General features: G+C 45.8%; 1 protein-coding gene across 7 annotated transcripts; it reads left to right on the top strand.

Annotated features, from left to right (window-relative positions):
- Positions 1-55,697: 55,697 nt before the first annotated feature.
- LOC147705718 (sulfotransferase 1 family member D1-like) lies at positions 55,698-245,799 on the top strand. 7 transcript variants are annotated; one of them, XM_086932146.1, is made up of 9 exons: positions 55,736-55,921; positions 107,448-107,545; positions 177,146-177,294; positions 179,189-179,314; positions 180,218-180,315; positions 180,505-180,631; positions 236,620-236,714; positions 236,820-237,000; positions 243,630-245,799. In XM_086932146.1, exons 3-9 carry the CDS (start codon positions 177,147-177,149, stop codon positions 243,740-243,742), a joined length of 888 nt encoding a protein of 295 aa, XP_086788272.1. In that variant the 5' UTR covers positions 55,736-55,921; positions 107,448-107,545; position 177,146; the 3' UTR covers positions 243,743-245,799. The 7 variants fall into 7 exon arrangements, with proteins under 7 accessions (XP_086788271.1, XP_086788275.1, XP_086788272.1 ...); XM_086932148.1 differs by lacking the exon at positions 107,448-107,545 and adding an exon at positions 76,903-76,960; XM_086932147.1 differs by lacking the exon at positions 55,736-55,921 and adding an exon at positions 105,934-106,073.
- The last annotated feature ends 42,559 nt before the right edge of the window (positions 245,800-288,358 follow it).

Here is a 288,358-nt window from a genome sequence, read left to right as displayed (position 1 = left end):
AGTGCATTATAATCCTCGCGGTTATATGCTATCTTTGGTTTGGCTTTATCAAAACATGTCGAGTAAGGTGTCATACGAATTGGAATACTATCCCCTCGACAGTTCTGTCGACGGGGATAACATTCCACCCTTCTAGAGGGACACAACATGTGTGTAGCCTTAACCCCGGTTAAAGTTAACCAGAGCCTCAGCATCACAAAATGGATGCTGCCACCACAGACACAAGTCTGACCTCCTGCTGCTGGGAGTCCTTCCAGCGAGGGAGGCTTGGACAAAGGGTTTCCTGCCTTGGGAGGTGCGAGCACCACCCCAGACAGGGTTTTGTGTATTGGGTAGTACAGGGCTGAATAGATTGAGACATGCCCGGGGCACACAAGGTGTCCCCGTGCATAAGCCAGTCCAAACCGGTCCTGGGACTTTCCAGACCCAGGCCTGGCGAGGAGCTGGTCAAAGGAAAGGGGGTGTAACCGCCCCCCTTCCTGGATCCACCCAGAGGAGGGACCTAGTAGGTGATCCACCCCTCAGATTGGGAATAAGAGTGGGAGCAGTGCCATTGCACAGCATATCATCCTGAATCAACTTTGCACGAAGAAGAAGACTGGACTTCGACATTCTGCTGTACAGAAGACTGAAGAGAATCTCCCTTGTGGCCTAGGAGTGGCCACCCTGTGAAAACAGGTACCAACCAGCGAATCGACGTCTGCTTTGCCGCCGCCTCCCGCCGGAGCCCGAGCCCAGATCCTGACAAGACCCAGACTTCTCAGAGGGGGCGTGGCTTGGGCGCCGATGGCGATGGTCGCCTGAGAGCTCGGCTCCGGGACTGAGCCCGGTATTATCCTGTAAATCGGAGGCTGCGGGGCACCCCAGACCCCGCATTCTGCTGAGCGGACCGACGAAGACCTGCCGGGGCCCCTGATGGGGCTCGGACGAGAATTACTCCGGAGTTAAACCGAAGTTTGCGGAGTTGCGGAGTGCGACCCAACATGGCGCCCGGACTTCTTTGTCCCCCTGGTCGGACCCACTGACTTGGGGGAGCGTCGCGAACAGCGACTGGCTCCCGACTTTGCCATCCCCGGCTGCTCTGTGCACTGGCTGTCTACTGGATCGGACTTTTCACAACGAGTTTGCGCTCGGTTGGGTGACCGGGCGGATGCCCATGTTATAGGGGACCCCGGGAGCGGACGCCCTGTGATCCAGGCGGTGGCCCGACTCACGACTCCGCACCTAGCTACGTCTTCCCGGCCAGTCCACTTCCATGGGAGGCGCGACGCTTTGGCGCCACAAATCGTCCGGTGGAGTTGGTGACCCTCACCCCGGGTCCCTAGCGGGTGAGCGGGCCTGCCCGACTCGGCGACGGTTGTCTCCGCCCCCTCATCGGTGCCCTCGGACGCCGTGGTGGTGGCGTGAGCCGAAGCGGAGAAGTCTCCACAGGCCCTGGAGAAGGAGGTCTCCCACACTCGATCTGAGGACCAGTAACCGGGAGGGTCGTGGTCGACATCTGCACCCGGAGACGCCTACTCCGGGACCTTCACGGAGTGCCCCCGGCGACATGGGGAAACCTAGAGGAGCCAAGGGGACTACCCCGACCGCCTCGGACTCGGAAGCCCAGGACAAAGAGGAGCATGGGGACCCAAAGAGTTCTGGTGGCGCGTCGATGCAACAACAGTTCGACCGCGTCCTGGAGGCGATAACGACCACGAGATCGGCCCTCCAACAAGACATTGCCCAGGTGGCGACGAGCCTGGGCATCCTCAGAGCGGACCACGGCAAACTTTCGGACCGGGTCAAGGAAGTGGAGAGCTCGGTGAAAATCTTGGAGCCGGCGCAGCGAACCTTGGCTGCGACGATGAAGGATGCCCTATCCCGAATTGCGACCCTGGAGCAAAGGGCGGAGGATGCGGAAGGCCGCAACAGGAGAAACAACATTCGTGTAGTGGGCCTCCCGGAAAAGATCGAGGATGGCGACATGGTGGCATACTTAGAGACCTGGCTCCGTGACACGGTGGCCCCGGAGGGGCTATCCTCCTTCTACACTCTGGAGCGTGCCCACAGAGTCCCGGCACGGCCACCGCAACAGGGACGCACCCCGAGGCCGGTGGTGGCGCGCTTATTGCACTTTCGGGACAGGGACTTAATCCTCAATGCCGCCAGACATAATGGTCCATTCAAAGTAGCGAACAGCCAGGTGAACATCTTTCCGGACTACACCTACGAGACTCAACGCAAGCGTTTCTCCTTCCTGGCGGTCAAGCGCGAGCTCAGGAGCGAGGGCATCCAGTACTCGCTCCTCTACCCTGCAAGGCTCCGCATCATAGTCGATGACAAAACTCAGTTCTTCGACACCCCGGAGGATGTCTGTGCCTGGCTCGAACTTTACAGGACAGGGAAAGATGGCTTCGGCTCCTCGTCCCAACAGGCAGATGAGCCGGAACAGAGACGGCGATCCAGGAGGATCAGGAATCGCCGCGGCCGCACGGGAGGGCCCTCAACTGCAGAGACGTCGTCGGAGCGGAGGGGAGTGTTGGAAGTACTGTCGGAGTTGTCGGGTGCACGGGACGAAGCCGTTGAGGAGGAAGGAAACCTGGGTGAAGAGGAGGCACCATCGGACTCGGAGGACTCAGTGACTGGTAGTGCCCACACACCGGTGATCACCCCGAAATCGGTGGAGGACCTTTTGGATGGACAAGGGTAACGGGGTGTGCTGCCTTATTTTGGGAGGGGGCCCGGCAGGGGGGAGGCGGTTGCCGTCCATTGCTGCTGACAGGCAGGGAGGGAGGGGTGGGGTGCCCCTGTTTCTGCCCCGAGAGGTTTTGGCACTGTTTAGGGCTTGTTATAGTCCTGGTGTCCTGAGCGTCGAGGGCCCACTGCCTCCGCCCGGCCCGCACCTGGCCCTTAAGGCCTTCCTACGGTGGCGACCGTGGGATTAGTAGGGGTTACTGGGTGGATGGAAGGCGAGGTTTGGATGGGATCTAGATGGTGCAGTTTGGGTCCTGTTCTGGGGTGGGTGGGTGAGGGTTTGGTTTGTTCTTGGGTTGTTTGGTTTTGGTTGGGGAAAATGGCCGCCATCAGTGCTGGGAGGAATGTTGTCCTTTCTTTGTTGGGACCCGGATGGGGAGACTGTGCAAGAACAATATGGGACAATGGCTGATGTTGCTAACTTGAAATGTGTCACTTGGAACGTAAGGGGGCTTCATACTATGTCCAGGCGCCACAAGGTCCACGCTTATTTGGTGCGTAGGGGAGTGCAAATGGCGCTGCTGCAGGAAACTCATCTGAACAAGGCGGAAGGGGCGGCGCTACAGCGTAGATGGCGGGGGCAGGTCTTTTCCACGTCGTACTCCGCTTATGCCAGAGGGGCGCTAATATGGATCAGGGCAGGGGTCCCCTTTCAAGTCACGAGAACAGTGATAGATCCAGAGGGGCGTTACGTGGCCATCTCGGGCACTCTAGGAGGGAGGGACTTGAACGTTTGTTGTGTGTATGCTCCTAATATGGACCAGACTGCCTTCCTTTCCAGGCTATCGGGCTCGTTGGCCCACTTTTTCTCAGGGCCCCTTCTGCTTGGAGGAGACTTCAATTCTGTAGTGGATGTGGATATTGACCGCTCGCATCCACCGCTTCCAGATTCTCCGGTTCGTCGCACGGCTAAGGGTCGTCAAGATTGGCAGACCCGCTGGGGTTTGACGGACATCTGGAGGGCGCATCACCCCGCATCTAGGGATTATTCATATTTCTCGAGCCTTCATGAGTTGCATGTCAGACTAGATGGCTTTCTTGGGTCGCCCGAACTGGTTTCGGCAGCGGTCCGATCTGAGTACTTGTCCAGGACCATTTCGGACCATAACCCCCTCCTGCTGGACCTTCGTTGGTTCCCCGGGACGCCGGCGGTGCCCACCTGGAAGCTGCAACCCGAGATCCTTGAGGACAGTGTCTTCAGGGCTGACCTGGGGGACAGGATATTGGAATATTTTGCATCCAACGGCGGCACCGCGAGTACTAGAGCGTTAGAGTGGGACGCTTTTAAGGTAGTGGTGAGGGGCTACTGTATTTCTAAGAAGGTGGGCATGAGGCGCGTTATCTTAGCTGATTTAGATGCAGCGGATCGGAGACTCCGCGAGTTTGAACTTCGCCGCCCGGGACACCCGGAATTGCAAATACGAACGGCGGAGGCGAGGGAGAAGGTGGCGGCAGAGGTCGAACGGCTCCGCTGTTTTGACTATAAGGCCTATACGGTCCGATCCATCGCAGAGGGAGACAGATCGAGCGCGTTATTGGCGTGGTTGGCCAACCCTACGCGCCAGTCCCAATTGACGACAAGTATGCGTGAGGCAGACGGAACCGAGGTACACACCCAACCGGAGATTCTTAGCTGCTTCCGGCATTATTACGAATGTTTGTACCGTAGTCGCTCCGCACGAGACCCTGACCGACTGGATGATTATCTACGTCCGCTGGAGCTCTGCACAGTGGAGCAGGAAGTGGCGAAAGCCCTGGGATCCGACATTGAATTGGGGGAGATCCGCGGGGCCATTAAACGGATGGCGAGAAACAAGACCCCGGGCCTGGATGGCCTGCCTGTGGAGTTTTATGCAGCTTACGCTGACCTCCTAGCCCCTCGGTTATTGGTGGTCTACAGGGAGGCGAAGAGGCTGGGGCGACTCCCAAGCTCGATGTGTGAGGCGTTGGTGGTTCCTCTCCTCAAACCGGGCCGAGACTCGTCCGACCCGGGGTCTTACCGTCCCCTATCGATGTTGACGGTGGACTATAAAATACTGAGCAGCATCTTGGCCTCGAGGCTGCTGGGACACATGAGTTCCCTGGTGCATGAAGACCAAGCTGGTTTCATCCCACGGCGGAACACGACTATGAATATTCGCAGGTTATTCCGTTTGTTGGGGGAACCATTCGTGGATGCCCCGTCCCCGGTCGTCCTGTCGGTGGACCTAGAGAAGGCTTTTGATAGCCTGGAGTGGGACTACCTCTGCACGGTGCTGCGGAGATTCGGCCTTGGGGAGGGCTTTGTCAGGTGGACCGCGGTTCTCTATGCCTCTGCTTCGGCCAGGGTCCGGGCGGGGCCACTGATTTCCTCGCGGTATCCGGTAGAACGAGGCCCGCGGCAAGGGTGTTCATTGTCCCCACTTCTCTTTGCGCTGGCGGTGGAACCACTCGCGCGGCACCTTCGGTCGGGAGCCCACTACACGGGCTTGTGGACGCCTGCGGGCCCGCAATATGTGTCGCTGTATGCGGACGACCTGTTGCTCTTCCTGGAGGACCCGCTCGACGCTTTACGTGGGGCGGCGGTGGCGCTCACAGAGTTCGGGGAGGTCTCGGGCCTCCAAGTGAATTGGTCCAAGACCTGTCTTTTTCCGGTACGCAGGGGTACTCCCGCCCCTGCCCTCAGTAGGGAGATTAGGTGGGAACCCGACTGCTTTAAGTACCTTGGGGTGTTTGTTTACCACGACCAACCCGACCTCCTAGATGGGAACATTGCCCGTGGCATTCGAGCACTCCGAGGCTGCATGGCCTTTTGGGCTACGCTACCGCTTTCGGTGGCGCGACGGATCGCCCTGCTTAAAATGGTGGCGCTTCCCCGGCTATTATATTACTTCCGGTCTCTACCGATCTGGATCCCACCGGCCACGTTTCGACTGTTACGCTCCACGGTGGTCGGATTCCTCTGGGGGGCGGGCCGCCGGCGGGTGGCCATCAAAACCCTGATGAGGCCGAAAGAGGAGGGGGGGCTCGCGGTGCCGGACTTTGAAAAGTATTATCTGGCGGCGCAGCTCCAGACCTTCACCCAGGAGATCGCCAGAGAATTCCGGGGCCCGGAAGACGGGAGGGGGAAGGGCATGGCCAGGCATGTTCTCTCCTTTATAGCGCTGCGACAACGTTTGGCCCTGCGGGACTTGTCGATGGAGGAGCGGACTGTTCGCCTGTGTTGGAATCGGGCCCACGCCCGAGGCCAACTGAGGATACCATATGCGCCTGAAATACCGTTGGGGATGTTGACGGCCCTCCCCCATGGAGGGGATTGGTCACGCTTGGCGGCCTGGGAGGATGCCGGCCTACAGCTGGTTGGGGATCTGTACGAGGACGGAGCGCTCTTGTCCTTCCAGGATCTTATTGACCGCTTCGAGATCCCCCGTGGTGACTTCCTGCTACACTCGGCCATTGTGCGAGCGATCCAGGCACATTGGAAGAACGGGCAGGAGGAACCCCCCTTATCTCAGGTGTGCCAGTACGTGATGATGTCGGCGGGCACGGTGAAGGCGGTCACTTGCCTCTACGGCAGGTTGATTAACGAAGGGTTGGCTCCTCTCACCACTCTAAGAAACCGCTGGGAGGAGGACATTGGTAGGGAGATCCCGGAGACGACTTGGTCCCAGCTGGTGAGACGAGCCTGGAAGGGCACACGCAACGCCCGTTTTCAGTTGGTCCACTATTATGTTCTCCATAGAGCGTACCTGACCCCGGTGAAAATCAGGCGATATTTTGCCACGAATTCGGCGGCATGCCCTAGGTGCCCAGCTCAGGAAGCGGACCTCCTACATATGTTATGGGCCTGTCCAGGTCTGTCATCTTACTGGCAGGAAGTAGAAACGACCCTGGAGGAGGTGACGGGGAGATCCTTATCATTTGATGCGGCGGTGGGGCTCCTACACTGGTTCCCCCATAGCCCCAGGAATAAAATTTCTAGTAAATTTGTCGACCTAGGGCTCCTCCTTGCTAAACGAGAGGTGACCAGGAACTGGAAGGCACGAGTTGGTCCGACAGGCGGCAGATGGCACAGTGAGCTATTGAAGTGGGCGGCGGGGGAGAGCGCGCTGAGATATCAACTAGCTTGGAGGCAGCGTAATGAGAAGGCGCAGGAGGCCGCGTTGGAGTGGGAAATGTTAGTGCAGGCCCTCAGGGATTATTGTGCCCCCAGCGACTCGGAAGGTGAAGAAGCGACCCGCCCCGAGTCCCGGTAAACGTTTGTACTGATGGTCCTATTGCTTTCCCCGTGGGTCCCATGGCAGATCCTGTGTCGGTAGCTCCCTGGCGCTGGTGGTGGGGTTGGGTGGGGTTTCTTTTAGTTGGTAGTCCTTTGTGGGGGGGGGGTTTCTTTTGGGTTTGCTTTTGGGTTTATAGGCTTGGTTTAGAAAAGCAGATGACGGACAGGGAATCATCCGGACCAGCTCAAGCATCCTACTGATCCCCCATTGCATTTCGCCGCCCGACCCCAGGGTTGTGGGCCGGATGGCTGTGTACGGAACTTACGGGGGGGCCAGAGGGTCTTATTCTGTTGATATCGCTTATGATACACTGCTGGTCGATATTGTAACGATTTACTAATTCCTGCAATAAAAATATATTTAAAAAAAAAAAAAAAAAAAAAGACCCAGACTTCTCACAGCCCGATCCACAGTCCCTGCAAAGAAGGGACCCGTGGAGGCACCGAGAGACGCGGGAGCGGACTTCTTGGAAGACACCCAAAGAGCTGACAGCGCAGCACCAGAGGCATCCTCAATGTTGTGCTTTGGGGACTGAGAACCCCCACCACCCAGCAGCCCTTGCACCGAAGATCAGCCCCCCAGCATCTCCACGATCTGCGTGGGGCCCTTTTGCATTGTGCCACTCGACGCGCCATCCCGGCCACTAGCCACGTGGTCAGCGGCCATCTTGGCGACGAAACCGAAGAACTACATTGCGGGTCTGGTTGCTCCAGACTTGCCTCAGCTCCTGTAAAAAGGAGCACCCGCTCTGACCTTGCTGGTCCGAGTACTAAGCCTTTTTTGACTCCTGGGTGGCTTGCATTAGCCAAGGCCTGTTTGCTCCGATCAAGTTGCCGATACCGCCAACAGCGAGAAGCCTGCGTGGGACAGCTTGTGACCGACTCCTGGACGCCCTCGACCCCCAGTGTCTACGTGGCTGCAGAGAGAAGCTACACCTCAACGCCTGTTTGCACCCGACATCGCCTGGTTCCAATCTGGTTCCACGGTAGTCACTGGCTAGTGACTTTGAACATTGTCCCCTCTGCTTTCAGGTCTTCACATCTTCAGATCCATCCTTGGATCCACCGGAACTCTTCACATCGAGCCGCCTGTAGCATCTTCAGCTCCAAGCACCATCGACCAGCGTGACGAAACCCGACACTACTTCGACCCTGTGCACCCGCTTCCTGTGGGTGAGGTAACTCAGCTCCGCCGGTGTTCCTACACTGGTACACATCTCTAGGGCCTGTGTCTCAAGTTTCAGCTTTCTAGGTCACTCGGAAGGTTCCGAACTAACTAACTTTGTACTTTTTACGCACCATAGACTTTGCATTGGTGAGTGCGTGCACTTTAAACACTGCACCCGAGTCCCGCGGGCCTTTCCCGACTTAGTCACTGCTAGTCTCAAACAGCTCCAGCAATTCCCAAGGCCCTAGGCCTGTTTACTTTCAGATTGGTATCTCTTATACCACTTTCTTAGTATATGGTTTATGTGGCCCCTAGGGCTCATCCTTATTGTGCAACTTTTGTGTATTTTAAACTGTCTTGTGTTTAACGCTTGTGCTTCTGTGCTCATAAAGAGTCCAGGGGGAACTTTTAGTTAATAAACCAATATATATTTTCAATATATATCTGTGTGGTGTCCTTTCATTTGATATTCAAGGGGGTTGTGTAAGGTAATACAGCCGCCTGTAGCATCTTCAGCTCCAAGCACCATCGACCAGCGTGACGAAACCCGACACTACTTCGACCCTGTGCACCCGCTTCCTGTGGGTGAGGTAACTCAGCTCCGCCGGTGTTCCTACACTGGTACACATCTCTAGGGCCTGTGTCTCAAGTTTCAGCTTTCTAGGTCACTCGGAAGGTTCCGAACTAACTAACTTTGTACTTTGTACGCACCATAGACTTTGCATTGGTGAGTGCGTGCACTTTAAACACTGCACCCGAGTCCCGCGGGCCTTTCCCGACTTAGTCACTGCTAGTCTCAAACAGCTCCAGCGATTCCCAAGGCCCTAGGCCTGTTTACTTTCAGATTGGTATCTCTTATACCACTTTCTTAGTATATGGTTTATGTGGCCCCTAGGGCTCATCCATATTGTGCAACTTTTGTGTATTTTAAACTGTCTTGTGTTTAACGCTTGTGCTTCTGTGCTCATAAAGAGTCCAGGGGGAACTTTTAGTTAATAAACCAATATATATTTTCAATATATATCTGTGTGGTGTCCTTTCATTTGGTATTCAAGGGGGTTGTGTATGGTAATACAGCTGGCTTCACATGCCTTTCAGAGTTTAGCCTAAGACTGCTTTGTCCACGTTACCACTAGGATAACTGGTCTATAAGGTTGACTTACAACCAATCATCATAAGGGTTGCTTGTCATGGTACAAAGTGATCACTAGAATTAGTGAGCATTATATACCAGGCCAACTTCTCACATTGGTGAGCAGCGGTGGGATCTGAGCTTGCTGTTGTTTTACCATTACAATCTTTGAGATTATCATTTGAAAGATCATACAGGTACCTGCTAGGTACATATAAAACAAGACTAGTATACTTAAGTTCTACTGAACTTAGTTGTTGTAGAGGAAAGGGAGTAGCACACCCTGACTACAACTACTAGATAGGTTTAGTAGGTAAACACCAGTGTAGGTAGATTGCAACACATCCACCCACACTAGAGCAATGTCTGGAGCATAGGGTTCCACTGGGAATGTCCCTGTTGAGAGTGACCCTCCAAGGGCACCATCCAAATTTGCTATTTTTTCCTTTAAGGATTTAAGACAGCTTTGTGTCTTAAGGGGTCTGAAGACAGGGCCTTCCCCTACTACAGACCACCTTAGAGAGCTCTTAGACCAGTCTGAGACTCTAAAGACCTCTAAGGCAGACCCCACAGGGAATGCTGAAGGAGGCCATCCTTCTGAGGATGACACTGCAGAAGCCCCTGTCCCTATAATCCTGGTAGATGAGGAAGCCCACATCACTGGAGCTCCTCAGACAGATGAGGAGGAGGAAGAGGAAGAAGAGACAGAAGGGGGGAGCAGTGAGTCAGATGATGACAGAAATAGTCAGGTACTGGTCAGTAGACTGAACTAGGCTAACTTAAGCCTATTTGGGACTGAATCGGGTAACAATCCATTCAGACCCCCAGGTGGACTTAACCAGAAGCCTAGGAGGAGAAGGACTCACTCAGGTGACTCTAACAACTCCCATGCTTCTAGAGGTTCTCATGGTCACTCCATAAGGGAGATGACTAGCCCTCAGAGAAGGGAACATGAGGCCAAAATGAGAGAGGCTGAATTGAGGATCCAGAGACAAGAGTTTGAGGTTGCCCTGGCCCAAGAGAAACTTTCTAGAGCAAGACAGCCTAGAGAGAGTGGGGTAATAGAACCCACTGGTGGCAGCAATATCCACAAGGATAAAGACAGGTCTTTTGATAACTGAAACCTGAGTAAGATTGTGCCCCCCTACAAAGCTGGGGATGATATCCACAAATGGATGACTGCACTTGAGAGAGCCTGCGAGGTACAGCAGATCCCTCAGGAGCAGTGGGCAGCAATCTTGTGGCTCTCCTTTGAAGGTAGAGGCAGAGACAGACTCCTCACAGTTAGTGATGGGGATTCTAGAAACTACCTGGTCCTGAAGAGTGCTCTGATTGATGGGTTAGGCTTAACCACTGAACAGTACAGGTTAATGTTCAGAGACACCCAGAAGACACAGACTCAGGACTGGTCAGAATTTGTTGAATGTGCCACTAAGGCTCTGGAGGGCTGGTTGCTGGGAAGTAAGGTTACTGACTATACAGGGTTGTATAATTTAATTATGAGAGAGCAAATCTTAAGTAATTGTCAAAATCAGCTTCTACATCAGCACCTGGTTGACTCTGATCTGACCTCCCCACAAGAATTGGGTAGGAGGGCAGACAAATGGGTCACAACCAGGATCAGGCCTAGGAACCGGGGTGGTGACCAAAAGAAAGAGACTACCAAGCCTCAAGAGAAGGGTGGGGATAAAAGTAAGGAAAAGACTTCCCCAGGGCCCCAAAACTCCAAGATTGGGGGTGGGTCCCAAGACACTTCTTCAACCCAGAAAAAGCCTTATTGTTATGCCTGTAAACAGGTTGGGCATTACAAATCAGACAGCTGTTGTCCCAAGAATGGCAATAAGGAGAATATACCTCCAGGTAAGGCTCCAACACCCCCTGTCACTGTTAGCAGTGGTCCTCTAGGTGGTGGGAGCACCCCCAAGAATTTGGGTGGGTTTACTTTTGGAGGACAGGTGGACTCTGGCCTACCCAGGTCCCCTAACCCTGATACTCTTGTCTATGAGACTGGCATGGGGTTTGCCAATTTCACTGCTTGCCCTAACACTTTGAGCAAGTATAGACAGGAGCCCCTCATCAATGTTTTGAAAGTTGAGGCCTTCAGAGACACATGGGCTAGCATCACCATGGTGGCTGAATGTCTAGTCCCCTCAAGGCAACTTTTACCTGATGCCAAATATCAGGTGACAAACATTGATGGCATAGAAACCAATCATCCCATGGCAGTAGTCAATCTTAGATGGGGAGGTGTCACTGGCCCAAAGAGAGTGGCAGTGTCAGCAAACTTGCCTGTAGATTGCCTACTGGGTAATGATTTGGAAATCTCAGCCTGGGCTGAGGTTGAACAGCAAACCCATTCTAGAATGGTAAATCTCCATGGAAAGGTTAGTGGGGCTGTGATGGCTACCGCCCCAATCCAAGATGTCCTTCCTGAAAAGGTTGGGAGGGCTGAGCAAACCTCAGCCCCATCTTTAGCTAACTTCCCTCCTGAAAAGAGTAGCAGGGCTGTACTGGTAACAGCCCATACCCAAACTGAGTCTCCTCCTGAAAAGGTTGGTGGGGCTGTGATGGCCACAGCTCAAACTCAAACTGATACATGGGTAGTGAAGCCTGAAATGACGGATCACTCCACCCAAACTGAGAGCATTGAGGAGGAAGAGAAATCTCCCTCCCACCAGACTTTAGGAAAGGATCAACCTCCTCAGGGAACTGATGTTACCCCTGATGAAGGAACAGTCCCAGAGGTTGTTAGGCCTGGCCTGACAGAGCCTCTGATGGCAGTGGACCCTTCTCAGGTGGGACCCAGTCTGGAGCAGGTAACCTGCCCCTCTCTACCTTGCCTTACTCAGTCCAGGGCTGCAGGGGACAAGAAGGACAGTGAGCCCCAAAGGGCCCCCTGTCAAATAAAGCACCCCCATCAACAGATTAGGGGCACCGAAACTAGTAGCCCTAGTGAGGTGCAAACTTTAAAAACTCCTGAGGGATCCCCCTTAAAAGTAGGTAGGGACCTCCCCCAGATGGATATTGTTGGGCACAGCCAAACCTGGGACCCTAGGGGCCCAAACCTGAACTGTCCCTCCAGTAAGCCAAACAGAGGGACTCAGCCTCCAGCTTTAGGTAGCCAGAGGTTGACCCTGAGAGCACAGTGCAACTCAGTCAGAGAAAGAAAGGCACACATGGTGGAGAGTGATTGGAGGAAGCTGAGCCCTACAGAGGAAACTCACTTCAGTACTCCATCTCAACACCAGCCTTTGACTTTGCAAAGACACACCACAGGTAGAGATTCCCTATGGTGGAGACCCTCAGATGCCCTTAGGGTGAGGGATTGCTTAGTGGACCATGAGACAGGGGGTAACCAAGCCAGAGCTGGTACTTCCTTATATGGCCACTTAGGCAATATAGGCTTACATGGCCAAGGATAGCCTTATCTCCTTTCGTTGGGGGGGGTTATGTAGGAAGGTGGATATCTGACTATGGTTACCCCCAAACTTTTTGCCTGGTGTTTAGCTGGTTTTTGACATAGTTGGCCTGGGATCCTGCTATTCAGGGGCCCCAGGATAATTGCTCTCTCCTTAAAATGGACTCCATGTACCTTAGGTGCATACACAATTGGAACTGGTTCACCTTATTGGTCCCTGTAACAGTGTACCCTAGGTACCCAGGGCATAGGTGTATCCAAGGCCTACCAGGGGCTGCAGCATGTATTGTGCCACCCCTGGCCTGGCCTCCATATTTGACACAACTGGCTGATCACTCAGCTGGGGTAAGTTGGTGTAATCACCTCTTACTTAGATATAGTATCCCTATATCTAACCTTAAACTGGACACATATGTACCTATCAGCCACTCCTATGGAAGGCCTCATCAATCCTGGAGGCAGAGTGCTTGGAAATATGTGATATGGTGCTCTAGCATGAGCTGAGCCTGTCTGCAGCTGTCGGGAATCACTCCCTAAGCTGTTACGGGATATTGCCATACATATACTCTTAAGTGCATTATAATCCTCGCTGTTATATGCTATCTTTGGTTTGGCTTTATCAAAACATATCGAGTAAGGTGTCATATGAATTGGAATACTATCCCCTCAACACTTCTGTCGACGGGGATAGCATTCCACCCTTCTAGAGGGACACGACATGTGTGTAGCCTTAACCCCGGTTAAAGTTAACCAGAGCCTCAGCATCACAAAATGGATGCTGCCACCACAGACACAAGTCTGACCTCCTGCTGCTGGGAGTCCTTCCAGCGAGGGAGGCTTGGACAAAGGGTTTCCTGCCTTGGGAGGTGCGAGCACCACCCCAGACAGGGTTTTGTGTATTGGGTAGGACAGGGCTGAATAGATTGAGACATGCCCGGGGCACACAAGGTGTCCCCGTGCATAAGCCAGTCCAAACCGGTCCTGGGACTTTCCAGACCCAGGCCTGGCGAGAAGCTGGACAAAGGAAAGGGGGTGTAACCGCCCCCTTCCTGGTTGCACCCAGAGGAGGGACCTAGTAGGTGATCCACCCCTCAGATTGGGAATAAGAGTGGGAGCAGTGCCATGGCACAGCAGATCATCCTGAATCAACTTTACACGAAGAAGAAGACTGGACTTCGACATTCTGCTGCACAGAAGACTGAAGAGAATCTCCCTTGTGGCCACCCTGTGAAAACAGGTGCCAACCAGCGAATCGACATCTGCTTTGCCGCCACCTCCCGCCGGAGCCCGAGCCCAGAGCCTGACAAGACCCAGACTCCCAGACTTCACACAGCCCGATCCACAGTCCCTGCAAAGAAGGGACCCGTGGAGGCACCGAGAGACGCGGGACTGGACTTCTTGGAAGACACCCGAAGAGCTGACAGCGCAGCACCAGAGGCATCCTCGACATTGTGCTTTAGGGACTGAGAACCCCCACCACCGAGCAGCCCTTGCACCGAAGATCAGCCCCCCAGGATCTCCACGATCTGCGTGGGGCCCTTTTTCAGTGTGCCACTCGACGCGCCATCCCGGCCACTAGCCACGTGGTCAGCGGCCATCTTGGCAATGAAACTGAAGAACTACACAGCGGGTCTGGTTGCTCCGGACTTGCCCCAGCTCCTGTAAAAAGGAGCACCCACTCTGACCTTGCTGGTCCGAGTACTAAGCCTTTTTTGACTCCTGCGTGGCTTGCATTAGCCAAGGCCTGTTTGCTTCGATCAAGTTGCCGACACCGCCAACAGCGAGAAGCCTGCGTGGGACAGCTCGTGACCGACTCCTGGATGTTCTCAACCCCCGGTGTCTACGTGGCTGCAGAGAGAAGCTACACCTCAAAGCCTGTTTGCACCCGACATCGCCTGGTTCCAATCTGGTTCCACGGTAGTCACTGGCTAGTGACTTTGAACATTGTCCCCTCTGCTTTCAGGTCTCCACATCTTCAGATCCATACTTGGATCCACCGGAACTCTTCACATCGAGCCGCCTGTAGCATCTTCAGCTCCAAGCACCATCGACCAGCGTGACGAAACCCGACACTACTTCGACCCTGTGCACCCGCTTCCTGTCGGTGAGGTAACTCAGCTCCGCCAGTGTTCCTACACTGGTACACACCTCTAGGGCCTGTGTCTCAAGTTTCAGCTTTCTAGGTCACTCAGAAGGTTCCGAACTAACTAACTTTGTACTTTTTACGCACCATAAACTTTGCATTGGTGAGTGCGTGCACTTTAAACACTGCACCCGAGTCCCGCGGGCCTTTCCCGACTTAGTAACTGCTAGTCTCGAACAGCTCCAGCGATTCCCAAGGCCCTAGGCCTGTTTCCTTTCAGATTGGTATCTCTTATACCACTTTCTTAGTATATGGTTTAGGTGGCCCCTAGGGCTATCCATATTGTGCAACTTCTGTGTATTTTAAACTGTCTTGTGTTTAACGCTTATGCTTCTGTGCTCATAAAGAGTCCAGGGGAAACTTTTAGTTAATAAACCAATATATATTTTCAATATATATCTGTGTGGTGTCCTTTCATTTGGTATTCAAGGGGGTTGTGTATGGTAATACAGCTGGCTTCACATGCCTTTCAGAGTTTAGCCTAGGACTGCTTTGTCCACGTTACCACTAGTGAGGTAATTGGAATTTTTATGGTAAGTTATGTCCCCTGACGAGTACCCCATCGTCTCCATGTACGAGTTAAAGTGCATGTAACTTCCCTCCGCAACCGAATTTGAAGACGCAAATACATTTGCGTCCAACGTTAACATGTCCTCTTTCAGATCCACCATGAATGGATTGATAATTCAGTTCCTAAGTATGCCGTGCCACCGTCTTTACATGGTGCACTTTCACGTATTCCTGGCTCTGCCGAGTTAGGCCCTGATTCCTGCCGTTGAACCACTTTTTCCGCCTCTGTCTCCGAAAGCTGCAACGTGGAGATGAGATGCATCCCTGACCTCTGCCTTACTTCCTGCCAAGCGAGCGGTGCCCGGCTCGGCCTGATCTGCCTGCCAAAAACAGTATTTTGCCTTCAAGTTATCAGCGCAGCCAGCTCAGCCTCCTCGAAAACACATTCCTGTCTAGTAAAATAAGTAAACAGTTCCCCGACTGCAGAGTAAAGGGCCAAGCCTTCCTGTCCTCCTCATGTAATTCATTGCTCCCGTTACCATGGTAGGCCCTGGCTCTGCGCATCTGCACCTAGACACGCATACATTCAGTGTAGCATAGCCTCTGCCCGAAAGACCTTTTCCTCCAGTATAAACATCCTCCAAACACAAGATATCAGATATGTTTCAGGAACAGGTCGATCTGACATACCAGACTTATGTCTTCTCCACTAGTGTTAAAAGTCAGACTCTTAGCTTACTCCAGACACACGTCAACCACACGTCATATTAGCTGCGCGCGCATCCAGGCCATAAGTTTCAGCTGACTCTGCAAGAATTCACTAAGCATCCACCCACTTATGACACCTTTCTGTGACGTTTCTAGTTCACGCCTTTGTGCACACCCATGTTCACGCCTTTTTGCTACGCACATGTGTTCTTATCATATACATTTCACTTGTCACGCCTACTGTATGCAATGCTATTGTGTCATTTTACTATATATGCCATGTACTGTGAATAAATCTTCGACATCTTTCCTGACATCTTCCCTTGCATGCTCGAACCCTTGTATTGATGGAACAGATCTCCATTGACTCGAGTCATTTCTGAATGAAAGCCCTTTAAGACTCAGACACCCCGGACTCTGCCTTTCATTTGATTGAGTTATTCTTGTACTTGTAATTATATGGCAAAAACGATACGGTAAAATATTTACCACATAATTGGCGCCCGAACAGGGACCCCTCCCCCACCCCACGCACTGGAGATGCGTCGCAGGCCTAGCCCCCTGCCTCAGCCGTGATGGACCCCAAGCGCTTCCGCAGGATTTCCTGTATCTCCCTCAGGCCCACGGAGGTGACGGAGACTGCGATCGACATCCATACGAGGCGGTGAGGAGTGCGGAGGATCCCGACCAGAGCCCAGCCGAGAGAGCAGCGTCCGAGGTGTCGAGAGGCCCACCTGTAGTGCCGAGGCGCATGCGTAGTGCGCAGCAGAAGCGGTGACGTCAGTCCAGTCCAGTCGAGTTTCCGAGGCCTTCCGTTCCATGCTTCCCGGTGAGTACCGTTGCTGGGGACGCATCAAGACGGGTGCATTGATTTGTATCCGGTCAAGACGGGTTTGGGTACACAGACCCGGTCTGCACTGTTTTAGCAGTGTATCTGTACTGTTTAGCAGTATATCAAGTAATTCCTGTATACAACGGTTCAATTTTGTTCTCGTTATAGAATTAGTGGGTTGTCAATTTATGTTCGAAATGTTTCAATGTGTTTGATGTCGTGGTATGAGTGACTGTTTGCATATTATATTGTGTTCATTGTTGTCGTGTACATTTCAGTGGCAGCAATGCCTTAATTCTCGAAATTACGACAGATAGGGACTAGAAAAGGGATACTTGAGAAAGCTGTTCCCATCCCACCCAGGGACACTCCTGGTCATTTTATGTACCACAAGCACGGCTTAGATGCCATTTTATATCTCGACTTGTGGGTGGAATACACGAAAGACTTAGCAGAGAATCAGAGATGGCCCGTTACAGGGACATGGGATGGCGAGTGCATCATGAGAGTAGAAGAAGCGTTATGGAAAAAGAAAGCCAGACAGTCACAGAAAGATGCCATTGAATTATGGCGTAAAGAATCACATAGACGGACGGAGAAAGCACTCAGAAAAGCAGAGAAAAGTAGAGAGGATTCCGAAAAGGCCAAAGAAAAAGAACTAATAGAAGAAGGTGAACGAGTTAAAATGGAACAACATGACAGACAGAGTAATGCCATTATGACAGGACTGTATCCAGTTCTGGCCGAGGGCCTGCCCAAGGCGACCCCGAAAATACCGAAGGACCTGCCCCCTCCATTGGTTCCGACTAAATCGCGTCATAAGACCGCAGCAGACATATTCCTTTCCTCCTACTTAGACGATGTAGCTCTCGCATATACTACTGCACCTGCCCATGTACCACCTGCACCTGCAGACGTTAACCTACCCCACGATCATCTACCCCCAGGTCCGCAACAGCAAACTCCGCCCGCACCACATCCTGCTCCACTTCCTCCACCACTTCCTGCACCTGTTGTCGCTTCCCCGGTAGTTTTCCCTGGTGGTATTAATCCACTTAATCCTTTTTCCCAGGGTCCATTCCCGCCACAAATACCGACCCTACAGTCAGGTTATGCTCAAGCCTCCGCCTCTGGAGGTGCTAGAGGAGGATTCCATACCCCGCCACAGGTACATCGTATAACAATGAGAGATCTCGCAATGTCACGAACACCTAAAGGAGCTCCAGCTGAAACACTTCAAGAACAGCTTACTGATTGCAGATATGATACAGTGCCTGGTAGAACAGGACCCATGTTGTTAGCTTCCCTACGTTTAAGACGTGTTACCGATTATTTAGTTTTACTGCCAGAAATGCCAGAACATCTAGACAATATGTATCATTTTATTAGAACAGGAGAAAGACCGGAGTCTGTTGGTGACGCCATGTCACGTCAGAAAGTTGAGAACAAAGGTTTAATCATGCGCTTTTTGGTTAATTGTTTAATAAGGGAACAAGATCAGGCAGGTTTTCCACAAGATGAGATGAAGAGACTGATCAGATGGAGCCAGAATATTGCTGAGGGTAAACATGATAAAGAGAAATGTGTACATGCTATGGTTAGAAAGATCCGTAAAGAAATAATAGATATACATGCCCGTCGAGATCCTGAAGAGCTACTTGAATCAGACGACCCAACCTCCTCGCAGGAGGAAGATGAATCAGAGAATCTAGCAGAAACCTCACAACAGGCAGAGAGAAAAATAATAGCATATGTAGGTAGAGAGAAACTCCCTGGACCGTATCCTATTGATAGGCCCTTCGATAGACCCATTCGTAAACAAGAAACGTTCGGAAACAAGAAACGTTACCTGTGTCCGATACCAGAGCGATGTACCCTTGAGCATGTATTCCAGATGACTGACAAAGTACTGAAAGAAAGGATAGGTTATCAAGAACTCAATACCCTACGTGATCAGGAACTAGCCCGGTCCGCAGTACAGTGGGCCGGAGATGACAGTATCTATAAAGACGATTCAGTAGTGCAAACGTTTTTAAGTCTTACTCCAGAAGAACAGCGACTAGCTGGTATATACATGACACAACACCTTATTATACAGTACGAAAACCAAGCATCTGATCCAGGTCCGTTATATAGTTTATTGCAAGACTTACTCCTGAGACGATGGAGAGGTCTAGGTACCGATCTAATTGAAACAATTTTAGAACAACGTCACAAATATAGAACGTTCTTAACTCCACATCTTGTTTCCGTTCCACCACCTGTAAGGCAATCATATAACTTTGACAAACAGAATCCTTTACGTGAAGTACACCCAGTCAGGAATGATGATAATACCCTTGAACGTGTGTTCGTTTACACGCCTATAACTAAAATGGAATTATTAGAAATGAAGAAAATAGTGCCCAGTCATGATAAAGACCCCGCTGGTTTTCACCGTGAAATAAAAGACATGTTACTCATATCCCGACATTATGAAAATATTGAAAGTATTGTTGCCTGCCGGTATTTACGAGAAACTCAAAGAAAAAGAATGGGAGGTGGGAGACAAAAAGATTGTTTGGGCTGAATTAGAAACCGAAGAAACTGGTCGAACCCCAGGTTTAGATCTTGGGGACAAAACTAAAGCATTACCAGGATTGTTAGTACAAGTTTTGCCAAGATTGTTAGCAACTAAAAAGGAGGACTGGGACGCGATCTCAGCCTGCAAACAGAAACCCGATGAAGACACTAGTGATTTCTATTCCCGATTTGAGAAATGTTTTACTATTAATAGTGGCCTGAAATCAAGTAGCGAGTCATATCCACACCTTTTTGTATCTAAATTGGTCGAAAATTCTTTGCCCCAGGTTAAGAACCGTGTACTGAAAGTTGAGAGCACATGGCAAGCTAATTCGCCTTCCCAAATGTTACAAATGTTACAATATCACCAGAACAGAATTAGAGAGGAACATGATCACGAACAGAGACGTATGAAAGACACAAAAATGAAAATGTTAGTTGCTCAGTCAGTTCCAGCAGATGGTCAGAAAAAAGGCGCGACACACTCAAATAATTCAGCGGCTCCCGTTAAAGGGACATGCAACTACTGTAAACAGCCAGGTCACTATATAAACGATTGCGCAGTTTTGAAACACAATATCGCTACAGGCAAAACTGTGGAAATTGAAGAACTTGATGTACATAAACAGCATTCATTTCCCTTTTTCCCACTCCTCTCCCTGCGCATACCATGAATACCGTAAAGCATTAACTACATCCCACTGCCAGCGAAGGCCTGTACTCCAGTGTACATGACAGCCATTTTAGGCACCCTGGCCTTTTGCCCGCCTAAGATTAGACTCACCGGATTCCCTTCTGCGTGTATTCGAACTCTCTCTCTCGTGCATAAACCATGAAACCCTCTCCCTTTTGCGCGACCCTGCCCCGAAAGGCAGCCCTTCTGCTTGACCCACGCAAACCCCCCCCCCTTTCCCTCTTGAAGAAGCATCCTTCGCCTCAGCTGACATAGCCCCCCCAGCTGTATCTGACTGCCCCTGTTCTCTCATGTACGGGTCATAAGACCTCTCTCTCTCTCTCTATGCGACTCTGTCTCTGTGCACACCCTGGCTCCCCCTTCCCCTTCTCCCTCACACGGGCAAGTCATAAACCTTCTTCTACAAGACCCTGTCCTTGGGAGTCACGGCCGCGCCTGACCAACACCTCCTTTCCCTCCATGAATGCCCCTCTGTTGACCAGCACTCCCTCCGTGCTCGATTGTCCACGCGGCATGAATGCCACTCCTTTGATGACCCCTTCCCCCGAGTCCGACTGACCACACATGTCCGAGGCCATCGCCTGAGCCAGAGGATACCATTCACTGCACTTTATTGTATGAAGTCACTCCCCTTCAAAGGACTCACTATTGATCCTGGTCTCCTCACCCCCTGGGCTACGATCAGGCGCACACATCCTAATAATCAGCGGAACATTCAGCTGCGTCATTGCCCCCTCTCCTATCAGCAGGTCAAGGGTCCCTATTGTGAACACATGTGGGGTAGGATTGACACGAGGATTATGGGGTTATCTTTTCTTTTGTTACACAATGTCCTGCTTGTAATGCCAAGTATTTTGCAAGGTATAAAAGACGGAGTCTCGGCTCACTTGTTAGAGCACCTCCCGATGACACCTTGTTTCGTGTCTGAAATGACTGGCTCTCCTCATGAGAATTAAACTCTGTTCTTGATTCCTGCATCCAGCGCCCGTCTCTTTATTTTTGGTAACTATTCAGAATGGAAACTAATAGGCGACTTGTGCCAGCCATCCGGGCATCAATACTAGTATGGAGACGCATATGTTGGTCTCTTTTTCTACAATTGGCGTCCCAACGCGGGGCCCATCAGTGACATAAGGTCCAATGAGAGAGATCCAGACGATGAGGTGAACATCTAAATGATCGGAGTATACCTGCCTTGAGAGGGCCCTCGTCCGGCTGCCGATTGAATGAACTTCACCAATTCCGAACGGACCTCTCTCGAGTGACCTACTGTCCTGACTGGAATCCCACAGGACTGCTGCGGTAAAATCATGGAGTAAGAGAACGATCGGGCGCTGGAAGGAGGAAGGCGAAGAACTGCCCACACGGTCCGGTCCAGGTAAGGTCGCGTAAATGCGACAAATTGTGAAATGATTGTTTTGGATAATACTAGTATTACGCTTTGTTGAAACCCTCTGGAGATTCACTGTCTGCAAACGGAGAAAACAACAGGCTCTCTCTCTGCAAGCAGTGAAGGATAGGTAACGCAGACTTTTGTCCCCATTGTAATCCGTCGTGCTTATCTTCCTCCCCCACTGTTTCCCGAACTACCGTTCGTGGATTATTGTCTGGAGATTCTTTGTCTGCAAACAGGGAGGAACAAGGTCTCTCTTTGCAGGTAGAGAAAGAGTAGGTAACGATAACTTTTCGTGCCCACTTATTCTCCCCACTGGATTGTTTGATTGACCGATTATTCGGTATTGGTTCTTTTGAGGTATTCATGGCCTCCAAACAACGTAGAATAGAAATATTCTGTCTAGTCTTTGTCCGCCGTGATAAGATAGGTAGTGCAGACTTTTGTCCCCGTTGTAATCCGTCATGCCTATCTTCTCCCCATTGGTTGGTAGCCTGTTTAGCCCGGACCGCTTATTAGAGTCGAACCATCCAGCTCCACTGGAAGGCACACCTAATAAGGACCTGTTCATTAAAGTGTGGACTAGTCGCTATAGCTTATAATAGGTTATGGCATAAAAATACAAGAAAAGGAGTTGAGCGAAATCAGTAGGCCACTGAGGAGTTATCAACTTCGCTAAAAATAAAATAAGAAATGTTAGAAACAACCCGTAATAAGAAACATAAAAATGGCGAGGGAAGACAAGCTTGACACCAAGGCAAGCCACGAGGTAGCTAGGTTCTGTTGCCTATTCCTGCCCTAAAACATGTCTGCCTCATTGCCCACCACGCCCAAACAACGGTCACATGAAATAGATACAAATCAATAGGTACCTACCCCCATTCCGGAAACTCCCGAAGTGCCACAGGTCCGCGGTTACGCCCATCCGGTAGGCAAGGCCTCGAGGCATGCGGGGCTCGCCTGGATGCAGTCGGAAGGGGAGGCTGTGGGGCGGACGGCCCAGAAAACGGTGATGGCCTCTCCTTCTCTCCTCTTCTGCTGCCCTGTGGGCCACGGGGGGGGGGTGTCTTGCCTCAGCCACCGACCACCCCCCCCCCCCCCTCTGTCTCTCGCCTGGACCGGCCCGCGAAGAAGGCCGAAGCCACAAACAAGAGCGGCGGCGCTTACATGTAGTCCCGCCACATGCCGACGCCTGGATAGTTACAGGTAGTCCCGCCACATGTCAAATTCCTGGAGAGTTGAAGGTAGTCCCGCCACATGTCAAGAAGGGGGGGGGCTGTCTTGCCTCAGCCACCGACCACCCCCCCCCCCCGTCTTCAATAGCCGGCACGGCCAATATCGAAACGGCGGAGCCAAGGATCGGCGAGGGGTCGCTGGAAGGGGGAGGTGACGCGAACAAGCCTCCCCCACCTCCCTCCAGGTGGAGGCTTCCAGCGACACCCCAACGCTCTTACTTAAAGAGGGTCCACATCGAAAAGCGGTCTTTTGCCCGGGGCGGGCACATGCCCCATACCGTCTCTCCTCGACCTTGAAGATTCTATAAGAGCCGGGGGGCCCCCGACCCCTCTGCATGGGTGCCCCCGTCCCCCCTCATTGGGACCCGCGACATCGACACTCCTGCTGGCGCCAGCCTCAGTTTGGAAATGGCTAAAACACAGCCAAAGTACAGACTTGTTCAGTTCCGGTGGAACACCAGAATGACCCGGTAGGAGACTTGTTGTTGCCCTCCCCACTCTTTGACTGATGGTCCATTTGTTAGACTGTTACCACATTGCGAAAAACTTTTTGAAACTGCCAACGGAAGGTTCTGGTCCAACCATGAGTCATTGGAGACATTCTGACTATACCGGAACCTGCCTGACCTCGCCCAAAATGGCGCCGATACACGAAACGGAACTTTCGAACTCCCTGTTCACCCGGATTGCTCGAATATTGATGCTCTAAGATATGTATGCATTTTTGGACAATGAAAGTCGATAAGATGGATAGTGATTATGTGCTTAGAGAAGAAAGCAATACAGATATTGATCATGTGTTTTAACAATGAACTGATTTAGGGTGGGTACTTATTATGAATGGGAACAATGAATTGGTGTAATTTAGACAGTGAACGAGCACATGGATAATGAATTAATTAAATATGACTGAATCCTTGACATGCATCATGCTTGCTCTGTAGTAAAGTTTTATACGATTTTATTGCACTGCCGCACTTTATGCAATGAATTACCACCAACTTTGTTCTTCTTATGTACAGTTCCAATCTGCTCCGTGGCCGGTCCACTGGGTCGTAGGCCTGTAGTTTATACACCAGCACTTTTTATTAAAAGCATTTTCAAAAAAGAAAGCATAGTTGTAGCGGTTGCATTAATGAGTTTTGAATGTATTACTACTGTGAGCAACGGGAAAGTATGATGAAGGCTGAAGGTTAAAAAGGACCCGATATTTAGCAGCTACATTATGTGTCACAGGCAGCCGGAAAAGTGCTTTAGAAGCTTTAAACGACACCACAGAAATACCACCTGACCGCCACCCTTGCACGCAACCTAAAGGGGTCGCGACCAAGTAACTCATGTAGATACGCCGACTGTCAATGATTATCTATCTGACACTACTGGTCCCTCTGGGCTTAAACGCCGAGATGGCAAAGAAATGCACTACGTGGAGATAGGTCGAGTATGTGGTAGGTAAAAACATTTCCGGATTACTGCATGCTGATGAGGTTTGAATACTGCCCCCCCACCCCTTCTTTCTCCTCCCTTCTGCAGGTCACGTCGGAACCTTGGCTGAAGTATGGAAGGACGATGACCGAACCGCCGATGAGAAAGGGAAGAAGGGAATATGAGCATGGTCCTTATGACAAATAAGTTCTTAAAAAGACGTAGACTTGACATGACTGTATCTCCTCAGAACATAGCGACTGGGAGGATGGACTGACAGAGAGACTTGACGGGTACTGTATGACGAAAAATTGGCTCGAAATAACACGTTAGAAGAATGTAACTAGACATTTGACTAGGTAGGGAAAGGACGAAAAGAGAAGTGCACAGGTAAGGGTTACCAAGACTGCACCAATCCGGGGAATTAGAAATGTTGCTGATGTTCAAAATGTACTGCTTCCCCCTTCTCGTACTCTTATAGATCTAGCCAAGCTGTCCGACTGTTCTCCCGATCAATACTTGCCGTTGCCTCAGCCCGGAGTACTTCCCACCAAAGGAAGGAACTGAAAAATGGTTTAAGATCCAACCGTGGGTAAATAGCGCAACCCGGTTAATTTCTGAGCGACTGATCGAGGTGTAAGTATTGGCAATTAAGAACGCTCGAAAAGATAACAGGCGAGAGGGAAAAGGGAGGAAAAGGTAGACAGAGCTAAGCACGTAGGTAAATAGGATAGTAAAAGATAAGTAGGATATAAAAACATATAGATCTCGTTGGCCAACTATTGTTTTATGTTTTTGTTGTGAATGTCTTATGTATGTGATACATGTACTGTCTTCCTTCGTCTGAGTGTGTGTGTGTGTGTACTGTAGGGGTTTGTGTTCTTTCTTTGTTTACGTCTCTCCGTTACCTGACCTCCTACTGTTCTGTGTTGTGAACGCACCAAATGACCTATTTTTGTACACGTCTCTCCCTTTCTCTATCCTTCTCCCTCCCTCTCTCTCTCTCTCTCTCTCTCTCTCACTCTCACTCTCACTCTCTCTCTCTCTCTCTCTCTCTCTCTCTCTCTCTCTCTCTCTCTCTCTCTCTCTCTCTCTCTCTCTCTCTCTCTCTCTCTCTCTCTCACTACATGTCATGCGTGTACCAAATGGCTCGTTTAGATTGTGGACAACTCTCACCCTATGAGAGTCTCCTTATTTCATCTTCCTTCTTATGGTAAAATCGTGCCTCACAGGCACCAGTCTGATTGGGTAATTATTGAACACGAAGGTGTTCAGCGAAATTGACCAAAACTAAAATGATTGTACCTCGCCATATTACTACCTCTCCTTTCTGCAAAATAAATGAACTCGAATTGGCTGAGAAAGAAAGGACAGGTAAGACGACTAAGGTCCCCCAATCCGGCCTTTATAGGGGAACTGTATGTCAATGGCACCTTATTTTTCTGTTCATCAGAGACGAACGCCAACGTCCAGCTTGACCCCCAATGCCCAGATTACCCCACCCCTTTTGCACCCAAGCGCGAATGCCCGAAGCGTCCCCGCCCATTGATAGACCCCAGCTGCTGTCCCAGGTATAAACATGATGACCATGAGTCCCTCGAGAAAGACTTATTTTACCTGACTCTCGATGATAGCGTCCCCGCCCTGTTTGAAAAGGTTAGCCAGCCTTGAGGGGAAATGTTCCGAAAAGGTTGAACATGATGAAATGCACAGTTGATGGGAATATTATTTTGTCCTCACTTGAATTATAAATGGGACGATGAATAAACTTGGCATGAACTCAGTAGGAATGCCGACATATGCACTGCTTGGTAATAGACCTCTGACTGTGACCGATGAGCGTATCTCCCAAACACGTAGAATTAAGGGAGGAATTCACATGCATAGATGTCTTCTTCTGTCAATTCCCTAAAAGCTTGTTTTGTACCTATTCAAAGATTCACGATCACCGGAGGAGAAGGGTCGGACGTGGCGTACAGCCTAGCTGCAGATCTTGAGACACATGTGACCTCGACCAAAGGTGGAGCCGCAGAGCAACAAGGTACGGGACGAGACAGCGATTTCAAACGTGGAAAATGAAGCTTGATGGGCTGCCCTGAAGCCCTCCGTCTGCTAAACCACGTGTGCCTGGAGTCTCCGTCCCCCTTCTGTGGGCCCGATTGATGGGCCTGCCTGCTTGTTATCCTTTGCTCCCTTGGTCCCTTTTGTGTGTCCCAGGAACTCTGACCCAACTCCACTCTCTCTCCTATCGACTATTTGAACCACACACCCACTCTTTTCCACGTGACTTATTGCCAAAAGGAAGGCCAAACGGAAGAACTGCATTCAACTGGAAATAGGGTGTTGCCACAGAAATATGGGTGCCGAGCATAAGGCACCGCTGAACGGATTGTTTAGGGAACAGGACTGTGGTCTAACAGCCGAGGACTGACCGCACCCTGCAACGCGTAAGGATAGACCCGAGCTGGACCTATAGCTCCACCGCCGGTGCTCCACTGCGCCAACGAAAGTGCACGGACTAGAGCCTACCAGTGATGGCTCACTGCTAAAAGACACTGTGACGAAGAGATCTTGTATGTTGAACTGAATTCCGCCCTCAACTGCCTTGGTCGAGATGTTCATTGGTCACATTTTTTTAATCAGAAACATTTATGCTATGTAGTGCTTTGAAAATGATAGGAACTCGACGAAATACAATCTCCTATGTGCCGCATTCTGCCAAACACCTCAACTGTCCATGATTATTTGCCATATGTTAGTATTGTCAACTGCTAATTCTTTGACGGCACCTGTTTATATGTACCATCATCGATTACGAAAATGAACGCTGTAATGTAAAAAGGGGCGACTGTGGAAATTGAAGAACTTGATGTACATAAACAGCATTCATTTCCCTTTTTCCCACTCCTCTCCCTGCGCATACCATGAATACCGTAAAGCATTAACTACATCCCACTGCCAGCGAAGGCCTGTACTCCAGTGTACATGACAGCCATTTTAGGCACCCTGGCCTTTTGCCCGCCTAAGATTAGACTCACCGGATTCCCTTCTGCGTGTATTCGAACTCTCTCTCTCGTGCATAAACCATGAAACCCTCTCCCTTTTGCGCGACCCTGCCCCGAAAGGCAGCCCTTCTGCTTGACCCACGCAAACCCCCCCCCCTTTCCCTCTTGAAGAAGCATCCTTCGCCTCAGCTGACATAGCCCCCCCAGCTGTATCTGACTGCCCCTGTTCTCTCATGTACGGGTCATAAGACCTCTCTCTCTCTCTCTGTGCGACTCTGTCTCTGTGCACACCCTGGCTCCCCCTTCCCCTTCTCCCTCACACGGGCAAGTCATAAACCTTCTTCTACAAGACCCTGTCCTTGGGAGTCACGGCCGCGCCTGACCAACACCTCCTTTCCCTCCATGAATGCCCCTCTGTTGACCAGCACTCCCTCCGTGCTCGATTGTCCACGCGGCATGAATGCCACTCCTTTGATGACCCCTTCCCCCGAGTCCGACTGACCACACATGTCCGAGGCCATCGCCTGAGCCAGAGGATACCATTCACTGCACTTTATTGTATGAAGTCACTCCCCTTCAAAGGACTCACTATTGATCCTGGTCTCCCCACCCCCTGGGCTACGATCAGGCGCACACATCCTAATAATCAGCGGAACATTCAGCTGCGTCATTGCCCCCTCTCCTATCAGCAGGTCAAGGGTCCCTATTGTGAACACATGTGGGGTAGGATTGACACGAGGATTATGGGGTTATCTTTTCTTTTGTTACACAATGTCCTGCTTGTAATGCCAAGTATTTTGCAAGGTATAAAAGACAGAGTCTCGGCTCACTTGTTAGAGCACCTCCCGATGACACCTTGTTTCGTGTCTGAAATGACTGGCTCTCCTCATGAGAATTAAACTCTGTTCTTGATTCCTGCATCCAGCGCCCGTCTCTTTATTTTTGGTAACTATTCAGAATGGAAACTAATAGGCGACTTGTGCCAGCCATCCGGGCATCAATACTAGTATGGAGACGCATATGTTGGTCTCTTTTTCTACAAAACAAAGGAGAGACCACGTCCGCCCAGACAGGACCAGGTCCAACACCAGGTCCAGCAGCATGTTCCACAAAATGTACAACCTATGCATGTTCCACAGCAGACCGTGGCGGTACCACAGCCCCAACCCATTGCCGCGACTCAGCATGTCACACAGCAGATGTATCAGTATGCCCAATCAGACTACCCCGATTATCAGCAATACACATGAAACAGCCTAGAGAGGGAGGTTGGCTTGCCCCTTATTGAGGTCCCTGTAGATCAAGAGGGTCCTTATGTACACAGCCAGGTATTAGGGAAAGATAGAAAGTTTTTGATTGATACAGGGGCAAGCAGAACAACCATCAGTCACGAAGAGGTTCCAGGGGCACCCCTCTCAGGCTCACAGAATGTTTCCCTTGGATTTTCAGGAAAGCCTATTGTTAATGAAGTATCGAAACCAGTACCCCTTGCAGTTGGTCCATTGTCCCGAACTACTGATTTATTGCTCACGAAATCATGTCCGGAAAACTTGCTTGGTATAAAAACCCTGAAAGCTCTAGGAGCTGTAATTTGTTGTTCTCCAGAAGGAGTCCGGCTATTCCTTCGTGACTTCAAGGGCCATTATGTGTTGAGAGATTTTGATCCCCGGTTCCAGAATGTTCCTGCACATTTATGGGCGAAAGGCCCTACTGATGTAGGTTGTATGCACATTACACCGTACCGTGTTACACTCAAGCCAGGAGTTATATTACCACGTATTCGACAATACAAATTACCACCAGATGCTGTAGTGGCTTTACTGAAAATCATTGACGAGCTCATTGCACAAGGAGTGGTTGTAGAAACCGACTCCAATGTTTGTAATTCCCCTATCATTCCGATTCTTAAACGTACTGATCCAAATGCACCCCCGGTCTATCGACTGATTATTGATTTACGCGAATTGAATAAATGCGTGGTACCACAGTACCCTGTGGTCCCTGATATCTCTTCCTTATTGACAGCTATTGATTCAGAGGCGACGTTCTTTACTGTAATCGATCTGAAGAACGCCTTCTTTAGTGTCCCCATTGATCCAGAAAGCCAGTATCTTTTCAGATTCTGTTTAAATGGCCGAAGCTTCAAATTTGCACGCGCACCTCAAGGGTTCACAGAAAGCCCCAGCATCTACAGCCAAGCATTGAAACGACAACTTGATGATATTCACATGCCTCCCACTACTACCCTATTGCAGTACGTCGATGATCTATTGATCACCGCCCGAAGTGAACCGGAATGTGAACAAGCCTCACTGACAGTTTTGTTGTTTTTGGCGGACAAGGGACACAAGGTGTCTCCTTCGAAGCTGCAATTCTGTGCCCAGCAAGTTGTGTACCTTGGGCACTTGCTGTCCAAAGAGGGGAGACAGCTAACACCAGACCGTATACAGTTAATTGCACATCTTCCACAACCCAAGACACAGAAAGAAGTACGAGCCTTTATTGGACTCACTTCCTATTGCAGACAATGGATTCCCCAGTATGCATTTCTAGCCAAACCACTCATACAGTTGACAACACAGGAGGCAGCGTCTTCGACTGTCCTCCCATGGACTCAGGAACATACACAAGCTTTTGACGAATTAAAGAAAGCCTTATGTCAAGCACCTGTTTTAGCGACACCATGTTACAGCAAACCTTTTACACTTTTTGTCACAGAACGCGATGGCACAGCGTTGTCGGTCCTCACTCAGCTTCAAGCAGACAAACACAGACCGTGTGCCTATTTTTCGAGTACATTAGACCCAGTAGCTCAGGCCTTGCCTGCGTGCTTAAAATCAGTTGCAGCAACAGCTCTAGCAATCAGACAAAGTGATTCCATTGTATTGGGACACCAAATGACAGTACAGGTTCCACACTCTGTGGAAGTCCTCCTAAATAGAACACAGACCCAACATTTGACAATAGCACGATTGACAGGTTATGAATTGACGTTATTCCAACCACACATAGAAATCAGACGTTGTAATACACTGAATCCTGCTACACTTTTACCCTCAGACACAGCAGATCCTACTCCACACGACTGCGTAGATGTAGTTGACACAGTTACGAAACCCAGACAAGACTTGACAGATGTCGCATTACCCGATCCAGACCTGACACTTTATGTGGATGGTTCATGCATGAGAACAAGTACAGGAGAGCTAGTGGCCGCATATGCAGTGACCACCGAAACTGAAGTCGTAGAAACACATCGCATTGACACCCTGTCAGCCCAAGCAGCAGAGCTCATTGCTCTGACCCAAGCCTGTATACTAGCCAAGAACAAGAAAGTAAACATATACACAGATTCACGTTATGCATTCGGAGTCGTTCACGACTTCGGTGTCCTCTGGCAAGAGAGAGGTTTCCTGACCTCTCACGGAGCCAAAATCCAGCACGGTCCCCTCATTCAGGCACTATTAGAAGCAATACATTTGCCTACAGCCATAGCCATCATGAAGTGCAAGGCACATACGAAAGTAACAGACAAGATTTCCCAGGGTAACGACTTCGCAGATCAGGCAGCGAAATATACAGCACAGACTCATACACATACGACTGATGTGACAAAGACTGATGTATCATCACTGACACACAGCATGACAATCAGGGACCCCACACTAGACGTCATTGACATACAGACACATGCTACTACAGACGAAATCAAGAAATGGGCTGAACAAGGAGGGGTCCAGACAGATCAAGGTTGGATGACGAGGGGAAAAACCACGTGGTTCCTCCCCGACTCTATGGTTCAAGTTATCATCAACACTGCACATAGCCCAGCACATTTAGGTGAAAAAGCCATGTTAGACAGTTTACAGAATCTATGGTTCAACAAGTATTTACGAGCAGCAGCAAAACAGAAAGTGCGTCCCTGCATGATCTGTTGTCAGTTCAATCCAGGAAAAGGGATTCCCGTAGAGCAAGGTGGATTTCATCCTCCTGACTATCCTTTTGAAGTCCTCCAGATGGATTATATCCAGATGGACCGATGCCGAGGATTTAAGTATGTCCTCGTAGTTGTATGTGCCCTATCCCGATGGACAGAAGCATATCCCGTTCCAGATTACACTGCCCCGACCACTGCCAGGCAGCTGGTTCGTGAGTTTTTCCCTCGATATGGCTTGCCCCGTGTCGTGTACTCAGACAACGGTCAGCCATTCTCGTCTGAATTGATGAAGCAAATCTCACTCCTTTTGGGGTAGCAGTGGAAGTTCCACTGTGTCCGGCATCCAGAGGCAGCAGGTCTCGTGGAGCGCCACAATCAGACTCTAAAAACTCGCCTTGCAAAAGTGTGTAAAGAAAAGGGCGTAGACTGGTTATTGGCATTACCAGTTGCACTGTTTTATATGAGAATGGTAGCCCATTCAAGGACAGGGCTATCTCCGTATGAGGTGGTCTTCGGTAGACCTCCTAATATGTGGGGGACGCCTCTGCCGAGAAAAATAACCGATGTCGATAGTACTATGCTGACAGATTACCTTGCCTCCTTGATGTCTGCACTACAATCTTGTCGTTCACAGGTTGCTGCAGCCTTCCCAGACAACTCCGAGGTGAAGCCGCATGCCCTGGTCCCGGGGGATACAGTTGATATACGGAACTTTGATAGGACGAGCCCTTTGGAGCCCCGCTGGAAGGAGCCGAAGATTGTCTTGCTAACCACCCGGACGGCAGTGAAACTAGAGGGGAGGAAGGGCTGGGTGCATTCTAGTCACGTTAAGAAATTCCATGGACTCTTGCCCAGCCCTGACCCCCAGGACTCTCACGTACCAAAGACAGACATTAAACTCCCTTTTCGAGAGAAAACTCCCCAAGAGGAGTATAGACTAAAACTAAGGTCTAGTAAGTCAGACAGTTTAATTGTTTAAGTCCCCTCCTGGGTGAAGCGGTTAGGCAGTTTCTGAGTTTAGAGAGAGAGATAGACAGGAGATCATGAAAAGAAATCGTTACTGCAAAAATCTCCGTAGTAGGTGCGTCTGCACCCTGATTATTATGTTTTTTCTGAGTCTTACGTTAATTGGCACCTGCCTGATGTTGTATATGTATTTTCCGTTTCCACATTCTTTTTCTAATGACACTGCAGAACACACGTTTAGTGAGCTGCCTCCACACGAACTATCTTATCGACTTGCGCTGCGCAACAATTCATTCATCAGTATGTTACACCATTCCCATCAGACCAGCAATGCCACCAATTGTTGGATTTGTGGCCGACTCCCTCCCTATCAGAAATATCAGGGAGTTCTGCCCCTCTTTCCGTATCCATTCACACACAATGGTTCCTGTGGTGCATGGTTTAGTTTAATTAATTCCGTAGATGCTGATTTCATAGTTTTCCAGGGTAGATGGGTATGGGGGAATCTGAACACAGTTCTGAATCAGGCATGTTTCCCAGACAAGGAGGGTCTTCCCCAAAGGACAGGGACCGACCTAGAAAAGGAAGTGTATGGATTAGGCAATTTTACACTTGATCTCATGATTCTAAATGTTCAGTCAGAAACTAGTCCAGACTTGCCATCTATGTCAGTGTTGCCAGTCAAAGGTGAATTATGTGTCAGAAAGAATGGTTTAGTACACCTAGGTCATAGTGAATGTACTACTGTGATCGAATTCAGTGATAAAGGCAAGTCTACGTTCAAAGCTTCCCGCCATTCCTATTTCATTTGTGGCCATACAGCTTATATACGTTTACCCCTAGACTGGGAAGGTACCTGTTACATTGCATTCCTACTACCACCTGTTTTTCTAGCTCCTCCTGATTATCACAGAAATTCCCGCCTCGTTCATGTTAGAGCCAAAAGAGACCTTCCATTAGTTGATTATACTGAAACCGCATGGGAACAATATACAGATTTCAATAAAGGATTCTTTCCCTATCTAGGCACAGTATCCAATAGCAAATTGATACGCAAATTAACCAGAACTCTCGAAGCAGTAGTGAATGAGACTACTTCAGCTTTGGGCAACTTAACAGAGGAGCAGTCTGCTATGAGACTTGTTGTTCTTCAGAACCGCCTTGTCCTTGACGTCATCCTGGCCGATAGGGGCGGAGCTTGTAGAGTCATCGGATCCAGTTGTTGCATGTTTATTCCTAATACCGCGCCTTCAGTCTATAAGGCCATCACCAGACTTCACGAAATTGCCCATCAGATACACCAGAACCCAGGCTCCTGGACTTGGTCCGGTTGGCTCTGGGGTGTAGTAACAGCCTGGGGATGGAAGCTATTGTCATTCCTAGGGGTTATATTGGCCATTGTATTCAGTTGCTGTCTATGTCTTCAATGTGGGCTAGCGATTTGCGGCTTGTGCGCCACATCCTGTATTCCCCGCTCAAGTGCACGTTCCCACTCCAGATTAAAAAAAAGAAGAACAAATGATGTTATACGAACAAATAGATGGTCTCATGAAAATAGATATATCCTAATGGGTCCGTAGGGGACAAGGAGGGAATGAGGTAATTGGAATTTTTATGGTCAGTTATGTCCCCTGACGAGTACCCCATCGTCTCCATGTACGAGTTAAAGTGCATGTAACTTCCCTCCGCAACTGAATTTGAAGATGCAAATACATTTGCGTCCAACGTTAACATGTCCTCTTTCAGATCCACCATGAATGGATTGATAATTCAGTTCCTAAGTATGCCGTGCCACCGTCTTTACATGGTGCACTTTCACGTATTCCTGGCTCTGCCGAGTTAGGCCCTGATTCCTGCCGTTGAACCACTTTTTCCGCCTCTGTCTCCGAAAGCTGCAACGTGGAGATGAGATGCATCCCTGACCTCTGCCTTACTTCCTGCCAAGCGAGCGGTGCCCGGCACGGCCTGCTCTGCCTGCCAAAAACAGTATTTTGCCTTCAAGTTATCAGCACAGCCAGCTCAGCCTCCTCGAAAACACATTCCTGTCTAGTAAAATAAGTAAACAGTTCCCCGACTGCAGAGTAAAGGGCCAAGCCTTCCTGTCCTCCTCATGTAATTCATTGCTCCCGTTACCATGGTAGGCCCTGGCTCTGCGCATCTGCACCTAGACACGCATACATTCAGTGTAGCATAGCCTCTGCCCGAAAGACCTTTTCCTCCAGTATAAACATCCTCCAAACACAAGATATCAGATATGTTTCAGGAACAGGTCGATCTGACATACCAGACTTATGTCTTCTCCACTAGTGTTAAAAGTCAGACTCTTAGCTTACTCCAGACACACGTCAACCACACGTCATATTACTGCGCGCGCATCCAGGTCATAGGTTTCAGCTGACTCTGCAAGAATTCACTAAGCATCCACCCACTTATGACACCTTTCTGTGACGTTTCTAGTTCACGCCTTTGTGCACACCCATGTTCACGCCTTTTTGCTACGCACATGTGTTCTTATCATATACATTTCACTTGTCACGCCTACTGTATGCAATGCTATTGTGTCATTTTACTATATATGCCATGTACTGTGAATAAATCGTCGACATCTTTCCTGACATCTTCCCTTGCATGCTCGAACCCTTGTATTGATGGAACAGATCTCCATTGACTCGAGTCATTTCTGAATTAAAGCCCTTTAAGACTCAGACACCCCGGACTCTGCCTTTCATTTGATTGAGTTATTCTTGTACTTGTAATTATATGGCAAAAACGATACGGTAAAATATTTACCACACTAGGATAACTGGTCTATAAGGTTGACTTACAACCAATCATCATAAGGGTTGCTTGGCATGGTACAAAGTGATCACTAGAATTAGTGAGCATTATATACCAGGCCAACTTCTCACAGTTTCCCTGTGAAATGGATCCAAAATAGGAAGAACACTTTGCCTGGAAATGTCCCCATTTTCTGATTGTTTCATAATTCCAAAGAAAAACCCCAGGACGGAGAGAAAAAATTATTAAATATCTAAATAAAGGGATACAGAGTGGTCAGCAGACAGGCAGATTGTTATTTACACCCACACACATTAGCACTACTTTACATAGTTTGCCAGTAAAAGCTCTACTTCCTTTTTTTCTTCTTTCTTTGAAGAACATTGTTTTCCTGGGTGGGGAAGTGCACCATCCCTAAAGGGACTGCAATACCTGGTTGATGAGTGGAGTAGAAACGTTCAATATGATCGTTTTCAACAGTTTTAATTATTTTAGCTTATAAAATGTGTACCGCTGCCCCTGTGTTCGGGGATGTGGTCTTTTTTTAAACAAAACTGCTTACATTTTGAAAGGATATAAGCAATGGACATTGAAACGGGTCCCTTCCTGACTGGTCCTGTAGCCATGTCCTTAAATTTACAGGCAAAATCACTTACTGATTTCTGAATAATGAGTTTAAAACTGTTAAGGTAACCATGTTGTTCCTGAATACATTTCACATGTTTTGCTTATTCTTGCATTCCTTATGAGTGTTTGCTTTTTCCTGGGTGTTCTTCGTTTTTTATCAGGCAGCATTTTACTGTTGTCTAGTGCATAATTTGAATTTATTTTCAGCATAATTGAGTTGTGGCTGAAGGCAGTGCAAGTTTCTCTCAGTGTGACACTATGGTGTTCAGTGTGGGAGAGGATGTGTCACTCTGGCCAGAGCTGCTGAATTCGGAACTGGAGCACTATTTTCAGCCTTCATGACCAGTCCACCAGACCGCACTCCTGACAGAGCTCATTCCGATGCTACTCCTTAGAAGGCCCGATAGACCTTAGAAGCCCTGGTGTCTCAGCACCCGTAGGTGGACCCTAATGGCGGCAAGTGTGAGTTAACCTTGAAGGCCTGTCCACTGTGAGAAGTTGGCCTGATATTCAGTGTTCACTATTCTAGTGATCACTATGTATCAGTCCAAACAACCCTTATGGTGATTGGTTGTAAGTCAACCGATAGACCAGCTATCCTAGTAGCATGGACAAGAGCAGTCTTCGGGCTAAACTCTAGAGGGCGTGTTAAGCCAGCTGTTATACCATCACATATACCCCTTGAACACCAAGTGAAAGGACACCACACAAGAGTTATGAAAATAAACAGTGTATTTATTTAGATCACAACAGCCCTGTACTCTTTATGAGGACAGGGTACTAAGCACACAACAAAACTCTTACGAAAATACTTTAAGTTGCACAATTTACACAAATGCCCGAGGGGCACAAAAAACCATATACTAGGAAAGTGGAATGCGAAATTACTAGCAGGTAAGTACTGGACTAATAGGCTTTGGAATCGCTAGGACTACGTTACTGAACCTTCAGATTACTAGTAGGAGGCCTAGGGGACTCGGGTGCAGAGTGTGCACTCTCACGCGGGATGCGGGACAAAGTCTATGGGAGCTAGTAAAAGCAAAGCTAGTGTTCTCGGGCGAACCCGATAAGGTAGGTCGAAAACGACAGTGGATCTGGACCCTTAGATAGTGAGGCTATGCTGGGGCACTGAAATGCCGAAGTTACCTAGCCCAGGGGCTGCGGCTGCATAGGTCTGAAAAGACGTCAGGAATCCTCGTTGACGAACCAGGAGCCTGAAGAAAGAGTTGCTGGCAGGCGACCAGTGAAGATTGTTCGAAGTGATCCAAGCCTGGATCGAAGATGGAAGACACCTGAAAGCAGAGGGGACCAAGTTCTTGACCACTAGCCAGTGATCAGATGGCACCAGGAGGGCACCGGATGGTAGTCACCTCGACCAGGTGAGTGGGCGACGCTGGGCTCTGCAGTCTCACGGACCAGGAGGCGTTGTCGGCGACCAGGATGGAGGTGCGAGCTGTCCCACAATGGTTGATGCTGTCAGGATTGGGGCAACAAGTCTTGGCAAATTCAAGCCCACGCGGTGGACCTAAAATGGCGTCTGGAGTGGACCAGGAGGGTCCGGGGTGCTCCTCTTTTGGACGGGAGCAAGGGCCAGTCTGGAGCAACCAGACTAGCAGTGGTGATGTCATCGGTCATCGTCGGGAAGGCCACAAGCCAGCGGGCTAGTAGCCAGACAACGCGGTGAGCAGCAAAAAGCAGAAGGGCCCCACGCAGATCTCGTGGATGCTGGGGGGCTGGACTTCGGTGCTGGAGCTGCTCAGGGTCGGGGCTTCTCGGACCCCAAAGCACTCACCAGAGGATCCCTCGGCGGTCGTGCTGGATAGAAGTCGTGCAGTTCTGATGATGGCCAGTCCCTCGAGGTCTCGTCGCACCTACAGTTCTCAGCTTAGCTGTAGAGGTAGGTAGAGGTCAGAGGTGCCAGGGAAGCTGGGTCTCGTCGAGCTGGTCAGTCGGATTCCGGAGGAAGGACGTGCAGCAAACCGCAGAGTTCTTAGATGGTGCCTGCGGATGCAAGGTGACTACTCCTTAGCCACAAGGGAGAAATCTTGAGAAGAGTCGAGAGTTCCTTTCGTGGAAAGTAGTTTCTTGATTCAAAGATGATCTGCTCTGGAAGGGTCCCCACTCCTGCCTTTATCCTAAAGAAAGGGGTGGGTACGTGACTAGGTCCTGCCCTAGGGGTGGGACCAGGAAGGGGGGTGGTTACACCCCTCTCCCATGCCGGACTTTCCCCAGGCCAGGGGCTGGTGTGCCCCTGGAACTGGTTCTAGCCGGCAGATGCGTAGTGAGCCACTTGCAGTCACCTTCCTGTAAAGCCCTGCCTACCCAGGATACACAAAACCCTGTCTGGGATGGTGCTAGCACCGCCCCTGACAGGAAACCCTTTGTCCAAGCTCCCCTCGCTGGAAGGACTCCCAGCTGCAGGGGGTCAGACTTGTGTCTGTGGTGGCAGCATCCATTTTGTGATGCTGAGGCTTGAGTTAACTTTAACCGGGGTTCACAGTTACATACATGTCGTGTCCCTCTAGAAGGGTGGACTGCTAACCCCGTCGCCGGAATTGGCGAGGGGTAGTATTCCAATTCGTATGACACCTTACTCGACATGTTTTGATAAAGCGATACCAAAGATAGCATTTAACCGCGAGGATTATAATGCACTTAAGAGTATATGGTATGCGTTATCATGGAACAGCTATTAGGACTTGGTTCCGCAAGCTGCAAACGGGCTCAGCTCATGCCAGAGCACCATCTCACACGATTCCAAGCACTCTGCCTTCAGGATTGTCAAGGCCTGCCATAGGAGTGACTGATAGGAATCTGTGTGTCCATTTTAGGGTTAGATATAGGTATACTATATCTAAAGCAAAGGGTGATTACACCACCTTGCCCCAGCTGTCGTGCAGCCAGTTGTGTCAGATTTAGATGGCCATCCAGGGGTGGCATAATACATGCTTCAGCCCCTAGTAGGCCCTGGCTACACCTATGCCCTGAGTTACAGGGTCTGATAAGGTGGCCCAGTACCAATTGGAAATGTACCTAAGGTACATGGAATCCATTTGAGAGAGAGAGCAGTAGGCCTGGGGTCCTGATTGGCAGGGTCCCAGGCCAACTAAGTCGGAAAACCAGCAAAACACCAGGCAAAAAGTTGGGGGCAACCATAGTCAGGTATCCACCTTCCTACATCCACCACAATCCATACTGCAGTTCACCTCCAGTCTTGCGAGCAGGCATACAAAGAAGCACATCCTAGACACACCATCGACAGTGACTGTCATTGAGGTCACAAGATCCTTGAGGCCAGTCCACCGCACCCATTGGTACCTCCATTGGCCTTTTTTAGCAGTAGTGGTGCAACTCACAAGGGATCAGTAATGAAGGATTTGCATGCACACCAAACTTAGGGCGGATTATAATGGAGGTGGGACTGCCCCGTCACCTTGTCAGTGGCGATTCCACCGCCATTGTTGAATGCATTACTGCCAGCAATATTACAATGGCGGGTGGTTCCCTGGCGGTCGGAAAGACCACCGCCACACACCCAACTGGCGCCTTGAGCCCGCCAGTGCGGCGGAGGGGCTCGTGGTTCCTACAATGCTGGTGGTGCCTACCAGCCACCACAGTAGGGATTACGATGCCCTTTACCCGCCAGCCTATCCATGGAGGTTCACTCCCCATGAAAAAGTTGGTGGAAAGGGACATTGAGGGCCCGGAGCAGGCCCCTGTCCCCTCAGCCCCCAGACATGGGACTCAGGGGATATCTAAGATGCCCCCCTACATATCACTGCACCATGTGGCAGGCACCTGATTGTGCCTGCCACGTAGTGCAGTGATATATGTAACATGTCCTTTTTACATTGCGGCGGATGATGCAGCCATCAGCACCTGCTGCAATGTAAAAGATAGGCCCTGTGAATGCCATAGTGGCAGTCACATTGTAATGCCTATCGTGGGCGCCACCTTGAAGGCCAGCGGTCCCATTCCTTGATTCGATGGCGGATGGACAGAAGTCCTCCTGCCATCGTAATCAGCTTCTAAGTTTGCAAACTTCATAGTCTCTGCTTCATGCACAAACACTTTTAACATGTGCAGCCTGCTTTCGGGCCACTGGAGTTATGCAGCAATGGAGGCCAAAAAGATGTTGCAGTGTTGACTAAATTATGAAACAACAAAAAGGCTGCAGCGTAATGCAGTTTATTTTATGATACTTTATCATTTAGACATATTTATACTTACTAACAGCCTCTGCAAAGCTTTTGCCTCATTAGTACCTGTGTAACATACAAGTGCAGCAGTTGGAAAGGTGACCAGTCAACCTTTGCAAAGGGCCCTACACTTCACAGCAACATAAGTCACATTGCTCTTAGTAATTTTTGAGCCGTTTGAGCAACAAAATTATTTTGGGTCAAATCGTTAGATTATGCAGCAGATGATGTATTATGTGGCAAATATGACACAGCCATAGTTAAGTGGAAAACATGTTTCCACTTAACTTAATTTTGCCCCAGCATTGTAGTTGATCAATTTGCAAGTTCCCCAAACCCAAAAGCCGAGTTTGGAAACAATTTGCAATTTAAAAGCAGTTCTACAACACAGGGCTACTTGTAAACTGACCTCAGGCTTCAGCAGTGCACACATGCAAACGCAGAAAGGGCTGCTGGCCTCAAAACTGCCATGCCCTATTATATTCTAGGGACTTAAAGGTAATTCTAATCCCCCTGCCCTATTATGTACTAGGGCCTTATAGGAGAGGCCATGCCAATCATAGGGGTACCCTCATCCATAGTGCACCCTAGTGTATGTAGGTGTTTTCACAGTATCTTTAGGTGTCTCTTTCAGAATAGCACTGGCCCTGGGTCAATCAGGTACCACCAGTACCCGTCAGCAAAAAGTTGGGGAGTGCCCACCGTGACGATTGTAAGTGGTGTTTTTGACTCGCACGAATATGGTCGAGTCTGGTATCTATGAACCGCAAATGACGAGTTTAGTGGGTGTACGCAGTTTCGCTGTACTAGCCTAAGCCGTTCGTTTGTTGGGTGGGTTTCTACATCTGAGCCCACGGGTTCCATCTTAGATATGGCATCCATTTTGTTTCTTGCCCTCAAGTAGTCAGCGAACGGACGCTGTCCGCTTCGCGACCCTGGGATTCCCAAGACTCTTGCGGAAGACACGTTTCCTTTGAAAGTGTCTTTATGATGAGGGGAATGATATCGTAAGGCAGATGGCCCCGCTCGAGGTTCATCTTGCCGTGCCGCTCTATTGTCTCAGCCGTGCATCTCATTAGGCACGTCCCTTTGATGCCTGTAGCTCGTGTTTCCCGATACCACCCCTTTTTCACCCTTTCCGATCTCCCCACTGTTTCTGTCTTCCTCTGCACCTGTTTCTGTTCCTTCTTCGATCTGTTTATTGCCAATTGGAACGTACTAATGGTGGGAAGATGGGTTTTTACAGTTGGGAACCACCAAATGTTTCCGTACTTATGTTCCGGGCCCTGAATACATGAAAGCACCCCTTCTGGTGTTTACTATGGGAACCAAGCTGTAAACCTTGGTGTACCATGTTAACCTATGAGAGAAATGTGTATAAAAGGAGCGACCTACAGTAGCAATTCGAATCAGGCTCCGCGAACCTACACACGCTGTACTTCTTGTGACTCCTGTGTTCCCTGCAGTAATAAACCTCGAATCTTTGACGCCAAAGGAAGTGTCCCGTGTCTCTGTCATTTGTACGCCGGAACAGGTTACCCACGAAGGTTTCAGGTGTTGTCCCCTGGCACCGCTGGGTCTTAGAATGACCCAGTCCTTCAGTTGGCGCCCATCGTGGGTCTGCATCAGTGGTACCGGTCCAAGCCCGACGATCGTGAGGAACTTCGTGTGAAATCTCCGAGGGAAGGTGCACCCCGCTTCATCGATCCTGTTGTCGAAACAAGTGGCCCGACGACTTTTCCCGCGAAGATTCCCGCCTCCTGACGGCTGCGACGGACTGCTGCCCTGACTGTAGACCTGTTTTGGCGCCTGGCGGAGACCTTGGTACAGCGAGACGATTGACGGGCCTTCCTGGTGACGCCATCGATCTTTGAGTTAAGTATTTGTGGGTCGCTCCCAGAGTCCTTAGTTGTGGGTGCTTAGTTGTTGCATGGTTCCATTGCATTTGTGGTTCTTAGTACTTGGTTCTTTGTTGTGATATTTGACGCCTGCAGTCGCCAAAAAACGAGGGTTTTTGCTCTTTGCAGGGACTTGGTAAATCCCGTAACCCTTGAAGTTTGTGAAACTCGGCTAGTGTGCAAGATGCCTGGTCGCAGTACTTTGTTCAGTTGTTTTAGACGTTGTGGTGCGGATTCCCAATTGGAGGACTCGCATCCGATACCTCTGATTGGAACTCCTAATTATGAGTTGTATAGCAAGCATGGGTTAGGTCCGATTACATTCAATGAGTGTTGGATGCGCTATACTAAAGATGATGGTGCCCTTAGTTGGCCACCTCACGGTAGCTTTGAGACCCCGATTCTAGATAATCTTGAAGCCAAATTGTTTAAAAAGAAATCAAGGCCGGCCATGTTTGATGCCTTTCGGTTGTGGCGTAAGGAAGCCAAACAGAGAGAAATCAGACAGATTAAACGTAATCAGAGGGATGGAGTTGTTACCACGGTAAGGAAAGCAGAGCAGTTTCAGCGAGATAAGGAGGAAAAGGAAAAGGAAGTTTTCGATAGATTGCAACGTATGTCTGTAGATAAGTGCTATCCCGCTTTACCGGCGGATACAGATAAAAAGTAGGAAGGTACAGAGGACCCTTTAATGTCTTATCTTATGAAGTCACCACCTCCGTATGTACAGGGTACAACCACTCCTGTGGTTCCCCCTGTTCCTGCTCCCCAACCAGATCCTGTCCCTGTACTTCCAGCTGTCCCTGCTCCTCTACCTGCTTCTGTCCCTACTGCTCCTCCGCTTGTACTTCCTCATACTCCTGCTCCCGCTGCCTCTACTGTTCTGGTTTCCCCTGCTGTTCCCTCTGTTTCTGGTACTTCTCTTGTTACCCCGTTGGGTTACTCTTTGTCTCCGTCTGTTCGACGTCGTACCCCCTCTGTAGCTGCTAACTTCTTTAATTCTCTTGGACCTATTCTTGAGTCCGCTGGTTCGGACGGTCCTCAAAGACGAAGTCAGCTTCCTGGTGGTAGGGAGCGTGACTCATTGTATAATATGGCTATGGGTTGGATGAAATACCCCTTTCGAAATCCTCCTTGTGTAGTGTTAGATACGTTTTGCCAATTCAACATACCGACACAAAGGTTCGTGTTTGAAGAGATGTGCAAGGCTTTACGTGACCCCATATCGGCTGACGCATCTGATGAGGTATTGACTGCTCTGACTAACCTTCAGCTCCAGTTTGCGAGCGGAATGTTGGTGGGCACCAATGTTCGACGTGCTGTCGAGCAATTATTGTCTCTTCGTCCTTCTACGATGCCTCGGGCATTGTTTGTGGAGGACATTGAGGGATCGCTTGCAGCGCCTGGTCAGTACCCCATGCGCGAAGTTCCACCGGTGTGGATGCCTGGTGATGTACAGGCTGTTCCTATTATTCCGCCACACTTTCAGAGAGTGTGGATACATCTCCTGTGGAAACGATCAGAAGTATTGCAGGTAAAGCAATCTTTGCCTGATCCTCGCAAAAATCCTGCAGGATACTATAAAGAATTATCGCAGCTCGTGGATGCTACGATAATGAATCTTGCCGATATCGATATGCTGTTTGGTAATGTCGTACCGCAACCAGTATGGGCAAAGATTCGTCAGGAGAATCATGCAAACGAATTAGGTGGTGATTGGGCTGTGCTTATAGCAGCTGATGGTTTACAAGTTGGTGGTGCTAAACCTGAACAGTTAATTGCTAATCTCCCTCAGAGAATAATAACTCTAATGAAGACGCTTATGCCAGCTATGAAAGTAAATTGGGATAAGTTGTCTGCTTGCAAACAGAAGAAGGACGAGAGTGTCTCTGACTTCTTTACGAGATTTGAGGAGGCATTCATTGATCATAGTGGTCAGGATATGGGTACCGAGGGTGGTCAGAGGTTGTTCGTGGACAAGTTTGTCTCTAACTTGTTGCCTGACTTGAGCAACAAGTTGAAAAATTCTGAGAGTGCATGGGCTCTCTCTACTTCTGCTCAAATATTGGCCACGGCGCAGTATTATGAGAATAGGGAGAAAGAAGAAAATGATCGCGCTGACAGGAAGACGAAAGAACTCAAAACGAAAGTGTTGTTGCAACAGGCGTACCCTCCGCGTTCGAATCAGAATGACTCGCAACAACGTAATCGATCGCAGTCTCAGTCAAATAGGTCACAATCATGAAATGATTCCTCTTCACAGAGATCGTCGTTAGGATACAATCAGTGTGCCTATTGTAGACAGGAGGGTCATTTGAAATTCGATTGTCCAGTCCTCAATGAGCGTAATAGTGGTAATTCGTCTAGAGGAGGTCGTGGTGGTTCTCAACAGACATCACGTGGTAGAGGTCGCGGTGCTCAGAACGATCGTTCCACTAACACTTCTGACTCCAATAATTGTTTTGATCAGCGTGGATCGTCACAAGGGCGATCTGCTCAGTACAATGTAGATGATTATTACGTCGATCAGGATGCTGACGACGGTAATTACTAGGACAGCCATAGACAAGGAGAGGGAGTGGTATCAGTTCCGGTTGATCAGAGAGGGCCTTACGTCGCAGTTGCCACCTTGGGCGTCGTTGAGCCTTTTCTGTTGGACACTGGTGCAGCGAAAAGTTCTATCATGCATTCAAAACTCCCTGGCGCACCTTTGTCTGGCTTAACAAATGTTTCCGTTGGATTCTCTGGCGCCCCTGTTAGCAATCCGGTTTCGTGCCCTTTGCCCCTTACAATTGGGCCTCGTGAGCTGCAAGCTCCGTTGATTTTGACCACTGGTTGTGGCGAAAATCTTTTGGGCCTGGATTTGCTAAAACGTCTGTATGCGACTTTGTATTGTTCTCCTGCGGGAGTGAAGCTTACTTTGGGTGAGAGAGTTATCTCTCCAATGTACTTGTCTCTCGATAAGCTTCCACCGGAATTGAGTTCTCTTCCTGCTTCTTTGTGGGCAACAGGTCCCAATGACGTGGGCCTGCTTGACATCTCCCCTTATGTTGTTCATTTGAAATCTAATGTGCGATTGCCACGTATTCCCCAGTATCGTATCTCCCTTGATGGTGAACGAGCATTGTTAGCTATTATCTATGACCTGATTGAGAAAGATGTTATCGAGGAGACTCGGGGAAACGTGTGCAACAGTCCTGTGTTGCCAATTCTGAAACGTACTGATCCTTCGAAACCACCTGTTTATCGTTTTGTTATCGATTTACGGGAGGTAAATAAAATTGTGATTCCTCAGTTCCCTGTTGTGCCCGACATCACAGCGCTACTGACTCTGATTCCAGCCTCGGCATCTTGGTTTTCAGTGATCGATCTGAAGAATGCGTTCTTCAGCATCCCGATTGCTGAAGAAAGCAGAGACCTTTTTGGTTTCTCTCTTGGTGGTCGCAGCTTCCGGTTTAAGCGTGCTCCTCAGGGCTACTGTGAAAGTCCATCGATATACAGTCAAGCCTTGAAGGGCCAACTAGATGCGTTTGTGCTGCCGGCTGGTGCAGCCTTGATCCAATCTGTTGACGACTTATTGGTGGCTGCAGATACTCAGGACATTTGCAAAATTGCCACGGTATCGTTGTTGCAACATCTCTGTGACTTACATCACAAGGTGTCTCCTTCTAAACTTCAATATTGTTGTCAAGAAGTAACCTATCTAGGTCACTTATTGTCAAAGGAGGGAAGAAGGTTGACCCCAGAGAGAATTGCAGCGATTGCTCGAATGACTGTGCCAACAACTCAGAGAGATGTGCGTGCCTTTTTGGGCATCACGTCATACTGCAGACAGTGGATCCCAAATTTTTCACTGTTAGCGAAACCATTGGTGGCTCTTACGTGTAAGGATGTTCCAACTCCTTTACCATGGACGGAAGAATGTCAGACAAGTTTTTCTGAATTGCGTGACGCGTTGTGTTCGGCTCCTGTGTTAGGTACCCCTGACTACAGTAAGCCGTTTACACTATACGTGCACGAGAGAGAAGGTTGTGCGTTGAGTGTTTTGACGCAACCTTTTGGTGGTAAGCAGCGTCCATGTGCATATTTTTCCTCGACCTTGGACCCAGTAGCTAGAGCATTGCCGAGCTGTTTGAGAGCAACAGCGGCAGCTGCAGTGTCCATCCGACAATCAGCAGGATTGGTCATGGATAATATGCTTACGGTGATGGTTCCGCACGCAGTTGACACTCTCTTAAATCGTCTGAAAACTCAGCACTTGACGAGTGCAAGGTTGTCTGGGTATGAATTGACGCTTTTGGCAAGTCACATTCAAATAAAACGCTGTAACGTCCTGAACCCGGCGACTTTGTTACCAATTAGTATGGAATCAGATGAAGTAGCAGCTCACGACTGCTACTTACGAACTGAGGAGGAAACCAAAGGTCGTGTGGACCTGAAAAATACTCCTTTGAATAATCCCGATGGGACCTTGTATGTGGATGGTTCATGTTTTAAATTGCCAAATGGTGATGTCACGACTGCGTATGCTGTGGTAACTTTGAATACTGTCGTGGAAGCTGCGAGATTGAATCAGAACTCTGCTCAAGCTGCAGAACTGATCGCTTTGACTAGAGCGTGTGTGTTGTCGAAAGGGAAACGGGTGAATGTGTTTACCAACAGCCAATACGCTTTTGGCGTCGCGCATAGCTTTGGACGATTGTGGCGAGAGAGAGGTTTCATGACGTCGCATGGCACTAAGATTCAGCATGGACAACTTGTGAATGATCTTTTGGATGCACTCACTTTGCCTAAGCAGGTGGCGATTGTTAAATGTAGTGCGCATCGTAAGGTGACGGATGATGTTGGTTGTGGGAATGCGTTTGCGGATGAGACTGCTAAGGAGACTGCCCGGAACCTTAGCACGAGAATGTATGTGACGAGTTCGGTAAGGTGGCCTATAGAGACTGGTATGTGTGAAGATACCATCGAGAGTGTGAAAGCGATTCAGAATGAGGCCACCGAGACTGAAAAGACGAAGTGGAAAGAAAGTACGGGAAAGTTGGATGCGAATGGCTGTTGGATAGATTTGTCGGAGCATAAGAGATGGATGTTGCCAGACGCGTATGTGCTAGCTGTTGTGACGATGGCACATGGGTTAGCACATATTAGTGCGAAAGGTATCTGCAAGTTGTTGTCCCCTGTATGGAAGAATGACGGTATTACTAAATGTACTGAGAGATTGGTCAAGAATTGTATGATATGTATGATGTATAATCCTGGAAAAGGAACCCCTACGCCCCCTGGCCATTTTGCTCCCCCTTCATGCCCCTTTGAAGTAATTCAGCTAGACTTCATCCATATGGAGCGATGCAATAACCTGAAATACATCTTAGTGGTGGTTTGCGCATTCTCCCGATGGATTGAAGCCTACCCTCTCAAAGACAATACTGCTCTGTCCACTGCGAAAATCCTACTGAAGGAATACTTTCCTCGGTATGGAATGCCACGGATTGTATGGTCTGATAACGGAAGTGAGTTTGTGGGGAGTGTGATGAAGAATGAGTGTAAGGGCCTTGGAATTACTCAAAAGTTCCATAGCGCCAATCATCCTCAGTCAGCGGGTCTGGTTGAGGGGTATAATGGCACCCTTAAACTAAAGTTGGCGAAGATTCAGGCCACTACTGGTCTCTCATGGCCTGATGCTTTGCCTCTAGCTCTGTTGTCAACGAGGGCGACTGTACACTCCCGAGTAGGGCTCAGTCCCTATGAAATAGTGTTCGGCCGTCCTGCGAATGTTTGGGGGGTCCCTAGACCAAGTGTGTTTTCAGACCTTGAATATCCAATGTTGATCGATTATCTACATGATCTGACTGCTAAACTGAGGTTAATTCACCAACAGGTCTTTGAAGCACTGCCGACGCAGACGGAGGGTCCAGGCCACCAGCTCCAGCCCGGAGACTGGGTGGTGACGAGGAACTTCGGAAGAAAGCGTAACCTCGAGCCTCGCTTTACTGGACCCTACCAAGTCCTCCTTGCCACAAGAACTGCTGTCCGTCTGGAAGGCCGAAAACACTGGGTGCATGCCACCCATACTAAAAAGGTTCCTATACCTTTACCAGTGGACTCGTGGGTGAGGAAGGGCATTGCCTCGTCTGAAACTGAAGCATCGCAAACCTTTGTACCTTTCAGTGACGCTCAACTTGTCAGAGAATCCTCAGTGCAGCAGAAAGACATTGTTGAACATTTGTCATCACAAGATTCAAGATCTGAACAATTGACTGATCAACAGAACTCTGTTCCTTCATCGGACCCATTGTTCGACGAACAGACACGTCCTGGAAAGAGCCGATACTTTTTGCGATCTAACACCAAGGACAAATAAAATTTGCTTTTGTTCCTCGACATCTACGTTACCCCATTGCCACGATCAGTCTAAACACTCGTATTTTGTAAATATTGAGTTTTTTCCACATCTGCGTTTTTGCTTCCACAGCTGAAAGACTTTGTGCATATTTGTGAAATTAAGATACCTTCCATCCAGGTGTACCGTAGGGCCGCGCGTGTACTTCCTTCTGGTTAGTAGGTCCAGACACTAGGTCAGAGACCGTCAGTTCCTGGGAACTCCGGGGGATTGACTATTGCTACACAGAACGAAGTGCGTCAAGAAACGTTGCGGACGGTTTTAGGGGATGGCGTTTTCAAAGCTGATGAACTTGGAAAAAGCTCAGGCGCAAAGATTCAAACTGCAACAGATTACTCGTACCAACTGCTTTATGTTTCAGGTGTTCCTTCTGTTTCTAATTGTTTCCTCGTTATTGGCGGATGGGGTGTATTATATGATACAGTACTTCCTACCTTCTGCCATACCTACTCCTACTTCTGAACCTAAAACTACCTCCACTATGTCCTCTCATTCCTTCCATATCCTACCCCAACACGAACAGGCTAGACGTGCAGAATTCAGAAATAATTCCTTCATTCAGCTCCTTCATCAGCATCAGTTAGTGGTTAATACTACTAATTGTTGGGTGTGTGGGTTAATGCCACATACCACGGATAAGGGAATTCCGTATTTGGTCCTTCCTTATAGTTCCCAGGGTTCAGCTCGAGCATTACAAACAATGTTTCGAAGTGCACTAGATTCCTACCCCAATCGAGAGCCACGTCCTTCCCACTTTGTTCCTGGTCCGTATCACAAGCCTTTGGCTATAGCGATCGCTGATTTAGATAGGGATATCTATGAGCACTCGCTCATCCCAGAGGAGGAGGTGCGAGCCTATAGGGACCTGAGTGAGGCTAAGTATAGTGCGCTCGTGGGTGAAAGACAGCTTAGAAGCTCGTCTCCGATATGGATCGTACCCCACCTTGGTAATTTCTGTCTAAAAGGTCGTGGCCGAAGACAGAGAGCTAATCTTGGAGAGAGCGCTTGCTCCGAGACGTATGTCTTACCGATGCTCTCTACCCCTGTGTTTCTGACTGCCAAGGGTACGTACTTTGTCTGTCATGATCGTGCGTATACGTGGTTGCCCTCCGACTTTGCGGGCACATGTTATATCGCAAATTTGTTGCCTCCGACATTCACCGTAGATGCAGACTATCACAAGACTAGAGTTGTGAGGGGTGTGATTAGCGAAGAGGACACTGCCGGTCAAGAGGCAGGAGACTTTTTCAAGGGTTTCTTTCCGTTTTGGGGGCCTATGGTCAATAGTAGGAACCTGAGACAGTTGACTCGAGTAGTGGAATCGACAGCTAATATCACTGCCAGTGCCCTTGGTAATATCACCGCAGAACTTCAGGCGGATAGGCTCATGACGTTACAAAACCGTATGGTTTTAGACGTTGTTTTAGCAGATCGAGGTGGAGTATGTAAGGTGATCCATTCGAGCTGCTGTATTTTCATTCCAGATAACGCTCCGACTGTCTATCAAGCCATCTCAAAGTTGCATAAGATCTCTGAGTCCATACACGTGGACGTAGGGGATTGGACGCTACTTGGGCGGTTTTGGGGCCTAATGTCGACTTGGGGTTGGAAAATTCTGATGATCATTGGGGTTGTTGCAGCATTTCTATTCACGTGTTGCCTTTGTGTGCAGTGTGGTCCTGCCTTATGTGGCCTCTGTGCTACGACGTGTATAAGACGGCCGCCTGTTACCAAAGCAGCTCAGTTGGATAGAATGATGTTGCAGCAGCATCTAGATGGTCTGATGAATATCGAGTATGATTCTGACTAGTGCTTGCCTACATGAGGGCAAAAGGAGCGTCTGAGGTTCCGTGACGGTTGTAAGTGGTGTTTTTGACTCGCACGAATATGGTCGAGTCTGGTATCTATGAACCGCAAATGACGAGTTTAGTGGGTGTACGCAGTTTCGCTGTACTAGCCTAAGCCGTTCGTTTGTTGGGTGGGTTTCTACATCCGAGCCCACGGGTTCCATCTTAGATATGGCATCCATTTTGTTTCTTGCCCTCAAGTAGTCAGCGAACGGACGCTGTCCGCTTCGCGACCCTGGGATTCCCAAGACTCTTGCGGAAGACACGTTTCCTTTGAAAGTGTCTTTATGATGAGGGGGATGATATCGTAAGGCAGATGGCCCCGCTCGAGGTTCATCTTGCCGTGTCGCTCTATTGTCTCAGCCGTGCATCTCATTAGGCACGTCCCTTTGATGCCTGTAGCTCGTGTTTCCCGATACCACCCCTTTTTCACCCTTTCCGATCTCCCCACTGTTTCTGTCTTCCTCTGCACCTGTTTCTGTTCCTTCTTCAATCTGTTTATTGCCAATTGGAACGTACTAATGGTGGGAAGATGGGTTTTTACAGTTGGGAACCACCAAATGTTTCCGTACTTATGTTCCGGGCCCTGAATACATGAAAGCACCCCTTCTGGTGTTTACTATGGGAACCAAGCTGTAAACCTTTGTGTACCATGTTAACCTATGAGAGAAATGTGTATAAAAGGAGCGACCTACAGTAGCAATTCGAATCAGGCTCCGCGAACCTACACACGCTGTACTTCTTGTGACTCCTGTGTTCCCTGCAGTAATAAACCTCGAATCTTTGACGCCAAAGGAAGTGTCCCGTGTCTCTGTCATTTGTACGCCGGAACAGGTTACCCACGAAGGTTTCAGGTGTTGTCCCCTGGCACCGCTGGGTCTTAGAATAACCCAGTCCTTCACCAGGGCAGAGGGTGGCTTTGCAACACTAAAGAAGCACAAACTCAGAATTTAAAACATAACTCCATGGTTGTGGGGTTCTCTTTAATAATCAGAATTGATTTATATCCTAATGAACCCATTTTCTAACATTAGGATAAGGAAGACTGGGGGGAAATCATAACGTTCTAATCTATACCTTGAAGTTTTCATGCAGTTCTTTGATGATGGTTAATAGCTCACTGTTCTATGTTAGGATTTTAACTTATAAACTGCAAATACCAAAAGAATCTCTCAGACAAAAGCAGTAACTCACTGACCTATTTACATGATATGCATTTTGTGATCTGCGTGGTACACGTTCTTTGCAGCAGGCATATTACCCCACTGTGGCTACCTTACCAAGAGTCAAAACTTCCACTAGACAAACCTCCGATCTCTCTCAATAAAGGTTATTAATCACCAAAGTTATCTTCACATTTTTATTGTTGCCTGAAAATTGCTTGAGACCAGGAATGCAGCAGCAGATATTTTACAAACCATAATGCACGCAAAAACGTCGCCCCCACCCTAAGTCCGTGACCTTTGTTTGCTTGGTGCATGAAGATGCAAGATTCATATACATGTTTTTTTAACATTTGGTCTGATTACTATATGAAATAACAAACAAACATACATGCAAACTGTGACAACATGCCTGCTTTTCTCAATATTTCATTTCGAAAGTATGCAATTCTATTTGTTTAACGGGCGGTGATTTGTATAGGGTCAATGGGAAGTCCACAAGGTTGTCCCTGTCCCCCCCAGAATTTTAGTGTCTCCTACGCCCCTGTGTGTGCCTGCTTAAAATTGAAACAATATTGCATTGGTGTCAACAGATCATGCCTAAAAAATGAATGTAAAAAAGAAAACTACTGGGTATGGGCTCCCAAGCAGCAAGGCCAAGCCACAGCCTTAAGTATCAAAAAACAAAGAGCGCCAATGCTGCCTTTGAATGATTCTCACTATCTTCCCATCTCACAATCGATTTAAACAAAAAGTGAGGAGATCAATGTCTCTTGAATGAATCTTCAATTTTATTGTTTATATTTTTTCATTTAGAGCTTTTTAATTTTTTACAGAATTTCTTTTATTCAATTTGAAAAGATATATGACATACAAAATATGAAACACATTATATACATTTAAAACGGTGCACAGACAAAATATCGACTCCAAAATATCGACTGGACATAATATCGACTTTTAAATATAGACTGGACAAAATATCGACTGAACAGAATATCGACTACAAAAATATTGTTTTTAAGGTAAGTGAAGTAATATCGACTGTATAAAATATAGATAGCAAAAATATCGAATTTTTAATAATATATAATATTTTATAGTGTATTTTTATGTAATAATATGTGTGAAAAGTGTGTATTAATGTTATAAAATATTTTATTAAATGAATTTTGTTTTTATAATAATTGCGTAATGTAATTCTGTAGCGGGTTGTGGGTTTATAGGGGAATAGGGTGGGAAGTAATTTAATAATAATTAATTAATTAATATATGTTTGTAAATATTTTTAACTAATAATTAATTGATAATTAATTAATATTAATTAGTTAATTAATTATTATAATTGTGTACATATTTTTTATTAGTAATTAATTGGTAATTAATTAATTGTAATTAGTTAATTACATTAATTAGAGTAAATTTTTAATATATATAATTTCGTGTTATTAAGTAATTCATTGGGAAAAAATAATAATAATTATTAAATTAATTATAGCTAATGTGCTAATATATTTACTTTATTGTGAATAATAATTAATTGGTAATTAAATAATATTGATTAATTTTGGGTAAAGGAGTATTTTTAGGGTTCAGGGTCAGTTTTGGGTTTTTGGGTAAAGGGGTATTTTTAGGGTTCAGGGTCAGTTTTCAGTTTTTGGGTAAAGGGGAATTTTTAGGGTTTTGGGTCAGTTTTCAGTTTTAGGGTAAAGGGGTATTTTTAGGGTTCAGGGTCAGTTTTCAGTTTTTGGGTAAAGGGGCATTTTTAGGGTTTGGGTCAGTTTTCAGTTTTTGGGTAAACGGGTATTTTTAGAGTTCAGGGTCAGTTTTGGGTTTTTGGGTAAAGGGGTATTTTTAGGGTTCAGGGTCAGTTTGGGGTTTTTGGGTAAAGGGGTATTTTTAGGGTTCAGGGTCAGTTTTCAGTTTTTGGGTAAAGGGGTATTTTTAGGGTTCAGGGTCAGTTTTCAGTTTTTCAACGACATTTTAACAAGTCGATAATGTGACCGGCGATACTCTTTGGAGTGGGAATAGTGTTTTTTACACTTCTGGTATTGTACGGTAATATAATAGTAATCTTATTTAATTATAGTATGTTACTATATATATATATGTTTTAACAAATATGATTGTAAAAAATTATTTTTATTAATTTCATTTATTATTTAATTATTATAAGTATTTTTAAGTATATTTTAGTAATTAAATTTTAATATTAATTTAATTAAACACTGTTTTTAATAAAGTCGATATTTTTTATAACTATATTATTGTAAACGATATTTTGTACTCGATATTTTTGTACTTACCTGTTTGTGGATACAAACTCGATATTTTGACTGTCGATATTTTGTCCACAATATTTTTGCAAGTCGATATTTTGTCCCTCTATATTATTATATTATTTCAGTGATCCATTTAAAACAATCCCCAACCAACACTCTTGCATACACTCAATTGTGAATCACAAGCAATCACAGTCAGCCACTCTCACGCACTCTCAACAATACAAAAATATCAACAGTTCAATGCAGTTCAATATAAATCGCATTTCCAATAGTGCCATAGACAGTATTTTCAGCCTATTTGTAAACTTTTTCTACGCAATTCAAAAATTCTTTTAAATTCTTATGGCATCATACAATACAGGGTCTACGCGTTTCGAACTCCTCCTATTTGTCGAGTTCTCATCAGGACCATACTGTAAAAATGGAAATGGGGGGAGATCTAGATTAGATTCTAGTATACAACCATATCTCAAAGCTCCAAGTGGCTCAACATCCGTCTTTTACCTCTTACCTTTATAACAGTGTATATTAATCACTGAATCATGTTCTTCTTGATACCCGGCGTATGACCACCTAAACAACAATAACATAACAAAGCTCAGCCGAGCTGTTCATGGGAGTTCTATTTTCCACTATATTGTTATACACTCACATAATCTCCCTCACCGGTGTATTTAGTTTGGTGTATCTCCTATCTGTAAATAAACAGGGGAATCTCTGTTAGGCACTGAGGGATTGTTGATCATTAGCCTAGTGCCATGACTCGAGAAATCTCTTACCTCTATTTTTTCTGGTGTTGGCGGAGGATAGAATGAATTGTTGTGTCTCCTGTAATAATAATAGAGTGTCCTATAACTACTGTATATAACACGTCAGTACAATTGTCCGGACTTAGTATGGAGCTTGTCACCTTACCTTACGTATAAGGAGTCATTCCAGAGGACCGGAGCAAGTTATTTGGCGGTATCCTAAAATGATAAAGCTGGAGGTTATTTTCTATCCATTCAAAAGTCAATCTAGCCGGTGTCTATTTCGTTTTGAAGCCATCTGGAGTTTTACCGTTGATCAAGGTTTGGTTTGTCCGTGCTCCAGGTCCAGGGAGGTCCGTACGTTCTCCTGTGTTCGCACAGTATGGTCTGTCTCCACGAGGTTTTTATACTACTTCCGGGTTGCGCCATCTTGGAGTGGGGTTGTTTGTTCATTTCTCCACCAGAATCCTGCTCCATATAGATGAGCATTGTGTTGCTTTGTAGGTAATTGAATTCTCCTTATTGTTTTCTGAGACAACGTAGTATGAGATCGTAAGATTAGTTGAGCATAGTGTGTGGTGGGGTCGCCATCTTGGAATGGGTGTCAAGGTGATGGATATCTCTTATTGTTAACCTGACATCTTTCTGCTCTCTTGATACAGTCTCTATGACAGTTTATATAGTTCAGAAATTTCATTTAGTCCTTCGGTTGCCGAGTTTATTTACAGATAGGACATACACCAAACCAAATACACCGGTGAGTGAGATTATGTGAGTGTATAACAATATAATGGAAAATAGAACTCCCATGAACTGCTCGGCTGAGCTTTGTTATGTTATTGTTGTTTAGGTGGTCATACGCCGGGTATCAAGACGAACATGATTCAGTGATTAATATACACTGTTATAAAGGTAAGAGGTAAAAGACGGATGTTGAGCCACTTGGAGCTTTGAGATATGGTCGTATACTAGAATCTAATCTAGATCTCCCCCCATTTCCATTTTTACAGTATGGTCCTGATGAGAACTCGACAAATAGGAGGAGTTCGAAACGCGTAGACCCTGTATTGTATGATGCCATAAGAATTTAAAAGAATTTTTGAATAGCTTAGAAAAAGTTTACAAATAGGCTGAAAATACTGTCTATGGCACTATTGGAAATGCGATTTATATTGAACTGCATTGAACTGTTGATATTTTTGTATTGTTGAGAGTGTGTGAGAGTGGCTGACTGTGATTGCTTGTGATTCACAATTGAGTGTATGCGAGAGTGTTGGTTGGGGATTGTTTTAAATGTATATAATGTGTTTCATATTTTGTATGTCATATATCTTTTCAAATTGAAAAAAAGAAATTCTGAAAAAAACTAAAAAGCTCTAAATGAAAAAATATAAACAATAAAATTGAAGATTCATTCAAGAGACATTGATCTCCTCACTTTTTGTTTAAATCGATTGTGAGATGGGAAGATAGTGAGAATCATTCAAAGGCAGCATTGGCGCTCTTAGTTTTTTGATAAAAAATGAATGTAGCATTTTGTAATATGTAATCTTCTGCTCACGAAAAGCTCTGCTAGGTTCTTGGGCAGAGCTCACGTTACGTAACACAGCAAGATAAAACAAACTCGTGATCTTCAGAACTTCGAGACGCAGATGACAGAGAGAGGGGGACAACAGCCCTCTGTTGTCACATGGCCGCCCTTGGTTGCGCCTCTCACTATTGTCCAAGAGTGGACCTAGGGGCGGAGCAAAGCCTCTCGGGGAGGTACAAGCTGGAACGAGTCCGGCACTCCTGAAGATTGTTTGAAGGGAGCTGCAGGCAGCAGGATTTCTGAAGAGAACAGGAAACAGGTAGGGTCACGTATTTTCTTTTTTTTATCCTGCTCTTGTTCAAAAAAGATTTAAACGTCACATTAATCTGGTGTATCAATTTTAAGAGTCCAGATTTTGGAGCCGCTTATTTAACTAACTGATAAAATACATTGTAACCGTGGCACACACATTAGTCTCAAAATCCCACGAAGACCGTCTTCAGAGACAGAGGTCCTTCTTCATCACACACGCGCGCCACAATTCCCCTTGGCCCCCTCTCCTTTGCACGTCCCATTCTGAGAGCACACATCGGTCCTTCGACACCCTTCACTTTCTCACTCAAACACATCAAAACACTTTTCTTCCTCCTCTCTTGCTCTAACACGAGTCGACACACAGACTCTCACGCCACTCCTGCCGCCCGATATGTTTTTCATACTCACCAAGCAGCCCTCATAAACACACCTCGCCCCTTTCTTTTGCATAAAGAACGCATGCGCCTGTTTCCAAACCAGCCTTTTGCTCCTGAGGTTAAGGGTTTTTCCTAAAGTGCTCTCAGGCTTTTACGGAGTCATGTTGCCTGTTAGTCAGCGGCATTCTGTACCCGCGGCAGCACCAGGAGGACGCGTTTATCAAGCTGCAACGGTGAACCTCACAACGTCTATGATGAATAGTAAAACACACCGGGTGAGCATGTGGCCTTACGGCTAGAGCTGCCGGTCTTGGAGCTGGAGAACCGGTTGATTCTGCGCAAATCACTTAATCTCTCCGTGCCTACCAAAAATCATGAATGTGCCCTTGTGCAACGTAGCTGGTGCTCATGTAAAGCGCTCCAATACCTTTCGGTCGAGTTCGCGCTATATAAATCTGAAAAAAAAAACATTTTGAACCCCAGCCTCACCGTTTATGTGCCTCCACACATACTCCCAGCACATCCCCACCCTCCGAATCTCAATGCAACGTCCCACTACCCACATCACCTTTGGTATAGCTCAGGCGCGGTGTGTCCATTGGGGTGTAGGGGCGTAGCCCCACTAAGCCCCATGGACCCACCGCGTCGCCACTAAACCACATACACATTTTTTTTAAAATCGCGCTACCTGCCGGCTGGGAATCCGGGAGACACCCGACTTTCCCGGAGTGCGCAGGGGGGGTGGGGGCCTGATGGGCCTGCTAAAGCTGCGCATGTCGACTTTTGGGCACAAACATGCCCGCGCATGCGCAGATTGTTTCCCCCCTGATTTTCCCTTTAGAGAGAGGACATGGGGACGGGCGGCAGCCCCCGGGGTTGTACAGGGCGACTGGGCGAGCAGTTATGGTGCCCCCCCAGCCAGGATTGGCTGGTCAATACCTAGCCCGGGTACATAACCCCCTGTCTGGGGGGCCAGAGCTCTCTCCCTCCCTCGTACTGCAGCCTCTGTTTGTTTATGGGGTTCGTTTGATGGAAGACTTGACCTCAGACCTGACCTGTCCGGACCCAGGAAGGAATACTTGAGAGGGCGACACTGCGACAGTCAAGTCCAGAAGGAACCGCTCGGCCAGGGAGACCCGGCGTTCACACCAGCTCAGGTATGATCAGAGTGCTATGAAGGAACATTGTTTACTAAACGGGTTCACTGTAGTAGTGTAGTGTACACGGAAAGTGAAATCCGACCTTGAGAAATATAGATGCCGAGTGATTTTTATTTATTAAATTATGCCGCAGTAGCAATCGCCAGTTAGGCAGCACAGGTTTGCTTATGAAATGTGGTGAAAGAAAAGTAAATACCTGATTAACTCATTAAAGAAACACTATAGGAAGTAACGTCGTTATGCACGCGCTTGGAATGGCGGTTTTTGGCGCGCTGCTACAAATGAGTGTAGCTTTGTCGGCAATCTAACTGCTAATGACTCGTTTTGCTGCACTTATTTAGACTCGTTTTGCTGGCCCTTCTGCCCTCATTTACACTCGTTTTGCTGCCCTTCTGCCGTCAATTAGACTCGTTTTGCTGCCCTCATTTACACTCGTTTTGCTGCCCTTCTGCAACATTTGTGTTTGTCAGTGTTACATGCAATGTTTATTCCCCACGATCCCCACCCCTTTATGAATGATGGATGCAGAATGGATGCAGGATGGATGAGTGGATGGATGGATGGATGGATGGGTGGATGCATGAATGAATGATGGATGCAGGATGGATGGGTGGATGGATGGATGGATGGGTGCATGAAAGAATGATGGATGCAGGATGGATGGGTGGGTGGATGGATGGGTGGATGCATGAATGAATGATGGATGCAGGATGGATGCAGGATGGATGGGTGGATGGATGGGTGAATGCATGAATGAATGATGGATGTAGGATGGATGGGTGGGTGGATGCAAGAATGAAAGATGGATGCAGGATGTATGGATGGGTGGATGCATGAATGAATGATGGATGCAGGATGGATGGGTGGGCGGATGCATGAATGAATGATGGATGCAGGATGGATGCAGGATGGATGGGTGGGTGGATAGATGGATGGGTGGATGCATGAATGGATGCAGGATGGATGATGGATGGGTGGATGGATGGATGGGTGGATGCATGAATGAATGATGTATGGATGCAGGATGGGTGGGTGGGTGGATGGATGGGTGGATGCATGAATGATGTATGGATGGATGCAAGGTGGTTCCGGCTCGCTTGCTGTGCTCGCTCGCTGCAGTGCAATATGCAAATTAGTTTACGGCCCACCACTTTCAAATGTCACTAGCCGCCCCTGGTATAGCTTCCTACCTACCCCGTGTATCTCTAGACATCACGTCTGTACAGCCAGGATATATGATGTTAGCACGCGTACTTTTAGCACGCATACCATTACCACGCATTTTTTACAACGCAGGACCTTTTACAACGAATACCTTTACAACGCATTACACTACAACGCAGATACTATTACAACGCATACCATTACAACGTAAGTATAGGTAAGAATATAATATTTTTAAATAATGTAATAAATAATTATTTAAATATTTTAATTAATTATTAAATATTTTATTATTAAATATTAATAAATATTTAAATTAATTATATTAACTTGTATTTAATAATTTGTAAATATATGTTAAAAATACCCCTGTACCTCAAAACCCAAACCCAACCCTGAACCCTAAAAATACCCCTGTACCCCAAAACCCAAACCCAGTCCTGAACCCTAAAAATACCCCTGTACCCCAAAACCCAAACCCAACCCTGAACCCTAAAAATACCCCTGTACCCCAAAACCCAAACCCAGCCCTGAAACCTAAAAATACCCCTGTACCCCAAAACCCAAACCCAACCCTGAAACCTACAAATACCCCTGTACCCCAAAACCCAAACCTAGCCCTGAAACCTAAAAATACCCCTGTACTCCAAAACCCAAACCCAGCCCTGAAACCTAAAACTACCCTTGTACCCCAAAACCCAAACCCAACCCTGAAACCTAAAAATACCCCTGTACCCCAAAACCCAAACCCAACCCTGAAACCTAAAAATACCCCTGTACCCCAAAACCCGAACCTGAAACCTAAAAATACCCCTGTACACCAAAACCCAAACCCAACCCTGAAAACCCAAACCCAATACCCCTAATAAATGTTTTAAAAAAAAGATAAACTTACCTATACTTACGTTGTAATGGTATGCGTTGTAATAGTATCTGCATTGTAGTGCAATGCGTTGTAAAGGTATTCGTTGTAAAGGGTCCTGCGTGGTAATAGTTTCGTTGTAACAGTATTTCGTGCTAAAAGATGCGTGGTAACAGTTACATACCGTACAGCCACTATACGTCCATTGACCTTCCCAGTGCAGTTTCTAATTGTCACTCAACTGTTTCCCCTCTCCTGTGACCGCTGCACGTATTCCCTTCTCACACGACCCTTGATGCTCAAACCACATGCTTGCACTACAGCACACTCTCGTCCAACGCCAGCCCGTATGTTACCTCCCCATACTTTCCTTGTACTCCCTAAACCAGGGGTGTAAACGTAGGTGCAGACTACCATCTCAACATTTTTGGGATATCCACATAAAGTAGATATGCATACAGTGAAACTCAATGGAACTAGTTCTCATAGTCAAACATTGTAGTGAAAACATGTAATGGATCTGGACTTTTTTGACCTATGTTAGACACAGAAGCGCAACCAGAGCCAAATTTTGTTTGGCGCTAAGAAAAAAATTCGGGGGGGGGGGGGGGGGGGGTGGCTGATTCTTCCAGCAATATGCAAAGTGGAGATGCATGGGCTCTATGAAGGGTGAAAAAACAACAAAGCCTTATTAACAAGCAAATGGTATTTTAAAAACCTGTGAAGTACTCAGGTTTGGCTGTGTGTGTGCCTGGGAAGCTGTCTCATCCCTGGCTGCCACACACGAGGGGGGGGGGGGCTGAAGCCCTTTGAGCCCAATGGGCGTTGCATGCCTGGTTAGACACTGCTTGCCTCAACAATTACTCGACTTCGCCACAGTCTCACTGTACCTACCCCTTACCACATATCCCTGCACTGTTTCTGTACCCTTCACACACACACACATATCTGCCGCAAACCTTTCAACACCCGCATCGTACCTGTGCACACTGTCTGTATATTGCCACTCTCTACCAGTGAACTGCATGCCCTCCATGTGTTATGGCATCCCTCCTGCACTATTGTACCTCCTCACTCCCTCAGCTGTAACATCTCATACACACTCTGTATCTACACACTGACATTTTTATCTGTACACCACAGAGGTCCCATGTTCCTTAACTCATCTTTGTCTGACCCAAACCATTCCTGTGCCTCCCCATATCCTTCCTGTACCTTAGTACATGCCTCATGTGCCTCACTGTGCACTTCCTGTCCCTTATTGCACCTTTTTTGTACCCCATTCTTCTCATAACTTTTCACACCTCACCTCTCCTGCCACGTCCACTTGACTCACACATCCTTCCTGTATCCCAGTCTAGCCAGACGTTTTTTCCATTCTGTGCTCCTCCTTGTAGGTTTTCTTCAGTTCTGTGTTCCTCCATGTGCTTTTCCACACCCTTCTTGTACTTCTGTGACCACATGGTGAAGCCCTAGTCTTAAGAAGTTCCTGTGTCACTGCTTCCGAAGAGAAGAGCAGGAGCTGACAAGTTACTTTAACCTGCCCCAGACCAACTACTTTCAATAGGAGTCAGAGACCATGGGTGGAGGTAAAGGGTAGCCGTTTATTACATCAAGTCATACATCATAAAATGGTCATAAATCATGACAGTAATTGATCATTTATATACGCCCTAAAGTACGCAAGAATATCATAACTCAATCATACAGTCATAAATAATTGATCCAAAGCCTTAAGCCAAACCACCGCCGTGAATCATCTTTCACAGCACCATCTGACACAGGTTCCTGTCCATGCACTGGAGATGAAGGTCCCTCAGAGATGTGAGCTGCAGCTTCTAGGCTTCCCTTGCTACCGTTGTGTGACATCCGAGGCCCTTTCCGGGCATTCCAGTGCTGCAAGTGCCGTTTTTGCTTTGCGGCCATCCCCTCTGGCTCTCTCTGTTGCCTCGTTGTGTCCCAGCCGCCAGGCATTCCAAGGACCATTGTTATTGCAACTCTTTTCTTTCTGACGGCATACTGGCCACCCTTATGTGTTATTGGTGCAGTTTAATTGTGCTGTCTCCGCCCCAAGTGTCCCTGTCATTTGCCATCCCAACGACCACTGTTTTGGCAGCTTTCTTTTCGCTGGTCCAACAACTGCCCTTAACGCATTGCTGACACCGTTTCTTCATGCTAGTTGTTGTGGATCCTGTCCCCCTTTTGTGAGCAGTGGACATGACGCGGACCCGCCTGTGCCCCAGAAGGGGACTCCCCCAGAGTCCCTGCCACCTCAAGGGGAAGGGGGGTGTGGCTTGCCCGATGCCACTAGAGGCCCGCCCTCTTGAGTGGCCTCCTGCGGTGGCCTCGGGCAGCAGCATAGTACCATCATGGCAACACTCCCCACCCCCAAGCACATAGTTTGCATGCAAATAATTACACACCACACAGATTTTGTATTGGGAAAATATGCTGCAGGTTTATTACATACAACGTTATGTAATATGGTGGGTTATCTTATGGGCGATCCAAGGGCAGGCAGCATTTTCGTCACCTGCCCGCCTGATGAGCCGAGCAGCACTGAGGCGAACCCCATCTGTGCTGCCCCTTCTGGTGATCCTACTCCCGGATCACGTGACACGTGGTCCCTTCTTACTCACGCCCCTTTCAGGGCGGAGCGTAGCAAGGCAAGCCCCCGGTTGTTCCGGCCCACAACCGCCTGAAGGACTAATGGGGCGCCAACACGGTTTCCAGGAACCTCACATGAAGCTCCTGGGCTTTGGCTCTGGCACCCCTAAGTGCCGTGCAGAGGTACCCTTCTGAACCCATTTGCTTCCAGATCGCCCTGTAACTCCTCCACAGCTCTGGCGGCGGCCACTGTCGCCAACAGAGCCCCCCACCAAACAGCTCCTTTCTCACCTGCAAGTTCCCATTTACGGGCCCCCTGCCTATTCAAGGGAAGGGATCACTCCCTACTGTTGATAGATGAACACCTCTATATCCCAATAGCCCTTGACGTTAGCCAGGATCAGGTAGTGGCTCATGAACCCAAAGCCCTTCTGGCCTGTGAACTTGTGCCAAGAACTTATCCACTTGTGGGAAAGTTCCACTGCTTCACATGACTCTGCCCCATGACGGCTCTAGGCGGGGCGGAATCCTACACCGCAGCTCAACAGCCCTATGAATTTGCTGAGCTCGTCTAGCTGCCGTCCAGCTAGCACTGTGTGTCCTGCACACCTGTGCCCACATCTAAGGGACAGCAGCCATCTAGTTAGCTGACCGCACCCACACCCGCCTGCCTCCTCTAGGCTATTAGGGCGAGAAGGGGTATGCTTTGGTGTGTGCACGGTCCTCTGCTTTCTGAATCATGACACACCTGCGTGTCCATGACTATGAATATGTGACAATGAGCGGGGGGGGGGGGCTACCTGTTGTTGCCCAGCATCCATTATTCCTGTGGGGATCTCCAGCTCAGCTCCCCTTGGTTGTGAGACCCCCTAGGCCTGCTGGCTCATAGGATTCTGATTCTAAACAGTGCTCACCGCCTGTACTATGGTGTCTGACATTAAGGATTGACTCAGTCTTGCTCACCCCCACTCTACATATACACGGATGGGAGGGGGGGGAATCACACTGCCCGCACTGAGCAGATACAGGGCTGGAAAACAAACTGCCCCGTTGAATTTCAATTATTGTTGAACCCTGGACATGCCAAATGTTCTATTACCTAGGAGCCTTTAGTGCTTGACACCTTGCCTCCCCATGTCCTGGGACGGTGGCACACTATGTTGGCTGACAGCGACCCTACCCCGCGGGACTGATATAGCTAACCGGGTGGGACATATTAGCTTAACTGCAGGAACCTGCCACCTACTCATTGTTCTGGGGTGCACCTACTATGCTTATTCAGACCCCCAGGATATAGCGGCATGGATTCGCAAATTTAGCGGCACAAAAATGGAAATTTAGCTGCACAAATATGGAAATTTAGCGGCAATTGAGCGGCATTTTATTTGGCAGTTTTTCCTACAACAAAAACAGATATCTTAGTTTTTTGTGTTTGTGGTCTGTGTATGTTGGTTCCTGGTGTGTTTGTGGTCTGTGTGTGTTGGTCCCTGGTGTGTTTGTGGTGTTTGTGTGGTTGTGGTCTGTGTGTTTGATGCCTGTTTGTGTTGGTCTGTAGTGCGTCTGACGCCTGTGCCACCGGGTCACTGATGCCCTTGAACTCTCTAAAGCTACTGCTGTCTGCGGACACTGAGCCTTCCATGGGCCCCTCTGGGCCCCGGGCAGTGCATGTCTGCAGACAAGGGCCCATCCGGGAGTTTGGAGAGTGCCATTGTAATACAAGTGTGTAAAGTTAGCGGGGGTAGGGACAACCTAGGCCGCAGAGTGGGGCCTAACTAAATAGTCATGCAGTAACAGACAACAGACACTAGCTTGCAGTTAGGGCCGAAGACCCCGAGGCGGTCTCGCGCCAGTTTATTTATACCTAGGGCATGACCCGCCCTCAGGCTGTATGCGTGCGTGCGTGCGTGTGTGGACGGGCCGGGTGGCTCCGTCAGTACATCCCTCCAAACCTACAGTTCTTTAGTCCAGGTTATTTTACAGTCCCAGAGACGCGGAGACCACATACATAGTCCTTGAGTCTCTGACTGGGGGTTGGATTAGGTCGGAGGTTGTATCTGTGGCTCCGTGGCTCTGCCGCGGACTCCTCGCGTTCTGGCTGCGTTGTGGTTGGTGCTCCGCTTTCTGTATGATTAGATGCTCCCCTTTCTGAGCTTGTGCTAGAGTCTGAGGCCGGTCTGGACTCTGGTGTTTCTCGAGCAGGTGGTACCATCGGGGTCCCCGGAGGCGATGGGTATTCGTCGCTTCCCTCCCCGTCCTCGGACTCTTCTCTCCTCTCGATGCTTTCTCCGGCAAATCTCTTGAACCATGATACGTTCCTGGTCACCGCCCTCCTACCGTGTGTGGCCGATACCATTGTGCTGTGAATGTTCACGACCTCCCATATCTCTGGTTCAAACGTGGCTTGATACTTCCAGCTGCGCTGACGGGTCTTCAGCACCACGCGATCACCGACCGCCAATGGTCTGACCTTGGCATTCCTGGTGCGGCTGGCTCTTTCATTGGTGTTCCTTCTTCGGTTCTGGTTTGCCTCATGGTCTAGCTCGGGGGCCTTCCATGCCGGGCTTGTCGGTATGCAGTCTCGCGGGGTCCTGCGGAACATGACGTGCGCCGGCGCGCATTTGGTGGTGCAGTGTGGGGTTAGCCGATAGGCGCTTAAGAACTGGGCCAGGCACTCTTCTGGGGCTTCCCTCTGTTCCACTCCAATCTTAAGGGCTCTGTTCATTGTTCTCATAAACCTCTCGACTTCGCCGTTTGCCTGCGGCCACTGCGGCGTGATTTTTGTGTGGTTAATTCCCCTCCTGCTGAGGTATGCCTTGAAATCGCTGCCTTGGAAAGGCGGTCCATTGTCCGATTTCACCTCATCCGGGAAACCCAGCATGGCAAACGTGCGGTCGAGCGCGGGCTTCACATGGGAGAAGGCGGTTGACTGAATCACCTCGACTACTGGGAACTTTGAGCAGGAGTCTATGAGCACCAAGGCTTGCCGCCCATCCGGGAATGACCCGAAGTCCATGCTGATTTTGGACCACGGGGTCTCACACAAGTCTTCTGTGATGACGGGGTGTGGCACTGGTTCTTGGCTGGTGATGGCGCACGAATGACAATTTTTGATCTCAGTCTCCACCGCACTGTCTATTCCCGGGAACCACACCCGACTGCGCAGGCGGGCTTTGGTCTTGGCCACTCCTTGATGCCCTTGGTGGGCGAGGCGGATGACTTCTTTCTGCAGGTTCGTGGGTATGACAATGGTAGTGCCTCTTAGCACCACACCGTGGGGCCCCATGCTCAGTTCACTCTGGGCCCTCCACATCTGTTGCCGGAAAGTCTGTTCTTCTGGCGTGAGTTCTCCGCACCCCTCAAGGAAGCGCTTCCAGGAGTGTTCCTCAAGTGTGGCTTTTACTCTTCTGAGGCATTCATCCTCTCCCGTGGCGGCCCCTATCTCCTCCAGCGTGAGCGCTTTGGGACAGGCATCTTGAGTCAGGGCCCTAACGAACTCTTCCACATCTTCTCCATCTGCTAATTCTGACTCGGGAGAGGGTTGCCTCGGATGTCTTGATAAGAAGTCCGCCGGGTTGTCTGCTCCAGGGCGGAAGATGACTTCGAATCGGTATGGTTGGAGCTGAACGGCCCATCTTTCGATCCTGGGTGGGGCCAGCCTGGCGGAGCCTCCGAAGAGCGGCACAAGTGGCTTGTGATCCATGATGACTTTAAACTCATGGCCAAACAGGTACAGGTGAAAGTGTTGGCACGCCCACTTGATCGCGAGTGCCTCTCTTCCAATTTGCGCATACCTCATCTCGGTCGGAGTCAGTGCTCGGCTCGCATACGCTGTGGGGATCCATTCTTGATTTTCAGTTTTCTGTAGTAAGACTGCGCCCAGTCCCACCGGGCTGGCGTCCACGACAACCTCTGTTTGCCGGTGCGGTCTGAAGTAGGCCATGACCTGGTCGTCTATCAGGGCGTTCTTCACTGCCTGAAACGTTCCGTCCTCCTTCTCCGTCCACAGCCATGGTTGCCCCGACTTCGTGAGTGTGCGTAGGGGTTCCGAGAGGGACGCCAGATTAGGGATGAACCGACCGCAGTAGGTGGCCATCCCTAGAAAGCTGCAGACTTCAGTCACGGAGGTCGGTTTGGGTGCCGCCCGGATGGCGTCCGCTTTCTTCGGGTCTACCTTCAAGCCGTCTCGGGAGAATACGTAGCCAAAGAATTCCACTGATTCGTTGTAGAAGGAACATTTCTCCCGGTGTAGGGTGAGGCCGTGTTCCGCCAGTCGGTTAAGCGTGGCTCGAAGGTGACCATGGTGTTCCTCTAGTGTCTTGGAGAAGACGAGGATATCATCGCTCAGGTTGATGACGCCTGGAAGTCCCGACAGTGTCTCTCTGATCGCATTTTGAAAAACCTCCGCAGCGGAGGAGACGCCGAAGCTCAGGCGTTTTTACCTGCGTAGGCCGACGTGGGTCGAGAAGGTCGTGATGTTCCTGCTGTCCGGGTGAAGCTCTAGCTGATGATATCCCGCATTTAAGTCCAATTTAGAGAACCAGCGAGCCCCATTTAAGTCTGCCACGATGTCGTCCATCGTTGGCGTGAGGTGCCTTTCCCTCTTAATGGCCTTGTTGGGGAGGCACATGTCCACACAGAGTCTTATGGCTCCCGGTTGCTTTGGCTTGGGAGCTACTACGAGGGGGGACACCCAGGGGGTGGGCCCTGACACTTTCTCTATTACGCCGAGTTCCTCTAGTTTCTTCAGTTCGGCTTCCACCTGCGGCCGCAAGTGAAAAGGGACTCTTCGGTGCTGCAGTGCCGTGGGCTTCACCGTGTGGTCGATGTGCAATCTGAACGTCTTCCCTTTCAGGCGGCCTAGACCTTGAAAGAGCGCTGGGAATTCATCTAACAAGGTCTCCGCATGCCGTTCATGTTCCTGGTTAGCGAAGAATACTAGTTGTAGGTCCTCCGCCGTGTGGCAGCTGAGGTGCGTGCCGCGCTTGCCGCTGGTCACGTGGAACTTGGTCTTCACTTCCTGTCCATTGCATGCGACTGTAACATCAATCACGCCGCGCAGGGGTAGCGGGTCATCGCTATCATATGTGTATATTCGTGCCTTCGAGGGTGACAGTGGTGGTCGGGGGGACAGTTGCTCGTACTGTACATTGTCCATCACATTAACTGATGCTCCGGTATCGATCAAAGCCTTCACCGGGGATCCGTCGATCTGAACCTCGCACATGGGCGGTGGTCTCCTTCTCGAACCTTCTCGTCCCACGAACGAGACGAAAAACACTTCGTCATCTTCCTCGTCAACTCTGCAGGCCGACTGAGCGGCGTCGCTGTCGGCGCCGGGATCCTCCAGCGACAGTTGGCGCACACCTTGGGCGATGCTCCTCCCGCTTTGGCCAGTTCTGCGATTGCCATTGCTTCGACACACCTTGGCGAAGTGGTTCAGCTTGCCACAGTCTGAGCAGGTCTTTCCTCTTGCAAAACACCGACCTTGCGACGGGTGATCCATTCTGCAGTTCCCACAAGCCGAGCGCGGCGACGTGGGATGTTGGGGCTTCTGGGTGGTCTGGTAAGGCCGTCTACATAGAGCATCGACATGTTCCTCTTTCACCACCACGTGTTTCGCTGGCGCGGCGGGCCTGTCGAGCGCCGCTTGCATAGCCTCAGCCCGGGCATTGGAGAGTTCATGCGATCTTGCTAGGACGAGGATTTCGTCGAGACTAATCCGGGGCTGTCGTAGAATGAGACGCCGCAGTTGGACTGACCTGCAGCCTTGTATGAGTTGTGCCCTGATTTCCAGAGTCCGGTCCGGCAGTTCGCAGGACGTAGCCAGCTTGCGAAGCCTTGCGTAGTAGACGTTGATTGACTCGCCTTCCGCTTGACGGGCTTGGCGTAGTTGAAACCATTCGTAGTCGGGGTTGGCGCGTGGGTCAAAATGGCGATTGAGCGCCGTGACCGCAGCCGTGTAGTCATCTTCGTCACCCCGGTCCGGCAGGGTCTCGAACAGTTCGTATAGCTCATCACCTCCGTAGCACATGAGTAGGGAGCGCTTCACTTTGGCGTCAGTCTCACGCACACCTACGTAATAGTGTTCCAACTGCCCAAGCCAGAGGCGCCACCGCGCATCCGCCGTGGGCGGGTCAGATAGCTCGCTGAACGGTGGTAGTGGCGCGGCCATGGCTTGGCCAGGCGGGGCGGGTGCGGCGTTGGCCGCGGGGATTAACGCCTGTGCGGTAGGAGTGACCACTTGTTGCTGGGCCGGAGCCGGAGGCGGAAGAGCCGCAGGCGCTTGAGGAGCTGGGGGCTGAAGAGCTGCATTGCCATTGCCATCCACGTCCATCTTCTAGTCGTAGTGGCACGAGGGCCACGTGTTGTGTTGAAGGTCGTGGGTATGACAATGGTAGTGCGTGATAATGCAGGGGCAGGCCGTGCACATCCACGGACCCCGAGCGCGGGGTGGGGCACGCGTCGGGGGCCGATGCTACCCCCCGGCAGACGCACTTCAGGTGCCCACGTGTGGTGTCAGCCGCCAACCATGCACAGCAGCGCGGGGCCATCGGTGGCAGGGCGTGAGGAGATGGGCCCCTGTGGTCAGAACACTCGACGATGGTAGCCGACAGCAAGGTGAGGCCTCGAGTATAAGGGGGTGAGAGGCTCACCTGAGCGCCGAGGCAGGCCCGATGTTGAGATCTTCGGGCCGACGGGGCCGATCGGGCCCAGGCAGCAGCACCTCCCTCGCGGAAGGCGGCGTAGGCCACAGCCGCAGGCTCGAGCGCAGGCAGCGTGAGCGCGGCGTCCGACACACCGCGGGACACTGCAGGCGTGTCCGCGGGGGCAAGGCGTGGGTAGAGGACCCTCCTCGTTGCCAGTGTAAAGTTAGCGGGGGTAGGGACAACCTAGGCCGCAGAGTGGGGCCTAACTAAATAGTTGTGCAGTAACAGACAACAGACACTAGCTTGCAGTTAGGGCCGAAGACCCCGAGGCGGTCTCGCGCCCGTTTATTTATACCTGGGGCATGACCCGCCCTCAGGCTGTATGCGTGCGTGCGTGGACGGGCCGGGTGGCTCCGTCAGTACAAAGTGTATGTGCAATGTCTGTTTTGTGTGCAATGTTCACGTAATTGCCTGGATTGTCAGTCAGCTGTTTCCCTTTTCGATCCATGACTTTTTTTTAGAACATTTCAAGTCGATTGTTTTTTCACTGGCTCATTACCTGGATGCAATGTACAGCGCCCTGAAATCTGACTAGGTGGACATGGCGCTCTAGAAAATAACTGTTAAATAAAAATAACATTAATATGTTCAGAACCATAACTATAAAAGTGAACGTAGACTTTTTCAAAGAGCCCCATGTGTTATTGTCTCAGAGTAAACAAAGCTGGGACCCACGGCTTAGCAGAGGGCAAAATGAATTGCTTTTCCTTCTGCTATGGGGATCGTCATACTGTCAATTTCATACAAACAGAGAAATCCAGAGGAATACAAATTGAACATTGTTTGAAGAAGGCCTTTCTCCAAGGAAAGGGAAGATATTGATTCTTTGGTGGATTACAACGTCAGAGCAAAAAAGTGTAAGCTTACTAAAGGCAGGATGTACTAGGCGCCTTGGTGCTCTGCGTCAACTAGGATTGGAAACAAAGTGTGCTGCAAAGTGAGGGAGGTCTTCTAGGCACAACTTCAGTTTTCAAAAGCTCATCAACCATGCTCTTGGGAGCAGAATGTATCTATAAAATGCTTTGTTGTGCCAAATTTTCCAAGTATCGAATGGCTACTCGAATAAAGACCAGGAAAGGAAGAAATCGCTTATTAGGGTTACATTTTGGACTGTGAAAACAGCTAATATAAATGCCTGAGTTTGTATGAGAAGTTAGTGCTGAATCAAAAATAATGTATTGATCAGATTCCTACAGCAGAGCTTTTGACTGGTATCTTTAGAAGCATCACTTTTCGGTAGTGAGTGACAACTTAAAAACAAGCACTGGTGTTGCCAATAGGTCTCGCAGTAAGAAAGTTGGAGCTATTACAATTGCAAATAACAATGCCTTTTATTTTTGTTTTCATTTTAAAAACATAAAGGGCTTTGTCATTTACAAAACAAATAGCTCCAACTTTCCTACTGCGAGACCTATTGGCAACGCCAGTGCTTGATTTATTTATGTGTTGGTTTTGAAAATAGCAAAATTAATAGCTTTGTCAGTTACAATGTCAATAGTTTTAACTTTCGCAAATGTGACACCTATAGCATTTGTAATGCAATGTGTGTTGTATTTACGTGACTTAGATGTATTGATATTACAAATAGCAATGGCTTTTAATTTTGTAAATAATTAATACCTAACACCTTAGCAGCTATGGAACGTCCAGCTCCAGTGCTGAACGTTCCATTGCGCAGGAGCAGTTGGAACGTCCAACGGCCGACGGCAGCACTCCCGAGGTAGTGGTGCCGTCGGCCGTTGGAATAGGCGCAGCACTTAAGGTGCTAAATAAAAGTTATTGTAATTTATAATGGCAATAGCTTAAACGTTTGTAAATAACTTTTGTGAAGATTATGTTCAGTGTATTTTATTGTGACGAAAATCCAAGAACATTGCATTTGCACCTACACACACACAGAGCCACAGACACACACACACACACACACACACACACACGCACACACACATATAGATGTGGTGGTGGTGGATCTGGGGGATATGGTGGTGGTGGATGTGGTGGTGGTGGTGGTGGTGATGGTGGATGTGGTGGTGATGGTGATGGATGTGGGGGTGGATGTGGTGGTGGTGGTGGATGTGGTGGTTGTGGAGGTGGTGGATGTGGTGATGGTGGATGTGGTGGAGGTGGTGGATGTGGTGGTGGTGGATGTGGTGGTGGTGGATGTGGTGAAAGTGGTGGTGGATGTGGTGGTGGATGTGGTGGTGGTGGATGCGGTGGTGGATGTGGTGGTTGATGTGGTGGTGGTGGATGCGGTGGTGGAGGATGCGGTGGTGGATGTGGTGGTGGTGGATGCGGTGGTGGTGGAAGTGGTGGTGGATGTGGTGGATGTGGTGGTGGATGTGGTGGTGGTGGAGGCGGTGGATGTGGATGTGGTGGTGGATGTGGTGGTGGATGTGGCGGTGGATGTGGCGGTGGATGTCATGGTGGAGGTGATGGTGGATGTGGTGGTGGATGTGGTGGTGATGGTGGATGTGGTGGTGGATGCGGTGGTGGTGGTGAATGCGGTGGTGGTGGTGGATGCAGTGGTGGTGGTGGATGGGGTGGTGGTGGTGGATGGGGGGGTGGTGGTGATGGTGGATGGGGTGATGGATGTAGTGGTCGTGGGTGTGGTGGATGTGGTGGTGGTGGGTGTGGTGGATGTGGTGGTGGTGGGTGTGGTGGATGTGGCGGTGGATGTGGCTGTGGATGTGGCGGTGGATGTGGTGGTGGATGTGGTGGTGGATGTGGTGGTGCATGTGGAGGTGGATTTGGAGGTGGTGGTGGTGGTGGATGTGGTGGTGTTGGTGGATGTGGTGGTGGATGTGGTGGTGGATGCGGTGGATGTGGTGGTGGTGGATGCGGTGGATGTGGTGATGGTGGATGTGGTGGTGGTGGTGGTGGATGCAGTGGTGGTGGATGGGGTGGTGGATGTAGTGGTGGTGGGTGTGGTGAATGTGGTGGTGGTGGGTGTGGTGGATGTGGTGGTGGATGTGGCTGTGTATGTGGCGGTGAATGTGGCGGTGGATGTGGTGGTGGATGTGGACGTGGCGGTGGATGTGGATGTGTTGGTGGATGTGATGGTGGATGTGGTGGTGGATGTGGTGGTGGATGTGGTGTTGGATATGGTGTTGGATGTGGTGGTGCATGTGGAGGTGATGATGGATGGAGGCACACATGGATGGATGCAAATGTGAATGGGTGGTTCAATGGATGCATGGATACGTTTATAGTTGATAGGTGCATACTTGGATGAATATATGGTTGGATGGGCGTGCCTGCATGCGAGGGTGGATGGGTAGAAGTGGCAGCACACGGAGATGGATGAAAGTGTGAATGGGTGGATTTATAGAAACTGGATAATTTCAGATACAATTTATAATAAGAGGCGCTTTGCAGGCAGAGAAGGTAGCATTTTCTATTGCCTCAGAAGACATGGTTGATAAGTAGGTCCATCGCACTAGTGTTAAGATAATTTTGAGCCTTAATATTTTTTAATAGATCGGTTGGGAAAATCATCCATCTATAATACCATGGAACGGTGTAATCATTCTAAAATGGGCAGTTCTTTTTCTAAGCTAACAAATCAGCCACTCATTAAAATGCAATTCCTGTACATTTTACATGTCTCCGCAATTCGAAATAGAAAGAAAGCCGGGTGGCTGAAAAAAATGACGTTTTCTAGCCCAGAGTCTGTCTGTAAAGGTGTTAATTCTATAGCCAAAACGCCTGACTACAGTTGCGAATTGCATTAGAAACCGGATATGAAGAAGCCATCGGAGCAATTCTCAAACGACCCTCCCAGAAAAAAATATGTATACTTTCGAATTAATTGGTAAACACAACAAGCGTACACATGGCGGAAACAAAGTTATCGAGGTAAAGCTTTGTAAATAAAGGGTGCAGTCTGTAACACTTACCTCGAACGAGAAGTTTAAAACAAAGTAGGGCAACACTGTATCACCCTATCCATGTGCATTTTAGCAACTGAACGCCATATATATACGAATTTTGCATATATAGGTCCGAGTTTAGGCGTACATAAAATGTTGCGTTAAAGATTCAAACTGCATCTTAATCCACGTAAATAAAGTAAGAACCCGTAATTAAAAATAAAAAGTCACACAAAAACTCTTAATCAGGCGAGGTTGGTGAAATTACATCAGCTTGATTCACCATAAACACTTTTTTAGCAAATGAAATCAAATGTAATTTCCGGAACCGCCTGTGTACTGCAGCCTCTGTTATTGTGAAATAGTAAATATTTGCTTAGGAGTCAGTCCATGACAGGCCGCCGCGCTTCGGCCTGATGAGAGATCAACATTATCAGAGCGAGGACGGTCCAGGCAGGGGCAGTCCTCTTTTCATATCTAACGCCTCTAAGATATAGCACCCGCGCTTAGATGCTCGCTGACAATTGTTCACGGGCGTTGAACAAACATGCTCTGTGGTGCATATTCCGCAGCTGTTCCAGCCCCAATCAAACAATAACACAGGGTAAAATGTGTCAAAGCATCCAGCATGGCCTACCCTTGGCTGGAGTTTGTTCCACTCCACGCGCTGTAGCTCTTGCTTGACACGGACTTTGTGACAGAAGTATTTTTTTCTGCTAAAAATAAATTAATAAACACAAAGTAAATAAATAAAAAAGGTGTCTCTCACACTTCATTCATCGCAAAGAGCTTGTACAATGTGGTAGTCATCACGCGCGACATGGAAATACTCCCCACATAGGATAACAAGTATGTGGATCAAAAGAAAAGTGCGATTTAGTGCATGGGGGAGGGGGCATATTTACAAGGCCGTGAGAGAAAATAAAGAAAAAAAATGAGGCGAGAGTGGAGAAGATAACGAGATAGACAAAAGGAGGGTCTGGCTGGGAGCTGGGAAAGAGGCTAAAAGGGCTGAAAGGGAGAGAAAAATAATGTAATGTGCGTCTTCGATGTACTTTTGAGATGTAAAATAGTCCCTCGTGCATTGCAACCCAAGACTTCCTTGGGAGACAGATAAACACACTAACAGTAGACTGTATGAGGAGAGAAGAGTAATACTTCTCTGGGAGGAATCACTGCCCACAGTTATGTATACTTTAAAAGCAATGGAAACAGTTTTTCACATACAACTGTGCAATCAAGCCACACAAATCCACTACTGTGTTTCGTGAAAAATTACCAGAATTCGAACCTGTGAAGGTCAAAACAATGTACATGTTCAAGTGCTAATGTTCTTCAGCATGTTAAACACATGCTTAAATATTTTTCCACAAGATCTGCGTAACTTAAAATATTAACTATAACAATTGTGCCAACTTTTCCAATAGGAAATGTGCAATATTCATACAGTATGTTAGGCTGAAGGTGCACGATGTTAAAAGAAATTGAATGCGCATCGATTTCTAGCTATCGCTTATCCATTAATCAAAAAGATTTAAACAGGCGAGAGCATGTTTGGAAGGCAGGTTTGGCTAAGTAAATGATCAGTACCAAAGTACAGAGTACACGAAGAACGGGTCTAATTTTCTTTTGGAGCAAGTAAGAGCAGCATCACTACACAAAGTATCCTGGTGCATGACATATATTAGCAATTTCAATCACGTCTAAGTAGAACCGAGAAGTCCGGGTAGGGCATTGTCTACTGAAGATGTAGCAGTCGCGTCTACTATTCTGTCACCTGAAACAGACAGTTGTTGTTCATAAACTATATTTTGTCTTGAATCTGAACACTTCTGAACGAACGGGCATCTCTAGCGAGTGCCACATTAGAAATGCACGAGTTTCAAACAGTTTACGGTTCTTAGACTGCCTCGAACGTACTTGCACAACTTAGATTTTTTTTATTATTATTACTTACAAAAAATAATATAAAAGCACCAACTGGTTACAACGTGTTAAATTACAGAACAGTGGTTAGTAGGCCTGACGGGCCAAAAGAAGGAAAGGAAAGAACGAAGGAAGAAAGGGAGCAGGGTGAACAACAGAAGTCAAGTCAAGTCAAGTCAAAATAATTTATATAGCGCGCTACATACCCAGAGGGTCTCAAGGCGCTTGAAGAAGGGTGGGGAATTACTTGTCGAATATCCAAGTTTTAAGTTGCTTTCTGAATGCTAGGTGGTTCTGAGTGAGGCGAAGGTGAGTGGGAAGTGAGTTCCAGGTTTTAGAAGGAAGGACATTGAGGAGAAACGTAGCCGCAGACTCTTTGGACATTAGAAAAAGGCACGCTGAAGGGCGAGGGAGGCGAGGGAGGGAGGAGAAATGCGAGAAACGTGTGAAGCAGGGGGCGGGGGTAGCGGATACCTTTGAAGTGAAGCTAAGCTTAACTTCAAAGGCTTGTTGGCACAGCGCACACTGGGGGATGACTGTGGGAGGGAGGCTGGTGTCTGTGCACGCACTTTTTATGGCAATGCACATGCGCATTGAGCGAGCTTTTCACGGGCACTGCATGGAATCGCCCGATCTTGGTAAGATCTGTTTAAGCCCCTTTATATCTCGCTCCACTCAATGCGCATGCGCATTGAAAGGTCACGAGACCTAAACGAGCGGTAGCAAAGGAAATATGTGTGGCTTTAACACACTAATGCATACAACACCAGCAATATGCAAATATGTACACTTGTGCATGCCTATGTTTGTTCGTATTCCACATCAGAGTCGGTAGTATTAGCTCTGAAAATGCTTGCCAATGGACAAAGTTTGGTAACAGGGGTGGCAAAATTCCCTTTAGGTTTGGGTGGAATCAGTCTTTGCTGTAGCTTTCACAAATGTCTGTAAACGGGGGAGTCAGAGCAATAAGTTTGGCAGTTCCTAAAATACAGGCAGGGAATTGCACACAAGTAGTAAGCGTGTCTTTGGAAATTAAATTCAAAATCCACAGGCAACATCCCTTGGTTCTGATCACTTTGACATGGGACCTTGAAATACTAATTTGAGCTGCACACTGGTCTGAACTAGTAACGCAACCATTCTCAGAATTACTGTAAAATAGCTGAACTTTAAACAGGACAAATAAAGACAAGTATGATACTGATATAGTTGTGTGTGACCAAAAAAGAACACTCAAAACAAATGTTGTCTTAGTGTAGTTTCCTCTTCCTCGCTGAGTAGAGCAGTTGTTGTCAGTCTTGTCAAATGACGGGTCAGGGGCAGATGATGGGCCCGATTCACAGAACTAATTTAAGACAAAATCCTAACTTACTACCATTTTGGTATTCACAGAAGGCACTTACTCATCAATGATAAATATCTTTATTCCTCTTCATTTTTTTCGGCATTCTGCAGCACATGTAAACATAGAAAAAAGTCAGAATGGTTTGTTTTTGTGAAAAAAGGTGTTCTTCCTGCACAAAACAATCCTGCCTGTAATGCAGGCACCCCTGCACCACGGCGCAAGGGTACCTCCATTGGTTCTAGGCAGCAATTCATGCACCAGCGCAGGCAGAGAGCAGGAATACACCACATCTTGATAGATATGATGCGTTCCTGCCCCCTCCCTTTCACCCAGCACAGCAAAATGTCTTGCTGCATTGCATTGCATGAAATAATTATAAATATGCCCCTAGTTGTAAGAAGTGTATATAGTGAGAAGATTAGGTCATGAGCACTATAGATTGGACAGGTGATGTGTATGTTATCAGATGAGTGGTGAGATTTAAATTGTCAGATGACTGTTCCTGGGCAGTACAGAGTGGGCACAATGTTTCTTTTGCAACATAGATTGGAGATGTGGTATGGTGGCCCTTGAATTGCCAGTCACATAAACTCAGCTTCACATTTAGCTATACATACTTTTACAAATCTACAGATTACACCACTACAGAAATTAAATTAAAAAATGAAAACTGCAAACATGTGGTCTCCATCTTGTGACATTCCTTATTCCTGTGCATCCTAATGCAGATATTATTTGTGCCCTAATGCTGCTTGTTGAACTCATCACCTTTAAGCAGCAGGGCATGCTGCTTGTATTCATTTGACCTCCAGAGAGAGTCCTGCTTCTATATGTAGGTTGAGCCTGTCAGCACTCGTGCACTTTAGCACTCATGCACTGGCTGCAAAACCTTCTGTAATCAATAAAATGTTTCTATCCCACTTCCTGCTTACCATTGGTTCATTGCAGCATCACTCTTTTCATTGCAGCCTCCTGTTTTGTTCCCGCAGCCGATAGCTCACTTCCTTTCAAGGCTGAGGAGCACCGGTAAAATACAGTGTACTTATGCTTGCCTTCTTTAGCTCCTGTTTGCGTGAAATTTTTTTTTTTAATTGTTGTCTTCCTCCCATTGCAGTTTATTTTTCATTTGCCGTCCTTCTGCATTTACTTTGCTTTCATTAGCCCATCCTGCTTTTCTTTTTTTTTTAAACTGTTTTTATTTAGCAAAAGATTCTGGTCACCACTCAAAATTAACCATTGGTTGCATCAGTGCCACTCTGTAAAGTCGAATAAATACATGACATTTGGTGTTATACACAGCATAGAAAAATAGCTCAATAGGCATACAAATAAAGGCGATAATGGTTTGTCTAGGAAGGGAACAAGAGGGGGTTCACAGATATTGCCACAATATACATTCCAATTTTTCCAGACAGGCATCCATTTGTGAGGGCGGCCACGTGCAACATACACAGTCTTTACCCCAATCAGATTCTAGTACACATCTGCCTTCCAGGCACTCAGTGTTGGCTGCACAGCTGCTCCCCGCAGACAGGCAATATTTTGTTTGGCCACCATTTGACCAAGAGTACCCAAAGATTGCCATTGCTGTTAAGGTCCATGGGCTCCCACACATTCAAAAGGTACCTCTTGGCTTCGGGACGAATTGCCACTCCCCAGACTGTACTCATACATTTGTGTACCTTTTTCCAATAGTCCTGAATCTTCACACATTCCCAGATAATATGCATAAAGAAGCCCTCTAAACCACACTGTCTCCTACACAGCCCTTCATCTACCCTACTTATTTGTACCAGCCTAGGACCAGAGATGTAGATTTGGTGTAACATTTGTAATGGACAAGTCGCAGTTTGGATGAGATAGCAACTCCCCTATGGAAGGACAGATGATGATAGATGCTTTTATTTGATTTCATAAAAAAATCATAAAAGGGTGGAGAAACCAACATACGTAAAATGTACATTTTATAAACTTATAAAAATGAGAGCACGCAGAGGTACGTTCTACAGCGGTTAAGTTAAAAAAGTAAAACATACGATCAATACCATAAGAGGATTTCAAGACTGGTCATACTAAAACTTGTGAAATCAGTTCACGTTTTCTTTGTTTTCCGATCTATTGCCACAATTTTCAGGAAGTTTATAGCTCTACAGGACAGTTGGATTGACGGTCCTCCAAGACATTGGATCACGGCTACTCTACATAACCTTATTTGTTCTTTCCTAAAGGCTTCCCGAAGGTGCATTTTTTGAGTTTCTACCAGGAAGGGTCAGATACATAAAAGGTGCAAAAAAAAAACTTGTCCCCTCCTCCGCATAAGTGGCATTCCTTAGATTGCCAAGAATGTTTCCATTTCGGCGTCAGGTCCTTTGATTGAAATGACCCTAGCCGCAGTAAAGTGAGGTTGTGCTTTTTCTGATGGGAGAAGTGGTCTAGCAGATGAGGTTGGGGTTTCAGCTGCTGATAGGCTTGGATCACTGCCCAAGCATGAGGTTTTTTCGGTCTTGCCAGGTGAAAGCAGCGCATGCGCTGCTCTCGGCATGGAGAGGACCTTTTGGAATCAATTCTCCCCAATTCTTGCATGCATGTGTCTGCATGGACAAAGATGATAGCTGCTCTCATCATCTATTCAATGCAGACAGCATGCGCGTGTCCGTACGAACTGTGGACAGTCCAACGCCATCTTGTCTAAATAGAGCGTTCACCACGCTGCCGTGCTCACTCCCCACACCCCTCGTGCGTTCACCATGCTGCCGCGCTCACTCCCCCCGCCTCCCCCACCCACTCCCACCATGACGATCTTCACCTCCACAACAGGTAAGTTTAATTAGTGTGTTCAGTGTAGGGGGCGGAGGGTGTAGATGGTGTGTTATTTTGGAGGGGCTCCATCAGCCTTGTTTTTTTTTATCGCACCGTGCCGCCATTGCCAAAGCCCCTGTCCTGGCTGCGCATGTTGTCCTGCTGGTTTAATTAACGCTGTCTGCATCCATGCTACGAAAGCTGTCTTCGGAGGCTGTCGCGCCCCTCTCCTCCCTTTTGCAGGCTGATCCTATGAGTACGGGAAAGCCCGGGGCTAAGGCTGCCACTCGCCCGTGCTGTGGGGAACCTAACTGGAGCGGGGTAGAAACTTTTAGAGTCCCTGCATCCTCCGTATCCATAATTGTGGGTACGTGGATGGGTCGTCCCAGCGCATAGGCAGGCTCAGTGCACCCACTATTCCTCTCCACACCAGGCTAAGGATGCTGCTGGCCGCCATGGGCCCCCTGTTCCTAGTCTTGCTGTTGGCAGGCAAGAGCAGTGCTCAGTAGGAGCGCTACACTTTCAGGAGCTTGTCGCAGGACGAGCTGATGCCGCTGGACTTGCTGCGCACAGGGAGAGAGCGGCCTCTTAGCGCTTCACATCTTCATTTTGCCAACTCTTGCAATTGTGATTATAATCCAGCACAATGAATACCCTTTCCTTGGGCACATAGCTCCTTGTTCTGCGCTGCGGCGCTTTACACACAGAGGGACGCCAGTTCAGTGAGTCTTGGACGCAGCTCTGCAGACACCCGCAGTTTATGAGGCAAAGACCCCAGACCGGACTTTGAGACAAAAGCTAACGCCTCCCTGATGCAGGCGCTAACAAGGAGGGGCGTTTTATTTCAGCAAACCTTCCACTCGGTGCACACGCGCTGCCCTTCACAGTGCACATACAACGTGTGACATTTCAAGAGTGGTCTAGACAAATTGTTTTGTAACTTAAGGAATGTTTTCATAATAGATCCCATGCAGGTACGGATGCACACCAGTGTCCATGATGCAAAGGTGCTGCGAGGCACGAGGCCAGCGCTATAGTGCACCAGCACAAGGAATGGAGGACAGCACTGTGCTGCCAGCGGCCTCAGAAATAATAAATACAAATGAGCGTATGTGCGCAGAGGCTCCAGAAGGTGTTTGTAGAGGTCCAGGGGACTGAGGTTCTGAGAGCACACAGGGTGACCACTGACCAGACGTCCAGGATTACCCCGGACAGTCCCGCTTTCAGAGGACAGTCTTTTATTCTTATAATATTTCCCCTGTTCAAGAAGTAACACCTGTAAAGTAGACCATATTGCCAATATACATTATACGGAATTGCAGTCAATCATGCATACTAGAGGTGTTCGACCCGCTGAAAGCTCGAGCGAGGCTGAATCCTGGCTCTGGCTCAGCTCGAGGTCCCGTTGGAACTTTGAGCCTATAACGAGCAAAGCTTTCAGGTGCTTTCTGCATGCCACCCTCTGCCTTCATGCACACACGAGATAAAAGCAAAGCATCAACAGTTGAGGTGAAAAGGATAAAACTAGATACCTGCTTAATGGATGATATATGCAAAGTGAAACCAGAAAACATGGATTATTTGCAGCTTCCCCGCTTAACCAAATTGTGTGATTGTAGACAAATATTATATTTTACTGATCCTCCTTTTTCTTCACTATCGCACATGAAAGCACCTTCAAACATTCGAGTTCAGAATTCCAACTGTATAAAAAACTATTGTTTGATTTAATAAGCTGTAATGTTGCTTTGTCTATAACATACTGGGCCTCATACAGGGTTCACATGACTACTTTCTTGTTTATGTAAGCAAAAGCACTGCAACTCTTTGTATGGTAACAGCAAAGCAGCTCTTTGCATGGTAGTACCAGTGCTTAATTTGTAAAATATGAAGTGCAGGTGCTCAAATGTGTGTTGGAGGCCACACCTACTTTTCTCTGGCTCCACCCACTTACTGTATTACCTCCACCTACATCCTCAACTGGCACTGCTAAAAGTCAGATGTAAGCATGATGAATGCATGGAAATGTCACACAAGCGCCAGGTGCGCAACGCCCATTGGGCTCAATGGGTTCAGTCACCCCAACCCCCACCCCCATTGTGTGCGTCAGTCAGCCAGGGCTGAAACAGCTTTCCGGGCAGCACACAGACAGCTGTTGAGCTGCCAGCCACACCAAAGTACTTTAATTGTGTTTAGAGTTTGTCTGCAATTACCATGGACAGGAGCCCTTGCTAGCCTACACAAGGACAATGCACTTAGGTAGGAGTGAACTGCATATAGACAAATTCAATCTGAGACTGGGTGCATACATACCCACAAAGTCCAAAAAGGCAAGGTACACACAGATGGCGACATTTGGTGAACACAGCCAAGGAGGGGTGCAAATACAGCCAGGGTGCTGTACATAGGAAGATCTGCTCACACCGAAGTACGTTTGGTGTGCTCAGACCTTCTAATGAAATTATGTAATTCAGACTTACACAGGCATATTACACGCAGACATACACAGGCGGAAAGCAGACAGATATAAACAGGCAGGGGTCAGGTGGACTTTCTTAGGTAGGGTGTACTTATATTACACCTATACAGACCGGTCATAGCGAAATAGGGAGACATGATGGGCACAGCTGCGCACAAACATGGCTATCAGGCTTACTAAGGCTAGGTAGCACAATACCCACTGTGTTTGGCTGCAAGCATAGAATACTGATTCTAGCAAGGGTGCGGGCGCCTGAAGTGCTTAATTTGAGCCGGTGGCTTCTGGTGCTTGGCACCTGCACTTCATTGCCAAAACCAGCACATGTGACAGCCTGTCAAGAGGAGGCGTTGTCTGGATAACTTAGTAAGGACAAAAACAGGCAATTAATAATTCAATATACGTTAAAAATGTGTATGAAGCCCCGCCCGTGCCTGAAAACAGGCTGAGGCAGGCAGGCACTGCGCCTCAGCTCTGCTCGCAGGCGGCTCTGGAATCTCGTGCTCCCAGGGCATGCAGTCCTGTGGCCTGCAGTGGCCCGTAGGCGCAGGTGAGGCCCGGCTGGGAGTGCTGGCAGGCCTCCTATCCGGCTCCGCTCCCTCTCCCGCCGCTGCTGCAGCTCCTACTCCGGGAGAAATTTACAAAAAACAACTTGATGGACAGAATGTAGATCAATGTCTTACATTCACCCCAGTACAAGGATCTGGGCCTAAATCCATCGTTTTTTGCACTCCACACCACCCTGGGTTAGATAATGGCTTTATGCAAATCAGCTCTGACCCTGTGCCCCATGGGAACAGTCCAGTCCGAACTACAACAGCCATATCTTTCCCAGACCGGAATCAAGCATCCGAGGACCGGACCGGTTTCGAGGTAACACCTCTCATCAGCCCGGCTAGCTTGACTCCAGTGGTGTGGAGGCTCTGGGACCCACGTCTGAGCTACCCCAGTACACTCAGGGAGAAAATTACAAAAAACAATTTGATGGACAGAATGTAGATCGATGTCTTACATTCACCCCAGTACAAGGATCTGGGCCTAAATCCATCGTTTTTTGCACTCCACACCACCCTGGGTTAGATAATGGCTTTATGCAAATCAGCTCTGACCCTGTGCCCCATGGGAACAGTCCAGTCCGAACTACAACAGCCATATCTTTCCCAGACCGGAATCAAGCATCCGAGGACCGGACCGGTTTCGAGGTAACACCTCTCATCAGCCCGGCTAGCTTGACTCCAGTGGTGTGGAGGCTCTGGGACCCACGTCTGAGCTACCCTAGTACACTCAGGGAGAAAATTACAAAAAACAATTTGATGGACAGAATGTAGATCAATGTCTTACATTCACCCCAGTACAAGGATCTGGGCCTAAATCCATCGTTTTTTGCACTCCACACCACCCTGGGTTAGATAATGGCTTTATGCAAATCAGCTCTGACCCTGTGCCCCATGGGAACAGTCCAGTCCGAACTACAACAGCCATATCTTTCCCAGCCCGGAATCAAGCATCCGAGGACTGGACCGGTTTCGAGGTAACACCTCTCATCAGCCCGGCTAGCTTGACTCCAGTGGTGTGGAGGCTCTGAGACCCACGTCTGAGCTACCCCAGTACACTCAGGGAGAAAATTACAAAAAACAATTTGATGGACAGAATGTAGATCAATGTCTTACATTCACCCCAGTACAAGGATCTGGGCCTAAATCCATCGTTTTTTGCACTCCAGACCACCCCGGGTTAGATAATGGCTTTATGCAAATCAGCTCTGACCCTGTGCCCCATGGGAACAGTCCAGTCCAAACTACAACAGCCATATCTTTCCCAGACCGGAATCAAGCATCCGAGGACCGGACCGGTTTCGAGGTAACACCTCTCATCAGCCCGGCTAGCTTGACTCCAGTGGTGTGGAGGCTCTGGGACCCACGTCTGAGCTACCCCAGTACACTCAGGGAGAAAATTACAAAAAACAATTTGATGGACAGAATGTAGATCAATGTCTTACATTCACCCCAGTACAAGGATCTGGGCCTAAATCCATCGTTTTTTGCACTCCACACCACCCTGGGTTAGATAATGGCTTTATGCAAATCAGCTCTGACCCTGTGCCCCATGAGAACAGTCCAGTCCGAACTACAACAGCTATATCTTTCCCAGACCGTAATCAAGCATCCGAGGACCGGACCGGTTTCGAGGTAACACCTCTCATCAGCCCGGCTAGCTTGACTCCAGTGGTGTGGAGGCTCTGGGACCCACGTCTGAGCTACCCCAGTACACTCAGGGAGAAAATTACAAAAAACAATTTGATGGACAGAATGTAGATCAATGTCTTACATTCACCCCAGTACAAGGATCTGGGCCTAAATCCATCGTTTTTTGCACTCCACAACACCCTGGGTTAGATAATGGCTTTATGCAAATCAGCTCTGACCCTGTGCCCCATGGGAACAGTCCAGTCCGAACTACTAAGCCATGTCTTTCCCAGACCGGAATCAAGCATCCGAGGACCAGACCGGTTTCGAGGTAACACCTCTCATCAGCCCGGCTAGCTTGACTCCAGTGGTGTGGAGGCTCTGGGAAAAAAAAAAAAAAAAAAAAAAAAAAAAACGATGGATTTGGGCCCAGATCTTTGGACTGGGGTGAGTGTGTGACATTGATCCACATTCGGTCCATCACCTGTTGTTTTTGCATATTCTGCCCTAAGTGCGCTGGGGATGCCCAGACGTGGGTCCCAGGCACTCCACACCACTGGAGTCAAGCTAGCCGGGCTGATGAGAGGTGTTACCTCGAAACCGGTCCGGTCCTCGGATGCTTGATTCCGTTCTGGGAAGGACATGGCTTTTGTAGTTCGGACTGGACTGTTCCCATGGGGCACAGGGTCAGAGCTGATTTGCATATCGCCATTGTCTAACCCAGGGTGGTGTGGAGTGCAAAAAAACGATGGATTTGGGCCCAGATCTTTGGACTGGGGTGAGTGTGTGACATTGATCCACATTCGGTCCATCACCTGTTGTTTTTGCATATTCCGCCCTAAGTGCGCTGGGGATGCCCAGACGTGGGTCCCAGGCACTCCACACCACTGGAGTCAAGCTAGCCGGGATGATGAGAGGTGTTACCTCGAAACCGGTCCGGTCCTCGGATGCTTGATTCCGTTCTGGGAAGGACATGGCTTTTGTAGTTCGGACTGGACTGTTTCCATGGGGCACAGGGTCAGAGCTGATTTGCATATCGCCATTGTCTAACCCAGGGTGGTGTGGAGTGCAAAAAAACGATGGATTTGGGCCCAGATCTTTGGACTGGGGTGAGTGTGTGACATTGATCCACATTCGGTCCATCACCTGTTGTTTTTGCATATTCCGCCCTAAGTGCGCTGGGGATGCCCAGACGTGGGTCCCAGGCACTCCACACCACTGGAGTCAAGCTAGCCGGGCTGATGAGAGGTGTTACCTCGAAACCGGTCCGGTCCTCGGATGCTTGATTCCGTTCTGGGAAGGACATGTCTTTTGTAGTTCGGACTGGACTGTTCCCATGGGGCACAGGGTCAGAGCTGATTTGCATATCGCCATTGTCTAACCCAGGGTGGTGTGGAGTGCAAAAAAATGATGGATTTGGGCCCAGATCTTTGGACTGGGGTGAGTGTGTGACATTGATCCACATTTGATCCATCACCTGTTGTTTTTGCATATTCCGCCCTAAGTGCGCTGGGGATGCCCAGACGTGGGTCCCAGGCACTCCACACCACTGGAGTCAAGCTAGCCGGGCTGATGAGAGGTGTTACCTCGAAACCGGTCCGGTCCTCGGATGCTTGATTCCGTTCTGGGAAGGACATGGCTTTTGTAGTTCGGACTGGACTGTTCCCATGGGGCACAGGTTCAGAGCTGATTTGCATATCGCCATTGTCTAACCCAGGGTGGTGTGGAGTGCAAAAAAACGATGGATTTGGGCCCAGATCTTTGGACTGGGGTGAGTGTGTGACATTGATCCACATTCGGTCCATCACCTGTTGTTTTTGCATATTCCGCCCTAAGTGTGCTGGGGATGCCCAGACGTGGGTCCCAGGCACTCCACACCACTGGAGTCAAGCTAGCCGGGCTGATGAGAGGTGTTACCTCGAAACCGGTACGGTCCTCGGATGCTTGATTCCGTTCTGGGAAGGACATGGCTTTTGTAGTTCGGACTGGACTGTTCCCATGGGGCACAGGGTCAGAGCTGATTTGCATATCGCCATTGTCTAACCCAGGGTGGTGTGGAGTGCAAAAAAACGATGGATTTGGGCCCAGATCTTTGGACTGGGGTGAGTGTGTGACATTGATCCACATTCGGTCCATCACCTGTTGTTTTTGCATATTCCGCCCTAAGTGCGCTGGGGATGCCCAGACGTGGGTCCCAGGCACTCAACACCACTGGAGTCAAGCTAGCGGGGCTGATGAGAGGTGTTACCTCGATACCGGTCCGGTCCTCGGATGCTTGATTCCGTTCTGGGAAGGACATGGCTTTTGTAGATCGGACTGGACTGTTCCCATGGGGCACAGGGTCAGAGCTGATTTGCATATGGCCATTGTCTAACCCAGGGTGGTGTGGTGTGCAAAAAAACGATGGATTTGGGCCCAGATCTTTGGACTGGGGTGAGTGTGTGACATTGATCCTCATTCGGTCCATCACCTGTTGTTTTTGCATATTCCGCCCTAAGTGCGCTGGGGATGCCCAGACGTGGGTCCCAGGCACTCAACACCACTGGAGTTAAGCTAGCCGGGGTGATGACAGGTGTTACCTCGAAACAGGTCCGGTCCTCGGATGCTTGATTCCGTTCTGGGAAGGACATGGCTTTTGTAGTTCGGACTGGACTGTTCCCACGGGGCACAGGGTCAGAGCTGATTTGCATATCGCCATTGTCTAACCCAGGGTGGTGTGGAGTGCAAAAAAACGATGGATTTGGGCCCAGATCTTTGGACTGGGGTGAGTGTGTGACATTGATCCACATTCGGTCTATCACCTGTTGTTTTTGCATATTCCGCCCTAAGTGCGCTGGGGATGCCCAGACGTGGGTCCCAGGCACTACACACCACTGGAGTCAAGCTAGTCGGGCTGATGAGAGGTGTTACCTCGAAACCGGTCCGGTCCTCGGATGCTTGATTCCGTTCTGGGAAGGACATGGCTTTTGTAGTTCGGACTGGACTGTTCCCATGGGGCACAGGGTCAGAGCTGATTTGCATATCGCCATTGTCTAACCCAGGGTGGTGTGGAGTGCAAAAAAACGATGGATTTTGGCCCAGATCTTTGGACTGGGATGAGTGTGTGACATTGATCCACATTTGGTCCATCACCTGTTGTTTTTGCATATTCCGCCCTAAGTGCGCTGGGGATGCCCAGACGTGGGTCCCAGGCACTCCACACCACTGGAGTCAAGCTAGCCGGGCTGATGAGAGGTGTTACCTCGAAACCGGTCCGGTCCTCGGATGCTTGATTCCGTTCTGGGAAGGACATGGCTTTTGTAGTTTGGACTGGACTGTTCCCATGGGGCACAGGGTCAGAGCTGATTTGCATATCGCCATTGTCTAACCCAGGGTGGTGTGGAGTGCAAAAAAACGATGGATTTGGGCCCAGATCTTTGGACTGGGGTGAGTGTGTGACATTGATCCACATTCGGTCCATCACCTGTTGTTTTTGCATAATCCGCCCTAAGTGCGCTGGGGATGCCCAGACGTGGGTCCCAGGCACTCCACACCACTGGAGTCAAGCTAGCCGGGCTGATGAGAGGTGTTACCTCGAAACCGGTCCGGTCCTCAGATGCTTGATTCCGTTCTGGGAAGGACATGGCTTTTGTAGTTCGGACTGGACTGTTCCCATGGGGCACAGGGTCAGAGCTGATTTGCATATCGCCATTGTCTAACCCAGGGTGGTGTGGAGTGCAAAAAAAGATGGATTTGGGCCCAGATCTTTGGACTGGGGTGAGTGTGTGACATTGATCCACATTCGGTCCATCACCTGTTGTTTTTGCAGCTCCTACTCCAGCAGTGTAATCACACTGCATGCATGGGCCGCTCCCCCTCCTTGCTCCACCCAAGCAACGCTTTCCCATTATTCTCACCTTCACTGTTGATCGGATCCCCACCTATCTCTTCTCCTCCCTCTGCTTTCCACCTCACACACTCTCTATACTGGAGACTTTTTTTTACCACGATAGCATTCTCCATTTTTCATTCAATAGACCATCAGTCGGCTCTCTTTTCTTTCATCTATGATGGACTGACTCGCTCTTTAATCGTCTCTGTTTCCCTATTTCTGGTTCTCGGAAACCATCTCTGTCCTTTTTTAAGTGCTCCTAGAAAAAACGTCTCTTAAGCAAACACCTTGGTGTTCTTGAATCGCCCCTGCTTGACCTCACTTTAAAAACTAAGCTCCTGACATCACATCATGAACTTCTACCAGGAGACCACCGTCTGTAAAAGCGAACATCATGCTGCTATTATCGGTGCGACCCGTTCCTATCGCTTTAAATTTTGGTTCTTTGTTACAACAAAATGTTAGTGAGTGTATCTCTAACTGACAAGATTCCACCATTGCGGCCAAACCCTTAAAACCAAATGTGCTTTTTAATATGTGACAGTGGTGGCTTTGGTGTTGTGCAGTATTACTTGGACTGTACTTTCAAATTGTATTTACATCACGCCGCAATCCGCATTGATCTAGTGCACTAGCCATGTGAACACACTGTGCACAAGTAACAAAATCAATTCATTTCATAATTTTCTTCCCGATCGCCGCTACTTTGATCGGCGGCTGGCTGGCTGGCCACCGTGCCACGATGACTCTGAAGGTGGTGGTGAGCGGGCCTCAGAGGCTGAGCCAATGCGGGTATGCTGGGGGTGGGGGTGGGGGTGGTGGCAAAGCAGTGAATGTGCGCGCATTACAATGTGAAAAAAACTGCGCACGCTGCTTGCCGCGCACAGCTCCCAACCCCCACAGATTTGATGAGCCTGCCCTCTGCCCCGAACTGAAACTGAATCCATCCCAGCCTGGGCAAGTACTGATCCATCTATCCAGGTAGCCTGGGCCGGCATGCAACTGCGCAATAAATAGCCTGCAGTGCACTACTGGCAACATGATCGTGATGATCAAACACACAAGCCTCATGATCAGAGTGACCAGGCATCAACATAATGATAAAAAAAGTAAACCAGTAGGCCTGCGCAGCTTTATTTTGTAAATCATGATTTGGCCGCTGGCATACGCCACCTTCCCCAGGCCATCATGATCAAACCAGTTAGTCACCAATCAACAATATGCTTAAAAAACAAAACAGTAAGCCTGCGGCTTGCCTGACCTGTCTCACCTGCTCTGCGCAGCTTTATTTAAATCTTAATCATGATGATTTGGCCACCGGCCCCGGCCATCAAGACCAGAGTCCAGACGGTAGACCAATCAACATAATTAGCACCAGTAATCACCGTCACGGCGCCTGCGGCCTGCCAGGCCCTGTTCGCTCGCCCTCACCTGGTGAGTAGAACTATGTACTGACTGCAGCAGCAGTAGTCTAGCCAACCTCAATGTCGTCGTCCAAGCAGTCCTGACTACTCCCACTACTTTGAAAGGCGGCGCGGGCGTTGAAGTAGTTAATCAACACCACCACTGTGGTGCGGTGCGGGCGGCCGTGCGGGTATGCTTGGGCGGGCATGCCGAGGCAAAATTAAAACAGCGAATGGTCAATGCGCGCGCATTCAAATCTGCGCACGCGTCGTTGCCTCTGCCGCGCACAGCCCCAACCCCCGCAGAAGAAGACCAGCCCAGGCAAAGCCCTGCCCAACAACAACTACTACAGAGTCCCGCCCACTGGGCCGGAAGACAATCTTGAAGTCGAGTGAGGAGGAGGAGAGAAATTGAGAATCGGAGTCTGATCAGTGACAGTTACGCAGTGCTTAATTTGTAAAATATTAAGTGCAGGTGCTCATATTTTGGGGTGAGGCCACACCCACTTGTCCAGCCCCGCCCACTTCCTCCAGAGGCTCCACCCACTCACTTTATTGGTTCCACCGACATCATCAAACCTCAACACATCATAGCCACCTCCTCACATCTTGAGTTCCGCAAGAAGCTGAAGACCTGGCTCTTCACATAAGAACTTCGAGGACCTCCCACCTACACACCTGCCCAAGTGTCGGGATACCCTCTTGGGTGATAAGAGAGCTATACAAATCAATACTACAACATAACATAATGTAACCTATTGGTAAGCCTACGACAGCAACTTAAAAGTGATCTCAAATAAGAGAATGTGTGCAAATCTCAAAATGCAGCTTTAGGAAAGGTCATTAGAGGACTTGAGGCAGCTTTGCAGACTAAAGAGAATGTGCTTGTACTGTGCTGCTTAAAAGAAAGGAATGGATGAAGGAAGGAATACATTAAAGAAGGCAGCCTCAAATGCAGGGTGGAATGGGGTACTGGAGTGAGGAAATAAGTAATGGATGAAAGAAGGCAGAAATAAGAAAATATTGTGAAAAGAAGAAATTAAGGGATAGAAGGAGAAAGGAAATCAAAGATGTGATACATGAATAGAAAGACGAAAGGAAAGGAGGAAGAAACGCAGAAGGAAAGGTTAGGGATAAGAAAAGAAGTAATTAAAGAAGGGATGAAGGAAGGAGCAGGAAAAAAAGAAAGTACGGAATTAATGGAGGAACAAGGATTAAATGCACCAATGGGGGAAGGATGGGGAATGAATGAGGGTGTAAGGAAGGATTAATGGAATGAGGGTGTAAGGAAGTAAGAAACAAGTGGGGAAAGGAGGCATGGCTGGAGGTGCTGAGGGAGAGAAAAAAGGAAAAAAAAAAGATGGGACAAAGGAAAGAAAGGAGTTCAGAGGAACCGATACGAGTATGAAAGGTACTGGGTCAACAAGGTACAGAGAGAATAATGGCAGTGCAATATTGCAAAAAAATAATATATATTTTTTTAATTTGATATACATTTGTGTCCTTAACATACCATTTATGTTTGTAAAGCACATATTCACCAAAGGAAGCCTTGACAATAAATGTAAAATGTTGTGCTCCAGTTCAACGGCACATGAAGATGAAAGACTGAGTTGCCACACCAAGATTTAAAGTTATGACCCTGAGAACAAACACTGATTCCTGGAGTGAATATAAAAAAATGTGCAAGAAGGAAAAACATAAAAGAGGGAGTGAGGAGGGAGGAGAGGTCTGAAGGCAAAGATAAATAGGGTAGACAAAGAATGTGAAGAGAAGTGAGGAAAGCAGAGATGGGGAGTGCAAGATTGGAGTGGAACAGGATGAGAATGAAAAAAGGAAAGAGGAGAAAGGGAAGACGACCAGACTGCGGGGATTGCGTGAAAAGAGAGTGCAATGGAAAGATAAGGTGAAAAATGAAAAGCAGTTAAGGATGGGAGGTGGCGATTAAGAAGAAACATGGACGTAGGGCAGAAAGTGAAGGAAGAATGGAGAGATGGGAAGGAGTAAGGTGTGAAGGGTAGGAAGAAAAGCAAATACTGAGGAAAAGCAAGAAAAGAGTACACCTCTGCTTTATTAAATATACAGTAATTTATTATGTAACGTTGAGTGATGACAGGGCTATATCATTCTGGGCCTATCTCATCAATGCATAGCTGTGCTGTCCAAGACAAACAATAGCGATTCAGGACACCATATCACTGAGTGGAAAGCTTGGGAGCACATCATTTGTGCATGCACTTTGAAAGCAAGTGCCATTGTTAGTTTTAAGGACTCGTTTTTTCAGAGTGTATGTGAACATGGCGGTCCCTCCACCTCCTCAAGCTTGAAGTAGTCGCCCCCAAAAGAGATTGTTGCATCTGGAGCCAGGAACTCAAAAGTGTGCTCTGCCAACACGTTCACTTACAACCTCAATAATTCATCCACTCACATTGGCTTGAGTATTGAAAAATACATCACAAATTAACTCCATGTGAAGACAGAAACAATGTAATATTTTTAAATTATGGCTTCCTTTTACAACTTGTCCACTTCAGGCTTGTTTCCACATGTCTTCCTGTAGTGTATCCTAAAAATTCTATATTCTAACAAGTGTGCACCGAATTATTTGCACAACATGTGTGACTCTTTAGTCCTCAAGAGGCAACAGTGGTGGAAGAACAAAAATGTCATATGACTCTTAATTTAGCTCCTAAATGATAACTCTTTTTTCAAAAAAGCGAATCCTTTCCATCTCATAATAAGCCAATTACATACAGTGTAGTGGGTCAGGGGTGGCATTTTGCCATATGTGGTTTTAATTAAGGAGACGGACAATGGTTTCCGCAGCATACTATTGCTCATTTTGCTTTTGGACCCTTTAATCAATCGGCATGTATGTTTGGATCAATCAGTTTCAGCTTTTGTGTTCATTCATCTAGTTATTGAATTTAATGGAAATGAAAGGACACACTTGCAGAGACAATGCAGCAAATATGTGAAATTCAAACACACAAATACTTTCTTGCTATTAACTAACCTGCTTCAGCCCACTGCCAACCACATTTTAAATCACAAAGTGCATACACTTGTGATTCTGGATGAGAGTATAGTTTTTAAAAGCATTCTTTGGGTAGGGTTCTCGTTAGCCAGCCTTTTTAATTTGGTAAAGTCAAAAGCAACTTGTAGATTAGAAAAGGCCTTCTATTCAGGTATCTGCTATTTCTTCTGGCTATTTCTTCTAGCAAATGTGGACTTCTTATGTCCTACAGCGGAGCTACTGCAAACTATCTGTCGCAATGAAAACACCACAAAAATGCACAGAGTCCTCACTTTCAAGGCAAACACACAAATTACAAAATCAGCAATGGCCCTACCAGCGCCAAAATGATTTGCTCCACTTACCTGATTTTTGAGGGATGATGAGCTAGTCACATTGTGTTGCATCACCTTGTGCTGACTGGGTTCAGCATGTCCTGCTATGCCTGCTGCCCAGATGCTCCTCGTAGTGCTGCCAGGTCCTGTGCCACGCAATTAGAGTGCTGAGCAGCACGTGCACACTGTAGTTAGTTTGGGGCCATGTGTACTAAGTTCGAAAGTAGAATTACTGACAGCTCTCCATGTCAGTGCTGATAAAAACGCATGCTACGAGTATGCACTCTTTTTTAATTTCAGAAAGGCAGGGCAGCAAAATAGATCTACAGAGGATTTCATAACATCCTGCTATCAAACCCAAACTATGTGACTCAAGCGCAGCTTCTGGCAACCATCGGTTGGATTCCACATGCTAATAAATCTGAAGCGCAGGCCCTTAGCATGAAAGACATAATGTAGACACGAACAGGGTTTGCTTTGTACCAAAGCCCACTGTCTCTCCTTATTGTACTATTTTGAAGGACTGATCGCCTGAGGTCTTCCAAACAGTGAAATTGGTCTGCAGTCACACCAAAGGAGGACCGACCACCTGCCTTATAAATATTTGTCAGGGGCCCAATAATATCCTAGGGCTGGCTGACTGATGGATAAACTAAATGATTGGGCAAGGGAGCGCCTCCACTATCATTTCTTCCCCACATGTAACTTCGTGTTCTGTAAGGGCGAGTTTTACGTCCATGTGACAAGAGCACGTCTCCGAAGGCAGCATATAATCTTAGTACTTGCAACTGATGTTTAAATGTACAAGGAGTTGAAGTAGGTTGCACTGTTTAGATCCCCTTAAATTCCAGCCCAGTTCCCTAGCTTTCTACCTTAGGAACCTCGTGGCATGCTACTATTTAATTTAAATGACCTTTTCTAAATACATAATTTCTCTCCCTCTACTTGTTTTTGCTCAGAAATGCTGCATGTTAAAGCGGCCAGTCAATTAATTTTACAGATGATGGCATTTGTTTATGGGACTGGTTCTTGTGGTGCAGCGGACAATGCTAACAAAATGCCAAGATCGGAATGCGATTTAGAATGCCTTTCTTTCTGTAATGTCTACTTTGTCGGCATTTTGTAAAGTGCAAATTACACCATACCTGGAAATACTTGCTGTAGAATTGTGCAGAAATGTTTATTAAATTGGTTCACTAGCAGAAACGTTGAAGTGGTATATCACACATACTGACACGATTTATAAGTGCGTGCAATGCGGAGTGGATTCAGATGTATTTCCGATAGTGCAGAACACACACACCAACTGCCTCGCTTCTCCTTTGAAAGTTACTGTGTCAGGCACAGCGGTGCTCATAACTTTTGGAGCCAGTGCTGCCGTTCTGCTGTGCCGGCTCGCGGAGCATGTCACACATGGCCCTCTCTCAGGAGAGCTCTGTTAAACAGTGGGAGGCTGAACAAAGGGAGCACTGCAGTGGGACGTTTCAAGCGTGGAAAGTTTGTGCAACTGCAGAAACCATCCAGGAAGCAGTACTGTGATACCGTGTCCAGTGTTTCCAGCGCTACAAAGCCATGACCAGTGACATAAAGCACACAATGGCAAAGGAAGCGGCGGAGGCTTACCTTCAGCTGCACAATTCCAACCACCTGCCTTGCCCAGTTCAGCCAAAAGCCCGCCCTTGGCAGTTAGTTCCCCAACGGAAATGAAAACATGTTCTTCGTGGAGGGCACGCACGATCTGCTGACGTGACATCACTAACGTGATGAACGTTATGATGTTGACCGTTTAACATGCTTGAACCGGGGTGGGCCTTCGTAAGAGGACATACCAGGCAGTAACAGAGCAAGAGCAAGAATTAATTTTTAATAATTACCGGGCCATCTGCTGGAGGAGAAAGAGCGCATAGACCCGGCCCTGTGAAATAAGTGCCGGTGCTGAGCACCGGAAAGCACCGGCACAAATTAAGCCCTGCAGTTACGTCACGTCACCATAACCATTTAGACAGTAAGTGTACTGTTTACACATCAGTGAGTCAGTCACCAACCAGCTCGACGGTAACAGAACTGAAATAAAAACGAAGTGACCGCAGCACAGCACACGCTCTCTGTGCCACTGCCACGCACAACTCATCATAAATAAATAAATTACTGACGGCAGGTGCACTTAATGCAGGTGACGGTAGACCCGGCCCTAATAATTAGGTGCCGATGCTAAGCACCGGCAGGCTCCGGCTCAAATTAAGCCCTGGGTAGTACTGTCTTCAATTAGCGTTTGGGTGTAAACTGATGGTATATCATGGTTGAAAAACATGGCGTAAATTACTTCACAACAGAAGTGTATCCAATATACTACTTTTATTTTTTTTCCCAAACAAAATTTATGTGCCAAGCAAGCAGAACTGGTCTGTGGGGTAAACCATTAAAAATGCAATAGATCTCGCCTTTCATTAAGTTAAAGCCATTTGCTTTGCTTTACAATACCATTAACAAAGAAGCAAATGGCTTTAACTTAATTAAATGCAAGACCTATTGCATTTTCAATGCTTATTTGAAAAGGCTGTTTTGTCTATTAGTAAAGATGTCCTTTTGATTGCTTTACTGGCTACAGTTTTGAAGCCAGAATAGGTGGGAAGGGTAAGTCAGGCATCCTCTAGCTGCAATGCCGCGAGGGATTCCTTCAGAGCTCTGAATGTTGAATGATTTAGTCTGGCTTGAGTTTCAGTTTCCACCCAACAGTGATGCACAAGGGTTTTGTCCTCTTTGTCCCTTCTTCTCCAGTAGTACTTGACTAGTGCCACTTGTCTATCAGAAGTCTGTTTTTTTAGTCCATACTCTAATCGTATTTGGGATTGTGAAATGTGTCGGGGGATCGAAAACAGGTTCTTAAAAAAGGTTGATTGTACTGTGTTTAAAAAAGGTGACATCTTTAAGGTTTAACATTTCTGAGCCATATGAGATAAAAGGTAATCATTTTGCTGCAATTACTTTTAGTAAGTGTCCTGTAGAACAACCTGTAAGTTTATTTCTTAAAGCTTTGAAGGCGAACTGCAGCTGTTTGGCTTTAGTACGTCCTTGTGCTAGTTGTAGTTTAAAATTAAGGTTGCGGTCTATTTGAAAACCTAGATATTTGTATGAGTCAACCCGGGTCAAAGGTTGGTCGTCCAGGTACCAGAGAAATTTGCGATTTGCCATTGTTTTGAGCTGTCTGGCAAAGCACAACAAGGAGAGGGGCTCATAAAATCCAAAGAGATGGAGCACCAGAAACAGTATTAGTTAAAAAGAATTTACCTATAGGATTCTCAAATACATATACTCATTCACATCACACATTCAAATATTAAACTGCTGTAGCAACTCCAAAGGTCAAAACTGTAAGGATATGACAAAGTTTATTCTTTACAGAGCATATAATATTAAAAATGATCAATTGATCATGGTCAGTGAATTTCACTTTAAAAAATAGTGTGAAAAGCACAATTATAAAACAATAAAAAATCAACAATTCACTAAGAGATTGAAAAATAGCAGCAAATTTCACACAATATAACAATGTACTATACGGAAGGAAAACTACAACAGGCCACAACAAAGTACCCTTACTGCATTAATCGGTTTATCACTAGGAACATTACATGGGACAAGTTATCTGTCGCTATGCCAAGTGTCCTGTTACAGATTTAACTGGTGTGTTTGCGTCGACGCGTTTCGGAGTTTATGGTTATCTTCAAAACTACCCACGTACAGGCATGCCAGACTTGGTGCACTAGTTGCACCCATGCTGGTACCCTTACATTCGAAATAGAGATCTTCTTTGAACAAAAATAGGTTATTTTGCATCTATTTGCAATATGGGTCCAGATCTCAAGAAATTTAGGATCATCTGTTGAGAGGCCTGGCTCATTCCTTATTTGTAATCCAATAGGGATTACACCGGCCCTAAGGCTAAGGCTATCAATGTTATTAGTAAACTTCTAACACCAGAAAATGTGAAAGGTGCAAATAAGGACTTTATCATTAAATGTATGTCTCTGGTCTTGAAAAATAACCTATTTTTGTTCAAAGAAGATCTCTATTTTCAATGTAAGGGTACCAGCATGGGTGCAACTTGTGCGCCAAGTTTGGCATGCCTGTATGTGTGTAGTTTTGAAGATAAGCATGTCTACAATAAAGCAGCGCCATTTTATTAAAACCTCTTTATGTGGCGCCGCTTCATTGATGACATCTACTTCATATGGGAAGTTGAGGAAGAAGGCCTCAAGGAATTTTTAGAATGGCTAAACTTGGGAGATCCTAACCTCAGGTTCACTGCACAATATGATAAATCAGCAGTGAATTTTCTTGATATTACTATTAAGAACACATCTGGAGTTCTATCTGTTGAATTATTTACCAAACCAACAGATAGGAATGCCTTGTTGGAGTACAGAAGTTATCATCCTCAAGGTAAACTACTAGATCGCGGTTACCCTAAAAAGTTAATCAAGCACGCATTTAAACGTGCAAAAATTTACAACCGTGAGAGTTTGTTGGATCAAGATCAGGGTAACAAGAAGGACAAGAAGGCCACATCAGATAACCGTCTAGTTTTTGTTACACAATACTCAAGTATCAGTAACAGATTGAAAAATGTAGTGAACTCCAATTGGAGCATTTTTAATGAAGGTCATGAGGTTAAATTAGCTAAACCATTGTTCGCCTTCAAGCGTAATGATAACATCAGGAAAGGTCTAGTAAATGCCTATAGACCTAGTAAGCCCGAGATTCAGGCTAATCTGCATATGACAAAAATAATAGGAAATTTTAAATGTGGAACCTGCAGGGTGTGTGAACACTGCATGATCACTAAACATGTAACTCATAACAATTTCACAATGACATCAAAAAGCTTCAATAATTGCAGGAGCAGCAATGTGGTATACTTCCTGCGCTGTCCCTGTGGACTAGCATACGTTGTTGAGACAAGGAGAGAATTGAGACAACACATGCTAGAACATAAATCGGCTATCAAGACCAATAAGATTAATGCTCCATTAGTGGAGCATTATCCGAAAGCTGGACATAAACATTCAGAAATAAAGTGGTTCATAATTGAAAAAATTACCTATAACATCAGGGGAGGTAATAGCGATATCAAAAGGAAGAACAGGGAACAATGGTATATCTCCATCCTCAACACAGTGACACAGGGCCTCAATTCTAAGGAGGATTGGATGAGAATAACTGCATACATTTGAGAGTTATAAGTATACTTTTGTTACTGAATTCGGGTACTGCTATCATTAGTTTAGAGGTTCTGAATGGAGGCAGATGATTGCATGTTGTAGTAAGGGTATTATGGTTATATCATAACCTATGTGTACATAATGAGGAACAGAAGGGCACATCTTTAGATGACACTATATAGCTCCTTCATCTGATAGATGGACTAGAGATGTACTTGAGAAATGATCGTTGTTTTAATACTATATATACATGAAAAATGATATTTATTTACATTTTCTAAATATCAGTTATGGGGCAATAATATTGTAACCCCTGTCCCACTAGTGATTATTAGTTGGAATATGACAGAATATGAGTGTATTGTTGAGGGTATAGATTAGAAAGAATACTTATGAATACTCAGGAAATACGTCTAACGGGGCAATGTGATTGGAACTTTGGTTCCATTAGGGATCAGCAGTTGTAGCATGAGAAACTATGGGTGTATTATTCACCCAAGTAGGGTTTTGTGTATGGTTGCGGAAATAAAATGTCTGCTTGGATATAGCTTTCATTGCTTAAGCATGAGATAGGTGTGTGGCGGACAATCCAAAGTAAATGTGCCTAATAAAGTTTTATTAAGTAGGCAATTGTTCTCTTCACTCAGGCAAGAAAGGAAAGAAAAGTATTTGTTCCCCTTTAAAATTACAACGGGGATACAAAACGTCATGATATCATGACACATGTATAAAAACCGGAAGAGAATGGGGCGTCTGTTTTCATGGCGGCGGACTAATACACGAAAACGGTACGGCCACCCTGATAGTGCCGGATGTGAGGAGCAATACAGGTGAGCACACACTAGATACCTGGCTTCTTGCTTTGAAATTGCGAGCATAGTTGTAGTCTCCGGTAACAAGCCGTGGTAGTTTTACCGTTTTAAATATCCTTTTGGTATCACTTTTTTGACCGATTAGCAATTCTTAAAATATATAACCAGGGTTGCGTTTATATCGTAACTTGGTATCGCGCACCCCTTGTTAACCATTATGTACGAGTCCTGATAACATTCAGCATTAAGTTTAGTATGCGTATTGACTTTAGCTAAACAGCATTTTTGAAAAGGGTTGGGTTGGATCCAAGTGAGTGATCCGAGCACACTACGTTGCGGGATACATAGGTCCGTTTTGGTGCGTCCATTAGGGCGCTTGGGCGTTGCCCTGCCAATTTGAGCCACTCGCGACTGAGTTGACTTGACTCACTCACATCATTTATTAGGGCTCGCCTGCTGTGCGCATGTGCACAGCTGGCGAAGCTCTATAGGGGCTTAAACAACGTTTAACCAAGCACGATTCCACTGGCGATTCCACGAAGTGCATTGCTTTTTAGGTCATTGCGCAAGCGCAAGCCCTAAAAAGCGCGTGCACAATGCCACCAGCCGCCTGCCTGCCTGTCTCGCATTACCACATCAAAGGCAGCCCAGCCCCCTCCCACAAGCTTGTCAGCGTGTGCTCTGCCTCAGGCCGGCATTTCTCCTCCCCATATTATTCACTGCATGGCCTGCTGCTCCCCATGCGTCTCGGCACCCTTCCTCCCTTGTAATTATTTACTTCACTTTTGGCCGTGACTCGCATCCCAGCGCAGCAAAGGCATCTCAAGTAACCGGACGTCTTTGCTGCTTTTAAACTTGTTTCACTTACACTTCTTTTCACTTGTGTCTTTTTATTCATGCTCCTCCCGTTTAATCCTCCCCCCTGTTTCTACATTCACCTGTCGCATTTTAGGCATCCCCCTTATCGTCTTCTCATTCAGTTATACAGAGTCTTTCGTGCTTTCTAATTTACTGCAATTTCTATTCTAGACATTATTACTTTCGTCCTGTTCTTAGCTCCTGCTGCCCAGTCCCGTTCAATTTATCCATTGTGTTTACCCTCTTTGTTTATGCTGCGGTCAACGGCGATTTCAAGAACCTCAAATACTGTGATGATTTACTTTAATTTCGGAGAACGTTAATTATACAGGGGCGGCTGGTGACATTTGAAAGTGGTGCGGCGTAAACTAATTTGCATATTGGACCGCAGGGAGCGAGCCCGAACCACCTTGCATCCATCCGTACATCATTCATGACCTGGCTGTTCGAGCAGTAGCGGCCCCCTTCCCCCAAGCGCCTTGAGACCCTTCCGGGTGAGTAGCGCGCTATACAAGTGTCTTGATTGATTGATTGATTGATACATCATTCATGCATCCACCCATCCATCCACCCACCCACCCATCCTGCATCCATACATCATTCATTCATGCATCCACCCATCCATCCATCATGCATACATCCATCATGCATGCATCCATGCATCCATCCATACATCATTCATGCATCCACCCATCCATCCATCCACCCACCCACCCATCCTGCATCCATACATCATTCATTCATGCATCCACCCATCATCCATGCATCCATCCATACATCATTCATGCATCCACCCATCCATCCACCCACCCATCCTGCATCCATACATCATTCATTCATGCATCCACCCATCCATCCATCATGCAACCTCCCATCATCCATGCATCCATCCATACATCATTCATGCATCCACCCATCCATCCACCCACCCACCCACCCATCCTGCATCCATACATCATTCATTCATGCATCCACCCATCCATCCATCATGCATCCACTCATCATGCATGCATCCATCCATACATCATTCATGCATCCACCCACCCACCCATCCTGCATCCATACATCATTCATTCAGGCATCCACCCATCCATCCACCCACCCATCTAACCTGCATCCATCATTCATGCATCCATCCATGCACCCATCCACCCACCCATCCACCCATCCAAAGTTCATTCACACTCAGCTGGTATATTATGGTCTCTGGCAGGTTTCCCTTAGACACAGATAAAGCACAAGAGTTGCTACACAAAACAGACACACATAGTCATACATGTGTACACAGTACACACATAACACACAGCACAGGCAGCAGCAATGCACAAACTAGAATATGTATAGTATAGGCTACTTCACTACAAGCGTTCCTCATACAGACACAATAATGCCAAACCCCTGGTTAGTCTTAAACTAACAGCTAACCTGGTTTTGCAAGGAGGACCCCCGACCTGCATTTTAGTCGAGAAAATAGAAAAAAGTTGAGGAATATCAGCTGTTTAGGGAAAAATCACCAATTTCTCTACTAAAGAGACATCTGACATTTATAACTAAAAGTGAAGAAATGGGCGGAAGGCACAAAGTGAAAGTAAGTAGGCATGTCGTGAGAGAAGTGATGTATGCAGACAGTGACAGCATGGTGTTGTCAGTGAGACGTGCATCTCGTGAGGAGAAGGCACAAAGTGAGGAGGGAAAGATTTGGAGGTAGTACCTGAGAGCAGTGCTTGTAGTAAGTGACTCAAATGTGCTGACAGACTGTTGTTACCGTGAGAAATGGCAGGCTGCAGGCAGACAGTTCCCTCCGGAGAGACGGTGCTCGGGTGCTCACATTAGATGCAGACTGCCGTCGGTGACTCTGCTAACCTAAGGGGGTACGGGGTGAGTAGGGTAGGGTTGCGCTGAGGCTCGAGGGAGTCGGGTGGGGGCCGACAGGAGTTTAAAAATAAATAAAAAACTTACCGGTTCCGCGCTGCCTCTGACTGCTCCGAGGTCCGGACTCCCGTTGGCGCCTACAGGAACAGCTGTGTCTCCGTCACTACTACTGGCAACACCTCAGACCAATCCGATTGATTTAGGGCAGTGTTACGCTCTGCCCATTTGGAGACCGAGGTGCTCAACCCTCGCTCTCCTAATGGGCATGCGCCAGCAGAACAGACACTAGTGCTCATGCGTGGGCACGGAGGAAAATGCGACCTCCGTCCCCACTCATGCGCACTTGTGCTCAGTGACGTTGTGCTCCTTCCTGCTGCCCCTGGTGACAATCATGTCATTCAACATGACGTCGGACCGCCCACCCCTTCAGACTCTGAAGGGGTGGGCAGTCCGACGTCATGTTGACTGACATGATTGTCAGTTCAACCTCGGCGTCTTTGAACTTGAGTAACCTGAGAGTTACTTAAGTTCAAAGACGCCGAGGGAGCTGCGTGTGCAGGCGGCTTGTGGGGCAACGCCCCAGCGCCCTTAATGGACGCACCGCCACTGTAATTATACAGTTGTTGAACGAAGTGTTGTTGCAGATTATAATTTGGCACATCTAGTCAACAAGTTCTAGCATGAGCACAATGATTGTATAATATAAAACAATAGATACATTATTGTGGATAGCTCTTCTGAATTCGGTGTATTTTGTTCTCTGTATTCAGTAGACTATACTCTGCTGCCTACACCCTCTCTGCATAAGAATCCATTTGCAAAACTTGCTGTTGGGCTAGTGGAAGTTTAAACCTTCGAAATGCTGCATATAGTATTATAAATGGGTAACAATGAATTATGCTAATTATTTTTGCCTATCGGTTCTGGGTGGTATCAGTTAGACTAGAGTAAAGCTCGAGTTGCCTATGATGTCATTCAGAGCGCCAGGTAAAAAACAACCCTGTAATTCCTTTGTGACACAGCAACAGTTGCTCTGTGACCCCCTGTTGTTGTGGGATAGCAGTGAATTACTGGAATTAAAATATAAGAGCCACGCCCAGTGCATAGAATTATAGATGGGTAACTGTGAGCTACGGGGAGGTCAACATCCCTGTTACCAACAGTACCCATCTGTTGTTCTATGTAAATGACAGAGGCTTGCTATGGCACAAAGCATAAAAATGTAATTATCATTGGACCTAAAATTGACATTTACGTCACAATGGATATAAAACACATCGCCAAATAGTATATTTTCTTAGATAAAACAAGCCCTCCCGTTCTCGATTTTTTTTTTTTTAATGGCTTTCCTATTTAATTTTGACTTTCTGGTACAGCTCTGTCTCCTCCCTCAATGGGAAATTAAGGAGATTTTCCAGCTTTGTTGCTGTTGTGGCTCTGTGCAGAGATGAATATGTTAATCAAAACCTTGTCATGACTCATTTTGGGATAATCCACTTGGAACATTAATTTTTACAATTGCTTTAATGTGATTCTCCTCCCAGAACTATGCTTTTAATTGAAGAATGTTCACTCCTTCCCTGTGAATATAATTTTCATGTTCACTTAAATATTTATATTAGTTTAATATACAGTGCCTGTGTGTCAGTTTATGGCTAGTTCAAATCAGGTATTATCTCGGTGCAACTGCAGCTTATTTTGGGGGGAATTTTGCAGTGAGCTGTTTATATAATGGGCTGATGTTATTTGATTGCGTCTAGTAAAATGTTTTAGCAGAAGGCCCAGGCATTTTTGTATACATAATCACTGAATTTTTTTGACGTTTTGAAGTATTGTTTTCACAACAGACCAAGCAGAGAAACAGCAGGCTAGCAAAAAAGCACTAGGAAATGTGATTCCCCCTAAAGAATGATGGCTATTGCCAGCCCTAAATACACTGAGGTAACAGGGGAGCCTTCAATGAAATGTCATGTCTCGATTAAAATACAGGCCCTACGGTGCAAATGTGAACATTTTTTTAAAGTTTGGTCTGGACTTAGTACTTTCAGACTTTAGTGGGGACAGTACTACCATCTAATTATTTCACCTCTTATTTTGCTAAAAGGCCATCGCACTTCATTATCATTAGGGTAAAGGAAATCTGAAAGCGTTACCCTTTAGCTGGCCACATGCTTATCCCATGGCTACCAACGATGATCATATAATGTACTACCTATGCTGCACCACATTCAAACGACTCATTTGCATATAAGAACATCTTAAAATAGTCCCTGGGTCCGCATTTAACCAAAGCAAATATGCTACCAGTAAAAATGAAATGAAAAAAAAAAGCAAGACCAATTTTTCACTCGATGCTTTGAACTTTTACTTACATTTAAGTGTGGGGTGGGGCACTCTTTACGGAGATGTATTAGCTAGGTTAAAACAGCGCATGTATCTTCCCCCCCTCACCCTCACCCCGTCACTCTTACACCCCCTCACCCTCACACACGCTCACTCGCCCTTACAGCCTCACACCCCTCACCCTCACAACCCTCTCACCCTCACACCCTCACCCTCACATACCACATCACTGAGGAACACCACCGCATCACTCGGGGACACCACCACATCACTCAAGGACACCACCACATCACTCGGGGACACCACCACATCAGCTAACCATTCACAAGCAATGTTTATATACCAATTGCAAATAAAAACAAATATGCAAAGCATTGTCAATTACAATGCCAGTAACTCAAACTTTAATGCTGCAAGACCTATGCACCCACCACACAGCTCCACTGATGCACCCACCACACAGCTCTGCCGAGGCACCCACCACACAGCTCCGCCGAGGCACCCACCACACAGCTCAACCGATGCACCCACCACACAGCTCTACCGATGCACCCACCACCCAGCTCCACCGATGCACCCACTAAGCTCCACCGATGCACCCACCACACAGCTCCACCGATGCACCCACCACACAGCTCCAGCGATGCACCCACCACACAGCTCCACCGATGCACCCACCACACAGATCCACCTACACAGCTCCACCGATGCACCCACCACTCAGCTCCACCGATGCACCCACCACCCAGCTCCACCGATGCACCCACCACCCAGCTCCACCGATGCACCCACCACCCAGCTCCACCGACAAAGCTCCACCGATGCACCCACCACACAGCTCCACCGATGCACCCACCACACAGCTCTGCCGAGGCACCCACCACACAGCTCCGCCGAGGCACCCACCACACAGCTCAACCGATGCACCCACCACACAGCTCTACTGATGCACCAACTAAGCTCCACCAATGCACCCACCACACAGCTCCACCAATGCACCCACTAAGCTCCACCGATGCACCCACCACACAGCTCCACCGATGCACCCACCACACAGCTCCACTGATGCACCCACCACCCAGCTCCACCGATGCACCCTCCACACAGATCCACCTACACAGCTCCACCGATGCACCCACCACCCAGCTCCACCGATGCACCCACCACCCAGCTCCACCGACACAGCTCCACCGATGCACCCACCACACAGCTCCACCGATGCACCCACCACACAGCTCCACTGATGCTCCAACTAAGCTCCACCAATGCACCCACCACACAGCTCCACCAATGCACCCACTAAGCTTCACCGATGCACCCACCACCCAGCTCCACCGATGCACCCACCACCCAGCTCCACCGACAAAGCTCCACCGATGCACCCACCACACAGCTCCACCGATGCACCCACCACACAGCTCTGCCGAGGCACCCACCACACAGCTCCGCCGAGGCACCCACCACACAGCTCAACCGATGCACCCACCACACAGCTCTACTGATGCACCAACTAAGCTCCACCGATGCACCCACCACACAGCTCCACCAATGCACCCACTAAGCTCCACCGATGCACCCACCACACAGCTCCACCGATGCACCCACCACACAGCTCCACTGATGCACCCACCACCCAGCTCCACCGATGCACCCTCCACACAGATCCACCTACACAGCTCCACCGATGCACCCACCACCCAGCTCCACCGATGCACCCACCACCCAGCTCCACCGACACAGCTCCACCGATGCACCCACCACACAGCTCCACCGATGCACCCACCACACAGCTCCACTGATGCTCCAACTAAGCTTCACCAATGCACCCACCACACAGCTCCACCAATGCACCCACTAAGCTTCACCGATGCACACACCACTCAGCTCGACCACAGCTTCACTCAGCGCAACCATAGCATCACTCAGCACCACCACAGCATCACTCAGCACCACCACAGCATCACTCAGCGCAACCCCAGCATCACTCAGCGCAACCACAGCATCACTCCGCGCAACCACAGCATCACTGGTTCAAATATGTTCTTTCAATGTTTCAAGCTGTTTTCTAGCTTTCACGCTTTATTACATATCACAAAAAAATGTTAATATTTCACTTCTGTTCTTGGATTTTCGTCACAATAAAAAACACTGAACATAATCTTCACAAAAGTTATTTACACAAGTTTAAGCTATTGCCATTACAAATTAAATAAATTATTTAAGTATTAATTATTTAAAAAAATTAAAAGCCATTGTTATTTGTAATATCAATACATCTAAGTCACGTAAATACAAAACATGTTGCATTACAAATGCTATAGTTGTCACATTTGCGAAAGTTATAACTATTGGCATTGTAAATGACAAAGCTATTAATTTAGCTATTTTAAAAAATAACACGAATAAAAAAAAATTCAATTATAAGACCAATAGCTCAAACTTTCCTAATGCGAGCCCTATTGCATTTCCAATGCTTGTTTAAATACCTGCAGCCGCCAGAGGCAGTCAGCTCAGATGGGGGCGGGGCAGCGGGAGTACAGTCCAGGGCCTGTCTCATCATGACATCGATACGGTTGGCGGAGCGCACAGCAAGAGTGCGCATGTTGTGTTTAGAGCTTAAAGAATTTTGCACCAGCCCGAACATGCGCACTAGGCTGTTCATTAGAAGAGCGAGGGTTGTTCCATGCCACTCTTCTAATGAGCAGCCTAGTGCACATGTTCGGGCTGGTCGCAAAATTCTTTAAACCCTAAACAGAACATGCGTACTACCTGAGATGCAGGCGGCACTTGCCAGGAGCGACGAGCGGCGAGACAGACACACCTCGTGTTCAGTGCGGCCGCAGCTGCTATGCACAATCATGCAGGAATGCTATGGTAATGAGAGCAGAGAGCTCTCAGCGCCTGGATCCGAGCCTTCTTCATGAGCCGTGTAGAGGTGCCAGCCAGGTAGGTTAAAAGTTCTTTGCTGTTCAAACTGAAATTGCTTGCCAACAGCTCCGCCATTCACCCAGTGCCCGCCTGTACAGGCAAAGACCATTACGAGAGAATTTGGTGGCGTCATTATGCGATCCCTGCTGAGTTTGTCCCTTGAGATACAGATGACGCCGGACAGCGGATGTCCCGTGACTGTTCCCTTGAGAAATCAGGGATTGCCGTTGGATTTCCCGTGTAATTCCCTACTTCCTTAAAATGTGATGAGCAGTCGAAACCGGTAAATGGTGCAGGTTTATTTTAGTAAGAGTGTCGTATGCTCCACTGTGTAATATTGTATGTGTGTGCGTTTCTCTGTGCGTTCTCCGGTCTGAAGTAGCCGAATGGATGGATGCTTGAATGAATAGTGCACTGATTTATTTTTGATTTTTTTCTTTTAGTTGGGAGCAGAACTAATTTTAGGTTAAACGAGTTTTTTAAGAACGTGAAGTAGGAAATGGTGTATTTGTGGAGGAGATTATAGGAGAGTTAATAAGGGGTGCCCATCACAACAAAAGACAGCGTGCGTGCGTGTACAAACCCGCTTATGGTGTCAGTAGTGTTACATCTGTTACTGCGAAAACAATCCGAAAGTGTTTTGTTTAAATTCAGGCAATGAAATGGGTTACAGGTAAAAGGTTACAGGTACTTGGAACGTATACAGATGAGGGAACCCGGTCACTTATAAAAACACGCATTAAATGAAGAATGCAGCAGCATGAACCAGAAAAAGTACGAGGGAAGTAAAGGGGCGCGTGAGAGCAGACGACGGAAAAAATGTGCCTGATGCAGAGCCCTGCAGGTTGCCGTTTTGATTCATGCAAGGCCTAAGATAGTATTCCACCTTCCAGAGGTCGATACATGAGAACCACTCTTAAAGGATATGGTAACATGGGTTATTTACAGTGCTCAGAAATTGAAATATTCACGGAACATTTTCAATGTTATTTATTTATAAAAAAAATACATGGCAGCAAGTGCTCTATATTGTTTTACAGTGATTTGCACATCGCCATATTTCCATCAAACTGGCCTCAGAGCACTGTCAGAGTTTGAATGCCTTACAGCCTGCATATGTTGATTCGTTCTCCATACGCCCTACCAGTTTCAAATTCCACCAGCCGCCACTGTGAAAGAATGCTGTTCATAAATGTTTGAGGAGTGGACAGCTTAACAGCTCAGTAGGAGATTAGGTTTAAGAATAACATGCCGTATAATGAATTCTGTTACGAAAATTAGGTTGCTAAATTTTGGAATATAAACACCCTAAGAACTGCTATATGAATATGCATTGGTCTCTAGTATATAGAACATTAATTAGGTGTTTTTTAAATTTATTCCCACATTCAGCCCTAGATTTGGAATAAATACTGCCCAGATTCGGGCCCTTTACAGATGTTATACTGCTAATACCGCTCAGACTGTTACTCTGTTCAGCTATCTGTGAGGTAAGCGGAGGGTGACGTTAATTGCAATGATGGATTTTTTTGAATTCTCATGCTTTGTATATAAATATATATCTAGAAATATATACATGTATGGTTATGTATATATATATATATATATGCCTTAGGTAATAACACCGACAGGAACCAGCTGCACAAATATAGAACGAAACAGCTGTGAGAAGATATATATATATATATATTCACTGAAAAAACCATAGGTTTCACACCAGTTATAGTTAGGAATTAGCATTTAAAAAACCTATTAAATTCACTGAAAAAACCATAGGTTTCACACCAGTTATAGTTAGCTGGAAATTTTACTGATATAAAACCATTGAAATTCCCACGTTATAGTTAGTCGGACTCACTATAACTTGCGCGTGCAATGCACTGCTGATGACGTCACATATTACATCACTCATGACATGGTCAGTGACATCACTCATGACATCACTGATAACACCATCCTTGTGACACAGTGACAGACCTCCTCTCAGTGTAAAGTAACCCTTGAGACACATATTCAAAAATAGAAACTGAAATTTTTAAAAAATGGACATACCTATATCAGTTACAACAAGCAATTCTGTACTTCCACTATCTATATACTCATCCACTCATTCACCAACAGTTCTATATAGTCACTCATACATATACTCACTCATCATATGAAGAGATACACCTATACATTCTGTTACACACCGACATTCATCCAAAAGTTACTCACACACATATTCACACGTGCAAATAAACTATTGAACAACCATTTATTTGAAAATAGAGTTATACACACACTTCCACCTTACTTCTATTGAAAATTACACATATTTATTCTCTTAAACAATCACTTATAGAAACACATACTTATTTAAACAGGAAATCTTACAATCTCTTACTCTCACATATACTCACTTATATACATCAATATTCATATATACTAGATTAAAACATATGTAGTTACTGATAAAGACACTAGTGAGACAGTCATTCACTCACTAACAAACACATATAGACACTCATCCACCCATACAGTCCTGTACATATGCTGTCTTCAAAACACATACAAACAAAGAGTCAGTCACTCATGCATCTATGTGCTAAGTAATACCTCCACCAAACCATATAGACACTCATACTAATACTAATAAAAATATCAAATAACCCATATACATACGCATGTAGCTACTTATCAACACATGTAGCCACTTATACACAAAGTGAAACACTAATATATGTATTTAAATATTTAAACATAACTCACTAATATTTATTTTTCAGAAAGACACATATTCACTGGATGGTGTCATCAGTGATGTCATGAGTGATGTCACTGACCATGTCATGAGTGATGTAATATGTGACGTCATCAGCAGTGCATTGCACGCGCAAGTTATAGTGAGTCCGACTAACTATAACGTGGGAATTTCAATGGTTTTATATCAGTAAAATTTCCAGCTAACTATAACTGGTGTGAAACCTATGGTTTTTTCAGTGAATTTGATAGGTTTTTTAAATGCTAATTCCTAACTATAACTGGTGTGAAACCTATGGTTTTTTCAGTGAATTTCAAAGGTTTTTTAAATGCTAATTCCTAACTATAACTGGTGTGAAACCTATGGTTTTTTCATTGTATTTCATAGGTTTTTTAAATGCTAATTCCTTTGTATATCGAGTTTCTAACCTTTTTTTTTTTTACAATTTGCTGTTTTTTTTAAGTATTCATTTTTTTTATAATTTTTTTTTTTTGCGCTCTGGGTGCGCGCTCCGGGAAGCTTTCAGCTAAGCTCTCCTGTAAGCTTCTCCGAGAGCTCATCTGAAAGCGCACCCAGAGCGCAACTGTCGTTCGTGAAAAAAAAATATGAATGAAAAGTTAATAATAATGCAAAACATTTCGTACCATACAAATAAAATTTGTTTTTTTTAATATGGAAAATGATTATGCATTTCTATTAAAGATTGATGACGTCACTTCGGCGCGCAACGTACGTGCCCTCGGAAGCGCATACGTGCGCGGCGCCTAAACGCACGCAAAAGCGCCTACGATCGCGCCACGTGTGCGCCCCGGAAGCGCCTACGATCGCGCTGCGTAAACGCACCCGGAAGTGCACCCGAGCGCGCATCGTAAGCGCGTCAGGTCATGTGACCCTAAAATAACACTTTTCATTGGTTGCTAACAGTTTTTTTTTACAATGAATGAAATCCCCACCCATTTCCTTCACTTCTTCTTTCACTTTTGTGACTGAAAGACCTGCCTTTTTTGCTGCTCCATATTCCTGGATTCATCATGGCTGCCAGATCATCCAGCAGTGAAGATGACTTCATTGATGAAGAGCCACCTACCCCAAAGGTGAAGGGACATTTCATCTGGAAATTCTTTAAATTTCCAGCAGACCAGAAGAAGGTGAATGCACCAAAAGTAGAGTGCAGGATCTGCAAAAAGGTCCTGTCACGGGGTAACCCCCAAAAAAAATACTCTTTTGGCAACTTCACCATGATTCGCCATGTGGAGACCAGGCACCCCCAGAATTTTGCCCGAGAAAGTGTCAGGGCTCTGGCACAGGAGGTTCCCAGAGGTGGGGCCTCTACATCAACAGGAGGAGCAACTTCTTCTGGAAGAGAACAATCTCAGGGGCAGGTAGCAAACATCCAACCTGCATTCAACCATGGGGTCGTCAGATGCAGATACTGCAATCAACTCCTCACCTATGGGGAGCAAAGTGTCCTGCTCATGGTTCGGGCATTAGAGAACCATCACTGCCCTTCCCACCCCTAATTTTTTTCTTTTCTTTTTGCTCCTGTTGAGCAGTTTCTATTCCCTGTTTTTGTTCCTCTTCAGTTAAAAGAAGAAAACCAAAAGTTCTTTTCAGAACTACCTCCAATTCTCATCAAAGAGCTATAATCTTAAAAAATGAAGAGTAAGTGAAATATAGTGCATTGATAATTGAAAGGAGAATGAGTAAGAAAGAACAGAAAGGTATGAGAGGTGAAAGGAAGTGAAGTAGGAGGACTGAAAGAAGGTGAGTGTTAGAAAAGAAATTTATGACACAGTGAATAAACTGGAGGCCTCATTTCTGAAAAGTGACGCATCGCTACGTGAAAATAGCGATGCGTCACTTATCTGGACGCACTCCTTATGACATTCCACATATGTCATATTTAATATATGACTAATCAATTCGCAAGGAGTTACAGATATGTCAGTATTTCTGACATATCTCTAAACACAAAAGTAACGCATTGCAGGAGTGCGTCACAAAAGTGACGCAACTCCAGTAATGTGTCCTTTCACATGGAAAAAGCACCATGTGAAAGGTTTGCTGTGAAGCAGGCGCAAGATTTTGGCGCAACTGCATCCTAAAAGTGACGCACTGCGTCATTATTACCAAGCTTTTTGCAAGGAACACCCCCTCTGCATGCATTATACCTGACACTATTTTTTAAAAAGTGACGCATCTAGGTACATGGGTCACTTTTTAAAACTCTGCGCCATATTGTATCTGCATCAGGTATAATGTATGCAGAGGGGGCAATCCCTCGCAAAAAGCTTGGTAATAACAACGTACTGAAATCTATGAGATTTCCATGCGTCACTTTTAGGATGCTATTGCGTCAAAATTTTGCGCCGGCCTCGCATCACTTTTATGTTTACACATATGTCAGAAATACTGACGTATCTGTAACTCCTTGCAACATGATTCGTCATACATTAAATATGACACATCTGGAATGTCATAAGGACTGTGTACAGAAAAGTGACGCATCACACCAGCAGTGTAATAAAATGTGCCTCGTTGCACTATATTTAAAGGATGCAACAGCATCCTAAAAGTGACGCAGTGAAATCTCAAACATTTCACTGCGTCGCTATTACAAAGCTTTTTGTGGGGGAACACCCCCTCTGCATGCATTATACCTCACGCAGATATAATGTGGCGCTTGATTTTAAAAAGTGACCCATCTACCTAGATACCTCACTTTTTAAATATAACGCAACGCAACACATTTTTTTACACTACTGGTGCAATGCGTCACTTTTCTGTGCGCACTCCTTATGACATTCCAAGTAACGCATTGCTGGAGTGCGTCACAAAAGTGACGCAACTCCAGTAATGTGTCCTTTCAAATGGGGAAAGCAGCATATGAAAGGTCTTGCCTCAGTCTAACACCTGCTGTAAAGCAGGCACAAGATTTTGACGCAACAGCATCCTAAAACTGACGCAGTGAAATCTCAAAGATTTCACTGCGTCGCTATTACAAAGCTTTTTGCGGGAGAACACCCCCTCTGCATACATTATACCTGACGCTATTTTTAAAAAGTGACGCATCTAGGTACATGGGTCACTTTTTAAAACTCTGCGCCATATTGTATCTGCAACATGATTCGTCATACATTAAATATGACACATCTGGAACGTCATAAGGAGTGCGCACAGAAAAGTGACGCATAACACCAGCAGTGTAATAAAATGTACCTCGTTGCACTATATTTAAAAAGTGACGCATCTAGATAGATGCGTCACTTTTTAAATATTGCATAACAATGCGCATTTTTTTACACCGCTGATGCGTCACAAAAATTGACGCACAGGAAGCGCAAAACTAACAGCGCAAGGCCTTCATAAATATAGTCCTGGATTTAGGGGGTCAGAGGGGGTCTACTCTTCCCCCTTATGATCCAATCAGCTTCCTGCGCGCAAGTCGCGTGTCGCGCCTGGAGCGCACTCCCGTGCGCGCACGGGAGAGCGCATATCCCCGCGCAAAACGAAAAAAAAATTTTAATGCCCTGCAGGACCCTATTTTAGTCCCTACATCAAACCTAGGGGGTCAGAGGGGGTCTACTCTTCCCCCTTATGGTCATTTGCCCCTTTTTTTTTCAAACCCCTTGTGTCTCGATTTTACCGAGACACAAGATGGCGGCCGCTCCGCACTGTTTAGAATGTTTACAGACAACTGAGATCCAATCAGCTTCCTGCGCGCAAGTCGCGTGTCGCGCCTGGAGCGCACTCCCGTGCGCGCACGGGAGCGCGGCTATAGATATATATATTTTTTTGAACCTAAATTACTCAAAATCCACTGGAGCACATATCTTGAGACATAGCAAAGGCACATCGGGCTACCAGTCCCTACAATTTTGCCAAGTTTGGTGGAAATCCATTCAGCCGTTCGGGCTAAAAGTGAAATCGACCGCCCTATGGAAATTAACATGGGGAAAACGCGTTTTGGGACCCCCCTTTTATCTCGGCCCCCGCTTGACGAATCCCCCCCAAACTTTCAGGGAAGGACCGGACCGCCATGAGACCATTTTCCTGAAAATTTCAGGCAGATTCGTCAACCGGCGCCAAAGTTATTCAAAATAGAATGTTGAGATTTAACATTGAAAATTATCCTAACTATAACTACCTACTGGCGACCGCCAGTAGGTTATATATATATATATATATATATATATATGTGTGTGTGTGTATATATATATATATGTTTTTTTAAATAAAAAGACTGCCACTTGAAATGTAATCCAATTAAGGACAAGGTGAGAACTGATTCCATCAGTTAGAATATATTGTACTATATGTTCACTGAAGTAGGTGTTAAACATTGAGATAGAGAGAGCACACTTTTTGCTTTATATTATTATCCCATAGGATCTGTAAGAAATAGGCAGACATTTGGAACACAGTCAAAATAAAATAGTACGAGGATCAGATATCAGGCTCCGTCTCCAATATATTGTACCAAGGAAAAGATATGTACTAAGATAATATATGGGACAATATAGTCATGTACAAAAAAGACCCCAAGATAGTGTTTTCTAATGGATAAAAGACACCTCTACATCAAATAGGGTCTAATAAGATACATCTGTCTAGATAAAATTGAATATGGTTGCATGTTGGTTGTTTGAGTATAAAAGGTTTTGGATTGAAAAGTCTGGAGCATCTCCAAATGTAATGGATTGGGAATAGCTAGGCCTGGGATGTGAAATGTTTTCAAAATGTATTTTAGGAACATGGTTTGTTTATAACCAATAAATATAAAAGAATGTTAAGCATTGTATTTAAATAATGTATTATATCATATGTCAGTGCATAATCTAATTGATACATGTTAGACGGACCGGGAGGGTCGGCCGAGGTACGGGGAGAGGTCTCCAGGGAGAGCCGTCTCCAACGACTGTACAGATGAATAACTTCCCCCCCACAGACGGACACCACACAAGACTGAAGGTTAACGAGACTTTATATGCAATTCTTAGGTTACGATGATATGGTACAAGGAGGTCTGGACTCAGGGGTCCCCTCTAGCTTAGTCTTTGGTTGAGGAAAAGGGTAGCGGGACAGTCTTTAGTTACCGGTGAGTCCAAAAATAGCTCTCAATCCTTGAGCTCGGCGTTCTTGATGATCGGGCCGTGGAGGAGCCAAGCAGGTCCCGAGATGGTCGGATGAAAGATGACGGTCCGCGGCGGAGCCTGCAGGTCCCGATGAAGATGACGGTTACAACGGTCCGCGGCCACGCCAGCAGATCCGGACGACGATGAAGGATGAAGGTTACGACGGCTGTGGCAGCGCCAACAGGCAGGATGATGGTGCACAGGACAGAGCTACGGCAGCGCCAGTAGTCTGTTCAGGATGAGTTCCTCTTTACGTCTCTCGACTCCAAGATACAACTGCCTTCCTGCTCTGGAGCTGCCCCAGTTATAGGGCTGGCGTGCTTTGATGTCCGGACCCTCGCACTTGGAGGTCGGGGGTCCGGGATGCGGGATTCCAGACACCCAGCAGGGGGGTGGAGCCAGCGCCCGGGGAGGCGATGGGCGAGCGGCACTTGGCGGGGGGAGCCATCGACACCTCTTTCTCCCATTGACTTGCCAAGTAGCCCGCTCACCTCCTGGGTGGATGGTGGTGCCGAGATGTCTGAGGCCGGGCCAGGCCCAGGGTCGGGGTCGATCGGGGGCCAGGCGACCTCGTGGTGAAGTGTCCAAGATGGCGGTTCAGGTTGGCCGCGTGGGCCGGCAGGGGATCGGGCCCACGAGGTTAGCTTGCCTCGCAGGCAGGGGCCCTGAGAGGGCAGCAGGTGTACAATGATGATGCGTGGTACTGTCGTGGCGGCTCTCGGGCCTGGTTGGGCTGGGGGAGAGCGGCCCTTCATGTGGCCTGTCCAACATGCGTCCCCCCCAGCTGAAGGCGGGGAGAGTTACCCATCTTCCTGGGGACTCTCGTCGTCGAGGCGGAAAAACCGGGACAGGCCGTCTGCGTTGGCGTGGTCTGGTCCTGGCCGGTGTTCGACTGTGAAGTCCATACCTTGCAGGGAGATGGACCAGCGCAGCAATTTTGGGTTTTCCCCCCGCATATGCATCAGCCACTGCAGGGGTCGGTGGTCGGTCTGCACCCGGAAGTGGGTGCCAAAAAGGTAGGGCCGGAGCTTTTTGAGGGCCCATACCACTGCGAATGCTTCTCTCTCTATGGTGCTCCAGCGTTGCTCCCGGGGTAGGAGCCTCCGGCTGATGAAGGCCACGGGTTGATCAAGGCCTTCGGTGTTCACTTGGGACAGGACCGCCCCAATGCCCTGGTCGGAGGCGTCCGTCTGGACGAGGAACTCCCGGCTGTAGTCGGGGGCCTGGAGCACAGGAGCGGAACACATGGCGGCCTTCAATTGTTCGAATGCCGTTTGACACTCTGGGGTCCAGTTCACTTTCTTTGGTTGAGTCTTTGACGTGAGTTCCGTGAGAGGCCCCACTATGGTTCCATAGTCTTTTACAAACCTTCGGTAATAGCCTGTGAGGCCCAGGAATGCTCGTACCTCGGTTTGGGTGATAGGGGGCTGCCAGTCCTGGATGGCAGCAATTTTTAGCTGTAGAGGGGCCACTAGGCCGCTTCCCACCTGGTGCCCGAGGTAGGTCACAGACCCTTGTCCAATTTGACATTTGCTGGCCTTGATCGTGAGGCCAGCTCGTTGAAGGGCTTGCAGCACTGCTCGGAGGTGGTGGAGGTGTTCGGTCCAGTGGTGGCTGTACACAGCGATGTCGTCTAGGTAGGCGGCGCTGAACCCTTCGAGCCCCGCCAGGACTTTATTGACGAGCCGTTGGAAAGTCGCTGGTGCATTTTTCATGCCGAAAGGCATGACCGTAAAATGATAGTGGCCATCGGGGGTGGAGAAGGCAGAACGTTCCTGTGCTCGGGGTGTGAGGCCGATCTGCCAATAACCTGCTGTCAGGTCGAAGATGCTGAGGTAGCGGGCAGCTCCCATTCGGTCGACCAGTTCATCTGCCCGGGGGATGGGATGTGCGTCCGTCCGGGTGACCTCATTCAGGCCCCGGTAGTCGACACAGAACCGGAGTTCTGGGGTGGTTCCGGGGGCGGCTGCTTTGGGGACCAGCACGACCGGGCTGGCCCATGGACTGTCTGAGGGCTCGATGACCCCGAGCGTGAGCATCTTGGCCACTTCCGCCTGGATGCAGGCCCGTACCCGATCAGGTACGCGGTAGGCCCGGTGGCGGATAGGAGGGCTATCTCCGGTGTCCACATCGTGCACACACCAGGACGTGACACCTGGGGTGAGGGAGAACAGGCTGGCGAACTGTGACAGGAGGGCTTGGCACTCTTGGCGTTGTTCTCTGGTGAGGGTCTCCGAGAGGCGGACCCCATCTACGGAGCCGTCTTGCTCCTGGGTCCGCAGGAGGTCAGGGAGAGGCTCGGAGTCGTCTTCAGCCCCGTTGTCTGTGGCCATCAGTAGGCTGAGTTCGGTTCGTGCAAAGTGAGGTTTCAGCCTGTTGGTGTGGAGGACCCGGAGTGGGTTCCGGGAGGACCCCATATCGATCAGATAGGTGGCAGGGCCCTTGCGCTCGATCACCTTGAAGGGCCCCGTCCATTTGTCTTGGAGAGCGCAAGGTTCTGTGGGGGACATTACCCATACTTGTTGCCCCGGCTCGAATTCAATGGATGAGGCGTTCTGGTCATACCATTTTTTCATATCCTCTTGACTGGCCTCTAGGTTGACTTTTGCTAGGTCTCTGAACCGCTGTGACTGGTTGCGGAGGGTGAGGAGGTACCGGAAGACGTCTGGAGGGTTCTTGGCCGGAGGCATCTCCCAGCCTTCTTTGATCAGGCTGAGCGGCCCCCGCACTGGGTGCCCGTATAGCAGTTCAAATGGGCTGAAGCCTAGTGATTTTTGTGGGACCTCCCGGTAGGCGAAGAGGAGGCACGGCAGCAGTACATCCCACTGGCGACGGAGGGGCTCTTCCAATCCCCCGATCATCCCTTTTAGGGTGCGGTTGAACCGCTCAACCAGTCCGTTCCCTTGGGGGTGATAGGGGGTCGTGAATCGGTAGGTGACCCCACACTGTTGCCAGAGTGATTTCATGTATTTAGAAATAAAGTTCGTGCCTCTGTCGCTGACGACTTCTCGGGGGAACCCCACACGGGAGAAGATCCCCATCAGGGCCCGGCCGACCACTGGGGCTGTCACGGTTCGGAGAGGTATAGCCTCAGGGTAGCGGGTGGCGTGGTCCACCAGCACCAGAATAAAGCGATGGCCTTGTTTTGTACGCGGGTCTAGGGGTCCCACAATGTCTATTCCGACCCTCTCAAATGGGGTCGTGACTACTGGAAAGGGTTGCAAGGGGGCCTTTAGTTTGCGGCCGCTCTTCCCACTGGCTTGGCACGTGGGGCAAGATCGGCAATGCTGGTGCACATCGTTTCTCATTTTGGGCCAGAAGAAGTGGGTCACTAGGCGGCTGTAAGTTTTATCTTGTCCGAGGTGCCCTGCCAGGGGGACATCGTGGGCCAAGTTTAACAGGAAGTCTCTGAAACGGAGGGGTACCGCTAGTACTCTGTTGGCCCCCAGCTCGGCGATTCTTTGCTCGCTGTACAGTAGATCATTGTCCCAGTAGACCCAATGAGTTCCGGAAGTATCCCCTGCGCCTTGGGCGAGCGCTTGTTGGCGGAGTCCCTCTAGGGAGGGACAGGTCTTCTGCTCCCGGCGAAATTGTTCTTGGGTGGGTCCCCCCTCTTGGGCCCACTGGTCAAGGTTAGCGATGTCGGAAGGTTGAGCAGGTTCGAGGGGGGTGTCAGGGTCGGTGGTCTCGGCTGGGGCGACCGGAGGCGGCGGCGCCGGCCATTCTGGTTCTTCTGGGTGAGGGTTGGCCCGGGCGGCCATGGACCGGGTGGTGACGCACGCCCAGTCCGGGACGCCTAACATCCCCAAGTGTTCTTTTCGCTCCACGGCTGCCCACGGGGAGCTCTCCAGGTCATTTCCGAGTAGGCAGTCCACGGGGGAGTCGTCTCGGACCGTCACCTTCAGCATGCCGGAGACCCCCCCCCACTCAAAGGGGACGCAGGCCATCCGACACAGACTTTCCGAGTTGTCGGCTGATCGCACAGGGCAGAGGGTGTTCGGTAGATATTGTTCTGGGGTCACCAGGTGACAGCGGACGGCTGTCACACTGGCCCCGGTGTCTCGAAGGGCTTCGGCCCGTTGTCCATTGATGCTTACCCATTGGCTGTACTTCTGGGTGTTAGCGGGTAGGGGGACCCGCGGGACCATGTCTCTTCCCCCTAAGCACGCGAGAGTCATGGCGGCTGGCTCCCACTCTTGATACTCTTGCTGGTCTGTTTCTTGTTCCTCGGGGATCTGTTCTTCCCCTAGTGCCGCGGCGGCCATTTGGCGGGGTTTTGGACTCTGATACTGCGGGCAGCTTGGGTCATTTGCATAGTGGCCGACTCGCTGGCATCGGTGACATGTGACATTGGCTCTGTACCCCGGTCGCGCCGGGGTGCTGCCCCGGTTGGCCGGGGGGGTGGTGCTGGCAGCGGGGGCGGCCGGAGTGTTGTCTCTCCCTCGTCCTTGGCCCCCTCCCCCTCCTCTCGGTCGGTGGTGTCCATTGTTGTTCCTGTTTTGCTCGTAGGACCCATTCCGGCCCACTCTGGTTATCTCCCACCGGTCAGCTTCGGCTGCGAGCTGCCGGGGATCGGTCAACTTGCTGTCGAGGAGGTGTTGGCGTAGTTCGATGAAGCAATTGTTGGACAGATGCTCCCATACCATCAGATTGAACAGCTGCTCGTATGTCGTGACGTTGTTTCCTTTGATCCAGCCTTCGAAAGCTCTGCTAAAGTACGTTACATAGTCCACCCAAGTTGTACCCGGGATGCGTGTGCAGTCTCGGAACCTCTGGCGGTACATCTCGGGCGTGAGACCATAGCGGGTGAGGAGGGCCGCTTTCATATGGTCGTAGGAGGTCATCTGGTGGTCTGGGAGCTGTAACAGGGTATCGCGGCCCTCATTGAGGAATCTGCCCCATAGGCCGGCACCCCAGTCGGTTCTATCGATCCGGTGCGCAGTCATAGCGATTTCATAGGCCTTAAACCATTGTTGGATGTCGTCCTCTCGGAAATATTCTCGGACCACATCCTTGGGGATGTGTACTTTTTTCTCCGCGGTCCCCGGGGTGTGTGGTCTCTCGGGCACCCCTAACTCTTTATTCTGTTTGCGCAGGTTGATCTCGGCTATGTTCCGTTCGTGCTCGTACGCCAGTTTCTTTTCCTCGAGCTCCCTTTGTCTCTGTTTCTCTTCTCTTTCTTCTCGGAGACGTAGGTGCTCTAAGTTGATTTTTTGTTCGGCCAACTTGAGTTCTATTTCCATCTTGAGTCGGGCCATTTCTAGCTCGTGTAGTCGGATTTTTTCTCTTTCTTGGATCTCGTCTTGCGGGAGACCGGTTCTTTGCCCTTCAGGGGCTGTGGTGGTTTGCTCAGGGGCTTCGGTATCCCCGGTCTCTGCCCAAGATTGTAGGGCATGTTTAAAATCGTCCTTGGTGCTTAGTCCGGTGGTAGCGATACCTAGTTCGATGCAGAACTGCTTTAGTTCACGGTGGCTGTACTCCTCTAGTTTTTCCATTTGGAACTTCTCGGTTGATCCGCTTTCTTTAGTTGTCATTATGGTTCGTTGTGGGGTGAGCTATTTTCTGTACGTTATGCGGTGATTCGAATCGCGCCGCTGGCCACCAATGTTAGACGGACCGGGAGGGTCGGCCGAGGTACGGGGAGAGGTCTCCAGGGAGAGCCGTCTCCAACGACTGTACAGATGAATAACTTCCCCCCCACAGACGGACACCACACAAGACTGAAGGTTAACGAGACTTTATATGCAATTCTTAGGTTACGATGATATGGTACAAGGAGGTCTGGACTCAGGGGTCCCCTCTAGCTTAGTCTTTGGTTGAGGAAAAGGGTAGCGGGACAGTCTTTAGTTACCGGTGAGTCCAAAAATAGCTCTCAATCCTTGAGCTCGGCGTTCTTGATGATCGGGCCGTGGAGGAGCCAAGCAGGTCCCGAGATGGTCGGATGAAAGATGACGGTCCGCGGCGGAGCCTGCAGGTCCCGATGAAGATGACGGTTACAACGGTCCGCGGCCACGCCAGCAGATCCGGACGACGATGAAGGATGAAGGTTACGACGGCTGTGGCAGCGCCAACAGGCAGGATGATGGTGCACAGGACAGAGCTACGGCAGCGCCAGTAGTCTGTTCAGGATGAGTTCCTCTTTACGTCTCTCGACTCCAAGATACAACTGCCTTCCTGCTCTGGAGCTGCCCCAGTTATAGGGCTGGCGTGCTTTGATGTCCGGACCCTCGCACTTGGAGGTCGGGGGTCCGGGATGCGGGATTCCAGACACCCAGCAGGGGGGTGGAGCCAGCGCCCGGGGAGGCGATGGGCGAGCGGCACTTGGCGGGGGGAGCCATCGACACCTCTTTCTCCCATTGACTTGCCAAGTAGCCCGCTCACCTCCTGGGTGGATGGTGGTGCCGAGATGTCTGAGGCCGGGCCAGGCCCAGGGTCGGGGTCGATCGGGGGCCAGGCGACCTCGTGGTGAAGTGTCCAAGATGGCGGTTCAGGTTGGCCGCGTGGGCCGGCAGGGGATCGGGCCCACGAGGTTAGCTTGCCTCGCAGGCAGGGGCCCTGAGAGGGCAGCAGGTGTACAATGATGATGCGTGGTACTGTCGTGGCGGCTCTCGGGCCTGGTTGGGCTGGGGGAGAGCGGCCCTTCATGTGGCCTGTCCAACAATACATTTTTTAATTGTATCATGTCTTTGTTAGATAAGTTTATGGAAGACCAGTTAGAAGGATCTCTTTATTAAATTGTCCTGAAGATGGTGGAAATAAACTTTTAGATCCGCCGAAACGCGTCGACGCAAACACACCAGTTAAATCCGTAACAGGACACTTGGCATAGCGAAAGATTACTTGTCCCATGTAATGTTCCTAGTGATAAACAGATTAATGCATTAAGGGTTTATTGTTGTGGCCTGTTGTAGTTTTCCTTCCGTATAGTACACAGTTATATTGTGTGAAATTCGCTGCTATTTTTCTTTCTCTTAGGGAATTGTTGATTTTTTATTGTTTTATAATTGTGCTTTTCGCACTATTTTTAAAGTGTAATGTACTGACCATGATCAATTGATCATTTTTAATATTATATGCTCTGTAAAGAATAAACTTTGTCATATCCTTACAGTTTTGACCTTCGGAGTTGCTCCAGCAGTTTAGTATTCGAATGCATGATGTGAATAAGTATATGTATTTGAGAACCCTAAGGGTAAATTATTTTTAACTGATGGTTAGTTGAGCCGAGGTGGTATAAGCTCCTAATTTGGTGATGAGTCGCTGCAGGGCTACAGGTGTTTGTGTAAGGAGCACGATATCATCCGCGTATTGTAGACTGGGTGTAGGTATTTTGCCCAATTTAGGGGGGTCAGATTGAATTGACCGGAGTTGTTTATCAAGGTCGGCAATGTAGATGTTGAAGAGGCAGAGTGCCAACACACACCCTTGTTTTAACCCATTAAGAGCTTGAAACTTTTTGATTGTGCTGCGCCCGTCTCCTTTCCTGACCTGTACCCACGTCTGGGAATACAGATTAATTATGGCCTCCAGGAGTTTAGTTAGGCACCCCAGTTTTGCATTTTTGCCCATAACTTGGCTCTCGGGACTTTATCAAAGGCTGCTTTAAGGTTTATAAAGCCTACATAGAGGGGCATTGATTTTGCAAGGGCTTGATTGGCTAGCAGGGTGACCGCAGAGATGTTCATGAGTGTGCCCATCCCTGCCCTGAATCCTGTTTTTGCTGTAGGGAATGAGATTACATCTACTGACCCAGTCCTCCAAATCAACCAACAGGTTTGATGCATACATTTTTCCCTCCACGTCAATCAGGGCTATCAAACGGTAGTTGGAGGGGTCGGAGAGGGCGCCTGACTTGTATATTGGGTTTAAAATACAATTCTGCCCCTCCAGGAATCTAGGATATTACTGGATGCTAGGATGTAAGAGAAGAGTGGCGTGAGGAGGCCGGACCAGAATGGAGGGTATTGCTAAAATAAAGAATTTGTCAAGCTTTTGGGACCTGGGGCTTCCTCACGACTTAGATTTTTAATGATGCTTAGAACTTGTTCTTTTCGAATCTGTGGGGAACTTCTAATGCTTCTGGGTTAGGAGGGACTTTGACACGACCTGCAACAAGTGCCCCCTTGCTTAGTTGGGAACCATAAGTTGAAGGCCGGCAGTTGAAGTTTCATTGTATATCACCACAGACATCACACCGAGACTACAGAGAACCATTGCTCTGATGGTGGGGGAGGCAGAAACAAACAACTGGATTTCCAAAAAAGAGGCAGAGTTCCTTGAGACCAGAACCCCAAGAATACCATACTTTTATTCGCTACCGAAGACCCATAATGCACGCAATCCACCACCTGGAAGACCCATAGTTTCTGGCATTGGTTCACTACTTGAACTACTGTCAAAATTTGCAGACCAATACCTCAAACCAATAACGCAGAAAACACCAACCTACTTAAGAGACACAAGAGATGTCCAAACAACCGCAAAGGTGCACCACAAAACTTGAAACAGTAGTAATGTTAATGATATCTCTCGGAGATGTTGGAGTTCTTCTTCAAATCTTTTATTTTCAAACAATAGTCAAACATATACAGCCGACGCGTTTCGTCCCAAACTGGGACTTCTTCAGGGCTTTAAATTGGTCGGACGTCGCGTGCGTGGAAGAAAATGGAAGCGTGGTCCTGGGGTCACCTTTCCAGCTACAATTATCCTATTATTTAGGTTCTTTCCGACGCTGTATTTATATTAAATGTATGCTAGCGGGGGACAGCAATACAGATTCCTTAAAAGTTCTTCGGTGGTATACCGGATTGTGCCACCTTACTGTAAAGACTGTCTCAGTCCGTATGCTGAGTCAGATATGTAAATGATGTTGGACTGGAGGTCCTGTGAGACCACTGGAGGAGGGTGTGGGCACTGTATCCCAGCAGGCCGTTATAGTAAAAACGGCCGGCGCCCATCCACAGCCCTCGTCCTGACCAACACCCGCAGCGTCGTTGCGGGTGTTGGTCAGGACGAGGGCTGTGGATGGGTGCCACAACGGCCTGCTGGGATACAGTGCCCACACCCTCCTCCAGTGGTCTCACAGGACCTCCAGTCCAACATCATTTACATATCTGACTCAGCATACGGACTGAGACAGTCTTTACAGTAAGGTGGCACAATCCGGTATACCACCGAAGAACTTTTAAGGAATCTGTATTGCTGTCCCCCGCTAGCATACATTTAATATAAATACAGCGTCGGAAAGAACCTAAATAATAGGATAATTGTAGCTGGCAAGGTGACCCCAGGACCACGCTTCCATTTTCTTCCACGCACGCGACGTCCGACCAATTTAAAGCCCTGAAGAAGTCCCAGTTTGGGACGAAACGCGTCGGCTGTATATGTTTGACTATTGTTTGAAAATAAAAGATTTGAAGAAGAACTCCAACATCTCCGAGAGATATCATTAACATTACTACTGTTTCAAGTTTTGTGGTGCACCTTTGCGGTTGTTTGAACTATTAAAAATTCCCTAGGGAAAAGGCACAGTGATGATGGGTGCCATTCAGTGTGCACACAGTCCCCTTGTTTAAACTTAAGGGTTAAAATACCACACGGGGGAAAGACAGTCAGGTGCTTACTCTAGAAAGGGTCCATCATCTATTCAGTTTCAGACACAAGAGATGTCTTGAATCTCTTACGAGACATCAACTACTCAGAAGGGAGTATGATCCTGGTGGGGCTAGATGTAGAGAGCCTCTACACTAGCCTCCCACAACAAAAGACCTTGGACACTTTGGAAACATTACATTTCAACAATGATTGGCATCACAAAACTCCTAGACATTTCGTACTAGAGTGCTGCAGGTTGGCCCTTACCGAAAATTATTTCCAATAGAATGACACCCTATACCAACAGTGCCATGGCACCTCGATGGGGAGCACATTCGCTCCAAGTGTAGCGGGGCTCTACGTTAGCAATTTCGAGGAAGAACATGTCAACAACCCTAACAACCCTTACCAACAAAAGATATTACTCTGGCGGCAATACATAGCTGATATCATCCTTATTTGGGAAGGGGACATGGAGAGCCTCCAACACTTTCATTCAAGGATCAACACAAGAGATAAATGGCTAAAGTTCACGTACACAGCAGACAAACAGAAATTTGACTTTTTGGACATTACCATATACGCTGAAAACCATACTTTGCAAACAAAAACTTATTTCAAACCTACTGCAAAAAACAGCTTACTTTCATATCAGAGTTTTCATCCACGTCCCCTCAGGGAAAATCTTCCTTACAGTCAATTTTTAAGACTAGGAATTGCAGCAAGACAAAGGAATATAAAAAGCAAGCAAATGAATTGTGTGAAAAACTAAAGGAGCGTGACTACCCTCCGAGAGTCATCAACAAATGCAAGAAAAGAGCGAGAAACCAAAATAGGGACAGTTTGTTGGAATCAGCACAAAAGGCCCCTGAACCAGACCTGATGACTTGTGTAACCACATATTGCACTGCATCAAACAAAGTAAAGAAGATAATTAACAAGGATTGGAGAATTCTAGCCTCTGTAAATAACAAGTGGCCCAAACCAAGGTTCGCCAATAAAAGGACGCGTAATCTAAAGGACATACTGGTTCATACCAGACCACCACCAATGAAACCAAAAGCAGAGCTCTCTCGTCTATGGGATCACTGTCCAGTAACTGGACATTTCCCCTGTGGTTCATGTTCAGTTTGCGCACTGACGAAAACAGTAAAAGATATACAATTACTACCTGACTTAAAATGGACAATAAGAAGCCATACCAACTGCAACACCAGTCATGTGATCTACATGATCACATGCCTAGGCGACAAGCGCTACATTGGCATGACGTGCAGAAAGGTGAAACAGCGCATATGCGAACACCGTAGTAATGTTAAATGCAGGAAAAGTACCATTAAAATGTCTACTCACTACATTGAGGCAGGCCATATGATTGAAGATCTGAACTGGATTGTTTTAGAAACCCTCAACAACAAGAACTACAATGCTGATAAAATCCTCTTTGAAAAAGAACAAAGGTGGGTGCATCGACTCAAAACTGATTCTCAGGGACTGAACGATAGCATCCCTTGGTTGAGCCTAAATAACTAGATATTGACGGTAGTACTACTGAGCGAAAGTACTATGCTGTAACATATTTAATGAACTTTCACTACCTACCTAACAGTCTATAAACATTTACGGATTTACCTCTAACTTCTAATTTCTGAATTTTGATCCCATCACTATTGATTGTACAAACTGTGTCGTCCATGAATGACTAGAAATCACACTTAACTTATTTATTCAGTCTTCATTCCCATATATACTAAGGGCATTTTTAGACACCTCTGGAAGACAGACTACTGCCTAAAGACTAGAAGTCTTCTTCCGCTGTCAATTTAAGTTCGGGAATACTAATGAATAGCTAAAAACCCGATTATTCACAAGCCTTGCATTATCTAAGTATTTTTTTATGTCAGACACATACAATTAATTCCACACAACTATAGGCACTGAATACAAACAGAACCGGAAGATAGACTTCCGCACATAACCGCTAGTCTTCCTTTGGTTGCTGTAAACTCTCCTCTGCGATATACCGGCCCCCGGAAGAGATACTCGTTTCCCGGGCCCAGAGTGGTGGAGTCAGCACAAGTCTTGACTGGAGCGAGACCGCAGGTAGCAGATGGACACGCCAACGCCGCCGAAAACTGTAACTTATTACCAAACCCCCCCTTGTTCTAAATATCTGTAAATATTATTTCAGTAGGCCTCCTCGACTCACTGGGAACCTGTTGAGGCACGAAAATAAAACCACTGAAGGTATGTGCGGAATCCCGTCGCTAATGTAGTCATACATGTGACTAAGCCTTTGAGCGCGCAGATGCCAGTGTTTCCCATATAATTATACCATTGCGCTAGCGTAAGCCCATACCGAGGCACCGGTGCTCCATTAAACGAGGCACTTTTTTCAATAGTGACAAAATGGTGGAGTGTGACACAAAATAGATCGATCGGCAATTCGACACACAATATCCCCCCACTCGAACCGCGTGAATGAGAGATTAAATCGAACCACTATTAACAATTTAAGAGTGAACATAGGTATTATGCCTACAGAATGAGTAGAGAAATGTTGCCATAGTTTAATTGAACACACGTTTATAATACCAGGTACCATGGGTAAATCTAACAAAGAATGAGTGAGTTATTCTTTGCCATGACTGTGTGTGTTCTTTTGAAGTATTGCCATTTTCCAGTTGCTGTAATAAGATAAGTTTTAATCAAAACACAGAAACGTTTGTACACGAGTACTAAAAAAAAAAAACACCACCCCCTCCCCTTGTCTGTCTGTCAATGTTATATTACAGGTACCTTGAGACCTAACCAGGAGAAGGATTAATAGATCCCTCTTCTCACTTCTCCATATGAATAGACAATTTCTTTTATAGGAGATCACACTCACTGAGACGCCCTCGGTCTCAATACATCCTTCACTTTGGACCTGAAGAAAGCCCACTTGACCTACCAGGCAACCAAGGGCTGAAACATGTCAACCTCATTTAATCACTGACTACAGTGTGCGAGAGCCCTAATCACTCGCTAACACACGCCACAAACTTTTTAATTTTATCTCGAATCCAGATCCAATAAAGATTAACTTCTGGCTGTACGAGTATTTTAATTTGAAACACCCTACACATCACTGTTTACTACTGCTTTTAACCAGGGGTAAATCTCCGGCTGGAGGATGCATAACCACTAACCCTATGATTATGCAAACATGTGACCAACTAGCAGAGAATCAAGATAAACCGCTTTTTCGCCAATCAAACACGTGCATGAGGGTTTTTTATTTGGGACATTTCGGTACACAACCTGCATACCCAGGTTATGCAGGACAAGTGATCCTTCCCTACCTGATCTTTTGAGTTTCATTGTATAGGACATCGATGTGTGCTTTTCAGGTATCCTCCATTATATCTGAGTTGTAATGCCAGTTCTTGCCATTTGTTAACTGGTTGATGATTTCCCAAAAGGGCCTGGAATACCTTTGTTTGCAGGAATGGTGGAGTTTGGCCCAGAGGACTACTTGAAATGCTTTTTTTGCCACCTTTGTGCCTCTTTTAAGGTATTTTTCTGCTCTAGAGATTAATAGCAAGAGATACTGGGATGGGGCGGAGCCCTGGGTGCGTAGTCTTCTAAGATGTTTGTTCAATTGTTGCTTTTGAATCCTGAGATGTTTGGTGAACCACTCAGCCCATTGATGTCATCTCACAGTTTTTTCTTGTGGCCTGGTTATAAGATTTTTGATTTAGTTCTTGGTTAAAGTGCTCCCAGGCCTTTGTGTTTATAGGTTCAGTTTGAAATCTTTCCAGAAGACGGATATATGTCCCCATGATGTCACCGATCGTGTCTTTTTTCCATACAAGGCATTTTAAATTGTAGCATTGCGTCTGTTGAGATGATGCGTTGGCTGGCACTGAGTTTACTATGTTTCTTAGCAAAGTGAAAGATTGCGGTTGGTGGTCGATTTCTGTCCTATCCATTATTTGGAAGTTCGTGATAGATGGAAAGAGATCTTGATCCGTGGAGGTATAGTGTATGGTTGAAGCTGATTTTTGGTTGATCCTAGTATATGCTGCAGGGCTGTCTGTCGGGCTGCTCCCATTAAGCATGCTCATTGAATGGTCAACCAAACAGGCCGCACCTCTTGTTCCAAGGGTATCATGTTGGTGCGGGGCCTGTGTGCGCTCTTTGGATCCTTCATTTCCATTTTGCATTACATTCATATTAAAATCCCCTAACAGGATGATGGTCGCATCTAAGCGGGCGGGTTTTAATGTTACCAGTGTTGCTGATAAATGGTCATCTCTTGTCCATTTTTGTTTGTATGCTGGATGAATGTAGATGAATAAGCAAACAATTGAGGGGCGGAGCTTCAAGTTTGACACATTGCAACCAAGAAAACTCCAGGTCTATGGTGGAAACTTGCCAGGGAATGTTGGTTGAAATAAAAATTGAAGGCCCCCTTTAGCTCTGACTTGGTTAGTGATTTTTTTGTCCAGCTTTAGAAATTCCTTGTAGCCAGTTATGGGTGTGGAGTTTGTTAGCCAGGTTTCCTTAAAGAGAAGGATGTTGTACTTTGTAATAAATTCCATAAAGCCTGGATCTTCTAATTTAGTACTAAGGCCGAACATGTTCCAGGAGCAGATGTTACAGCCCGGGAGTAAATTGGTGGTTGCGTGAGCTTTGGTTCATGCCGTGTCTAAGGAAGATCCGTCTGAGATTAAATCCCAGAATCCTGGAGGCTTGGTGGCTTCTGGGTGAGCAAAGGTGATGGTAATTTTCCTGGTCGTGGGCTCTTTCCTCTTTGGAAGGGTTTGATTGTCTGGGCCGTTGGCTCCCTTTAACAGGCCCGTTGGTTGAATAGATGGTTGAAGCAGGTTGTTGTAGCAAGGGGGGCTATAGTTTTTAACTTAATACCCCACTTTGCAAATTGGTTCCTCCGCTGCCAAATTTGTTCAATTAGAGAGTTGGCCACGAACGTTGCTGTTGTTGTTTCTTGGCCAATGAAATGCAGGTTCTGTTTGAACTCTATACTGATAATATCACAGGTATTTATGCGGCTCTGAGGGGGCAAGGCTTTAAAGTGTGTTACCTGGACACTTCTATTGATGATAACATGGTTTCCCCTTGAGACATAGTGGGGGATAAAGTTCAATTTGTTATTTTGTGAAGAAGTGTCCCACTGCTGCTCTTGATGTGCACCCCTTACCGTTACTTTGTCGGCCGGTATGGGCTCTATGATAGTCGATGGTATGGTCGGAATGACGTTGGTGTTGTTTAGTGAACATTGTTCGTTGACCCTTGTCCAAGCTGCATTTTTGCTTCCCGAGTTGAGATCATGGGTTAAATCTGGGTGGCGATCTTCTTACCTGCTCGTTGTCAGTAGCCAAGTTTACTACCCGTGAGCAGAGTGTGCTGAATTCTTTCGTAACATTCCTTGATGAAGTTGAGGGTTTCGCAGTTTGCGTGGTTTGTGTAGCCTGGGTGGATAAAAGATGTTTCTCTTTCCTTGGAGGCTTAAAAATACTGTATATTTTCCCAGACTGCGGTTGTTCCGTTTTGGTGTCATTTAAACAGCTGGGTATAGTAGGTAAGGTGAATAAGGAGTTAAATTGATCCTTGTTTAAAATTGCATCCGGGGGAGGTAAAGACGAGTCAGGGCCACTCAGTTTAGTACCCTGGTCGGTTTTGTCGGGAAATAAGTTGGCTGCCTGTCTGGAGTTTCTTCTGTTTCTTGTTTTTCTAAGGCGTTTTCTCTCCCGCTTGGTTAATGTCTTGGTCGCTGTTGACGGCTGACCTAAAGATTGCTCACATTGATCAATTAATTGAAGAGCAGAAACTTTTAAACTGTCAAAGGTTTTTGCTGAGCTAGATGTGGTTGACTCTGTCTGTGTTTGTTCTAAGTTAGATTCCATTCCACTGGTAATGTGCCCCCGTGGGGCAGAGTTGTACGGTGTCCATAACCCGTAGTGCCTCTTGATCTATATCTGTTCGTGAAACATTCTTTGTTGGAACTTCCCTAGTTGTGACTAAAAGGTCTGACAGAAGGCTGGGGACCACCGCTAATTTGTCAATTATTTGGGTGCAGTGGCAGTGGCACATTTGGTATGTTCTTTCCAGGTCTCACGGCACCCTCAAGATCATCTAATTGAAACTATGCAGTTTCTGTTCTACTCCCTGAACGTGTATTGTTAGGATGTTTAGGACTTCCATTTGGGTGTCCAGCGTATCTGCATGGTAAGTCATTGCTTTGGCGATTGTATCCATTGTTTGTAACAAAAGCTGCCAAGCTGAGTATACTGGGAGACTGCCTGGTTTAGTTGGAGATGTCTGGGCGTTATGTTCCCAATAATTTGAACGTGCTGACATGGGAGCTTGTAGAAAACTCGGGGTCCTGCTGGGTGGTTCCCTTGTTTAAGAGGGATGCGACAAGTGGGTTAAACAATGCATATCTGGGTAGAGGAAACCACTCCTCCTGTGGTTTAACCTGGCAAGGGTTCTGACCCTTTTGGGTTTTCCGCTGGCACTTCTGACAAGAACGAAGAAAAGCCAGGCTGGTTGCAATTGTTTGTGTTGATACTGGAGAAAACAGACTCCTGAGCTTCGGTGTGTTGAGCGCCTGGAGATTTTGTCGGATTCCCAATTAAACTCGAGGTATTTATGGTCGTCTGGTTGGTGGGGGCCCCTTCATTGAGGCCTTGGGGGCCGTCGTTTGCAGGTGAAGTTGGAAGTAGTGTCTGCTGACTGAGGAGGTCGACGGAAGAGTGGTGGTGGTGTATTTGTGCCTCGAAAACTTGGTTATTTTGCCTTCTTCTGAGTTCCGGTGGGAGGAGGGCTTTAGATGATAAGAGTTGGAGGCTTGGAACTGCATTGGATGCTTTGTGCGGGGCTTCCAAGCCCGCTCGCTGGGTGCCTGGGGACTACTCCTCCCGCTCTCACAGTTCGTGGTCCTTTTTTCGCTGGGAGTGCTCATGGTAGCATTACTCACAGAGACTGTACTGGTGGTGGTTTAATCTCTTGCTTTGAGGGCCCGAAGGTCATTGCAGTGTTGATTGTCCGAAGTGGATTTTATTCCAACTTTTAAAATGATCGAAATCAGCACCCGTTTGCTGCTGTTTAGTGCTGAGCAGTGCCTAACTGGGACCTCAGAGATAGCTCTGGTGCTGCCTCCCCGTTTTGCTTCTGAAGCCACCCCTGTAGGTGTTTTTGGTATGACCTTTGGCCGGTTGCTTGTGTGGGTTAAGATTGCATCCGTTGAGACACCCAATTCTTGCTGCCGGTTTTTATCTTATTTATCTGATGGACAAGTTACTGGGGAGGTCATACTGGAGAGATCTTTGGCTGCAGCCTCCTTGACCTTTTCCTTGTCCTTTGGCAGGGGTGCTCCTCTGATTTACCCTGACCGCATTCCCCGTTGCCACCACCCCAAATGGGAGAGAAGATGAGTAGGAGTTTGGTTGGGGTGGGGGGGCAAAATGCGAGGTTGCGTGAAGCAGGTGCAGCTTGGCCCAGTCTCAGGCTGGGTGACAGGGGGAGGAGCGAGAGCAGGGTACGCTGGGGGCTGCAAGTCGCACCCAACCTAGTTGGGCCACCTCCGTGGAGTCTCTCAGGCACTTTACTCTGCAGGCTCCAGCAAAGGGAGGCCGCACTCTTGCACTCTTAAGATCCACTAAAAGCCCTCTTGTGGGCCTCGCAGCACACTTGCCAGTGCCTGATCCTGTGTCCGGCCTTCTGCCTCTTCCCCGAAAACTGCTGCCGCCACCACCGCCCCCACTGATGTTCAGCTTCCCGATATTCCGGGGGTGTTAGTTATGTACCTGATGTATGTAGACCCGATCCAATGTGGTGTAGAGATGGCTGCAGGAACGGGAGCAAGCAACGAACTACAGGAGCGGGCTACGGCAGAGGAGGCAGAGGAGGGCAGAGAGGGCAAAAACCAGAAGCCAGGAGCGGCAGTTTGGCATCTCCCCTCACTGTCGACCGCCAAGCTATAACGGCTTTGGTCAGTGCGAAAACCTGGGTAGGACAGTGCTTCCTGCCATTCTTCATCGTTTAGTTCTAGGCCTTCTCGCTCCCATTGCCCCCTCAATGATACTAGGGGGTCTGGGGTGTTGCTGGTGAGCTTTTTGTATGTGAGGGAGATGGCTTTGTCTGGCAAATACCCATCTAGCAGTCTGTCCTTCAGAGGAGAGGATTCCGGAGGGGAGGACCTGGTGGGGATGTTAGTTTGCAGGGAATGTCGGACTTCTATGTATCTAAAATATTCTGTGTCCGCTAACTTGTGTGTCTGTTGGAATGAGCCAAATGAGACCACCCCGTTCACTCCCCAAAGATCCCCAATACGGGGGAGCCTAATTAGGTCCCATTTATCAAAGCCCCTTGTCCTCCCAAGTGAGCCCAGGCGCTCAGAGTTCCACAGATGAGTGGCGAGTGCGAGTTTTTTGCTGCAGCCTAAGCTACGGTTGACCGTATGCCAGAGTTGGACCAAGTGTTGTGTGGGTCCTGTTAGTGAGTACTTGTTGGGCCTGGAATAAAGTGCCCTGGTGAATTTGCCCCCTGGGAGTAGCCACTTGTCCATTCTGTAACTCGGTCATCACCAACACGGTAAGTGCAGTGATTTACGGATGCAAGGTGAGCTGCCCAGTAATATTTTTTAATGTCAGGGAGCCCTATGCCTCCGTCATACCATCGGAGCATGAATTTGTGGAGAGCTATGCGCGGTCTACCGTCCTATAATAGATCCCTTTGGATGCTTTCGATGGCTTTGAAAAACTTAGGCGGAACTAGGTCTGGGAAGTTCTGGAGGGCGGATAGGAAACACAGTAGGGTCATCATTTTAAAAAGGGCTGCTTGTCCCAGTAGTGACAGCGGCAGGGTCATCCAAGTCGTGGCATCTCGTTTGAACCTCTGTAGATGGGGGAGAAGGTTACGCTCCTAGTAGAGTTTAACATTGGCTGTGATAAAAATGCCCAGGTATTTAAATTGGTCTGCAGCTGTCAGGATGGGGCAGTCCCTTGGCAAGGGGGGAGGGTCTCCGTGCAGGACGTATAGTAGCGACTTGCTCAAATTAATTCTATAGCCAGAGTTTCTCCCAAAATTGGTGAAGAAATCCAGGATGACTCGCAGCGACTTCTGGGGAGAGGCGAGATATAAAAGAATGTCATCTGCGTACAGGGAGATTCGGTCTTCCCACCCCTCCGCCCCCTTGAGTCTCCTGATGGAGGGGTCTTTCCGTATCCAGGCTGCTAATGACTCGAGGGAAAGGGCGATGAGTAAGAGCGAGAGGGGACACCCCTGTCGAGTTCCCCTGCTAAGGGTGAACACCTCAGAACCCTTGTTATTGACTACCACTTGGGCCAATGGTTCAGCATAAAGGAGCTGTACCCAGCCAATGAAGTTGGGGCCGAAGCCCAACTTCTTGAAGACCACCATCAGATCCGCCCATTCGAGTGTATCAAACGCCATGGTGAAATCTATTGAGACTACTACTGCATCTTCTTGAATGGTGGCTAGGCGGCCCAGAACTTTGTGTAGCCTTCGCAAGTTGAGTGCAGTTTTACGGTGTGGCATGAAGCCCGATTGGTCAGGGTGGACCAATTTGTCTATTACTTGTCTAAGTCAGTTTGCCAGCATTGACCAGAATTTTGGGTTTCCGCATTTAACAGGGAGATGGGCCTATAGGAGGAGCATTCGTCTTTCGGCTTCCCTTCCTTGCTTATGGTGACCAACGTGGCGATTGGTTAATCACGTGGGAGTAGGCCATGATCTTTACTATCCTCAAACATTTTCCTAAGATACGGGGCCAACTTGTCGGGTTTAAGCTTATAGAGTTCAATGGGCAGTCCGTTGGGGCCCAGGGCTTTCCCAGGCTGGAGACTTCTTATTGCTATAGAAATTTAGTTGTTTGTCAGTGCACTGTCTAAAGAATGCCTGTCGGAGTCTGTAAGGGTAGGTAGTTGGATATCTACAAGAAGTGCGGAGTAGTCTTCTTCCGGCAGATCGGAGATGCTCTGATATACCTTTCTGAAGTGGTTCGCAAATTTGAGCACAATGTCGTGGGGTTCTGTCGATATGGCGCCAGAGCTACTCTTGAGGTCTGGTAACAGTCTTTTCGCTCTCTCTTTCTTATCTGACCATGCGATCAGTTTGCCAGCTTTGTCTCCTTGTTCGTATAATCGCCCATCCCTGTCTCTTGCGAGAGTTTTGGCTGCGTCAGTCTCTACAGATTTATATTCCATTTCCTTTAGTTGCAGCTTATGGAAGGAGTCCTGATCCTCCCCTTCCTTCGCCGCCTCTTCGAGGCGGAGGAGGTCATGCTCAATATGAGTCATCTCTTTGTCTTTTTCTTTGTGCGACCCGGCTATGGCTGAGAGCGCATGGAACCTAATGACTGTCTTAAAAGCTTCCCAGAGGGTGGTAGGGGAGTTGACTGTGCCTTCGTTGTCTTGGAAGTAATGGTCGAGAGTTTGTATAGGTGTGGTTTTGACTTCGGGGTTATGGAGATACCACGGCTTAATGGGCGCTACACAACCTACCCCTTTGTCCCCAATTGTTAAGTGCGCCCACAGTGGGGAGTGATCGGAGATACCCCTTGCCAGATGTCTGATTTATTGGATGGTTGTGTTCTGTTGCTCGGGCATGAGGATATAATCGATTCTGGTGAAGGTGTGATGTGACCAGAGTAGAACGTGTAGTGTTTGAGATCAGGGTGGCGCACCCACCAGAGGTCCAAGAGATCAAAGGCATTGAGGAAGTTAGAGAGCCAACTGCTCGCCGTGCCAATATCTCGAGGTGGATATTGGTCGAGATGGCCCGATACAACTGCGTAGAAATCTCCACCCATCACAAGGTGTCCTTCTGGAAGGGAGAGTATGAAAGCCCCCAAGTGCTTGTAGGACTGGCCTTGGAGACCCGGTGGGATATAAACTGCTAATAGTGTAAGGATATGACCCTCTCATTGCCCTGAGATCGCCGTGTAACTCCCAGCTTGTCGGTACAGAGGTGTTTTATGTAGAACGGAAAGGAGTGTTTGAAGAGAATGCCCACCCCTTGAGAGCTGGCGGTGAAGCCGGCTTGTGCCACCAGTTTGTACCCCCATCTGTTTAGCGCCTTGCAGGTGTTGCCAATTAGGTGTGTGTCCTGAAGCAGTGCAACATCTGGAGCCTGTCGTTTTATGCACTGGAGCACAATACTTCATTTTATGTCCCCCAACCGTTGACGTTCCCACTAAGGAGCTTAAGACTCTTATCCCATTGCGGACTCATTTTTACAGATAAGGTTCCTGCCATGCTCTCTAAACATGCAATGCAACCAAATTAGAGACATTTTGCTTGAGCGTGGCCAATAACTGCTCCACTCACAACCCACCTCCCAAAATCCCTGAAAACTGCTTACGAAAGATATGAGCATATTACTCCCATGAGACCAACCCCCCTCCCTGCTACCCTGCTGCATAGGTTTAAAACTACCCACATCCCCAACTAGCAGAGCGCCTATCGCCCAATGAATAGATCAGATCAACAATTGCGGGGGAGTGTAGGCTAGCACCGACTCTGGCCTCTTGCGGTCCGCTCCTAACCATCAAAGGAGAGTGTCATTGTGGGGACCCATTAGTCCCGCAGGGCCAATCCCTTATGGCGTATTACCACCCCCATACCATCCCGTTAAGTATTATACATTACAGTTTGCTGGGGCAGTTCCACACGTCCAACACCATAAGAATATCCATTCAGTCCCTCCTGGCCTCCAGTGTCACCGAGCTAACAGATCTCAACCTCCAGGATTGCTGACTTCGCCTGGCTGAGCCTGATCTGCCTTCTGCCAAGCCCGGCGAGTGGGCACGGGTGTCTCTCTAGCTGCCTTCCTAAGGTCGCTTCTGACTTCCATGTTGTTGCCTTGTCCAGCCATGCCTGCACCTACCTCCGATGGGGCAGTGAAAAACCATGATTTCCCGTCTGTGATGATCTTGAGCTTCGCGGGAAAGAACATCATGTCATAGTGCCCTCTTGATCCCAACAAAGGAGCGCCGCTCTTGTTGAACTTTAAGAGTGAAATCCGGGAAGAAGCGCACCGTGGTGTTTTCGTAGCGGAGGTCCCCTTGCAGGCGAGCATCTTGCAAAATTGCGAGCCCGCCCCTCCTGGTCCTCAAGTTTAAAGGCCATTTGGCGGTGCTGGTGCACCAGCGGTTGGACCCGCTCTTCCAGCTTTTTAGTTGAGTATTGGAGCTCCGCGACATTCGTCTCAGTTACCTCAACTCTGTCTGTCGTTTTATTCACGTCCGCTCTCAACAGGTTCCTTTCAATGGAGACCTTGTCAATTTTGGTTTCAAGCGTGGCACCCAGAACTAAGCATGGGCGGAAAATCCGTTACGCTCGCGGATTTTGCGGATTTTCGGGAAATCCGCAATCCGCGAGATTTGCGAATTTCCCGCAAAATCCGCAAATCCGCGAGCAGCGGATTTTGCTCGCGCTGCTCGCACTGTTCGCGTGAGTTCGCGCCCCGCGAATAAGTGCAAAATTGCAGAAATACGATCTTAGCAAAACTGAAAGTAACTACTTACCAGGTTCAAAAGTTCAGGCACATCATTAGTAGCCATTTCCTGTAGTGCTTCCTGAGGGGCCCCTCCAGAGTTCAGTTGCCAGTTGAAACTATTATGTGACCCTGCTCTGAACCTCAGAATAGTTACACATATGCCACAAAGGTCCTGAATTACAGCTAAGGGAGACAAGCAGGAGCCAGGCTGGAAGTTAAAATCCATTAATCAGCCCCTAATTCATTATTGTCAGTTGGGGCAGGGCAGGTGTTGTAACTAATTTTGCAACAATGAAAGCACTTAGCAAGTGCAAAAGATCACTAATCAGGGCGCACTAAGGAAGCAGGTGCCAGCTAAAAAAATATTCTGTGACACATTAATCAGCCCCAAATTAATTCAGGTCACTTGAGGCAGGGAAGGTGTGCTTTGCTTTGCCGAAAATAATGTACACTGGACAACCAGAGGGTGTGGTGATGAACCAGAGGGTGGCATGGGTGGGCCAGAGGGTGGCATGAGTAGTCAGAGAGTGGCAGTGGTGACAGAGAGTGGCAGTGATGAAGAAGAGTGTCCCAAACAGGCTGGACACGTAGAAACAACAAGTTCGCGAAACTTGCGACCCGACAGGTAAGTTCGCAATTTGCGAAATTGTAAAAACCCTCGCGAACTGGCAGAAACACGGGCGAACACAAAAAAAAAAAAATCCGCAAATTCGCGGGAATTCGCGGATTTTGCGGATTGCGAATCCGCAAATCCGCAAAATTCGCGGATTGCCAATCCGCAAAATCCGCTCATGCTTACCCAGAACCTGGATGGCCACCATTATTGAGCTGAGGGATGGTTCGTTGTCGCCAGACTGCCCACTCGGGGCCCCGTTGTCCGGTGGCGCCTGCTTCAGTACTGCATATTTATCAAGCTTGTTGGCCTGTACTGCTGCACCACCTTTAAGCTTCATTGTAGGGGCGTGCGAGTCGATGGCCTCTGATCATTAGGGTGGCCCCTTTGCTCTGGGACGTCCCAACACAGGCCCCAGGTGTGGTCCACCCCGCTGAGTGTCAGCGATGTTGTCGTTACTGGAACCTCTGTCTTGCCAGGCAGATGGCGGGCATCACTTCACTGCACCAAAGGATCCCTGCACTTGTCTGATGTAACCCCACCTCAGCGATATTATCCATGGGCGCAGGGTCGTTGTGTTTAGCGGGTCCCTCCGTATATCACTAGTGTCCTCCGTCTCCCACCGCTGTTGACCCCCGGTGTTTTCAGCGGAGTTGCTTTATTCAGGGGGCCAGTCACGCATGCGTTCCAGAAGGCAACTTGGGGTGCATAGATGGGGGGGTGAAATGAAACGGAGGCTCGCTGCCCCAGTCTCAATCCCCGGGCTCAGTCGGGCAGTACAAAATTAGGAGCACGGAGGTATAGTCTGTGGGAGTCCGGCCCTCCTCAGGTCACGGTGGCGAGCAGGCTGACATCTGGGGGAGCCAGGGCAGCAGGCTTCTGCCTTCCACCGCAACCGCCGATGTCCAAGCGAACCTCATTGGCAGACAACGGCGGGTCATGGGTTGGGGCGTGGGGGAGGAAGGGGGATCCCGCTGGTCCGTACCTGTGAGGGCCCACAGCCGGGCCGGTTTCACGAAAGGGACGGATACACAGCTCGCTCCCGATCTTCATGAGGGGCCTCCACTAGCACTCCTCGCCCGACTCCGAGTCCGAAGACGGCGCGATATCAGTCCTTTTTTGACAGGATTTTTACAGCAGTCAGGTTTGTTGGTGTTCCGATAGCACTGCGGGCGTTCTGGGCCCACCAATGCGGGAAGTATCCCAGATTTCAAGGTTTTGGGCCTCGGCCCCGGCGGAGCTCTTCCTTTAGGCGGCCATCTTTGCCAGCACCAAGCCACGCCCCCGTCCTGCTTTTCATTTGCTTTATCTATCATTGGCTCCGCATGGGGAAGGGTGGGTGCAATGGATCACGGCAGCGGGTGGTTTCATTGTGCGAGCATGAATGTTTCTTACACAGTATAAGTTAAACAAGCATGTATTTTATTCCTGACAGGGTACTTCAAGCACAACACTGGCAAACGATCATCCCAAAAAGCCACACTCCAAAGTTGATTCACCACCAACTTGGGCAAGCAAAGTCCTGCTCACTACTCCATGCGCACTATAGGGCACGGTTAGTAATTCGGAGAGGGATTCTTACCCCTAACATGGCTGTCTCGTATTCGTAGACATACGTTCTAGAGAGAGAACACATTTCGTGAAACGCCCCTCCTATCAGTCCCTTTAAGCAGTTTGGAACGGCAGGAGTGCAGGCATTTTAAGAGAGACTCTGCTGCCTTGAGCTCACTATTAGCTGGTGCAGGGATCAGGAATGCACAGTCCAGAGGGAGCAGCTGACTTGCACTGCTGTTGGTGATAGATGTCCACGGGCCTCATGCTATCGTGGTGTGGTATTCGGGCAGGAAAGCACCTCTGATGGCTGTCAAATAGAAGTAAAAGTATTATAAAATATGCATTGCAGAAGGGTTTGGCACTTTTGTTTCTCATTTTACTGATGTCTCTGGGAAGCGGGTGTTCTCAGTGTGGATTCGGCTCATGCAGTGATCTGATATTACTTAATTTCTAGTGTTTTACAGCACTTTAGTGAACTTTTATATTAATATTTGTTTAAATGAGCTGTCTCTCCTTAGTCATAGCTCTGCTCTGCTCTCTGCTGTCACTGACAGCTCAGGCCTCCCAGGGAACTCGTACACCTCCCTGTCCTGACTCCATGGTTGCCGGCATCCCTGTGCGTGCCTCACTGCAGGGGCGGCCTTAGGCATGTGCAAGCTGTGCGCCTGCACAGGGCCACCAAACCCCAGGGGCCACCACGCCAATATATTACCTTAATATAATAATCCTTTGAGGATGGATACATATTTGCGTGGCAGCCCCTGGCAGGGATTTGGTGGCCTCCGGCTCTGTTCCACTTCCAAACACCCTGACCCCCCCTCTTCACTGGCCTCCGCGCTGCACCTCGCCCGAATCCCCTCTTCCGGGGCCCCCTACCTACACTCCCTGCCCAGGGCCGCCATGAGCCTAGAGCCGCCCCTGCTCACTGACAACCTAGCAGCCACTCCAACAAGCCCCCCCCCGTGCACCTCACAATCTCCCTAGTGTTTTCCTTTACTGACTTTTACTCATCCTGATGGAGTCGAAAGGTGATCAAGCGTCTTACACGTATGTGTTCTACTGCTTAAAAGCGGATGTTACAGCCACACTGCAATAAGAGAAAAGCTTGCAGTAAACAATCACCAAATAATCTCTTGTGCATAAATGCATTCCTTATCCATCCATCTCCATCACGCTGGCAGCTTTCAAAGCTAGCAAACTATCTTTATTTTAATTACAGCTGGTTTGACAGAACATCTGCCATGAGCCTGTTGTCTTTCCTGCTGAAAACAAGTAACTGCTTTTTGTAGCGACAGAATGTTCCTCTCACACACTCTACCGGCTTTCACTTAAAAAGTAACATGTCATTTACCACAAAGTGTTTTGGACACAGAACCTCTGGTACAACCCTACTCCAGTGTTCTGCATGGCTCTGCTTCAAGCTCTTGCTGTAGACTGATTTACAAATGAGTGGTTTTATATAAAAGAACATAATCAAGTTATTAAATGTCCAGAAAAGAGCTCAGAGAACTGAGGTTTCACTAAAAGCTATCAACACCTTCAAACTGTGTGATTCTGGGCAAATCAATTTAGAAACCTGTACCTCAATTTCACTATCCGGAAAAAAAAGAGATATGCAAACTGCTTGTTTGAAGGCTGGTTAGGTGAACAGAGAATGTATAAGCCTCAAGTCAGTCCATGTAACAACTTCTGCCCCCTCATTGCCCTCCTTTCGCTGTTCAGTGTTGCTTCTCCTCAACTCACTCTCCTCATGCAGCCTCACAGATTTCCACCCCTCGTTCATTCTCACCCACTTCCATTTCCTATCTCTCCTGGCCTCGCCTGAGCGCCCCTAAGGGAGCTCCAATCTGGCGTTTCCTACCACCGCCAAACCTGATACATTGGGGTTGGAGCAGGCTGTCGGCGCAGTCGTTGTATTACCAAAGGGTTGTGTTCAGCCCGCAGTGAAGCAGTGACCCTCATTCCCCAGCACCCGAAGCTACCCGTGAGTAAGGGACACACATAGTTTTGTGCTTTGGAATTACAGAGCAGGCGCTACAGATAAATGCAATCCAGAGCCTGAGAAATTACAGTCCGCTCTCTTCGAGAAAATTTGCCAGTCGGCCAATTTTTCCGAATCCGTCGGAATTGTTTGGAAAAGGAGGATTTTGTCGTGGAATCGGAAGCTCTAACACAGAGATTGCAACAGAGAGGATACCCTACTAGGGTCATCAAAAAAGCTAGAAAAGAGCACTACATGCAAACCGTGACTCGTTGCTCTCTAAGACCATGAGACCTCAAACTAAAAAAACAGTGTTTGTATCAACCTTCAACACTGCCTCACAGCAAATCAAATGCTTAGTTTTGAAAAACTGGAAGATACAGAACTCAGGGGGCTTGAGGATAGAGACACCTCTTTTCTCCTTCAGACGGAGTCAAAATCTAAAAGATCTGCTAATACATACTAGACCCAGGGATTGGGGGTAGCTAGGGAGACGACTATGATGGCAGGCCTACCAAAATTGATCGGACACACACGATGTGGATCATGCAGTGTTTGCCACCTCACGAGCAATACCACATCCGTAGATTTAGGACTTCGTACTCCCTGGGAACAGAGATCACATACAAACTGCAACTCCCAGGGGGTGATTTACCTAATAACCTGCCCATGTCAGAAGAGGTATGTAGGGATGACCAGTAGGAAGGTGCGGATTAGGATCACAAAACATCGCAGCACGATAAGGTGCGGCAAGACAAATACGAAACTAACAGCACATTTCCAAGAAACAGGACACAGCATAGAAAATCTGAGATGGACCGTGATAGAGAGGGTCCGACCAGGTAGACACTAAGCAGGTGACCAGAGGGTATTACTCTAACGAGAACAGAGATGGGTGTATCGCCTTAGGGGTCACCAGGTAGGAATGATGACATTCCTTGGCAGACTCTGGGGAGAAATTAGATAATCTGCTGTGATACTAAACTGGCATCAGTGAGATCTGACACCTATGTATTGAAATAATTAGGTTTCTCGATGTCCTCAATGTTTTTGGACGATAAGGTTCATGCCCAATGACAATATACTATCACCCCATACAGGAGATATCTTACTTGCAGATGGGTTCATTATAACACCATATGTGGGGCATGAGTCGCTTTCTAATGGCTGGCTAGACTACTATGGAACGTGACAAAATGCCTGCAGATGGCACTGAAGTGGGATAGGTAATGAATTAGTGAGCTCTGTTAAACAGTTTGGACAGACATGCATTGAAACGTTTATCTTCCCGATATAATTCATGATTTATACAATTTACCTTTATTCATGGATATGTACTGCTAGCCAGTCTTGAGTGACCTCTAGAGGGAGCATACACATGGGAGACTGATCCCGCATTAAATTGCCGGAATACCACTTCTCCGAGCGACCCAGATTGGCCCAGATGCGATATATTTGACATCAGGGAGACCACGTCTATTGTACATGGAAGGCCGTGGGAGGAGTAGTTTAAGAACCCAGCCTAGCTTATAACTCCCATTTAATACCGCGTACACCCTTGGCGTGGTAAACACCACTAAACTACAACTCCCAGAGCTCTCTGTAGGCTTGGACACACCACGCATGACGTCACAATGACCACACGTGAACACGTGGGTCGCCATGGGTGGAGCTACGATTTGCTTTGAAATACGGTCCTAACACCGCGCATTCCACCTTTGCGGTGTTACGGCATACAGGCAGTTAGGGCAGGGCTAGCCCTTAGAACGGTAAGGAGAGGGACGACGAGGGGGCTAGAATTTGGGCAGAGAACCATTGACCCGGTGTGCTCACTGGTGGATGAAGGCACCACCGATGAGTTACCGATGTCTTGATGATACCGAATACATAAACCTCCGACATTACTCTTTTCTAGATTGTGTTCTTGGGAGACCCTCCTGTCGGACACCAGTTTGGGTTTATGCAATACATAAACTCAGTGAGTTTTACAACAAGGGGTTATACCTACCCGATTCGGGGGTCAGAACTTATTTACACTCCTAAAAAGTTTGATTTGCATGTTTGTGATTGTGTGGGGGATGTATGGGGGTACATCAAGTGGTTTTGGCAGCATGCAGGGGTTTGCTTTTTGACAAATATCACAATTCGTTACTATTGGTGAACGAGTGATTGATGCTTAAAACCCTGAGGGGACGGAGTCTAGTACCCGGGTCAGAAGCATAGGAGATACACTGTTATTGCTACAGTTTTTATTTTTCAACTTATAACACATCATGAATAATATTATGAATAAAGAGGCTGGAAACAGACTGGGGGTTTCTAGAGAGAGTGATTATAAGAACCAGGGGTTTTCATCAAACTCTCTCTCCTCCCTTACAGTGAATGTTTTCCCGCACTATTGGGATCAGCCTCCACTTGTGATTTACAAAACCAGGAAGAGTACGGACCCAGTAGACATACTTCTTTCTGAGGGTCAACTGACCGAATTACCGGAGGGCCTACAGTGGCGCTGATTGCGACAGTCCTGACGAAGACCGGAGTGACCTCTCGAGGCACAATTCTATCGGTCGAAACATGTTGACTTCAGCAGTGGTAGGAGGGAAGTCTTGAGGAACCTCATTAAGACATCTCCCATCCTTTTTTTACTTTTAATCCTGGTAGGGGTACCAAACTATGGTGAATAAAGTAGTTCTTTTCTATTGGCACCTCTAATCAGTTGTAATCACTTCCTTGTACTGCACTTTTTTGTCGCACTATCAGTTCAGCCACAGGGTGTTCTGCACAGCTTTTCACCTCATTTTGTGTTACGTGTTGTTTGTATTGACACTATTGTGTTGTACGTCTAGTAGTGTGGAATTTATTATCTTTTTTCCCCCTCCCTTATGCTCCGCCCTGGATGTGGCTACACCAGGGCGCCTGTAGCAGGCCCTATGATGAAGCATGTCACATACTTCTGTATGTGAGTGAGGGCAGTTTTTCTAAATTGAGTAATTTGTCTTAATTGTGTCTATTGTGTACTCTACACACCCCTCTTTGTGTGTACATTTGTATTAGCTTGGGGGCCAGGGGTAGTAGAGTTTAAACAGGAATGGCCCTTTCCCCTTCTTCGTGGTTAATAAATTACAGTCCGCTCAAGTGTACTGTATTTTATCAGCATGTGCCTGTTATTGTGTTGAGTTTGCTCTGCCTTCAGTGCTAGCGGTGCCTTTGGTTGTCAGCAGGAAGGTTGCTGTGCTAATAGTAGTGACCATGGCTGCTGTTGGGGAGGGGTCGGTTGTGGTTGCAGTTCCAGTGTATGTTTACTCTGGCTACTTTACTAACACTGTGTCTGCATAATCTAGGTGCAATACTGTGTTGTGGTGTCCTGTAGTGTTATGTGTGCACACTAACTGCAGTGCTACTTATGTTTGAGCTGTAGTGTTTCTGCAAACAAATGATGGACGGAATGCTGACTATGCAAACATTCTCCCCCAGTCAAAAGATCTGGGTTAAATCAATTGTTCTTTTGCCCACAACGCCACCCCAGTTTGGACCCAGCCATATGCAAATCAGTCTTGACCCTGTGCGCCATGGGAACAGTCCAGACCGAACTGCCAGGCCAGGCCATCCCTGGATCGGAAACAAGCATCCTGGGACCGGTTTCAGGGTATGTCACCCTTCTTCAGCCAGGCTTGCTTGTGGTGAGCAAAATAATGATGGATTAAACCCAGATCTGTGACTGGGGGTGAATGTTTTGCCATTGTGCAACATTCCGTCGATCAATTGTTGCTTTTGCATTTGTCACCCTGAGTGGGACGGGTATGCTCAGACGTGAGTCCCGTGCTCTCCATGCCACTGGAATCAAGCTAACCTGGCTGATGATGGCTGATAGCCATAAACAGGTCCTAAGATGCTTGATTCCATGTATAAACTGGGGTGGTGTGGTGAGCATAATAGTGATGGATTAAACCCAGATCTGTGACTGGGAGGGAATGTTTTGCCATTGTGCAACATTCCGTCCATCAATTGTTGTTTTTGCATTTGTCACCCCGAGTGGGACAGGTATGCTCAGACGCGAGTCCCGTGCTCTCCATGCCACTGGAATAAAGCTACCCTGGCTGATGACGGCTGGTAGCCAGAAACCGGCCCAAGGATGCTTGATTCCTGTGCAGGGAAGACATGGCCTTTCAGTTCAAGCTGGACTGTTCCCATGAGGCACAGGGTCTAGACTGATTTGCATATGGTCATTTCTGAACTGGGGTGGTGTGGTGAGCAAAATAACGATTGATTAAACCCAGATCTGTGACTGGGGGTTAATGTTTTGCCATTTTGCAACATTCCGTCCATCAATTGTTGTTTTTGCATTTGTCACCCCGAGTGGGACGGGCATGCTCAGACGTGAGTCCCGTGCTCTCCATGCCATGGAATCAAGCTATCCTGGCTGATGACGGCTGATAGTCAGAAACTGGTCCTAGGATGCTTGATTCCGGTCCAGGGAAGACATGGCTTAGCAGTTTAGGTTGGACTGTTCCCATGAGGCATAGGGTCAAGACGGATTTGCATATGGCCATGTCTGAACTGGATTGGTGTGGTGAGCAAAATAACGATGGATTACACCCAGATCTGTGACTGGGGGTGAATGTTTTGCAACTGTGCAACATTCCGTCCATCAATTGTTTTTGCATTTGTAGTCTTTCCTGGCACACACACATAAACAAAATGCAGACCCTACCTTTTGTAATAAGCAGAACATGTATTTAACATCTCTTCATAATACCTCTGAAAATAAGATTTAATTTCTCCTTGTTCTCCACATGCTGGTTCTCCTCCTTCCCCTGCATCTATCCCACCACAATCTGTATCTCATTACTTTACCTTGCTTTTAAGGTTGATCTTTCTTCTTTCTTTGTCAAATCACACCTCCTCTGTTGGTTCCTCTTGCTGACTTATTCATACAAGCTTTCAAAAATGTGCTCATTTCATACCTCTAAAGCCCCTGCATTTCACATTTCTGGTAAGTTTCCACCGGTGTATTGAAGTGTTTGGTCTTGGAATAATTTTTTTTCCCCTGCTCATGTTAAACATTTTTGTTTTGTTTGCAGCCCCTCCTTGCTTTTGGTCGAAGCAACGTGTTTTAATTTTGTGTGATTGCCGCATTTCTTTGTAATTACATTTCTTCATTCTTAAACTTGGTAACACAATCCACACAAATACACTCCACACCATGCCACATAATTCCAATAAGCATAATTTCACTCAACGCCACACACTTCCATGCCACACAATTCAACTCTACACATTTTCATTCCACACCACATAATTTGATTATAAACCATATAATTTTGCTGAACATCAACATTTCACCACACACCACATACATCCAATCCACACCACAGAATTCCACATCATGCCACAAAATTCAAAAGCTCTCCACATAATTAAACTGCACTACATACCACTCCATAACACAAAATACCATTCCACATAATTCCACACCACAACACACAATCACACTCCACATAATTCCAGTACACTCAATACCTCATAATTACTATCCACATAATTCCACCACACATAATTCAACAACTAACAATTCCAATCCAGCCCATATAATTCCACACCACACCACATACATCCACTCCACTCCAAACTAAAACACATAGGTAAAAGACATTGTCATTTACAGCGCCAACAGGTCTAACTTTCACATATGCGAGACCTATTGCATTGCAAATGCTTGTTATTACATTCTTCATGTAGAGTGGTTGCTCTTACAAGGAATGTGAAAACAGCAGGGGAACAGAGCCTTTGGGATCACTTCTTCACTGTGAATGTTTTCTTTGAAAGAATGCTTCCTTTTGAGAACTGCAAAAAACAAAGCGATGGAAAGAATGCTTTAATTAAATCAATGTAAGCCACAGTCATTCATTCGAGGCCGCATTCCAGTGCATATTTTCCTACCCACTCTGCCCCTCTTGACAGAGACCAGATATATGCAATTAAGTTTGTTATACTGCTTTTAGGTACATTCCAGACTGAAAAGTCGGGCCCCATCCCCTCTAAAAGTGAGAACAAGCAATCCCAGCCTGCTTTTGGCCCCCTAGATCTTCAGTGAGATGCAGTTTGAGTCTTGTGGTACACTGATCAAGGGAGCCACACCTAGGCTTACCTATCATTAAATAAATCTATCAATCAGTCAGTCAATCAGCATTTGTAGAGCGCTGCACTGTCACTCCTTGGGGTCATCTGGGCACTGGTGTGTGAGGTCTCCATCGTACCTGCTCCACCTGCGACAGGTCTTTAGCAAACGCGGGAAGAGCGAAGAAACAAGCAGAAAAAGGCAAAGCAGAGGGCAGAAAAACTAGCAGAAAAGCAAAACAGAGCAGAAGAGGGCAAAAATAGAGGGCAGAGAAAAGAGCAGAAATGCAAACCGGAGGGAAGATAAATGGGCAGAAAAGGCAAGACGGGGCAGAAAAACAGACAGAGGAGGCATAACAGAGGGCAGAAAAACAAGCAGCAAAAAGGCTAAACAGGGCAGAAATATAAGCAGAAAAGGCAGAAAAGACAAAAATCAGAGCAAGAAACGAGCAGCCAGTCACACCAGAGGGCAGCAGGCTGACAGACAGCAGAGGGTAGCAAACTGGGGGCACGCTGGACAAGAGAACTGTTGCAAGGGGAGCTGGCACAAGGATCTGCTCAATGGGATCACGCTTCAGCCTCGATTAAGAAGGTCCTGGGGTAGGGAGGGGTGCTGGATGGTGGGAGGAGGTAAATGGCGGGAAGAAACAAGTATAAAAATTCAAAACAAAGGGCAGAAAAACTAGCAGAAAAGGAAAAACAGAGGACAAAAAGACAAGCAAAAAGGCAAAACGGAGGGCAGAAAAACGAGCAGAAAAGGCAAAACAGTAGGCAGAAAAAATTAGCAAATAAGCCAAAACAGAGCAAGAAACGAGCAGAGGAGGCACAACAGAGAGCAACAGGTAGGCAGGCAGCAGAGGGTAGTGTACAGCAAGCTTGACAGGAGAAGTGTTGCAGGAGGAGCTGGCACAAGGACTGGTCACACTTACAGCGTTTACTGCAAGAAGCCAAAATGTGACGAAACCAATCCTTAAATTCATCTCATTCACTGAAGATAGCTTAGACCAATGAAAGCTGGGATTGCCTGTGAACAGGCCTGGTTCTAGAGGGTGGGCCAGGCCCTCCCAAAAGAGCCCCATGGCCCACCTTAGGTAATTCACAACTGAACGGCCACCAAATGCTCTTGTTGGTAATGCTTCATGCGAGGCCTGCAATCTGCTTTCTCTGCCTAATTATTGAGCTTCAATTTAGAATACAATCACTGGGCCTTGTTGAAGGTGGGAAATCGGCAGGAATGGAAGCTGTTAATTTTTAAGCACAAATGAACAGCAGTGGTAGTACACGCCCATTGTAACCAAATAGACAACACGCTCTTCTTTCGGGGTACTTAAGCAAAAATGGACATACATTTAGAACATATGTAACTTAGTGGTGGTTTGGTTTATTTTCTTCCCGCTTTGAGGTAATTCCTAACTTGCTGTACAGGACAAAAAAAAGAAGAAAAAAAAAAAAAATATATATATATATATATATATATATATATTACCTACTGGCGGTCGCCAGTAGGTAGTTATAGTTAGGATAATTTTCAATGTTAAATCTCAACATTCTATTTTGAATAACTTTGGCGCCGGTTGACGAATCTGCCTGAAATTTTCAGGAAAATGGTCTCATGGCGGTCCGGTCCTTCCCTGAAAGTTTGGGGGGGATTCGTCAAGCGGGGGCCGAGATAAAAGGGGGGTCCCAAAACGCGTTTTCCCCATGTTAATTTCCATAGGGCGGTCGATTTCACTTTTAGCCCGAACGGCTGAATGGATTTCCACCAAACTTGGCAAAATTGTAGGGACTGGTAGCCCGATGTGCCTTTGCTATGTCTCAAGATATGTGCTCCAGTGGATTTTGAGTAATTAAGGTTCAAAAAAATATATATATCTATAGCAGCGCTCCGGTAAGCGCACCGGTACGCGCACCGGGCGCGTCACGCGACTTGCGCGGAGAAAGCTGATTGGCTCTGGGGTGTCTGTAAACATTCTAAACAGTCCGGAGCGGCCGCCATCTTGTGTCTCGGTAGGACCGAGACACAAGAGGTGGCCAAAACAAAGGGGGAAATGACCATAAGGGGGCAGAGTAGACCCCCCTTGACCCCCTAGGTTTGATGTGGGGGCCATAAAAGGGCCCCACGGGGCAAAAAAAAAAATTTTTGATTTTCGCGGGGTGAGCGCCCGGTACGCGCACCGGTAAGCGTACCGGGGAGTGTACCATGGGGAAAAAGAATGACGGTTTTAAAAGTAGCTGATTAGAAAAAAAAATGTTTAGTTGTTTTTTTTATATATACACATACATATATATAAATGCATATGCACATATATATATGCATATATGTCTATATGTGTGCGTGTAGAGAGAGGTAGAGAGGTAGAGGTGTAGAGGTAGAGAGGTAGAGAGTAGAGAGTGAGTAATAGAGAGTAGAGAGTGAGTAGTAGAGAGTAGTAGAGAGCAGTAGAGAGAGTAGCAGAGTGAGTAGTAGAGAGTAGTAGAGTGAATAGTAGAGTGAGTAGTAGAGAGTAGTAGAGAGTGAGTAGTAGAGAGTGAGTAGTAGAGAGTAGTAGAGAGTAAGTAGTAGAGTGAGTAGTAGAGAGCAGTAGAGAGTGAGTAGTAGAGAGTGGGAGAGAGTAAGTAGTAGAGAGTAGTGGAGAATATTCCAAAGTTTGGCACAGCACCACTTTCACAATGAGTCCAATCAAATCATATCACTTAGAGTACTTATTGAAGCGCTGAATCTTGGTGTATATTCAAATGCTTTTATTTTCCTTAAGTTTATGTACCACAGCCAGCCGAAACGTTTCGTTCTGTACAACAGAACTTCTTCAGGGCGTTCTTATTTCCTTCAAGTTATGTCGGTATCCCGTTGTCATATAACTAGATATTTCTTCCAAATGTTAGACGAGACATAAGTATATTCTTATTAAAAGTGACTAGGTATCAATTTTACCCACACAATTCGGGCAGACTTGAGTAATTTATAGCATCCTCAAAGTCAGTCTTTCAAAAATTCCAAAGTATAGGACATGATAATCCAAATCCAAATGTTTCTCAAGAAAAGTCATTTACAATCGTTCGGAATATCGGTGTTTGGGCAGATATGATCCAGGGACCCCCAGTATGCAAGGGGAATTAGTCCCCCCTCTGCAAAGGCGCCAGTGGCCTGCATTGCAGAGAGGTGTAACAAGGGTGTGGCCTCATTACACTTCTCTGCAATGCAGCTCCCTCGCGCATACTGGAGGCTCCTGGTGGACTAGTTGACCCCAGGGACCCGCAGTATGCAAGGGGAATTAGTTCCCCCTCTGCAAACGCGGCAGTGGGCTGCGTTGCAGAGAGGTGTAACAAGGGGCATAGTCTCATTACACCTCTGCAATGCAGCCCCAGGCGCATACTGGAGGTTCCAGGTTGGCTAATTGGCCCCCAGGGGCCCCCAGTATGCAAGGGGAATTAGTTTCCCCTCTTCAAACATGCACGGGGGCTGCGTTGCAGAGAGGTGTAAAAAGGGTTGTGGCTTCATTACACCTCTCTGCAATGCAGTCCCCTGGCGCATACTGGAGATTCCTGGTGGGCTTTCAGGTCTTATATAGTTAGGAATTAGCATTAAAAAAACCTTTGAAATTCACTGAAAAAACCACAGGTTTCACACCAGTTATAGTTAGGAATTAGCATTTAAAAAACCTTTGAAATTCACTGAAAAAACCATAGGTTTCACACCAGTTATAGTTAGGAATTAGCATTTAAAAAACCTATTAAATTCACTGACAAAACCAGTTATAGTTAGCTGGAAATTTTACTGATATAAAACCAATGAAATTCCACGTTATAGTTAGTTGGACTCACTATAACTTGCGCGTGCAATGCACTGCTGATGACGTCACATATTACATCACTCATGACATGGTCAGTGACATCACTCATGACATCACTGATGACACCATCCTTGTGACATAGTGACAGACCTCCTTTCACTGTAATGTAACCCTTGAAACACATATTCAAAAATAGAAACTGAAATTTAAAAAAAATGGAGATACCCATATCAGTTACAACAAGCAATTCAGTAATTCCACCATCTATATGCACATCCAGTCATTCACCAACAGTTCTATATAGTCACTCATACATATACTCACTCATCATATGAAGTGATACACCTATACATCCTGTTACACACCGACAGTCATCCAAAAGTTACTCACACACATACTCACACGTGCAAATAAACTATTGAACATCCATTTATTTGAATATAGAGTTATACACACACTTCCACCTTACTTGTATTGAAAATTACACATATTTATTCTCTTAAACAATCACTTATAGAAACACATACTTATTTAAACAGGAACTCTTACAATCTCTTACTCTCACATATACTCACTTATATACATCAATATTCACATATACTAGATTAAAACATATGTAGTTACTGATAAAGACACTAGTGAGACAGTCATTCACTCACTAACAAACACATATACACACTCATCCACCCATACAGTCCTGCACATATGCTGTCTTCAAAACACATACAAACAGAGAGTCAGTCACTCATGCATCTATGTGCTAAGTAATACCCCCACCAAACCATATAGACACTCATACTGATACTAAGAGAAACATCTAATAACCCATATACATACGCATGTAGCTACTTACCAACACATGTAGCCACTTATACACAAAGTGAAACACTAATATATATATTTAAATATTTAAACATTACTCACTAATATTTATTTTTCAGAAAGACACATATTCACTGGATGGTGTCATCAGTGATGTCATGAGTGATGTCACTGACCATGTCATGAGTGATGTAATATGTGACGTCATCAGCAGTGCATTGCACGCGCAAGTTATAGTGAGTCCAACTAACTATAACGTGGAATTTCATTGGTTTTATATCAGTAAAATTTCCAGCTAACTATAACTGGTTTTGTCAGTGAATTTAATAGGTTTTTTAAATGCTAATTCCTAACTATAACTGGTGTGAAACCTATGGTTTTTTCAGTGAATATATATATATATATATATATATTACCTACTGGCGGTCGCCAGTAGGTATATATAGTTAGGATTTTTTCTCTATGGAACTTTTGAAAATTGGACGGAATCAGCTGAAATTTTCAGGAAAATGGCACATTTTGTTTCTGATCAGCCCCTGAAAATTTGGGGGGGTTTCGTCAAGGGGGGGCCGAGAAAAAAGGGGGGTCCCAAAACGCGTTTTTCCCATTCATTTTTCCATAGGGCCTTTGGCCTCACTTTTAGCTCGAACGGCTGAATGGATTTACACGAAACTTGGCAAAATTATAGGGACTGTTAGCCCGATGTGCCTTTGCTGGGTCTCAATATATGTGCTCCAGTGGATTTTGAGAAATTAACTTTAAAAAAACAGATATATCTGTGACAGCGTCCTAGATAGCATACCAGATCGCGTACTTTTCGCGTAACGGAGATTTGCGTAGCGAAGCTGATTGGCCCTCCGGTGTCTGTCAACATTCTAAACAGTCCGGTGCGGCCGCCATCTTGTCTCTCGGTAGGATCGAGAGACAAGAGGAGGAGAAAAACGAAGGGGGAATTTAATGAAAGGGGGCAAGGTAGACTCCTCTTGACCCCCTAGGAATGATGTTGGGGTTATTAAAGGGTCCCGTGGGGCAAATAATTAAAATTTGATTTTTCACGGTAGAAGCGCTTCTCGGTTCGCGAACCGGGCCGCAAACTGGTAGCGAAACGGGAATTCGCCATTTTGTGTTTCGATTTAATTAAATTACTAGGTATAAGGGGGTACGGGAGACGTATCCTGACTCCTTATGTTTTCTGAGGGTGGCTGAGGAGGCTCATATATGTTGATACATGTCTTCCAGCGGCTGTGCGTGAGCTTTTTTTTTTTTTTTGCTGCGTGACGTCTGTTAACGTTCGATTCGATGGAAATCAGGAACTGTTGTCCGCCATTTTGTCACTGCGAGTTAATATTTTGTTAAAAATAATTGTTATAAATTATTTCTTATTGATAAACATTGTCTGCACCATCTTGCCTTTTTTGCAATGCCACACTTTTGTTGAGCACGGCATCCATTTTAGATGCCTTGACCAGACCCACTCTCTGCACGTCGCTGATCCTCAGCATGGCTTCCCTCCCTCGCAAGCATCTCCCCCACGCTCTGGTCACCCCCGCTCTCTCTCTCATGCATGGGCCAGAAACCTCCTCCCATCTGCGCTGTTCTTCTCTGAGAATCACACCCTGTGCCCGCCCGACACCTCCCTTTCACCCTATTCACTACCGCACCCTCTGACACTCCTCTTCCTCTGTGTCCGATTGTCCAGGCCGGTCCCAGGCTATCACCTAGTCCTGCAGGTGTAGTTTATGGCCCCAGCTGTAGAGAATCACCCCTCTTCAAAGGAGTTACAGTAGATCAAGGCCCCCACCTCATGAGATCCGTCACACCACATGCGTTCCTACTATCTGATAACGATCCTGTATTGTGCTTGGGGAGGGGATTCTCACTGTGAGGGTGTGTGGGTCCGAGCCTGAAGCGGAAGATTCCAGGGATGCCTTTTTGTACATCAAAGTCTTCACAATTATGTGTCACATTAAAAATATATAGCACTCCAACAAAGTTGTAGGATTATAACACTTTAATAACTTATAAATATATACAACTCAACAAAAACAGTAAATACATTTAAACATTTTTTTAAAAAAGAAGCAACAATGGTCAGTAGCTGTGTTTTGTGCGAATAGTCCCAAGGCAGCACAACGTGCTGAGTTCTGGACGGCACCCAGGTGATGTTACCTGGGTGCCGCACTGGTTTTTGGTATCCTACAATGCAGCTCCGAAAAACGGCGTGGGGCGTCCCGGGTGGTGCGGGGGGAGGCCTCGTCAGTAGCGGTCTGTTGTGCGAATAGTCCCAAGGCAGCAGAACGCGCTGAGATGTGGATGGCAACCAGGTGATGTCCAGTAAGTTGCCGCACTGGTTTTGGCATCCTACAATGCTGCTCGGAAAAACGACGTGGGGTGCCCCGGGGGGGGGGGGGGCGGCGTGAACGGGCCTCCCCAGGTGGAGGCTCGTCTGCTGTACTGGGGCGCCCCTTTACCGTTTCAGTTGCCATTCCGCCCGCTTTTGCTACACTGTGCCTCATCCTCCATTCAGCTGGTTATCGCCCGCTCTTGCGGCTACAGCGTCTCGCTCACCATGTAGTCGAGTTGCGCCCACTCTTGCGGTGCAGCGATAGGCGGCTGCTACAGGACTCTTAAAATGGCGGACGGCTCTTCGGATTTGGGCCTGGTCCACTAAAATGGCCCTGGGACACCTTGGAACTCGGATGTCCCCTGAGCCTTGAAGATTTTACAAAAGTCTTGAGGGCCCCCGACTCCTGCAGGCTTCCGGTGGGGAGCGGCTGCCATGATTGCTCGCGGAATGACCACGACTGAGCCACGAGATGGTGGTGCTCTCATGCTGACGCCAGCTTCAGTCTGGAACATCCAGAAACAAGGTGGGGCTTTCATCGTTTGGGAAAAAAAAAATGTTTTAATCCAATGAAAAGTGTTATTCTTAGGTCATATGATCAAGCCTTCTATCATTAGGAAACCAAAAGTAAAATGAACCAATGAAAAGTTTTATAAACAAGTCACATGACCTGTTATGCTTACGTTACGCGCTAGTATAAAAAGCCTAGAAAATCCGTTGGCACGTGAGGCGGCGTCAGTAGCGGACCGATGTGCGAATAGGCCGAAGGCAGCACAACGCGCCAAGATCCGGATGGCACCGAGGTGGTGTTCAGCAAGTTGCCGCACTGGTGTGGCCATCCTACAATGCTGCGCCGAAAGTCGGCGTGGGGCGCCCCGTTGGCCTGTGAGGTCGCGTCAGTCAGTGGGGGCTGTTTGAGAAAGCAATGTGATGCTGTGCGTCGCCCCAAGATGGAGGCTCCTTGGCTGCAGTGGGGCGCCCCTTGGTGTTTCACTCGCTATCCAGCTGAGTTGCGTCCGCACTTGCGGCTACAGTAGACCGAAGGCAGCACAACGCGCCGAGATCTGGATGGCACCGAGGTGGTGTCCAGCAAGTTGCCGCACTGGTGTGGCCATCCTACAATGCTGCGCCGAAAGTCGGCGTGGGGTGTCCCGTTGGCTTATGAGGTGGTGTCAGTAGCGGACCGATGTGTGAATAGGTCGGAACCAGCACAAGGCGCCAAGATCCGGATGGCAAGTCCTGGATGTTGGGTGCCATAGTTGAGAGCCAAGATCCGGATGACAAGTCCTGGATGTTGGGTGTCATAGTTGAGAGTTCTGAGCAGTGCTTGTAACACTGTCTGAAGCTTATTTGCACCTGCTGCAGCTTCACTATTGCCCTGGTGTGGCCAAAGATCGCCCATGACATAGGCGGCCGGCTCCCATGGTCCGGCGGAACTTTTTTCCTTTTCTTTTCTGCATCTTGTCCCACAATCCGTTTGACCTTTAGACACGACCAGGTCCCTGAATGTGTGCAGGGGGACGCTATTGATTGAATCAAAATGGCGGCTTCACACAAAGCTGACTCAAGCGTTGCTGGTTATGCTATACAGACAAAAAATGGTTTTCAGTTTGTACATTCTTCAGGATTTTTCCATCCAAGTCTGCTTGAGAGTTTGTAGAACAATGGCTTTAGATCTTGCCCTCCCCTCTTTTGACTGTTGGTTCTTGTTGCCTATCTCTTCTGTTGTCATTTAACTGAACCTTTTTTGACTGCCGAAAGGGGTTCTGGTCCGACCGCTGGTTGGTGAAGACATTTTGACTATATCCTGGACCTGCCCGGCCTCGCCCAAAATGGCGCCGGTATAAATGGGACTCGTAACTCCTTGTTGTGTACTAGTTGAACAACCTTGATATCACGAGATACGTATGCAGTTTTGAAGCACATGGCGGGCGGGGACGAGTACTGATTGAACATTTGGACATCCCTATTGATATTAAGTTCTGATGTGTTAAAGATTACTGTACTATTGTAAGTTCGAATTAACGTCACTCATGGTACTTGCCCGCAAATGTATATCTTGAAAATTTTATTGTAAGTGGCCCTGTCGTATTTTAATTACAAAATGTACGTCCACCGATTCCGCAACTGTTAGACACCTTAGTTCTTGCAACCTAATGGCCTGCTCGTTACGTTCCTCTACAGTGTAAATGTTTCCTCATCATATTCGATTCCAGTTTGCTCCGTGGCCGGCCCACGTGGTTATAGGCCCGTATTTGTATACTGACATTTTCACAATAAAGGTTTTTAAAACAAAACATGGTAGTAGTATTTACATTGGTAAAGTTTTTAATTTTAGTCACTGTTTTCGAATTAGTAAAAGGCAAGTGAAATAAAGCAGTCCAATTATATGACGGATAAAAGGTATAATACGCAGGAACGCAGTTAAGAAAATTGGTCAAGGGCTGTTGTGTTTTTTACTCCTGCAACATAAAGTGATCGATAGGAATCTGATATTCAGGCGTATCGGCGACTAAGACAGCAGGCCGAGCATCTTTTGCTCAACGGCTCCGTCATGGGACGAAGAAACGCCCTTTTGCTAAAAAAGGAATATATTTTACTTGCAGGACAGTTGTAAATTTTCCGGGAAAGTACATTAGCCTGGAACATTATAACATATACGTTTAAGAAAAAATAATGTTCGAAAGCAATGAAAAGCGTAATTTTTAGGTCATATGACCTAGCCTTTCATCATTAGAATAACAAAAGTAAAATGAACCAATGAAAAGTTTTATAAACAAGTCACATGACCTGTTATGCTTACGTTACGCGCCGCGCCCCAGGTCGCTTCCGGGAAGCTGCGCTTCGCGCACCGGAGCACTTCCAGGTGCGCTAACGCGGCGTGTCATATAACGCATTACGCGACAACGTAGGTTCAGAATATAGTCAAAATGTCTCCACCAATCAGCGGTCGGAACACAACCCCTTTCAGTAATCTAAAAAGTTCTGTTAAATGACAACAGAAGGGACAGGCAACAAGAACCATCAGTCAAAGAGGGGAGGGCAAGTTCTTCCCTACCGGGTCACGTTGGGGCGCTACCGGAACTGATCGAATTGGTAGTCTACAGTGTTTCTGGATGTTTCAGACTGAAGCTGGCGTCAGCATGAGAGCACCACCATCTCGTAGCTTAGTCGTGGCCATTCCACGAGTAATCATGGCAGCCGCTCCCCACCAGAAGCCTGCGGGAGTCGGGGGCCCCCAAGACTTTTGTAGAATCTTCAAGGCTCAGGGGACGCTTTCGAGAAGGGGGCCCAAGCCCTAGCAGACAAGCGTCCGAGTTCCAAGGTGTCCCAGGGCCATTTTAGTGGATCACGCCCAAATCTGAAGAGCCGGCCGCCATTTTGAGAGTCTTGTGGCAGCCGCCTATCGCTGCACTGCAAGAGTGGGCGCAACTCAACTACATGGTGAGCGAGACGCTGTAGTCGCAAGAGCGGGCGGTAAACAGCTGAATGGCGGAAGAGGCACAGTGTAGCAAAAGCGGGCGGAATGGCAACTGAAACGGTAAAGGGGCGCCCCACTACAGCGTGTCTTCAGGTCAAACGGATTGTGGGACAAGGTCCAGAATGGATGAGTCATCAAAAGGCAAAAAGTTCGGACGGACCCCGGGAGCCGGCCGCCTATGTCGGGGGCGATCTTAGGCCACATCAGGGTAACACGACTTAGGGAGGGGGCAGGAGCCAAGCGCCCCCTCCCAGTCCGCGCCACCACACCGTATGTTGAAAATCTGAAGCTATCGTTCTACAAACTCTCAACCAGCCTTGGATGGAAAAATCTTGATAAATGTACAAACTGAAAACCAGTTTTTGTCTGCTTAGCATCAGCAGCAACGCTTGCTATCAGAGTTTATGAGTTTCATACTCGATCGATTGAGCTAGCCGGATCAGGCAACAAAAAGTATAAAATAGTTATGTAAATAGTTATTTAATAAAATGTTTTACCCTGTTACTTTGCTGGTGTGTTGTATATATTTATAATATTTGCATAGAGTTTATCGTTATTTTGGGCGGGGTGGGTGGCGGAGCCGAGTTGTCTTGCAGTTCTCATGGTGTGGAGCTCAGTTCATCTCACTATTTTCGTATTTCTCAAGAAGGGTTGTTCCTAATGTTTCTATTTTAGCGAGGTCAAAAAGAGATTCCATTAGTGGCCTACTGATTTTGCTCGATTACTTTTATTTTTTTACACGATTTTTCACAATCTGCAAAGACTAAACAGAGTATTGCGACTTTGTGCTTGTTTGTAAATAGAGAATGAACCAAAGAGAACCAATTGTAAAACAGTAAATGCTTGGATAACAATCAATCAAATGGAGAGACAAGCAGGCACGACGGATTACAACGGGGGTAAAGGCCTGCGTTAACTACCCTTCACTATCTGCAAAGAGAGAGTACTACTAAGAGAAAAGAGGGGAGGGCAGCGTTCAAAGCACATCAGCATGCATAAACACGAAAAAGTTTTTACCTATCACGTACTTGACATTTTACAGCTTTTGATATTTGCTAATAAAAAACAATTGAAATTCACTGAAAAAACCATAGGTTTTAGCCCATATATAGTTAGGGATTAGCATTTTTAAAACCTTAATTTACTCGCACAAAACCATAGAAATTTGCATATATAGTTAGATGCAATAACTATATATCGCGCACCCGCAACCCACTGCTGATGATGTCACATATTACATCATTCATGACATGGTCAGTGACATCACTGATGACATCACTGATGACATCACTGATGACATCTCAAATGACATCATTCATGACATGGTCTGTGACATCACTGATGACATCACTGATGACATCTCTAATGACATCACTGATAACATTTCATTTGTCATTACTGATCACATCACTGATGATATCATTCATGTGATAATACGATCAACCTCTTCAGACTCTAATATAACCTTAGATACAATCAGTGTAAACAGACTCTTACAGACAGTCACTCATCCATGGAGTTACTCACACACCTAGTCAGTCATGCAAAGAATCAATCACACCTCGATTTCCTCAACTATACAGTTATACACACCTTACTTAATCAAACATATACTAACACATATTTACTCTCTTATACAATCCCTGATACAAGTTCAGAATGATCCATACAGCCACTCACACATTCAGTGGCTCTTATGCACAGTTATTTATATATGTCAACTCTTACATGTACTGTGTTTTACATATGTACTTACTTTGACATATAGCACTGATAAATCCAATTACTCACCAATGCACTCATGCTGATAGTCAACCGGCCATACAGCTGTTTTCACATGCACTTTTGAACCCATACATCTAGTGAATCAGCTGCTCACACATCTATGCACAGAGTCACACACCTCCCAGCCACCCCCACTCACACACTCACTCTCCCATACAAATATTTGGGCAACCATTCAATAACCCATATAGTTACTCATATAGCTACTGATCAACACATGCAGCAGTTTACAGAACAACAGACATAATGATGCACAAATTAAGACAGTTTAGTCACTAACCCATGCACTCAGTGAGACACATTTAATCACTCACTCATACAGTCAGTCATGCACCTACTAAATCCTTCATCCAAACACTTATACATCCACTCATTCTTCAATATCTAAGACATATTTTAACTTTACAGAAACTTACAGTCACTGGATGTTGTCATCAGTGATGTCATCAGTGATGTCATTTGAGATGTCATCAGTGATGTCATCAGTGATGTCACTGACCATGTCATGAATGATGTAATATGTGACATCATCAGCAGTGGGTTGCGGGTGCGCGATATATAGTTATTGCATCTAACTATATATGGGAATTTCTATTGGTTTGTGCGAGTAAATTAAGGTTTTGAAAATGCTAATCCCTAACTATATATGGGCTAAAACCTATGTTTTTTTCAGTGAATATATATATATATATATATATATATATATATATATATATATATATATATATATATATATATATATATATATATATATATATATATATATATATTCACTGAAAAAATCATAGGTTTCAGGCCCTATATAGTTAGGAATTAGCATTTAAAAAACCTTTAAAATTCACTCAAAAAACTATCAGTTTTCGGGGTGTTATAGTTAGCTGGACATTTCACTCATACAAAACCATTGAAATTGCTCCTATATAGTTATTTGTACTAACTATATTTCGCGCACCCGCAATCCACTGCTGATGATGTCACATATTACATCATTCATGACATGGTCAGTGACATCACTGATGACATCTCAAATGACATCACTGATGACATCATCCACGTGACAATCACATACACCTTTTCATACACTAGTAAAATCTTTCATCACTCTTTGTAAAATACAGAGTATCATATTTGAATCCATTGTTACAGCAATACAAGTATCTAAAAACTCACTCAGTGATTCATAGATGTATACACACATCTAATCACTTACCTGTAGATTCACTCATACATGCTGTCAATGAACAATAGAACACTATCAAAAATACTTATACACCTAAATCGACATTACACACCAGCACACATCCTATTCACATATGAAGTCATCCTACTCACTTATGCAAACAATGGATCATACTTACATATTTACTTAGCTACACACTTATAAAAACACAACTTCATCTGTTCATTTAGATAGTAAGTCATACTTAGTGAATTATAAAATCATTATTACAAGTATAAAGTTATCCATACAGTCACTCACACAATCATTGAGTCTTTTGTATACTTATTTATATACAACAACTGACACGTACACTGCCTTTACTTTTTCTAGTTTGTTGGACATTTACCATTGAGAAATATATTTGCTCATCACCACACCAATAAAGATTGCTATATATATAATGCATATTTAAATAACGAAGCAAACCACATTCACTGGATGATGTCACCAGTGATGTCATCAGTGATGTCATTTGAGATGTCATCAGTAATGTCACTGACCATGTCATGAATGATGAAATATGTGACATCATCAGCAGTGGATTGCGGGTGCGCGAAATATAGTTAGTACAACTAACTATATAGGAGCAATTTCAATGGTTTTGTATGAGTGAAATGTCCAGCTAACTATAACACCCCGAAAACTGATAGTTTTTTGAGTGAATTTTAAAGGTTTTTTAAATGCTAATTCCTAACTATAAAGGGCCTGAAACCTATAGTTTTTTTCAGTGAATTTCCAAGGTTTTTTAAATGCTAATTCCTAACTATATAAGGCCTGAAACCTATGGGTTTTTTCAGTGAATTTGCAAGGTTTTTTAATGCTAATTCCTAACTATATAAGGCCTGAAACCTATGTTTTTTTCAATGAATTTCAAAGGTTTTTTTAATGCTAATTCCTAACTATATAAGACCTGAAAGCACAACAGGAATCTCCAGTATGCGCCAGGGGACTGCATTGCAGAGAGGTGTAATGAAGTCACGCCCCTTTTTACACCTCTCTGCAACACAGCCCCTGTGCATGTTTGAAGAAGGGAAACTAATTCCCCTTGCATACTGGGGGCCCCTGGGGGCCAACTAGCCCACCTGGAACCTCCAGTATGCGCCAGGGGGCTGCATTGCAGAGGTGTAATGAGGCTATGCCCCTTGTTACACATCTCTGCAACGCAGCCCCCTGGCACGTTTGCAGAGGGGGAACTAATTCCCCTTGCATACTGGGGGTCCCTGGGGGCCAACTAGCCCACCAGGAGCGTCCAGTATGCACCAGGGGGCTGCATTGCAGAGAGGTGTAATGAGACCACACCCTTTTTTACACCTCTCTGCAACGCAGCCCATGTGCATGTTTGAAGAGAGGGAACTAATTCCCCTTGCATACTGGGGGTCCCTGGGGGCCAACTAGCCCACCTGGAACCTCTAGTATGCACCAGGGGGCTGCATTGCACAGAGGTGTAATGAGGCTATGCCCCTTTTTACACCTCTCTGCAACGCAGGCCACTGGCGCGTTTGCAGAGGGGGGACTAATTCCCCTTGCATATTGGGGGTCCCTGGGTCATATCTGCCCAAACGCCGATATTCCGAACGATTGAAAATGACTTTTCTTGAGAAACATTTGGATTTGGATTATCATGTCCTATACTTTGGAATTTTTGAAAGACTGACTTTGAGGATGCTATAAATTACTCAAGTCTGCGGTAAAATTGATACCTAGTCACTTTGAATAAGAATGTACTTACGTCTCGTCTAACATTTGGAAGAAATATCTAGTTATATGACAACAGGATACCGACATAACTTGAAGGAAATAAGAACGCCCTGAAGAAGTTCTGTTGTACAGAACGAAACGCGTCGGCTGGCTGTGGTACATAAACTTAAGGAAAATAAAAGCATTTGAATATACACCAAGATTCAGCGCTTCAATAAGGACTCTAAGTGATATGATTTGATTGGACTTATTGTGCAAGTGGTGCTGTGCCAAACTTTGGAATATTCTCCACTACTCTCTAATACTAACTCTCTACTACTCATTCTCTACTACTCTCTACTACTCTCTCTCTACTACTCACTCCCTACTACTCACTATCTACTACTCTCTACTACTCACTCTTTACTACTCTCTATTCTCTACTACTCACTCTCTACTACTCTCTCTCTACTACTCACTCTTTACTACTCACTCTCTACTACTCTCTACAACTCACTCTCTACTTCTCTCTCTACTACTCTCTACTACTCACTCTCTACTACTCTACTACTCACTCTTTACTACTCTCTACTACTCACTCTCTACTACTCTCTCTACTACTCTCTACTACTCACTCTACTACTCACTCTCTACTACTCTCTACTATTCTCTCTCTCTGCTACTCACTCTCTACTATTCTCTACTACTCACTCTCAACTACTCACTCTCTACTACTCTCTACTACTCTCTACTACTCACTCTCTACTGCTCACTCTACTGCTTACTCTCTCCTACTCTCTACTACCCACTCTCTACTACTCACTCTACTATTTACTCTACTACTCTCTACTACTCACTCTCTGCTCTCTATTACTCACTCTCTACTCTCTACCTCTCTACCTCTCTCTACTTCTCTCTCTACTAGTCTCTACCTCTCTACCTCTACCTCTCTACCTCTACACCTCTACCTCTCTAACTCTCTCTACACGCACACATATACACATATATATATATATATATATATGCATATATATGCATATGCATTTATATATATGTATGTATATATATATATATATATATATATATATATATATATATATACATACATATATATATAAACATATATAATCTGCATATCTATATAAATACAAATATAAATGCATGCATACATATACATATATGCATACATATGCATGTTATTTACATGAAAGTTTTAAAATCACTAATAAAAGCAAAGCTAAAAAGCCACCTCATTATAAACAGAATGGCTTTAACTTAAACGAGGGTGAGATCTATTGCATTTTCAATGCTTGTTTACTTTGGTTCCATCAAGAAGGCAATTAGATGCGTCACACATTTGCCATAAATTCTGAATGTTAGCACTCTAGTTGCTCATTAGATCACTGTAGTAAAGCTACTGCTCACCAGGGAAGTCTGCTGCTGGTGTTCAAAGTGCATGTTTCGGTCTGCATGTCAGAATTTTTTTAGTGAAATAGAAGAGGATTTGAGAAGTCACTCAAAATGTGCCCTAATTTTTCTTTCTGAAGCACTAATCATACTTTCTATGGCAAAATGAGCTCCCTCATTTTGTTCCTTTTTAAATTAAATGTTTTCAGACTTACCACTTCATTCCAATCAAGATGGCTTCTGGTGTGCCATACTTTTGTCATAAGTAAGACTGTTAGCGCTCTAGTTGTTCTTTAGAACACTCTGGGACATTCTGTCATTGGGCTATACTTGGGCTACATCTGGGTGATATTTGGGCTACATTTGGGCTCTTTTGTCTCTGGTGGCCATCTTGGGAGACTGCATGTCAGAAATAGAAGAGGATTTGAGAAGTCACTCAAAATGTGCCCTAATTTCTCTTTCAAAAAACACAGTTGATGGACAGAATGTAGAACAATGTCATACATTCACCCCAGTACAAGGATCTGGGCCTAAATCCATCTTTTTTTGCACTCCACACCACCCTGGGTTTGACACTGGCTATATGCAAATCAGCTCTGACCCTGTGCCTCATGGGAACAGTCCAGTCTGAACTACCAAGCCATGTCTTTCCCAGACCGGAATCAAGCATCCAAGGACCGGTTTCTGGCTATCAGCCTTCATCAGCCTGGATAGCTTGACTCCAGTGGTGTGGAGAGCCTGGGACTCACGTCTGAGTATACCCAGCACACTCAGGGTGAAAAATACAAAAAACACAGTTGATGGACAGAATGTAGAACAATGTCATACATTCACCCCAGTACAAAGATCTGGGCCTAAATCCATCGTTTTTTTGCACTCCACACCACCCTGGGTTAGACACTGGCTATATGCAAATCAGCTCTGACCCTGTACCTCATGGGAACAGTCCAGTCCGAACTACCAAGCCATGTCTTTCCGAGACCGGAATCAAGCATCCAAGAACCGGTTTCTGGCTTTCAGCCTTCATCAGCCTGGATAGCTTAACTCCAGTGGTGTGGAGAGCAGGCTGATGAAGGCTGATAGCCAGAAACCGGTTCTTGGATGCTTGATTCCGGTCTGGGAAAGACATGGCTTGGTAGTTCGGACTGGACTGTTCCCATGAGGCACAGGGTCAGAGCTGATTTGCATATAGCCAGTGTCTAACCCAGGGTGGTGTGGAGTGCAAAAAAACAATGGATTTAGGCCCAGATCCTTGTACTGGGGTGAATGTATGACATTGTTCGACATTCTGTCCATAAACTGTGTTTTTTGCATTTTTCACCCTGAGTGTGCTGGGTATACTCAGACGTGAGTCCCAGGCTCTCGACACCACTGGAGTCAAGCTATCCAGGCTGATGAAGGCTGATAGCCAGAAACCGGTCCTTGGATGCTTGATTCCGGTCCGGGAAAGACATGGCTTGGTAGTTCCGACTGGACTGTTCCCATGAGGCACAGGGTCAGAGCTGATTTGCATATAGCCAGTGTCTAACCCAGGGTTGTGTGGACGCAAACAAACGATGGATTTAGGCCCAGATCCTTGTACTGGGGTGAATGTATGACATTGTTCTACATTCTGTCCATCAACTGTGTTTTTTGCATTTTTCACCCTGAGTGTGCTGGGTATACTCAGACGTGAGTCCCAGGCTCTCCACACCACTGGAGTCAAGCTATCCAGGCTGATGAAAGCTGATAGCCAGAAACTGGTCCTTGGATGCTTGATTCCGGTCTGGGAAAGACATGGCTTATCTGTTTTCATTGTTACACTACCGGACACTGGCCAGGGTCCCCCTATACCCTCAGTTAAACTAATCTCTTGGAATATTGCAGGCATCAGTCTAAATTATTGGACGATGTTTAGTTGGAATACATCAGGAGATTTGACATAATTTGTTAGCAGGAAACTTGGTCTAAAGAGATCATTGTGATGGATGGCTACCATGCTCATAACATGCCTGCCACCCCTTCACCACCTGGGAGGGCAAAAGGAGGGCTGGTAACCTTAATCACAGTTACATTTGGTTCTATAAAAGCTCACTGTGAAGGATCGTCACAATGGTTCTAACTGATTATGATAGTAAATCTGATGCAGCTTTGGGTTTTACTTGTAAATTGGTACTACAATATCTTTGACCCAAAGAACTGTCATGTCATAGAAGCCCTACAAATGGAAATCACGAATGTTTCTGGGAAGTGGCAGCCTTTGTGTGTTCTGTGGGTGGTTGACTTTAATTGTATGTCTTGTGAGCACAGCAATGAACACGTTTGTGGTCTCTTGGACACAGTGGGACAGCCTCTGATGCACGTTATCTACACCCCACAAGACGTGGCTCCAAACACCATCTTTATCGAGAATGATCTGGATAGTTTAAGCAATAGTTTCTCAGTCCAGTGTCCCACTTTTGTTGGCGACGATAGGGACATTTTTATTGATTTTATGTTTATTTCCAGGGAATTTTCTTCATTTGTCTGTGATTTTAATATATAACCAAACCGTTCAAGTGACCATAACCCACTCACTGTCTTACTTAAAGTAATAGCTCAGGCAGCGGGAGCGATAGTCGCTGGATTCACTATAACCGCAATAAAGGGGTAAGAATAAACTGGGGTGAGATAAATCTGCCACAATTTGAGGGTGAAATAGTCAAAACAAACCATAATCTGATAATGGAGTGCCTCCAACAGGATTTTCCCTCAGCCATGATCATTCAAAACTTTGAAAGAATCTGCACTAATGTAGCTAATAGACTAACGTCCCTGGCTAGGTCCATACAGCACCTAGAGACACATGGTTTAATGCCGAATGCTCCAGAGCCCACAAGAACCTAAACATTGCCCTCCAATATACCCCTGGTAATAGAGCACAAACCAAAGATGCTAGACGACTATGTAAAAGCAAAATCAATAAAAGAAAAGAGGAGTTGAGGCGTTTAGCATGCAAGGATTTGGAGACAGCAAGTGCTCTTAAAGATAGCAAAAGTTTCTGGGCCATTATTAATCTACCACAATTTAAGGAGGAGGTGAAAAAGATGGACTCAATGATTCTGAGAGACACTTGGGAATCCCATTTTGCAACCATATTTACCCCAGGTGGTTGGAGTTTACAGCGAGCAATGAGGACCTTACCATAGATCTAGCACAGGCTGCTGGGCTCAGTGCCTCATTTGCAGTGGAAGAGGTTGAAGAAGCGTTAGCGAAAGGAATTTGATAGAAGGCCCCAGGTCCAGATGGAGTCCCATTAGACCTATTCAAAATAAACATTAATCTTTGGGCTCCCCTGTGACAAATGTTTTTAAATCAGTTGTGATTGGTCTAATCCCAGCATCCTGGATAGAGGCCATTGTCGTACCTGTGTTCTAAAAAGGGAATAGAAATGATCCAGCCTTTTACAGGCCGATTTCCCTTATCGATGCTACTGTCAAGGTGCTGGGTAGGGTAATTCTGGCTCAACTAGAGAACTGGGCAACTGACAAGGAGATCATCTTGAAAACCCAACATGGCTTCCATAGGGGGATGGGCACTAGCGAGCAATGCCTATATTTTCCCTGATTTATGGGCAAGTACTTGAAGGCAAGGGGGGGGGTCTATCCACCTTGCCTTCATGGACTTGTCCAGTGCATTTGATACTGTTAACAGGGAGAAATTGTGGGCATTAATGGGAGAAATGGGTTTTGAAAAGGCACTGATCCTGCTTTTAAGAAGACTCCATGCTAACACCTCCGTCACCATAAGATGTGGCCCACAGGGAGAAAGACTAAGCCCATTGTTTTCACAGAAGGAGTTTGTCAGGTGTGCATTTTAGCTTTTTTTCTTTTTCTGATTTATACTAATGGTTTGGAAGCATTTTTACTTGGAAAGAAAATTGATTTCCCCCTTATAAGAGGCAAACCAGTCCTGCTACTTTCGCACGCGGGTGATACTGTGATCATGGCCTTGATGGCCAATAGCTTACAAACATCGCTGGATGCCTTTACAGATTTTATGTTGGCCCTTAACCTGAAGGTCAACTTTTCAAAATCTTATATAATGGTATGTGGTCCAAAAAAGACTAAAATTTGAAGCTTATCGAAAAGGTGGAAACCTTCACATATTTGGGAAATATGGTCAATACAGAGATTAAGTGGGAACCCCTGGTCATGGCAAGAGCTCAGCAGACAAGTAGAGTTCTGGAGGGGCTGTTTAGGTTTGCCTGTAAGTTGGGCCATAATCCGGTGCCTGAGCTGGTTATTTTATTCAGTTTCATAAACTTTTATTCGATTACCACTTATTTGCAATCATAAAAAGTACACGTTAAAAACAGTAAACATAGACGAAACAATTTTTAAATTTGAGAGGAGAATAATAATTTCTAATTTAAAACGCAAAAATTAAAAAAAAAAAAGAAAAATTAAATTAAAATGTAAAAATTATAAGATAGAAATACGTAAGCTTTAAGGTGGAAATTTCAAGTCAGTGATAAGCTTGGCGTATTTTAATACTAGCTTTTAAAAAAGTGACTATGCACTTCGCAACATGTGGCGAGTCCAAAAGCTGCAAGGAAAGGAATGCAGGGTGACATAGTCTATGACCAGAGGATTGGAGAAGTGGGAGAATCCAGGATTTTCGTGGTGATTTATAATATTTACAAAAGAAGATAATATGAATTGTTGATTGTGAAGAAACTCCATCACATGGGCAGTTCATGAGAGTACGAGACCAGTTTTGATCTTCGGGAAAAGAAACTAAACGGAAAAAGGTGTTGAAACGAAATCTCGTCAAAAGATATTTCTCGTAATTAGACAGATAGTACGTCAGATAGGGTTGGATACCTTTAACAATTTGGATTGCACAGATTTGATTGTTCGAAGATTTTGTAATCTCCATCTGGTTGCGCAATTCTCTCAGATGGACCAAGCACATCTTCTTTAATTCTTTTCTGGAGATGTCTTCAACACTAGGTGGATCGTCAAAATAAGACCTACGGCCAAGATCATTGAAAAAGTTCCGCACATAAACCAACCAGGGGATCCTGTGCCAGTTGGTTAAGGCTATACAGTCCGTGACCAAGGATCGTGTCAGATGACACTCTGGTTTGGACCATATTCGTTGCCATAATAGAATTGGTTGGGAACGAATCGTGTCTGTAATATATTCCATACCAAGCTCATTGTGTGAAGCATAGTTCGGGGCGCTTTGCGGAAGTGCCAGCAGATATTTAACAAAACCGTTCTCTGTTATCTGTATGGGGTCTATGTGGCCATAACCCCAAACGCCTGCTCCATAGGTAGCCACACTATGGCATTTAGCATAGTAAATTTTCAGGAGTTCGGGTGGAGCGGGTTTGCCTAACTTTCTCGAAAAGGAGACCAGGGCCGATGTTGCTCGCTGGAAGAGTAGTTTTCTACTGGCCGTAGCCTGCCACCAGTTTAAGGAGTCATCCACGAGGATGCCCAGGTATGGGTATACAGAAGTTTTCTCCAATCTTGTATTGTCCACCAATATTGGTTTGGGATTCTTGATCCTGGGACCTATATGCATGGTAAATGTCTTTTTTATATTGATTTTCAGACCAAATGAATCCATAAAGCTGCAGTATTTGTTGAGTTGTTTTTGAAGTTGATTCAGCGTTCGGGCTAAAATGACGGAATCATCTGCATATAGCAGTGTTGGTATTGGACGATGATTTATCTGGGGTAGATCCTGGCTCCCTTCCAACATGGCCTGCTCTAGTCCATTTGTGTAAAGATTGAACAGGAAGGGAGCCAGTACACATCCCTGTCTTACTCCCTTTGCTATTGAAAAGGGGCGAGATAGCTCACCGCTGACGCCAAATCTGACACACCCTGTGGCGTCAGAGTAGAGTTCCCGAGGAAAGCTATAAGGGGTGGGTCCACTCCGAGATCACCAAGTATTGACCAAAGTTTAGCGTGCTGAACACAGTCAAATGCCGCGCTAAGATCGACATATACAAGAAAGATATTACCTCCTTTTGCACCTACGTACTTTCCAGTCAAAAGGGCGAGGTTCAGGGCCTGCTCCACGGTCCCAAGACCCTTCTGGAAACCATATTGCAGGTCGGTCATGATGTTGTTTTCCTGGGCCCAAGATTGTAAGCGATCCAAGAGCACCCGACCTGCAATTTTGCCCATGGAATCCAGAAGGGAAATTGGCCTATAGCAGGCCGGATCGTTCCGATCGCCCTTTTTAAAGATGGGGAGCAGGATTGACGTTGACCATGACTGTAGCAGCCCTACAGATGTTACTGCTGCCAGAACCTGAGTAAGTATTGGTGACCATAGTTCGGTATTATGGAGAAAAATATCCAATGGGACTCCGTCAGGGCCAGGAGCTTTTCCGGGTTTCGACGCCTTGAGTGCTTTGGTGATTTCCACATGGTTGAAATGGATGTTTATCGGATAGATATTCTTCTCCAACTTATGAGCTCCGCTATGAGCTATTCCTACTGTGTCTAATTGAGAAAGACCAAAGCAAAATGTTTATCTGTTGTGTCTTATGGGGCGGGAGTGTGGGGCTACCATAAAAATCTCCTGTTACAATTAGTGGAAAATAAGTTTATAAAAAGATTATTGATGAATCCAAATAGCTCTGCCACTTCTTTCTCTCATCAAGAACTGGGGATGGAAAACATAGAAGATCTCTTTGGCATTGCCCCCTGCTCTTATGGACCAAAATATGGGAGTCTGAAGAGTACTGTTCTCCAGGGAGTTTATTGAAAACTGTATTAACTTGGATAAGTCTTTGAAGATCCCCTGGCTCCGTTTTGTGAGGGAGAGGTTATTTGAGATTGGTTTGGGCGAGTACTTTGACACTACTACGAGTATTCCCACAGGCGCTAAGGGTATTATAAAAGAGGCGCATTACACATGGGCAACTTTGCATCATACTCAATTGGCGGCAACAGGTCCCAGTTGTTTTTTATACTCCTAAACAGCAGTTTTACTTATCCTTCACTACGAATATTCAGACACGTTTCTGTTTAACAAGATTCCGCTTAGGCACTCTGCACTTTCTAGTGGCATTTCCTAAACAATCTGGGTGGACAGAAAATCTCATTCCCTGTGCCTGTGACAACATGGCAACCCAGAGCACGCAGCACTTTATTCTTTTTTGCTCAGTTTACAAGGAACCAAGGAGAATATTTTTGGCACCACTACTAAAGAACATTCGTCCATGTACATATGTTGAGGGGTTCAGATATCTGCAATCGCTGACCAGTCCTGCTATTTGTAGTGCTGTGTCAAACTTTATTAAAACTGCAATGGCTATTAGAAAACGTTAGGAAATACAGTAATTGAAGGGGAAGGAGAAATACTTCCTATGGTTTAATTTGATCCAATATGACATTTTATAGCCGATGATGTATCTATTTTACATGTGATTTTTTTTTATTAATAAGGATTTTTTATATTTTTAAATGTATTGTCTGCTTGTCAAACTTTTGTGGTCTTAGTGCGAATAAAAATTTTCTTGACTTGACAAGCAGACTTCCAAGTTGAGACAGATCATCACCTTTTCAACAGGAAGTTTTGACTTCAGGTCATGTCCCTTTGGCTATGGGAGACTGATCAACATCAGCCCTGATTACACAGCAGCTCTTTGAGTACTCTGTGGAGCACTCCCTTCCTTAATCAAGAATAACATGGGACTGGATCAACGTAGGGTGGTTTTGTTTCCCACTCATCTATACAATTTAAAGACAAGAGAAGTGGATCAACTGTCACGATTTAGAACCTGATTGGGGTGGTCCGCCTTCAAGAGGCCTTCTCAGGCCATTCTCCAGACACAACCTCTGTACTCCCCTGACCTTGTCCCTTGCTACCTGCTGTCCCTGCACTGCCTGCTTCCCCTGTGTTGCCTGCTGCCCCTGTGTTGCCTGCTGTCCCTGAGCTGCCTTGGCGCTGCCTACTGGCCCTGTGCTGCCTGCTGTCCCTGAACTGCCTGCTGTCCCTGTGCTACCTGCTGCCCCTGCACTGGATGCTATCCCTGTGTTGCCTGCTGTCCCCATGCTACCTGCTCTTAGACCACCTACCAGGACCAATAATGGGGCAGCCACACAACCACGCAGTGGATGCACATAAGGGCGCACCTCCAAACCAACACCGGTTGCATAACGCCCAGCAACAGCACCACTGGCCCTCTCCCCACCCGATCATACACCTTCAAGAAACTACTGGACCTGGACCACGGAAGGCGAAACAACAGCTGCGTCTCCTGCTGCCCACTATCCACCAAAGGACCCTTCACCTGCGAACAATGCCACTTCTCACATGCCTGCTGCGCCTGCACTTCCCCCTGTCCCTGGCCCTTTATTTCCACCTATCCCCTCCACTGCCTACTGTCCCTGCACTGCCTGCTGTCCCTGCTCCTGCATGGCCTACTGCCCCTGCTGTGCCTGCTGCCCCTGTGCTGCCTGCTGCCCTGCCTGCTGTCCCTACCCTGCTGATGTCCCTGTGCTGCCTGCTGCCCCTGCACTGCCTGCTGCCCCTGTGCTGCCTGCTATCCCTACGTTGCCTACTGCCCTTGTGTTGCCTGCTGTCCCTGCACTGCCTGCTGCCCCTGCGCTACCTGCACTTGGCCCACCTACCAGGACCACTAATGGAGGCCACCACACGACCAGTCAGAGGACGTGCACAACAGGTGTGCAGCCAACCCAACACCGGTTGGATAACGCCCAGCACCAGAACCCCTGGCCCTCTCCCCACCTACAAAAGATCCCACACCACTCCTGCCCCAAGACCAAGAACACCCCGCAACCACTCAGTTTTATACTGCTTAATGCCCCCTCAATCTTCACACATGACATGGAAATCTGGGACAACATCACCACCCTCTCCAAGGACGTTGCCTGCATCACCAAAATGTAGCTCAACTCCTCCCCAAACCCTGACATCACCACTGCCACTCCTGAAGGATACAAGATGATACACTGGGAACATGACAACAAACAAAGCGGAGGCATCACCATCATCTTCAAGGAAACCATCAAATGCACCATCGCCAATGCCAACCCCTCACCTCTCATGGAACACCTAAACGTCCTCCTACAAACCGACGCAAAGACCTTGATAAGCGGCATCTCCAACCTCATCGCACCCATAGCAATTGACTCTCCCCACTACGTTCTACTCGGAGACATCAACTTCCACATCGATGACCCTAATGATTCTAACTCCATGTAAACGTAAATGTAAATGTAAATTGATACTTGTATAGCGCACTACTCACCCGCAAGGGTCTCAAGGCGCTTCTCCTGGAGACAGGCGCAACATCGCCCTCACCCAGCTGGTCACTGAACCCACTCACAAAGCCGGACACACACTCAACCCCATCTTCACCTCCAGTGACAGAATCAAATTCAGCCATACCACTGAACTCACCTGGACTAACCACACCATTATACACTTCTCCATCACGATGCCGAGCACAGCAACACATGGTGCTGATATCCTCCCACCGCAGCTGGAGCAAGGTCACTGAAACTCAGTGGTCACAGGCATTCATCACCACCCAACCTGAATCTCAACACACCTCAATCTGGCCATCCAACACTTCGCCATCTGGATCACCAACAGCAATGACAGATTTGCCCTACTGAAACCTTCAAAATCTAACAACATCCCCAAACATTCCAACTGGTAAAGCCAAGAACTCAGGATGGCCAAGCGCAACCGCCACCAACTGGAGAAACAATGGTGCACCACCAAGAACCCTGCTGACAGGGCAGCTCACAAAACAACCCTAAGCATTTATCACTGGCATATCAAATAATCCAAAAAAGCAGCTATCACCACCAGTATCGACTCCGCAGCCAACCACACTAAGGAACTCCGCAAAATAGTCCAAGAATTCTCCAACCCACCAACCATAGCGAACACCATCCACACCGCCCAAGAACTGTGTGACACCCTCTTAAACTACTTCCACAGCAAGATCACCAGCATCTACAACAATTTAAACATCCAACCCACCACCCTTGACCCCGACAACCTCAACTAACCAGCGAACTACAGCCAAACATCACCACCTGGTCACCGCTCACCGCTCTGAGCACCTCAGCCATCATGTCTTCTATCCACTCCGGGGTGCCCAGCAAGCCCTGCCCCCACTCACCTTTACATCCTTGCAATGGACCCATTAGCACTCTTCTCACTGGCATCCTCAGCACCTGCACAACAACCTTCCTGAACAGTTAGAAACACACAAACGTCAGACCCCTCCTAAAGAAAACCCCTCCTGATCCCAATGATCTTATAAATTACTGTCCAATTTCCCTGCTCTGCTACTCAGCCAAAGATCTTGAGAAAGCCTTCAACCGGCAGCTCACCGAATTCCTGGCCAAAACCACCTACTGGATGCCTCTGAGTCAGGATTCTGGGCCCACCACAGCACTGAGACAGTGGAGATTGCCACCACAGATGACCTCAAAACACTCAACTGCAGAGTAACCATGGCCCTGATCCTCCTCGACCTCTTTGCAACATTCAACAGAGTCTCCCACAACACTCTCATCAACAGACTCCACAACATAGGCATACAGCAAGACACCCTCAAGTGGATCGCCACCTTTCACACAGTATGCACACAGAGCATCTGACAGCCTCCCTTCACCTCCGCACCTAAAGACATCATATGCGGAGTACCACAAGGATCACCCCTCAGCCCCACCCTTTTCAACATCTACATCAACATCTACATAACCCCCCTCTCAAGTTTCGCCAGATCCCATGGACTCAACATATTCGTCTACTCAGGTGACACTCATCTGATCCTCTCTTTCATGAGGGCCCCTCCAATGCCAAAACCAACTTCTGCAATGCCCTGATCAACATAGCAGAATGGATGAGGGAAAACTGCCTCCAGCTCAACTCTGACAAAACTGAAATACTGATTTTCGAGAAGAGCACCTCTGCATGGCAATTCAGTTGGTGGCCTGCAGAACTCAGACTCATACCCACACCGATCGACAAAGGCACGCAACCTCTGTATTATCCTTGGCAGCAAACTGACCATGAAATGTCAAGTTAACACAGACGCCTCCTCCTGCTTCCACACACTCCTTATGCTCTGCAGAATCTTCAGATCGATTCCAACCAACAACAGAAAGATTGACTCTCAGGCACTCGTCAACAGCCATCTAGACTACGGCAACGCCCTCTATGCCTGCATCTCCATCCACCTCCTCAGAAGACTCCAGACCATACAGAATGCTGCAGCCATACTCATCCTGGACCTCCACAAACAAACCCACATCACCTTCCACCTGAGAGACCTCCACTGGCTCCCCATCCAGTAAAGATGCAAGTTCAAGTTCCTCATGCACGCCTACATAGCCCTCCATGACCTAGGACCTGCCTACCTCAACCATTGACTGAACTTCCTCCAACGCCCTCAAGACACCTGTGCTCCTCTTCACTTGCCCTTGCACCCCCCATCCATCACAGCCACAGCGGTGCCCGCTCCTTCTCCTACATCGCTGCCAAGACATGGAATGACCTTCCTCTCCAGCTCCATACAGCCTTCTCGATGGCAGACTTCAGAAAGAGACTCAAGACCTGGCTCTTTTATGGAAACCCAGCACCCAGATGCCCCTATGTGTGACAGTGCTGCACTTTACAAATGCTGTTTGATGATGATGAAACTTTGTGTAAAGTAATGCTTCTCATAGCAGTTAGCAGTGCGCAAAATCAAGTGTGAGGTTCATGCATCTGCCTGTCATCATCCTCCCTGAATTAGTAATCATGGCTAGACACAAGTGCAAGTCTAACCTAGGAACCTCAGCCTCCTCACCCTGAACAACAGAAACTGAAGTCTCAACCTTCACCTAATCATCTAACAAATGGCAGGGCTCAAAAAGAATTACTCTGCAGCCCACTTCTAACAAAGTCTACATAAAATGTATAAAGGTATCCCTCTCTGAATCATGCTCACCTTAGTATCTCGATCTCCATCCTCTAGCCACAGGAACAGGGGCAGTAAATGTCCTCTATCCGGGGAAGCAATCATCATCCTACATCTTGTGCCGTGCTAAACAAGGTTGTCCAAAATGTCCATTAGCTTCATTGTTCAGACTAACATACTCAGAATCCTGCTACTATACATATGTCATATGCTCACAGTACACACACATGCACTCAAATGAATACATGATGTGAGCACAAAGTTTTACACAACAGCAGAACTTTCAACAGTGGAACTATGCCCGAGAGAGGTCAGTAGTTCATGCCTTCACTGACACAGGAAAAAAGGTCTGGTCACACTACGAATCATAAAACATGGCATGTTGCCGCCACCACTTTGTGTTACACCCAGAATAGGGGCAGTAGTCCTCTGTCTAGAAGAAAGGTGCTACTTAGTGCACCTCTCCAAGTCACAGAACAGGTCGTGGACCTCGATTTGTGTTTGCCAGGCCCAGACCTCCACACACAAGCCTGATTATTATGCCAGGACAAAAATAAAATTCACATGCAGTGGGCACTCAGTGCAGTAGAACATACCAGTAAACCATGCAGTGCACTTTCCTTTCACAACAAAGACACTATGATATCTTGGCTTCCTAGGTACTCATGATTTGTGCTTGACATATGGCTTTCTTAGCATCTTGTTACATCTTTCATTTTGGGTATTTTTAACTTTCTAGTCTCTTACCTAACTGATGGTTGCAAGGTGGCTATTCATGTCGCAAATGTAACACTCATGTCCCGTTGGAGGTCATGACTCATTATAAGGACGGGTATGTATGCGAATATTCTTCTCTATGGCCCTCTTATCTTACGCCTTTCTCTTAACTCCAACTTGCTATCTGCAATACCTGCTTACATTTTTTGCAATTATCAATTACCATGTGTATTACTTGATTGTCGTCAGTGACTTCCATTGGCTCCATGTTTTGGATGTTAGAAAGTGTCATTAATACTTCTAGTTGGCGCCTGTGAACGTTGAATGATTTGTAGTTGCACTCTTCAGTGATCCTCAAACTAATGGCATTATCTTAAATAACACTTACAAACACCAGCAAGTTGCTTGTTGTGTGTGATAATTGATTCAACAAGAAGCTTGCATTTGTGTCACTGAAAGCTAATGTTACATTTCCCCATAACACATGAAGACCTATGTTCCTTGTCATCATCTACCAGATTGATTAACAGCTTTGTCACATTTGTCCATGTTAGTCAAGGTATCGATAAACTTTGGCATCCACTTCCCCCACTCATGTCTCAATGTTTGTACATCAGGCATATGAAATTGTGGTGTCCTAAGCAATGCAGCAGACTCTTTATCATCTAGGTTTGCCCTGCATTCTGTGTAAGAGTTCAACATACATTTTCACACTTCCATACTATTTCGAGACAAACTCAGAACTCTCAAGTTCATTGTTAGCTCAAGTTGAATATGCAGCAGAGTTCCCAAGTGTTGGGGAGAGGATGTGGCCTTATGGCTAGAGCTGCCGACTTTGAAGCTGGGGAAGCAGGTTCGAGCCTTGGCTTCGGCTCAATAACCTGTGATTCTGGGCTAATCACTGAATCTCTTCATGCTTACTAAAAATTGATGTGTTCTTGTGTAACGTAACTGGTGATCATGTAAAGCGCTCCAATACCTTCGGGTTGAGTTTGCGCTATAATAAATCTACAACAAAACAAATGTGTGGTCTACATGTCATTCTTCATTACTAATTGACTGCTCATTTTCTTATTCTTACATATTTCCCTACCTTGAACAATGGCATACCACCAATTTAAAACGGCTACTATGTGATGTCCCTGTACCTATGATGACAAGTGTCCTTAAGTTTGGCAAGGGACTTATGTACCAGACATGCACATTTAGTACTCAGAGAATAATGTCCCAAAGCTGTGCTCCATCTTCCAGGCAAAGTCTGAAACCACAAAGTCACAAGGCAGTCAAGTCTTCTGATCTACACCTGCTGAGTGAACACACTGACCCTGTAGATGTTGTGGGCATCATACGCAGCCTGTTGCCCAACAACAGTTGAAAATATTCAAACAAGTAGGAGATCCAACTCAATACTGTAAAGCATCTCATAGTTCCAAAACACAGGAAAGCTATAGCCCCATTGGGTGGATTTCATAGCTGTTGTGGTGATGATGCCAGCCACCCCGAGCCTGATGAACGAAAGACAGGACTGACTGTTCTCTGACTCTCATGGTGCTCCAATCATCATTGTCTAAAATGTATTTACACTTCCTCCTACCTATATGCACCCATAACATTGATGAAGTTTTCACTTTTTTTTTATTTGTCACAGAATGGAGCACACTGAGGTTGCCCTTTACCCGGAGGCAAAGCTGATTCATGGGATTCCTTTCATCAAATACTTTGCTGAAAATTGGGAGCAGGTGGAGGTGTTTCAAGCGAGAGAAGATGATATACTTATTGCCACGTACCCCAAGGCTGGTAGGTATGGTGCACCTACATTACACCACCTACTCCAAAACTGGTGCACTGGACAAGTACACCAACCTGCCCAATAAAGGGGAGTTGTGAGACCTCTGATCTCATTCATCCTTGGTGTTTGATATTTATCTGTGAAAACTGAGACCATCCCTCACTGAATGCGGAAAGATATGTGCTCATACCGACAGACCCTGTAAGGTTGCACTATCTGCATTCCCTTTTTTGCTGAAATGAAGTACAGGGAGCAAGACCCACCTACTCCTTCCAAGACAGAGTTTGTCTCAAAAGATCCTGAGTGCTTGTCACCTTCCTAGCAGGATATCTCTCACGTCTCCATTAGGTTCAGAGTTCGAAGGCTGCAATCTTTTGAGAGGTGAGAGAACTCAGTGGTGAGATGAAGAGCTTTTCTTCTCATCACTGAGTTTTCTCTCCTCTCTGAGGATTGCTGCCTCCATACTATGAATCTTCTCATTTTCATACTATAATGTCCTTCCCCGTCCACATGAGATCAGTCACCTGCTGTTTAACGCCTTGACGCCCTTGGGCTTAGTTCGCGCTCTATAAGTCCAATGCTTACTTACTATTCACTCTGCTCTAGTGCTTACTATTTCTTCAAGATAAGGTTCTACTCCTTTCCAGCCTCGGTTTCGGTTGTATGTCACAACCACATATTCCCTATCCACACAATCCTTAACAATGCGATCTTAATAACGACAGCATCTTAACCACGCATACCTTTACCATGCATGCCTTTACGAATTTAGTTGTAATGGCATAATTGGTAAAATCATATGGGTGGTTAATATTACACCCTAGCCCCTGGCCGAGACCTAAAACCCAGTCACCTGCCTGAGTTCTACCCCGGCCCCAGCCCGAAAAATAGCCCAATCCCCATGCTCTAACTCCTAAAAGCGGTCCTAAAAACAAATCCCACCAAAGCTCTAAAACACCCCCTCCCTGTTCCCTGAGCACTAAAACCTTGCCCAAGCCTTGAAATCTACTCAGATCCCCCCTACCATGAGGCCTAAATCATTGACCCCAGACCTAAACAGAAAACTCAGCCCCCGAGTCCTACAATTGTGCCCCAACCGTGTAAAATGACTCAGACCCTCCTGCCCTAGACCCTAAAACCTTAGCCCCATATTTAAAAACTACACCAGTCCCCCGCCCTGAGATCTAAATCCATCATCCACCCTTTAAATTAACCAGTACCCCCCCTGCCCTGCACCATAGAACCTTAATAGGTTTCATCTCTACACTGAAAATGTCCGCTTCATACACAGACAACAATGTATCTGAGCATCTAGTTCTAGACCAAAGGAGATCTAGATCTAGGTCAAACAATGTCTAGTCCCAGGTCTCATGAGGTTCAGCTCTAGATGAAAAGATCAAACACTAGGGCACAGAACGTTCATTTTTAGGAACTAGGCAGTTTACTGTAAAGCCAAAGGAGGTCCAGCTTGTGTGAGTGGAGGCCACGATGTCTAGTCCCAGATAAGTGGAAGTCTAACACCAAGGTACAACTTTAGAGATGGCCCCTTTGTCGAATCCAAGTTCACAGTGGTCAAGTCCTCTCTGTCCAGCCCAACATCATTGGCGATCCAGCCCCAGGTCACCTGAAGTCAATTTCAAATCCAACGAAACTACCTCCTACAGATCACATGTCCCTGGAGAGGCAAGAATGTACAGGTCTGTTGCAGGACCGTGGCCCACTTGCTGCTTAGCCCCCCATTAACACCTCGTGGCATTGTGAGTAGTAAAGGGACGGATTCTCCAAAAGGTTGACAATATAGAGCTCACAATAAACAGTTTCTCAACGTGAATCTTTGCGGTATGCAGCATATTACCATCCCTCTATCACTACTAACTTTGGGGTTTCCCTCGTTTTCTGCAGGAACTACATGGGTCAGTGAAATTGTAGATCTGATCATGAATAACGGTGACTCAGAAAAATGCAAACGGGATCCCATATATTGCCGGGTCCCATTCCTGGAATATGCTGTCCCTGGCTGTCCATCAGGTACAAACCGCAGCAGATATAGCAGTGATGGTGATGCACGCGGGCAGCAGGCGCAGTGACAGATAATGCAGAGGCTGTGCTTCAGTGGGAGGCTCAACAGAATCTTGCAGTACCGCTGGCTTTAATGGGGAAGTAGGGGGCTAATGAAATGTATACTGTTTGCTCCTCAAGTATATGCATCTGTAGGCACTCATGGCTTGCCTTAGACAGATCAGAACTATGGAAAATAGTAAATACAAGCCTGAAATGTTTGATGAAAGTTTTCAAAAGGGTTAGGCAATGGGAGGAAAGTGAATAGTTATGAACTGAGGTACTATAAATGATGACCTCATAGGATAGAGCACTAACGTTTAGCTTGTAGAAGTGGACCTGTATTTGAGAACTTAGGGATTCTGTAGGCTTAAGGAAGTATTTGTAGACTTGGCATGAGCATTTGCATGTGACACATTCATCTATGGAGAGCTGGCACATTTTCCATGTGCTGTCAGAAAATGGTCCTCTTTCCTGAGGCCTCGAATCAGTTTTGCACCCAGTTGTGGGCAGCTGAACTTTAACTTTCTAGGGCAGTGCTGTGATAAAGGCTTGAAGTAGACCATTTGTGTAGTCTATTCGCTATCTGATGGAGTGCCGCGAAGAAGAACTTACATTTGGTGGGGGAGTTGTACGAAACTCTGTAGAGCCACTACACTGGGGAACTATAAAGAACGGTGCAGGACAGCTCCCCTATAAGCCAAAGCCAGGTGATCTGGCTTTGTGGGGAGCTTTAGCGAATGGTGTAGGTCTGCTGGTTTACAGAAGCTTTAAGGATTGAAGCGGTTTCTTTGGATCTGATTTAATCTTGGATTTGTTTGTTAATGAAAACATTAGAGCCATCTCAAATGTCATCCTTTTCTTCTTCTCTAGGAACAGATGCGTTGCCTGCAGTCCCTTCTCCACGAGTGATAAAAACCCATCTCCCTGTCCAGCTTCTTCCAAAGACCTTTTGGGACAATGACTGTAAGGTATCAGACCCCCAGAATTGCTCCAGGAGGGCAAGGCATGAAGGGTTTATCCGTGAAAATGGAAGGGTCTGAGATGCGATGTTATTAGCTAGAGATGTTTGTGGCCCTTCTCTTTGATTCCTGTCTTGCCTTTGACTATTGATAACAGTTGGATGATCAATATTGTCTACCTTCACCCTCATTCAACAGGTTATTTATGTTGCTCGCAATGCCAAGGATATTGCGGTGTCCTACTTCTATTTCTACCAGATGGCAGTGGTGCATCCGCACCCAGGGACCTGGGAGGAGTTCCTGGAAAAGTTCATGGCTGGAGAAGGTGGGTTTTTTACATCTTGATCATGTTAATGTGTGTATGTTAATAGGACATTCAACTAAAGTATAAGTTGGCATGTTCATGTATTTATTTTAAAAAGAGGTTGTTTGCAACTTTGAAGTTACAGTCTCTGTGAGGCCTTCTCTGAGTCATGGGGCAATCTGTCAGTTATTGTGATGAGAACTGGCATTTTTCACTGTCCAAACATTATTCTAGGACTTATAATAATGCCAGCATGATTTTCTGGTGGCATTGGTACTCAAGGTTCTGTGAACACTAACTGGACTAGTTGGAATCCACTGATGCTAATGGGCCACCCTAGTTAGGGTTAAAGTGTCTGTTAAAGCCCAAGGCCCTCATTTATGGGGATTTGGCATAGGGCAGCGCAGCAACTCACCTTGCCGCCCTGGCCTCCACCAAAGTGAAAGGGCAAGAATGCACCGTATTTATACAATATGGTGCATTCTTGTCCTTTTCCTGTGCTGGTGCCGTTTTGGCAGCCGAACGCCAACGCAGTCACCCTTGCACCATGGTGCAAGGGTGCCTGTGTTGTCGGCAGGATTGTTTTTGTGCAGGAAGGGCCACCTACCTGCACAATAACAATCCTGAGAGGTGTTGTCCTCTTTCTATGTGTGCTGCAGAATTAATGTATCACGCATAAAAAGAGGAAAAACGAGGAGAAATGGAGATATTTATCCTTGTTACGCCGCACCTCTGGAGGCAGAAGATTTTGACACACTCGCAGGTTTACAATTCCTTGTAAATCTGGGAATGTGTCAAAAACCAAAGGTTAGTTGCATGAGAACACCCGCTGCAACGCCCATGGAATGCCTCTCTTGTGCAGAGTAAGGCGAAACAGCAATTTGTGCTACTTTGCCTTACTCATTGATTTATGGGGCCACTCAAAGCCACACAATATGGCTTTGCATGGCTTCATAAATTTGTCTCAGAGCCTTGTGTTACTCATGTACCACTTTGTGTGATGCAAAAGTGACGCAAGGCTCTCATAAATATGCCCCCAAACTCTCATGGCCACTGGATACTGGTTCCATTTTGAGTTGAGTGAATGTAATCACAGCCATTAAAACACACCTGATGGGTATACAGTGAAACAGGGCAAAAACGTTCAGCTTCTCTCTTGCTCATTAAGGGCAAAACCGAGTAGAACACATTAAAAAGAGGTTTAATATCATTTTTACGGGCCACATGCCTGTCCACCACCAGGCCATTGGCACAGGTGTCCCTACTAGGTTGTGGAGTGGCTACCCAGGAGACATGTCGAGGAGGAACTGCTGACGCACTCAAAGACATGGTTCTTTGCCACCTTTGCTATATCCTTGCCCCCCCCCCCCCCCCCCAGTAGAAGAAATGCTCTGTTTGGTCCAGGTTGACCTCTAAAAGCGTTGGTAAGCAGAAAGGTCTGTGCCTTTCATTGGCCTTGTGATTCAACAGTAGTGGCCTCCACTAAAGGTGGAAATGCACTTGGGACATATTTATGTAATTTGTGAAGCGGGGCAGTGCAGCAAGTCAACCTGCTGTCCTGCTGTGCATCACAGGGAAAGGGCAGGAATGCACCACATTCGTCCAATACAGTGCATTCCTGTCCTTTCCCCCTGCGATGGCGCCATTGTGGCAGCCTAGCGCCAACACAGGTATCCTTGCACCATGGTGCCTGTGTTGTAGGCAGGATTGTTTTTGTGCCTGAAGGGGTACTTTTCTGCACAAAATAAATCCTGATAGGCCTCTCAGTATGTGTGCTGCAAAATGCAGCAGACATAGAAATAGGAAGTAGTGAGGAGAAATAAAGATATTTCTCCTCGTTATGCCTGGGGAGGTGTATTTTTCTGGTGCATTTCCAGGTTTACAAGTCCTTGTAAATCTGTAAATCTGGGAATGTGTCAAAGACAGTTAGTTGGGAACACCCACTGCAACGCCCTTGGAATGCCTCCCTTTGGCAGAGTAAAACAACACAGCGATTTGCATTGCATTGCGTTGCCTTACACTAGATTTTGAAGCCATTCAAAGCCATGAAAAGTGGCTTTCTGTGGCCTGCGCATGTACCAAACACGTTGAGTGGTGCAAGCATGACACAAAGCTCTCAGAAATGTGCCCCTTTGTGTGCACTATCTGTTGATCAAAATGCTATGTTCTTCTAAGGCGCCATCAAAACACCTCAGCACCGTTGAGAAGGTGTGGCTGAAGGTTTCCACTTTACCCGCAGGCAATGATTTCCAGCAGGTGGGTTGCACGTTACCGTAGTGGACAACATTGCTTCAATCAGGGGCCATTTTTAACAACTACCATTCAGTGCTGCCATTTGCCATGAATAGCAACAAGTAAATAGCCTCTGCTATGCACATCTTTGACTCACTTAGTCCCACATCTTAGAAGTAGGAGTTTGGTGACAGACTTGTCACAATACATTATTACGGTGATCATCAACCTGGGAATCTGTGATGGTGCACTTACTTGGCTCAATTCTATCCTTAAAAATCATTCCTTTCAATTTGAGATGAAACCATTCAGTTCTAGGACACAAACACTAACGTAGGGGATTACCTGGAGCTTCTCCTTTTGTCCTTCACTTAATTATATAGTCCCTTGAAGATATAAAATAATTTGATTTCACCTTATTTACATATGCTGATGATACGCAGCTGGTTATATCACTCTCTGGGCCGAGCTGGCCATAGTGGGCACTGGGCGTTTCTCCGGTGGGCCAGAAGGGTGGGGACCCATGGGGGGGATTTTGTTACAGTTGGCCTGTTTTCCAGCAGTGTTGCAATATCGGCCACATGTAACAAAAGTGGGAGTGGTGCTTCCCACTCGCCCCTTCCCCCCTTTGGGGCTGGTCGAGCTGATTGCCAGGGCTGGTTTCAGTTCTCGGTTCGGCTGTGATCACTTTCCCAAGACACCGGTTGGTAATTGTGCGTCTCAGCTGAAACTCTGCCTCTCTGCAGTCGCTAGGTAGATGGACCATATTTACTTCAAGTTCAATGGAGAAAACTCAGAGTTGATGATAGTGGGTAATCATTCAAACATCTGGTCAAGTGCCTGGAGGCCTTCTTCCCTGGGATTTTTTTACACCTAGACGGCCAGAGTGAAAAATGTAGGTGTTACGTTAGATCCAAAACTTACTTATGACAACTAAATTAAGACACTCTCATCTAGCTTCTTCGGGATTTCTGGTTCATTCCTCCATTTGCTAAAAAAAACTGTGGTCACCTCCCACCTGGACTTCATCAGCGTTCTCTACCTAGGTCTCTCCCAGGCTCTTACAGATAATTCAAAACTCTGCAGCCCATCCACTCTTGTCAAGCGGATCCAGTTTAAGGCCTTTCTGATTTGCCTTCAGAGCTTTTTTATCAACACAGGACAGAGTTATATTCAAACTTTGATAATGCCCTGGAGTCCTGCGAGAAATATTTGCTCACCTGGCTCTCAGTTGGCCATGGTCCCTAGAATTAGCAAAAGGAGACAGGGAGGGTGCACCTTCAGATTTTTAGCCCCCAAAACACTGCATATACCAATCAACCTCTGAGGGAGCCCTACTGAAGGAATCTACAGAAATCCCTTTAAAACCAGACTTTACTACATCTACTTGCTCATTTGCTAAGTAATCCTTTAAACAGGATCCTAGTGCTGGGATGCTCTGATCCAAGCAAATTACAGGTAAATTCAGCAGCGGTCTACCTGCTGTCGCTCCTGGTCCTGAGCAGCAGTGGGAATAATTTCTTACTCCCTTGAAAGACTGCTAATGCTGCCCCATGGTTTTTTAAAAACTCCGCAAGCATTGCAGTTTGTGAAAATTGCAAAGTTAAAGCTATACTTAAAATGGGCACAGAAAACTTCACACATCCCTAGTCAAGATGTTTAATCTACATAGGAAAAACACATAGCCAGCCAGAAAACAATGGCTATGGTCAAGATGGCAAAGCTAGTTGTGTGAGGGACTTCCCACACACAACAACCTTAAAAAGCATGTCTGAGGCATCTGAACTGTAGATCACATGCTGTGCATAGCCTGCCATTTAGTGTTGGGTCCGGATGTTTGCACTTTGTTTTTGTTTGAAGAAGTCTTTTTCAGTCACAAGGTAGGTGACTCCTCCTTTCGGTGATAGTGTGCATTGTTAGATTGTTTTTTTTCACAATCGGGTTCGGATATGAATTGCTGCGCTCCTGTTCGGCACCGTTCTCTTCAATGTCCAATCCACTACCCTTGACGGTATTGTTTCTCAATTGCGTTTCCTATTCTCCTCATATCATTTCAAACCAAGTGTCTTCGATCAGAAAGCTCTTCAAGAGCCGTAGTGCCAGGCTCTGTAGCAATCGATCGAAGGGACTCCATTCAAGCTCTGTCTTGGGTGTCGCTTCAAGTTTCTGCACACCGACCTGCACAAAGTGTGCAATCTCTGTTTGTCTCCAGGACAGGATGAGAAAGACTGCGAATCGTGCAGGTCGTTTCGATCGAAGAAGACACTCAGTGGCCATCGGGCTCGACGTCACGAAATGCAACACCTTAGAGGCTCCATACCGGACATCTTAAGATTCCGACCAAGAACATGCTCAAGGAGCTGAGGAAGAAGAACATGTCTCCATGTCCAAAGCCGACTCCGACATGGAAGACGAGGAGCAAGTAACACTGGGTCAATATACCCTGAGTACAGAAACCCACTTGCCCCAACAACCAAAACCGAAAAAGGCTCTGATCTTTCCTCTGCCTGCAGGCCAAGGTCGGTACCGAGAAAGGTTTTGAGCACCCCGCTCCCGGGCCCGGTGCTGAAACAGAAAGAAAAGCCTTCCGGCTCAGGAATGAGTCGGCCGCCTACCGGCACGGAGCAGAAATCCTTGACGCCGAAAACCAAGCATGTCCATTCTCCATCTTTGTCCAAGCCTAAATCTTCGGTACCAAAGATTTTGGAGCCGAAATTTTCAACCCCAAAAACTGCAACTACAGAGAAAAAAAAAAGACTCCAACAAAAGATTTTCAGTCTTATGTTCTATCTCCGAATCTGAAACAAAAGGAACTGGTTATCAACCCAGGTACTGGACATAGTCATGCCAAATTACCTGAAAAAAGGAAATTGGCACATCAGGAGGAGCATCATAATCCCTTAAAGAAAAGGAATATGGGTACAAACCTATCACCACCTGATATTCCACCTCCTTCACCTACTAATCCTCACCTACTTATTAGCCCCACTAATTCACCACCACCCCTATCACCTGACCCACAGGATGAAGGGGATGGGGATGGGGATGTCAAGAGGCCACAAGATACTGATCCATGGGAGGATTATAATACTGATCCACATACAGACACTGACCCTGATTTGTATCAATCAAACCCATCACCTTCTGATGACAATATAGGTTATATTGAGCTTCCTAATAGGGCTTCCCACTAGCATGGGGTGGAATTACAAAAAGAAACTTTAGAGGAGGACTTCTTATTCGAGACATTAGGCTCCACTCAAAAAATAACACACACTTTACCAATGCTTAAGGGGATGCTTAAGCATGAAGACAAGGTTTTCAAAGACCCTGTCAGGGCAAGAATAATCACACCCAGGGTTGAGAAAAGTATAAGCCAGCACCTACTGATGCTGCTTGCATCAAAGATCAACTGCCTTTCGACTCTTTGGTGCTATCTAATGCTCGTAAAAGAGCAAATTCACAAACAGGTGAGGCCCCTCCTCCCGATAAAGAGTCCAAGTTAATTGATGCCTCTGGTAAAAGGTTACCTTCTCAGGCAGCCAATCACTGGTGCATTGCCAATGTTCAGACTTTGCTAGCCAAATATTATGGAGCTCATTATGATGAGTTGGAAAAACGTATCCAATATCTGCCTGATGAACATAAAGCCAAGGCAAATGATCTCATACAAGAAGGAAAACTCATTACCAATACCTCAATCAAACGTGCATTAGATGCAGCAGACACAGAAGCACGTGCAGTAAACATAAGCGTGGTGCTACGCAGACATGCATGGTTAAGAATATCAGGTTTCAAACCTCAGGTACAAGCCTCCATTCTTAATCAACCTTTTGACAAGGAACACCTATTTGGCCCAGCTGTAGACACCTCGCTGGAGAAAATGAAAAAAAGACACTGAGGTCAAGGGGTGGGCAGAATTTGCTTAATCGCGCTACGCGAAGCTCTGCGAAATGGTAAGAAATCTCCGCGAGCATGCAAAAGTTCAGCTGTTAGCGTGCTCGGGGAAAAATATCTCGCAAACACGCATTTTTAAAGCGCGAACAAGCAATTGCGGAATTTTGGGCAATTCTGCGTTCTGCGCAGAACGCGAAATTGCCCAAATTCCGTGAGCGGAACGGAATTTACCACCCAGGCCTACTGAGGTCGCAATGTCCATGGGAGCTTTACAATTCCCTGCTAGTAGAGGTTCCTTTTGCTGCTCCTTTTACAGGGGTGGTTCCAAAACTATTTCCACAGAACATCCCTCCTCCTCTTACAAGGGCAACAATCAATCGCCCTCATCAAAAGGATATTTTAGAGGAGGTTTTAGAGGAAACAATGGTAAGGGAAGAGGCGGAGGCAACTCCACAGCACTTCCCTGCTAATAACAAACAGTGACTTGCTTCCACTACCCTCTGATCATTCCATTACTGTCGGGGGACGCCTCTCTCAATTTCTCCCTGTCTGGAACACCATCATCTCAGGCAAATGGGTTCTACAAATTATACAATATGGTTACTGCCAGGAACTTACAGGCACTCCCTCAAACATTCTTCCAAGATCACATGCAGTGTCACAGGAACATCTCAGTGTTAAAGAGATAACAAAGTCCCAATTCAGAGGACCAATGGAATTTGTCCTGTGTTAGTGTTGGTACTACGAGTTTTATCTTTAGATAAGCATGTCGATAAATCGACGAGAAAGGCAAAGGTACAATGAAGTGTGATTAGTTATCAATATATATCAATTCCACACTATAATCTTAGGGACAAACATGGGTTGTAGGCAAGTTCAGTATAATTGTTTACAATACATTCAAGAAAACTAAAAATTAAATCAAGACTTATCACAATATATACTTGGTAACGTTGTTTTTAGATTTTATTACACATTATCAATTTACAATTCACAATTCATATAAAAACATCCTTAAAAACATTTTGCAATGTGCATATTACTAAAAATATTTTGCATAAATAAAACGAAAAGAATCACAGAGTCGACGCGGCGTTTCGGCTTTCTTTTGTACACCTTCCTCAGGACTGATTCTTATTGCTCCAGATGGAATTATTGCCCATGTGGAAATTGTTGTTATAATGAAGGTCCTGTGTGTGTGGGATGATCAACTGAGCACAAGATACTGGCTTCAATTTGTAAGGTGTGCTGTCTCTAAAAAACAAAGGAGTAATTTCAATTTTCCTTTTGGTCTCGTTTGTCTATTTGTTTATAACTCCAATTTTCATATCTGTGTGTACTTCTGCCGGATTTTAGCTGCCAGAAGGAGCCACCTCTCGAATGCCGTATGATTGAAACGAGGACAGGCTGCCAGAAGACAGGAGCAGGGAGGCCGGAATTAGTTACGAAGTGAACGACAATCCTGTGAGGCGAATCCCTAGCGTGTTGATCGTCTCTACGTCAGGCGCAGACCTAATTGAAAGAGGCCTACGACTGTAATGACCGATCCCCCGGGTCTTATGGGAGAATATTACCAATAACCTTCATAAAAACGATGGCTCCTTTATTGGTAGCTAATCACACTTCATTGTACCTTTGCCTTTCTTGTCGATTTATCGACATGCTTATTTAAAGATAAAACTCGTAGTACCAACACTAACACAGGACAAATTCCATTGGTCCTCTGAATTGGGACTTTGTTATCTCTTTAACACTGTTTTTTTCCCCCCGGTCCCTTATAATACTGTGCGGGGTCCTCCTTTTTCTCTGACAGGAACATCTCACCCTTCTCAAAAAAGAGGTTCAATCTCTATTAGAAAAAGGAGCAATAGAGCCAGTCCCATTAAATCATCAAGGAACCGGAGTATACTCCCTCTACTTCTTAATTCCCAGGAAGGAAGGATCTCTCAGGCCTATACTGGACCGCAGAGAAATCAATCTATACATTCAATCAGACCACTTTCACATGGTCACTGTACAACAATACTTCCTCGCCTTCAACAAGGCACCTTCTTGTCCACTCTGGACTGAAATGACGCCTATTTCCAAATCCCAATACATCCTGCTCATTGCAAATACCTAAGGTTCGTAGTAGAAAGATATTATCAGTTCAAGGTGCTCCCATTTGGAGTAATTTTCACCAAATGTTTAGCAGTAGTTGCAGCTCACCTTCGAAGACAACACATTCACGTTTTCCCATTTCTGGACGACTGGCTCATCAAAGCCAGCTCACAAAAAAAACTGTCTCTGTCACACTCACAAAACAGTGCAGTTGCTCCACAAACTTGAATTCACAGTAAACCTGTCCAAGTCTCATCTACAGCCATCCAACACACATGCATATCTGGGAGCCACAATAGACACACAAAAGACTTTGGCCTATCACAATCCAGCCAGATTCCTCTACATACAGACTCTACTATGCTAGTTCCAACCTCAACACTCAATACCAGCTCAAGTGTTCAGGCAGTTACTGGAAATGATGGTGTCTTGCAAACTAATAGTCCCTTACGCAAGAGTTCACATGCGTCCCCTTCAGGAGTGCCTAACACGTCAGTGGAACCAAGCTCAGGGTCTGTTATCAAATCTAGTGTTGGTGGACGGCCGCACCCATTACTTGCTGCAGTGGTGGAATACACAAAATCTTTCAAAAGGGCGGCCGTACATCGACCCGGTTCCACAGATAGTGCTAACAGCAGACGCATTGCTCACTGGTTAGGGAGGTCATCTCTAGAAGCATACAATCCAGGGCATGTGGAGCTTGCAGCTAAAGCAGCTTCACATAAATCATCTAGACCTGCTAGCGAGTTTTCTAGCACTCAAATCCTTTCAAGTTCATCAAGTAGGCAAATCTGTCCTGATCCGTACAGACAACATGACAGCAATGTACTACATACAAAAACTGGGGGGACACTCTCTCCAGCTGTCACAGCTAGCACAGACCATCTGGAGATGGGGCCATTCATCACAAAATGTTTCTTCTTGCAAAACAGGAGTAAACAATCAGATCGCTAATCTGCTCAGTCGTCAAAGACAACAGATCCATGAATGGGAACTCCAGCCTCAAGTTCTCCTCCCATTCTTCCAAATGAGGGGATTTCCTGACATAGATCTGTTTGCCACAAACCTAAATGCAAAATGTCCAAACTTTGCAACGAGACATCCACAACCATTGTCTAAGGACAATGCACTATGGATGAATTGGTCAAGGATATTTGCATATGCTTTTCCGCCTATCCCACTCATTCCATTATTGGTTTGGAAGCTCAAGCAAGCGTCCCTGACAATAATCCTAGTTGCTCCCACATGGGCCTGACAACCCTGGTTCACAACCCTGTTGGAGCTCTCCGTAGTTCCTCACTAAAAACGACACCTCTCTTCCAATCTCCCCCTCAGAGCCCTGAAGAGATTACACACCCAGATCCCAGCAATATCAACCTTGTGGTCTGGCACCTGAAATCATAGAGTTTGGTTGCCTCAATCTTCCGCCGGACTGCATGAACATTATCAAAGAGGCTAGACGTCCTACCACAAGAGCATGCTATGCAGCAAAGTGGAAATGATTTGTGATTCACTGCAATAACATTCACATTGATCCACTGGATGCGTGGTTCAAAATATCATCTGCTATGTATGACATCTACAGCGTTCCAATTTGGCGTATTCTTCCATACGCTTATATCTTGCTGCAATAGCTGCCTACCTACAAAACAGACAACATCTGTCTCTTTTTAGAATACCTCTCATCAAAGCATTCATGGAAGGACTTAAAAGAATCATTCCTCCAAGACTTCCATCTGCTCCAGTGTGGAATTTCAACATCGTCCTCACAAGGCTTTGAGCCATTGCATAGGTGTGAAATACAATTTCTTTCTTGGAAGTTAGCTTTCCTCATAGCTATCACATCTCTGAGGAGAGCAGGTGAGATCCAGACTCTAACCATAGAAGAACCATTCTTAAAAATACATCAAAACAAAGTGGTTCTTCTGACCAATCCAATTTTATTTACCAAAGGTCATTTCTGCCTTTCACATCAACCAATCTGTTGAGTTGAGTGTTCTTCCCTCAACCAGATTCTGTGGTAGAACATGCTTTACACACATTAGATGTGAAAAGAGCAATTCTTTACTATATAGAAAGGACAAAACCTTTTCGCAAAACAAACCAACTATTTGTCGCTTTTGCTCCACTACATAAAGGCAATCCAATATCAAAGTCAGGCTTTACAAGGTGGATAGTAGAATGCATTCAGATATGCTATACAAAAGCAAAAAGAACTTTAACAATTCCCCCTAGAGCACACAACACTCGAAAACTCAGGGCTTCTATGTCATTTCTAAGAAAATACCCATAGATGATATCTGCAAAGCTGCAAAATGGACTACACCTCACACATTCACAAAACACTATTGTGTAGGTATGTTAGCACAACAGCAAGCAGTTTTATATACACTATTTCAGACCACCTGCAACAGCTACAGGTTAGCCACCGCTTTGGGAGATAACCGCTTTTTAGTCTATGCACAGCATGTGATCTACAGCTCACATGCTTCAAACAGAAAATGCTACTTACCCAGTATGCATCTGTTCTTGGCATGTTTAGCTGTAGAGTCACAGGCACCCACCCTCCTCCCCAGGTACCTATACCTGTTGCAGTTGCATCTTACTTAGATTCATACATACAAGGACCTCCCTTACTACTCTTACTATCTCCATTAACACCCTCTGCCGCAAACAATATTACAATGGAGTCAATGCCCATGCGCCCTATCACTGAAAGGAGGAGTCACCTACCTCGTGACTGGAAAAGACTCCTTCGAACAAAAGCAAAGGGCAAACATCCAGCCCCACACTAGACGGCGGGCTATGCACAGCATGTGACTCTACCGCTCTACATGCCAAGAACAGATGCATACCGAGTAAGTAGCATTTTCCTTATGAAAGATGATTTTAAAATAAAAACAAGTCATTGAAAAAAGTGAGCAAAAGCTCTTCAGCCAAAGAGAATTCAGAAAATGTAAAGGTTAAAGATCATTACAAGTTAACTGCTTAATATAATGCTTTGCTGTTTACATCATTCAGACAATTTCAAATTATCTCATTGATGACTCCTTCCCCCAATATAACAGCGTCATGGCATGTTCTAATGCTGTCTCGCGGTTGAAATATCGACTTACAAACCTATCGCATCCACAATATCAACCTTACCACTGCATGGTGCGCAAAGTAAATGTGGAGTTAGAGTAATAAATATGTACTTATGTGAACAGTGTAGTCACAGGTAATGTAGTGGATAACATCATTGTGTATGTCGATGTTTTGACCACAATAGAGTGACATACACCCTCAATTGTTACATCCATCTTCACATGACATAGGGAAATATATTGAGTCAAGTCAAGTCAAAAAGTACTTTATTCAGTTAAATAAAACTATAAAAGCATTCTATACACAGAATTTTAAATTGATATACCATTTGTTAGTAGCAAAAATATTACACTAATTATAAACATAAAATAATCAAAGACAAACAGTTTAAAATACGATATTAAAAACCCCGATTTGTTAAAATTAATTAATGTAAATTAGGTCATAGAAATCACTCTCACGTTTTGCCTCCTTATTTTAACTGCTGAAGTAAGGAAACTCGCTATACTAAAAATCTCCCAGACATTGGACAGCAACTGTAAATACATAAGTGCTGGTTTTGCTTTAAAAAATCCTTTATCCTTTAGAATTGGGAGGATAAAACGTTTTCGAATGTGCAAAAAATGCTCACAAAATAAAAGAAAGTGCAATGTGTCCTGGGTGGAGAAGTTGTCACATGAACATACTTCCAAATCCTCCACCCTTCTCCAGCCCGGAGGATCGACAAAGAGAAAATGTAGCTGGTTCAGCCTGAATCTTACCAGAGGAAAGCAGTGGTTAGAGTTGGTTACCACATTCGAATAAGGTTTGATTGCACAAGACGTTTTTAGTCATTTGTGGGCACGTACCATTGGTTTTGCCAACTCCATTTCTTCTCTTTCCATAAAAGCCATATAGAAGTAAGATTTCTTCACCCACTGCATATCACCCTTTACTAATTTGTCTGGGGAATTAAATAGTTCAGGCCGTCCCAGTTTCACTGCCAGCCTTTTGACATGACACATCCAAGGGATACCACTAAATGTATGTATGTAAATGTATTTGAGCTTATATAGCGCACAGCTACCCACAAAGGGTTTCCCGGCGCTTGCTTAGGGAACCCGTCCTGGTATTCCCCTGTGAGATAACCCCAGCAGGGTATCCACAAGGTGAAAGCCAGGCATCCCGCCGCGAGGGGCCGTTGTGGAGATTAAGCAAGCTATTGCCCAGAGTCGCAGAGTGTGAACCCGTGAGTCGAGAAGGCACCGGAGCGAGAATTATCGAGTCCGTGGAATTTTTGAGCCCAAGACCCGCCGAGGCGGGGAATTGAACCCTGGTCCAGGGCCGATCTCAGCTTCCGGGTCTGCCGCCTCTAACCCCTGAGCCACACTTCTCCACACTAGCTCGATCTAGAGCCAAACAATCTTTCATGACTTTGCAATTCAATTCTAGTTCGGGGTTTAACCAGGTTGAAATACTACTCTTACTATCTCCATTAACACCCTCTGCCGCAAACAATCTAACAATGGAGTCAATGCCCATGCGCACTATCACTGAAAGGAGGAGTCACCTACCTCGTGACTGGAAAAGACTCCTTCGAACAAAAACAAAGGGCAAACATCCAGCCCCACACAAGATGGCGGGCTATGCACAGCATGTGACTCTACCCCTCTACATGCCAAGAACAGATGCACCCCGGATAAGTAGCATTTTCCTTTTGAGAGATGATTTTAAAATAAAAACAAGTCATTGAAAAAAAGTGAGCAGAAGCTCTTCAGCCAAAGAGACAATTGAGAAAATGTAAAGGTTAAAGAGCATTACAAGTTAACTGCTTAATATAATGCTTTGCTGATTACATCATTCAGACAATTGCAAATTATCTCATTGATGACTCCTTCCCCCACTATAACAGCGTCATGGGATGTTCTACTGCTGTCTCGCGGTTTGAATATCGACTTACAAACATATCGCATCCACAATATCAACCTTACCACTGCATGGTGAGCAAAGTAAATGTGGAGTTATAGTAAAAAATATGTACTTATGTGAACAGTGTAGTCACAGGTAATGTAGTGGATGACATCATTGTGTATGTCGATGTTTCGACCACAATAGAGTGACATACACCCTGAATTGTTACATCCATCTTCACATGACATAGGGAAATATATTGAGTCAAGTCAAGTCAAGTCAAAAAGTACTTTATTCAGTTAATTAAAACCATAAAAGCATTCTATACACAGAATTTTAAATTGATATACCGTTTGTTAGTAGCAAAAAGTTTACGCTAATTATAAACATAAAATAATCAAAGACAAACAGTTTAAAATACGATATTAAAAACCCCGATTTGTTAAAATTAATTAATGTAAACTAGGTCATAGAAATCACTCTCACGTTTTGCCTCCTTATTTTAACTGCTGAAGTAAGGAAACTCGCTATACTAAAAATCTCCCAGACATTGGACAGCAACTGTAAATACATAAGTGCTGGTTTTGCTTTTAAAAATCCTTTATCCTTTAGAATTGGGAGGATAAAAGTTTTGGAATGTGCAAAAAATGCTCACAAAATAAAACAAAGTGCAATGTGTCCTGGGTGGAGAAGTTGTCACATGAACATACTCCCAGATCCTCCACCCTTCTCCAGCCCGGAGGATCTGCAAGGAGAAAATGTAGCTGGTTCAGCCTGAATCTTACTAGAAGAAAGCAGTGGTTAGAGTTGGTTACCACAATCTAATAAGGTTTGATTGCACAAGTCGTTTTTAGTAATTTGTGGGCACGTACCATTGGTTTTGCCAACTCCATTTCTTCTCTTTCCATAAAAGCCATATAGAAGTAAGATTTCTTCACCCACTGCATATCACCCTTTACTAATTTGTCTGGGGAATTAAATAGTTCAGGCCGTCCCAGTTTCACTGCCAGCCTTTTGACATGACACAGCCAAGGGATACTACTAGCTCGATCTAGAGCCAAACAATCTTTCATGACTTCGCGATTCAATTCTAGTTTGGGGTTTAACCAGGTTGAAATCCATTTTAAGAGAGGTGCTATTACAATTATATCCTCCACAAAGCCTGTCCCAGTCTCTTGGGGAATTATATATGCTGGCGTGGATTGTGGCACCGATAGCAAGTTTCTTAAAAATGTGTTCTCAACTACTTGAATTTCCCTTGCTTCTCTAAAAAACCCATATATTCGTGCCGTAGATTGCAATGGAGATACATTTTGCTCTATATACTTTTAACAATGCTTGCATTGGTTTAGCCCCTAACCTGCGAGCAAAGCCTAGAACTGCAGATGTGGATCCGGCCAATACATTTCTCTTTGCATGTAATTGCGGGATCCACGTACCTCGGTCATCAAATAAAAACACCTAGGTAAGGGAAAGTAGGAACCCTGGTAATCACAGTACCCTCCCAGTGGAGAGTTTTTACCCTTTTAGACTTGGAACCAATTATCATTGTATGTAATTTTGAAAAATTTACACTTAGGTCCAAGGATTTCATAAAAGCAGCAAAGGAGGTTAAAAGACATTGTAGCCCAACCGCAGTTCTTGCTAAAAGAGCATCATCATCCGTGTATAGGAGTGTCAGAATCAATCACTCCCCCACACGCAGAAAATCTTTACTGGCTTCCCCTAAGACTTGATCCAGGTTATTGATATAAAGGGTAAAGAGTAGGGGGGCCAAAATACACCCCTGCCTAACACTATTAGCGATGCGTATTCCCCAGGTACAGTTCCCCCTTTGATTGTACCTCACTGTGGCGGTCAGATCCCTATGCCTGTCGGCAAGGAAATGAACAATATTTCTGTCCACACCTAATTTGAGGAGTATAGCCCATAATTTGGATCTATTCACTCGGTCAAAGGCCGAGGAAAGATCCATGAACGCCAAGTACAGTGTTCCCTTCTTGGCAATGGTGTACTTCCCATTTAATAGGTGCAGAATAAGGCACTGATCAGTGGTGCCTCTTCCTTTCCTAAATCCGTATTGCAAATCTGATCTGAAATGGTATTGGATTCAGTTAACCGAGCCATGAGTTTACTGAGTACCACCCTTCCAAGCACCTTTACAGCAGAGTCAATGAGTGATATTGGTCTGTAGCAGCTTGGGTCTAGGTAGACCTATTTTGCAAGCCATATTAAAAGCATGGGCCAATAATTTAGACCAAAGCATTACATTAGATTTAAAAAGATCGGCTGGGATGCCATCTGGTCCAGGGGCTTTGTTACTAGTCATTTGGGTTATGGCCTCCACTACTTCTAACTCTGTAAACATCATAGTGTATGCCTCAACTTCAAATGTGGTACCTGAGGATCCTTAATTCTCCTGATCACCGTATATAGATTTAAAATGATTGTGCCAATCCTGCTCCTGTACTTTACAGTCAAGGGGTGTGCCTCCAGATTCTTGAAAAAAGGGTTTGGTCACAATTTCCCAGAAATTGGCTCTATTTTTAACAAGATCAGTGGGCAATAGATCATTCAATGCCTCATGTTTAATCTCATCTTTGCGTTTATTTATTGCCAATTTATATATTTTCCTTAAGGCTGCTATGGCACATTTATCTTGTGGTTTATGTTTTAAGGCCGCTAGCAACTTTCGATGGGCAACTCAGCAATTATGATCAAACCACCTCTCCCCTTTATTTTGAGGTTCCCTAAAAGGGCGTTTAAGGTCGGGCCACCTGAATACAGATTTTGGTGTATGCTGTAAGGACCTCTTTATCCTTTGAGATGTCATTTAAGCAGAGGTTCATCTCCCTTCCAACAGTGTTCAAAGGGTTTGCCTGAAAACCCCCCTGCACTACCATGCACCATTTAAGTCTACGGGCCTGGTCTTTAGGTCTTATATTGGAAACACAATCACGTCTATTAGATTTTTGTGGTTTCTTAAGACGACCCGCCTGTGTCAAACATAAAGGATTGTGGTCACTAAACTGAGACCACATGGTAGTGTATCCTATCACCTGAGGGGTCAAAGCTACACTAATAAAAATATAATCAATAGTAGAGTGCATTCCCCTGCCTTTAAAGGTTGGGCTGTCATCTTTATCATGCGTTACATTGGGATAAAATAGACCATGATCTGCCAAAATGCTCTCTAAAAAACCACCCTGCAATGAGTGTTCAAAATGGATCTCTAAATGATTATCAGGGCCTAGGCTGTCAGAAACATTACAGTTCAATTGACAGCGATGTACATTAAAATCACCTAAAACAATAACCGAATAAGAGGTAGTTTGTTTCCCACTCTACAATTCAAGAAAACAATTCAGACTAACCCAATGTTCATTTGCAGTAATTCTATCAAATGAATTATAAAAATTAACAATGAGCAAATTTGGTGCATTAGTCAAAGTAATCTGTACTGCCAGACAGTTTGGTGAACCTGAGTCCAATTTACAATGATTACCTGCAACTTTTTAAGGAGATAAGGGCCAATAAACCACCCTTTGCCTTGCCAGCTACTGATGCTTTGGCTGGCTCCGAATAGGTGTTATAACCATCCATACAGAAGTTATTATCGGTTTCCCAGGAGCCCAATCATGTCAAACTCCCTTAAAAAAAACTTTCCACCTATCGTCATCTGACTTATTTTTAGGTCCTGCTATGTTCCAGCTTAGTATCTTAGAACACTGTCACAGATTATTTTTTCTCCCTGTGTTGGTTTACTGAGACAGTTCATATTGTTATCTCCAACTTCATCTCCATTATTCCCTTCAAAGGAAGAACACTGGTCTAGTCACTCATTACTGTCCAACTGACTCAATGGGGCAAATCTATTTGGGTTCGCAAACCTACTCTCTTTAATTCTGTTGTCTGCTGCAGTGGTGACATTTAGATGGACTTGGGTTTGGTAAATAGTGTTTACACTGAGAGACTGGTCAGCATTTTACACATTTTTTACAATAGATCTAAACGGCCCTTTTCCTGCCGTGTGTCTTTCCTTACTATCTCTGCCCAAGTCACCCATAACCAGAGGATTAAAAAAGCCCAGGGGTAAGGCTGTGATCCCTCCCCAACCCCGGTTAGAGCTCCCATAGAGGATCGAGCCTGCCACGTCTATCCGATCGAAATTGATCACTATACAGTTGCCATCTTCAGATTTAGGGCCGCTTTCTACCCAACCTACCCGCCTGGCCATTATAATGTGTGTAGATGCTCTTAAACCCCCCTCGGAAGACTTACTAAACCAGAACATAACTTTGTGAATACGTTCCTCATTTGTCTCAGTGCTGTTGGTTTTAAGCGGGGCACCCCTACGAGAACCACTACAAGAGGTGTAGCCTCCGGTGGCAAACTCAGCCTTCCTTGTTTGACGGGTGCTCCTAAAGGTATTAGATTTGGCCCAGTCAAAAATGGTGTATCGGACTTCCACTGGGAAGTGCTCACAACTCCCTTAGCGGTACCGCCCCTTGGGCCATTACATGCGTCATTTATTTTTATGGGCCCCAAGGGTGTCGTAGTTGGTAGCCTTCCCTCTTCAGGGATCGTAATCTGAGATGTTTGTGAGCTCCTGACAACCTCATCCATCTGTTACCCACAACATTTACATTGTGAACCTGACTCCCTCCCACACTGGGGTCATCAAGTTTGGACTCTATTTTAATTAACCTATCCATCACACTATCTAAGCCAGATTTAACAAACTTAACTAAGTCCTACTTAAATGAACCAATAAGCATGTCAATATGTGATAGAACCGAGTCCACGTTTACTCTGGTCGGATTAAAGGATGACAGTTCCTCTGGAGTCCGGAGGTCAGCGCCCAGCCTTCCGTGTTAATAGCTCCTTTATAGTAGGGCCTGTTTTTAAACATGTTTCCTCCTTTTTTGCAGAAGGCTACAACCCCATCTCTTGCAAGTTCCGGGCTCCCCTTGCCCTCCAATTGACATTTAGAGCAAGACGTTGAAGCAGTGTCATTGCCTCTAATGATGTTATTTGCAGCCACATGTGTTATTAGGCTCGGACAGGGTCTATACATAGGGCATCATCTGTAGCAATAACATCCGATCCATCAGTCCCCAACCCCAACTGAGCCTCCACATCCTGAATCTCATTGGTTATGGCTCCCACAGCTGTAGTCAGGTAGAGATAATGGAGGCACAGTTGTGTGGTATTTTTGCTGTAGATTTAGTGGAAACTGCAGAGCATAAGTCTTTTCGCTTACCCATGGTGGCTTCTCAGTGAAAGAGAGTTGGCCCGGTCCGGTCTCAGTCAGTCGCTGACGGGCACAGACGGGCCTGCCCTTGGCCCGGGCTCCGCCCGGCGCGTGCCAGGAGTTGTTTTAAATGCCCCCTGGGCACACAGCAGCAGCGTCATCGCCTCCTGGCGCGTAGTCAGGGTCTTCTGGGGGTTGGAGTCCCCTTCCAGTGGCAGCAATGTGGTGCGGTTTGCGGAGAAGCGGCTCCCGCGAAGCGGGTGCCGCGAGTTGTTTTAAAAGCCCCCTGGGTGCACAGCAGCAGTGCTGGCGTCTCCTGGCCCGAAGTCAGGTCCTTCTGGGGATTGGAGATCCCTTCCAGTGGCAGAAATGTGGTACGGTTTGCGGCAAAGTGGCGCTAGACAGAAAGTGAGCGGGGAGAAAGAGGCAGGCAAACAGATCGTGGATGGCTGACTGCAAAACACAGTCAGATGAGGCTGAGACTGTGGTAAAGTCAGAGTGCCAGTGTACCTAGGAACCGGGGACAAGACCTAGTCGAATGTGGCAACTCGATGGCAAGGATGTCCGAGTTCAAAGTGCCCCTCCGCACTCTGGTGAGCACTAGAGAAGCGGGCATCAATGCAGCAGGGCAGCGGGGACCGGGGGCCAGGAGGACCCAGGGGTCTCGCCGCCCCCTCCGCACAGGCAGCCTCTATATGGACGAGGGATTTGACCAGGGTTGGATTGGGATTAAAAATCTGCCCTGGCACGCATAAAAAAAATCGCCCTACATTTGCATAATTGCCTTCCCTCAAATCACTGCTTCAGCGTAACTTTACATAAAAAGGGGGGGGGGGGGTAAAAAAAATATGCACGCATCAGTTTACACTAGTGAAACACACCTGAACACAAGTGAGGCCACTTCTGCTCAGGCCCGCTGCCCCGCTCAGTATGCCTACATTAATGGGAGGCTCAGCGAAAGAAAAGGGGTGACACCTCTACCTGTTGATGCTATACAGGAGGTAATGAGTGCCCATCTCCCCCCCAGAAAGGCCACTCAGACACCCACTAGGCCGCTGGCGGGATAGTCCAACAGCCGAGACATCACCCAAATCAGCCCCCAGGCTGCTCAAAAGAGCCCTCAGGTGGAACTCGGACCCCAGCCCCTCGGGCATTGCCCGAATGCCCCCGTTACCAATCCGACGCTAGATTTGACCAGTCACTGGGTGAAACATTTGATAACTCTGCACACAGCAGGACTCAGGCGTGAGCCCCAAGGCCGCCTGCGTCAGTCAGTCAGTCAAAACAAGCTTTATTCGATTGCATTTAAAATCATAAAAGCGACAAAACAACATATATTTAAAAATTGATTACAATTGCGTCAATATGCCTCCAGTAGGGCGAGGTCCAGGCATTCGCATCCCCGGTGTGCTTGGAGGGCCACAGACGAAGGCGATCGTAGCACCGACAGCTCCAGAGGGTAAGTTGAGACCCAGCACTGGGGGAAACTGTGGGGGAAACTGCGGCACGCCCACTCGCAGGGCGTGAGCTGAGGCAGGACCTCCTCACCGGAGCACCGAAGGCTCAAACGGCTGCCGATCCTCACGCTGTGCTGGCCCCACCCGGGTAGGCAGGAAACACCGCTTGCGGCATTCGGGTACTCCCGGTCGCCCCGTCCCCTACTCTCTACACTTCGGGCAGGTGCCGGTATGGCAGCTCTCTCCAGGGTCGACAATGTGGGGCAGATCCGTTGCTGGCGGTCGGGGCCACCCGCTCCTCCTCCTTGAGTCACTTCACTTCTCTGCACCTCAATGCAACAATTTTGATTGTTCCCATTAACTATGAAAATTGGTTGAGCTGTTTAAAAACTCAACTAAAAGCGTTGCATCTTTTTGTAACACTTTATTTCAGCAGTCAGAACTTATTCCAAGGAAGTTCCTTTTTGAAAAATAGTATAATAAAGTTATTGTATCTTTTGTTTTTAGGTTTCCCCTAGACACCTAGACATGTGCTGTCTCATGGAAACTTTTTGCTTATTAACAGTGGGCTTAGAGGCCGAATATTGCTTACCATTGGTTGGGTTCATTTTCAATCACATTTTCTTGCTTCTTATTGGTCACACTACCTGTAGCCTTCCACTGGCCATTTGTATTTTAGGGCTACTTTATTCTTTGCCTTGGGGCACTCTACCAGTGTCCATCTTTTTCAGATGGCTTGTTCATGTAATCCATCCCTCCATGTTCCTTCCTCCCTGATCTGCATTTGTTGCCCCCTACTGCCCCCGCTCCCTCCCTTGTTTGCGTTGCTTGCCTCTAGCCTATCTCCCTTTCGCCTGTCGTTCATGTTTTTGTTTGCAAACCTTCCTACCCTCACTTCTTCCGTTGTCGTCTGTGTTGTAACTTACCCTCCCGCCCTTTATTGTAATCCATGTTTTTGCTTGCTTCCCCTCCCTCCGTGTTGCCTCCCACCCTGAAATAAACAAAAAAGCAGAGTTACAGGTAACAGATGAGCAGTTGTGGGGAGAAAGGAGGGAACTATCACACGGAGGGTGGCTGAGCACAAACAGAGCCGGCTTTAGTGCTGGTGGCACCCGGTGCGACAATCTCGTTTGGCGCCCCCCAATGACCACCTCCTCGAATTCTCTCACTACCACCTGCAAAAGTGTCTGTCATCTCTCCTATCATAAAATATTTCTGGTCACAGCGCTCCCCTTTCACAGGTCAGCGGCCAGTGCGGCCGCAACAGTTGCACTGTTCTTAAGCCGGCCCTGAGCAAACCTGCAAAAAGGGTACCTCGGGCAAGATAGAGCGAGCAACAGCAGTGGGCAGTGGGAGAGAAGCAGGCAAACGAGACAGCAACATGAGAAGGAGAGAGTCATACACAAGGGAGACACCTAGAAAACACATGCACCTATGACATACATAGGTGTAAAGAAATAAAAAGAAAAGAGGCTTACAGATGAAAGACAGCAAGACGTAGTGGGGGAGTTGAGAAGCACAGGAGGGAGACCGCTGGAAAACATGATCGAAACAGCAGGAAAACATTAGTGAGACATCTGGAAAACACATGCACTCTTGTGGATTGCACAAGTAAAATGAAAAAAAGTAGTTCCCTAAAATCGAGCCATGAAAGGACACAAGAAAAGAGGACTTGTACCAGAGGAGTAACAGAGACAAGATGAACAAGATAAGCTATTGAACCAATGGTAAGCATAGGGGAGACTTTAGGCCCACTGTAAGATCTGGTAAGCTGACAATATAATTTTTCAATCTAAAAAAAGCCCCCTGCAAACAATACAGCATTAAACCGAAAGAGCAAGTATGATTGTCTTAGTAGTGTGATTTGTGAGCAGCATCATAAAGTCCTCAGGTTCTCAAGTTTATCAGTTACCTTAGCCTGGCAACTGAAGAAAAAAGGACAATTACAAATCAAGGTGCAAAGACCGTTGGGAGGAGGGGGAAGAATTACTCAGGTAGTTTTTTCTAAACGGTACATGCACCCTTGGAGGTTCAAGCAAAATTTTATAAACCAAAGGAGGTTTGCTTTGAGCAGGGAAATCTGTGAAGACATTTTTTAGACAACAAAAACATAGAGAAAGGACGCTGATGGCAAATCGGGCAATAAAACCTGACACATACAAGCCTGAATTTGTAATAATTTACTCGAGTAATACAAGCTGGTTAGTTGGCAAGAGGGCCGATGCAGCAGCGTAGCCAGTGTGCCTGGGCCCTAGAAGAAGGAAGAAAATGGGCACCCCGGCAGCTCTATGAATGATTACATACTGCAATAATTCGGTTTGGACTCCTCAGGCCTCTGGGCCTCGGTGCCTCTGCACCTGCTGCACCAATGGAAACTGCGAACATGGGCAGATGATGGTCAGAATTTGTTAGGACACGGGTGAGGTCAAGTGGGGAAGGACTGCAAGACGAAGTGACTGGCGCCATTCAGCTCCTCAACCTCCTCGTGCGGTGTCCTTGCACGGCCATCCCCACGGATGGAAAGAAAACACCACCTTCAGACTTGGCAGAGAGTCTCCCACTCAAACATGGATTGCATCTACTTAGCCTTAGTATCCAGCACATAGATGCCTAAAGAAGCTCCCAGGTCCAGTGATGGGACTGGATACAAATGTGCCATGGCACACACATCGTATGAGAGAGAGAAATACAGTGGGTAGAGCTAGGGAGCGGGAGAGGGGTCACTGTGAGAGTTGGGGAATGCATTTCTTAGGCACTGTAAGCTTCAGGAAAACATTATGCCACATTGCCACCACAACTGTAGCTCGGCTGCGTTATTAACTTGTCTGCATAGTTAAATTGTTAGGTTGCCAACACCTTTCAGCAGAGTTTCGACATGCTACAACTGCACAGCTGAATAAGCATAAATCTGTAAGGTTGATGTGCACTAACAATGCATAGTCCAAGACAGCAAGGGAACCCAAAAAAAGTCGACCAGGGACCTTGGGAATCAATTATTTTAAACAACAGTGGTCCCTAGGGAGAAAAAATAGGAAACCAAGTAATAAATATAGACTCAATCGTTGCTATATTAAGTGGACTTGTCCAGCCGGACAGAGGTCTGATATTTACTTGTAAGCAATAGAGACAATAGTACACAGCAATACATAAAATGGGACACAAGCCTGTGTCCTGCTTAGCCAGTTGTGTACAAAACAGGGAAAATTCGAACAGCAGGGGGATCAGGCAAAGCTTTTTGGTTTGTTACTCATAGGTAATACACAGTGTCATCAGAACAAATCGCAAAGAACACCATTACAGCGAAATAAACTAAAGTTTTTGGCGTATAGGTTGTATTAAAGTGTTGACGGTGCTTCGATCCATTGGGAAAATGAGTGGATCATCATCAGGACATTGAATTCATGCCTGTTAGATAGAGCCTCATTAGCCTGGGCGAGCAAGGTATGGAGGGAAAATACATAAGCGAAACAAAATTAGGAGAGGGTACACAATTACACAGGGAGATCAGTGGCCACAACGCAGCATGCAACTCAGATAGGAAAAGGTGTAGTCATTCTGATTGGCATGCACAATTATGTGTAAATTCCAGGATCGGGTGATTGGTCGGTGTGAGCCACGAGGTATCTTTAAGGTAGGTACTGCAGAGGTTACTGGTAAGCAGCTGTCACTGACTACGTGGTTTGTTCTGGTCCTACTGGGATCAAGATTGTGATTAGATGTGAGAGTACAGTGTAATAGAACAGAGCGTGGAGGTAAAGCATACGTTTTCAATCAGGTGAAGGAACAATACCAAGGTGAAGCCTGTTGGTTTACCATGCTGGGTAGATAGGATCGGGTACTGCCGTAGTCATTAACTGTGAAAAAGGTGTGAGGGATTGTGATGATGCCAGGACATCTGGACAATTTAACAATTAAAAACAGTCTCAGGATGCGTCAAAAGCAACGATTCAATAACCAGAATATGCAGATTATTTGACAGCCGAAGTGACATATAAAACCATCTCACGGTGCGTAACGGGGTAATCGTTTCTGCAAGTGAATTATACACAATACAAGAGGACACGGCACTGTGGCGATCGCATCGAAAATTATAGTACAGTTCCACATTAGGTAGATCAACGAAAAATTGAGCGAGTAAGGGGGTGAAGAGCAAGAGGTGTGCTATGGCGAAACAAGGAATTGGGCATGCAATACGGGATCAATACAGCGGGTCTTACCAACAAGTTCAGTTAAGGGGAGCTTGGGCGGGAAAGCGGGGGCTGCTGCAATGGCAGCTCCTAAGGGGGAAAAATCAGATCAACCCATGCGGTTCCAAGAGTAATAAGGCCGGGTACCAAGGTAAAGAACTCACCAGAAGTGATCAAGTCGGAGTTCACAGTGGCTGAAGGGGAGTCGCATTCGCGTACTAAGTACTCAGTCGCCAGGAGGGTGGAGAGGGTAAGGTTAGATGCTGCCGGTAGTAAGTTAAAGGTGTACATGTGCTCGCAGTGCCAAGGATTACCGGTGTATAGGTCAAGGAGGCTGAATAGCGGGATTCTTCCATGCATGATTACGGTTCCAGTCAGAAAATGCATTAACCCATTTATGGAGGGGGGACGAGAGCATGGATTGGACCTAATGGGTCAGGTGGGGCGGTGACAGAGACTGAGAAGGGACTCAGCGATCAGGAGCCCTTAGGAATGATAGTAATAGAGAGGGGACTAACAATGCATAGGGCACACACTTCTAAAAGGGATAGTGGCATCGATGGGTGTGGTGGGGGAAGCATGGTGCAGCCGAAGCACAATCAATCAATCAGGCCTTTGTTAAGCACGACTACTCAGCTGTAAGGGTCTCAAGGCGCTGGAGGTGCAGATTCCAGTCCTTCAACGAGGGGGATCTGTCGAAGAGCCAGATTTTGAGGTTTCTTGCGAAGATGGGGAATGATGTATGTCTGAGGTGGAGCAGGAGGGCGTACCAGGCTCTGGCCATGAGGTAAGAGAAGGAGCGGCCTCCCAATCTGGTCTTTCTGGTGCGGGGGACCATGACGTAGGAGAGCTGGGCTTATCGTAGGGTCTTTTAGGGTGCGTGGAATTTGAGTTGGCTGTTCAGTTATGCTGGTCCGGCGTCGTGGATGGCCTTGTGTGTGTGTGGGTGAGCATCTTGAAGGTGACTCTAGCCTCAATGGGGAGCCAGTGGTGTGTGCGCAGGTGCTGGGAGCTTTGGCAGTGTTTGGGCAGGTTGAGGACCAGTCTTGCGGCAGCGTTCTGGATGTTCTGTAGCGTGAGGTTTTTGTTTATTCTGGCGTAGAGTGCATTGCCGTAGTCAAGTCTGCAGGTGACTAGTGCGTGAGTGACGGTCTTTCTGTGTTCGAGGGGATTGAATTTCAAGGTCTTATGTAGGAGGCGGAGGGTGTGGAAGCAGGAGTACGAGACAGAGTCGATCTGGCAGTCCATTTTGAGCTCAGAGTCTAGGATGATTCCCAGGTTGTGTGCATGTTCCGTGGGGGTTGGCAGGTTTCCAAGAGTGGGGGGCCACCAGGTGTCCTTCCAGGCATCTGGGTTTGGGACCATGATGAGTACTTCTGTTTTGTTGGTGTTTAGTTGTAGGCAGCTGTTTTTCATCCATTTGGCGACAACTTCCCTGCCTTCTCAAAAGTTGTGTTGGGCAGCGTTGGTTCGTTGGATAGGGAGAGGATGAGTTGGGGGTTGTCTGCGTATGACTCAATGTTTAGTCTGTAGGTTCTGACGATGGGAGAAAGTGGGGCAATGTAGAAGTTGAAGAGCGTTGGGCTGAGGGAGGAACCCTGGGGGACTCCGCAGGTGGTAGGTGTAGGGTCCGAGAGGAAAGGGGGGGAGTCTGACTCACTGCGATCTACAGGAGAGGAAGGAGCGGATCCAGTCGTGGGCCTTGTCCTGGATTCCTGCATCATGGAGTCTGCCTATTAGGGTGCGGGAAGAGACTGTGTTGTACTCCACTGATAGATCGAGGAGGATGAGGGCTACTGTTTCTCCTTTGTCCAGTAGGATGTCGTCTGTTGCAGCGAGGAGGGTGGTTTCCATACTGTGGGTTTTTTCTGAAGCCGGATTGGGAGGAGTTGAGGATGTTGTGCTCTTCGATGAATGTGGCGTATTGGCTGTTGATGGCTTTCTCAATGACTTTCTCTGGGAACGGGAGCAGGGAGTTGGGTCTGTAGTTTTTTAAGGTTGGTGGGGTTCGCTGAGGGTTTCTTCAGGAGGGGGTTGACCTCTGCGTGTTTCCAGTCATTGGGGAGCGAGGCGGTCGCCAGGGAGCGGTTGATGGTGTGGCAGAGCATGGGTGCGATGGTGTCAGTGGCTCTGTTGAAGATGTGGTGGGGGCAGGGGACCGTGGGGGCCCGGAGTGGATTGACTTCATTGTCTTCAGTGTGTCTTCGGAGGTGAGGGCTATCCAGTTGTTGATCGCTGGCCTCCGTGTGTCGGGTGGTCGGTGAGGGTTCAGTGTGTTGGTTGTCTTCATCGAAGTTGCTGTAGATGCTCTTGATTTTGTGGTGGAAAAAGGTGCTGAGTTTGTTACAAAAGTCTTGTGAGGGAGGGATGTCAGTAGACTCGCTGGTGGGTTGGGCTAACTCCTTAATGATGTTGAAAAGTTCTTTGCTTTTGTGTGTGTGTGTGTAGAGATTCTGTTTTCAATCGTTTTTTTCCTAGTTTGTATGATGAGTTGGTGGTGGGCGTTGGTGGTGGCTCTGAAGTTGTTGTGGGCTACTGTGGATCTGATGTTCCTCCAGGCCTTTTCAAGGCAGCGGTAAGTGGGTCTGGACTCTCGAAGTTCGGTGGTAAACCATCTGGCTTTTTTGGTGTGGGTGTTGTTGTTTTTCGTGAGGGAGCTATGGTATTGGCACTGTCCGAAATCCATCAATGCAGGGTTCAGGCTGCGGTGTTCGGGTCGTCGTTTTCCGCGATGGTTGGGGTGGAGTTGTTTAGTGAGGAGGTGAGCTGGTCGTCGTTGATTTTGGTCCCGTTTTTTCATGGGAGCAGGTGCTGGTGTCTGTGGATGGTGGGTGTTCGGAAGGTGAAGTGGATGCAAAAATGGTCAGTCCATGGGAGTTCGGTGGTGTGGCTGAAGGTGATGGAGTTTCCTCTAGTGAAGAGGGGGTTGAGGGTGTGTCCTGCTGAGTGCGTGAGCTCGGTCACGATCCTGCAGAGTCCAATGTTGTGGAGGTTGTCCTGGAGGGATGTGGTGTTGGGGTCCAGTTGGTTGTCGCAGTGGAAGTTCAGGTCTCCCAGCAGTGTGTAGTTGGTGGTTGCAATGGCCTGTGGGGAGTTGATGTCTGTGATGGAGTTGTAGAAAGGTCTGCGGGGTCCAGGGGGTCGGTAGATGAGCATTCCTCAGAGGGTGGTGGTAGGGCTGGCCACTATCTTGAAGTGAAGGTGTTCCATCAGGTCAGTAGGCTCATAGGGGAGTGTGCTCAGGTGGAGGGTGGATTTGTGGATGATGGTGATTCTTCCTCCCGGGCAGGTGAGGCGGTCCTTCCTGTAGATCTTGTATCCTTGGGGAATGGCGATGGCGATGTCCGGTCCCGAGGTGGTGTTGGTCCAAGTTTCGGTGAGGACCGCTATTTCCTGGATGGTGCTGTTGAGCAGGTCCCAGATTTTGGTGGCGTGTTTGTGGAGGGATCGGACGTTGAGGAGGATGCATTGCAGGGTCTTCAGTTCGGTTGTGTTCCTGTGGGTGGGTTGTGCTGGGTCCGTGTTCTTGGCGGTGCTACAGGTCTGCCGGCAGCGGTGACAGCTGAAGGGTCCGTGGGTGTCGGCTGTTGAAGCTAGCTTGCAGTTGTTGTTATGGCCTGGGTTGAGTTAGTGGAGCGCTGCTGGGTCTTAGCGTTGGCGGGGCGGAGGTCCAGGGTTTGTTGGGTCGCGGACGGGCGCAGATGGTCTTGCCTTTGGTGCGCCTTCGGCATGCCAGCAGCGCGTGGCCGCCATTAAGTCGGGGTCAGGGAGGGCTGGACAGCTGGGTGGCGGGGGCAGGAAGGGGAGCTGGATTGTCCTGTAATTGTCCTGGCCCACCCCCTTTCTGCCTACTACCAGGTGAGCGCTGCAGCAACGTTAAAAAAAACTAGCCTCTCAGCCTTGGAACAGCAATCTTGTTCCTGTTTACATTTAATGTATTACTTATTCTCGATTTCCCTTAAAGTATGGAATTTTCCAGGCTGTTATGTTTCTGTAGTTTTTTCTTGCAAGATATTACTCATGATTAGTATGTACAGTGAAAAGAGCTGCCTCTATATATATATGTGAGCTAAGGTTATGGGTGGGTGTTTATAATGAGCAATTATTAAGAGCAGTGGAATTCAGGCTGAAAGCAGAGTACAGTGCATGTCAGTGGGCCATTAAAGAGATCAGAATACGCGCTCATCCAATACTTGGCTTCTCTACAGAGCATAAAGAGCAATGCTGTGCCAGTTGTGCCAATTGTAAATGTGATTCTATGTAAAAGTTTGTGAAAGAGGTACACAGATGTCCAAATATTGACTTGGTGTAAGATGAAGAAAAGGCAGTGCTTATTGGTGAGTAGGTGTGTTGTGTGTGGGGATGTGAGGGAAAGTAGATGCAAGAAAGTATGTGCAGGAGAGAGTGAACAGAGGTGCTGAAGGGGGTTTGGGAAAGATATTAGTAGAAAAATGGCATAAGGGTCGAACTGAGACGCTGCATAAGAAAGCTCCATGAGGAGGAGAAATGGAGTGTCTGAGACACTCCGAAGACCACTGGCCATTCCGCAGACCTTAGTAATGTTTTCTTCATAGTCTGCTTAAATGTTACACACGTGCACACAAGCCTCATTATTGTGCATTGTAGGTGGTCCCACCACTTTTATCTGCAGCCCTTGTGTACCCCCCTAACAAATCACTTTTTGAAACGCCTCTGAAAAGAAGATGCCATATCAGAGGGCAGAGTACCTTTATGTGCATCAGAGCATCCATATATTTTATTCTGGTAGTACTCATACATGTCTGCTAGAATGCCCTATTACTTATCGGTAATCTTCATTACTCCTTGTCCTGTTGTCCTGGTCCCATTCATGACATATGAAGACAGAAAAAAAGAACAAAAGGAATGATGGGACCTTCTACCCCACCCTCCCACAGGGAGTACTAAACCAGCATTCTTTCTGAACTAGCAAGCCACCAAAAGGGAGGCCGGCCATCCAGGAGGATGGAGTGTCATGAATGGGAGGAGGACAACAGGACCAGGAGTAATGAAGATTACCGGTAAGTAATAGGGCATTACCCCCAGGTCCCTCCTGTGCTCGTCCCATTCATGACGTATGGAGCATACCAAAGCCAAAAACCCAGCCTTCCAAACTCAAAAAGAACACCCAGGACGTCACACCGAAAGCAGTATCCCAAGTGAAGCAAACGTAAAAACTACAGGAAAAAAACAGGCAGGATCAAATAGCCCAAAAACTCTCCCTACCAAAAAAGGGCCTCACCACCCAGAACAAGCAGGAGACTACCAAGGCGAACAAAAAAGCAGTACAGTAAGCCTACAGCACTGCCACATAACCACAGCAAAGGACACCCCATGCCACACAACCCAGAGGGCAGCCAAGCCACACTGGAAATGCCCCCGTACATACACCGGAAGAGGAGGAGCAGCCGCCATAGGAAGCACAAGATACAGCCATCAACAGAAGGACAGCGAGTAGGCCACAGACGGAAGAAGACCCATAGCAGTCAGAAACACCAGAAAAGCAAGGGACAGACCAATAGGGACATAGCCAAGGCACTTGAAGAACCAGGACCCAACACCAAAGCCAGAAACACCAGCCCCAGAGACAAATGGAAAGGAGAAGCCACCACAGGCACAAAGGAGGCACCCAACCACAGGAAAACAAAAAGAAGGGCATCCCCAGATCCCCCCAACCCCCACACAACCGAGCGGAAGGGAGCCAGCCCAGAAAATCACTACGAAGGCGAATAGTCTTAGTCTGAGTCTGAGTCTGAATAGTCCCACAACAACAGGCACAACGGAGGAGTACAACAGACCAAGCACCCCACAGGGCATGAAAAGCCTGAAAGGGCCCCCACAGGGCCACAAGTCCACCAGTGCCCAGCGCTCACCAACCCATCTCAGACATTGCAGCAGAACTGACAGAGAGCACTCCAAAGCAGACAACTGAAGAAACGCCCTTCAATGCCAAAAGACCCTACAACAAAACCCAGAAGAGAGCAGCGGAGAGGCAGCGGAACACACAAAAGCCACACGCCCCAACATGGGGTCATTTAGCTCAAACCCAGAAGGAGAAAACTAAGCATGGGCGAAATTTGCGAATTCGCGGATTTCCCTGCGAAATCGCAAAAAAAATCCACAAATTTTCTTGCGAAATTGCAGATTTTTTTGTGATTTGCCCTGGAGTACTTACTACTGGCTAATCCAGTAAGTGCTCCCTCATTGGGTAAATGTATAGTGCTTTTACTACACTGCAGCTGTGTAAAAGGCCAGAAGATGTGTCTCCAGTGACCATGTGTTAGACTGTTTTTTTGTGCCCTTCTGTCCTCTGTTAGAATTATTTTTCCCTTGTTTTTCTGCCCTTCTGCCCTTTGTTAGACTGCTTTTTGTGCCTTTCTGCCCTCTGCATCGCACATCATCACTCAGCGCTACCCCAGCATCACTCAGCACCACCACAGCACCACTCAGCACCACCACAGCATCACTCAGCACCACCACATTATCACTCAGCACCACCACAGCACCACTCAGTGCGACCACAGCATCACTCAGCACCACCACAGCATCACTCAGCACCACAGCACCACTCAGCACCACCACAGCATCACTCAGCGCCACCACATTATCACTCTGCACCACCACAGCACTACTAAGCACCACCACAGCGTCACTCAGCACCACCACAGCATCACTCCGCACCACCACAGCACCAATCAGCACCACCACAGCACCACTCAGCGTGACCACAGCATCACTCAGCACCACCACATTATCACTCAGCACCACTACATTATCACTCAGCACCACCACAGCACCACTCAGCACCACCACAGCATCACTCAGCACCACAACAGCATCACTCAGCACCACCTCAGCGCCACTCAGCACCACCCCAGCATCACTCAGCACCATCCCAGTATCACTCAGCACCACCACAGCACCACTCAGCATTACCACAGCACCACTCAGCACCACCACAGCACCACTCAGCACCACCCCAGTATCAATCTGCACAACCATTCAACAACAACTGGTTCAAATATGTTCTCTCAATGTTTCAAGCTTTATTACAACCACAGCATCACTCAGCACCACCACAGCACCACTCAGCACCACCACAGCACCACTCAGCACCACCACAGCATCACTCAGCGCCACCACATTATCACTCAGCACCACCACAACACTACTAAGCACAACCACAGCATCACTCAGCACCACCACAGCATCACTCAGCACCACCACATTATCACTCAGCACCACCACAATATCACTCAGCACCACCACAGCATCACTCAGCACCACCACAGCATCACTCAGCACCACCACAGCATCACTCAGCACCACCACAGCACCACTCAGCACCACCCCAGCATCACTCAGCACCATTCCAGTATCACTCAGCACCACCACAGCACCACTCAGCAGCACCACTCAGCACCACCTCAGCACCACTCAGCGCCACCCCAGCATCAATCTGCACAACCATTCAACAACAACTAGTTCAAATATGTTCTCTCAAGTTTCAAGCTTTATTACAAATGTGTTGTAACTAGATTTATCTCCTTTTAGGTTGCTCAGCCAGTATGAGTGAGATGTCTGCGTGGAATGTTGGTGTGCGTGATGTCAGACTGAATAGAATGTGTGTGTGCCTGGTGTGTGTGGAGAATGTCAGTTGGTGAGTGTGGGCTGAGCAACTAACACCCAGCTCCTGGTGGGACCTTAAATGACTATCATCTGAAATTAACTTGGAACTTTTATTGATCTGCAAATAAACTTACATCTTGGGTAAACTACCTGGCTTCCTCTGGAATTATATCCTCTTTTACCCACAACTTTTGGCGACGCTTTAAAGGAAACCTTGCGTGTTTTGACCTCAAGAAAACCGAAGGTGAGAGAACCTACATAATTCTATGAACCTTATTGAACTTTATTGACAAAAGTAACTAGAAACGAAGCTATTTTAAAGTTAAAAGAAAAACAAGGAAATGAACACCCTTAAGAGTCCCACCAGTGTCCTCCACTATCTGGCCAGCCTACCCAGAGCGTTTCACTTTTCTTGTAATTGCAGAACTATGTTTTTAAAAGAAAAGACAAACTACAGTGCCGACATGAAAGTGAGGTTGTGTCACTTGAATACAACCTGTCATCTGTTTGAAGCTTTCTACTTTTCATCAAGCGTGGATTACAACGTCAGATGCAAGCGCCAATGGATTACAACGTGAGATGCAAGCAAGATTACAATGTGAAAGGCATACGCCAATATTCTTAATGAAACTTCCTGTTCATACAAGCATCATAAAAGATCATTCATTAGCTTACAAAAGAGATCTACAGTGTTTGATAAAAATTCAGTGCCACGCGCCATCTTGTGGGGCTTTCCGTGTACTTCATCTGACTGTGTACAAAGGTTCGTCATTTTTTGAACACTTTCATGACCTGTCCCTCGTGAGGTGTTTTGTGGAGCCTCGACTACAAGTTCCTTGACAAGCAGTTTGGTGTTTACTGCTGTCTAATTCAGGCCAGACTGTTTTGTTTACACTTGGTGGTTTTCGATAATAACGAGGGGGTCATTTTCAGCGTTGTGAGAATATTTAACAGTTACTGGCGTCCTTCTGGTAACATTTGAAATTTCCACAAGGCTCTCTCTTACCTCGAGCTTCTGTGGCGTGGACTGCCAGCGTCATAAGAGTTTCAATGTAATCCACCACAGGAGTTTCATCACTTCCTTCTATGACGTGATGTGAGTCAGCTAAAGCACGCAGCTGCCGTGGGCCACCCGACTCTGATGACTCTTACGTGCCTCCATCTTGATTATGCCTGTGAGAACTGCCGGAGATGCCTCGGTGAAGAACAGGAGTACTGTAGTTTCGCATCTGATTTCTTTGGGATTATAAAAGGATTGGCGATTTTTCTACTTACAGTAATTGGTTCTGCTATCTGCTTTTACCGGAACTCGGTGTCTTTATCTTCATGTACATTTATATGCTATTACATAGATTGTCTTGTGTGATTCTAACTGTCAAACATTTAGCTTGTAATGACTTATGCTTCAATTCTAACATGCCTGTGATGTGTTGAGCATTTACTATTTGTGAGGTGTACAATAGGCTTTCTTACTTACGAGTTTGTTACTTACGACATTGATACTTTTACTCCATTCTTTATTTCTAAATTGCTGATTATGCGTTTTCTACGCTGTACTTTACACAATTCTGTTTTAGATGTTTTGCTTATGAAAAGGTGTTGGATATGGCCAATTTATACACTTTAGGAGCACTTGGCTCCATTCTTTTCTGTGGTGTAGTTTGCGTGGGAGCTGGTCTCTTTACATTTCTTCAATTCTTTAGTGTGGGTGATGCGCACACCTTTTCACTGTTGGTATGCTACACTAGCAGTTTTGTTGTGCTCAACTTTCTACTCTTAAAGTGTAATGGGTCTTGTACCAATATGTTTATGCTCTCATGGGGTTGTGTGTTTCTACCCTATACATTTATGATTTTATGAGCTGGAGTATTATACATTTATGCGGCATTTATTGATGCTATTATGCCATAATTATTAAGCGCGCAAGTAGTAAGACAGAGAAGCGCGCAAGTAATTATTAATATTCATGGTGCATTTATTGTTGTTGCTATACGAAAGGTTGTGCACTTATTCTAGGGTCAAGTGTTTACCCTATACATTTATTGTTATACGAAAGGTTGTGCACTTATTCTAGGGTCAAGTGTTTACCCTTTACATTTATTGCTATACGAAAGGTTGTGCACTTATTCTAGGGTCAAGTGTTTACCCTATACATTTATTGCTATACGAAAGGTTGTGCACTTTTTCTAGGGTCAAGTGTTTACCCTATACATTTATTCTTGGGTCATGTTTTTACCCTAAATATTTATGTTACTTTTATTGATGCTATTTTTATGCTTCTATGTGGTGGGTTTCTACCCAATACATTTGCGCCTTAGTGAAATGTATTGTGTTCTTTTTCTTTTTCTTTTCTTTTCTTTTCTGTTCTCTCCAAGGGAAGGGGATATGTGCCATGTTCTGTGGTTTACCCTTTTACATTTTGAGTGAGATGTCTGCGTGGAATGTTGGTGTGCGTGATGTCAGACTGAATAGAATGTGTGTGTGCCTGGTGTGTGTGGAGAATGTCAGTTGGTGAGTGAGGGCTGAGCAACATCCATCAAGCTCCTGGTGGGACCTAATACTTATCATATTGAAACCAACTAATAAACACCTGACTTGGATTAATTACCTGGCTACCTCTACATTTTATCTTCTTTTACCCACAACAAAATGTCACAAAAAGATGTTAATATTTCACTTCTGTTCTTGGATTTTCGTCACAAAAAAATACACTGAACATAATCTTCACAAAAGTTATTTACAAAAGTTTAAGCTATTGCCATTAGAAATTAAAATCACTTTTATTTAAGTATTAATTATTTTAAAAAATTAAAAGCCATTGTAATTTGTAATATCAATACATCTGAGTCACGTAAATACAAAACATGTTGCATTACAAATGCTATAGGTGTCACATTTGCAAAAGTTATAACTATTGGCATTGTAAATGACAAAGCTATTAATTTAGCTATTTTCAAAACCAACACATAAAATAAAAAAAATTGTCATTTACAAGACCAAAAGCTCAAACTTTCCTAATGCGAGACCTATCGCATTGCAAATGCTTGTTTTTATATGTCAGTGCTTCCTGTTGAGGTTTAATTTTCGTGACAGGCGCCTCATTGCCTACTTGTAACTATTCTCTGACCCTGCTTCAAGGGTCAGAGCAGGGTCAGAGAATAGTTGCAAGTAGGCAATGAGGCGCCAGGAAGCACTTACAGGCTTACAGCAGCAGGTGCCCAAGTTGAAGTTAATTTCTTTGTAACCCTTTTGTAAAAGGTTACAAAAAATTAGCTTCTACTTTTGCACCTGCTGCTGTAACCCTGTAAGTGCTTGGCTGAAAATTCGTCCCCGCTGATTCACGGATTTTACCGCGATTTCTCGAGATTCACGGATCGCAAAATCGCGGAAAATCTGCAAATTCCGTGAGTGGAACGAATTTTCAGCCCATGCTTAGAGAAAACCCCCCCAACTAAACAACAAGCTAACCAACCAGCCCGGAAGGCAAAGGAGAATACAAAGGAACCACACCAAGCGAGTCCCAACACCAGCTGCAGAAGGGTCATCACAAAGCCCTACGAAGGCCCCAGAGAAATGGGAGGCACAGACAGCCACACGCCCCAGGCCAAATACTTCAGGAAAACAAGCACCATGCCACGACCATAAGAACAGGGGAGCCATAGAGCACACCAGACAAGCGGGCGGCCAACAGCCCAACACCACTGATGTCCACAGAGGCACCCGACAAGCCAGCTGACTGAACCATACAGCAGCCAGCAAAGACAGGAGGTGGAACCCCAGAAAGCTATTCACCAAGACAGGAAGGCAAAAGCAGCCCAGGAGAACAGTCAACAGCACACACCACCCAGGCAGCGACCCTAGGCCAGAAAAAAGAAAAACAGAGATTCAGATGAAGGATGCTCAGCAGGCAACCCCCAACCCAATAGCAGGGCCACAACTAACTGCCCCTGGAAACGATCCGACATAGATGCCCAAGCACTGCCCAAAAGGCCGAAAGCAGAACAGCCACCAAAAGGCCAACACAACTGCCTCCAGAACAGGAGCAAGGGAGCCCCCAACATGGCACACCCAAAGTTCCAGAAAGAGTTACACAGGGGCACTATACAACCACTCCCCAGAAACACTCCAACCACAGAGGGCAGAGATAAATGCCCACCGTAACCAGCCCCAAATATGACCACAGAGGCAACACACCTCAAAAAACGGCTGAGAAGCCATGGCCAAAGCCGCATGATGCCAAAAAGAGGAAGGAAATCCAGAACGGCTCAATGGCAAACACCCAAAAGGCGACCACCTAGGCCCTCAAAGACCAAGATCAGACACACCCCCTGGAGGAAAGCCCCCCTAAACCAAGAAGTACCCAAAACCAGGAGACAAGTGCAGAGAACCAAAAGAGTCATGCCCATTTCGCTAGGACAAAGCTCCTGATGAAATGAAGCACATGGCATGAATTGAGAGAGAGAGACAAAAAAAATGCTAAGCAGTACTTACCCCTGGGGCTGGCAGACGCCCAAAGCAATGTCCACCACAAAAATGCTCCCTCAAGCCAGCCCAGGCATGCACCACATGCCAGCCCGCCTGACACCTAGCCATCTGTCACACCAGCAGCTAGGCACTTCAGGAGCGCAACCAGGCACAGCCCCTGTGCCGAAAACAGCCTACCACAGTGCAACTTCCGCCCGACCCAGCCACCAGGAACCCAGACCCTCCCTGTAGAGACGGCACACCATCCGCAAAGGGCTGGCCAGCTACATCCATGCCTCCCAGCAAGCCCAGCAGGCCAGGAAACACATGAAACCCCATTGAGGTCAGCTCAGCAGTAAGACAGGAACTCCAAAGAAGACCGCCACTCCTATCCAGCTGGAGCAGCTCCTAGCACACTCATCCCATTCTGTCGGCAGACAGGAAAATTGACCTGAAAGATTGCTGGGTTAGTACTGGTTAAGTACTTCCAGTGGGAGGGGGTGGGATAGACTGTCCCGGCATTCCTTTTGTTCTTTTTTCTGTCTGTCTGGGAGATGGTTATCTCCTTAAGTAGTAAATGGGACAAGGACAGGAGGGATCTGCAGCTAATGCCATATTTAGAACTAGACTATCACACAACTTCTCAGCAACAATGTAATGCTTTTAATGGGGTTGTTGAAGCACTTCTACACAGGACACCAATACTTTAAGAAGGTAGGGGAGAATGTGGGTATGTACATATAGTCCGGGACTGCGATGGGCACCAGTTTGGCCCCCAGCCTAGCAAATCTTTACCTAGGCTGGTGGGAAGAACAGATAGTGTGGGTGGAGGAAAATGGGAAATACACAGAACACATCCCAATCTGACCTTTTTCTGATTTGGGATGGACCCAAATCCTTGGCACAAGAATTCATAAAAAAATTGGGTATTAAAGAGCTGAACTTGAGCTTTACACATAAAATCAGTTCCAGTTACTGTGAATGTCTCGATATAGCCATCAATATAGAGAACAACCAAGTGGTCACCAGCTTGTTTAGAAAGGACACCGCGAGTAACACCCTCTTACATGCCCACAGTAATCCTCCTACTCCCCTTATCAATTCTTGAGGGCTCACCACAATTGTAGTTCCGAGACTGGGTACAGGAAGGAGCAAAGAGTCATGGAAGAAAGGTTTGCACAGCACAGTTATAGCAAGAAAGTGTTGTTGGAAGCCAAAAAGAAAGTTGGCTGTTCCACACAAAATTACATATTATTCCGACAAACACATAACAAGAAAGATGAGGTTATCACTCCCAGAATGGTTACCACCTCTAATAGAAGATTCAATGCTATCAAAAGAATCATGAATTGCCATTGGGGCTTGCTAGAAATGGATCCTGTCATTGGGAAACTCATTGGCAAATCGGCCCAGGTCACGTACAGAAAACCCAAATACCTAAGGGACCTACTAGTCCGTAGCTATCAAGGGGAGCCAGCCACTAATGCTAGGTTCACCCAAAGGCTTTGTCAGATGTAGTACTTGCAAAGCCTGCAGGAACAGCAAAAATAGAGACAAGTACACCATTCATGGGAACAGAACTAAACAAATCACCAAGTTCATAACATGCACCAGTGATTATGTCATATATGTACTGGAATGTTCTTTCGTCCATAGATATATCGGAAGTACTAAATTACAACTGAAAACTAGAGTTCTGCAGCACATGAGAGCAGTGACTAATCGAGATTTCAGCTAACCCGTATCCAGGCACGTCTATGAGAAACATCAAAGCAATAGCAACTTGGTACAGTTTTTGGGAATTGACAGAATCCTAACACATAGGAGGGACGGGGACTGGGAACAACTATGGATCATGGAATCTAGATACATAATTAAGCTCAACACAAACATTTCTAATGGGCTTAACAGTGGAGAAGAATTGGCAACACATATAGAACATAGATAGTTTCCCCTGTCTTAGAATATTGCCTTCCTTTCAGAATAGACATGTAAGGTACTTAGTTAGAGGCAGTTTTTATTCACTTTCACTTTTAATAGGGGGACTTGCTAAGAGCAGACATGTAATTGTTTTTAGGATCAGTCTATACATTATTGTATATGATATTGATTAACTCGTTTTTCTAACATAACAGCCCAATTGATGCCTTAGAAATACACCTACCAAAATTTCTATTCGAGTGATTGACAGCACATTTGGCGATACACTGCTCCATATCCCTTGCATAATCGATTTTCTCTTGCTCAGTGTAACCCCCCTTTTATTATCTTATACATTTTCCCGTGAGCACATATGCATGATTGTGTCTCCAATAGGCCGTGTGGTTACAATAAGGTTCGTATTAGACCAGGGACATTTCCGCTATGACTAGAAATTGACATGGGGGCGCTCTAATGCACGCACAACACATTTCTGTTCTTATAGTGATTGACTATGATCTCTGTACTCATCCAATGGAGAGGGGTACAGAGGTTTCAATTGCAACAATGTATAGAGACCATACGAAATGAATTGTATAAGTGTATATCAATAACTCTTTTGTTATTGTGCATTCGGTACATTACCTTCTGTCCCTCTGTAAACTGGCACATCACCTACCTATGTTTGAGATTGGTGGCAGTCGATTGTCAATTACATAACATTTATAATGAATTCTAATTGCTTTTTAGACTGTATAAATATTGTAGGCTATTCCTGTCGATGCAATTATGAGATCTATTGAAGTTGGTGAAACTGATTGACTTTGTTAGGACAACGTATTATTTCTTCACTGTCAATGAATGATAAATGTCAATTTCAATGGACAAATCTACCCATTTATTTGGATCGAATGAAAAGCAATACGCCAACACAATATGCACATAGTTTATTGAGTTGTGCAAATTTGTCATTCTAATATTGTAGTATGTTCTCACTGTCTATGAACCTCAAATTGTATTTCTATAGGCAATGGAGCACATGTTTTTCACTTGAGAAAGGCTTTGACGAAATGCGTCTTTTTTAATGTGCACAATAAAAGTTTCTTGTGCTGTCCTCAGTTGTGCAGCTGTGTGCACCAGCACTTATTCGGCAACACCAACACTTTTCATGATCACCAGTTATGGACACACTACTTTTTTATAGGCACAGGAACATTATGTGATTTGTCCAGAATCACAGGATGTTGACCTGAGCCTGAGACTCAAACCTGGTTCCCCAGCTCTGAAGTCAGCAGCCCTGGACTTTATGCCACATCCTCTCCCATCCTCTCCCAACTTTCATGGTTAGCAGTTGATTCTGTTTTAAGCGACGCTAAGAGATGATGTGGGCTGGTGCAAGCTGCCTTCTGATGAGAGTCCCAGCTCTTATTTTTTTACAAATGATCCACTGCACAAACCAGGCTGGAAAGCAATGGAGCTCTGTACATTACAAGGTTAGAGGGGCATGGAACACGATCTACAAGACTGTATTTCAAGTAGGGGGTACTACAACATATTTCACACATGTAGGCACAGGGAGTGTAGGCGATTTGCCCAGAATTACACGATGTTAAGCTAAACACAGAAGCTGGGGTCCGAACCAAGGAAGGCAGCTTTAGCCATTAGGCTATGTCTCCTCCCCAGTAGAAGGAGTACATTTCTGCCGCAAGCAGCTATTCAGTGAAAGCATTATGCAACAACGCAATTTATAAAGCAGCAACAGCCCCCAGTTTTTAGTGCCTGGAATGATCCAATAAACACCAATATTTCAAATCTTTAAACAAGCTCAGATATGAATTCAAATGACGGGCCGGCAACCCCCTCTTTAAAAACAGGCTGTGTTTGTTTATATTTGATATTTCTATGGTGAAACATCTGTATCAGTAAACATTCTTAGCTAATTATCTCGGAATGGGACTGTAATTGCCCCTCTAGGCTTATATTGCAAGATGTTATAATGGAATTACCCATACAGTCAGTTTCAGGATCAGCCTTGGCAATAACAGTAGGTTTGCACTTCCCGTAGCCAATACATTCGAACCTTTGCTAGATCTAGATGGGCTAGCTGGCAATGATTGACCACTAATTGTCTGGGCAGAGCTGCTGCATTCAAGGCCCGTGGGCTGGGTGGGTAATGCATTTATTGCCTCAATCCTCTACGGGGCTGAGCTGTGGGGCTATGTTAACCTGAATTCTTTGGTTCTAGAGCAAAATAAGTTTATGCGGTCCTTAATTGGGCTCCCACAGTCCACCCTGCTGTTGCCACTGTTTTTGGATTTGGGCTGCCACTCCATTAGGGATGTGGCACAGTATAGGCCAGTTGCTTACTGGAGGAGTATTTGGGTGACCCCAGAGTTAAAGCATTATGCACTGGCATTAAATGATGTCAAGAACTCCGACGTCTCCAACAAAATTCCATGGTTAAGGTGTGTGAAGAATACACTTAGTGAGATGGGTATGGGTAGCTTATGGACAAACCCAGGGGATATTGCTTTTCCGTCTAAGGCAGAGTTTAAGGTAGCATATTCGAACATGGTTGTAATCAGGCACTTTGCTGCCCTTACTGCTCCTTCTCTGTCTAGAGCATTTCTTGACCTAAAACATGAAGCCACATATGAAGGCTATTGGGACCTAATTACCACCCCCAAAGATAGAAAATTATACCATCAGTTTAGGGTGGGTTCTCTCCCTACAAAGGTATTTACAATGAAATGGAACAGTATGAATACTCGTGCCTGTCCCTATTGTCCATGTGCGGTAGAGACAGTGATCCACATCCTAATTGCTTGTCCAGCCCATCGTAAACCTAGGCACAGATGGCTGAAACCTGTATGCCAGAACATGGGAAGTAAGTTGAGCAATGAGGCTGTTAGGATCTTATCTACATCATTGGAAGAGCTGGTAGTGGTCGCTGTTGCCAAGTTCTTGGGATGGGTGTGGGTTATTCGTTCGAAATCCAGTAGCCCATAGTAGATGACAAGATTTTTCTTGTACCTGTTCCTTGCACTATGCACTTTATATTAATTGTACTGTACATTTCAAATGAAGTGTTGTTAGTATTTCTGGATTGCTGAATGATGAAACTAAATATCTTAATGGTCTATATATCTGGGGTCTTCTTTGTATTTACATGGTTTTAATGTGTTATTTGTATATTTATATCCATTTTGATTAACTGTCTAAATTCCAGAAATTGATGAATAACTGTTATGTATGTATGGATGTTTTGAATTTTTAGAGTTTCATTTAACTTCACTGCTTATGTGCCATTTATCAACTTTTGTGATTTTTAATCGAAATAAAGTTTTTGAACTGAACTGAACTGCATTTATTGTCCCCCTCAAGCCAGCCTCTATTACTCCCGTTCCCTCTTGAATGAAAATGATGTCATAGAATATAGCAGGACTGAGGTCTATAAAGAGATGATGCATTATGGTGACGGCCCAATGGATAATATTCTATCATTCAATCTTGGTATAATAAAAAAAATGACGCCCAACAACTGCCTGCGGCAACTTGTTGTAACTGTCTGATGGCCGTCAGGGCACTGATGCCCGGCGACGCCTGCGCCAGCCATGAGAGAGATTCTCCAGTGCCTTAGGGCCATGGCATGACTCAGTGCCGCCCCAACTCTGACATCTAAAGTGGCACAGCTGACGGTAGCCACGGGTGCTACAGGTTTAAACAGTTCCAATCAGTCAGTCACTCACCCTTTCCTAACTCGTCACAGAGTTGGAAAAGGGCGGGTGGGAGCAGACAGCAGAGACTGAACCCTCAAAGCTGTAACTGTGCAGGTTCAAGATTTCAGTGTCATCATTCTCTAGTGCTGGTAGCACAAAAGAGCAGGAGTCCAAACGGGACCTGTGCAGACAGACGGGTAAGGAAACAAGCTTTGAACTGCTGTGTTCATGTGCATGAGGTCTGTGTCTGAGTCTTGGTAGGTGGGAGCATGTCTTTGTTTCTGTGTGTGTGTGAGTGAAAGTGCGAGAGTACCAGTTAAGGAGTACGTCTGAGTTCATGATGAATGATAGGAAGAGTGAGAATGAGTTATGGTGTGGGAGGATGACAATGAATGTAACTGAGTGTTACTGTGTGAGACAGTGTCACAGTCTTATTGAGTCAAAGAATGAGTGAGAGAGCCTGACAGAGGAACTGAGAAAGAGTGGGATTGGATCAGTAAGAGCAGGGCTTTAAGTGGGATGAAAAAACTGGGGGGGGGGTCTCTCGAAGGGGTGCTGCCAATGTAATTAAGGGCGTGGCTTACAAAAACGCAAACTAAATATCTGTGCTTAGAATAGTGTGCCGCTCGACTTGTATTTTGCTGTTTCTGTCATTGCACCCAGATACATGATACAACAAGTAGCATCATACCTACACCAAACCACGACTATTGGCGTTGTCAATGGTTGTTAGTTTCATTATATAAATTTGTAGCAACTATGGCTTGTATAGAATATTGAAAAAAGCTTCCACTTAAAACACACCCTCGTGACACCACGACAATGTTGCTGCTCCTGCATTTCAAAAAGAGAAAGGAAATCCAGAGAGAAAATTACTCTCTTTAAGGGATTTTTCTTTCCCCTACAAGTCTTACCTGGCATGACGTCATGCCGTAGCTTCTCCACTAGTGAGAAGTGAGCAGTGTGAGCAAGTGCACGATATGCCTGTTGTCACTGCAGTCCGGAAAAAAGGCCAGCCTGTGCCAGGGTACAAAACAGAGCCTGATTGAGAACCGTTTCGAGCCCCCCTTAAAAAAACTGCCGGTGCTCAGCACCGGTGAGACCCAGCCCACTTAAAGCCCCGAGTAAGAGAGAGAGTGAGTGAGGCTGAGTCTGAGTGATTCAGAGTGAGATTGATTCAGAATTAGTGAGTCTGAGTAGTTATGAGTGATTTTGAATGAATCAGAATAAGTAGGACTAGTTGAACTAGTGAGAATAAGTGAGTCAGAGTGAGAATGACTGAGACGGACTGTGACTGAATGAGTCGGTGAGTCAGAATGATTTTGAGTGAATCAGAATGAATGGAACTGAGTAAGATTAAGTGAAAATGAGTGAGATTGAGTAGGTCAGAGAGTGAGACTGAGTGAGTCAGAGTAAAGAAAATGGAGTTCAGGTGTGAATGAGAGTACATGAATGAGATCGGGTGACAATAAGTGAGAGAGGAAGACTTGAGTGTAGGAAGTATGAGCGAACCCCATGAACCCGACAAGGAGATGTCAGGCTCACTCACTGGAATTCGAGCCAAGAATTGCGCCTCACCACTTCTAAAGTTGACCAGCCACCCCTGCTGGAAAGTAATTCTGTGCTTAATGCATACAAGCTTTTGCAAAGCAAATATGTCTCTCCTTTGGGACCAATTGGCTTTGCCAATGGCGTTTAGCCATGCTGTACAGCATTCCCAATGCTGGGCAGCATGACTAGACAGAAAACAAGCCTATGACGTTGCCCATGGCAGAGAGCCTTCCATTCAAACATATGCTTGGTGCCCGCCTCTTTATTTGGGCACTCGTACGAAGCATATGCCCTCCTACAAGTTGATGCAACCCCCTTTTTTTTGTTCATTGATGCGAGCTGAATCGGAAAATACATTAAAAAAAATATATAGAAGGTGTTGAGGAATGTAACATGAGGGGGGAAGAAATGCCAATTTATCTTGCGCCATTGTTATCATAAACATGCCTTTCGACTACAGGGTAATATGGGAAACTGGCAGAATGTTGCCAGCTATAACCGTTACGTTCCCTATACAATGTTAAAGTATTAAAAATCCATCGCGAATATGTGAATTACAACACCTGTGCTAACTTTATGGTTAAAGCAGTCAAGGTTACACTCACACCCGTCAGAAGAACTTGTGGGGTAAAATGCTATTAAACTAAGCTTTAACCGTAGACCAGAAAAGGGACATTTATTGAAATAAAGGTCACAAAAGCGTATTGATTTAGAAGGCATTTCCCTCAGCAGAGCACAGGGCCTATTTGGCTAAACTCACCTGTGTAGCTTCAGCAGTGAAACAGTGCTCGTGGATGGAGGGGGTCGCGGTTGAGTTACGATGTAGAAAAGGAATATTTACTTATCTATTTATTTGTTTGTCGGATCGGATGAACATCAATCTATCGAAAAGACAAAGATAAGAAAAACCTCATTATTTACAAGAAGATACAATTAATTACACATTTTAAAAACATCAACAAATAAGCTGCACTTTACAAATCACAAAATATTCACAGTGAAGTTTAAAATCATTTTAACAATGTAATTCTCGAAACCAGACGGCTAACGTATATTTCGTGCCAAACACAACGTACCGACTGGAATCGTATTTGCAAATTCTTAATGCAACCTGATAATTCCTTACACCCGGTGCCAAACACAGCGGTTTAACCCATCAGGGTCTTATTTGCTTGGGGGGGTCTTGAATTCTCTTTCTTTTATTTCTTTGTCAATATGCTGCTTTTGTGAAAAACCAATAAAAATATTTTTTTTAAAAAGGGTCTTATTTGCTTGTATGCATAACAGAAACTAAAAAGTGTGCTTCAGTCTCATCTGCTTGCTTGACTATCGGGGAAAGCTTCTTCTTTTTTTTTAACAAATACTTTATTGATTTTCTCAAGGAATACAGAAGGCATATATTCGGTTAAACAGTTGTGTGCTATAGTTTACATGTGCGTATAAGGCTTTTTGCGCCTTTATGGACACCATTATCCCAACCAGTCGTCCATTGGTAGAAGAAAAAGGGACAGTACAAATTTGATATGCGAGAGCATTATTGGCGACTTTACGTACTTGACGTTCATATTTGCCCATTAATACGTAACCGAAGCTAACCGGAAAATGCCCAAACGAAACTTAAGATATAGGGTTGAGGAGGGTGGTTGGACATTATCCATGAAGTCCTCAAAAGATTACTCCTGCTTTATTTCTAAAAATTGAAGGGGCTTATTTATGAGAGGGTTGCGTCATCTTTGCACCACGCAGCGTGGAACATGCGTGACGCAAACCTCTAAGTGAGATTTTTGAAGCCATGCAAAGCCACTTTGCATGGCTCTGAGTGGCTTCAAAAATCTAGAGTTACACAAAACAGCACACATTGCTTCCCTGTGTTTCTCTGCCCTGTAAAGGCGCTGCTTGGGCGTTCCCACACAACTACCATGGATTATGACGCATCCCCAGATTCACAAGAACTTGTAAACCTGGAGATGTGCCAAACTCTTACACCTTCCTAGGAGAGGTGTAATGAGTAGCAATATCTCTATTTCTCTTTGTTTCTTCCTCTCTCTATGTCACACACAAAAAGAGGAATATGCCTCCCAGGACTGTTTTTGTGAAGGAAGGTGTCCTTTGCAGCACAAAAACTATACTGCATGCAAAGCAGGCACCCTTGCCCCATGCTGCAAAGGTGCCTGCATTGGCGCTAGGATGTCAAAAGGGCACTAGCCCAAGGGAAAGGACAGGAATGCACCGTGTTGCGTTAAATACAAGACATTCCAAAGCTGTCCCTGTCACACAGCACAGCAAGGTGACTTGCTGTGGTGTATTGCGTGATAGATTCATAAATGAGCCCCTAAGTGTCAATCTGTCCATGCAAGAGGATGGCTTGAGATTTTCTATCTAACACTACCAGAATCGTTTCTTTACGATCTTTTTAGGCCCTGGATAGGATAGGGTGGGGGTAATTCAATACTTCCCTATTCCTAGGTATGGGAATTATCTAACATATTCAGCCATGGAATTATTCTTATCTGGGCTCCTTCTAAAACATCCCTGAGACCCACTTTGAAAATAGCAAGCTCTTCAATAGTTTTGATCTAGTGAAAAAACGGTCTCTGTTTTGCATGCTAAGTTATAGGTTTCAAGCCCAAGTCGCATCCATTTGGTATGATCGCAAGACTCTGAGGGAGCTATAATACAAATCAAATGAAAATATTTTCCAGTGTGTTTAATTTATTAAACTTACACTTACGCCAGAGTTCTGAATAATAATCCACATTTGTAAAGCGCGAACACTCACCCGTAAGGGTCTCTAGGCGCTGGGGGCCGTTGGGAAGATTAACCCCTTCGCTGCGGCGGCTATTCTGCCGCAGCGCTAAGGGGGTGGGGCAGCCGCGCGGCGGTTCCGTGCTTGTGACGGAACCGCTCCGTCACGGCTTGCGGGTGAGCTGTGCTTGTGACGGAACAGTTCCGTCACGAACCCGCCCGCCCATTAATTCGTCAGCGCAGGCGCGGCGAGCGACCATGACGGAACCGTTCCGTCACAAGCACAGCTCACCCGAGGCTTGTGACGGAACGGTTCCGTCACAAGCATGCAAGGGGTTAAGCAAGCTATTGCCCCGAGTAACATGGTGCTGGGCTAATCTGCCGCCGGCGATGGGGATCGAACCGTGATCCTCAGATTCCAACGTCAGTCACCCTGACCGTGGCGACACTGTAAAGTGCCACATCCACTGCCTGCAATCTATGTACTTCAAGAGCTGGTGGCACTGGTTTAATAGTTGTACATTTAGAAAACATAAATATTTAAGCTGCTCTATGTTTTGACAAAGAAGAACATTGGCCATTCCTTATAAGTGGATCAGAAAAACTCCCAGATAATCGACCTATTTTCCCTCTCAAAGGTAGATGAGTTTAGAATGTTTTTACCCAGGGCTTTTTGATGATGTCTGAAATCCATAAATGTGTTTTTTTGCCCATTTATCTCCAACCCATGATTGCTACAAAATTGAGCAAACATTTGAAGGAGTATCAAGCCCCTTCTCTGTTTTGGGCAAAATATCATCTGCATAGAGTAGGGCAGGCTCCTTTCTCCCAGCCAATACCAGAGAATCGTTCTAGCAGTTAAGTAGGAACTTTGTGCAGTCATTCATAAAAAGTAAAAAGAAAAAAAGGGTGGGTGCAGGGACACAATTCTGCTGGACACCTTTATTGACACTGATCTTATCTGTCAAATCATAACTCTGGCACCACTGAATCTGTACATGGTTACCTATGATGTTCTGCCTTACTCGATCCTACAGTTCTAATGGTAGCCCCAACTCTGTCATGGCTTTCCACAATCTCTTCCTAGGGACCCCCATCAAATGCCGTCCGAAGGTTGACAAAGGCTAAACAAAGATTGCCACCACTGACGTTGACCACCTTCCACTTAATAAGGAGAAAGTGGAAAACCTGGTCGACTGTAGTCGCTCTTGCTTTAAACCAAGCCTGGAAGCAGCTTAAGATGTGTTTTTTAAGCATCCAAGTCGTCAGCCTGTCAAGAACCTCCCTGCAGAAACTTTCTGCAGACTGTCAATCAGGCTGACTGGGCAATAGTTACATGGTACAGTTTGACATACGTTTTTATGGATGAAGACTTTCTCTGCTCCAATCTATGTATTGGGACAGCTATTGCATTTAACACAATATTAATATATGGGGCCCGGATGATGGGTTCAGGCAACCAAGAGGTCAGCAGGGATCTTTTCTAAGCCCAATGCCCTTGCTTTTTTTCTGAACAATCAACACATTGGTTGTTACTTCCTGGTAGAAAAACATATTGGGAACATTTGTACATATGTACTCAGTGGAAGTGACTGTAGCTTGCTTATGTTCTCCATGGGCTGTATAAAATGTCTCAAAATATCGAACCCATTTATCCGCCTGAATATGAACTTCTGGACTCGAAAATGTGTTGCGCCCACCTTATGATATAAAATGCCATAAAGATCTTAAGTCCCTATTTTTTGTTGCCCATAGAGATTTACGCCTTTCTCTGTGTCCTGTTTTGTCTTCGTTTTTATATACTTTCCCTATAGAGAATTCCCGACTGGGCAATTCTATCCCTGCTGCCTGATTGGATTACCTCAATTAGTTCAAACTTTCTAGCTTGTCAATAAGGATTGAACAACTCATTGCCACTTGGGCAATTCGGGCCTGCCTTAAAGTTCTTTATAAAAAAAGATTTTAAATAGAATTTTATGTTTATCTAATAACAACTTAGGAGAGTCCAGTTGTTAGCAAAATAGTTTAATGTAGATATAATAATGATATATTACCTACTGGCGGTCGCCAGTAGGTATATATAGTTCGGATTTTTTTGAATAGGGATTTCTGAAAATTCTATGTTGAATAACTTTGGCGTTGATGGACGAAATTGGCTGAAATTTTCAGGAAAATGGCACATTTTGTTTCTGAGCGTCCCCCAAAAGTTTGGGGGGGTTTCGTCAAGCGGGGGCCGAGAAAAAAGGGGGGTCCCAAAACGTGTTTTTAACATTGAGTTTTCCATAGGGCGGTTGGACTCACTTTTAGCTCGAACAGCTGAATGGATTTCTATGAAACTTGGCAAAATTGTAGAGACTGTTTGCCCGATGTGCCTTTGCTAGGTCTCAAGATATGTGCTCCAGTGGATTTTGAGAAATTAACGTTCAAAAAAATATATATATATCTGTGACAGCGTCCCGGTTAGCGCCCCGGTTCGCGTACCAGACGGGTAACGGAACTTCGCGAGGAGAAGCGGATTGGCTCTCCGGTGACTGTCAACATTCTAAACAGTCCGGAGCGGCAGTCATCTTGTCTCTCGGTAGGATTGAGAGACAAGAGGTGGAAATAAACGAAGGGGGAAATGAATGAAAGGGGGCAAGGTAGACCCCTCCTGACCCCCTAGGATTGATGTGGGGGCTATTAAAGGGCCCCGCGGGACAAAAAAATAAAATTACTTTTTTTTCGATTTTTTGCGGTGGAAGCGCTACCCGGTACGCGAACCGGGTAGCTCACCGGTAGGTAAACGGGAGTCCGCCATCTTGTGTTTCGGACGAATTTAGTCACAAGATGGAGGATAAACAATGTTGGGAATGGGTATAAGGGGGCACGGGAGACATATCCTGACCCCCTAGGTTTTCTGAGGGTGGCTGAGGAGGCCCATATATGTAAAAAAAAAAATCTTTTTTTTTTTAAATTTTTGCACGGTTAGCGCCCGGTCCGCGCACCGGGTAGCGTTCCGGAAAGCGTAACAAGGGGAAAACCAAGGGAAATAGTAAAATAATATTTTAGAGTGCTTTGAGGTAGGGTAGCTCTGAATAGAGCTGTTGTGTTGTGTGGGTGATGCAAGTACCAACATGTAGGTACCAATGAAGAGTCTAAAATTCAATGTTCACCGTCTCCTCTGTAGATATTTTGTATGTTCTAATATGGGTTATTTAAATGTAAATGTGTGGAAAAGCACTTCATGCTTTAAAGCAATTGTATTTTTGAACTGATTGTTCTTTCCTCTTAGTCCTGCTCTGTGTTTTTTTTTCCCCACACTCTTCTTCAGCATGATAGTTGATGAATTTGTTCCCTCAAAAAATGTATATACATAAAAAAATTATATTAAATACATATAAAATATATTTTTCCTTTAAAAGAAGAATACATTTTACAGCTTTTGATATTTGCTATTAAAAAACCATTGAAATTCACTGAAAAAACCATAGGTTATAGACCATATACAGTTAGGAATTAGCATTTACCAAACCTTGAAAATTCACTGAAAAAACCATAGGTTATAGACCATATCTAGTTAGGAATTAGCATTTACAAAACCTTATTTTACTCACACAAAACCATTGAAATTCGCATATATAGTTAGTTGCACAAACTATATATCGCGCACCCGCAATCCACTGCTGATCATGTCACATATTACATCATTCATGACATGGTCGGTGACATCACTGATGACATCACTGATGACAACATCCAGTGACTGTATGTTTCTGTAAAGTTAAAATATGTCTTACATATTGAAGAATGAGTGGATGTATAAGTGTCTGGATGAAGGATTTAGTAGGTGCATGACTGACTGTATGAGTGAGTGATTAAATGTGTCTCACTGAGTGCATGGGTTAGTGACTAAACTGTCTTAATTTGTGCATCATTATGTCTGTTGTTCTGTAAACTGCTGCATGTGTTGATCAGTAGCTATATGAGTAACTATATGGGTTATTGATTGGTTGCCCAAGTATTTGTATGGGAGACTGAGTGTGTGTGTGGGTGGCTGGGAGGTGTATGACTCTGTGCATAGATGTGTGAGCAGTTGATTCACTAGATGTATGGGTTCAAAAGTGCATGTGGAAACAGCTGTATGGGCGGTTGACTGTGTGCATGAGTGTATTGGTGAGTGAATGGATATCTCAGTGCTACATGTCAAAGTAAGTACATATGTAAAACACAGTACATGTGAGAGTTGACATATATAAATAACTGTGCATAAGAGCCAGTGAATGTGTGAGTGGCTATATGGATCATTGTGAACTTGTATCAGGGACTGTATAAGAGAGTAAATATGTGTTAGTATATGTTTGAATAAGTAAGGTGTGTATAACTGTATAGTTGAGGAAATGGAGGTGTGATTGATTCTTTGCATGACTGACTAGGTGTGTGAGTAACTCCATGGATGAGTGACAGTCTGTGAGTGTCTGTTTACACTGAGTGTATCTAAGGTTATATTAGAGTCTGAAGAGGTTCATCGTATAATCACATGAATGATGTCATCAGTGATGTGATCAGTAATGTCAAATGAGATGTCATCAGTGATGTCATCAGTGATGTCATTTGAGATGTCATCAGTGATGTCAACAGTGATGTCATTTGAGATGTCATCAGTGATGTCATCAGTGATGTCTGATGTCATCAGTGATGTCATCAGTGATGTCATCAGTGATGTCACTGACCATGTCATGAATGATGTAATATGTGACATAATCAGCAGTGGATTGCGGGTGCGCGATAAATAGTTAGTGCAACTAACTATATATGCGAATATCAATGGTTTTGTGTGAGTAAAATAAGGTTTTGTAAATGCTAATTCCTAACTATATATGGTCTATAACCTATGGTTTTTTCAGTGAATATATATATATATACTGAATAGTCATGGAATCACTGATGACCTTTGCCCATGTTACACTCCTCATATTTAGTAACCACTGTATCATATGTAATGAACAGCTGAACAAAGAGTCCCAGAGCAATCCCGGATATCCGGTCTGTTGAATACAGATACAGCGGATCATGGTCACTCTCATGTCTCGACATCAACTGGATGTCAACCATTTTACTGCATAGTTGAGTGTCTAGCAACGTGTAGTCGATATTGCTCCTGTAGGAGCCTCTCTTAAAAGCTGCAACTCCATCCACATCTAAGAGGGAATGGCCATTACATACACAAACACTGGGAGAAAGTGAAATATCAATAAGTTGTAACACAGACGTAGTGAAATGAGTTTTGAGAGGAGCAGTCTATTTTGGAATGCCCCAATGGGTGCCCTCCTCTTTTCCAACCTCCCTGAGTAGCCCAGAAGGCTCAAAAGTTGTGCTAAAAGCTCCACAATTAATAAATAAAAAATATTCACTTTACTTTGTTAGGAGACTTTCAAGTAGATTTAAAGTCCTTGGTTCCATTGACCTACCAGTGCCTTGATTGAATATATTACACTGAAGAATAGACTTCTGTTCTTTAGAAACAGTTTTAAGAGCCAGCAGGTCTGACGAGACAGCAAAAATTAGCTTGAAACGGCAAGACAATGATTTTTTTTGTCCTCACACATAATCCCACTGAGGGTCTATCTATACCTGGATTTCCAACTTAAAAGACTTGAAAGTGAGTATAGCCCAGTCTGTCATATCCCTGTGTAGCCAAACTCTCTTGAAAAATTACCTGAGTCATGATCACCTAGTTTAGATTTGAGCCTGAAATATTCCAACAAATCATTGCCACTCTCCTTGAAATGGCATGCTCATGATTGACTTGCTTGTGACTTGGGACTTCCACCTCCCGAGGCAGACAGTAGGGTAGGACTGTGGTTAACGCAAACGCCCATTCCTCTAGCCTGGTATTTCCTTGACCCCCCCTGCACTGATACCGCACTGGGCTCCACAGGCGCCCTATATATATATATTAAACATATTCACATCTACTGTACCTCAATCATTAGATGAATTATATGTGATTGATAATTGACTCAGTGCCCTGTACATAAAGGTAATTGTTTCATGATTGGCAGGGTGATCGCCCTCCGTGCAAGAATGTGACAAAGTAGGAACCTTAGACAATATAGCAGTCAGATGATTTTCAGTCAGACTCCCTTTCTCTGAGAGTCAACATGATGGCATAGATTCCTTAGATACATTATTCTGCGAGGAACAATCTTAAACTAACGTTGATTCCAATTGTGCATGAGGGCATGTGCTGGTCGGGGGAGAGATTTTAAATGTAATGTAAGAGACATTTCTACCGCGCACTTTCACTCCAAGGAGTATCTTGGCGCTCGCACAACTCAGGTGGAAGAGTTGGAGGGAAAGGTGTGTTGCATTATACACCACAGTTACACCAGAGTTCTACATGTAGCAGCGGGCAGAGAGAAGATCCAAGTTGTTAATGCTTTCCTAAAAGGGGCCTCTAAGGAGAATGTACGTAGAGACAGGGGAAGCTTATTCCATGCCTTGGTGCCCAATACAAAAAGGGATTTGCCTCCTTTTGTAGCCAGCTTGAACCGGGGGGGAGTGAGTAGGTTCTGACTGGCGGACCTCAGGCAGCGCGTCGGATGGTATCTTTTGAACCCATAGAGTAGGTATTTTGGGCCACGCTGGTGGAATGCCCTGAAGGTAATTAAAATAATTTTAAACAGAATTCTTTTGCTTACCGGCAGCCAGTGGAGAATATTAAGTGCTGCTGAAGCTGACGACCTCCGACCTCCGACCACTTAGCATGATCAGATCTATGACCAAGTATATGAAAACCCTTCGCCAGACTGGCTTCGCAAAGAGTCATTTTGATATAGTCTCTTTCTTAGTTGGATCTACACAACAATTAACATTCATCACATCTGGCTGAATGATTGAATAACAATGATGCACATTACTAATATATACACTACTTTGTTTTTAAGTCAGATTTTATTCTTATTCACACTGGATTTTAATCGTGGAACACCAGTCATAAAGACCATATGGTACTTTGAGCAATCTTAACCTGCTAATGATCCCTAACAAGATAAGACCTCTCCTGTATACTTATTTTCACCATCCCATTACCAAGCGTGAAAGCACTACATGTATGATCCCTCAAATCTCCCTCAGATCTCTTATCTCAATGTGCTGTGGAAGAAACGGGTCTCAGTTCCATTTGTACGTAATTCACATGCGGGTACTTTTTTTGTTTAGAAACTTCTCTCCAATAGTCATCTCATTTCAAATGCAAGAATGTGGGTTCGCAAAACTGCTGTGACATAAGAATGGAATCGTATGAGCTGTGTCTAGTTCTTGCCCCACTGGTGGCCGAATGTGTGGGGGAACGTTCAAAATGTAAGTGTGAAGCTGATCAGTCAATGTTAACTATTTTTTAAGCCAAACAATGAAGCGACCCGGTCCACAATCCCTTTAAAGGGTACCGATATTAAATATTGAGTCATTGGCTCAGTTTCCGTTTTTGACCCAGTATTCATCCTCCTACACTTTCCCCTTGACGACCCATGTTCTCACGCTCCAGAGACTGAAGGAGGTCGGATCTGTTAGTGCAGATAACATCCGAAGTAGCATAAGCACCGTATTGGCTGGAAATCGTTTTCTCTTTAAACATATTATTCTTTTTCCCTTGCGGTGGAAACTTTTGTGGCCGTTTTCTTTTAGACTCACATTTGTTTGCCACAGCGTTACCCTTGTATCGCTTCTTAACTGAGATTCCACTTCCTCAGTCGGATTGTCCATGCCATCAAATGTGTAACTGTCTGTGGCATGTGTGAAGGATTTCTTCCTGCTGCGAATGCCTTGTGTGCCAGGAACTTTATAATATTTTAGAGGTCTACTACGAACTGAAAAAAGAAGCCAAGGACAGTGGCCGAACCCAGCCTTCTCGGGCAATGATGTGTGAAGAAAGATGGGCTTGCCCTTGGCCCGGGGTTTGCCCAGGCACACACAGTCTGTGCTCGCCGACAAAGTGGGAAATGCCAACGTGCATTCTAGTACATCGAGGTCAGGGGTCATTTTCTCCTTCTCTGCTCTCCCTCCTTAGTGGTGACTTATGGAGCTTGCAGTCCCCTTTGCCAAATCCTCTCTTTCCCGCGCAACGGGAACAGCCAAAGAGTCTTAAAGAAGTGTCAGACGGGTCAGAGTTCACCTTCTCCTTCTCTGCACCATCCTTGCGGTGACTTGCGCGGCTTGCTGTTCCCTTGGACAACTAGTCCTCAATATCCCCAACATTTTCCTCCCAAAATCTGTCTCTTTTGTAAATTTCCTCTTGAATCCAAAACCATGGCTTTCTTAGGACATAGTCTGCACGAATAGTAGGTTATATGGTATTATCCTAATTGAATCTACCGAACAGAGTTTCACCTAATTCAAAGCACAGAACAGAAAAACGCACTAATTTTACCAGCATGTATTTAAGTAGTTTCTTATTCAACAGGGTAACATCCCCTAATTCAATCTTCCCTGCACCCATAGCTTTACAAGCTCATCTCCACTAATGAAAACATTCCAAGTAAATCCTATCTTTTTCACGACATTTTATGAAGGGGTACCCCTCCCTTCACCAACATTGTCATACCCAAAGCACAGTTAACAGCAGTTACAAACATTTTAAAATGCACCTACCCTGGCTTCCCTCTTCACGAACATCATGGCTCTGAATCCAATTGTACAGCACTAAAATAAATTCTAGTGCTGCAAAATGAGTATATTTCGACTTACATTTCGGTTTTCCTTGCTTTAAATTTTCAATGCTTTGCTTCTTCTATTCTTTTGTTAAGTACATTTAGAACGAATGTATTTTCTGTGTGTTAAAGTAAAGGATACTGACAATAAACAACACAGAAAGATGAATTAGAAACAACTGACATAAATTTGTAGCCATCAATTGATCAATACAACCCGTGCAGGCGTAGAAGGCTAACGATTATATGGCTGCCTTGCAAAGATGTGACAATATTTCAAAAGAGGAAGTTACCTGACCTAAGACGATGCACCAATTAAAAAACAATATGTAACAACTATGTAACAATAGTGCGCTTGTTGATTGGTGTATGCTATTATGACGTTCCCTCAATGGGTGCTACGTAGTTTTCCTTACTTCATTGCCTCCTCTTACTTGTGAAAGTTACTGCCCTTCTCACATCCTCACTACTGACCTCCCCTTGACTTAGTTGCGAACTCTTTCCTCATTATACTCTCTTATAATTTACCCAACAATTTTCTTATGTCTCCCCATCTCTCACTTATTTCGTTCTCTGTGCACATTTCTCTTCCACCACTTGTCTCTAACAATGAGCTTTTGTTATGCCATGTGCTGTAATTTGACACGATGGATTTAGGCCCAGATCCTTGTACTGGGGTGAATGTATGACATTGTTCTACATTCTGTCCATCAACTGTGTTTTTTGCAATTTTCACCCCGAGTGTGCTGGGTATACTCAGACGTGAGTCCCAGGCTCTCCACACCACTGGAGTCAAGCTATCCAGGCTGATGAAGGCTGATAGCCAGAAACCGGTCCTTGGATGCTTGATTCCGGTCTGGGAAAGACATGGCTTGGTAGTTCGGACTGGACTGTTCCCATGAGGCACAGGGTCAGAGCTGATATACATATAGCCAGTGTCTAACCCAGGGTGATGTGGAGTGCAAAAAAACGATGGATTTAGGCCCAGATCCTTGTACTGGGGTGAATGTATGACATTGTTCTACATTCTGTCCATCAACTGTGTTTTTTGTAATTTGACATTGGCATGCGGCTCTTGCTTTCTGTTTAGCTAGCATTTATGGAAGGTGCCTCTTTCTGTTTTACTATCTCTCCATGTCTCCACCTCATGTTCTGACTTTGGTCCCATGCAGTTGTCTTTGGCTCCTGGTATGACCACGTGAAAGGATGGTGGGAGAAACAAAACAAATGTCGAATCCTCTATCTCTTCTATGAAGACATGAAAGAGGTGAGGCTGGCGATGTGCTCTCACATTGATTGATCGTTCCCAAACCCTGGTTTCTGTCTGCTACCCTGAAAGCAACCTGTCCATCTGTCTTCCTCAACCCCACAGGACCCAAAGCGTGAGATCCGGAGGATTCTGCAATTCTTGGAGAACAGCATGAGCGAGGAAGCTCTGGAGAAGATTGTTCACCTCACAAGCTTCCAAGAGATGAAGTCAAACCCAATGGCCAATTACTCATTGACACCAAAGCACATCATGGACCACACCATCTCGCCATTCATGAGGAAAGGTGAGGATGTTTTTAAGTGTTGCTTGTTCTCTTATTTTTTCTTCTTCATCTTTAGTGATCCTTGTGATACCAGATCGGCATATACCCTCACACAGATCACCGTCAAACAGGTCGCTGGTGGATCTTCACCAGATCCAGCATTCTTTCCGATTCTCTTTCTCTAGGAAAACACACTATCCAGCCGATAAAGGTTGAATTTCAAAGACTGGGGGATACTGTAAAAATGAGAGAGTGAATCACACCACACCTAAATTAAGATATTTAGCAAATTCTGGTAGAGGCGCTTGCATCCCTGCTGAACTAAAGGCCTAATAATCTCCTTTGCACAGGGTTTTGGTGGAATTTTACAAGCCTAAGGGGTACTGTGGACCAATGCTTGAATTTAGCATTGACCATTGAAAAATACAGCAGCATAAAAGATGGCATATTATACATGGCGTTCATGGACCTTAGCGCGGCGTTCAACTGCGTGGTCCATGATAAATTATAGGACATAATGGAGATGATGGGGATTGAACGCGCTATCTTACATTTTATTAGGCAATCGTATGTACATGCAACGGCTTCATTGCGTTACACTAAATCGGGAGATTGCACACGCCTTTTTAAAATTTCCAATGGAGTAAGACAGGGCTGCGTACTAGCCCCATTTCTCTTCTCCTTATATACAAATGGAGTGGAGAAGGAACTCACAGTGGCTGATAAGGATGTTCCCCTCTGCGAAAACCACATTTTACCGATACTGTCCTATGCACATTATGCAGTTTTAATTGCCAGAACGGGGATCAGGCTACAAAGGCTTATAAAAGTGTATGCCTCTTTTATGAACTCCTTACAGCTAAAAGTAAATCAATCGAAGTCTTTTATAATTATAGCTGGGGGTACTAAAAGAGACTAAGTCCCTCATTTTAGCGCGGATTCAGGAAAAATTGAGGTCGTAGACTCTTTCCCCTATTTAGGTATCCTTTTCGATATAGATCTGTCATGGACAAAACTGATGGAAGGAAGGAGGCTGGTGATGGAGAGGGTTATCACTGCCGTAAAATCTTTTGCAAACAAACTTGGTGCTAAACCCGTACTGCCAATTAAAAACATATACCAGGCTAGAGTGAAAGCAGCCGTGACCTATGGAGCAGAGGTCTGGGGTACGGTCGCATCTACACCACTACAAATTATCGAAGATACATTTTTTAAATCTGTAGTGGGCCTTCCTTTGTCTTTTATGAGGGGGATTTTACATACGGAATTGACCCTCCCTTACATATTAGATCATATACAACTAGCCACACTTCTCCTATGGCATTCTGTATGGAGAAGAGATACAGTACCTCTGACCCAAATGGTAATTAAGTGCTGTTTAGAGATGGACAACTGGAAAAGATCTAAGTGGCTAAGCTACGTGGAGTCAGTTTTAAAAGACATAGGGCTAGATGTAGGTAAATGACATTTACCGATTCGTAAATACCGAATTTTACCGATTCGGTATTTACAAATCGGTAAATGCTATGTAGGTATTTTTACCGAATTATTTACCGAATCTTTAAAATTCGGTAATTACCGAATCGGTATTTACCGATTCGGTAATTGCCATTGATTCCTATGGGCCTTGAGGCCCATAGGAACCAATGGCAATTACTGAATCGGTAAATACCGATTCGGTAAAATTACCGAATTGCCAAGGGGGACAGGGTGTCACTTTGACACCCTGTTGCACCCCTGATTCAGGCTTGTGTGCCATGTGACACACATATATGCCCTTAGGGCATGTATGTGTGCCACATGGCACAGGTGTACATGCACAGATGTGCATGTACACAGGAATTCGTTATTTACCATCAAATAGTATTTGATGGTAAATAACGAATTCTTAAAGGCCTGTGGCACTGTTTTCAGTGCCACCTACATTTAGATTTACCGATTCTGTATATTTACCGATTAGGTATTTTACCGAATCGGTAAATTTACAGAATCTGTAATTTTAAGGCCCCCTACATCTCAGACACCAAATACTGGTCGGTAACGGCCGAAATCGGCCATTAGCGACCGGTATTTGGTGACCTACATCTGGTCCAAAGGACTCAAAGACTTTTTAAAGATCCCCTGGCTTGTAAGAAGGTGTCTAAGCAGAAAGTCATTTCTATCTTTACGTTGATGGCTGAATAAGAGCGTAGGGAATACTATAAAGAGAAACGTGCAGCAAAGGTTTATCACCTTAACCCACCACTAATGGAGGGAAATTTCTCCTACTTAGCCAATATAAATAGCGCGCAATACAGATTTATATTGTAAAGATTCCGCACTAATTTGATTCCCTTAATGCTCGGTTATCCTGAAAAAACGTATAATCACTCCAATCTTAGTATGTGCCCATTTCACAATTCATCACCCCAAACTGAACTGCATCTGGTTATTTTCTGCGGGCTCTATGAGAGCGAAAGGGAAGCCCATCTGAAACCAATTTTAAAGAAAAAGTGCTTTAAGCAGTGTCGGGTAGCACTATTCTTTTAAAAAACACTGCCCGACGCTTTGGTGTGCTACTCTGTAGCAACATTTTTATGGACTTGCATGAGGAAAAGGAAGGGGATGATATGTAGTCCACTGGGTTCGATTAGTAACCATAATGTAATTAGATCCACGATATGAAATGTCTTATTCTTTTATACTTTTATGTATTCTCATCTCATTCCAGGTTTGCGAAGAAATATTTGGAATTTTAAAGAATAATATTCTGCAACAATATCTTTTTATTGAGGTTTTTATATGTGCTTTTATGATTATGTTTAATATGATCGAATAAAGATGATGACTGGCTGACAAGCCTAACTCCTCATTATAAGAAATTCGCAACCAGCTGACATAGAATGCACACAAGAACCAAAATCACTTTTCCGCAAACCACAACCGAATCACAAGACGTATTGTTCACACTCATTAGTTGAAGCCTGTCTCGATGACAAACACTTACTTTTAATAAAGCACAACCTTTAGGTGACGCCTGCACAGTAGGATTTACACAGAAGGGGACAAAAATATGTAGTACAGCGATATCTTTTCTAGCTGTTGAGTAAGATTCGTGTTCTACTCGTGGGATATACTTGTTTTTATATTTTCATTTTCTTCCTGTAACCTTCTGGAAGAGAAAACAACCAAGATCTTTGTGCTCCCTGATATGGAGTCAGGGAAAAGTCTGTCTGGAGAGTTAAAAAGAATCAGAAATGAATGTATTTTCTACTTGGAATGAACTTAGACTTTGAACCTTGTAAAAGATAAACCAGTATTTGATTTCTGAGCCACCTGGAATGTATTCTTTCTGCTATCCCTACAGGAGTAGGAACAGTTCTGGGCCTGGATGTCTGTGTCCTCACAATGTACTTGGATCTAGCAGTGTGCAAATTTTTATTCCAGAACATGTTTGCAAAGTTTTGCTATTCACCATTTGCGATGTCTACCTGTTTTACGTTTGGTTTTACCCATGAAAAGCTTTCCTGCGCATACGAGAATATGCACACACTGAGAACATTGTCGGACTAATTAAACCCAGCTGTGAAGGAAAATGTATGCAGAATATTGTTTACAAGTCTAACTTTTGTAGACTTTTTCTTTGTAATGGCAGATGTGTACAGAATTCCCATCTGCAAATTTATCTTTCGTACCTATAATTGTTGCAAAAGTTAATATTTTTTAAGAAATAGGCTGAAAGCGTAAACATGTAACTTCATGAAGTTTCAAAGTTTTTTGTAGACATTTGCAAAGGTAATGAGAAGAAAAACCTTTGCGGCTTCACACTTAAGTGCAGTGCCATGGACAAGCTGAAAACCATAGCAGTATTTCTGGCCTCTTTAGAGTGGGCTCGAGGAGCAGACTCCAGGAGGAGTAGAACCTGAACTGCATTCCTATTCCTCAAGGAATGGGTCAGTATTCATTCCCTCGTGGAGGAGACGTTGGTCTTCTGGTGCTTCCTGGAATAGACTCCTGGTGTGGTTACCATGAGGTAAAATAATTAGAACTAGGGCTTGGTATGAACTGCACGCCGTTTCTGCAGGTGAAGACGTCTAACGGTTTTCTGTGACTTCAGAAATATGACTGAGATTTGGTCGAAACTTCATAAAACCTCTAGGGCTGCCAACACCACTCAAACCCTATTTTTCATTTATAATCGTATTTTATTCACTCCACTTGCCTTATCGACTTTTTCCTCAGACACTCCTATTTGTTGGTCTTGCCCTTGTCTTTCTGCTGATTTAAACATATGCTATTTGAATGTCCATCCATATTCCAGTTTTGGAAGCTGGTTTGGATCCAAATCCAAAACATTTTTAAATTTCAGTCCCCCTTCTCCTTTACCAACATTTTTCTAGGCTCTCTTTCTTCTATTTTCCCCCAATCCACACAACATTACACAATGATATACCTTTTAATAGCTATTGCTTTTCATCTCATTACCTCCAATTGGAAACAGGCTAATGATGTCACCTTTCGTGCTTGGTGGAAGGCGGTTTGTTTTCATCATCGACTTGACACTAACTTTGTCTCTCCCATTTCCCTGGCAATCAAACGAGATCTTCTATGGCTCCACTTAACCAATTATTTGTCCTTGGTTGCTTCCCCGACAAATTCTTCCCAAACTAGAGCAGATGAGGTTAAAAAACCAGCATGATTCTCCCAATGCCTTTTATTACCTTTACTAGCTAGTAATCTGTTATTTGCTTAAATTATTATGCTTACGATGTTTCTTCTCTATGCATAAATTGTTTTTCTTGCTGATTAATGATATTTTTTCTTAATTCCATTTATATGATATATTTCATATGGCTGTAACTTTTGATTGTTTCTTCATTTTCTTTGTCTGCTTCTTAATATTTCAATAAACTCAAACTTTTAAAAAAAAGAAATATGACTGAGTGACCAGGTCTGGGAAAGAAGAGAGTAAACTGGATAACCATGTGTAGTGGAGAATAGAGGCACTCACAGCCGATAGGTGGAAGGGATGTTTATTTAGATAAAGGGATGTAATGCATATACAACACCATGCCCACTGAAGTGGACCTAGGAGGACAAGTGGGAGTCCCTGACCTATGCTCTGAAGATGAAGCTTATTTTAAAACCAATGCTTCTCTCCTGTTACTAAGGAGGCTCAGTGGGTTACTGCGCTAGCTTAAGAGATCCAATTAACCTTCAGGTGAGCTAGTCTATTTCCGCTAGGCCAACTCAGTCTGCCTTCTTTCTTAATTAAACTTAAACATCAACTTATAAAATGTAATTTCTTTAGAAGTGGTATTCATTAAGTAGCACTTTTTAATTTACCTTAGCGTACAAACGTATATTATCAATATAAAGAACAATCATGCATGAGAACGTCTTAATAGATTACTTGTGAAATCTACTCTGTTCTTATTCTAGCATGTTATACTGAGTAGAAAATACATAAAATGTGTATAATTAACTTCAATCATATATAGCTGTCAGAAGGGGTCTCCCACTCATCTTCATTCAGACTCAGCCATACCATTTCATTGACTTTGAACTTGAAGCCATTTCAGTTTGTTTCCCTGACAGTGGCAAGATTTCTTATCAATAGATAGCAAATATAGGAACAGCCATTGAATAGCCTTAAAAAGAAGAAGAATGTCACTTTGTCGTTTTAGAATGAGTGATTTTGAAGATAGAAGACATTGTTACTGACACATCTTTGCTACAGGTCACTGTAGTAGAGGATGCAGGTTTGACATGTGAAAGGTATTTTACCATCTAAAATATCTATATGTTCAATCAGTTTCTGAAATCTCTGAAGTTTCAGCTAGCGATTGAGAAGTTGCTCGAAATCACTGGAGTCCTGTTTACATGTAGAGCAGAGTTCGAACTGTATATGGATATATGGATGCGTAGGTTAGGTGGAAAAAAGCTATATCTCAACATTACTCTATGAAAAATACATTTTCCTTGCACACAAATAATAACTTTCACCCAAACGTCAAATAAGTTTCCAGTACTCAGCAAGTAGAGAACAAACCAGATCTTTAACCTACTTATACCATGGCAAAGAGTTCCGATAACAAAAGCACATTGTAATAAAGTGTACATGCAGTTGCACACGGTACAATTGCAGCGGTATCCTACCTAGGTCCAATGCAGTTCCTCCATTGAAAAGAAACCATTGTCATTTATTTTTTATTTTGGTGGGAACAGCAAAATCAAATGTATTTGCATTATCATCCTTTATTGATTCTGTTCGGAAAAAGACATTCATACTTTAGACTCTGGTGAATGAAATGTTGCTTAGCTACTGTCAAATCATCCCATGGTATCTGCACATTTTTCATATATACGCTTTTCAATAGCTTATGCACTTCACACGAGCATACATTAAATATTGAGGAAGGGCAGAGTATTTCAGACAATTTTAGCCACTAAGAACAATTTCAATATGTGCCTAATTGTTATTCTGTGTCAAAAAGTATCAATTCGATTCCAGTAATGTAAAATTTCTTACACTTTTCAAACTGTGAAAAAGAGAACTTTTGAGTTATATAATAATGAATTATATTTTTGTGTCAAGGGATGAACCATGCAGTCTCTTATCTGATGTCCCTGTTATTACCATATTATTCCATTTCTCGCCCTCTCCACAGGCATCGCTGGAGATTGGAAGAACCACTTTACCGTAGCCCAAAACGAACGATTCGAGGAAGACTACCAGAAGAAAATGGCAGGGTCTGGCCTGGAGTTCAGGAATGAGCTTTAAGAGCCAACCCTCTGCCCCAACCTATGTTTCAGTGCCATGTGAAGCCTCTCATTGAGTTGCAACCAGTAACTTTGGCCAAAAGTGTTTGCAGGAATGGACTTTCTTGAAAGTTTCTTATTTTAGATTTGTAGCAGGTTCATTGCTACTCCTGATTTCTATGCAAAATCTGCAGCTTCAGAAGCTTTGAACCTGGATGTCCCCGTCAGTAGTTCTGTGGTCCGTGTATGAACAAAATTAAGCTGAGCAACACTGAGTCAAACACTGGAAACTGCAAAAATGGGTTGACACTTGGGGTGGAATAGTTCTCATAGCTCCTATTGGCCCCAGACTGGCTCATTATTGATGTGCTGGGATCTTGAGTTGTTCCAATTTAACATTCCTTGCTTACATCAAGTTAGAAATATCTTTAGTCGAGCAAACAATCATGAGAGAGACCTTCCTAAATTTCCCAAACTCTGGAAGTACTCTAATAATCTTTTCACTTAGCTTTAATAAAAAATCTCCAATAATCTCAGTCCATGTCTTCCTCATCACAGTGCTTTTCACGGGGCGTGATCACATTCAAGACACACATTTTGGGTGTAAATTTTGCAAGGTTTGCAATGTGCACCGTTGACTTAATTACTTAGAATGGGAAATAAAACAAAAAGAAAATGTTATTCCTCCATTTTGATATGTGTAAAGAGCTCCTTTGCAGATACCTGTAATTTGCGCACCTACCAATGTGATCCGTGCCTTAATGATATTTAGCCATGTCCAGGAGGCAGGATTGCAAAACCTAATTTAAATAAAGTATTTTCCTCTTTAACCCACCTCCATGGTTGTCTCTTCCCCTTCTTGAACCCAGTAAAAGATTGAGGAGTTAGGCAAGCAATTATGAAACCAAACCAAATGTAAACACCCAGGAAAACACCCCAAAAAGTGAACTCTATGTGTTTCTGATCAAACAACTTTGTCAAGAGATACAGATGACATGGCTCTCTCCTTCTAGTACCAGGTATGTGCCAGACACCCAAAGGCAAGACAAGATGGGAGATGGGCTTGGGCACAGTTTTCTCGGACAAACACTGGACAATGGTTTCAGGCCACAACAAGTGGGTATCCCGTAGCACGCGCCTTAAATTTACACAATTAAACTACTTCCATCAAACATACCTCTCTCCCCATTGCCACCATGCGATGTTTCCAGTAACTCTTTCCATTTGCCCTAGGGGCAGATATACAGATGCCACATTTCTACAGACGGTGTGGAAGTGCCCACCTCTGGCCGGCGCCTGGACCCAAGTAATGGAGATCTCTGCAGTGATTGATTTACAGCTTTCTCTGGATCCAGAATTTAGTTTATTGGAGATCACTAAACGTGCGAAACGCTCTAAGCATTGCTTGAAAATGGTGGACTTAGCATTAGCATTATTTAAACGGCTGAAAGCTATGTCTTGGAAAGCAGCTCAGCCGCCTGAAGTCTCAGTATGGCTTGGGATGACATAAATGGGCAGTTGAAAAGGCAAGTGCTAGATCGGCAGCCTCCATGGGGCATGGGGCATGGGGCATCACACTCTAGGATACGTGCAGAAGCTCTTTGACAAATTTCACCCTCCTCCCTGTTGATCTCAGGTATCTCTCCCTGGGCCGTCTTCTCCCTTCCCTTGAGACGTAACTGCTGAACTGTTGTGCACAGCAAGGTGTTGCCCCCATATACAATACACAATAAACCTTCTCACTCACCGCAGCACACCTGAAAGCTGTTAATGTGTACTATGTTTCCTGGACCTCCTCATTACTCTCTGTATGCCAGTGGGGAGGTTCCTCCTACCTACTAGCCAATATTATTTATTTTTGTTGATGATATTGGTGATTTCTAATGGTATTAGCTTTTTATATAATGTTTGGATGTATCAACTTGTGCATGGATCCCCAATCATTGTAGTTCTCCGAGACCCTTGCTTTCTTGTAAGGTTGCTTGATTGCATTCCTCCTTCGAATCTAAGACCTATTGCGGCCTGTCATGTTTCTGTTTGGACCTTGAAAATGCCAATAAAAGATTGAATTAAAAAAAATTATATGGCTCTCTTACTGAAGAAGAAAGTAATTGAAAAGGTTCCAGCTGCAGAAAGGCGACAGTGGGTTTGCGGTTTGTTCCACTAGAAGGTTGGAGCTCTCAGACTGTCCTGCACTAGGATCAATGATAAGTAACTATTATTCACCTCAAATGATCACACTCCAAGAAGTTATTCCTCTACTACAGCAGGTGGAACACATGATAACTCTGGATCTCATGGAGGCTTGCTCCAGTGTGCCGGTGCATTAAGCTCACTGTAAAAACCTACCTGGCAAACCTTACCGGTTCGAAATGCTCCCAGTCACCATCACATCAGTGCTCAGAGTGCTCACAAAATGCCTGACAGTGGGGGAAGCGTATCAACACAGTCACCAGATATAAAGCTCTTCAGAACTGTCAATGCAATCAGCAGACTTAAGATACTCCACACAGGGTTTACTATCATTGTGAAGAAATCCCACTTGTAACCACAACACACCTAGAATTTTATGGAATCTACGCTACATTAACTCATGACATTATTTCAAATGCATGTCTTCACATCCATCTCCTATAAGAAAGTCCAACACCTAAGTAATCACAAGCCACAGGAGCATGGGAGGTGCTAATGTTGATGGTGCAGAGGGTACAGTGCAGAAGTCACTGGTGGAACAAAACAGATTCATTGTTTGGGAGATCTTTTCTCATAACCAAAGCCACAGGTGATCATTAACCAGAATGCGTCTTTGACAGCTTGAGAGCATATGCCGGGTACGACAATTCAGTGCAACTGGTCACACAGGGAAGCACAGTTGCAATACAGTCAGTTGCCACTACAAACATTCAAGACAAATGGCTGCAATAAATGTTCATCATTGCATGGACAATATCACCATCATGTGCTAGGTTCAGGAGCTTGTCAGAGCCAAGGGAATCATTTAGAGTTGGACACAGCTCCGGCCCCACCAAACTTGTAGTTCCCTCGCTCCACTTACAGTTGAGGGAGGTGCTAGTTCCAAACTTTTGACCAGGTGGTCCACCTGCTAAGCCGAGCCAGTTTACAATAAGTCTTTCTGCCCTTTTTAGGGTGGGGTGATCACTCATTTTCACTGCTTGTGTCCGTCATGTGAGGGACAGGGAAAATAATAAATGGGCCCTATGTAAAAGGAGAAACCTTCCTGTTGTGCCATTTACAGATCATTCAGAGAAATCCCAGACACACTTTATGAGTTTGTATTGTCCAATCAAAAACTTTACCAAGTAGGAGCTTTAAATATATGGGTAATGCAAATGTTACCTTCTTGGAAAATCTTCAGCAGTGCAAAGGGTGCCCCCTAGGTGCGATCTTAATTTATACCACAGAGACCAGGTGGGGATCTCTGAATAGAGCAGACTGTCCCATCCACTCACACCTTACTCTCCTCAGCTGTCCTTGATGTTGCAAGCGATTTTCATTTGACTAATTGTTATCACATTGATGAGCTGGCAGGACAACTGCCAAGAGTGTACACCAACGTTTTAGATTACCTAACTGAAGATCATCAAATGACTCACAAATAGGAAATTAACCCATACACCAATACCAAGGAGGCACACCCCACAAATCTGTTTGCCAGTTGCAATTACAATAACATACTCAAGTTACACGTTCAATTGCATACAAGCCTGTCACTGTGTAATGCCCTTTGGATGATTGCTTATGGATATTTCCATTGATCCTTCCTGGACACATTTCTTGGTGCTCCCTCCTGCAGGAGATGTCCATCCATTCGATGTACAACGTTCCCCTCCAACTGGCTTACTTTGGCAGCAATTAAACCAGCTTCTCAATAACTCTGTTTGGCGATTTGGCACCTGAAACCTTATAAACTGGTAACTTACAGCTTTCAGAAGAATACATGCCTTTCTTGTTGTCGTGCAAGCATGCTGCCCTACTACCAGTACTACTGCTTATTTAGCAGCTAAATGTAGGCATTTTCTATGCTACTGCAATTCTCTACATCAGGACCTGCTTAAGTCATTGTTCCAAGATATTGCTCCTTATTTTCTAACTACAAAAGTCCGGCTTGATTCATGCATACCTAATGGGAGATTTGGCGGTAGTGGCCACTTATCTACTATGCAGGCTCTACCATTCCATTTTTAGAATTCCTATCATGAAGCCTTTTATGGAGGGATTAACTAGGAGTTTTACACATTAAATAGGGTTATCCCACCCAGGACTATCTTTTCTCCCTCTCTTTCGAAGTACTATATTCCTGCTCTCTCCAACACCTCACACAGAATGCTCGGTTCCTGGTGGCTATAACTTCTGTTTGTGCAGTTAGTGAACCTTACGCATTGTTTATGGAAGTCATTCCTGAAGGTAAACAAAGATAAGGTAGTTTTTTGTACTCTTCTACACAAAGTTGTATCTCCCTTCCATATGGTGGAGAGGAGTTGGCCTAAGGGCTAGGGTGATCGACCTCGAATCTGGGGAACAGGGTTGGTGTCTCGGTAATGACGCTGAACAACCTGTGATTCTGGGCAAATCAATTAATCTCTCCATGCCTAACAAAAATGAATGTGTCCTCATGTAACGCAACTGATGCTATGTAAAGTGTTCTGACACCCGGTACCAGGTCAAGTTCGCGCTATATAAAACTCAGTAAAAAATATGACTCAATCCACTGAGCTACCTACAATTTTTTTTTTTAGCAAACCCTTCACTGGCACAAAGATCTTTGCACACACTATACTTTAGAAAAGCCCATACGCATTGATCATACTAGTCCGCATTGCAAAATAACATTTTACAGCTGTTTCCCTGCCAAATATAGTAAACCCAATTTCGGAGGCACGGATTACTGGCTCAATTGTAAAATGCAATCACATTTGTAATGCTTAAACAAAATAAACTTTTACAGGTACTCCACATGGACAAAATAAAGCCATGGTGGCTTTTTTTGGAAGCTTTTCAGTGACTGACATGTGTAAAGCTGCTATATGGACATCTTCAAACATTCACAACCATTACTATGTTGATCTAGAGACTAGGCAAGAGACCCAAGATGGGCACACTGTTCTCAAAACTGCTTTCACTACGGTTATCAAGCCAACACTTTGAACCCAGAAAGATAATATGTTGAAATCTTTTCAAAAACAGGGATCTACAGTGACAAATACTGCAAACAGAAATGTTTACATATCTGTAACAATCCGTTTGTGGTTTGTATTGTTTGAGAGTCATATGCAGCCTACCTTCCTCCTGGAAAAGTAGTTGAAATCCACACAAATACACGCTACTATGCCTATGCGGGAAAAACAAAACAATATAGTGTGCATTCTGTGTTCTGAAATATTGTTGGTTGTGGGCACATGGTTGTGAGCCATCTGATGCATGTTTGAAACCAAAACAAAGAGTCCGAACCGAAGGGAAATATAGTGTCTAATTTTAAACTCAACAGTAGATGGTAGAAGAGAGCTCACACAACATGTGGAATGCAACACCACAGGTTGTACCCCAATTGGGATATGTTAAGGAATGTTTTCCATTTATAGCTATCATGGATCTCAATATGGGGCGGGGAGTGCTTGTGAGGACTTAAAGGAGGACTGTGTGGTTCACCAGGACAAGATTAATGCCTTTAGAGAAACCAATATGTGGGCAAGGCTCCGATGCTGATTGAAGCAGAGCAACAGGCAATATCTGTACAGAATGCACTACAAGTTCAAGGACACCACAAGGACTTACCAAGGCTACCAAATTACCAAAGGTGATCATCCAGCTACAAGACAGAAAGAGGTGTAAGATGCAAGCACCTTTTATGGTAGAAGGAAAAAGGGACACCCTTTACAGTGCAAATTTCAGGGTATATAAATATTATACGATAGGCAATTGTGCCCTGTAACCAACATTAACAAGCATTGGCATAGCTAATAGGTCTTGCTTTTGGGACCTTATAAGTGATTATGTTGTAATACTTTATTCGATATTTCATATCATAAAAATGCAAACATACATTAATTATACACTCAATATACAAAAAAGTATCACATACATATTACAAATGATCTAAAACCAGTTAATAGAAAACACGTTTTACATATAAATGGTTAAAAGAGTCTAAAATACATTTTCAGCAGGAGAGATCAATCGAGAGGAGGTTAAAATTTCTGTTTTGTGGAGTCCAGCAACCTAGATCTTATAAACCAAGCACTAGAGATGTACTTTGCAATTCCACAAACGTAGAGGATGTGTCGGTTAGCAGAATACGTAATACGATCCTAAAATCTCTAACACCCATCTCTCTACACACAGGTTTTAACCACCGTGCTCGAGGTAACCTGTAAGCCATGCAAGCAAACAAAAAGTGTGGTAAAGTCTATTCTTACATAAACAGCCTGTGCAGTTAACATCATAATTTCTTACACCTTTCCATCCTGCTGTAAACCTTTTCAATGGCAGGGTACTGTAGGAGAGTAGGGTCTGCTATCCTATGGTCACCCCAAATTTTTGCTTTTTGCTTCACTGGTTACTGACTTAATGTGGCTGTGGGCCTGCTAATCAGACCCACAGCCTGCTGTTCTCTCTCTAAATTACTGCCAATGCACTCTAGGTGCATTACGAATTGGAACTGGTTCACCTTATGAGCCCCTGTATAAGTGCACCCTAGGTGCCCAGGGCATAGGTGTATCCAAGGCCTACCAGGGGCTGCAGCATGTATTGTGCCACCCCTGGCCTGGCCTCCATATTTGACACAACTGGCTGATCACTCAGCTGGGGTAAGTCGGTGTAACCACCTCTTACTTGGGTACAGTATGTCTGTACCTAACCCTAAACTGGACACATATGTTCCTATTTATTTATTTATTTATTTATTTATTTATTTATTGTGACTTATATAGCGCCCTATAACCCAGGGGTCTCTAAGCGCTTTGTTAGGATCAGCTAGACAATAAAAGATGCATCAGAATTACATTTAAAGGCCACCCCACGCTTGCTGGAAAAGCACAGTTTTTAGTTGTTTGCGGAAAGGCATTAGTTTCTTTTCATTGCGGAGTTTCAGCTGTAATTTATTCCACATAGCTGGCAAAGTATGTGAAAAAGCGCGTCCACCCACAGTAGTCAGTCTACAGCGTGGCTGAACCAGATAAATAGAGTCAGCAGATCTAAGCGCCCTCCCTGGTTTGTAAAGGGACAGACGAGATTTAAGATAGGTGGGTGCTCTGCCATGAAGCGCCTTGTGTACAATGCAGAGCCCCTTGAACATTAATCTCTGCCTCACTGGCAACCAATGGAGTTCCCGCAGGAGGGGGGATGCCTGGGTACTCCTTGGTTTCTTGAAGATGAGCCGAGCAGCATCATTCATTACCGTCTGCATTCTATTTAAAAGACCCTGTGGGAGTCCTATATACAATGAATTGCCATAATCCAGCCTGGCCAAAATCATTGCAGAAACCGCGCTCCTTAAGGTGGAAAAAGAAAGTAACGGGGAAACTTTCCTAAGTTGGCGAAGGAGGCCGACGCAACAGCCCACCACAGCTGAAACTTGCTTTTTCATGGACAACTTACTGTCCACCTGGATGCCCAGACTCTTGACCACCTCTGCCGGTTCTGGCGGCGTGCCCAACTCCCCAGGCCAGAAACGATCACACCAAGGGTTGCCAGCGATGGTAATCGGCAACACCTCGGTTTTGTCCGGATTGATTTTTAGGGAGTTGCCGGACATCCAGTTAACTGTGCTTCTCAGAATGTTTTGCAGTCTGGTAAAGGCATTCTGGCTATCCTCCAGCTGGATAATAATCTGGGTGTCGTCTGCGTAGTTATATACCTGACAGTCCATCCTATGGAAGGCCTCATCAATCCTGGAGGCAGAGTGCTTGGAAATATGTGAGATGGTGCTCTGGCATGAGCTGAGCCTGTCTGCAGCTGTCGGGAACCACTCCCTAAGCTGTTCCGGGATATTGCCATACCATATACTCTTAAGTGCATTATAATCCTCGCGGTTAAATGCTATCTTTGGTTTGGCTTTATCAAAACATGTCGAGTAAGGTGTCATACGAATTGGAATACTATCCCCTCGCCAATTCTGGCGACGGGGATAGCATTCCACCCTTCTAGAGGGACACGACATGTGTGTAGCCTTAACCCCGGTTAAAGTTAAACAGAGCCTCAGCATCACAAAATGGACGCTGCCACCACAGACACAAGTCTGGCCTCCTGCTGCTGACCGAAACTCGGCAGATGGTGGCCTGGACAAAGGGTTTCCTGCCTTGGGAGGTGCGAGCACCACCCCAGACAGGATTTTGTGTATTGGGTAGGACAGGGCTGAATAGAATCAGACATGCCCGGGGCACACAAGGTGTCCCCGTGCATAGGCCAGTCCAAACCGGTTCTGGGGCCTTCCAGCCCCAGTCCTGGCGAGGAGCTGGACAAAGGAAAGGGGGTGTAACCGCCCCCCTTCCTGGTTCCTCCCAGAGGAGGGACCTAGTAGGTGATCCACCCCTCAGATTGGGAATAAGAGCGGGAGCAGTGCCATTGCACGGCAGATCATCCTGAAATCAACTTTAAACAAAGAAGAAGACTGGACTTCGACATTCTGCTGCACAGAAGACTGAAGAGAATCTCCCTTGTGGCCTAGGAGTGGCCACCCTGTGAACACAGGTACCAACCAGCAACTCAACGTCTGCTTTGCCGCCGCCTCCCGCCGGAGACCGAGCCCAGAGCCCGACAAGAACCAGACTCCCAGACCTCTCAGAGCCCGATCCACAGTCCCTGCAAAGAAGGGACCCGTGGAGGCACCGAGTGACGTGGGACCGGACCTCTTGGAAGACACTCGAAAAGCTGACTGCGCAGCTTCTGAGGCATCCTCGACGTTGTGCTTTGGGGACTGAGAACCCTCACCACCGAGCAGCCCTTGCACCGAAGATCAGCCCTCCAGCATCTCCACGATCTGCGTGGGGCCCTTTTGCATTGTGCCACTCGACGCGCCATCCCGGCCATTAGCCACGTGGTCAGCGGCCATCTTGGCGACGAACCCGAAGATTTACACAGCAGGTCTGGTTGCTCCAGACCTACCCAAGCTCCTGTGAAAAGGAGCACCCGCTCTGACCTTGCTGGTCCGAGTGTTAAGCATCTTTCAACTCCTGCCTGGCTTGCCTTTGCCAAGGCCTGTTTGCTCCGATCGAGGTGCCGACACCGCCAACAGCGAGAAGCCTGCGTGGGACAGCTCGTGACCGACTCCTGGACGTCCTCGACCCCGGGTATCCACGTGGCTGCAGAAAGAAGCTACCCGACAACGCCTGTTTGCACCCGACATCGCCTGGTTCCAATCTGGTTCCACGGTAGTCACTGGCTAGTGACTTTGAACATTGTCCCCTCTGCTTTCAGGTCTTCACATCTTCCGATCCACCCTTGGATCCACCGGAACTCTTCTCATCGAGCCGCCTGCAGCATCTTCAGCTCCAAGCACCATCGACCAGCGTGACGAAACCCGACACTACTTCGACCCTGTGCACCCGCTTCCTGTGGGTGAGGTAACTCAGCTCCGCCGGTGCTCCTGCACTGGTACACATCTCAAGGGCCTGTGTTTTAAGTTTCAGCTCCGTAGGTCACTCGGAAGGTTCCTAACTTTCTAACTTTGTGCTTTTTACGCACCATAGACTTTGTATTGAAAAGTGCGTGCACTTTGAACACTGCACCCGAGTCCCGTGGGCCTTTCCCGACTTAGTTATTTCCAGTCTCGAATAGCTCCAGCGATTCCCAAGGCCCTAGGCCTCTTCACTTTCCTCCTGGTATCTCTTATACCACTTTCTTAGTATATGGTTTAGGTGGCCCCTAGGGCTCATCCATATTGTGCAACTTTTGTGTATTTTAAACTGTCTTGTGATTTAACGCTTGTGCTTCTGTGCTCATAAAGAGTCCAGGGGATTTTATAGTTAATAAATCAATATATATTTTCAATATATATCTGTGTGGTGTCCCTTTCATTTGGTATTCAAGGGGGGTGTGTATGGTATAACAGCTGGCTTCACATGCCTTTCAGAGTTTAGCCTAAGACTGCTTTGTCCACGTTACCACTAGGATAACTGGTCTACAAGGTTGAATTACAACCATCATCATAAGGGTTGCTTGGCATGGTACAAAGTGATCACTAGAATTAGTGAGCATTATATACCAGGCCAACTTCTCACATTGGTGAGCAGCGGATTGGGATCTGAGCTTGCTGTTGTTTTACCATTACAATCTTTGAGGTTATCATTTGAAAGATCATACAGGTACCTGCTAGGTACATATAAAACAAGACTAGTATACATAAGTTCTACTGAACTTAGTTGTTGTAGAGCAAAGGGAGTAGCACACCCTAGCTACAACTACTAGATAGGTTTAGTAGGTAAACACCAGTGTAGGTAGATTGCAACACATCCACCACACTAGAGCAATGTCTGGAGCAGAGGGGTCCAGTGGACTTACTCCTGTTGAGAGTGACCCTCCAAGGGCACCATCCAAATTTGCTATTTTTTCCTTTAAGGAATTAAGACAGCTTTGTGTCTTAAGGGGTCTGAAGACAGGGCCTTCCCCTACTACAGACCACCTAAGAGAGCTCTTAGACCAGTCTGAGACTCTAAAGCCCTCTAAGGCAAACCCCACAGGGGATGCTGAAGGAGGCCATCCTTCAGAGGATGACACTGTAGACACCCCTGCCCCTATCATCCTGGTAGATGAGGAAGCCTCCACCACTGGAGCTCCTCAGGTAGATGTAGAGGAAGAAGAAGAGGAGGAGGAGGTGGAAAGCAGTGAGTCAGATGATGACAGAGATAGTCAGGTGCTGGTCAGTAGACTGAACCAGGCTAACTTAAGACAACTTGGGAATGAATCTGGTAACAACCCATTCAGACCCCCAGGTGGACTTAACCAGGGGCATAGGAGGAGGAGGAGTCACTCAGGTGAATCCAATACCTCCCATGTCTCTAGAGGCTCTCATGGTCACTCCAGGAAGGAGATGACTAGCCCTCAGAGAAGGGAACATGAGGCCAAGATGAGAGAGGCTGAGCTTAGGATCCAGAGGCAAGAGTTAGAGGTTGCCCTGGCCAAGGAGAAACTTGCTAGAGCAAGACAGCCTAGAGAGAGTGGGGTAATAGAACCCACTGGTGGCAGCAATATCCACAAGGATAAAGACAGGTCTTTTGATAATAGAAACCTGAGTAAGATTGTGCCCCCCTACAAAGCTGGGGATGATATCCATAAATGGATTACTGCAATGGAGAGAGCCTGCAGAGTACAGCAGATTCCTCAGGAGCAGTGGGCAGCAATCTTGTGGCTCTCCTTTGAAGGTAGAGGCCGAGACAGACTCCTCACAGTTAGTGATGGGGATTCTAGAAACTACCTGGTCCTGAAGAGTGCTCTGATTGATGGGTTAGGCTTAACCACTGAACAGTACAGGTTAATGTTCAGAGATACCCAGAAGACACAGACTCAGGACTGGTCTGAATTTGTTGAGTGTGCCATTAAGGCTCTGGAGGGATGGTTGCTGGGAAGCAAGGTTACAGACTATGAAGGATTGTATAATTTGCTGATGAGAGAACAAATTTTAAATAATTGTCAGAACCAGCAGTTGCATCAACATTTGGTTGACTCAGATTTGACCTCTCCCCAAGAATTGGGAAAGAGGGCAGATAAATGGGTAAGAACCAGAGTTAAGCAAAAGAACCAGAACCAGAACCAGGGTGGTGACCAGAAGAAAACAGACCAGAAGGGTGGGGAGCAGAAAGCTAAAGACCAGAAGTCTTCAACAGGGCCCCAAACTGAGACAGAGGGTGGGTCCCAAACTTCCAAGAAGAAGAAGAAAGAAGGTCAGAAGAAACCCTGGTGTAAAACTTGTAAGAACACCTCTCACTGGACAAGTGAGTGTAAAAAGGGTGGAGCCCCCAGCACTGCGGCCCCTAAGGCACCTGCACCCACTAATACAGTTAGCAGTGCTGGTCCTCAAGCCAAGGGTTTAGTGGGTATCACTTTGGGAACTGAAGGAGATTCTGACCTAGTCTGAACCCTTACACAGGCTGTTCTGGTTTGTGAAGGGGACATAGATTTGACCCCTGACATAAGTCCCAGTAACCTGGGCAAATACAGACAGACACCTTTGATCAACAACAAAGTGGCTCAAGCTTACAGGGACACATGTGCCAGTGTCACTATGGTGACACCTAACTTTGTGGACCCTGGACAATACATGCCAGGTAATGATTACCTGGTGACCAATGCCAGCAATGTCACTACTACACATAGTGTGGCACTTGTTAACTTTTCCTGGGGAGGGGTAACTGGCCTAAAGAAAGTTGTGGTTAGTGCTGATCTCCCAGTAGAATGTTTGTTGGGCAATGACCTGGAGAACTCTCTATGGTCAGAAGTTGAGTACAGGACTCATGCAGAGATGTTAAGGAGTGCCTCTCTGAACCTCAGGTCTTGGATCCTGGAACAATGGACCAAGTACCTTCCAAGAAGAAGAACAGGAGGGTTAAGGCTGCGCCTTCCCAACTGCCTACAAGTGAGGATCAGGCTTAACAGGAAACTGATCTTGAGACCCCTGAAGGAACTGTCTCTGAAGAACTTGAACCTGATCAGGTTGAGTTTCTGGGGACAGGGGGACCTTCTAGGGCAGACTTGGGGCAGGCTCAGTTAACCTGTCCTTCTCTTGAACCCCTCAGACAGCAGGCTGCTGCTGAGGCTGCTGGGAATGCCCAAGGTGCCCAAAAAGTATATTGGGACGATGGACTCCTTTATTCAGAGGCTAGAGACCCCAAGCCTGGTGCTACCAGGAGGTTGGTTATACCTCTGCAATTTAGGGGCTTCCTACTCACCTTGGCCCATGATATTCCTTTAGCAGGACACCTAGGCCAGAACAAGACCTGGGACAGGCTTGTCCCTCACTTTCACTGGCCTCACATGTCTGAAGACACCAAGGAGTTTTGTCGCTCCTGTGAAACCTGCCAAGCCAGTGGTAAAGCAGGTGGAACAACAAAGGCCCCCCTGATACCACTACCTGTGGTGGGGGTTCCCTTTGAAAGAGTGGGGATTGATATTGTTGGTCCAATGGATCCCCCTACAGCATCTGGGCACAGATTCATACTGGTGGTAGTGGATCATGCCACCAGGTACCCAGAGGCAATTCCACTTAGGACCACAACAGCTCCTGTTGTGGCCAGGGCCTTACTTGGAGTTTTCTCCAGAGTGGGGTTTCCTAAGGAGGTAATATCAGATAGAGGTGCCAACTTCATGTCTGGATATTTGACAGCTATGTGGAAGGAATGTGGTGTCAACTACAAGTTCACCACTCCTTATCACCCACAATGCAATGGGCTTGTTGAGAGATTTAACAAGACCCTAAAGGGCATGATTAAAGGATTACCTGAAAAGCTCAGGCGAAGATGGGACATCCTTCTGCCCTGCCTTTTGTTCGCTTACAGAGAGGTCCCTCAAAAGGGGGTTGGCTTCAGCCCCTTTGAATTGTTGTTTGGGCACCCTGTAAGAGGACCCCTGTGTCTAGTGAAGGAAGGATGGGAGTTACCTCTCAAAAAGCCTAAACAGGACATAGTGGACTATGTACTTGGTCTCCGCTCCAGGATGGCAGAGTACATGGAAAAGGCATCTAAAAACCTTGAGGCTAGCCAAGAATTACAAAAAGCTTGGCATGACCAAAAGGCTGTCCTTGTTGAATTTCAGCCTGGACAGAAGGTATGGGTGTTGGAGCCAGTGGCCCCAGCAGCAATCCAAGACAAATGGTCTGGACCCCATACAATTCTGGAGAAGAAGGGAGAGGTTACCTACTTGGTGGACCTAGGAACTCCCAGGAGCCCCCACAGGGTGCTCCATGTGAACAGATTGAAGGCATATGTCAGCAGGGCAGACATGGGCTTGCTCATGGCTACAGATGAGGGACAGGAGGAAGAGAGTGACCCTCTCCCAGACCTGCTCACTCAGAACCCTGAGGATGGCTCAGTTGATGGTGTGGCCTTAGGTGGCAGCCTCACTGAACATCAGCAACATGACTGCAGACAAGTTCTACAGGCATACAGGGATATGTTCTCATTGACACCCAGTCAGACTAACTGGTGTACACATGTGGTGGACACTGGTGACAGTCTTCCTGTAAAAAGCAAGATTTACAGGCAACCTGACCACGTCAGGGACTGTATAAAGACTGAGGTGCAAAAGATGCTGGAATTAGGTGTCATTGAGCCTTCAGAGAGCCCCTGGGCTAGCCCAGTGGTTCTGGTCCCCAAACCTCACACCAAAGATGGCAAGAGAGAGATGAGGTTCTGTGTGGATTACAGAGGACTCAATGCTGTCACCAGGACAGATGCACACCCTATTCCAAGGGCAGATGAGCTCATTGACAAGTTGGCTTCTGCCAAATATTTGAGCACATTTGACTTGACAGCTGGCTACTGGCAAATCAGGTTAGCTGAGGAGTCTAAAGCCAAGACAGCATTTTCTACCCCTAGTGGGCATTATCAGTTTGTGGTGATGCCCTTTGGTTTGAAAAATGCACCTGCCACCTTCCAAAGGTTGGTGAATCAAGTCCTCACTGGGTTGGATGACTTTTGTGCAGCTTATCTGGACGATATTGCTGTCTTTAGCTCCACCTGGGAGGATCACCTGGTCCACCTGAAGGAAGTGCTTGAGGCTCTGCAGAAGGCAGGCCTCACTATCAAGGCAACAAAGTGCCAGATAGGGCAGAGCAAGGTTGTATACCTGGGCCACCTTGTAGGTGGAGGCCAAGTTCAACCACTGGAGAGTAAGATCCAGACCATCAAGGACTGGTCCCCTCCAACTACCCAGACTCAGGTCAGAGCTTTCTTGGGCCTGACTGGGTACTACAGGAAGTTTGTTAAGAACTATGGGTCCATTGTGACTCCTCTTAATGATCTGACATCTAAGAAGATGCCCAAAAAGGTTCAGTGGACAGAAATCTGTCAAAAGGCATTTGATGACCTGAAGAAGGCCATGTGCTCTGCACCTATCCTGAAGAGTCCTGACTACTCAAGAGAGTTCATTGTCCAAACAGATGCTTCTGAGTTGGGAGTGGGAGCAGTGCTTTCACAGCTTAATGTAGATGGCCAGGACCAGCCCATTGCTTTCATTAGCAGAAGTCTGACCCCCAGAGAGAAACGTTGGTCAGCTATAGAGAGGGAGGCCTTTGCTGTGGTGTGGGCCCTGAAGAAGTTGAGGCCATACTTGTTTGGTACTCACTTCAAGATTCAGACCGACCATAAGCCCCTCCTATGGCTTAATCAGATGAAGGGTGAAAACCCCAAACTACTCAGGTGGTCCATTTCCCTACAGGGGATGGACTTTACAGTGGAGCACCGCCCAGGGACTGACCATGGCAACGCAGATGGTCTCTCCAGGTACTTCCACTTAGAACATGAAGACACAACTGGTCAAGGTTAGTCTAATGTCCCTGCGTTTGGGGGGGGTTATGTAGGAGAGTAGGGTCTGCTATCCTATGGTCACCCCAAATTTTTGCTTTTTGCTTCACTGGTTACTGACTTAATGTGGCTGTGGGCCTGCTAATCAGACCCACAGCCTGCTGTTCTCTCTCTAAATTACTGCCAATGCACTCTAGGTGCATTACGAATTGGAACTGGTTCACCTTATGAGCCCCTGTATAAGTGCACCCTAGGTGCCCAGGGCATAGGTGTATCCAAGGCCTACCAGGGGCTGCAGCATGTATTGTGCCACCCCTGGCCTGGCCTCCATATTTGACACAACTGGCTGATCACTCAGCTGGGGTAAGTCGGTGTAACCACCTCTTACTTGGGTACAGTATGTCTGTACCTAACCCTAAACTGGACACATATGTTCCTATCAGCCACTCCTATGGAAGGCCTCATCAATCCTGGAGGCAGAGTGCTTGGAAATATGTGAGATGGTGCTCTGGCATGAGCTGAGCCTGTCTGCAGCTGTCGGGAACCACTCCCTAAGCTGTTCCGGGATATTGCCATACCATATACTCTTAAGTGCATTATAATCCTCGCGGTTAAATGCTATCTTTGGTTTGGCTTTATCAAAACATGTCGAGTAAGGTGTCATACGAATTGGAATACTATCCCCTCGCCAATTCTGGCGACGGGGATAGCATTCCACCCTTCTAGAGGGACACGACATGTGTGTAGCCTTAACCCCGGTTAAAGTTAAACAGAGCCTCAGCATCACAAAATGGACGCTGCCACCACAGACACAAGTCTGGCCTCCTGCTGCTGACCGAAACTCGGCAGATGGTGGCCTGGACAAAGGGTTTCCTGCCTTGGGAGATGCGAGCACCACCCCAGACAGGATTTTGTGTATTGGGTAGGACAGGGCTGAATAGAATCAGACATGCCCGGGGCACACAAGGTGTCCCCGTGCATAGGCCAGTCCAAACCGGTTCTGGGGCCTTCCAGCCCCAGTCCTGGCGAGGAGCTGGACAAAGGAAAGGGGGTGTAACCGCCCCCCTTCCTGGTTCCTCCCAGAGGAGGGACCTAGTAGGTGATCCACCCCTCAGATTGGGAATAAGAGCGGGAGCAGTGCCATTGCACGGCAGATCATCCTGAAATCAACTTTAAACAAAGAAGAAGACTGGACTTCGACATTCTGCTGCACAGAAGACTGAAGAGAATCTCCCTTGTGGCCTAGGAGTGGCCACCCTGTGAACACAGGTACCAACCAGCAACTCGACGTCTGCTTTGCCCCCGCCTCCCGCCGGAGACCGAGCCCAGAGCCCGACAAGAACCAGACTCCCAGACCTCTCAGAGCCCGATCCACAGTCCCTGCAAAGAAGGGACCCGTGGAGGCACCGAGTGACGTGGGACCGGACCTCTTGGAAGACACTCGAAAAGCTGACTGCGCAGCTTCTGAGGCATCCTCGACGTTGTGCTTTGGGGACTGAGAACCCCCACCACCGAGCAGCCCTTGCACCGAAGATCAGCCCTCCAGCATCTCCACGATCTGCGTGGGGCCCTTTTGCATTGTGCCACTCGACGCGCCATCCCGGCCATTAGCCACGTGGTCAGCGGCCATCTTGGTGACGAACCCGAAGATTTACACAGCAGGTCTGGTTGCTCCAGACCTACCCAAGCTCCTGTGAAAAGGAGCACCCGCTCTGACCTTGCTGGTCCGAGTGTTAAGCATCTTTCAACTCCTGCCTGGCTTGCCTTTGCCAAGGCCTGTTTGCTCCGATCGAGGTGCCGACACCGCCAACAGCGAGAAGCCTGCGTGGGACAGCTCGTGACTGACTCCTGGACGTCCTCGACCCCGGGTATCCACGCGGCTGCAGAAAGAAGCTACCCGACAATGCCTGTTTGCACCCGACATCGCCTGGTTCCAATCTGGTTCCACGGTAGTCACTGGCTAGTGACTTTGAACATTGTCCCCTCTGCTTTCAGGTCTTCACATCTTCAGATCCACCCTTGGATCTACCGGAACTCTTCTCATCGAGCCGCCTGCAGCATCTTCAGCTCCAAGCACCATCGACCAGCGTGACGAAACCCGACACTACTTCGACCCTGTGCACCCGCTTCCTGTGGGTGAGGTAACTCAGCTCCGCTGGTGCTCCTGCACTGGTACACATCTCAAGGGCCTGTGTTTTAAGTTTCAGCTCCGTAGGTCACTCGGAAGGTTCCTAACTTTCTAACTTTGTGCTTTTTACGCACCATAGACTTTGTATTGCAAAGTGCGTGCACTTTGAACACTGCACCCGAGTCCCGTGGGCCTTTCCCGACTTAGTTATTTCCAGTCTCGAATAGCTCCAGCGATTCCCAAGGCCCTAGGCCTCTTCACTTTCCTCCTGGTATCTCTTATACCACTTTCTTAGTATATGGTTTAGGTGGCCCCTAGGGCTCATCCATATTGTGCAACTTTTGTGTATTTTAAACTGTCTTGTGATTTAACGCTTGTGCTTCTGTGCTCATAAAGAGTCCAGGGGATTTTATAGTTAATAAATCAATATATATTTTCAATATATATCTGTGTGGTGTCCCTTTCATTCGGTATTCAAGGGGGTTGTGTATGGTATAACAGCTGGCTTCACATGCCTTTCAGAGTTTAGCCTAAGACTGCTTTGTCCACGTTACCACTAGGATAACTGGTCTACAAGGTTGAATTACAACCATCATCATAAGGGTTGCTTGGCATGGTACAAAGTGATCACTAGAATTAGTGAGCATTATATACCAGGCCAACTGCTCACAGGTACCATATCTTATTTGCAGATAAAGTGATCTGTCTCTAGGAATTCGAATATAATCCAAAAGCGGCTCTAATTTCCTGGTTGTTTTAAATTCCAGAAATTGGTTTGTCAGTGAACCATGCTTTGTACTTTTTAATTCCTCGGCCTCTACCCACTCCCAATAGATTTTTTTGACAATTTGTTTATGAGGTGGTAATTGAGAAGCCCAAAATTCTTTCATTCCTAGGTTCATCACCAACTGTTTCAGTTTGTTAAGCCATTTTACTTTATTGGAGACATTCAGAGTGATTAGTTCATCTAACACCAAGGCGTATTTAGCCAAATCGGGTGTTCTTCTTTGACGCACCCAAAACAGCAGGGGGCGAAGGCGTACTATATCCCCGATTGATCTCTTATCCAAATCAGCATACAGGAGTCTAAGGGGGGTTGAAATAGAGAGTGAGACTAGGTCTCTTACAAACTTATTCTCAACCTTTACCAGGTCCATTGTATTTTCTCCTCCCCACAGTTCAGAGCCATAGACTGCTGCAGCCAGTGCCTTCCCTTCATAAACTGTGAGGACTGGGCCTATCAGTCTGCTAATTGATAAACGCTGGTTCCTCAATATTGCTCCAGAAACCCTTTTGAGGTTCAGGAGCATTTTTGCTAAGTGAGGATCCCATTTCATATTGTTACATAGTCTGACTCCCAAATAATCGAATTCTTCAACCACTTCCAAGACGGACCCATTCAGGGTAATGTTTGGTTTCCTAACCTTTCTTTTGGCTAACACCATCAGCTTTGTTTTAAGGGTGTGGATTGTTAGCCCTTGCTCATCACAGAACACACTAAACCGATCAAGAAGTTTCTGTAAACCCGATGGGGTTTTGGACATCAGGAGGGTGTCGTCAGCAAAGAGGAGGGTCAGTGTTTTCTCCCCTGTCAGGACTGGGGCATCCGCAGAGTCCTCCCTCAAATGGTCTACCACCCCATTAATAAAGAGGGAGAGCAATGACGGAGCCATAACACAGCTGTGACGGACCCCTCTGCTGACTGCCACCCACTTTGTAAGTTGGCCTTGACTACCCCAACGGATTCTAGCATAGATGTCTTCATGGAGCCTTACAACCAGCTGCAAAAGATAACACGGAAATCCCATAGCCAACAGGACATAGCACGGGGAATTACATCGAATGCTGTTTTTAAATCGATGAAGGCCAAATATAAGCTACCCTTTGCGATGGTCACAGATTTCCAATATATTGCGCAAATTCAGAAAACCTGGTCCATCGTGCCTACATTTTTCCTAAAGCCCGCCTGGAAATGGGTTAGAATATTACACTCATGGAGCCATGTCTCAATTCTATTAACTATGACCCTGCCAACTACCTTCTGAATTGTATCAATTAAACTTATTGGTCTGTAGTTGGCAGGGTCCTCTTTGTTACCTTTTTTATATATGGTAACGACCTCAGCACCTTTCCAGGATTCTGGAACCGGATGTCCTATCATAACAAGATTCATTAAGCGTGCAATGAGGTCCGACCATAGCTTAGGGTCGTGCAGGAGTTAATCGCCCGGCAGTCCATCCGGTCCTGCCGCCTTACCTGGTATTATATTAGTTATAGCTTCCTGGACTTCCCTGGGAACAACATTTTCTAGCTGGGTTTGTTTTGCCATGTTATTAATTATAAGTGATTAGCCCTGCACCACTTGGGGCCTGATTCTGATGTGGGTTGAAAAGCTTCCCGACCGAATCGGTTTGGAAATGGTTCTCGACCCACTCCGATCGGGAGAGTCCGACCGACGGAGTAAGATGCATCCGGATGCTTCCAGATATGAATAGGTTGGACTCCCATTGACTTCAGTGGGACCATATGTTCCTAACCGCATCATAATTGGACCCCGGGTCGGGAAGACACATTCCCGATCCGATTTGAAAGGAGCAAATGCCATTAGGAGGCCTTCCTAACCGCATCAGAATCAGGCCCTAGGTGGGAATGCTTTCCTAACCACATCAGAACCAGGTCCTAGATGTTGGTTAATGGTGGATATTGTGCTGGATAACTAAACACTTATAATGTCCCAAAGGCGAGACCTATTGGCTATGCATTGGGGGGGGGTCTTATAAGTGTTTATGTAGAGCTATTGAATTTGCCAATGTTTCTAAGTTGTGCTGTAGAGAAGTGTGGCTGCTGTGCTGCATGCTGAGAAGTTGTAAATTAAAAGTGTAAGAAGCACTGAGTGAGGCTGTGGTGTCGTTGAGTGATGCTGTGCTGGCCCTGAGTTATGCAGTGTTGGCGTTGAGTGATGCTGTTCTGGCACTGAGTGATGCTGTGGTGGCCCTGAGTGAGGCTGTGGTAGTGGTGACTGATGCTGAGGTTATGCTGATTGATGCTTTGGTGCTGAAGAGTGATGCTTTGGTAGCTCATAGTGTTGCTGTGGTGGTACTAAGTGATGCTGTGGTGTTCTTGAGTGATGCTGTGGTGGTGCTGAGTGATGCTGTGGTAAAGGTGAGTGATCCTGTTGTGGCCCTGAGTGATGCCGTTGTGGTGCTGAGTGATGATGCGGTGGTGCTGACTGATGCTGTGGTGGTGCTGACTGATGCTGTGGTGGCGTTGAGTGATCCCGTGCTGGTCCTTATTGATGCTGTGGTGGCCCTGAGTGATGCTGTTGTGGCCCTGAGTGATGCTGTGGTGGTGCTGACTGATGCTGTTTTGATGCTGTTTAATGCTGCTGAGTGATGATGTGGTGGTACTGAGTGATGCTGTGGTGTTCCTGAGTGATGTTGTGGTGAAGGTGAGTGATGCTGTGGTGGCCCTGAGTGATGCTGTGGTGGTGCTGAGGGATGATGTGGTGGTGCTGAGCGATGCTGTGCTGGCTCATCGCGATGCTGTGGTGGTGCTGAGTGACACTGTGGTGGTGCTGACTGATACTGTGGTGGTGCTGAGTGATATTGTTGTGTCCCTGAGTGATGCTGCGGTGGTGCTGAGTGATGCTGTGGTGTTGCTGAGTGATCCTGTGGTGTTGTTGAGTGATGCATTGTTGGCCCTGAGTGATGATGTGGTGGTGATGAGTGATGCTGTGGTGGTGCTGAGTGATGCTGTGGTGGTGCTGAGTGATGTTGTGGTGGCGTTGAGAGATGCTGTTGCGGCCCTGAGCAATATTGTTGTGTGCTGAGTAATTGTGTGGTGGTGATGAGTGATGCTGTGGTGGAGTTGAGTGAGGCTGTGGTGGTGCTGAGTGATGCAGTGGGGGTGCCGAGTGATGTTGTGGTGATGCTGAGTGATGCTTTGGTGGCGCTAAGTGATGCTGTTGTGGCACTGAGTGATGTTGTGGTGGTGCTGAATGATGTTGTGGCGCCCCTGAGTGATGTGGTGGTGCTGAGTGATGATGTGGTGGTGCTGAGTGATGCTGTGGTGTTGTTGAGTGATGCTGTGGTGGCGCTGAGTGATGTTGTGGTGGTGCTGAGTCATGCTTTTGTGGTGGTGAGTGATGCTGTGGTAGCGCATAGTGATGTTGTGATGGTGCAGAGTGATGCTGTGGTGGACCTGAGTGATGTTGTGGTGGTGCTGTATGACGCTCTGGTGGTGCTGATTGATGCTGTGGTGGTGCTGAGGGATATTGTTGAGTCCTTGAGTGATGCTGTGGTGGTGCTGAGTGATCCTGTGGTGGTCCTCAGTGATGCTGTGGTGGTGCTGAGTGACGCTGTGGTGGTGCTGACTGATGCTGTGGTGACGTTGAGTGATCCAGTGCTGGTCGTCCTTATTGAATCTGTGGTGGCCCTGAGTGTTGCTGTTGTGGCCCTGAGTGATGCTGTGGTGGTGCTGACTGATGCTGTTTTGATGCTGCTGAGTGATGATGTGGCGGTACTGAGTGATGCTGTGGTGTTCTTGAGTGATGTTGTGGTGAAGGTGAGTGATGCTGTGGTGGCCCTGAGTGGTGGTGGTGCTGAGTGATGATGTGGTGGTGCTGAGCGATGCTGTGCTGGCTCAGAGTAAAGCTATGGTGGTGCTGAGTGACTCTGTGGTGGTGCTGACTTATGCTGTGGTGGCGCTGAGTGATATTGTGGTGTCCCTGAGTGATGCCGCGGTGATGCTGAGTGATGCTGTGGTATTGCTGAGTGATCCTCTGGTGTTGAGTGATGCATTGTAGGCCCTAAGTGATTATGTGGTGTCCTGAGTGATGCTGTGGTGGTGCTGAGTAATGCTGTGGTGGTGCTGAGTGATGTTGTGGTGGCGTTGAGTGATGCTGTTGTGGCCCTGAGCAATATTGTTGTGTGCTGAGTAATTGTGTGGTGGTGATGAGTGATGCTGTGGCGGAGTTGAGTGAGGCTGTGGTGGTGCTGAGTGATGCTGTGGTGATGCTGAGTGATGCTGTGGGGGTGCTGGGTGATCTTGTGGTGATGCTGAGTGAGGCTGTGGTGGCGCTAAGTGATGCTGTTGTGGCGCTGAGTGATGTTGTGGTGGTGCTGAGTGATGTTGTGGTGCCCCTGAGTGATGTTGTGGTGGTGCTGAGTGATGATGTGGTGGTGCTGAGTGATGCTGTGGTGGCGCTGAGTGATGTTGTGGTGGTGCTGAGTGATGCTGTTGTGGTGGTGAGTGATGCTATGGTAGCGCATAGTGATGTTGTCATGGTGCAGAGTGATGCTGTGGTGGACCTGAGTAATGCTGTGGTGGTGCTGTATGACGCTCTGGTGGTGCTGTTTGATGCTGTGGTGGTGCTGAGGGATATTGTTGAGTCCTTGAGTGATGCTGTGGTGGTGCTGAGTGATCCTGTGGTTGTCCTGAGTGATGCTATGGTGGTGCTGAGTGACGCTGTGGTGGTGCTGACTGATGTTGTGGTGGCGTTAAGTGATTTTGTGCTGGCCCCAAGTGATGCTGTAAAATTTGTTTAATTGAGCGTGGCAGCAAATCTCTATTAAAGGTACACTACTGGTAAGAAAAGCCTTTCTGTCTACTTTGGTTGAGCCTATCGACCACTATGGCAGGTTTATTAGGTAAAAGGGTTGGGGCAGCATACAAACTCGCTCATTGATAGGGTTTTTCCACTGCGACTACCGTTTACGTTAAGGTGAGCGACTTTAGAGTACTTTTTGCCACCATGAGTGCGAAACGACGGCGAGAGTTAAAGCTGAAATTTGCTTTATTCGAAAATATTAACACAACAGGTGAAGCCTCAAGCAAAGAAATCGTAAACAATACTTTACGATTATATGCAAGTAGAAACAAGTAAAATAGCTACACAGAGGCTCTGTCTTGGGAAATAAATGCTGGGGTGAAATAAGATTTTAAATGGCATAAAACAAATCTATATTTAAAAAGGTACATATGAAAATAGGGTCCCCAACAGCGAGCTTGAGCACGAAAGGCCTTTTCAGCATTATTTGTATTTATTGTGGGCATCTATCCCCAATTGGGGATGGAGTTGTGCGTTTACTTTGCAGGCCTGTGAAGGGGTGCATCAGCCTGTTTTCATGGGTAAAATGGAGGCTTCCCTCTAATGGCGATGCAAGCGAGAGGGCTCACACGGCCGCCAGCTCACTGTTCACTATTAACTGTACGATAAACGCCCATGATGTACCCAAGGCCGGAGCACAGTTATTTTTCCCTTTACAACTGCTGTCTAACGTGTGATAGACACTCTGGTGATGTTTTGTTGTTCAGCTATTACAGGGAGAAAGGCTGGATTTCCTTAAAAGGGGGGGGGGGGGGTGGACATTAATAAATCCGGGCTGGTGAAAAACTCTGTATTTGATTAAATTGGTAGTGTCAATTTGCATCCGGGAAGGTTTTAGGAAGAGAAACACTCATTTTAGAGGCTGAATCACGTGTAAATGTTTGTCTCAAAAGACAAATGACACAATGGAGTTGCCGTATGTGGTCAAGACGCGCGTCCTGACACGGTGGAGAGCAAGCGAGAGGAAAGCCAGATAGCGCCTGATAGCGATGAAAGCCAGATGGCTCCTGATCGCGAGGAAAACCAGATGGCGGCTAGGCACGTGCACACGTGCGCAACAGCAAGCTTTAGGCCACAAGCAAAAGCTTGTGGTCACATTTCTAAAGCCCACACTCACTAAATGTCTCGCCAGACCAGGACATGCGCTGGCTCAGGCGAGACCTAAAAATCGCTCAGTGAGTACTGAGGGAATGAAAAGGGATGAAATGTGTCCATTCTCCCACAGATCATCCATAAATGAGTTAGTTCATAGGAAAAGCTAATATTGTTAAGCAATTAGCCCTGGCATCGTTTGATAAATGTGCACTTAGTTAAAAGAAATGTAATTCGCTTTTAATTTAACCCTGAACATTTCAATCAGACTGTTCACAATTGATTTTGGGCAAAGTTACAGAGGTAACTCAAATCTTCTGTGCACTTCTAATATTTGGTTGAATTCCATTCAAAAGTGCATTAAGAATGTTTTTCAGGAATCATGTTTAAAGATATCTGATTAGGAAAACATCTGTAGTCTACAAACTTAAATCATTTTGAATGAACACGAAGTCTGATTAGATTTTGGTTCTGTGTTTAAATTTCCTGCAATTGCACTTTTAAATTCCTGTTCTCAATACTGTGCTTGACCCAGCATCGTCCCCCTGTTAGTGCGGGCCTGCTGTACTTCTGGGGTGAGCCTCCTAGTTGTTACCGCACTGCCTATAAATACTCAATCTGGCACGACCGTGCAGCGTATGAGCGTGGTAATCGTAGTTGTACTGGCTCGGGAGGGGGCCCAGCGTTTGCTGCTATAGTTGCTGCTAAATTGCTATTTGCACGTCGCACTCTTGCGTTTAAATATATTAAAACGGGTTCTGTGTTTAAATTTCCCACAACTGCACTTTTAAATTCCTTTCATCAATACTGTTTGGCCCAGCGGTGTCCGCCTGTGAGAGCGGTCCCGCTGTACTTCTGGGGTCAGCCGTCTAGTTGTTAGCTCACAGCCTATAAATACTCATGCTGGTGCGACCGCACAGTGTAAGAGCGTGGTAATCGTAGTTCTGCTGGCTTGTGAGGGGGCCCGGTGTTCTAACTAGATGATCTCCCCCGTCGGTTTGATCTCCCCCTACGTCAGAGGGGAGATTAAAAATACAGCTCGAATCTAACTATCTCCTGTTCCCCGTCGGTTTGATCATCCCCTGTCAGTGGAGAGATTACAATTACAGCCTTAAGCTAACTAGCTCCGCTCCCGTAGTTTTGGTCTCCCCCTACGGGGCTCACAAATACAGCTATAAGCTGCTTTTTTTTGCCTGGTCCTATGTCCATGCCTCTTATGGCATGTGTAAAGTTGGCATATATTTATTTATTTATTTATTTTATGCGTTGTTTATTTTTTATAGCGCGGACTTTACCCAAAGGTGTCAGAGGGCTTCACAAAGGGAACAGATCTGATACATGAGGAGAACATTAGAGTGAACAAATTACAAAAGCAGACGTTAAGTTACATGAGGCAAAAGTGACAATTGTGAGCAAACAAAATACAAGAGGAAGCAAACGATGCATTACATGAGGAAAAAGTGACGCGTGCTGGTTTTCAAAAGCGTACTAAGTACAAGTAGTGGTATAATACTGCAATATATGGCAAACACTCAAACACAAGAACAAACGTTACGTAGGAAATGGTGGCACTTGTGCAAGTATCTAAAGCAAACAAAATGTAAGAGGTAGCAAACAGTGTGTTACAAGAGAAAAGTGACGTATGCATGTTATAAAAGAGTACCAAACACAGGTAGAAGGATAATACTGCAATGAATGGCAGACACTCCAACCACAAGAACACACTGGGAAGGCACTTCCAAAGTCATGGAGAAAAGGATTCTCTATAATGGAGGGTCTTCCTTCAGATAATATGAAGGGTGTGAATTACATTTGGAAGTGTCTTTGAAGGAGGAGAACTTTGAGGGCAGTTTTGAAGGCCTGGGGGGAGGTGGTGGTCCGAAGCTGCGGCGGAAGTGAGTTCCACATTCTCACTGCGTTGCCTGGAAAGGATTGGGCCATCAATCTTTCCTTCTTTGATAATGGGAGGATCAAGCAGTACATTTTCCCCATTACATGATGGTCTAGAGCCTCCAGAGAGTTTCAGTTTATTTGCCAGCTAGCGAGGAGAGGAGGAGTGCAAGGCTTTGTGTGTGATACAGGCAGTCTTGTAGATAGATCATGCCTCAATGGGAAGCCAGCAGAGGGTGGATAGCAAAAGAGTGATATGGTTGCTTCTTTTGGCCCCATAAATGAAGCGAGCTGCTGAATGGAGAACAGATTTAAGGGGGGGGCAGGCGGGATTTGGGGAGGCCAGTGAGAAGAGAATTGCAGTAGTCCAGTCTGGAACGGACCAGCGATTGGACCAGGGTTTTGAGGTCTTGCTCCATGAATAAGCGACAAATTCCCCAAAGAAAGCACAGTTGGTATCGAGCAGACTTTGCAATTGAGTTGATGTGGGAGATTAGATTGAGTTTTTGTCAAGTATAACACCCAGGGATTTGCGCTGTCGACAATGATGGATGTATTGTTAAGTAGATTCATCTGATCCATCCATGATTGAACCGGGGGAGGAGAGAGTGAGGAGGAGAGGAGGGGGAATTCAGTTTTGGGGGTATTCAGAATCAGTTGATGTGTTCACATCCAGTTGTGAATGGAGTCCAGAGTAGAGGTTAGGATGGAGAGATCGTGAGTGGAGGCAACCTTGAGGTGGATTTCAGTGTCGTCTGCGTAGAGATGATAGTGGACCCCGGATTTGCTTAGGAGATCTCCCAGTGGTTCTCAATAGAGATTGAACAGTGTGGGTGCAAGTATAGAGCCTTGAGGAACACCTTGACCTACTGCCAAAAGAGATGATAGACTGTTGGCTATTTTGATCATTTGAGATCTATCAGAGAGGAAGGAAGCAAACCATTTAAGCACAGTGCCCTCCAAGCCCATTCTCTGTTGAAGAGTGATGAGGAGAGTGTTGTGATTGACAGTGTCAAAAGCTGCAGAAAGGTCAAGAGAATTAGAAGACAATAATTGTGAATGTATTTTCGTATGTAGCATATGCATACGGTAAAAGAACATTTTTGTTTTCACCAATTCTTTGGTTTCTAAAGAATTTTTATATTTTGACAAAGAAGTATTTTTTGGTAGAATACCAAAATGTTTTATACATACATTTATACCTACATATATATCACAATACTTATAACAATGAGAAAGATGAATCCAGCAAAGTACAATTAATATGCTATTTGTTGATAAATTGTGTACTCCTACTTTTGCGCTCCACTGCCTTCAACCTATTTGCTCCAAAAACCTAAGGAGGGGGCTTTCAAACTATGCAACTACATGTCTGAATCATGGTTGCATCTTCTTTTTTGTTATCCCGCCCTTGACGCTGCCAGAAGACTTATTTTAAAACCCTTATATTTAAAAAGGGGCATCAGTACATCTTGGGAGGCATCTGCTCTCTGCTTTACTTCCTCAGATATTCAAGTGCTTGCATGGTCTGGAAAATATGTGAGACTCCTGGACAGTCTGCTTTCACCCTCTTCTGTCCGCACCCTACTATTTCCCCCCCTCTCCCCAAAAACTCATCACCGACTTTATTTGCACTTTGCCATAGCGTCTCTGTACCAAACTATTTTATCCTTGGTTTTGGAAACCAGTTACAAGATTACAATAGTAACCACAATACAGCTTCGTCACTAATATGTGTATCAATTTAAATATTGATTGTTTGCTTTGTTTATGGAGTGCTGTTTGTTTTGGAGTGCTGTTTGTCCTGTTCTCCACAGCTCCGCGCGGAGATACACCTTCGGGTGTGATGCCGGCGCGTTACAAGCCCATAAATAAATAAAATATGCTTTTTAACGCTGTAACAGCGCTATGATGACATTTTATTGCATTAGTTTTAATCAACTGTGCTAATTTAATAAACTAGACTGCCATTCATTTGATCATTTGAAATTTTTTTTAAAGCACTTTATAAGTCTAGCATGAAGCACTATGTACAGATTGTAGCATTTGTATTTTAACGCCTTTGCTGCTCGGGCCTTTCCCGCAACCCCGTGCTCAGCCTTATTTTGTTTATTTATGGTAGTTTGCACTTAGGCCCCTGTAACTTTTTGTCCACATAAGGTTTTTTTGGGATATTCAAGTTTATTGGTGTTTTTGAGAACAAATCACAAAAAATAATGGCAGCACAATCAGACACAATATAGAGATAAATTACATTGGGAAGAAAGACGACTGAGACTCGTACAACACTTTGGGAATGAATAAAGCACTTGCATGTAAACAATCTTATACAAGACGCATTTGCGCCGCTCAGGGCACCAAGTTGAACCACTTGCCCCATCTCTTACCAAAAAGCTTGGGACGGCCCTGGGCCTCAAAGAGTGGTTCCTGCTGAGTTCCGCACCAATCCACTCCCTGTCTCCATGTCCGCATAGTAGGTGGCTTGGACTGAGACCAAAGCGCCGCTATTTCGCATTTTGCCACCGCCACTGCCGTTCCGAGGATGCGCTTATCTGTCCGAACACCATAGAGACCCTCTAACAAACTCAGGATGAGGCGTAGGGGGTCATGGAGAACCTCCCATCCCAAGGTCTGTGTAAGCTCTAGCGCTACCCCTGCCCATAATGGTGCAAGAGCGGGGCATTGCCATGTCATGTGGTAGAAGTCCGCAGGAGCGTGGTTGCATCGCGCGCAGGATGGGGACGGCAGAATACGGGCGCTGTATAGGCGCGCTGGGGTGAGGTATGCCGTGTGGAGGTAGTAAAGTTGGACTAGACGCAGCTTGGAGGAGGTCTTCAGGGTCTTAAGAGCCATAAGGGCATCCTTCCAGTCCACTTCCTCTAGGGGGCCCAGCCATCCATCCCAGCGGGCACGCATCAGGTCCAGGGATGCAGGGCCATTCCAGGAGGGAGGTGGGAGATGGAATGCATGTTTGGAGGGCATGCCTTAGCTGTAAATATTTGTAAAATTGGGAGGAGTGGAGGGTGTGGCGGTGTTGTAATTCTGCAAACAATCTAATGTAGTCTCCTACCCAGACATCTCCCAGCAACAAAATCCCGATGTGGTCCCATCAGCAGAAGTCTCGGAGTGACAAGACCTCCTCCAGCCAAACACCACTCCACAGAGGTGTCTGCCTGATGAGCTTCCGGTCCCATTTCGTGTGGCGTAAGGCCGTCCGCCAGGCCATAAGTACCGTTCAGGTGATGGCGGGGAGAGACTGTGGCACGGGCGTCCCAAAAGGTAGGTTTGTAGTTGTGGGAAATCCATTGACTGGAGTTCCACCCGGTACGCCGGGTCAGACCAGTCGCCCGCGAACCAGTCGCCCGCGAACCAGTCATGGATCACAATGAGCTTTGTGGCCAGGTAGTAAATGTGAAGATTGTTTACCCCCATCTTAGGGAGGTATGCAGCACTGCACCAGAGACAATTGTGACCTCCCGCCACCCCACAGAAACTGGGTAAGGGCACTGTCTATTTCTCTGAACCAACTCCCTGGGAGATGAAGGGTGATATTCTGTAGAATGTATAAAAAACGGGGTAGGACCATCATTTTAAAAAGGGCGCTCCTGCCAAGGGGATGAAGGTGGAGGGATTGCCACTTCTTCAGGTCCGCCTTGGCTTTAATGACCGGGGGCTTGATGTTCAGGGCTCATTCGAGGTCTGGGAGGAGTGCGACCCACACCCCCAAGTACTTGAACGACTGCCTGCGCAGGGGGATGGTCGTTTGCCAGTCGAAGCATGCATGGATGTAGGGGAACCAATGTGGACTTCGCCAGTTTGAGCCGGATGCCGGAGACACGTTCAAAGGCTAGGAGGGCCATGTTGGTCTCTGGTGGGAAGGACCCCTTGTCTACTATATGTTTAAACAGCTCCACTAAATGTGGGACCAGTGTTTCACAGTAAGTTGCATAGTATTCTTGCGGGTAACCATCGGGCCCGGGCGTTTTGCCGGAGTGCAACAGTGTAATGGCCCCGTGGATCTCTTCTGGGGTGAGGGGGAGATCCAGCTTCTCCGAGACCGTTTGGGAGAGACAGGGCAGGTGAGTCCCAGTCTCAAATAGCAAGTCAGCCAAGGTGGTCCTGGGAGGTTGGGCCACATAAAGGGCAGCATAATAGCCCGCAAAAGTTCAGGCGATAGCTTGGGAGGTGGCGTGGCAAGCCCCGGTTTCGTCACAGATCTCAGGGATAATGCGGTTGGCCTTAGGGTAGGACACTAAAAGACAGATTTACAAGCCCCTTACGCCACTTTTTAGATGTTAAAAGTGAAGCAAAAGTGGCGCAAGGGGCTTGTAAATATGCCCCAAATTTGTGAACTAATTTGCCGTTTTTATCGCCCCAGCCATACACGCGTGCCACAGAGGAGCACCAGAGCATTTTAGTGGACTCCAGTGAGATCTGGCAGATCTCTTCCCAGATCAATGTTAGCCGACAATCGGAGTTATCGCTGTCCACGCCCGCCAGGGCCCCCTCCAACTGTGCTGCCTGGGCCGCCAGCTGTATGAGTCGTTAATGAAAAATGGGGTAACCCAAAGGATAAGGACCTGGGTATAATGTGGTAAGGGTAAATCATACACCTGCATGATTGTGCAAATTCTTGGGGTGTATCAATACCATTAGTACATATCCTGCATCGTTATGTCTTGCAGGATCCAGGCCTTGATTGAATACGAGGCATACGCAGTGTAGCCTTAGACCTTTGGGTAAGCGATTAACCCTTAGTGGTTTTAACTCTTGGATAACATTTTACTACAGCGGGGTAACTTCCCCTTTTTATATTTCATAGGGTCATCTCCAACCCTTGGTTGCCCAATTATTAATGTCCTGATGAAGACTCGCACGGTCCAGGTTTAACTCACCGGTTGACCCTAAGTCGAGTCGAAACGTCGACGATACTAATCTCCACTTGGACCCAACCTCTGCAAAAAGTGCACACAATCGATATGACTGTTGTGTTTGTATGATTTAGAGATTAGTTGATAATAAAATTCTATGTAGGGCCAGGTTGTTGTATTACGGAAATTGTAAAACCGTACCTATAGAAAATTAATTAAATTATCTTGTTTATCTCTTTGAATTTTCCCCTTCTTTCTTGATTCACTGCACTCCCTTTTTGATCACCTCTTTTTGTGCACGCTCCTTTTGGGAAACCTCTCATTTGAAAGCATTGATAAAACTGTAAAAAATATCAGTTTTGTGATTAGAGACAATGAATGAAACATTGTTTTCCCCTTTTTGATATATTGGTGCTGTAGTGATATTTTCTTCTTTTTATTCTAAGTAACTAAGTTCATTTATGATTTGGGGTGGATATATGAGAAACGCCCCTGAATTTGAAAATGTTTGAATATGTGCTGATCTACTCGGCTTTCTTAAAGAAATAGGTTCTGGACCATTGTTTACCCTTACAGCTGTATGAGTCAGGCGGTCTGCTCCGTGCCCTTCGCGTGGACCAAACCTCTAGCCACCCCTCGCATAGTGGCCTTGCTGGCCTCCCATAACGTCCCCGGAGAAGAGACCGAGCCTGTATTAGTCTAAAAGTAATGCCTCAGTTCCTGACAGAGTGACTCAACGAATTCCGCGTCCTGCAAAAACCAGGCGTTCATCTGCCATGCTGTACGGGTACCGTTAGGGGGTTTCTGAGACGCAGGGAGATGGGGAGTGATCCGAGATGCCTCTGGGCAAAACAGAGGCCCTGGACAATAGTTGACAGTCTGGGACAGGTAGTAGAAACAGATCGATGCAAGAGTGAGCGTGGTGGGCCGTTGATCTCTGAGTATATTGTTTTCTGCGAGAGTTCCACACCCTCCAAGTGTCGCAAAGACCCAAAGAAGAGGACCAGTCATACAAGCGCTTAGCAAAGGCAAGGCGGGATGCCGAAGGGGCACCTGTTGTGTTGTGCGAGGGTTGCAGAACAGCATTGAAATCTCCTCCGTCAGACCCTGAGTAAAGGAGGAGACCATGAGTGTGAGACGGTGAAGGGCAGAGGCCATGGTGGTGGGGGAATGTAAGTACACAGGAGATTACCTGGGTTTCACTCGATCTTGCCCGTCAGGGCCACGTGATGGCCTTGTGAGTCCGTCTCGGCCTGCGCCAGGGAAGGCCCTTCTGGAGCAGCATGACAACCCCCCGGCAACCCTGCGTAAAACCTGAATGATAGACCCTGTCGAACCCATACCGGTCGAGAAAATTGCATTGGGTGCCCAGACGGTTTGTTTCTTGTAGGAACAAGACATCTGGTGTATGTTGCTGGTCGCTACAAAGGACAGCATTGCCTTTTAAGCTTTCTAGGAGGCCGTTGACGTTCCACGAGTAAGTACATTTTTATAATTTAATCATTTATAAATAGTGTTTAATTGACAATTATCAGAAGAACACAGAACATTATCTTAATTATAAATATTAGTGTTGGTCTGAATTGTTATTCTATTCTTTGTTGCTATAATAATACATTTATTAATAGTCATTTCATTTTTTACAAATTCTTTTTTATGTTAATGTATTTTTTAATTGTGTTCTGGTTTTTGAATGTAACTAACATTTGTTCTGATTAGTTTTTCATTTGGAAGACTGTCCTACCGCCATTGTGGAAGAATGTGACTGACTGACAGGTAGTCAGTAGTCCCACCCACCAAATTTGTGATCTGACTGCCTTTGAATCATTTGTAAACATGTCTATTTTATAAAGGCTTGTGCAGCTGCCTGGTAAAGGCCCACATCACAAGCTTAAATCCTAAGAGGCATGTTTTTAAACATTCCTGCAGCCCAGGTAAGGCCCAGCATGCAAGTATGTTTAGGTGGTGCACCATGGAAGGATTTCACCATTGCGTAGGTCTATGGGTGGCAGAGCCCCTGATCATGACCCAAACAAAAATCTTTCTACCAGCTTTTTATAAGTGGTTGGAGGAATGTTGCATCATAATCTATTGTGGTGGATTGCAATCGGACCGAACATCGTGCTCCTTGAGGATATTGGAAGATGTTGCTCGGTTTGTCCTTTTTGCAATTCAGCAAACCTACTGCAGCCTAATATGGATCTGGCTGACCACTTGTACATATCTCAGTACTAAAGACACCAATGCTCCTACCGATATTATAATTCGCCCCATTGATTTTAGAGTTGCAAAAAATATGTCATTTATATTTTTTGAAATATTAATACTTATTTTTTTGTATTAATATTTTAATCTTTTATTATTTTTTATCTTTTATCAAATCTGCAAGACCTTTAGGGCAATGCAACGTGTGGTAGCTGAAGAGGGGTAAACCTTATTCCTGCAGTTCCCTTACATGTTGTTCTAGAGGGGGAGGATTGCCAGTTAATAAGCCAAGCGGCTCCAGCTGCAGTCTACAACTGTCCTCAGAGCCCCTAGGCGCTCGACATGCTGTTTGGATACAATAGCTGGTGCTCCCAAGAAGAGGCCTTCACGTTTCAAGGTACTCACAAATGCTTTAAACATTTTTTATCCACATGGTTAAGGGTGGCCTGTCTAAATGTCTACTAAGACTCTTTATAAAATAGTTTGCCAAACAGATGTTGGGAATTACATGCTGGCCCGTGTCCAGGCCACTCTCAGCAGAAGGGTACTTGGTGTGCTTCTTGCCTTGCTCTTGGCTTAGGCGACGGATTGCCTTGCACCTTCCTTTTAGAATAGATATCCTGAACAAAGAGTCCTAGTATTCCCTTATTAATAGGCATGGGTTGCTTTACCAATCCAAAGGTTTCTTTTACGTGATAGTGTCGTTGAGTATCCTAATGCTTATGACCAAGGAGTGTTAGTCAACTGCAAACACGCACACTATTCAATAATTGATTTACAAGACTCAAGGAGATCTATACGAATGTATACAAAGACATGTACCTTTATATATATTTTTGCCCAAGAATTAATAGGATCATTTAAGTATGGTTTGCAAGATAACCATTTTACAATGTCGAGAATGCAGTTTACATATTCTGCAAAGTTGTCCTATGGGAGGAGAAACAGATATGGCATATAAGGGCTTTGATGTAACTTACAACAGAATCCGCTTTCTTTAAGTTTAATATGGGCTAGTTCCATGGCAGCAACATCAGTTTACTTCCAGTGGCAATAGGCCGCACGGATGCAATTTTTCCAAACAAAATTTGCTTCACAGTGCAAGTCAATGTGAATCAGTCTTATCATACGAGTTGAGCCTGAAATTGGTATGTTAACAAACTTTACTGAAAAAATATTGTGTGATATAAATATAGTGTTTTCAATATCACAATGTTCAAATATTGTGGTATAAAATATGAATGTAAAAATAATCAAAATTAAGTGCCTCGTTACTATGTGGGTCTGAAAGCCTCTGGCCTAGTCGGGTTCCCATCACCTGAGTCCTAACCCATCTGCCGGAGTCAGTTGTGATCAAATCAGCCAACCCAATTTCACTGATCGCGGTCTGAAGGGTAACTGTTTGGTCATTTGTAATTAGTCACAAATGGCAATCGAAGACACCGAGTTGGTCGGAGGGGATCTATGCAGTTCTGCAGATACTTTTTCCAACTGACCCATTCCAATTTTGTATTCTGACAGTCTTTCTTACTCTGTCCAACACATAAAAAGGCTGATGGAAACTGACTTACGGGGCTCCTATAAGGTCACTTTGCATGGTGTAAGGTTTTCCGCAGAACGTTATTTCCCCCACAGGAGTTTGTGTTGTTGGTGCGAACACAGGCTCCCATAGTAGGGAATGGGAGTCCTTCCAGACAGTGTTTGGAAGCATAGTATTCTGTCAGATTCACAGTCGAACACTAGTTGTTAAAATACCGAATAAGAAACGGTGTTGGGTGCAATATTTCTGACTGACATTGTAATGAGCTCATAGTTGTTATGGGTAATATGTCTTTCTAAAAATATTCAAAAATAAATTTTTGATTTTTAAATTTTAAAAAAGTTACTGTTAATTTTGTTATGTTTACTTATTTATGTTAAATTAATAAACATATATAATTTTTGGGTTTCTAATTTAAATTTTGAAAACAATGTAAATTGTACAACTATTTGTTTTTCTAATGTTTAATGATTTTTTAAAGCAACAGACTCTTGGGTTTAAACGTTAATAAGTGTCGATAAAAACTGTCAAAGTTTTAGAAAAAGTGGAATAAGATATATGCATTTCTTATAGTAATTAATAATAGAATTTGAGAACATTTGTGCTGGGATGTTGGATTTATAGTGGATTAGCATTGGTAGTAATTAAATAAATTATTAAAATTTGTGTAAAGATGATTTCATTGAACATTTTTACAAGTATATAGATTATGTTAAAATAACAGAGTGGGATGTTGTTTCATTATATTGAAGTAGTGATATTTGTTACTTACAATTAAAATTTGTTGGTACATTTATTCAGTTTTTATTATATTTTTGGGAAAAACAATGTTTGAATTATTGTGCTAAAGATGTTTTTGCTTTTAGTTTTTTATTAAAATGTAATAAAAAAATTGTATTTTATGTTACAAAATACTAATATTAAAAAGTGTACATAGTTACGTTTTGGATATAGTTGTTACATTAATAGGTCTGAATAGTTGACATTCAGATTTTATATATGACAGGTTGTTTAAATATTATATTAAAAAATATTTTTTTTTCAAATAAGAAACCAAGGTACAGTATTTTATGTTTATTATCGTCAATACTACATTTTTTAATATTACATTTTTTGACTTAAAGTGAAAAAAAAATTATATTAAAAAAGACATACTTTTGTGAGGTGAATTTTTTTTAACTTCTTTGTCACTACTAAGTTTAATAACATTATTTTGATTTTGTGATTATAATGTCTTCTATTTACTATTTCAAAAAATTGTATGTTTGAATAATTATATGTTACTTATATTTAAACAATAGGTGATTACTATTAGTCTTTTTTTCTTACTTAGGTGAATATTCCAATGTTGGGTGGACCTGAGCGCAATATGGACTGATCGGCATTTGTTGGTCACAACACTGTTATATGGATGCGAGTGCACATGGTGTGATTGCAAACGACCATTTCCCATATGGGAGCTTGTGCTGCAGTTGGAACTAGACCGCATCACTACCTCATATATAGGAATAGAAGTTTGTGTAAATCTCTGCACCATGTGAAATGAGGGTGGTCTGGATTTAATTCTGACTGGTGTTAGAATTGTAATGGAAGCAAAGTGTACTAAATGAAGTTGTCGGAAGTTTATCATCGGTTGGCATGGCAAACTGATTCATGATGTCAGAAAATCGTTTGAGTTGTTAATTTTCGTGCAGATTTGAAAAATATTTTCCATTTCTAATTGTGGCTCGGAGTAGTCAAGGAGATGTTAGCTCATGTAGGAGATTTTATATTCTGTACTGTGTAAATGCGGCTCCTTGGAATATTGCCAATATTCATTTGAGGAGGTGCCTAAAGCAGACAGGGTTGTAGTGCTGCCACGGGTGATAGCGAGACTACATTGCACAGGAGGGTGTTGAAGGTAGGTGAGGGAAGGAGTGGTTGTTGTATGGTGATCACAATGGGGCTAGAGCCTTGTAATGGATGGGGGGTGAGTTAAATTATTGCTAAACTTATCTTGAATGTTGTTGATCACTTTGTCAAAGATCTACATCTTTAAATTATTTTGGATAAGTGACATAATATTACGATCACACATATTTAGATACTTTAAGATGGTTTATAAAAAAAATACAAAAAGAAAAAAATTAAAAATGAATGAAGTATAACTTTATGTGAACAAATAAACCTTCAAGCATAATAACATTAACATTGAAAAATACAGACAAAAAAAAAATTAAGGCAATTAAAATACCAACTAAAACTAATAACATTTTTAAATATACAAAATAGTTTTTAAACATATCTTAATAATTAGAAAAATGTAGTGACATCTGTGAATATGACAGATACTGCAAAAACTAGGATGTATAGAGTAGGAACAACATTGAATCACTGGGGTATAATGAATAATATTCTCATCCTTACTCTGTGCAACATTGCTGATAGAGTAAATAAAAAGAAACTGACACATGTTAGAAACTCAATTTAATTGGCCACAATGTAAGATTATTCATTTAAAAATTGAGTGGAGAACTTTGAGAAGTAATGTAAACAATTATACTTCGTATTTAATATGTTTAATAATCATGTTTGTTTTACTAATATCCCAAATTAATTCAACACAATATCCAGATGAATTTTTAAGCAAAAACGTATAAATAAAAAAACATTACTTAATATAACATTAAAAAATTTGATAATTTCTTATTACACTAATAAATACCTTCCCACAAGATTCTCTTACAAAAAGAGTAAAACAAACTTAGAGCCCGGATTTCACTGTTGGTCTGAATTGCCTGCAACCAAAACCGTGTGAGTTTGTGAATCGGCCTTCCATAGGACTGTGATTCCACACACTGATTTAGGATGTGACCACACATGCTGCGTTTGCAAACTCCCAATTATGTATTTGAGCTTAAGATAAGGCATGAAACAGTCTGTCTCACAAACTCCCATAGAGAAATGGAAGTTTGTTTAACAAAATGCACTATGGAGATAATGGTGATCACAGCACAATTGTGTAGACAAGTATTCAATTCTTGCCTCAACTTGATGATTGCTAGTTGAATGTGTTCTCATCCATATCAGTCTTCAACCGCCCAGACTACAGCAAACCACCTGCATTTTCTAGGGTACATTTTAAACTTGCATGAAGTCACAACTGGTTAACACTCAACGCTTACTTTCATTGTATCAGTTCTGAACACTGTGCAGTTTAAGGTTTATCATCCATAGCAGCAATTCAATGATATTAAGTCTACGATACTGATGTTTGAACCTCTACACAGGATTTCGGAGATAATGAATCTGAGGCAGTTCGGCCTCCTGCACCCCTCTTGTGGATCATGCAACATGGCAGATTTAGGGTCAGCAATGGGACCTGAAAATCAACATGGAGCTGCATCAGGTTAATCACACCAACCTGGCATTTACCAGCCAATTTGCAACACAGATTTAAATTAAATACAAAAAGTAAACCTCCATAATTCACATAATTAGATATCAATCAAACAAATAATAATAATTTTTTTTTAAATTGAAAAGAACAAAGTTACTGTACTAACCAAACGTTTCCGCTTTATGACCGTAATCCACAAACAAAATAATAATTAAACAATTGACAAAAGTATGAAACAACAATTAAATGACGATTTATGAACAAACAATGATTATTTGAAAACTGAATTACTTTCTCCCATCTACCACAATAAAATATTTTCACAATTTTAAGAAATACTTTTACATTGATGAATTAATATAAATTAGCAACAAATCAATATATAATGTAATCAATTTTTCTTCACATCATTTACAACTGTTAGCCACACATCTCACACATCACACATTTTTAAGCATTGACATCTTCATTTTTAAAATGTATTTTTAACATTGGGCTCGATTCCGATCCGGTAAAATGCGCTCCGAATCGTCGTACGGAGCAATTTTCCCCGTACGAATCGTACCCGTACACGTCCCCGTACGTACGACGAAGTACGATCCGTACCAGGAGCCAAAGACCGTACGAGTCGTACAGTACTCCGTACGACTAAAATATCCGTACGAGTCTCACTCGGAACGCGCTGTACGTGACATCGCTACAGGTCGCGGCTGGTTTTTACGACCCAGCAAGTACGATTCGTGTCGGGTACGCAACGTACGAGCCTTTTTTTTACGGGAGCTGGAAACAGCCGTAAACGCATAGTTCGCGCCGAAACAAGTACAGAACGTCCCCCCGGGGACGCCGCGTACCCCACATGATCACCGGGGTACGCGCCGTACCCCTGCGATCATGTGGGGTACGTGCCGTACACCCAGCATACATGGGGTACGCACCGTACCCCATGTACGATGGGTGTACGGTGCGCACCCCATGTACGCTGGGTGTACGGCGCGTACCCCACATGATCGCAGGGGTACGGCGAGTATCCCGGCGATCATATGGGGTATGCGGCGTACGGTGTGTATGTGATTGAGCGCTTTTCCGTACGGATCGCCCTTACCTGACGCGGACCGTACGAATAGCGTCCTGGTCACCCGGTCCGGATCGTACTCGCCGGGTCGTACGGTGTGTTTACAATTCATACGGAAACGGCTCCGGATACGAATCGTACGGGGAATTTTTTTTACCGGATCGGAATCAAGCCCAAAGGGGCCCATTAGGATCTCAGGTGGATCGCCACCACCCGCATGGCGGTGGCGATCCTCCCGAGATCCGTCCCCGCCCCCTACCCATTTCCCCCTCTACCATATTACTATAGCAGGGGGGACTGCAGCAGAGGAAAAGACCGTCTGCTACTTTTCCGCCCAGTCAACAGGTTTACCGGGCAGAATTTAATATGGTGGCAGTGTCTGTTAGACACCGCCAGCCATATTACTATGGGGCGGAAACATGCCTTTCCATGGCGGCATTGCCACCACAGAAAGGCATGCAGGAATTGCTTGTAGGGGCCTGTTGCGGGCCCCAAGGGACTCTGAGTGGTGGGGGTGCACATGGGGGTACCTATGGTACCCCACTGCAGTTCCATGCACAACATGGCAGGCACCTCGTGGTGTCTGCCATGTTGTGGATGGAAGTGCAAGACATGCCTTCCTGGCATTGTGGCGGACGGGCTGAGTGCATCGCCCACCACAATGTCAGGAATGCAGGATGCGCCCACCACTGTGGAGCGGGCGTATCCGAATGGCCCACATGGGACCCCCACCCTTATGGCGTGGGGTCCCATTTCATGATAGGATGATGGGCGGAAAAAGTTCTCCCGCCATCCTAATGGTCCCCTAATTAATAAATATATAAATAATTAAATATTATTGATTAATAATAAAACTATCACAATATGCCAAAAATACATTTTACCACCAATTTTGTAAAACATGGAACAATTTGCATAATTAAATAACAATTAACATTTCAAATATAACTAATTATTAATACATTAATTTATACATTAGAGAAAGTAAAATAAAATGAAATTAATGTTACTTTTTAAATATTAATAATTGGTTTAATAAATACATTATTTTCCACCCTACTCCCCTATCAACACTCAACCCGCTCTTAAAAAAATGACACAAATAAAATAATTGCTAATTAAATAATAATAATTAAAAACAAAATAACAAAATAACAAAAAAGTCAATAAACAAATTACCACTATTAGCAATCCTAATTCAAAATTGGTATTGAATTATTTAAAATTAAATTAATTAGCACCATATTCCCCTGCAAACACACAACCCGCTCTTATTAAAATTAGACAAAAAACATATTTAACAGTTAAATAATAAATACAAATTAAACAATTATAAATACATTAATTATAACTTAATACCCAAAAAGAAAACTATAAATGTAAAAATAAAATGTATTTAAAAAGAATTATTAATGTTAGTATATTTAAATTACCTCCCCCTTATACCTATTTAAACCCACAACCTGCAACACATTTAAAATGCAAAATATTATTTTTTTAAATTGTATAAGTTATATTGTTTGATTACAAATAGTAATCGACCAAAGCAATAATTACCCACAAAAAAATGAGCACATACAGTTAAATGTGAAAGTAAAATTACAAACAATAATATTAAGCTCAATATTGAAAAAAAATATTTCTTACATGAACCTTGATTTTCTTGACCAGCATTTTCCTGCAGTCAATATTTAGGAATGTAAATATTTTACACTTGATATTATTGAAAGTCGACTTTTTCTACTCAATATTCTCACTCTTTACCCTGCTGGATAGTTACGGAAAATTGAACATTGCAAGCTTAGGTTTTCCACATCCCTGAGGAAATTTGACAAAGCTTTGAAAACTTCGAAGTAGCCCTTCAGTGAGCAGACCGCTCACATATGCTAGTCAACAGCTACCTCTGTGTATGGGACATTATATTCGCTCCGGTGTTGATCGATCAGTCACTGCCACTGTTGTAGAGATTGCAATCCCTCTGATGACCTCATTGATCCTGTTGGATGCATGGAGGTCAGTGTATCTGGCAGCCCTCTCTCCGCAAGCCATCATAATCATTTTTGCTATCCTGAAGGGTCAGATGGAGTTGGCCCAGGCCCTGACAGGCTGACGGTGGCAGTCAAAAGGGCATACTATTGAGCCCACATTTGCGTTTGCATAATAATCCAGTGCGCGTAACCAGTGAAGGTGTCGTTGTAAGGCAACTAAAACCCATATCATAATGATGCCCTATCTGAAGTATTCCATTGCAGAGGGGTAAAATTAACTCTCACACATCCTTTCAATGCAACAATAGTGTTGGATTGGGAGGGGTAAAATATTAACTATAGTTAGTGCCAGAGAAGGATAAACTTTTGACCTGTAAATGAGTTTATACTTTCTGTTCACACAAATTTGAGGCCAATATATAAATGTTTGTGATGCGGAATGTTAATATGTAACATTCATCCACCATTGAATTCAGATTCATTAAATGAGTAATACACTTATAATTAATAAAAAATAATAAAATACATTGTAAAACAAAAAATATATATCTAATTGGTAATTAACCAGATATTGTCATAAAATATAAATACATTGAACATAGTTTAAAATGGTTAAATAACATAATATACTGTTAAAAAATGTTGATCTAATAAAAATTAAGCAGATAAATCCAAAATATTGTTTTATAAATTGAAATATATATAATTAAATAATAAGTATTAAATGATTCAAATATAATATTTTAAAATAACTAGTGAGTGACTATACATTGTAACAAATGTAACATGTAATTTTTCTTATGTTTTAAAAAACTGTATATATAAATACTCCAGTAACACAAAAGCCATTTTAACAAAAACTTTTTTTTAAATCCTTAATCTATTTAAACAATCTTTCTAATTATATTTAACTCTACAGGCAGTGCAACAGTAGGAAAACTGTTGGATAGTGGATGGATACAAAAAAACTATTCACATTCACAAAAAGTTAAACAATAGGGAAATTGTTGAATATTAGAGGGCTAAACATTAGTATTCACACTACAGTCAGTGCAAGAATGGTGAAAGTGTTGCATAGCGGAGGTGTAAAAATTAGCATTCAAACTCCTGTGATTGAAAACGTGGTGAAAGTGTTGGATAGCGGACGGGCAAAAAATATTAATCCAACTACAATGTGTGCAACAGTAGTAAAAAGGTTGAATAGCTTAGGGGTAAAATGTACTATTATCACTCCAGTGTGTGTAACTGTACGGAAAGTGTTGGATATTGGATGTGTAAAAATTATTAATAGAACTGCAATTAGTGCAACAGTAGGGAAAGTGTTTGATATCAGAGGGATAAAACGTACTGTTCCCACTAAAGTGAGTGCATCAGTAGGGAAAGTGTTGGATAGTGGTCAGGTAAAAATTATTATTCCCAATCTAGGGAGTGCAACAGTAGGGAAACTGTTGGATAGTGGAGTGATAAAAATTACTATAACTAATCCAGTCAGTGCAACAATATGGATAGTGTTAGATAGCACAGGGGTAAAATCAACTCTTCACACTCCGGTGAGTGCAACAATCGGGAAAGTGTTGAATATCATAGTGTTAAACTCTAATATTGACTCTCTAATACGTGTAACAGTTTTGAAAGTGTTGGCTACCGGAGGAATACAACTAACTATTAACACTCCAGCTTGCGCCACAATAGTGAAACTGTTTGATACAGAGGACTAAAAAGTAATATTCACCCATGGGTGAGTGCAACATTAGTGAACGTTATGGATAGTGGAGGTGTAAAAGTTAGAATTCATACTCCAATCAGTGCAACATTATTGTGTTGCTGAGGGGTAGCAATAAATATTCTCAATACAGTGAGTTCTCAAATAAATATAAGCAAAGTATTAACATCCCAAATATTCTTATAACAAAAAAAGGTTAAAAAAATAAAAATATGTTAAAAATTAAAGTATAAATATATTTAATATTTGAAATGGAAAAACAAACTATTATAATGTGCAAAGCATATAATGCAAACCTTGTGATATTTTTGTAAATAAAATAAAATTTAAAAGTACATATATTTACTTTGAAATGATTTACAAATACAAGCTTATTTATTACATAAATTTTCTTTTTATATTTCCTAAAGTATAACAACACACAATTAACATAAAAGCTGTAAATGAAAAATTCAAAAAAATCTCTTTTTTAGGATATTAAATTATTATTTTAAAAAATAGTAATAAATAAAACTCTTAAAAATCATTAATCTTAACCAACTTTACGACTACCGAAACCACAAACCACATTTAAATTTAAAGTTTTAAAATAAAAAGAAATACATTTAAAATTATTTTTCATTTAAGAAAAACAGTATTAAAAAACTAATTTAAAGTAAGTCAAATTAATGTACTACACACCCTTTACACAATAAAAATGCAACACACACCCCAAAAATATAAAGAATTACACTAATTAAATATCCATAAATATTTAATATCAATGATCCAAAAATTATTACAAAATTAAACATGATTCACTTTCCAACCGTAAGGCATATGAACACCACAACCCACACAAAAAAATACATTTAATAATTTCAATAATTAATGTTGCAATAATTATTATTAATTCAGAAATAATTTGTAATTAATGAAAAATAATTACTTACCGCCATTTACACCAATAAAACCCTTAAGCTGTGACTAAAATTAAATACACAATTTCCGTAATACATTTTCAATTCATTAATTAATAGCAATGAACAACGAATTGGTAATTAATCATAAAAACATTACTTCACACACTTCACTACCAATAAACCACACAATGGGTATCTAAAAAAATATTACACAATGACGTTATAACGTTATAATTAGCAAGTAGTTAATTAATATTGGCGAACTATAATTTTCTAAGTAATTAATAAAAAAATTATTAAAATATTCACAATATGACGTCTTAATTCAAAAAGTATTAAAAATCAAAATATAATTCATACATTATAATAATGAAATTACTTCACACCCTATTCCACCATTAAATCAAGTACGCAAACCGAAAGAAAAATACTAAAAAATACATTAATAAAATTATCTACCCCAAAAAAATATTATACAAAAAAGGGATTTACATGTAAAATATATACTAAAATACAAAACACTAATTAGAAGTTTAAAAATGTAAATAGCACATATAAAAAAGTAATATCGAAGATTTCTATATTTTTTAAAACAGAGGGGCCGATTACGATGGCTTGCTGGTGGAAAAGGGACCGCCCGCCATAGGTGCGGCGGTCCCGCACAATGAATTAGGATGTGGGCGCATCCTGTATGTTTACATTGTGGCGGGTGGCAGCACCCGCCACAATGTAAAAATGTATGTTTTACACTTGCATGTACAACATGGCAG

This window comes from Lissotriton vulgaris, chromosome 7 (genome assembly GCF_964263255.1).
Source record: "Lissotriton vulgaris chromosome 7, aLisVul1.2, whole genome shotgun sequence".
In the NCBI taxonomy this organism is placed as follows: Eukaryota; Metazoa; Chordata; class Amphibia; order Caudata; family Salamandridae; genus Lissotriton; species Lissotriton vulgaris.
Note: the sequence above shows the minus strand (reverse complement) of the source record. Positions and strands in the feature narration are given on the sequence as shown.

Excerpts from the sequence above, each read along its gene's own strand:
- LOC147705718 (XM_086932144.1), top strand. The coding sequence starts at position 106,048 with ATGAGCCGTGTAGAGGTGCCAGCCAG. Across the intron at positions 179,315-180,217 it reads TGTCCCTGGCTGTCCATCAG|GAACAGATGCGTTGCCTGCA; the intron begins GTACAAACCGCA and ends CTTCTTCTCTAG. Across the intron at positions 237,001-243,629 it reads CTCGCCATTCATGAGGAAAG|GCATCGCTGGAGATTGGAAG; the intron begins GTGAGGATGTTT and ends CCCTCTCCACAG.